Below are 262,094 nucleotides of genomic sequence, written 5' to 3'. Positions count from 1 at the left end.
AGCTGTTCTTGTTCACAGCATCATCCAGTTAGAGAGGAAACTGTATAATGCAATGATGATGTTCCAGCGTCATGTTATTGCTCCTCCTCCACATGCTTACCTGCCACAGTTTAACTCCGCCTCTCAGACAGTCATGTCACCTGATCTGCATGTTTTGTTGTACGATGACATCATCTTGATGTTGACGAGGAGGATGAGAAAAACTAGTTTTGTCCTACAGATGGCGATCTTGCACCGTGTTCAGAGAGCCGACACTTTGATGGTGCTGGTCTACTCAGCTTACTTTTATCCTGGGTTGGACTCTATATGAGCAGCTTCCACTCTGGTTTCACTGTTAAATACACTTGTTTGATTTCACTTGTAAAAGTTGGAAAATAAATATTAAATTATTTGTTGGTACATTGTTTGCGTCATTTGAGGAATGAACTGTTAAGGTGAAGAAATGAAGGTTAAAATAGTGGTGCTTTAAACCACTGCAGATGTATAATGTAATTTAACATGTTGATAATGGTTGTAGTGGGCTTGTAATGTAAATGTGGTCTGATTAAATGTGACATTAATGGTGACGCTGCATAAACCTGATAAAACAGTTCTATTAGTGGGTCTGTGTGATCAGCATCAGTGGGTGAAGGTGAGGCCTTGACTAGTAGAACGTCATGTTGGTGTATGACAACTCATGAGCCAACATCAGACTCCGAGCGCTACGATGCTAAAGATCAGAAGATCTAGTGTGACATCAGCGTTACCTGGCAACAGCAGCCCTCAGCCCATCTGACTTTATTGGAGGATATTTACACCAGCAACACTGTTTAGTTTGATATGACGGATTAACAACATGCTGTGATATCCAGTTCATCTGTAATAGATACTGGATCTAATCAGTCAGCAGATATTTGATCACCTTATTTATAACTACACTAGAAACAAACACAACTGTGTTGGTGATTCATGCAAACTTGCATATCAGCCTTTTAAGGTTTTGTAGTATTGAGAACAAAGAGGTTGAGAGGTTGTGTTAGGGCTGAAAAGCCCGACTTGTTCTCCTCTGCAGGTCATCAAATGCACCACAGAAGTTTGTATTTGCAGAAGCCTGTATATGTTTGATGGCTTTATTATTCTCTGTTCAAAGACAGTAAATGTGGAAAATGTCTCATGTAGTATCAGCGTCATTTAAAAATGACTGCAAACATTTAGAGAACATGTGCTGCTGTTTGTCCTACATTTCCAACACTGAACTAACCCTGAAAACGTGATGGCAGGTGTCAGATTGGAGTTCACATGAAATATCGGCTGAATGAAGACTGGAAAATATAGATGATAAAAATATGCAGCCAAACATTTGTGGACATGGATAAACTATCTGATCCAAAAAGCAGGAAGTGACACAGCTAGAAAATGAAAGTGTGTAACAGCTGAAGTCAAATGTAATGCAGAGTTGAATCTGCACTTGGATCCATCTGTGAAAGGTCCACATGTAGGGATCACATGAGTCCTGATGTTTGTCAGTCCAGCTTGAAAACTCCATCTACTGTGGGCTACATATACTGGGCTGGTAGCTCCATAGTGCTGGACAGAAACTATTCAATGTGCATATTTTAAAATCAGAGGCTCTTCTAACACAGGAGCCATGTTGAGTTTAGATTCCAGCCGACCACCGGCAGTCTGAAATGGAATGAATCCCATTGACAGCGAGCAGGTCTGAACAGGAATGGAACGCATCCATGGATAATACACCACTTTATTTGAAGACATCTGTAGCACTGCCTCAGTTCTGGATGTTTCCACAGACTCCTCTGGCCTCTGTGCACCTAAAGAAAAGGTCAAAGGTCAGCAGCACATGTAGTTGGGACAATTCTTCATTTACAAACAACAGGCGCAGAAACTGTACAATTATTTTCCTTCAATTACGACTTTTCACTTGCAGAAATGGTCCTGAGTGATTTGTAGGTTGTGATATGACAAACTAGTTCCTAATGGCAGCGATTCACTCAGTAAAGTGTTTCCTTCACCAACCTCACACACAGATCCAATAAGATCAGGAAGTGGGCAGTATAGTACAATATGTGTTATTTTGTGCTGTACTGCCCAAACTAAAGATCTGCTGAAGTGTTGGAAATGATTCAGATGTTTATTTTGGACGATACAGCAGAAGATCAGACATGAAAGTGGAGATAACACAGAAGACCTGCAGCAAAGGGTCAGAGGTCAGACTGGGCCCCTGGATTCAACAATGAGCCAATGATCATCAAGTAGTGACTAAAGCAGAGCCCTGACGTTCTGACATTTATCACACAGTTAGAACAAATGTCTGCTGATGACTTCATCTCATGAAACGACTGATAGATGTCAATTCATTGATCAGCTGAGCTGCTGCTGCTGATCTTCTTCATCGTGCACAGAAACATTCAGCTTGTTTCAATCAGTAAATAACTTTGAACTGTTCCCACTCAAAATGCTGTCAGAACAATGATCATTGTTACTCCCCTCGAGTCTTAATGAAGCTCAACTTGTTCTTTGTGTTTAAACTGACATTTATTTCGGACAGGAGGATTCTTCCACATCTTAACATGTAATGATGTCCAACCACAGCCGATACAATGCCGTCAGAACTAAAAGGAAATACAAACGTAAATGAATATTCTTACTAAAGTCCTTAAGCATTATATACAACGAAACATTCCAACAAAATGATCAATAAAGTACACGTTACACCTCACACTGCGGCTATTGCGCTTGAATACTACGCAACACTCGCGTATTTATATACAACAATAATAAACAAAATAAAACATTTACCTCATTGGCCTCACTCAAAGGGAATAAACTTTCATTTTTACGTTGTGGGGAGGTCTAAAAAGGCACTCTTTATTTATCTTTCTGCAGACGTGCAAACCTCGTGGCTCGTCTCTTAATTAGCTTGCTGAGTGTGACAGCCAAAAAAATGCCCTCTTAGCCACAACACAACTTTAGAAAAGGTTGCTATCTAATTGCACAATTAGCACAAGTAACACATTTAAACATATAAATCTAATCAACAAACATGAATTACTTTTAATTTCTTATGTATTATTTCTTAATGTTTCAACTACTTATTGTTTCAAACTTAACTATCTAATAAAATGAACTTAAATGCGAGAGTTGCCTATGACGGCAGCTGCAATCATTGTAGAACTCCACAAACATCACGTGTTGTTTTCCACATATAAGATCAGCAAACACACAGAAACCTCCTGTTGCCACACACGGCCTCTAAAATCTCTTCCACGGTTTCTGTCTGAAGTCCACTCTCTGTGTCGGATCCACAGGAAACAACAAGATCTTATTAACATGGTTTTCAATGTGTCTCCTTACAAAAAGTCCAACCAATGAACAAATGTGTGTATTTGTGGAGGCCGAACAAAAGCATGACACATTTCTCTGTTTCTATAAACTGGAGTCAAACACAAACATGAAGAGTTTCACTGACAGACTCCAAAATGCCCCCACAGTGGATCAAAGGGAAATCCTACAGTGTGGCCAGAGACTCTTAATGGCTCCAACATCAACACATCCACAATGTTGGATCCAGTTCTGCCTCACAGAGTTACTAAGACACACCCTCTGCCAGCATCACAACAGCTCCACCTGCTTCACCTGCCTCCTCAGCATCTGTACACCTGAAGAGAAAAGAAAGGCTCCAACAGCTCAAATCTACAAAGGATTCATGAAGTTTCATCCAACAATAACATGTTTGCCTTCCACAGTGTGCTGTTAGACACCACTGTGCCTCTGCCATTTCAAAAAGAGCAGCTTGGGAACATTTTGGCTCCAAACACTTTGTGTTTAAGTTCTTTGTTTTCTTTGTGAAGCCGACAACATCTGGAGCTTTTTGACTCATAGAAACATCATTTTGTTCTTTAGATGACAGCAGATTGGGACTGAATAATCAATCACTATCAAACCAATAAAGACAAAAATGCTGATTTTACAGGAACTTTGTTGGAGAAGCTGCAAAGACATGAAACTGGTGGAGATCCCAAACCAGTTGATAGTGCTGGTTATTCCAAATAAAGTTGTTTCCCTTTGAGATGAAATGACTTTCTGTCCTGATATATAATAAAGATGTTGTTGTTTTTGAGCCCCTGTATTAAAAGTAGTTTAAAGTCAGCTTGAGTTTGATGTCTTTATATCAAAGCTGCTCATGATGTTGAGCTGCTGATGGAATAAAAACAGTGAAAAATCTCCTCAATATAAAAGCATGTAGTCCAGACTTAAATGTAGCCTGTTGTTAGCTGAGGTCCACACACAGTGTTTGACAGTGTAAAGTGTGTGAAAGGGCTGCTGGTGGAGCTCACTAGGATGAGCAGGTGACCACGAGGTGGAGAGCAGCTGGCCTGGTTTGATTCTGACCCGGGCCACGTCCCCTTTCTCTCTCCCTCTGCTTTGCTGTCACTTATCTTCACTGCTCTGTCCAATAAAGCTGAAAAAGGCCCCAAATCAAAGAAATCTGCCTGCAGCCTCTGAAATGTCTTCTGTTTCCTTCCAGAGGCCGACGGCTTTTTCACCGTCAGCCCATCAGACAGTCCAGTAGCATTTATGATGATGTCATGATTTTGAAGAGACTGCTATGGTGGCCTCCCATGACCCCCAGCCTCATCTACACTGAGATGCAGACATTTGAAAACATTCAGCAGACAACTGAATAACAGTCCAACACAACAGTCTGTGTGCAGACACACACTGACCTTTCATATAGTCAAAGGAGTCAATCAAACACAGCTAGTTTGGTCATTTCTTGTGTGAGTCTAAAGTGAATCTAGCATTTGAAAGTCCACTTACTGTATTTGTTGTTGAAGACTTCTTCAGCTTCTTCTCAAGGACATCAGCTGCTTGTTTGGCAGCAGAGGCAGTTAAGAAGCTTCCTGAAAAACACTTAACAGTGAGTTAACTGTGGCATATGACAAATTCAGCTTTCTATGTGCCAATGTGTCTGTGTCAACCTTTCAAATGCTAAACTGTTGGATCCAAAACATCAGCAGCTCCTTGGCTGCTCACTTCATGCACTTCTGTCTTTGTGACAGTCCAATGACATCACAGCTGTTTCCACCTCCAGTGTCTCAGGACTGGACACCTTTAAACATGTAGAGGATCAAACATCCGTCCAGCTAAACATACATGAAACTATCAAAGCTGGCTGTTACGTCCCGGCTCGCAGTGACCGTAACAAGAGCGGGATGTCCCGCGACTTCCCACGCCCAAACAGACACAGCCACAGCATTGGACTTTTAATAATGATTTATTCACACTAATGGCACTCACAATAGTGGGAGTGTATAATTTCGGGGTGAGCTAAGGCCAACACAACAAACAAAACTCAACCTAGGCTTCGGTTCCCCTCTGACCTGTTCAAGGAAAAGAAAACAAAGAAATAACACAGTCTGACCTCCCTGGTCTAAAAACACAGGAGAAAAGAAGGCTTCCCAAAATAATCGGCAGCTCACCCCTACTTACTCCGCACCTCACACACATGCCCGACTTTTTACCTAAGCGACTATGGCTGCGGCTGCTCCGTCTGGACCAGAGGCAAGTGAACGGGAAGTCTGCCACACACCCCCGCCACGCAGCTCTTCAGTCGCCCTTTTATGGTTCACGTCCACAGCAGGAACCAGTTACATCAGGCCGTTCCTTAGGTCCACCAATCACAGCCGAGCCCCTGCACAGGTGAATTTGCATACACACATTAAGAAACAAATAAACCACCAACACACGCACGTAACACCCCCCACCATAAGAATTAAACAACCCCTACATGTTTAATTCCTACCTGTTTACACTGCTCTAGATAGGGCATCAGCGAGGACATTATCGAGGCCCTTTTTATGGCTAATTTGTAAGTTGAAGTCTTGTAAAAGGAGGGACCAGCGCATGAGTCGCTGGTTGGAGTTTTGCATTCGCAAAAGAAACACAAGCGGATTATGGTCTGTGAAAACTTGAACTGGCACGGAGCTAGACCTGACGTAGACCTCAAAGTGTTGTAAGGCTAGCAATAACGCAAGCGCTTCCTTTTCGATGGTGCTATAGTTCATTTGGTGTTTATTAAATTTCTGCGAGAAATAGCAGATCGAATGGTCCACTCCGTGTTGATCTGCCTGCAGCAGAACCGCACCCGCTGCAGTTGCGCTGGCGTCCACCTCCAACTTAAAAGGAGATTCAAAGTCAGGTGCTGCTAAAACTGTAAAAAATGCACTGCACTCAAAATATTTCATAGTTCAGCGACACTGATCAATCTAATTGTCAGGAGTAGTGTCGTGGACGAGAGAAGGAGGACCCAATCGCTGGACTCACAGGCAGGTAGGTGAAGGTGGATGTTTATTGCCGAAGGAGTGAGCAAACAGTACAGAGGGAGGAAATGGCTGGCTGGCTGGCTGGCTGGCTGAATGAATGAATGAATGAATGAATGAATGAACAAAGGACTGGCTGGCTAACTGAACATACAGACGACACTAACATCAGACGTACATCAATGACACGACCGGGATCGGATGGAACTGAGGACTTAAATACACGCTGGGTGATGAATGATTAGAAACCAGTGAGTACGCAGCTGAACTTAGTCTGACTAATGATACATGGAAATAACTGGAACACAATACGCAGGCGGTATGCTGGCACAGAAAACACAGATGTGAAAATAAACTGAACATGACAAAACAGAAAACACTGGGTCAAAAAAAAAACAGAACAGGGCGGGCGGAGGGGGCCCAGGACGGAGGGACGGAGTCCACACAGAGCCAGTCCAGGTGGGCGGCCACGCGGCCAGTGGCTGAGCCCATACAGTTCAGGTGGGTGGCCACGCGGCCAGTGGCTGAGCCCATACAGTCCAGGTGGGCGGCCACGCGGCCGGCAGAGACGCTGAAGGCGATCCGGTGGGCGGCAGCGAGGGAGACGGCGGCGGCCACTGAGCCGGTGCGGTGGTCGACCACGCCAGCGACGAGGAGAAGGCGGCCAAGGAGCAGCTGCAGAAGGCGGCGCGGGAGCCGGCGGAGACTGAGGAGCAGCTGTAGGGCCAGGCAAAGCAGAGGCCGAGGCTGAGTCTGAGGCCGGACCAGGCGAAGCAGAGGCCGAGGCAGAGTCTGAGGCCGGACCAGGCGAAGCAGAGGCCGAGGCAGCGTCTGAGGCCGGACCAGGCGAAGCAGAGGCCGAGGCCGGACCAGGCGAAGCAGAGGCCGAGGCAGAGTCTGAGGCCGGACCAGGCGAAGCAGAGGCCGAGGCTGGACCAGGCGTAGCAGAAGCAGAGGCTGGACCAGGCGTAGCAGAAGCAGAGGCCGGACCAGGCAACGGCGTGGGCGGAGACACGGAGGCCGCAGCTGGCGTGGATGAAGACACGGCTGCTGCCAACGTGGATGAGGCTGCTGGTGGAGCAGCTGGAGGCTGGACGGGCTCCTCGGGCCCTGCAGCTGACGAGGCATGAGGCTGGACGGGCTCCTCGGGCCCTCCAGCTGACGAGGCGTGAGGCTGGACGGGCTCCTCGGGCCCTCCAGCGAAAACGGTCCCAGAACCAGTCGGCACTGGAGCCCCTGGCACACACAGGACAGAATCAGCAGGTGCGGGGACCTCTGGCAGGGAAGCGGCCGGGCCAGCGGGTGCGGAAACCCCTGGCTGAGAAGCAGGGTAGCTCACAGCTGGCTCTGGGTGCTGTGGCTGCAGGTCCGGGAACTGAACAGGATGGTGGACGGGCGACTGGACTACAGACTGGACGACAGGAGCAGACTGGACTACAGACTGGACGACAGGAGCAGACTGGACTACTGACTGGAGGACAGGAGCAGACTGGACTACTGATTGGACGACAGGAGCAGACTGGACTACTGACTGGAGGACAGGAGCAGACTGGACTGACTGGAGGACAGGAGCGGACTGAACTACAGGGGACTGGAGGGCAGGAGCGGACTGAACTACAGGGGACTGGAGGGCAGGAAGCTGAACAGCAGGTGAGGGAACTGACTGGTGTGGAGATGCTAAGGGATGAACAGAGGTAGGCGAGGCTGGCGACGGAGCTGAGGTTGGTGTGGCTAATGGTTGAGCTACAGACTGAGCTAGAGACGGAGATAAGGCTACAGCTTGGGCTAGTAAGGCTGGTGCCTGGGCAGGGGACAGTTCAGCTAATCTAACTAGGGATAGTGCGAGGGCGTGAAAGGCTGGGTCAGGAGGTGGATGAAGTGGTGAGGAAGCAGGTGAACCGGTTAGCTCTTCCAAGCCGCTAGGGAGGTCTGGCTGGGTTCTGGCTGCCCTCAGCCTGGGCGCTGGGACAGGCACGGGAGGTGGCTGGACACCAGTCACCCCCACCCGAGAAACAGGAGCGGGTGTGGAGGTAGACTGGGTCGCAGCTGCCCTCTTCCTGCGAGCTGGCACTGGAGTGGGTGTCGCCTGACTGACGGGAGTGGAGATAACGACTGGGTGTGTGATACTGGCAGGTTTCTCTGGGATTGTTCTGGTCCTCCTGCCACCACTATTTACAGTCTTTGACTGAACAGTTTTTGGGGGAGAAGAGCAGAAAAATTCGTCCCAGTCTACGTCCTCGTCTAGGAGGGAGACTCCCCATGAATCAGAGATGAGTCTATTAGTTATTTGAGGTGAAGAATCAAATGAGGAGGGTGGAAAACAGTCACTAGAACTCACCACCGGGAGTCGCTGAAAATAGTCCTTGTTATGGCGGCGTGTGCGCCGCTTTTTCCGGGAAGAGGAAGGGGGCGGGGTACACAGCCGAGCCTCTGGCGCGGGAGCCTCCATTGAGCCGAGGTGGTAGGCGGAGCCGCTGTGCCATGGCGAGGGTGAAGGTCCGGTGAGTAAAACGGCTGGCGGGCGAGCGAGGAGCGGAGCGGCGGGACAGCGAGCGGCCGAAGCTTGGCCTGTGACGCCCACTCTCCGCGGCGAATGCTCCGGTGCAGGTGAGGCAGCAGGTGGGGGAACGCGGCGTCTCCGAGACCCGCCCAGAGCCTAATGAATAAAGCTGGTCAAACTACACCACGTGGACACATGTGATTGTGTATTGTAGTATTGATCCCAATGCTGGTATTAGTACTGGATCAATAACACTGGATGAATACGTTCAGCATGGAGCCCCTGAGCTGTGTTACAGACAAACATGGAAAACTGACAGGTCTGTGTCATTCACAGTCTGTAACACTTCTAAACAACAGAGGCTGACCCAAGTGCCTCAGAGCCAGGCACGCTCACATCACAGCTCTCTAAATAAGCCAGTTTCAAAATAAGAGCTGAAAGCTGTGTTTGGTTGTGTTAGCTTATTATTGTGGAGACTAACATTCAGTGATCATGTGTTCAGACTCATAATGATTACTCTCAGAAATCCTGATCTTTGTATTTACTGTGTGTTGGATCAATAACTGAGATTCATCGTATCACACAGCTGTGCTGCTGCTGCTGGTGATGTCAGCACATCTGGAACAATACGAGGTATCTGCTACCAGACTGAGCAGGACGTGAGACCTGTGGACTGTTTAAACCTGTCCCTCCACAGCTCACTCAGACCTGATCCACACCTCAGTGATATTCTCTGACTTCCTCAGTAGAGACAGAAACCATTCAGATCTGGGACCATCAGCTGACTGATGATGTCACACAGACTGTGTTTTTCAGGAACAGTAATTCTGATGTGAGCCTGCTAGCTGACAGCAGACCTGATGAAACCACATGTTCACATCTGTGAGGACAGACTGGACTCTTTGACTGCACCTTGGTTCTCCTCAGAGGTCTGTACAGGAGCATGTCCACCCCCACTGAAGATCTCAGTCACTGTGAAACATAGAAACCTGCTTGTGTCGCCTCTGCCTCACATGTAGATACAGCTACAGGTTTCTCTGTCAGTCAGACTGAAACAGTGTCCTGATGCTGCATCATTCAGCTCTGTGCCCCAGTCAGCATCACTGGGAGCTACCAGTGTTTCTGCCCTTTTCCTGTAACACTACACTCAGCACAGGCTCAGCTGGTATCCAGTGTTGGACTTTGGCTTCAGCTGCTGTGATAGATCCTCTAACATAGATCAGCTCTGCTACATGTTGTTAGATCAGTGCAGCTGCCTGTCATGTCCTGATGTTTCTCTGGGTCAGCAGCTTCTCCATCAGAGGTTCACATGGAGCTGATCCAGTATCTCCAGTAACTGTGTTATGTGCCTCACTGGTTCATCCTTCTGTCTGTGTGACGTCAGTCAGATGTTGAAGTTAAACTCTGTAATCTTCACTGTGTCACAGAGTTCAGTGAGTCCCGTTATTCACAGTATCAATCAGATCATCAGAGAACAGCTGATCAGCAATCAGTGGTGCCAACAGCACCTCCTGTGGTGAGAGGATGCAATAATGCAATGTAGCATTTTTACACTGAACACTTCCAGTCATGGAAACTGTCTGTTGGATCTGTTTGACGTTGCTTTCTTGTGTTGCTTTCTTGGTTAGAGTTCCTCACAAATGTCCAGATTATTCTTCTAATGAGGCGTCGACCATGTTTGCAGCTCTTTGGAAGAAAACGTCGCCCTTTGCCATCCTTACTTTTCTTTGACTTCTTCAAATGCAGCTGAACTCCAGCTGGTATTTTATTGGACTTTGCAGCTGTTTCTGGTCATCAGTTCATTCCTGCAAACCTCTGAACCTGAACAACAATGATGCTGCATTGCTGGCTGATCCCAAAAGGTTGATTCTGTTCATCTGGACGTTTTCAGAAACGTTTGCTCACTGATCAGGTGACTTCTTCAGTCTCAGCTGACTGCAGCTTTACAACCTTACAAACAGCACATTTGCACAATGACTGAAAGCAGCAGCAGCAGCACCTGATATATATGATACTAATATAATACATATACATATATAATCCATACTAATGATGAAGGAACTGAGCTCACAGTCCATTGTTCATTCAGTGAACTACTCAGTTTATTTTGGGCCTCAGAAATGCTCACTCTGTTTGTACATCACTGTCAGCAATAGACTCATTCTGCTGTGTGGACAGGAACACGTGTGACATCACTTCCGGTTTGTTTGTGACTGAAGAGGAAGAAGTTTACAAGGAATCATTTAGAAGAGTTTCAAACATCAACTGATTGAATCCATGAATCTGAAAACGTGTTTGTGAGTGAAAGAGACAGACATGTACAGACTGAACTATCTGTTCAACAGTCAGAGTGTTTCTCTAACAGGAGGACACTCTTTACACTCCACTCAGCACAGGGACACTGAGGAACCACGAGACCAGAGTCTAAACCCAGGATAAAGAGTTTGAATGAATGTGGTGTTGAAGGTGTGGAGATGGATCAGAGTGTCAGAGGAGACTCTGTAGAAGGACAGAGTGCCAGCAGGACAGTCCACATACACTGCTGCTATGTTAGAGACAGAGGGGGAGGAGAATGTCTGTCTCTTATTGTGCCAGACATAACGAGGACCATCATCAGAGCAGCTCAGACTCCAGGACTGATCATTGCATCCAAACCCACAGTCTTCACTGCCTCCTTTCCTTCTGATGCTTCTGTAACTCACTGATATATAAACGTCTCCTCTCCACTCGACCTCCCACTAACAGCAACCAGTCAGACCATTTCTACACAGCAGCTGACAAACATCAAATCTGTCTGGATGATCAGGATATTACTGAACCTTTGTCACATGTGTCACCTTCCTGTTGTTGTCAGACAGTTGGAGCTTTGTGTTCACTGTGTTTGTGTCGATTGTGAGTTGACAGGAATCTGATGGAGAGAACAAACACAATCCAGCTGCAGTTATTGATCCATCATCTGTTCATTGATTGACACTTTGATGATGACTCCTGACATGATGAAGATGGTTGAATGTGTGCTGCTTTGTTTTCATGAATCCAGCCAATCCAGGCTGGAGAAAGAGCTATCGAGAAACACTCCAAAATCTTTAGCAAACAGAGTTCTGTTCCGTTATTAACTAATGCTAATTTGATGTGAATTAGCATTATGCGCTAATGCTAACACTTTTTCCCTTTACTTTATAACAATGTGAATGGTTAATGCTAACACTCATTTCCCTAGTATTACAACCAGAGATGGGCAGTAACGCGTTACTTGTAATGTGTTACTGTAATCCGATTACTTTTTTAAGTAACGAGTAAAGTAAGGATTACTATTGCAAAAACGGTAATTAGATTACCGTTACTTTCCCGTAAGCATGCTGTGTTACTCAAATCGTGATTTTTTTGCGAGAATGTCTCATGACAGTGCGACGTTCGTGACAACAGCTGTGTGCAGATCAACAATGGATAATATATCGAGTGTGGGAGAGAGTATGAGCGTGCAGCGGTTAAAGCGTGGAAGTACTGAACTTACTTTGAGTTTGAGTTTCCAAGATGGCGCGGCCACGTCCAGACGCCTTCCTGACCGCTCCGCTCCGACTATCCACTTTTCTTGTTTTTTACTTATTTTTTGCTCTGGTTTACATCCCAAAATCCTCTAGTCTTATAGTATACGACAGCGGATCACTTGTAAACATCGGTGCCAAGGTTGCACATCTAATCTTGGACACTTTTAAACCTGACCCTTCCTGGCCGCCAGAGATTCTACGCGGCGCGGAGAACAACAAAGGACGGGGAAAACGCGCTGGTATTAGGAACAGACTGAGACAGCAGGCGCATTGCGCACCACTGCCCAGTATCCTACTGGCCAATGTACAATCCATGGAGAACAAGCTCGACGACCTAAGAGCAAGGGTCACCTTCCAACGTGACATGAGGGACTGCAACATTCTGTGCTTCACGGAGACATGGCTGTCCACCACCGACCAGGCCGTAACTCCGTCGGATTCATTCTTTGTGCTCCGTGCGGACAGAACGGCAGAGTCGAACAAAACCAAAGGTGGAGGAGTGTGTTTCATGGTAAACAGAAAGTGGTGTGATGCCAGGAGCATTTCTACTCTCTCCAGCGGCTGCTCGCCACATCTGGAGTTCCTGAGCATTAAGTGCCGCCCTTTCTATCTGCCCCGTGAGTTCACCTCAGTCATCGCCACGGCGGTCTACATCCCACCCCAAGCGGACACAGGTATGGCTTTGTCCGAATTACATGATGTGCTGAGCTCGCTTCAAAACAAGGACCCGGGCGCAGCCCTCATTGTAGCAGGAGACTTTAACAAAGCGAACCTCAGACAAGTCATGCCAAACTTTTACCAGCATGTCTCGTGTCCAACGAGAGGGGATCGGATTTTGGATCACTGCTACACGCCATACAAGCAGGGCTACAAAGCTGTCTCACACCCGGCTTTTGGGAAGTCTGACCACAACGCCATCTTCCTCATTCCCCAGTATAAACAAAGCATACGGAGGGAAGACGTGACCACGAAGGAAGTAAAACGGTGGACTGCCCAATCAGAAGCTACGCTACAGGACGCACTCAACTACGTAGACTGGGACATGTTCAGAGCATGCGCAGTCGACATCAACGAGTTTACGGAAGTAGCAGTATGCTTCGTCAATATGCTAGCGGAGGAGATTATCCCCACTGCGAGAGTCACCACATTCCCAAACCAGAAACCGTGGATGGACAGATCGATCCGCACTGCAGTAAACGCCAAGACCGCCTCCTACAATGCGGGTCTCGCCACTGGTGATATGAGCGCCTACAAAGCGGCCTCATACGGTGTGCGGCGCGCGGTGAGAGATGCCAAACGCAGGTACCGGGAACGTGTGGAGTCCCGCTTCCACCAGGGCGACACACGGAGTATGTGGCACGGACTACGCACCATTACGGACTACAAAGCCAGGGACACTGCGCCGATCAACGCCGACTCTGCATTCACCAACGAGCTGAATCGGTTCTACGCCCGTTTCGAGGTTAGCCAGGCGGCTAATGCTATCTACTGCCTGACTACCGAGGATAGTGACGTCATCAGCGAGAGACCGGTGACCAGCATCGCGGAGCATGACGTCCGAGCGGCACTGAGGAGAGTGAACACAAGGAAAGCGGCGGGGCCAGATGGCATCACCGGCCGTCTGCTGCGCTGCTGTGCTGACCAGCTAGCAGGTGTGTTCACTTACATCTTCAACGAGTCCCTGGCGAAGTCTGTGGTCCCCACATGCTTCAAAAGATCCACCATCATCCCTGTGCCCAAGAACAGCAAACCCTCATCCCTGAATGATTACCGGCCAGTTGCACTGACCTCGGTAGTAATGAAGGTGTTTGAGAGGCTGCTGAAGAACATCATCTCCTCCTCCATCCCAGACACCACAGATCCGCTGCAGTTTGCCTACAGATCCAACAGATCCACAGAGGATGCCATCGCCCACGTCCTACACACCACTCTCAGCCACGTGGACAAGAAACAGGGTAACTATGTGCGAATGCTGTTTGTTGATTACAGTTCAGCGTTTAATACAATAGTGCCCTGTAGACTGTTCACAAAGCTGAGGGATCTGGGACTTAACAGCCGTCTGTGTGCATGGGTGTTGGACTTCCTCACTGGCAGAACTCAGGTGGTGAGGGTGGGCAGGTGCTTCTCCAACAGCATCACCATCAACACAGGAGCACCTCAGGGATGTGTCCTCTCGCCACTGCTCTACTCCCTCTACACTTCGGACTGTGTGGCCACCCATGGCTCCAACACCATTGTGAAGTTTGCTGACGACACAGTGGTGTTGGGTGCCATCTCCAACAACGATGAGGCGGCCTACATGGATGAAGTGAAGAATCTGGCATCGTCGTGCCAGGACAACCACCTCCAGCTGAACGTCAGCAAGACCAAGGAGCTGGTGGTGGACTTCAGAAGGGGTCAGCACAGAGACTACAAGCCCATTATCATCAATGGAGCTCCAGTGGAGAGGGTGCAGTCCTTCAAGTATCTTGGTGTCCACATCTCCTCAGACCTGACATGGTCTGCCCACATTCAGGTCCAGACCAAAAAGGCTAGGCAGCGCTTGTATCACCTACGACAACTGAGGAAGTTCAGGGTCTCTCCAAAGATCCTCAGGATTTTCTATACAGGCGCTGTGGAGAGCATCCTCACACAGAACATGACATCGTGGTTCGGGAACAGCTGTGTGAAGGACCAAAAAGCTCTCCAGAGAGTGATCCGTACAGCAGAACGCTGCTGCAGGATTGCTCTCCCCCCGCTTCAGGACACCTACACCAGGAGATGCCGGACTAGAGCAGCGCAGATACTGAAGGACCCGTCCCATCCTGGCAACAAACTGTTCCAACTTCTGCAATCTGGTAGAAGGTTCCGCATCTTCCGGGCAAGAACAGAGAGACTCAAGAGGAGCTTCTATCCCCAAGCCATCCGTGCCCTAAACACACACACCCGCCCTCTCACATCATCTATAATTGACTGAGACAGGACTCTTCCAGACACTAAACCAAGGCACAATGTACATTTCAATTCCTTTAATTTTAAATATGTTTATATTGTCTATCCTGTAAAATAGTCAGATATCTATTCATATTAATGTACAGAATTCACCTGCTTGCTGCTACTACTGCACATTCACCCAGTGTATATACTATATGTGTATATATATATATAATGTTCTTCCTCTACACCCCCCCCCCCCCCCCCCAATTTGTGCACATGTCGAAGAGCGTGTCAGGTTACATTTCACTGTGTGTTATACTTGTATAACTATGCATGTGACAAATAATAAAGAACCTTGAACCTTGAACCTTGATTCCATAAAAAGTGACAAAAACATTAGTGTCCGTTGTGCGTGGGAAGAAAACTTCTTTTTACAGTGAAAAAAAACCCCTTCACTTCCAAGCAAGCACCGAGTGCGCTACCACGTAATGGGAAATTCACAGAGAAACTCACAGATTCTTCCACTGACCGCTGCGGCACACCTGCACCAGGCCAAACCTCCGCCTACGCCACTCCTGCTTTACAGGTGAAAATAGAGCAATAGGACCGCTAGTCTTTGATTTTATTTATTTTCTGCGTAATCAGTAATTAGTTACTGATTACTTTTTTCAAGTAACTTGACCAACACTGATTACAGCAATCTGAGCTGCTAATGCTAAGTAGGCCGCCATTAGCACCTACGTCTAATTTAAGGCAAATACGCATTAGAACCTAATGCTCATATCGTTTTCCTTTGCTTTATAACAATGTGAGCAGCTACTGCTAAATAGACTGCTGTTATCAGAATGAGAATCAGAATACTTTATTGATCCCTAGGGGAAATTATTTTTATTAGTTATGTTATTAGCTAATGCTAATGTTATTAGCTAATGCTAATTTAATGAGAGTTAGCATTATCCGATAATGCTAACACACATTTGCATTATAACGATGTGAGGAGTTAATAAAGCCAACTTAAGTGTTTTAGAGGTATTATTTGTCCCCTCGTGTTTGGGAGCAGTCTGAGGCACACAAGGTATGTTTACTATATTTAAAGATCTTTTAGAGTGCAGCTCTCTGTGTTTTGACCAGGCCACATGTCTCCTTCTGTCACCTAAAAGTACAGAAATTTTAAGAAGCAAAACAAGAAAAGAAAAGAAAGAAACAGGAATCTGCAGCTTTGAAGACTTCCAGGTTGTCTTGATCTTTGATGGTCTGGATGAGTGTCGACTTCCTCTGGACTTCCCCAAAACTACAATCCTAACTGACCCTAGAAAGTCCACCTCAATGGATGTGCTGCTGATAAACCTCATCAGGGGGAAACTGCTTCCCTCTGCTCACCTCTGGATAACCACATGACCTGCAGCAGCCAATCAGATCCCTCCTGACAGTGTGTCGACATGGGGACAGAGGTCAGAGGGTTCACTGACCCACAGAAGGAGGAGTACTTCAGGAAGAGATGAGGAGATGAGGAGCAGGCCAGCAGGATCATCTCCCACATCAAGGCATCACGAAGCCTCCACATCATGTGTCACATCCCAGTCTTCTGCTGGATCACTGCCACAGTTCTGGAGGATGTGCTAAAAACCAGAGAGGAAGGACAGCTGCCCAAGACCCTGACTGAGATGTACATCCACTTCCTGGTGGTTCAGGTCAAAGTGAAGAAGGTCAAGTATTATGAAGGAGCTGAGACAGATCCACACTGAGGTCCAGAAAGCAGGAAGATGATTGAGTCTCTGGGAAAACTGGCTTTTGATCAGCTGCAGAAAGGAAACCTGATCTTCTATGAATCAGACCTGACAGAGTGTGGCATCGATATCAGAGCAGCCTCAGTGTACTCAGGAGTGGTCACACAGATCTTTAAAGAGGAGAGAGGACTGTACCAGGACAAGGTGTTCTTCTTCATCCATCTGAGTGTTCAGGAGTTTCTGGATGCTCTTCATGTCCATCTGACCTTCATCAACTCTGGACTCAATCTGCTGGAAGAACAACAAACATCCTCCCAGAAGTCTAAAACACGAGACTCTGCAAAAAAATTTTTCTACCGGAGTGCTGTGGATGCAGCCTTAGAGAGTCCAAATGGACACCTGGACTTGTTCCTCCGCTTCCTCCTGGGTCTTTCACTGCAGAGCAATCAGACTCTCCTACGAGGCCTCTTGACACAGACTGCACGTAGCTCACAGACCAATCAGGAAACAGTCCAGTACATCAAGTAGAAGCTCAGTGAGAATCTGTCTGCAGAGAAAACATCAATCTGTTCCACTGTCTGAATGATCGTTCTCTAGTGAAGGAGATCCAACAGTCCCTGAGATCAGGACATCTCTCCACAGATAAACTGTCTCCTGTTCAGTGGTCAGCTCTGGTCTTCATCTTACTGTCATCAGGAAAAGATCTGGATGTGTTTGACCTGAAGAAATACTCTGCTTCAGAGGAGGCTCTTCTGAGGCTGCTGCCAGTGGTCAAAGCCTCCAACAAAGCTCTGTAAGTAAATATGTGATCAGTATATTTATTCCTCTTTAGGCATGAAAAGATGAATAAAAATACCTGAATGAATAAAAAATCCTAATTGCATGCATGACAGGCTTACATATCAATAATTACAATGAAACACGTCATACATCTATAGTAACATTAAACTACCAGTGGGTAGCAGGGTATGGAGTGACACATCAGTGTCCAATGTAGTGGTTTCTGTGCAAGTATAGCATCAACACTGACACAAATACAAGAAAACAGCCTTTAAATACATGTCCCCTGTATTGACCACTACTGTATGTGTGAAAGAGTTAAAAAAAAATTGTCGTCAAATATGATCAAAAGTGAGAACAAACATGCTGGAAGTAGGTTGATAGGCTATTTTTCACAAAAAATCAATATATTTTGAAAATTATTTGAAATATGAAGCCAAAATCAACATCCATGCAATTTAAACTGGAGATGATTGAGTAGAAGGCCCATGATAATTAGAGATGCAGACACCCACAAATGAAACAGAAGAATTGTGAGAGGATGCAGCAAGATTCATTTTGCTATCAGTAAGAATTATTTAGAACAATAACGGATATTTATTTTGGGAAACTGAAGAACAGCTGTGTATGGATGTGCCAGCATGCACTAAATCAGTGTCAGTAAATCTACCAGCTCTTAACTTGTTTCTATTTACCAGTATGTTTTCAAGTTTCAGGTTAGTTAGTTAACCTTAAATAGTGATGCTGACCACAAATCTTTTTTTTTCCTTTTGCCTTAGGTTGAGTGTGTCTTATCTCTCCGAGAGAGGCTGTGAAGTCAGAGTTGGACCTGAGGGTCAACAACCCGCAGCATTCAGGAGTGAAGCTTCTTTCTTCCGGACTGACAGTTCCACACTGTAAACTGAATACACTGAGGTGAGATTAAGTGATGTTGTGTTTTTCATCAAATTAGCAGAATTAACTAATAAAAATGTTCTATTCAAACAAATAAAGAAGCAAAATATATACTTTTTAATCAAAGTATAACATCTAGTCAGTTTATTATTTACTTTTAATTAATTAATTACTTATTGATCAATGTCAGCTGCTTTGGTGTTAATGCCCTGCCCTCACTGCCCGGCACATGGAGCTCAGTTGGCATTTGCCGTAGAATAACGGAATTGATCCTTCACTCTACTGAGTACCATTTTGATAAGTGTATTTTTGTTAACGGTGTATTTTAGCTATGAAAGGTAATTTGCAGACCAGGACCACCCGACACAGGAACAGTTTCTTTCCCCTCGCCATCTCCCTCCTAAACAGTTGACCTGTCACACTGCTCCCACTGCCAGACTGCAGCTGCACCTTATGTACATTTTGTAGTATTCATTCCACCTCATTCATTTCTGTATTTTATGTATATAAGTTTAGATTCGTTATTTATAGTTGGTTTACACAGCTTTGTGTATGTATGTGTAATGTGTATTTAAATAGACATGTGTGTGTGTGTGTGTGTGTGTGTGGGGGTGTGTGATTTACATTGCTGTGCTTGAGAGCCACCATCTACCGGAACCAAATTCCCTGTATGTGTCTGCACATATACTTGGCCAATAAACACAATTCTGATTCTGATTCTGATTGTTGTTGTATCTTAGTAAGAAATAAAGGATTCCTGAAAAAAATGAGTATCATTTTGATAGTTTCTTCTTCTTTTGATCAGTGTATTTCAATCAGTGTCTGTCAGTGCCATCCATTTGTTGTATCTTAGTAAGGAATGTAGGATTCCATTAGGAACAGGATTACATATTGCTAAAACTAACAACACTTCAGTGCACCCTCACTACATTTTAACAACAGTATTTCTTTAATGTTTTTCTTTCATTTTTCAGACTGAGTCACTGTAAGCTCTCAGAGAGAGGCTTTGAAGCTCTCTCCTCAGTCCTCAGCTCCCAGTCCTCCAGTCTGCGAGAGATGGACCTGAGTAACTCTGACCTGCTGGATTCAGGAGTGAAGCTTCTGTCAGCTGGGGTGAAGAGTCCACAATGTAAAATGGAAACTCTCCGGTAAGGATTTAAATCTTTTCACTGCTGATCATTTCAAACCTTATTCATATTAATGCACAAACAGTAACTTTATAGAAATGTCTGCAAATCATTGATTAGTGATATTTGTTCACCTTCTGTTTTCATTTGCATTGAAATGTTCAATCTGTATGGAATGCTGGGAGTGACATAGTTAATTAATTAAATACACCATTAAATAATTAATAAAATGTTGCAATAATTAATTAAAATTGGAAATAATTAATTAAATAAATATTTATGACACATTTAATTAATTATTGACACATTTAATTAATTATTTCTTTCTTTTCACATTTTAATTATTTTTTTGCCACATTTAATTGATCATTTAATGGTGTATTTAATTAATTAATTTGGCACTTTTGTCCCCTTCAGCTCTCACCATGAATTTATTTTATCTGTCAACCTCACCCATCAAACGCAGGGGGCGGGTTTAATGCTGATCGAGTCAAAACCATTGCTTTGGCCTGGACCTGCTTGCCTCGAAAGCAATCGAGATGTTATTACCGCCGACAAAGCGCAGGCCCCGGCACTCAGCTGCCATAACCCCCGCAGTACACTGACTTCATTTACTGAGGTTATATTTATCTTGTTTTTATTTCCTGATGTTCATATGTGTCATACGTGTTTCAATCGCCAATTCTGAATTATAACTTATATTAAAAACATGTTAAAGGAGGAGAGAGAGCAAATAAATCGTGGCTCAAGAGTTGGCAGTTCGTCTTGTAATCGGAAGGTTGCCGGTTCGAGCCCCAGCTCTGACAGTCTCGGTCGTTGTGTCCTTGGGCAAGACACTTCACCCGTGGCGCCAGTGTCCGGCAGCCTCGCCTCTGTCAGTGCGCCCCAGGGTGGCTGTGGCTACAATGTGGCTTGCCATCACCAGTGTGTAAATTGGTGGATGACTGAATGTGTAAAGGGCTTTGGGGGGGACTAGTAAAGTGCTATATAAATACAGGCCATTTACAGGCCATAAATCCGATTAACATCTGATCTTTGTGTTTTTGTTCAATAATCAGTGTGACGCATAAACACATAAACTTTATTAAAAGAGATAACGTTTGTGTTTCCATCATGTAGTAACTGCTAGGTTTAACTGTACAAAGGTTGTTCGACACTATGAAACATCAACACGGGCTTCATGATGTTTGGCTAATATGTTTATTGTGAATATTAATCATGAGGGTAAACGGCCCTGTACACCACGAAGTGAGGTCAGCATCTCCACGATATCGTCAGCTCTCTGAGTTATTCCAGAGTTTCCCAGTTGACTAATCTAACGTCATCTACAAATAATTTCCGGGTCATATCAATATTATTTCACAGAAAATCATTCTTATTACTGCCAACTATTTCAGAGAAGTGAAAATCTACAATATAAACAACACAAAAATATAGCAGTCTAACGCAACACTGTAACAGAGATGAGCGCGTCAGTTTGTCACAGATCAAAGTGGAATGAAAGTGATTGGGTGATCAGGTGATCTGTGTTTTCAAAATCTGCATTTTCATCAGTGTAAGACTCAGCAGCAGATTTGAATAACATTTATACATTTAATAAATCACCAAATTAATAAACGCAAGAAACGATCAAACCTGTTCCGACAATTTGAGTTTGTATTCCCTGAGCTGCAGACTCGCTGCTGTTTAAATGTTTGAGAGCGAAGATTAGATATAAATTAAATGTCAAACATAGACTCAGTCAGCGTTCACATTTGATATGAGGCCAGGACCTAAAGTGGCTGTGTCCTGTTTTAAGATCATATATGTAAAATTGTTGTCTGACCTGTGTCGATCCAGCCACTCAGAGACCGTGGTTACCATGGTTGCTGCATAAGCAACTGTAATTTAAACAGCTGGCACTGCGGAAACCTACCGGCGACATGAGTGTTTATGTTTTTCATTGTAAAGAACTGTCTGAATGGTTAACTGAAGTTAACTTGGATAAATTATAGTTAAGGAGTATCACAGATAACGCCCATGTGAGCTGTGTGACTGTTCACCACTACACTCAAATAAGTAGGCTATTACTGAAATACACGTGCTATATCATAATCTATGATATAAATAAACATAACATAACCGAAACAGCCCCCCCCCCTAAAAAAAACGTCACTCAAATCATATTTTAACCTAATTTATTTCTAGTTAGAATACAGGTGAATAATTATTAAAAAAACAAACAAACAGATGATGTAATGTTTCTGTGCAGGTTGCAGTCTTCATGATGAACATGCTGTTGCAAACTCTGCTCCTCTCGGTGGAAATGCGAGAAATCAAAGCTGTGTGCCGGTAATTGGACATTAGCCATTGATAAAGTGGGTTCGCCTATAGAGTGCTCTGTAGGTAAACAAGCTCCAGCAATTAGTCAAAGGGCTATTACTCTGAAATCGGAGTGACTTGATATTTACATGGTGTCCCTGCGAGGTTGTATACTGTCAATATAGACTGCAATTATCCTGTGGAAACATGGATTTATTCCTTTTAACAGCATTCTGAAGTCCTTGAAAGAGTAGTTCAAAAATGAAAATTCACAGAGCTTTTACTTTGAAATCCAAAAGAAGATGGCCTTGATATTGACAGGTTGCTACTAGAGTACAAGGGTGTGTCATTTGGATCTAACAATAGAGTGTGTAAACGAGACTTAACATGTGTGATAAATCACTCAAAGGTGGCTTTTATTTTGAAATCAGGTTTTGAAGGATTTTATTTTGAAATCGGGGTTAATGTTGAAGCTACATTCACTCAAAGTCGGTCTTTATTTTGAAAACAGGTTTCGAGAGCTTTTATTTTGCAAGGGTTCCATGTCTCTTGCCATAATACTTAGAATACACAGGGAACACAAAACAAAGTGGAGGTTGGCTTGACACCAGTTGCAGAACGGGGACCGCCTGACAGACTTCACTGGTTTGACCAAAAAAACTTCTTAACAAGGTTCTTGAGAAGCATCTCTTTGAAAATAGCATTTTTTTTGAAGGTGAGTTAAAAACACTATAACCTACTGTTAAAATGCTCTGAGAAGGACGCAAACTTTTCTGTTAACAGAATATTATCCTGTGATTTATGAGTAACTACCTTTAGCTGGATTGACAGATTTAACTGTATGGCTCTCACTTCACCGTGGCAAAAGTTTGACCCACTTTACAACTGCTTAGGCTCACTGAAGTTTATGGTTTATAGTTCTGAACTTTGACTGGACAACTGCAACACTTATTTTCTTTTCAGTTAAGTAGATGTTCTTACTGGCTTGGTATCGCTGGCCCTCATTTAATAACACTATTTGAGTTATTTTTGTAAAAGTGTTGGTCAGCTTATGTTTTGCATTGACTCTTCGTGGTTATTTTTTGTCTTGTATTTTGAGGGTTTTGTTAAGATACTGTTACTTTCTGGATATATTTATGGTTAATTCCCTTTTGTGTGTGCGTTCCTTCACTCTGTATTCTCAGTGTTTCCTACTTTTCTTAGTGTTCTTTAAACTAGTATTAGGTGGCTCGCTCTTTGGATTTTTGGACTTTATAAATTTATTTATTTATTTAATAAATTTATTGTTAGTAATAATAATAATAATAATAATAATAATAATAACGCTGTTTGATTATTATTTACAATTAATGTATAAAGAAAAAAGACAGAGACAGCTTCATGGTGGAACACCACATAAAGAAACTCAAGAACATTAAGAAACAAACCAAACCAGTGCTCAAGATAGTGAATAAGGTCTGTGAAGGTTCTCAGTCATCCAGGTCATCGTAGTCAAAGGAGCTTGCAAAGAAAAGCGTCTGGACTTCTTTAAGTTACTTGAAGACGTTTCACCTCTCATCCGAGGAGCTTCTTCAGTTCTAAGGTCAAATGGTGGAGAGTCCCAGATATAAACCTAGTGGGAGTATCCCCCCACAGAGGGACAAAAGGACCCCCTGATGATCCTCTAATCCCCTGAGCCAAGGTGTGAAACTGGGTGTGGGTCCCAATCAGCCAGAGTTTCGGGTGAGTTCATTGTGAAACCTGGCCCCACCTTATCATGCGAATTCCTGAGATCAGATGGCCCAGGATGTGAGTGGGCGTTAAGGCGTCTGGGAAGGGATCTCAAAACTGGATTATAGATGGCAGAGAGTTGGTGTCGTAAACCACCGCCTCTGTTCAAAGATGGTCGCTCACAGTGGACATAGATGGCTTCTTTCACTCATCTATGTCTTTCTTTATATAAGAAGATCATAAACCTAAGTTCACATCAACATTCACATTAATCACTCTGCTGTGTAGCTACAGTTACATTTTTTTCTTTTTTCCTTTTACAAATATGTAACTGTCATATATTTTATGGGAGTGTGTCATAAAGATAACTGTGTAATAAGGAACAGCCAGTGTCTGTCTGCACATTAACATGGCAGATCACGTGGATGTTCTGCAGATTGGCAGTCCTGTACATGTGTATGAGGGACAGAGCTCACGTTGCGTAAGGAAACTAGTCTGTCAACTGCAAGTGACCTTTGACATTCGCTCCATATGGACACTTGTTCTGTTGCTGTTATTATAATGCTTTGTCCTGCATATTGGAACTAGAAACCTCCGTTCTGAGGAAAGAAGCTGAAATTCACCCCGTAGAGGATGGGAACCATTGTACCTGTTTAGAGTACAGGGAGGCTAAACAGGGCTGTGACTCACCTATCAGACGACTGGACCATCTCACTATCTGAGTCAGTGAGTTCTTCTGTGTGACAGAGGTCTGACCGAACCATGCCACCAAACAAAAAGATAAAACAGACTCAATAAAAGAACAATAAAACAATATGAAAATATTTCGGTCAATGTGGAAATAAGCAAGTTTCCTGAGGCAGCAAAGGCACTGGTGACTCTTTTTACAGACCGATTTCCAATTAAACCTCTTTCATTTTTCCTTAAACAGGATTTAACACTTTTGGTGACCCGTGGCTTATTGTTAGGGTACACGTTAACACACTTACTGGGTATAATCATGTCTTTACAAAAAAAAACTGCATGTGAGCTAGAGTGTCAAGATCATCTCCACAAGACTGGATAAAAACTTCCCAATCTGTATGATTAAAACATTCCTGCAAGGTAAGCACAGATTCTTCTGACCATATGTTAACATCCTTAGTCCTTGTCTTCTCTCGTTTTAAGACAGTTTTGTAGATAGGCAGAAGATGCACACAGTTGTGGTCAGCAGATCCCAGAGGAAGAAGCGGGAGGGATTTATGGGCGTTCTCCACCCATCCGTAACAAAGGTCCAAGATTTTATCCCGTCTGGTAGAACAGGATACATACTGGTAAAAACTTCCCAAAGATGATTCATCAGAATCAGAATCAGAATACTTTATTAATCCCGATAAGGAAATTATGTAGATGAAAGTACAAAGCCAGAACAAAGAAATGAATAAGAAAAAAGTTAAACTAAAGAGAAAAAGCAGGAACAACCGTAACAGACTGCATGCTGGTTGACGCATGGACACTTACTTTAAGAGAGATGAGGTTAAAATCCCCTATCATAAAATTTGGGGTGTCGGGAGAGAGCGTCTGCAAGTCTGCACTAGATCTAAGATAATGCTGCAGGGGGCAGTGGGGTGAGCCCTCAGGTGAATGTAGACTATGGTAATAAAAGTTGTGGAAACTCACAAGGGAGGTAAAAAGGGCGCTGTGACACGGATAAAAATTCAACAGCTGGTGTACAAATACACTCTCTAACAGTCACAGCGCTATAGTAGTGTTAATTCACGATCGTGGCTCAAGAGTTGCGTGTTCGTCTGGTAATCTGAAGGTTGCCGGTTCGAGCCCCAGCTCGGACAGTCTCGGTCGTTGTGTCCTTGGGCAAGATACTTCACCTACTGCCTACTGGTGTTGGCCAATGGCGCAATATGGCAGCCTCGCTTCTGTCAGCCTGCCCCAGGGCGGCTGTGGCTACAACTGTAGCTTGCCTTCACCAGTGTATGAATGTGAGAGTGAATGAATAGTGGAATTGTAAAGCGCTTTGAGGGGTTCCGAAAAGCGCTATATAAATACAATCCATCATTATTATTATTATTAAAAGCATACTTCCCCTGCTTGGGATTTCCCTGTTGCCCATGTGTCCCGATCCGGGTGAAAACGAGCTCCAAAATGGTCGATTGAAAAATCGGCGTCAACAGCCATTTCTCAGAAAAAGCCATCACACAGTTGTCAGAATCCTAAAATTTTCCATCACAAGCTGCAATTGAAGATCAGGTTAAGATCAACTATTTTTACTCAGATAATGGCTGAGAAAAAATGCCAGTTTGGAAACCACCTTTGAACCTATAGAAAAACCACCAGTTCTTTAGTACAGTCCCAATCAAAAGTTTAAGACCACTTAATAAATGGCACAAAATCATATTTTCCATGGTTGGATCTAACAAGGTTTCAAGTTGAGCTGTATTGAAACATTCCACAAAAAGAAATGTGAGTGAGACAAAACATTTTTTTCCAGCATGCAATTTATTGAAAACAGCCCTTAAACTCAAACAGGCTGTTTTAAAGCTGATCAAAAGTTTAGGATCACACCTCTTAAAAAAAGCCCGTAAAAGTTGCCACTTACTTATCCTCCTAAGACCCGAACTCTTCCATGGCATGCATTTTTAATTTCTTTGATATTTGGGCATATTGGGACCTGATGAATGTAAAAACAAAGAATTTCCAGATTTTCTTTTTTTACCTGATTTTTGTTTCTGAGACAAAAATGAGATCCACATATGAGGATATTCTTTTAAAATTTCAATAGAACAGAGGCAGTATAATATCCTCGTAAGTGGATATCAGGCCCTTGTAGAGCAACATTTAGTATTTTGGTCTAGACAACACAAAATGTGATGTCCACATATGTGGACGCCAGGCCCTAGGAGGTTAATGCAAGCGTTTCCATGAGGTGAATGGGAACATTTCTCCGAGTAGTGAAGACAGCCACACGAAGGGCATCTGCTATCTGGAGCTGCTGTCCATTTTTGTAAACTTCCCTTGCCATCCATCCCCAAAGATTCTCAGTTGAATTTAGATCAGGGGAACAAGCAGCATGGTCCAAAAGAGTGATGTTAGTCTCCTAGAAGAAGTCCCTTGTCCTGCAGGCATCATGTACTGTAGCGTTGTCCCGTTGAAAAACCCAGTTGTTACCACACAGACGAGGGCCTTCAGTCATGAGGGATGCTCTCTGCAACATCTGGACACAGCCAGCAGCCGTTTGCCCCTGCACCTCCAGAAGCTCCATTGTTCCAGTGAAGGAAAAAGCACCCCAGACCATTATGGCTCCCCCTCCTGGCGCGTAGACAACATTTCAGGTGGTATCTGCTTGTCATGCCAATATCATTGGAAACCATCAGGACCATTCTCCAAAAGTTGATTCTGTTCATCTGGAAGTAGCGTTTTGTGGGAGAAACATTTCGTCACTCATCCAAGTGACTTCTTCAGTCTCAGCTGACTGCAGGTTTCCCCAAATCTTATGAACAGTACATTTGCATAATGACTGAAACCAGCCCACTGAAGGAATAATGGGCTGGGAGGTCAGTTCCTTAATCTTAATTATGCAAATTCTCATGACCATTGATCAACAACCACTGACCAAAACCCACTGATTAAAGACCACTGATCAATGGCCATGAGTCCCATTCACAGAGAGTTGGGGAATGGCTGCAATCACAGCATTATAAGATGGCGAAAGATGTAACCTGTAACCTACATCTCGTATCTTCACACCATAGACAATTGCCTTCAGATGACCCCAAAGATAAAAGTCTAAGGGGGTCAGATTGGGAGACCTTGGGGGCCATTCAACTGACCCACGATGACCAATCCACTTTCCAGGAAACTGTTCATCCAGGAATGCTCGGACCTGGCACCCATAATGTGGTGGTACGCCATCTTGCTGGAAAAACTCAGGGAACGTGCCAGCTTCAGTGCATAAAGAGGGAAACACATCATCATGTAGCAATTTCAAATATCCAGTGGCCTTGAGGTTTCCATTGATGAAGAATGGACCCACTATAGTTGTACCCCATATACCACACCAAACCATCACTTTTGTTATTCCAACAGTCTTAGAGGGATCCATCCAATGTGGGTTAGTTTTGTTTGTTAACTTCACCATTCACATAAAAGTTTGCCTCATCACTGAACAAAATCTTCTGCGTGCACTGAGGGTCCTGTTCCAATTTTTGTTTTGCCCATTCTGCAAATTCTGTACGCCGATCTGGGTCATCCTCGTTGAGATGCTGCAGAAGCTGGAGTTTGTAAGAGTGCCAATTGTGAGTAGCTAATATCCGCCGAAGGGATGTTCGCTAATGCCAATCTCCAGTGACATGCGGCGAGTGCTACGCTGTGGGCTCTTGCTGAATGAAGCTAGGACAGCCACATTCTTCATTAGTGACAGTTTTCTTGCATCCACATTTTGACAAATCCAACACTAAACCAGTTTCACAAAACTTAGCAAGCAGTTTGCTAACTGTAGCATGGGAGATGGGTGGTCTCGTAGGGTGTCTTGCATTGAAATCTGCTGCAATGACCCAGTTACTGCTTTCACCAGATATCAACATAATTTCGATCCGCTCCTCACGTGTTAACCTCTCTGTGCTTTTTTTTTTTTGTTCTCTGTTCTCATGCTGTCCTCTCATAGGAGCCCAGCATGAGTAGAGTTCTCTTTTTTTCCCCTCCTCGACCTGCCGATTGTATTGTACATTTCTGTGTTTTTTCCAAAATACTACCGGTCTCCGACCTGCCTCCTCATGTCATGTCTGTGTTGGGGGGGGGGGGGGGGGGGGGGTTCCATTTCACTGCAGGGCAACTTGCATGTGACTAATATAGGTTTTCTTGACTTGACTGGATCTGAAACCTGACTGAAACTCTTCATATAAGCGATTCCTCTGCAGATGACCTGTTAGCTGTTTGACAACTACTCTTTCAAGGATTTTTGATATGAAAGGAAGGTTGGAGATTGGCCTGTAATTAGCTAAGACTGCTGGGTCCAGAGATGGCTTTTTAAGTAAAGGTTTAACTACAGCCACCTTGAAGGCCTGTGGTACATAGCCGATTATTAGAGATAGGTTGATCATATTTAAGATCGAAGAATTAATTAATGGCAGGACTTCTTTGAGCAGTTTTGTAGGAATGGGGTCTAAAAGACACGTTGATGGTTTGGAGGAAGTAATTATTGAAGTTAACTCAGAAAGATCAATTGGAGAAAAAGAGTCTAACTTAACATCAATGGTACTAAGAGTAGTTGTAGATAATATTACATCTGTGGGATGATTATTGGTAATTTTTTCTCTAATGATAAAAATTTTATTTGTGAAGAAGTTCATGAAGTCATTACTAGTTAACGTTAAAGGGATGGTTGGCTCAAAAGAGCTCTGACTTTTTGTCAGCCTGGCTACAGTGCTGAAGAGAAACCTGGGGTTGTTCTTATTTTCTTCAATTAGTGACGAATAGCAAGATGTTCTGGCTTTGCGGAGGACTTTCTTATAAAGCAACTATTTCTCCAGGCTAAATGATGATCTTCTAAATTTGTGACACGCCATTTCCTCTCCAGCTTATGAGTCATCTGCTTTAGGCTACGTGTTTGAGAATTATACCACAGAGTCAGGTACTTCTGATTTGAGGCCTTAGTTTTCACCGGACATACAGTATCCAGAGTCATACGTAGTGAGGAGGTAAAATTATTACCAAGATGATCGACCTCTGTTGGAGTAGCGTTGAGGCGTTGAGGCTGTCATTTTTAGAATCTACCGAATGTTAATGAATATGTAGGACTGCTTTCTTCCATTTGCGCAACATCTCTAAAAACTCCCTGAAAAGCCTTCAGTTAATCCAAAATGCTGCAACAAGAGTACTGACAGGGACTAGAAAGAGAGAGCATATTTCTCCTGTTTTGGCTTCCCTTCACTGGCTTCCTGTTTAAATCCAGAATTCAAGATTCCGGCCCTCACATACAAGGTCTTAAGTAATCAGGCCCCATCATATCTTAATGACCTTGTAGTACCACATCTCCCCATTAGAGCACTTCGCTCTTGCACTGCAGGCTTACTTGTTGTTCCTAGAGTATTTAAAAGTAGAATGGGAGGCAGAGCCTTCGGTTTTCAGGCCCCTCTTCTGTGGAACCAGCTTCCAGTTTTTATTCAGGAGACAGACACTATCTCTACTTTTAAGGGTCTACCTTACAATATAAAGCGCCTTGAGGTGACTGTTGTTGTGATTTTGTGCTTTATAAATAAAATTGAATTGAATTATTTCTGTTGACATTCCTTAAACAGCCACAGTATATACAGAACTAATGACTCATATATTATAGTGTTTCTCAGAGGAATTTGAGTGGCCGTAGAACAAGAAAGCGACTGTTTTTTCTCTGTCCGGTTTTGGATGGTTGTTGTTGTTCACTGTTCGGGTTCTTAGAGGGAGTGTACCAGTCGATAAGTTACTTAAGTTTGGATACTTTATTTTGGAGAAATGAGCACTAAGGCAATTAAGGTTATATCCTTTAATGTGAACGGGCTCACAAATCTTATTGAGCGAAGTAGAATTTTGACTAAAATGAAGAAAGATCGAGCACAGATAGTATACTTACAAGAAACACACTTGAATAATAATGAACATGAAAAACTTAGGAGGATGGGCTTTACAAACATGTTCTCCTCAGCGTATGAATCCGGCCGCAGACGGGGTGTGGTGATCTTGATTTCCAGGGCATTGAACTTTGAAAAGTCATTCGAACTTAAAAATAAGGAGGGGAGGTTTATACTATTCCGGGGAACAGTTGATGGTAATCAGGTTACTTTAATGAATGTGTGCGCCCCACCAGGAAGTGACTTAAGTTTTTTTTAAGAACATTGTTAATATAATGGTGACAGAAACTCAGGGCCCTTTAATTTGCGGCGGCGATCTGAATGTACGCCTGCAGCCGGATCTAGATAGCTCTAATAGAAAGAAGCCGGGATCGAGTACCTTATATAAAAGAATTTCAGCATTGTTTGAGGAGGTGGGTTTAATTGATGTATGGAGAAATTGTTTTCCTACAAGGAGGGATTACTCTCATTTCTAAGCCCCACACTCCCTTTACACGAGGATAGATTATTTTTTGACGTTTGGAAGAGATAGGGATAAAATGTTAACATGCGAGATGGGCTCGATAGATATAAGTGACCACGCACCGCTGTATCTGACGATTGATATGAACGTATACCCCAAAATTTAAATTTGGAGATTGAATTCATCTCTGCTTAAAGATGTGGAATTTAGGAAAGTAACAAGGAAAGAACTCAAAGACTATCTTGAAATTAATGATAATGGGGAGGTGTCACCCCCGATACTATGGGATGCATTAAAAGCTGTCATGAGGGGGAAGATCATAGCGTTTGCCTCCTTCCAAAGAAAAGCAAGAGAGAAAAAAATGGAAGAATTACAAGTGATTCAAAAACAATTAGAAATTGAGCACAAACATAAGCCTTCAGCGGGCACCTTGCAGAAATTAACAATGATTAGAAATTAAATAAATACGCTGAGTACACAAACGATAAAGAGAAAATTGTTATATTTGAAACAGAAATATTATGACGGGGGATCGCAATCAATGAAAATTTTAGCATGGAAACTTAAGAAGAAGATAGCGGAGAATACTGTAACTAAAATTAAACACCCAGAGACGGGAAATATAATGACTCATCCTAGTAAGATACAGGATGCCTTCAAATCATTTTATAAAACATTATACGCGGGAGTCCCAGGGGGGGCTGAGTATGAAATGGACAATTTCCTGAATTCTCTATGCCTACCAAGCTTTAACGAGGAACAAAATAAAATGATGATAGCGGAGGTGATGGAAGCTGAACTTATGAATGCCATCAATAGGTTGAAATCAAATAAGTCACTGGGCTCCGATGGTTACACCGCGGAGTGCTATCGGGAATTCAAACAGGACTTGATCCCTACATTACTCACTACTTTCAACTGGGTGTTAAAAACAGCGCAAATCCCGCTGAGTTGGAAGGAGGCTATCATCTCGGCTATCCCGAAAGAAGAGAAAGACAAAATGGAGTGTGGCTCATATAAACCCATTTCTGTCCTTAACATAGATTATAGACTGTTTACTTCGATAATGGCCAGGAGAATGGAAGAATTTTTACCCGACCTGATTAGTAATGACCAAACGGGGTTCATAAGACGACGACAGACCCAGGATAATATACGTAGAACTCTTTATGTAATACATCAGATACAGACATCTAAGAGTACAGCCATGCTTACGAGTATTGATGCAGAAAAAGCCTTCGACTCCGTAAATTGGGACTTTCTATACAAAGTCTTGGATAAATTCGGGTTACTGTACATAAGGGAATTGTTGATACGGTGAGGGCATTATATACTAACCCCACCGCAAGAATTAAAGTCAATGGTTCTCTCTCAAATAGCTTTGTTCTGCAGAGAGGAAATAAACAAGGCTGTGCTTGGTCCCCGCTTCTGTTTGCTTTGTATTTAGAACCTTTGGCACAATCAATTAGACAAAATAAAGATATTAAGGGGATTACCATTGCGGGACAGGAACACAAGCTTGCTTGCTATGCGGATGACATATCGATATACCTAGATCAGCCCACTAACTCCCTGCCTTTCTTTGATGAATCTATGCCAAAAATTTGGGAAACTCCCTGGCTATAAAATTAATATGTCTAAAACTCAAATTTTCAGTTATAACTATAGCCCTCCGGCTCACTTGGTTGTTCAATATCCAATCAGTTGGCAAGCACAATCATTGAAATATCTAGGAGTTGTTATTCCCAAGGATTTAACTAAACTATTTGAGGAGAATTTTGGTTCCCTACAAAGGAGAATAGTGGGTGATATTAGACGATGGAACATGATCCCCTCTCTTTCTCTACACTCACGAATTGAATCTATCAAAATGAATATTTTGCCAAGATTATTATATTTATTCCAAACACTACCAATGCCTATTGATTCAAGCCGTTTCAATGAATGGGATAAAATAATATCGCGGTTTATATGGGGGGGAAGCGGCCGAGGGTTTGTTTTAAAACTTTATAACTACATAAGAAGGCGGGAGGATGGGGGTTGCCATCACTAAAAAATTATTTTCGGGCTGCTCAGCTGAAGACTGTGGTCAATTGGTGTGATACAAGCTACCAAGCACACTGGAAGACTATTGAGGAGAGCATGTTTTCCTCTCCAATACAAGCTGTCTTGATGGATTCGAACATTCGAGAATGTATTGACAAGGTTTGCAACCCCTGGGTGTCGTGTACACTTAATACATGGAGAAAAGTCGTGAAAGAATTTAAACTGGAACAGGATTTGGCTTTATTTAAATGGTATGCGTATGATTCTGACTTTGTCCCGAATAAATTGGACTCACGTTTCAAAAGTTGGTCTGCTAAAGGGTTATCTACATTCGATAGTTTGATTAAGGATGGGAACTTTATTAGTTTTGACACACTGAAACAGAAATACAATCTAGAAAAACAGGATTTTTATTGATACCTGCAAATAAGACATTATATAAAGACAACAATCGGTGTGATGTCAAACACTAATGCGGAACTGGTAACTTTGTTTAGACAGTGGGGATGTCGATACAAGACTCATTTCCTTTTTGTATAATTTTCTTATAAATAAGCTTCCCCACTCAACTGATTATGTGAAGATGTTATGGGAAAAGGAGGGAGGGATGTGTATTTCAAGGGATGAATGGACTCAGATGTGGGAACGGCAATGGAGGAGTACTTCCTCCAACAGCTGGAGGGAATTTGGATGGAAGTCTTTGATAAGGTTCTTTATTACTCTGTGCCAAAAGGCTCATTATGATGGGAATCCTCCTTTGTGTTGGAGAAACTGTGGACACCAACGAGCACATCACACCCATATTATGTGGGACTGTCCTGTGCTACGGACTTACTGGAAAGACATTCATGGTACATTACAAGGCATTTTTGACTGTACATTCCCTTTGGACATGAAGACAGTCTTTTTTGGTTGTATACCGCAGAACTGGTCTAAAAATGATACGTTTGTTAAGAGCTTTACTTGTTGCAAGTAAGAAAGGTATAACTAAGAAATGGTCCCTGCAAGATATACCGACCTTGTCATTATGGTGGGAAATTATGCTAGAGATTTATAGGATGGAGGAGGTAACAGCTCATGTCAATGACAGGGTGGGTTGGTTCCATTTGTGTTGGGATAAGTGGGTCGTATATGCCAATACCCATAAGCCGAATCTTCTTTTCAAAGCTTGAAACCACCAACCTAGCTAACTGGTCACTCCCGACTGTTTTTTCTTTTCTTTTTCTTTTTCTTTTTTTTCCTTTTCTCTTTTTTCTTTCTCTTTTGTTTTGCTTTGTTTTACCCTTGTAAATTGTGTTGATTAATGCCTGTAATCACCTTCGTGAAGTAATATTTTAGAAATAAAGAATTAAAAAAAAAAAAAAAAAAAGAAAGCGACTAATGTTGGTGATAGCGGAAATTCCCAATGCAGATTACTGAACTGATGTAGAGTATGACATGTATTTGTTGAGCAATGTACATAAAGGGATTAATAAATGTTTACATATTTTAAGAATTAAGGCCTAAGCTCATATTGAATAACTCAACCAGTCTTTTGTCCTCTATGTGTACATAGTTCTTTACCTTATAAAATTATGTCAGTGCTATTACCTATTTCATACAGTTAATGGGACTATGTCATAAAGATGTAGTTGCCATAAAGAAACAGCTGAAGATCAGGTAAAGATTAAAACTCTCTTTGCCCAAGTAACGACTGCGGAAAGAGGTCAGTTTGAATGGCACATCTGAAACTGTAAAACCATCATCAGAGTTGATCATCACAAACAAATAACTAGTCGGTCTGTCAACCAGAGTTGTTTTTTCATTTCATGTGTTTTCATGTTTTCTCACTTTCAAGATTTTTAAAACAATGATTTTCCTTGATTTGACCCTCAATGGTGGATTAAAATTCCATCTCAATAGAAATTTAGGTTAACTTGGTCCTCAAACAGCCTCACTTTATGAAAACTTGTATACTACTCCACACCACTCCTGCACAAGAATACAGGTTTTAAGTCACTTTAGAAAAACTCATCAAAATGTGGGCTGCATAATGACTGTAAAGGTCATCAGTCATCCAGGTCATTGTAGTCTAAGGAGCTTGGAAAGAAAAAAGCATCTGGACTTCCTTAAGTTGCTTGAAGACGTTTCACCTCTCATCCGAGAAGCTTCTTCAGTTCTAAGGGTCAAATGGTGGAGAGTCCCAGATTTAAACCCTGTGGGAGTGTTCCCCCAAGAGGGTCGTGGACCTCCTAATGATCTTCTACCTAATCACATGAGCCAAGGTGTGAAAACAGGTGTGGGTCACAATCAGCCAAGTCTCCAAAAGTTTATGCTATTCATCTGGATGTAGCATTTTCAGTGGAAGAAACATTTTTACACTCTGACTTCTGAATCATCAATTTAAGTGATTTACTTACCTGGATGATTGAAAATGCATCAAGACACAATCAGCCAAGGTTTCAGGTGAGCTGATTGTGAAACCTGGCCCCACCATATCATGTGATTTCCTGAGGTCAGATGACCCAGGATGTGAGTGGGTGTTAAGGCATCTGGCAAGTCTTTTTCTTTTCTTTCCAAGCTCCTCAGGCTGAATAATGACATTTAGGTTAGTTTACATGTACTTAAATGTCAAACTTAAATGTCAAATCTTATACTTCCGGCACTGCTCCGAGGTGGCAGCCAGTATCAGCAGCTCCGACCTGACCGAGTCCTTTTTTCTCTTTAAAATATGTTTCTTTGTTGTTCTTGTGTTTCTTGTTTCTCTATTGTGGACTACTGTCCCCCACAATGGAGCTCAGAATTTTATGGACAATCGTGTTCTTTATTACATTTTTTACGGCGTCTTTGTCCGGAGAGCGCATGGCGGTCCGACCTCCCATTGTTTACAGCAGGGATCAGCTGTTAGCCCTCGGAGCCTCTGCTGCCCTGTCTACTGCCGAGCAAGCTAACATCCCCCCGAGGTGAGGAGGAAGAGACGCGGTACTCGGGCCGGCATCAGAAGTCGCAGTAAAGTTAGGAGGTACCGGCCAGCAATTCCATCTATTATTATGGGAAATGTGAGATCTGTCCCCAATAAAGTAGACGAGCTGGCGGCTCTTACCCGACATAAGAGGAGCTACAAGGAGTGCAGCCTGATGTGCTTCACAGAGTCGTGGCTAACTGCGCTAACTCCTGACTCACACGTAAACATGGATGGTTTTCATCTGATCCGGGCCGACAGAACAACGGAGAGTGGTAAGAAGAGAGGAGGGGGTCTGGCTGTGTTTGTGAACGATAGATGGTGTAATTCTGGGCATTTATCTATCAAAGAGACACTATGCTGTAAGGACATTGAGCTGCTAGCGGTTAGCTAGCCGTACTATCTACCGTGAGAGTTTACACACGTGATTATGATAGATGTGTATGTCCCACCCTCTGCTAACGCTGCAGCAGCCTGTGAGGTCCTGCACACTGTAACCAGCAGACTCCAAACACAGCATCCTCAGGCCCTTTTCCTGATATCTGGGGACTTTAATCACATCTCCCTGTCCTCCACTCTCCCCACCTTCACCCAGTATATCACCTGCCACACCAGAGACAATAAAACATTGGACTTATTGTATGCCAACACCAAGGAGGCATAAAGCTCATCACCTCTTCCTTCCCTGGGGGGCTCAGATCACAATCTGGTTCATCTCCAGCCTGTGTATAAATCTCTAGTACACAGAGAACCAGTTGCAAAACGCACAGTAAGGAAATTGTGGGCAGAGACTAAAGAGGCCCTGAGGGACTGTTTCCGTTCTACTGTGTGGGACAACCTCTGCAGCTCTCTGGAGGATGACCTCAACAGCATCACAGACTGCATTACGGATTACATGAACTTCTGTGTGGACAACACCATACCCATCAAAAAGGTACGGTGTTTTTCTAACAACAAGCCATGGATAAATCCTGAAATTAAGGCTCTCCTCAAGGAGAAGAAAAGAGTCTTTAGATCTGGAGACAAACAGGAGCGGAGAGTTGTTCAGAAGAAGCTAAAATGGAAGATAAGGCAAGGGAAGGAAAACTACAGGAGGAAGATGGAAGAGCAGCTGCAACAGGACAACATCAGAGGGGTTTGGAACAGCCTGAAGACAATCTCAGGACAAAAACCAACCCCCCAGGCTGCAGGAGACTTGGGGTGGGTGAATTACCTAAATAAATATTTTAATAGGTTTGATCAACCACCCACCCCTCCTCTAGCATTGTCCCCCCTTCGGCAATCTCTTTTATCCCAGTCATTACACCCACCCCCGGCTTCTGTGGACTCCAACATACACCCCCCTCCCCCAAAATCCACTCTTTCTATCTCAGCACTTCAAGTGAGAAATGAGCATCGCAAGATCAAGGTGCGGAAGGCTGCAGGTCCAGATGGCATCAGCTCCAGGCTCCTGAGATGCTGCACAGATGAACTGTGTGGCATCCTAGGATATCTGTTCAACCTGAGCCTGTCACTGTGGAAGGTACCACAGCTGTGGAAGACCTCCTGTGTTGTACCAGTACCAAAGACCTCCCATCCCAAGGACCTCAGCAGCTACAGGCCGGTAACCCTGACATCACATCTGATGAAGACCCTCGAGAGGTTGGTTCTAAACCATCTGCGCCCCCTGGTGAGGTCTTCATTGGATCCGCTGCAGTTAGCTTATCAGTCTGGCATTGGGGTGGAGGACGCCATCATCTACCTCCTGCACCGAGCTCTGACTCACCTGCACTGTGAGGATCATGTTCTTTGATTTCTCCAGTGCTTTCAACACCATCCAGCCACGACTTCTGAGGGACAAGCTGGAGCTATCGGGAGTGGACCACCACATGTCCCAGTGGATACTGAACTACCTCACAGAACGCCCACAGTATGTGAGGACACAGGGCTGGGTCTCTGATACGCTGGTCAGCAGTAGTTCGTGTGACAGGAAGATGGTGCCTTTGCTCGGCTTGACGTCTACCTGCCTACGTTGTATTGTATTTTATGCTTTTATATCAGCCCTGACGTTTAATATATGGAGCTATGCTGCTGTGATTTACAACCGTTCTTCCTTGCTCCACATCAAAGAGTCTATGGAACGTCTTTATGATGACAGGGACAGTTATAGAAAAACTTTCCCCTCACCATTTGTGCACTCTTCCACCTCACCGGATTACTTCTTGCTACCTGCGAAACGTGCCCTGATCAATTCCAAGAAGAAATCGAGGAAAAGAGGCTGTAGGGCCGGCATCCAGGTACACATCAGACGAGCCTACAGATCGGAGATTTCCCGACTCGTCTGGAGGCGTCCCCGGTTTCTGCTGCCAGTTACCCTTCCGGATTTGATTGGAAACACGTACTTGCAGCCACTACAGCGTGGATCCTGCCCATCTGATGCTCTGGATTTTGCCGATTATCTCCTCACCGCTGCGCCCTCACAGCCCGCATCGCACAACTGGTGGTTGGCCCCGCCGGTTCGGTGGTGCTGCTGGAGACCTCAGGTGCGGACACGGTGTTTGCTGTCAATTCCACCCCGACAAGCTGATGGGAAACCTGTGCTGCCAGCTTTTAATCGGATTGCACTCTTGAACGCCCGCTCCATCGCAAACAAATCCTTCTTTCTGAATGAGCGCTTCACAAGGAAAAGCCTGGACTTTCTGTTTCTTACTGAAACATGGCAGAGGGATGGCGAATTTATTCACCTAAATGAACTGCGTCCTGCAGACTGCTCTTACTTGGGCGCCCCCCGTTTAGGTCGCCGTGGTGGAGGTCTTGCTGCTGTCTTTAAGGACAGTTTCACCTGCAGAGGTATGCAAACTGAAAACTATTCTTCCTTTGAGTCGCAAACAATTAAGGTGGGCTCTACAAACATCTTTTATTGTGTTTTAGTCTATGTGTTTGCTGAGGATGTACATTTGAGTGATCATAACTGTATCTTTGTTGAACTTAATTTTAGCTCTAAACAGACGCCTGTGAAGTTAAAAACTCATAGACGCATAATAACTGAGACTACTGCTGAGAGGTTCTCCATTATGTTTGACAGGTCTCCACTTTTTACCGGAAACGATGTAAATGTTCTTATTCAGTCTTTTAATAGGGAATGCACATCCATTTTGGATCAAGTGGCACCTATTAAAACAAGCTCGGCTTTACAAAAGAAGACATGCCCTTGGACAAATGAGTCTATCTTAAACTTAAGGAGAATATGCCGCAAAATAGAACGACTATTGAAGAAAACCAAACTTGACGTACACAGGCTCCATCTTCGAGATCTCATGCTCTCCTTAAATGACACGGTGAGAACTGTTAGATCTGAATATTTTTCTAGACTCATAACAAAAAACAAGAGAAGTCCCAAGTTTCTTTTTGGCAAAGTTAGTGCTATTGTCTCCCCAGATGTGGTACCTTTAGATGTACACTCTAAGGTAGATAGTAATAAACTCCTCTGATTTTTTGTTGATAAGATTAACGACATCAATGCTAAAATCCCCCCAAAGCTTTCTTGTTCTCCGAGTCAGGCACTCCCTTTGTACTCCTGGTCAACTTTTACAACTGTAAAATATGATGAAATAGCAGCCCTGGTTGACAAAATGAAACCGTCCTCAAGCCCCTCAGACATTATCCCCACTAAGCTTTTTATTAATGCCTTTGACACCATTGGTCCTTAGGTTGTGAACCTTTTTAATGTTTCTCTTCAGACTGGGGTGTTCCCCAGCTTTTTTAAACATGCCATTGTGGAACCAAGGCTCAAAAAACCCAACCTGGACCCAACACTACTTCAAAATTTAAGACCTATCTCCAAACTCCCATTTATGTCAAAACTCCTTGAGAAGGCAGTAGCTGTCCACCTTACGGCATACTTGGAGAAATATAACATCCATGACCGTTTTCAATCTGGGTTCCGTAAATTGCATTCCACTGAGACAGCACTACTGAAAGTTACTAATGATATTATGATGTCAGCAGACTCCGGAGAATACACAGTCCAAGTCTTGTTAGACCTTACCTCAGCCTTTGATGCAGTCAACCATACCATCCTGATAAACAGACTGAGAGACCTGTTTGGAATGTCTGGCTCTGTTCTAGACTGGTTTTCATCTTATATATCTGAAAGGAGTTTTAGTGTGTCTGCAAACCAGATCATGTCGGAATCTACAGAGTTGTTGTGTGGAGTTCCTCAATGCTCTGTGCTGGGACCTAATCTGTTTTTAATATACATTCTTCCTTTAAGTCAGATAATACAGCAGTTTCCTGAAGTATCTTATCATCTTTTTGCTGACGATATTCAGCTATATTATTCTTTTAAGCCTGCTGAAGCTCATAAGCTCTCCAATCTGATTGACTGTTTAACCAACATTAAACAATGGTTAAACAATAACTGCTTACAGCTAAACCCGGCCAAAACAGAAACTTTATTAAACGGCGACTGGGTGACTTGGGTTCCTCACAGAAAAATAACCTTAGAAACTTGGGTGTCATTTTTGATGAAGCTTTTTCTTTGGAGGGACATTTAAATCAGACAGTAAGAACCTGCTTTTTTTACTTGAGGAACATTTCTAAACTTAGATCCATCGTGTCAACAAGTGAACTTGAGATGATAATACATGCTTTTATCTCTACAAGACTTGACTACTGTAACAGCCTGTTTACTTGTTTAAACATGAAAGGGCTAGCCCACCTACAGGTTGTTCAAAACTCTGCAGCAAGGCTACTGACCCGCTTGAACAAGGGTGCTCATATGACCCCTGTTTTAAAGTCGCTGCACTGGCTACCAATCAGATTCAGGTTCCATTTTAAAATTCTAGTTTTAACTTTTAGAGCATTACAGAGACAGGCACCCCTCTACATTGCTGATCTGATTCATACACATACCTCCACTCGTAATCTGAGGTCAGCAAACCAAAACCTTTTAGTGGTCCCGCACACTCGTTTTAAAACCCTAGGGGACCGATCTTTCCAAGCTGTTGCACCCAGATTGTGGAATGCACTTCCCCTATTTCTACGGGGTTTGGACTCAGTGGAGACCTTCAAAAAGCAGCTAAAGACATTTTTTATTTCAAAAAGCTTTTAATTAGACCAGGGTTTTCATGGTGTATTTTATGACTGTATTATGTTTTTACCTTGTGTCACTTTGTGACATATGGCTGTGAAAGGTGAAAAAAATAAATAAATAATAAATAAATAAAAAAAAATAAATAAATAAATAAACTTTATAAATAAACTTTAATAAGTAATAAGTAAGTAAATAAACTTTACTTACTTATTTACTTACAGTACGGTGGCCCCACAGGGAACTGTGCTGGCACTGTTCCTCTTCACCCTCTACACATCTTACTGAAGGGTAAGATGGCGATGGCACGGCTGGCATCCTTAACCCAATTTCCCTCGGGATGAGTAAAGTATGATCAATCGATCAATTAATCAATCACTGCAGACTTCTCCATCAACTCCCCACGCTGCCACCTACAGAAGTTCTCTGATGACTCTGCCATAGTCAGCCTCATCACAGGTGAGGACGACTCAGAGTATAGACAGTGGACTCTGGACTTTGTAGACTGGTGTCAGCAGAACCACCTGCTGATCAATGCCGGGAAAACCAAGGCGTTGATGGTGGAATTCCGGAGACGCAGACCCACCACACTGACACCGGTGAACATCCAAGGAGTGGACATCGAGATAGTGGACTCTTTAGGTACCTGGGTGTTCACCTGAATAATAAACTGGACTGGAGCCACAACACAGGAAGGGTCAGAGCAGACTCTACCTGCTGAGGTGGCTGAGGTCATTTGGAGTCCAGAGAGCGCTTTTAAAGACTTTCTATGACTCTGTGGTGGCATCTGTCATTTTTTACAGTGTTGTATGTTGGAGCAGCAGTTTATCAGCAGCTGAGAGGAAGAGGTTGGATAAACTCATCAGGAAGGCCAGCTCTGTTCTGGGATGCACCCTGGACCCAGTGCAGGTGGTGGGAGACAGAAGGACTCTGGCCAAAATAACATCTCTGATGGACAGAGTCTCCCACCCCATGCATGGAAATGTTGTTGAACTGCAGAGCTGCTTCAGTGACAGTCTGCTGCATCCTAGATGCATGAAGGAGCGTTTCTGCAGGTCCTTCCTCCCTGCAGCTGTCAGACTGTACAATCAGAACTGCTCCCAACAAACATAAATGTTTACATCTGCGCTGTAACTGCAATAATTTAATCAACCAATTCGTACTACAACCTTGTTTGCCTCTTATCTGTAGTTAATTTTATTTAATTTAGTAACTGTACAGTACTGTAACCATTGTCCTTGGTGTAAATATGTAAGAAAGAATTGTGTATGTTTCTGTTTTGTGTCTTGTGTACCGTTTGTTTGTATATGTGTATTTATGGCTGCTGTTACAACCAAATTTCCCCTTGTGGGACAATTAAAGGATTATTCTATTCTATTCTATTCTATTCTATTCTATTCTATTCTATTCTATTCTAATTTGACCCCTACAGCATGTAATGGTTAATATATGCAATTTTTTTTAGTATCTTAAGTCTGTCGTTTTATTAAAATCTATTGCAAGATTCTTTGTGCTAGCCTCGAGTATTTTGAGTTAAAACCTTTTTTTTATTTTAAACATTTAGGTGCAATGGCCTCTCAAATAGCAAAGGTGTTGTTGTCTTTGGGTGCTGAAGCAGTTGGCTCACTCAAAGAAGGAGTCAATTTCAAGAAAAGCCCAGAGGACGGCAAGTGTTACATCATATTTAAGACCAACAATGACTTTAAAGCATGCAAGAACCAGTGCAAGCATCAAGGGGGGCTGTTCATCAAAGACATTGAAGACCTGGATGGCATGTGAGAACAGGAACAGATATCAAAGATTATCCATTGTCAACTTTTGATTGTAGCTGACAGAACTGTCTGTTCCCTCAGGACTGTTAAATGCACCAAACACAACTGGAAATTAAATGTGTCAACAATGAAATATGTGAACCCCCCGGACAGTTTCTTGCAGGACGAGCTTGGTAAGTTCTGTCTGTACAGTGTCATTTCCTGTATAGCTGCGGATGGTGATCCTGAAATTTAAATATGCAAACTATAAAGCTGCATTATGAGACATGTGGGTAGCTTGTAATTATAGCTCTTGCCCTAGTCGTCACAAACAGTGAACAAAGGAACTACCTTCCCTGCTTTTTTTAATGAAATGCTAAATTGGCAGAGGGCCACGTGTAATGAAGAAACTGACAATTTGTGCCAAGAAGACATGTCAAAAAAATATTTTTCCAAAAGACATTTTCCATGCTGCAAATGAGTGGGGTGTAAACTTTTATCCAATTTACTTCTCTTTACAGGGTAATTTTTTTCTCAAAAATAGTAAATATAACAAGTTATTGAAAGGGACAATGCTCCTAGCTGTCTGGTGTGATGCCCTGCATTGGAAATGCATGCCTTGAAGCTCCTAGCACACAGTTTTGCTGATGTTAGTGCCGGTTAACTCTACAGTTATAGAATGAGCAGAGTGTCAGCAACCTTTTTGCACTATGCATCTTGGCACTCAGCAACAGCGCTCTGATTAATCTATGTAGACAGGTGTCTCTCCCCTTTATTTGCATTATTTGGTAGTGTGACGGTTGAATAAACACCCACAACCTGGACAGTATTATGTTTAAAATCCTACATTAAACATTAACCAAAAGTTTCCAGGAATTGAACAGTGGCCATAAACTGTTGTAAGGTACAATAAGCAGCCATCTGGAGTTCAGCTTCATTTTAAGAATCCCAAGAAAAATGAACATGATGAATGCAGATGAAACTCTAATCCAGAAAGCAAACCAAAGCAAGAAATCAGTGCCAAACATATTAAATGAGGGCAAACAAGAGAAAGACAGCATGAGGAAATAATTTGATATAATGCAAAAATGCAAAAACTACAGACACGCAGTAATCAAGGGAGGTGGAAACATCAGGGTAACTAAACATGGCAGTAAAACAAATGAGACTAGATATGAGAGACAGTTATTTCATGGTTTCACAGATGACAGAGCTATTTTTCTGTTCCAAACCCACTCCTACTCTGTCACCCAAATCTGTTTCTGATCGTTTAAATAAAATTAAAGTTTGGTTTGCGGTCAACATTCTCAAAACTGGCAGAAAAAGAGAATTATTCTTATTGACGCCATACTACACTATCTAAATCAAACAGTTCAGTTTCATTATTTATTGATAACACAACTGTCATATCTTCCTCTCAGGTTTAGAGTCTCTGTGTCAGCAGCGCTCTCTTCTTCACAGCACATAACACTATCATCCAATCTGCCTACCGCCATCATCACAATATTAACCACGTTGGTTATTCCAAAAGTACCGCCATACTTGTCAATGCTATTGTCACACCTGTCTTGATTACTGCAACTCTCTTCTCTGCAGCCTATCTCATAAATCTCTCACATAGCACCCGTTCTTAAACAGCTCCATACTTGCTTTATCTATGTTGGGGTTTTTCTTATGTTGTTTTTTTTTTTTGTTTTTTTTTGAAAATTGTAGCAAGTTGTTACAAGAAAAAAACAGGAGGGAAAGTTGCCTTCTAATTTTATGTACAAATGGTACAGATTTTTCTGCTTCAGTGAACTTATTTGTAACACAGTTGTGCAGTGAACACGTTGGCTCTCTGTGTTGTTCTTACTCAAGCACAAATGATCCAGTTTGAAGCTAAAGTAGCATATATTAATCTTAAATTAGATTTGAATTATGTGGGAACTACTAGAGGCTTAGCTTCTCTCCCGTGAAAGAAACAAAAATCATACAATTGTATGGGTCGCTAGCTCGTTACCAGCAATCAGTATTTGAATCCGTTTAATTGAATAAGTTATATTAAATAGCAAGTTATATCAAAGTGGTAACTAGCTTGTATTAAACACTACAGTTTAAATGTATGTCAAGTAGTATGAGCAACTCCATTTAATACATGGAAAATTAAAAAATGACAATAATATAAATGCCATGTAAATACAATGCCAGAGCTTCTTGTTGCACTTGCAGAGGTCGAAGTGTTGGATGATGGGGGGCTTCAGTTGGTGGAACTGAGCCCTGTTGATCCCTGGATGGCTGATCCTCGAGAGCCTCTGGAGCTCCAACAAGAAGAAGTGAAAGTATGTGTTTTGATAATACACTTTAAATAACAAATATTTAATCACAGTTTTTCAGACAATACTGTGGATACTGCTGTGTTACTTGTGTAAAACTCCTTAGCAAAGTTGTCTAAAACATGAATTATCTAAGTAATAATAATAATAATCTCAAATTTTCTCTATACTGAATGAACTAAGAGTGAAAAGTGCATCAGTGGTGTCCTGGCAGATTTCTTCATTCTACGTATTAATCACACATTTTAACTATATAACTTTAGTAGTAATATCACTTTCTCACTTAGTGTTGTATGCATGAATCTTATCACAAGTGGTAAATGGCCTGCATTTGTATAGCGCTTTTCTAGTCCTTAAGGACCCCAAAGCACTTTACACTACATTCAGTCATTCACAGGTGATGGCAAGCTACATTGTAGCCACAGCCACCCTGGGGTGCACTGACAGAGGCAAGGCTGCCCGACACTGGCGCCACCAGGCCCTCTGACCACCACCAGTACAAACATGGGGTTAGTATCTTGTCCAAGGAAATTTGGCATGCAGCCAGGAGGCAGCCTGGGATCGAACCACCGACCTTCTGATTAGTGGCTGACCTGCTCTGCCACCTGAGCTACAGCCACCCCAAGTGGGCCTCATGTTTTATTGCGCACTCACAGAGAGCCTTTTGTAGCTGAAGGTATAGCCCCCCTCCGCCCCAAACCCTTACCCTAACAACCCCCCTGCAATGTGTTTTATTTATTTTATTAAAACCACTTCAAATCACATTCACTACGTGTGTTGCAGGTTATTGTTAAAACTTCCATAACAGCGGTCTCCAACATGTACATTTTCTTTGACCTTCCTGTCAGGTGACATACTTCACCCACGCCTGCATGGAGCTACAGCTTGGTAAGAAAAGGTTCATGTTCGACCCCTGGTTGAAGGGTCCCGCATTTGCCAGAGGGTGGTGGCTTCTCCATGAGCCTCCAGCAGACGCTCTGGACAGGCTATGTGGGGCAGATCTCATCTACATCAGCCATATGCACTCAGACCATCTCAGGCAAGCTCTGCCAATTCTGTTAAATATGCATAAAAATATGTATTGTATATTACTACCATTTTTATTTGAAGCAACTAAATGACTCAGAGAAAACAGTACAGTATCTACAAACTCTTTTTGTAGAAACTGTTTTCATAAACTGTATTTTTTGTTACATCCACAATGCCACATATTATTCCTTGTTTTAGTTCCAAGGTCTTATTTATTTTTATTTATTCTTTAAACATTTATTATTTTATTTTTTATCAAAAAAAAATTTTTTTTTATCAAGGTTTATCAAGGTTTTTTTTTTTATCAAGATCTAAATACCAAATTTCTTTATGATGTTCTGATATGTAAAACCTTAGAAGTGACTGTATACATAAAGGAACATTAAATATAAAGACAAAAAAAATAATGCAAATAGTCCTATTGGTTATTTTGCAATGAAACTATAGAATTACAACTGTTATTGAGAAGGATTCAGATTCAAAAATACGTTTCCAATTTATTCCGCTTTGTAGGATTACAAACCCTTGAAATTACAGGATTTGTAATCCTTTAATTGTTTGTGATTAATAATGAACTCATTTTGTGAAGAGCATTACAGAACAAAGCCGTGTTTTGCTCCTTACTGCATTTTTGACAAGAGATATGAAAAGAAACAAAAACAGTAGATGAATCTACAAAGAGTATAATTTTTAGTTATATTTAGTTACAGTATCCAAGTTATAATTCCTTGGATACTGTTTACAGTATACTTACATAGCGGGGCACTGACTTGCTCTGTTTCCTTTATAGCTATCCCACACTGAAAGTCTTGGCAGAAAGGAGGCCCGATGTCCCGATATATGTTGGTGACACATCCAGACCTGTGTTTTGGTTAGTAATAAAGTGGAGCTCAATCTTCCCATAAATGAGATCCAAAAGTGAGCCCGTTGTTCACATGGGCCTATCTCTGCTGTGACAGGCATTTGGAGCAGAGCCAGGTTAAGCTGACCAACATTAAAGTCATTCCCTTTGGTGTTTGGCAAAATGTAAGTCACTGCCTCTATCATTTGGTGAAGAGCAATTATAAAAAACATGTTTGGAAAATGTTGCATTGTAAAATCATTAATTTCAATATTAAGTGATGTTGGGGGGAAATATGATTACAAAGTAAAAATGGATCTTACTGTCTCATTCAGATTGATGATCACCTGAGATTTATGATCCTGATGGATGGTGTACATCCTGAAATGGACACCTGCATCATTGTTGACTACAAAGGTGTCATTTTGAATAATATAATTACTTATGCTATGAAAATAAGTCTGATTATAATATAAAATTTTGTTTTTATTGCAGGTCACATGATCCTCAACACTGTGGACTGCACCAGACCAAACGGAGGCAGGCTACCACAAAATGTGGACGTGATGATGACCGACTTTGCTGGAGGAGCTTCTGGATTCCCCATGACCTTCTATGGAGGGAAATACAGTGGTGAGCCTGCGCTAGGTTAGCTTAGTTAGGTTTTAGCTCCAGCTGCACACAGCAGTGTCTAAGTGTTGCGACTTTCATCCATAAATAAAGCCGTGGCCGGCTGAGTTGGTTGTGTTCCTGTGATGCGCCTCCAATAATCTATCATGAGTCGTACTTGTACTTTGCGTATTTATTTTAAGAACAAAACAAAAACAAACTTTTGCGCTTTCAATCAAATTACAAATAGCGCACGCATTAACTGACGTGCCAAAAATGGCGGTCAACAGAAAAGTTTGCCCACAAACCACTCACCCAACACACCTGCTGCGAACACCGAGATCAGGTAAATAGACTGTGACCACACCCCCATGCAATCACCTGAGATGCAGGTAAAGCTATACACCTGTGCCACCATAACAAATAAACAAAACATAAACATGGACTTTGGCTCTTATATTAAGTTAGAGTCTTTTGACAGTTACATGCAGCTCTTGAAGCGACGTAGGAACTGACTTGTTTCACTGTGATCAACAATTTCAAAGTGCACCAAACTACCTAGATGTTGTTTATGTGTTTCCAGATTCCTGGAAGGCAGAGTTTATCAAGAATGAGAGGAAGAAGCTGCTGAATTACAAAGCTTCACTGGTGAAATCCCTGCAGCCGAGGATCTACTGCCCATTCGCTGGCTACTTTGTGGAGGCTCATCCGTCAGACAGGTACAGTTTGTAACGAGGGGCTGGCCAGGGTTTGCACAGCATCAGAGATGAATTAGTAAAGAGCAAAAGGGTTGGAAGCTGCAGATGGCCCCGCCCCTCCCTGAGCCTGGTTCTGCCGGAGGTTTCTTCCTGTTAAAAGGGAGTTTTTCCTTCCCACTGTCGCCAAAGTGCTTGCTCATAGGGGGTCATATGATTGTTGGGTTTTTCTCTGTATCTATGAAGCGCCTTGAGGCAACTTTTGTTGTGATTTGGCGCCAAATAAAATTGAATTGAATTGAATTGAATTATTGCTGGCTATGCGAACCAAGCTCTGGCAATGTTTGTATAGGGATCGAATGGCCTGTAGCAATGGGCCAGACACCCCATACAGACCTCATCCACACCAGGGGCTCTGCCACCAAGAAGTTGTTTAACTGCCTCAGTCGTCTACCTCGTCCCCGGAAATTGGCGAGTCATCCTCCTCATCCCCAGACTCTGCTTCGTCCTCGGAAGCTGTGTCAGTGGGATTAAGGAGGTCCTCGAAGTATCAATTGTGTAATCAATTATTGTAAATGTAAATGTTATCAGGAAATGATCGGACAGGAGAGGGTTTTCAGGAAACACTGTTAAATGTTCAGTTTCTATGCCATATGTTAAAACAAGATCTAGAGTGTGATTAAAGTGGTGGGTGGGTTCTTTTACATTTTGAGAGAAGCCAATTGAGTCTAATAACAGATTAAATGCCATGTTGAGGCTGTCATTTTTAGCATCTACGTGGATGTTAAAATCACCCACAATAATTATTTTATCTGAGCTCAGAACTAAATCAGATAAAAAGTCTGAGAAATCAGACAGAAACTCTGTGTAAGGCCCAGGTGGACGATAGATGATAACAAGTAAGACTGGTTTCTGAGTTTCACAGCTGGGGTGGACAAGGTTAAGCATCAGGCTTTCAAATGAATTAAAAGTCTGTCTTGGTCTTTCATTAATTAATAGGCTGGTGTGAAAAATTGCTGCCACACCGCCCTCTCGGCCTGTGCTTCAAGGTTTCTGGTAGTTAGAATGACTCGGGGGTGTTGATTCATTTAAACTAACATAATCATCCTGCTGCAACCAGGTTTCTGTAAGGCAGAGTAAATCAATTTGTTGATCAATTATTAAGTCATGTACTAACAGAGACTTGGAGGAGAGACACCTAATATTTAATAATCCACATTTCACTGTTTTACTCTTTGGTTCAGGTGTGGATACTGTATTGTTCTTTCTTTGTGATTTTTTTATGTTTAAGTTGTTGATTGCTGGTTTTTAGTTTGTTTTTTGTCAGTTTGGGAGCTGACACAGTCTCTATGGAGATGGGTTTTTGGGGGGTAGCAGGAGGAGAGAAGCTGCAGAGAGGCGTGTAAGACTGCAACTCTGCTTCCTGGTCCCAACTCTGGATAGTCATATTTTGGGGGGTTTAATAAATTTGTCCATATTTCTAGAAATGAGAGCTGCTCCATCCAAAGTGGGATGGATGCCGTCTCTCCTAAAAAGACCAGGTTTCCTCCAGAAGGTTTGCCAATTATCTATGAAGCCCACATCGTTTCTGGGACACCACTCAGACAGCCAGCAATTTAAGGAGAACATGCGGCTAAACATGTCACTCCTGGTCTGATTGGAGAGGGGACCTGAGAAAACTACAGAGTCCGACATTGTTTTGGCGAAGTTACACACCGATTCGATATTGATTTTAGTGACCTCCGATTGGCGTAACCGGGTGTCATTACTGCCGACGTGAATTATGATTTTACTGAATTTACGTTTACCCTTAGCCAGCAGTTTTAAATTTCCCTCAATGTCGCCTGCTCTGGCCCCTGGCAGACAATTGACTATGGTTGCCGGTGTCTCTAGCTTCACATGTCTGAGAACAGAATCACCAATTACCAGAGTTTGACCCCCGGCGGGTGTGTCGCCGAGTGGGGAAAAATGGTTAGACACATGAACAGGTTGGTGGTGTACCTGGGGCTTCTGTTTAGGACTATGCTTCCTCCTTACTGTCATCCAGCCGCCCTCTTTCCCCAGCTGCTTGGGGTCTGCCGGGGAACAGATAGCGGGGCCTACGCTATCTTCGGCTGCACCAGCTACAGGGGCCTGGCTAGCTACGGGTGAATGAAGGGTGCGAAGCCGAGTCTCCAATTCAGTAATCCTGGCCTCCAGAGCTGCAAATATGCTACATTTGTTACAGGTTTCATTACTGCTAAAGGAGGCCGAGGAGTAACTAAACATCTGACACAATGAGCAAGAAAGTGCAGGAGGGACAGGTGAAGTAGCCATGGTGCTAACGCGTCAGCTACGAGCTAAGCTAAGCTAGTGAAACAGTACAGAGACAGTGAGTGAATACTTTGGCTATAAATTAGGTAGTGAGTAAACAGAAAGTGTGCTTCGGATGAAGCACGTGAAGATTATACTGTGAAAAAAAGAATGTATTTAAAAGTTTTTATTTAAATTGCTAAGCAGATAAGCTACTCAGAAACACCACTGTGTTTGAGCAGGAACAGGAAGTGATACTCTACCGCAGAGCGAGCAAACACCAAGTGACAGCGCCACCAAAAGCTGACAGCGAAAGGAAATAAGTGGGACTTTATTCCTGGTGGGTGATGGGCTCCGCCAGGGCTGCCCTTTGTCAGCCCTGGCTGACAAATCCTGTCCATAACTTTTATGGACAGGATTTCTAGACGCAGATAAGTGGCGGAGGGCTTTCATTTAGGTGGCCTCAGAATCTCATCTCTGCTTTTCGCGGATGATGTGGTTCTGTTGGCTTCATTGGGTGATGGCCTCCAGCTCGCACTGGAACAATTCGCAGCCGAGTGTGAAGCAGCGGGAATGAGGATCAGCGCCTCCAAATCTGAGGCCATGGTCCTCAGCCGGAAAAGGATCCAGTGCCCACTCCAGGTTGGGGACGAGGTCCTGCCCCAAGTGGAGGAGTTTAAGTACCTTGGGGTCTTGTTTACAAGTGACGGGAGAAGGGAGCGGGAGATTGACAGATGGATTGGTGCTACGGCTGCAGTGATGCGGATGTTGCACCGGTCTGTCGTGGTGAAGAGAGAGCTAAGCGTGAAAGCGAAGCTCTCAATTTACCAGGCAATCGACGTCCCTACCCTCACCTATGGTCACGAGCTGTGGGTAGTGACCGAAAGAACAAGATCGCGGATACAAGCGGCTTCCTCTGCAGGGTTGCTGGCCTCTCCCTTACAGATAGGGTGAGAAGTTCGGCCATCTGGGAGGGGATCTAAGTAGAGCCGCTGCTCCTCCACATCGAAAGGAGCCAGTTGAGGTGGTTCGGGCATCTAACAAGTATGCCTCCTGGTTGAGGTGTTCCGGGCATGTCCCAATGGGAGGAGGCCCTGGGGTAGACCCAGGACATGCTAGAGATGTTATATCTCTCAGCTGGCCATGGGACTGCCTTGGTGTTATTTTTCTCTGTTTGATGTAATACATTTGTGATCTAAATAAATAAGGATAAGATTAACATGATTTTGAGATTGACTGACTGTGTTATACAACCCTGTTTCCAGAAAAGTTGGAATGCTAAGTTTTGTGACACTACTGCTTACAGATGTGGAAATAAATTTAGCATTTAAATGGAAACATGAGACCTAACTTTTACCTAACTCCTTTTACTTTTGTGTCTCTTTGCACTGTGTTGGGTGAAGATACATAAAGGATACAAATATCAAAAACAGTGCAGAGGACCTTAATGCACTCATTAATAAGCTTGCACCAACAATCAAGACTTGGACACCGAAGCCAGGTGCTGTGCTGGATCTCGGCCTTGCTCTCACAGACCCCACCAACAGGTTGGAACAGCTCACATGTTTATCTGTGTTTTCCATTGTTTGTCACTGTGGGAAAGAAAGACACTGTTATTACATCTGTAAAACAAGGACGTTTAAACAGTAATGTATAAACAAATCATTTTGTGTCTGAGAATCTGATGGGAAAAAAGGCTAATTTTTTTATCTTATCTGCTGACATAATCACATTACTTTATTTCAACTGTTATTATCACTATAAAAAGAACAAGTAAGATGAGTAACTTTCTTAATATAATACACTTGTAAAAAAACTAAAATTATCATGTAAATTGCACACATAAATATCACCCATGTGCCAAATTAAATATTTTCTTTACAACTGTCTTTGCTATGACCAACCATAGTGAGGCCATCACCAATCCGCCAGCCAGTGCAAAAATCTACAAGGACAGCTGGGAGTTCGACTTGTATGTGAACGAGCTGAACAGTGCCATCAAGTCTGACATATTTAAACATGAAAGCTGGATCCAGTTTTATTACATGTGGGCTGGCTTTCAAAACTACAACCTGGTTGTGCGGGTAAATGTTCTGGACAGTTGTTTTGCAGAGCTGTTGTACTCTTTTTTTTGGCATGAACTGTCCTACAGTTAACATCTGACCTTTATCTGCATTTACTGTGTTCTTGTGATTTTTCCTACCTAAAAGCCTTTTTCTGCTTATTGCATGGTGATTTTTGCTTCCAAAAAATGAAAGAAAGCACAGAGACCCGCAAAAAAGGACAGTGAAAATATTTGCTTTGTCCATTTTTATATGGTTGGGGGAGAACGCATTAACAAAAAACAAAACAAAAACTATTGTGTGTCATGACCCTATGATGGACTGGCAACCTGCTCAGGGTGTGCCCTGCCTCCAAGCCCTGTGAAAACTAACATGAGTTGGGAAAAAAAGGATGGATGGGTGGATGTTCAATAAGGAGAGATTATTAGAAGGAACTGAGCAGGATTTCTCAATGTACAGAATTCATTTAAGGTATTTTGCAATTATAGTCTGACAGCTGTTCGCAGCAGAACGTAATCCCAGCAGTGGCAGGGATTAGGGCAGGACCACCCCGGAACTCTGGATACTGTGGTGGAGATGAAGATGGAGGTTTTGATGGAGATTGAGTAACATGGGAGAGGCAGAGATGGGGATGAGGTATGAAGTGTGAAGATGTCTGCAAGGAAAAACGACAGATGAGATTTGAAACACGACAGAGGAGGCTGATTGGCCTAAAAAAAAGTGGGCAGAAAAATGACTGGACTAGACAAGTTATGTCACTTGACAGTGAAAGTGATGCAAAGCTTAGATTAGCCCCCCAAAACCTGGGAAGCAGACATATGTGTGACTAAAGCTCTTCTGTACTGAACTTATGCATAAGCTTCATTTGGCTTATCCAATGAGCAATGTGATTATTCCTAATGAGAAAAGACAGTGAATGAAAACATTTTTTTCATGCACATAATAGTGATTTCGTCATCATTTTACTTTCCGTTAACCATAAAATCCAATGGAATAATTTATGGAGTTGAGCAAAAATTAAAAAAAAAGCAAATGAGATGTTTTCAGTCTAAGAACATACATACATATATATGTTGTTGTACTTGTTACGATACTATGGAAGAAAGAGGCTTTCAGTGTTTTAAAGCATTAAATAGATGTTTCTTACACCTGAGCAGAAGCTTTCTTGTCTTTAGTTTTATATGTTTTTTAATAGTTATTTTCCCTCATGCCACAGCATCCTCTGTAGTAACTTAACAGAAACTGGTAGTACAGGTGCTCTGATTCCTTATCACAATTCCCCTTCCTTCCAGCTGTTAATGATCACCTTGGCTCACTCTTTTTTTGGTTGCATTGCTATCTTACTCAGAGTGGATGCAAATCTGCTGAAATGCAAATGTCTCCGTGTAGGTCATTGAAACAGACGATAAGTTTGAATGCATCGCTGACGGTTATGACTACCTGGTGGACTTTCTGGATCTATCATTTCCCACAAAGAGACCTGACAGACAGCACGCTTACTTGGAGGTGAGTCACTATGGCGCACTACACAAACAGCATAACAGCATGTGAATAAAAGTGATTTCCTCATGACTGCCAATGTATCACGAGGAAATTATCATGTTTATCATCTACCATCTGGAAAAAATCCTGTTCTGCCTGCATATTTGCATACTGTTACCCAATATATACTGGGTTTACTTATGAAACAAAGTGTCACGCAGGATTGAACGGACTCAGGCGCAGACACAGCTTGGAAAAGAAGAGTTCACAATTTGTTTACACAATCACCGAAGTGCAAGAATATATAAGAGTGACAGGTGGGGGCCCAGGGCTCTGGGGAAAATGAGGAAGGAAATCCACACACATGAATTTTCAATAATCGCCCGTCCACCCTCCGCTCTGCAGGCGCACTCTCTCCGTAACTCTCTCCTCAGACAGCACTCACTCTTCTTCTGCCACTCACGCCTTTCTGCTCTCACACTGCAGTCCACACTGCCACACAGGGGGTCCAGGGGAAGAAACACGAACAGGTCCAGGGAATCTACACACAGAAGCACTACGCCAAACAATCACAAAAGCAAATTTAGACTTAGCCGGGGCTTTACGAACTCAGGGCGTTCAACATTCCAGCGATGAGCTGCTCTGAGCCACAACCTTAAATAGCTCCCAGGGAAAACAAGACCTTATTAGCGCAGGTGCGTGGGCCAAAAGCAGGAGCTCAGTAATGAGTTCTGCCCAGGCAGACAGAGGACAGCGAGGGAAAGGGGGGGGAGAGGGACAGAGAAAAAACAAAAACAACACTGTGGCCCAACATGAGCCAACCTCCACGGGACAAGACTCGACTGTCCATCTGCATCTAAAGGTCAAAGGTCACTCTTTGAGGATGCCAATGTTCACATTTTGGACAGAGAAGACAGATGGTTTGAAAGAGGAGTAAAATAAGCCATTTATGTCCACTGTGAGCGACCATCTTTGAACAGAGGCGGGGGTTTACGACACCAACTGTCTGCCATCTATAATCCAGTTCTGAGATCCCTTCCCAGACGCCTTAACGCCCACTCACATCCTGGGCCATCTGACCTCAGGAAATCACATGATAGGGTGGGGCCAGGTTTCACAATGAGCTCACCTGAAACCCTGGCTGATGGTGACCCACACCCAGTTTCACACCTTGGCTCATGTGATTAGGTAGAGGATCATTAGGGGGTCCATTGTCCCTCTTGGGGGGATACTCCCACTGGGCTTAAATCTGGGACTCTCCACCATTTGACCCTAGAACTGAAGAAGCATCTCAGATGAAATGTGTTCAAGCAACTTAAAGAAGTCCAGACACTTTTCTTTCCAAGATCCTTAGACTACGATGACCTGGATGACTGAGAACTTTCACAGACTTAATTTTTCTCATTTGGGGCAGAAATGAAAGACGGTGAAATTGCTACCTGTAAAGTCCAATTTTACAAGTGTTTTTTCTTTGAATTAGAATATTGGCAACAGAGAGTCTTCACCAGGTTGAGATTATTTTCCGTTAATGAGGCACGCATTGTACAGCCATGACGAACCTTAACAATGCAGTTGTTATCCACCACAATAGAGGTTATTGTTCAACTCTGTTACAACTCTAGCGACGTGTTGCCACACTTGCACTTCCTGGACCATGAAGGCTTCAGAATATTTCTGGTGTACAAGAATGTTTAATCTTGCTCTGTTCTGAGGCAACTGGACCTGCTGCTGAACAGGCTACATTTGTGATCATGTCTCTCCAAGTAACATCACAGCTTTCAAAACAAATGTGCATTATTTAATGTTAACGTATTATGTGCTTGTACAGATGTCAAAGACTTGTACTTTGAGGACATCACAAAACCTTTCAAAAACATGTTTGCTTGGACAGAGCAGTAACTCTTATGTTTCTTGGTTTCTTCCAAGATTAAAAACAGGATTGGAGTGATGCGGTACGTGGTACTGCATGGCTGTCTGTGGGATGACCTGTACATCGGCTTTCAGAACCGCATCAGCCGAGACCCAGACATCTACCACCACAAGTACAGACCCTTTATCTCACATGTTTAAGCATTCGTTCTTGTTCTGTAAATTATTCTAATAACTTTACAGCATTTTCACAGAGGTAAGTTTTAAGACTTTCATTGATAAATATTTATACATGGTTACAGATTTAGTTACACATTAACATATCTGATTATACACACAGATCCACACGAATCAAAATACACAATACAATACAATTTATTTAGCAATATATAATTTTGATTTATTTTAATTTATTTTGCAAAATTGTACAACAAAATACAAAAGTAACAGCCCCATATAGGCTACATTTATTGTAGGGGGAGGAGCACACAGACACATGCATATCTATTTGTATGGCATGTTTATTGGGCTATTTTGGCTATTATTCATTGCTATTTCCAAGCCTAATAACTCTTAGTTTAACTATCACAACAATAAAATGGTGTGTGTCAATTACAGTTAAAAAAAAGTAACTTACGCTACATGTAAATTAACTTTTAATCACCTTGTGTTGGCCTCTAGGTTCTGGAAACACTTCCAAGCAGAGCTGCCACTTTGCAAGCCCGACTGGGAACAGTTCCGAAAACAGGTCTTCCCCATCAATGAGTCGACCATACCTCGCAATGATACAGGGATGGGAAATGACTGTGTCTTGTCATGAATTTGATTGTGGACTTGTGAAGATGAAGTTACCAATATCCTGATTTGATGTAATTTGTATTACATCAAATCAGGATATTGGAATTTCATATATAGAAGCTGTTTGTACAGCTTCTATATATGAAATTCCAATTGGTTCTATTTCGCTGCTTTATATTAATGAGATAGCAAAGTAATCAATTGGGTGGCTGTTAAATTGAGATGTGATAGTTGTGAGGTAAGGAACTCAGCCCAGGGTCATCAGTCTTTAATAGACAAAACACTGATTTTGGACATTTAATCATATTTAAAATCAGTAAACTTGTTTACAATCAATTTCTGTGAAGTATAAAATGTATTTTTTAGTCTTATTAATGTTATGTAATTGATGATAATAGAAGTGAAATCTATTTTTGTTATTGAGAAAAACTTATTGTTGTGACAATAACCATGCCATATGTGCGTACTCACCTAAACAACAAAACATGCTGATTCAATAACTTCCAAAAAACATGAAAACACATGTGATGCATGATTACAAGACACAAGGGTGGTTTACAATTGAACATTTTGTTTTAATCTGTAGAGTAAAAAAATAAACAAAAAAACAACAACTAGTGTTAAATTGTATCTTCTTAGATGGTTAACTCAAATCATAAAATCAATTTCTCATCTATTTTACATTTTTATTATTGTGAAATGAACGAGAATGCAAACGTGATTAAATGATTCAATCTGGCTTTATTATTTACACATGCTACGTATGACTGTTAAGCTGTAAAATGTAATGTTATGTATTGAAACAAATCTTTTCATCAAGTTATATCTACTGTGGATTTGTCATTAGAACCTCTGGGAAAAACCTGATGTGAACAAACCAGTAAAACTGCTGATTTTTTGATTAATAACTGATTAATCTTCATTGTAAGTATTGTCTCACATATAAATAGTATAATGTTTTAATGGGATTGGACTGTGATGCCAGCAAAGAACATTTTTCTGTTGAAACTCTCCTGAACTCTTGAAAATTGTATATTGAATATTGCTTTTGTACTATAGGTAGATGTACAAAAGTGATCCTAGGTTCGCAGCCTAGTGTGAAGCAGTGGGAATGAGGATCAGCACCTCCAACTCTGAGCCCTTGGTTCTCAGCCGGAAAAGGGTGGAGTGCCCACTCCGGGTCGGGGACGGGGTTCTGCCCCAAGTGGAGGAGTTCAAGTATCTCAGGTCTTGTTCACAAGTGATGGGAGAAGGGAGCGGGAGATCGACAGACAGAGAGAGCTGAGCATAAAAGCAAAGCTCTCAAGTTACCGGTCGATCTACGTTCTCACCCTCACCTATGGTCATGAGCTGTGGGTAGTGACCGAAAGAACGAGCTCGCGGATACAAGCGGCAGAAATGAGCTTCTTCCGAAGGGTGGCCTGCCTCTCCCTTAGAGAAAGGATAGGGTGAGAAGTTCAGCCATCCAGGAGGGGCTCTGAGTAGAGCCGCTGCTCCTCCACATCGAAAGGAGCCAGTTGAGGTGGTTCGGCCATCTGACAAGGATGCCCCCTGGGCGCCTCCTGGGTGAGGTGTTCCGGGCATGTCCCACCGGGAGGAGGCCCCAGGGCAGACCCAGGACACGCTGGAGAGATTATATCTCTCAGCTGGCCTGGGAACGCCTTGGTATTCCTCCGGACAAGCTGGAGGAGGTGGCTGGGGAGAGGGACGTCTGGGCTTCTCTGTTTAGGCTGCTGCCCCCACGACCCGACCCGGGATAAAGCGGAAGAACATGAAGGGATGGATGGATGTATTTAGAAGCATACTGTGTTTTGGAAGCAATATAAACACCCAGAAAGTTTTTAGGTCACATCAGAGTACCCGCATCAGAACAAGTTGCAGTTTTTGTTGTCTAACATTGTAATCAAATTACTACCACTAGTTTGTGTCATGAAATTAGCTTTTCCCCTCCTTTTTCTCATGATTTGCACACGTCCTATTTATTAATGAAAAATCGGAAAAAAAGATCTGCTCTACCACCTGAGCCACAGCCACCCTTGTCTTCTTTCTTTTTTTTTGCCTGTCCCGTTCATTTCTATAAAAATCTGAATTATTGTCTGAATGCCAGGAAAGATGCCCAATTTTTCTAATGTGGATCATTATGGCTTTGCCATATTGGTCCACTTGATTGATCTTTATTATTATTATTATTAATTTTATTTTATTTTACTTTAAGTTATTACAGACAGGACAGACATGACCTGTGGATAGGAAAGAAAGAAAGAAAGAAAGAAAGAAAGAAAGAAAGAAAGAAAGAAAGAAAGAAAGAAAGAAAGAAAGAAAGAAAGAAAGAAAGAAAGAGAGGGAGGGAAAAACATAGGAGAAGAGGGACAGTGATAGAAGACACTAAAAAAATCCGCTGGATCACCTGTTGAAAGAAAAAAACACAACAACAACAACAACACAGTAGGGAGACCACAGCAACAACCTAAACATAAGTAACATTAAATAATAAATACTGAATGTTACTGAGCAGCACACAAGACTGACAGCGCACGATGTGCTTAGAGGGAGCAGCCAAGGAAGATAGTGTGTCTGTGAACACCCGTGTGCACACCTGTGTGGATCAGCATGCTTGTATTCAAAAGGTTTCTCCATGTAATGATCTGCTAGAGCAGACCTTCCCAAAGTGTGGGGCCATTGCAGGGGGGGCGCGGAATGAAATGGAGGGAAAAAAACAAAACTTGGACACTGCTAGCACGGGGCGCCCACAGAAACGCAAAGCAGGAGATGACGCATCGCTGAATATGTTTCCAAACCAACTTCATTCTAAGCCAAAGACTAGAAAACATGGTGAAGCATATCTGCCCTTTGGTTTCACCTGCACAAGTGCTAAGGTAGGTCTCCCCTGCAGAATTGGTTTTCCCTGTGTCAGGAGCAGCGCTGGGCTGTTCAAATCACGGACAAACAGGATCCCACAGTTGTTTATGTTTTTAAACCCATTTTGCACAGAGAGGCATTTTTTGAAAAATGTATTGATAGCAATGTTGAATATTATTACACATGAAAAAAAAACAACTACACTTAAAATAATTACACCGTGACGCCTCTGCCTTTCTAAATGGAGGGACAGTAACTGCATGTGTATGTAAGCGTGTAAAACCTGCAGATAGTCATATTAACAGTATTTTGTCTCTATCTGCCATTCTGCAATTCATCTCATGTAAACAATAACGTGGCGCACAGCATGACGTGAAAAAAGGCACATACCTTTGACGCTGTGTGAGGAACTATGTATTCTTCGTCCACACGTAAACGCAAAAAAGGAGTTTAAAAAAATCTCAGTTTTCGGTGATTCGAAACGCCGTTTACGTGTGGACGAAACAGCTGCGCTTTCAAAAATACCCGTGTAGGTGTGGTCGTAGCATAAAAGAGTTAGTAGTTTTTTTTATTACTACCTGTCATTTATTGCAGATTACTTGTATTTGCTTAATTGTTTACTAAATGTTTGAGGTGTGAAATAAACCGCAATGGAGCAAAATATGGGTGTGTGTGGTTGGAGGATGTGTTTGTGCGTGTGCGTGCGAGAAGGGGGCGGGGGGGCGCGAACATTTTTCTTGTAAAACAAAGGAGGGCCCAGCAAAAAAAGTTTGGGAACCACTATGCTAGAGGGTGTGGGGAGCAATAGCCCCATCCTCCAGGGCATGAAGCAGGCATGGAGGAGATCCAGGCCCCCCAGAGTGCGAGAGCCCATAGAGGACCATCGGAGGTGCAGAAACCACAGGGGGGCGTGGTGATGTTCCCACAGGCTCTGCTGGCAGCCAGCCACACCAGAGAGGACCGAGCCCCGCACCCAGAGGCTCGAGGTCTAAGGGCCTCCCACCCCCCCTAAAGGGCCCGACCGAGCCATGGGTGCCAGGCCCTGCCAAGCAGCCACTGGGAGTGAGCAGGTACATCAGTACCTCCTACAGTACCTCCTAATTCAAATTCAAATTCAAATTCAAATTTTATTTGTCACACACACACAACCATACACAGTATGACATGGGGGTGAAATGCTTGTAGCTGTACAATGCCCGACCATTAAACGACAGAAGAAAAGTTCTACAATATTTACAATTTACTACAAAAATTTACAAATTAACTTAGGAATTTACAGTAAAGAATGTGCAAATAGCAGAAGAGATTATAAAGATAAGGATTATAAATTATAGGAATTATAGGATTATAGGAAATGTGTGGTGGTGACGTGTGTGAGAGTCCAGTCTTATAGTGACGTGTTTGGGAGAGTCCAGTCCTACACCTGGTTCAGGCCCCGAATAGCCTGGGGGAAGAAGCTCCTCTTCATTCTCTCTGTTTTGGCCTTAAGGGAGCGGAAGCGCTTCCCAGACCTCAACAGTGAGAAGAGTCCATTGTTGGGATGGGAGAGGTCCATCATAATCTTCCTAGCTTTGGACTTGCACCGCTTGGTGTAGATGGACAGCAGGTCAGGGAGCTCTGATTGAATGATGCGTTCTGCCGAGCGCACCACCCTTTGCAGATCTCGTCTATCCTGCTTGGTGCTGTTCCCAAACCAGGTGCAGATGTTTGACGTCAGGACGCTCTCGATGGTGCAGGAGTAGAAGTTCTTGAGCACCTTCAGTGGCAGATGGAAGTCTCTAAGTCTTCTGAGGAAGAAGAGACGCTGACGGGCTTTCTTAACCAGGGTGTTAATGTGACAGGACCATGACAGGTCCTGAGTGATGTAGACACCCAGGTATCGGAACCTGTCCACTCTCTCCACTGGCGTGCCACTGATGATGAGGGGTTTGTAATTCCTCGCCTGCTTTGTAGTGAAGTCCACGATCAGCTCCTTAGTCTTGCTGATGTTTAGGAGGAGGTTATTCTCCTGGCACCAGGTCTCCAGGTTCCTAATCTCCTCCAGGTAGGCCGTCTCGATGTTGTCGGAGATCAGGCCCACAACAGCAGTGTCATCAGCAAACTTGACAATGGAGGTGGTGTCGGATGTGGCTACACAGTCATAAGTGTACAGTGAGTACAGCAGGGGGCTTAAAACACAGCCCTGAGGCACTCCAGTGCTGAGTGAGATGGAGGGGGAGACTTGTTTTCCCACCCTCACTGATTGGGGTCTGTCTGTGAGGAAGTTGAGGATCCACTGACACAGTGATGAGCTGAGTCCTAGATCCGTCAATTTGGTGAAAAGCTTAGAGGGAATTATTGTGTTGAATGCTGAACTGTAGTCCACGAACAGCATCCTAACATAATTCCCTCTGCCAGTGTCCAGGTGACTCAGGGATGTGTGGAGCAGGTGAGATATGGCATCGTCTGTGGAACGATTAGTCCGGTAAGCAAACTGAAGTGAGTCGATGGTGGGAGGAAGTGAAGAAGTGATGTGATCTCTCATCAGTCTTTCAAAACACTTCATCACAATTGAAGTCAGTGCTACTGGACGGTAGTCATTGTGGCAAGCGGGCTGTTGTTTCTTTGGAACAGGGACAATAATGGACCGTTTGAAGCACGTGGGAACCACAGCTTGGGCCAGGGAGAGGTTGAAGATCTCCGTGAACACCGGTGCTAGTTGATCAGCGCAGGCTCTAAGGACCCGGCCAATTCCTGTCATTGCTGGAATTCCATTCTGCTCTGATGATTCATCAAAGTCTAATTGCCAACTAGCTGATTAATAGAATTTTGTATCTAAATAAATCATATCCTGTTATTTCAAATTAACTTTTCTTTTTTTGGTCAACACAGCCAGGCCAAACAAGATGCAGACAATCAAACAACTAGACAGGAGAAGAAGTAAAATTAAGTACAAGACACTAAAGACAAGTAACTACCAAAACAAAATAGGAAGTGAAAACCATAACCAAATGGGATGAAGTAATACACTTTTTCTCCATTGATTTGGCTCACAGCAGAAAAGTCATTCTCACCACTCTTCATGCAGATACTAAAACAGTTTAGATGTTTTTCATACAGACTCACCTGTGTAAAAGACACTCCAACAATCAAAGCTTTTTTCACAATTGTCAAAACAGGAATAGTCAGTCAGTAACTTCAACTCTGTGATGAATAAATAAAAATCTATCACTGCGCTTTAACTATGGAGTCATCAAAATGTTTTTTGAGCCCCACACCCCTGGTACCAAAGAGGAGGAGATCACATTTAATCGGTTATAATACGGGGTTAGAAATATAAGTCCCAACTTGTGTGGTATCCACAGAAACCTCTGAATCTCGGCTAAAATCTCATATAAACAATTTCTACAACCACCAAACACAACAAAAACAAGACAGTTTCCACGGCTAACATCAGAGCCATTTTCCGTCAACAACCTCCATTTTAGACCCATCTACGGACACGTGACTGGACAGACGCCACATGCAGTAAATTTCGGCCCACGTGGGTTTTGGCCTGTTCATTTCTCTGTGCACCTCGGATATCTGGACGAGGAGGTGGAACAGCGGTAATTTTAAAAAAGACTTTTTTACGCCAGATGATCTCCTAAAGCTGTTACAACTCTTTTGAGATGATTATGATAAAAATTGGACGCGAACAGCCCATATACGGGGTTTTAATTTATCGTCCACCTGGGTCTGCTGCATCTTTTCTGTCAGACCTACAAGAATTTTTAACTTCCACGATTAAACTGGGCAAGGTCATCATCGTTGGTGACTTCAACATTCATGCAGAGGACTCATCACACAGTACCACTAAGGAGTTCCTGAGCATTATGGACTCTTTCAATTTTGTTCAACATGTATCAGGTCCTACTCACACAGCTGGGCATACTCTGGACTTGGTCTTCACCTGTGGTGTTTCCCTTGACCACATGAACTTAAATGATGTTTCTTTTAGTGACCATAAGTCAGTCTTTTTTAATGTATCGTTCAATTCAGAGTCTCTTCCCCAAAGTTTTATTAGGTGCAGGCGCTTTATTGATGACTCTGTCATTTTAAAGTTTTCTTCTCTTTTTAATTTTAAAACTTCTTCTGACGATGTTGACATCCTTATTAATTCTTTTAATGAACACTGTCTTGCCATTCTTAATCAGGTGGCTCCTTTCAAAACTAGTCATTGCACTGTTAGTTCCTGCACACCATGGTTAAATAATCAAACCCGTGGTCTTCGACGCTCCTGTCGAAAAGCAGAGCGTCTCTGGAAGTCCACTGGGCTGGTTGTCCATCGAGAACACTTCCAAGAACTTCTTCACTTATATAATGAGTCAGTTAAAGAGGCCAGATCCTCTTACTTCAATAATCTCATTAATCGTCATAAAAATAACCCAAGAATTCTATTTGATACTATCAACAGTATTGTTTCTCCTCCAACTCAGCATGCTGTGTTGTTCCGTGATCATTTTGTTTGATCCTAGCGCAGCCTTCGATACCATGGACCACAAAATCCTACTCAACAGGCTGACGGTTCTGGCTGGTGTATCTGGCACCGCCTTAGACTGGTTTTCTTCCTACTTATCAGACAGGACCTTTTCTGTTAGGACCGATAGGTTCTCCTCTAACACTGCTGCCCTAACCTGTGGGGTTCCACAGGGTTCAGTTTTGGGTCCATTATTATTTTCTTATTATATGCTTCCTTTAGCTGGCATTATTCAGTGTTTTAGTTACCTGTCTTATCATTTCTATGCCGATGACATTCAGCTGTATATGTCCTTTAAGCCTCATCAGCTGGATAGGCTGTCCACCCTAGTACAGGCTTTAACCCAAATCTCTGATTGGCTTTCTAACAATTACCTTGTTAGAACAAGACAGAGACCATGATCATAGCTCCTCCTGATCTATATTCTAAAATCAGTCAAGTTGTTGCCCCTTTCTGTTCTTCTGCTAAGCCAAATATTCGAAATCTTGGAATAATATTTGACTCTTCTTTGGGCCTTGACTCACATGTAAAGTCTCTGTCTTGTTCCGGTTTCTTTCATTTAAGGAATATTTCTAAACTGTGACATATGGTCTCCTTAGCTGAACTGGAAAAAAACTGTCCATGCATTTGTGTCATCGCGTTTAGAATATTGTAATTCCCTGTTTACCAGCTTGGATAAATCATCTCTTTCTCACCTCCAAGCTATACAAAACGCAGCAGCCAGATTACTAACTCACTCTAGCAAGCGAGCTCACATCACCCCTATTTTATGTTCTTTACATTGGCTCCCAATAGATTTTAGAATTTGTTTTAAAATTATTGTTTTAACGTACAGAGCACTACATGGCCAAGCCCCAGATTATTTATCCAAGCTTCTCACAAAATACACTACTGCTCGCTGTCTCCGCTCACAGACTCAGAGTTTGTTGGTTGCTCCCCAACACTTCAGAACACGTCTGAAGACGAAAGGGGACAGAGCCTTTCAGTCTGTGGCACCAAGGCTGTGGAACAGTCTACCTCTACAACTACGTTTGGTTGACTCTGTGGAATCCTTTAAAAACAGTTAAAAACTTTACTGTTTAAACAAGCTTTCTGTTGACCAATGCTTTTTTTTTTTTTATATTTTTATATTTTTCATTTACATTTAAACTCTATATTGTGTATATTGTGCATTTTGCTATTTATCGTACTGTTTATTTTAATCTGTGTGCAGCGCTTTGTGACCACCTGTCTATGAAAAGCGCTTAACCCTGATGCACCCGCCAGGGGGAGAGCGGCGGGGTCGGGGGATGCGGGTCCCCCGCGGAGGGAGGGAGGGAGGGAGGAGGTTGGGGTCGCGAGATCCCCCGAGGGGATGGGATGGGATGGGAGGGCGGGGTCGGGGGATGCGGGTCCCCCGCGGAGGGAGGGAGGAGGTTGGGGTCGCGAGATCCCCCCCGAGGGGATGGGATGGGATGGGATGGGAGGGGATGGGATGGCGGGCTCGGGGGGGGGGGGATGCGGGTCCCCCGCCGAGGGAGGGAGGGAGGAGGTTGGGGTCGCGAGATCCCCCCCCAAGGGGATGGGATGGGGATGGGATGGGATTGGAGAGAGAGAGAGAGAGAGAGAGAGAGAGAGAGCGAGCGAGAGAGAGAGAGAGAGAGCGAGAGAGAGAGAGAGAGAGAGAGAGACGTGAGAGAGAGAGAGAGACGTGAGTTTGACAGAGACCACACGTGCAAGCGTGGACGATAAAGTCTTGTAAAAAGGTGGTCGAGAAACACCCCGGCGAAAGCACAGCGCGTCGCGCGGCGAGATGATAAGAGCGTGGATGGCGGGTACTAAGCGTGTCGGGGTTACAGGTTACAGAGGTTACAGAGGCAGTGTCCGGGCGCGTGCTGTACAACAGCAACAACAACAACAACAACGGCGACAAGGTGCCAACGAGAAAGAAGAAGACGAAGAAGAAGACAATGTCACGCACTAGACCGTGGGAGCCAAAGAGCACTAAGGTCGGTACAGGCGGATCGCAATCGCCAGCGGTGTCCTCCTCCTCCTCCTCCTCCTCCCGCTCACCATCACCGTCGCCATCGCCATCGCATTTGGCGTACGCTGCGTGGTCGGCTCCGGTGGCTCCGTTGTTGCGACCGGCCACGTTTCGCTATCGAGGGCTAGGGGTCGAGGAAGACCAAGAGCAGCGGTGGCGGCAGCAGCAGCAGCAGCAGCTACAGGAGAACTTGGAGGAGGACGAGAGCGAGGAAGAGGAGCAAGAGGCCGAGGGGGACGACAACGACGACCCCGACGGCCCGAACGCTCGCAGACGAGGAGGAGGAGAGCCACTCGGAGGATCAGGAGGACGAAAACGATGGGGTGGCAGACCATAGGTATTTCAGGGAAGAGGATCGCGGTTACGAAATGGCGTCGCAACTCTGCCAGGATGGCGGCTCGCAAGGCGAGTCGAACCGCCGAGAGGGAGAAGAAGAAGAAGAAGAAGCAGGCGCTGACCCACCGGGGCGGGGGACTCGGGAGATTTGGCAAGAGGACGACGCCGGCCGCGCTGCAGGTGGCGTTCATGATCCTGGGCGCGATCGCGGCGCTGTCGGTGAAACTCGCGACGCGGATGTAGCCGACGATTACGACTACGACGATGACGAAGAAGACAAAGACTATGAAGAAGAAGAAGAAGAAGAGGAAGAAGAAGAAGAAGACGTCCTCGCCGATGATGATGATGATGAAGAAGAAGAAGAAGAAGAAGAAGAAGAAGAAGAAGAAAAAGAAGAAGACAAAGACTATGAAGAAGAAGAAAAAGAAGAAGAAGAAGAAGAAGAAGAAAAAGAAGAAGACAAAGACTATGAAGAAGAAGAAAAAGAAGAAGAAGAAGAAGACAAAGACTATGAAGAAGAAGGAGAAGAAAAAGAAGACGTCCTCGCCAATGATGATGATGAAGAAGAAGAAGACGTCCTCGCCGATGATGATGATGATGAAGAAGAAGAAGAAGAAGAAGACGTCCTCGCTGATGATTATAACGATGACGATGAAGAAGACAAAGACTATGAAGAAGAAGAAGAAGAATTAGAAGAAGAAGAATTAGAATTAGAAGAAGAAGAATTAGAATTAGAAGAAGAAGAAGAAGACGACGACCTCGACCCGCCGGGACGAGGCCCCACCGAAGAGGCCGTGGCGGCGGCGCGAGACGAGGCCTCCGCGTTCATGGCCTACTTCCCGCCGGAGATAGAGGACTCGGTGATCGCCATGACCAACCTGGAAGCGGGCAGGCGCAGGCCCGCCATCGACGGATGGAAGCCCATGGGCCGCGTCGAGTTCCGAGCCTACCTGGGGCTGCTCGTGCTCGCCGGCGTGTACAGGTCCCGGGGAGAGGCCTGCGAGAGCCTGTGGGACGCCGAGAGCGGCAGGTCCGTGTTCAGAGCCACGATGCCGCTCAAGACCTTTCGAGCCTACTCGATCGCGCTGCGCTTCGACGACAGGGAGACCAGAAGGGCCGGGCGAGGCGAGGGCGGCGGCGAGGGCGATAGCTGCTACGACAAACTGGCCCCCATCAGAGCCGTGTGGGACGAGTGGTGCGCGAGGTTGCCCGCCATGTACCGCCCGGGACCGGAGGTCACCGTCGACGAGAGACTGGTGCCGTTCAGAGGTACGTACTACGTGGTGTGTGTGTGTGTGTGTGTGTGTGTGTGTGTGTGTGTGTGACTGGGGGAAGAGAGGAGGAATAGGAGCGGGAATGGCAAAAACAGGCTAGCTCGCTCTGTTGTATACTCGTGTTGAGTTCCGCGTTTGTGCTGCTTTCGCATGACTCTTTATGTCTTCCACGCTTGCAAGCAAGCAAGCACGTTCTCTGTCAAACTCACGTCTCTTCTCCTTGCGTTTCTGCCCCAATCTACCCCACACTTTCCCACATCTCTCTCTCTCTCTCTCTCTCTCTCTCTCTCTCCATCTCCATCTCTCTCTCTCCATCTCTCTCTCTCTCTCTCTCTCTCCATCTCCATCTCCATCTCTCTCTCTCTCTCTCTCTCTCTCTCTCTCCATCTCCATCCCCATCTCCATCTCTCTCTCTCTCTCTCTCTCTCTCTCTCTCTCTCTCTCTCTCTCCATCCATCAGGACGGTGTCTGTTCAGCAAGCCGGCTACGGGATCAAGATATGGGTGGCGTGCGACGTGCGTTCCAGCTACGCGTGGAAGATGCAAGTCTACACCGGCAAGCCCGACAAGCGCGGCCCTCCCGAAAAGCACCTGGCCACTCGAGTGGTCGTGGACCTCACCGAGGGACTGACTCCGGGACGCAACGTCACGTGCAACAACTTTTTCACCTTGCGCGAGCTCGCCGATAGGCTCTATCGCGAGAGAGGCCACACCGTGCTGGGCACTCTGCGGTCGAACAGACCCGAGATCCCCAGAGAGCTGCGCTGCGTCAAGGGCAGGGCCGTGGGCTCCGTGGAATCCGTGGTACTCGGCGGCTCCGCGGGACGAGGGGGAGGAAGAGGAGGACGACGAGAAGGAGGAGGAGGAAGAGGACAAGAAGGAGGAGGAGGAGGAGGAGGGCCCGACACGATCATCCTCTCCTACGTGGCCAAGAAGAACAAGAACGTGCTGCTCCTCACCACAGCTCCTCGTTACCACCATCGCTCCGGCCCCGAGCCCCGGCCTAGCCGCCGCATCAGCAACAGCAGCGGCAGCGGCAGCAACAGAAGCGGCGCGAAACCGCCCTTGGTGCTGCATTACAACCGCACCAAGGGAGGAGTGGACAACCTGGACAAGGTCGTGAGCACGTACAGCTGCAGGAGAAAGACCCGCAGGTGGCCCGTGGCCCTTTTCCACAACATGGTCGACGTGGCGGCCTACAACGCGTTCGTGCTGTGGAGGGAAATTCACCCCGACTGGATGCCGGGCAAGCTCAACAGACGACGGCTCTTCCTCGAGCGACTGGGCAAAGCGCTCGCGCGCCCCATGCTCGAAGCCAGGGCGGCTTTAGCGCGAGGACCGGGAGGAGGAGGAGGAGGAAGAGTCGCGGCCCGAGGCGCTGCCGCCGAGGCAGCCTCTAACAACGCTACGCCACGCGACTCCTCTCCGGTCAAGAGGCGAAGGTGCCGCGTGTGTCCCAGGAGCAAAGACGTCAAGACCAAGATCCTGTGCCGCGAGTGCCGAGCGCACGTGTGTACAAACTGCGCCGTCACGTACTGTCCCAACTGCGCCGCTTCTTCTTCTTCCCGCGCCGCCGCTCCCCGGACGCCACCGACGCCGTGATAACACAAGCGCCCCAACGGTGGTCCCCTAGCGACCCCCCCCACCCCACCCTATCATCATCATCCTGATCATCATCATCATCCTCATCATCATCATCATCATCATAACACAATATATGCCCCCCGGGGGGGTCCTAGCGACCCCAAACCTATCATCATCATCATCATCATCATCATCACATATGCCCCCCGGGGGGGGTCCTAGTGACCCCAAACCTATCATCATCATCATCATCATCATCACCACATATGCCCCCCCGGGGGGGTCCTAGCGACCCCAAACCTATCATCATCATCATCATCACCATCACCAGCACCATCATCATCATCATCACATATGCCCCGAGGGGGTCCTAGCGACCCCCCACCCTAATCATCATAAAACACACATATCCAAGACCCCCCATCGCCACCACCATCATCAGGATCATCATCATCATCAATACCATCCTAATAACAACACACACACACACACACACACACACACACACACACACACACACACACACACACACACCATCATCATCATCAATACCATCCTAATAACAACACACACACACACACACACACACACTTCGGGGGGTCACCACGACCCACGCCCCGAGAACAGGCGGGCGCACAAGGGTTAATAATAAATAAACTTTCCTTACTTACTTACTAGTAACTACTGATTGGTTGAAGTGACGTGACCGTGGCATTGTTACTGTGATCCTATTGGCTCAAACGATTAAAAAGAGGTGTCAATCATGCAAATTAGCCTAAAGAAACCAAAGTTACAGCCCCTCAGAGTTTAAAGGGCCAGAGGCAAATTAAACGCTCCATGCCCACGACAGAAAAGGCCCATTGCCATGTAAATGTGTGGTTAATTCTTCAAAAATATAATAAAAAAAAACAAGCATTTTCAGGCCTGTTAATAAAATGAAATCATTTCTGCTCTTTAATACCTACAAAATTCAACTGACATGGTGTCCAATGTGTGCCAAAATTCAATCAATCAATCAATCAATCAATCAATCTTTATTTATAAAGCACTTTTCATACAGAAAAAATGTAGCACAAAGTGCTTTACATAGTTAAAAGCAGCCCACCCCACCCTCCAACTCACTCCCCACACTCTCAATACACATATATCCCCCCACCCCCACCCACACACACATACACACACACGCACACTTAAAGAGTAAAAATTGGGCTGGGCTCGCATGAGCCAAGTGAGGAAACATTATAACAGAGAGCCGTCTGCACCGGGAGCCGGTCACAGACCGCAGCCTCCGGGCTGGGCACACAGCAGGAGGGAGGCCAAGGAGCCCCCCAACCAGGCTGAGAGGACCCCAGAGACCAGCAGCCACGGTCAATAACAGCCCCGATGCAGAGAGCGCCCTCCGAGGAAACACTGGAGATATGACGCAATACGATATATACAGGGTAAAATGATAAAATAAATAAGAACAGGATACAATATAAATATAAATAGAGTAAGAAGATTAAAAAATGAATAAGAATAAAATCAAAAAATATTAGGTAAATCCTAAATTAATAATAGAATAACAGGATAGAATAAATAAGCATAAAAAATAAATAAACGCTAAGTAAAAGCTAAATTAAAAAGGTGGGTCTTGAGCCTGTTCTTAAAAACATGTACGTTCTCTGCGGCCCTGAGCCCTGTTCCACAGACGAGGACCATACCACTGAAAAGCTGCCTCTCCGTGAGCATGTGTCCTGACTTTAGGGACAATCAAAAGGCCAGTACCAGAGGACCTCAGGGTCCGCGAGGGTTCGTATGGTAAAAGCAGATCTGAGAGATAAGAAGGCCCAAGACCATTAAGACATTTAAAAACCAATAAAAGAACTTTAAAATCGATCCTGAAACACACGGGGAGCCAGTGCAGCGATTCTAAAACCGGTGTAATGTGGGCCCGCCCTCTGGTCTTCGTCAGCACACGAGCTGCCGAGTTTTGCAAGAGTTGTAAAGTTGAAATATTCTTCTTAGGAAGACCAGAGAGCAGGGCATTACAGTAATCAATGCGACTGGTAATAAAAGCATGCATCAGCATCTCCGTGTTGGCCCGAGAGAGAATAGGGCGGGCTCTGGCTATATTTTTTAGATGATAGAATCCAATTTTGGTTACATGTTTAACATGTGGGATAAAACCAAGCTCAGAGTCAAAAATAACACCCAGGTTTTTCACTTGTAGCGAAGGACATAGTGAAAATGCCTCTAATTTAGACTAGAGTTTCTCTCTCTGAGCCTCAGGACCGACAATTAAAACTTCAGTTTTGTCCTGGTTAAGCTGTAAAAAGTTTTCTGTCATCCAAGATCGTATATCCAAGATACAGTTAAAAAGGGCATCCATTGGTCTGGTGTCATCAGGAGACACGGAGATGTACAGCTGCGTGTCATCAGCGTAACTGTGGAAGTTCACTCCATGCCTCCTGATGACACTGCCGAGAGGCAACATATACAAATTAAAAAGTACAGGGCCTAGAACCGACCCTTGAGGCACACCATATGTCATTTCATGGATCTTAGAGGAGCATGTATCCATACTCACCATAAAAGATCTGTCAGAGAGATAGGAAGTGAACCAGTTGTGTACAGCACCAGAGAGGCCCACCATGTGTTTTAGTCTGTTTAAAAGAATAGCGTGGTCTACTGTATCAAAGGCTGCGCTTAGATCCAGTAGCACCAGGACTGAGAGCTTTTGGGCGTCCCAGTTACATCTAAGATCATTTAAAACCTTTAGGAGAGCCGTCTCTGTGCTGTGGTTCACCCTAAATCCAGACTGGAATATCTCCAGGATCTGTCTATCATTGAGAAAATCAGTAATCTGAGTAAAAAAATTTTTTTCTAAGACTTTACTTAAAATGGTAAGTTGGATACAGGTCTGTAGTTATTAAAATCATTACAATCCAAATTGCTCTTCTTGAGAAGGGGCCTCACCACCGCCGTTTTAAAGGCAGCAGGGAAGACACCCAACTGAAGAGAGCAATTCATCATGTATAAAAGCTCAGCCTCAAAAAATCCATAAAGTGTTTTAAAGAGTGAAGAGGGGATTGGATCTAAAAGACATGTGGTGGACATTGGACATTTTTGTACGACGTCTGGATATTTATGTATTGACAGTGCTGTAATTTTTCACATTTTCACTTTAGAAACATAAATCTTTGCACATATGATCTTTATATGTTGGTTACTGAATTTCTGAAATGAAATACGACATGAGGCATATTTTTAAAACGGTTATATGGTAAAAAAAAAAAAAAAAAAAAGGCAAGGATAAAATCTACTTAATTTTTCTGTGTTCCAGTCTCAGTAACTTTGACACAGTAAAATCAATATTTACACCTCTGATGAAATTTCACAAGTGTTAGCTTTATTTTGATACCAAGATTGTATACACAGAGTTTGTAATTTCAGAGAAATACTCAATTAATTGTGGGCATTTCATTTTCAAGCAGGAAGCTCAGAAACCCCTTGGGGCCCATGTGGTTAAAAGGTTACTGACTTTGGAAAGAGTTGTGCAAAAATGAAATATAAAGGATGGTTTTACTTTACAAAAGTGATGAAATTGAGAAAATGACAAAAATATTTGAAACTATATATGTATTAGAAAACAGACACAACAAAGAGATGAGGGCTCTCTTTGTTGACCCATTTGGTGGAACAGAAGATCAAATATTAAAGTGCAAGGATGTTATAAGGTGAGTGCAATCACTTGAAAGAGAAATGACTGCTGTCTGGTTAACATTGATTTGAACATGTGAATTACATGAGGAATATCAATCCAGGGAAGTTCCATAACTATAGTATTTGTTTTTGTACAGAGCTCTGGTTAGGAGGAAACATCCAGCCGCTGGAAAATCCACAGCTAAGACTTGCACACAGAAATCTGCTCCAACTGCACATTTAAACTTGTTTAGTGGCTTCATTTAACAACCTGACTTTAACTGGATGATTCTGACAACATAAAAGTTTTCTCTTTCTGCACGCTTTTGTTGTGAGGCGACAATGCTGAAGTCACATCTGAGTAATAAAATGCGGGGAGAATGATAACGATACAGCAAGATTCTCCAGATCATTAACTCTCACAGTAAGCCGGATCTTTGAAGTGAACGACGCGATCCGGCTCCTTATTGGGAACAGTGTTTTTTTTTCTTTCTTTCTCTCACCCTCTCTCTCGCCCTTTTTTCTGCTTCACTCCGCACTCAAGCCTTGTGCTTGCGCTGGGAAGAGGGGGGAGGGGTGGTAGTTTCACTCAGTAGCACAGGAACAGAGCCAGAGGGAGAGAGAGAGAGAAAGAGAGCCAGGGACAACACGTCACATTAGAAAGGTATAGTAATCATCCACAACTATTTTCAGTTGCAGATAGGGTTGCCAACCGTCCCTTAAAAAACGGAATCGTCCCGTATTTCGAAACAAAAGTACACGTCCCGTATTGAGCTAATAAGGGATGCACTTTGTCCCGTAATACAGTGAGAATCAAAAGTAGTCTATAAATGTTAATGGAATTAACGCTTTGTCTGAAAACATAATTCCCAGCCCCTCTCCTGCTTTGTGACCAATGAGCTGACAGCACACTTATGACAATTCGAGTATGACAATTCAGATTACCGCTCATCTCATTGGTCGAGGAAAGGTCGCACTGCAAGCAAGACGCAAGTAGGCAAACTTCTTCATGGTACTCGTGCACGGGAGAGAACCAGACAAACGCCGTTCCTTCGCTTGACCCCAGTAGCTCTCATCCGTTCTCCCGTATCACTGTCCTTTTATTGAGGTTACATGAATATGCATAAGTTCATTAACATATGACGTCTACATACACAAAGAGTACCTTGCCTGTGTGTGTGTGTGTGTGTGTGTGTGTGTGTGTGTGTGTGTGTGTGTGTGTGTGTGTGTGTGTGGACTGCTGATCAAAGGGTCAAACATCCTTGGTCAGGAAGAGGGTAGCCTCCCCCTCACCCTAGATGGTTCATCCTAGATAACACGGTGAGGAAGTCCTGCAGTTCATCTAAACAAAGAGCACTTAGACTAGAACAGACGCAACTACGTTAATCCTACCATAAAACAATAAGACACGGTATGACCTCTCATGCTCCCAAAGTGCTGTCTAATACACACAAAGTTTGCAGACTATCAAGGATCAAAACCTCTACCAATCTACAACTAATTACAAAACTCTAAGCATATATAAGTAAATATTTCTAAGCATAAATGACAATCAACAATACAAATCTAACAAAAGTAAAAATTAATACAAGCTCAATTTATCTATTCTGTTGGTTATGATTAACAGAGCAAACAGTGGATCATGACAGATACATTTTTCTGTTTCAGTAATTCTTGTTTACCTGCTGTTGTCATACACTTTCTTATGAAAAAGAGTCAATATACTTTGTTTTTTTAAAACTAAGAAAAAAGGGGGTTGTGTTTGTACAATATCTAAATGTATGTGTTTTTTCTAAATTGTGCTAAATTTGCCCACTGAAATTTGCCCATTTTGTACTGAAATCCAGCGACTGAATACCTTCTGTAACATCGCCACTTTGAATAAAATTATGTTTGTTTTTAGGCAGCAGTTCATTTTTTGGTAATTCATAAATGTGTGTAAATATGATGTTAAGACGACTGTGTATTTATCTTTCAATTTTCTGAGTGATTGACAGACTGATTTATGATATGTTAACATGATAAATTTTGTCAGTCTAATCCCATCAGGATAACAAATATTTACTTCCTGTTGTAGAAAATCCATTAGTTTGTGAAGCAGTGTTTTGAATCAGATACTTACATATTTAATATTTATCTGAACTCCAGATATCAAATGTCATCTGTTCATCAAACTATTTGATTCCAGCCACACTAGAATTTCACATGTCAAATCACAAAAAAGTGATCTATAATATAATAAATATATAAGTTTATGGTAAAAAGAAGAGAGACTTACAGGTTGTTCAAACAGAGCAGAAGCTGAAGAATCTCTACTATACACCCAAGGTTTGTCACTGTGTTCTTGTCTCAACTTGTGTTGTCTGGCTCCAAATGTTCATCAGCTTTGCTTGTTTTTCTTGTTTGTATTTTTTTTCTCCACCCATTTGATTAAGGGTGCATTGGGAATATAAAATACCATAAAGGCACAAATAAGTCACATAAAAAACAAACAAACAAAAAACAGCACAGAGTGATAAAAAAGTTTACATTTATTTTTTATATCTCTCTTTGAATGTGTTGGTGTGAGATTCTATCCAGAAAGAAGAAAACAGGAAACTGAGAATAATACACAAATTATTTCATTTAAAAATAGTTTTAAATATTCTTGTTACTGCAGTCAGTAGGTTTTAATTTGTTTAGAATAAATTCATAATTATTCTATAGATGTCACATTGACTCCAGAAAAAAATAAAATAATATAAATATATATATATATATATAATATAAAAACATAATATAAAAATAAAATTAAATAATAAATAAGAAATAAATGCTTCAAAGTGTTAAAAGGGCACGAAAGAGAATATGTGAGCACAAAGGCATGACCATGGCAGTCAAGAAAAAAAAGGTTAACCGTTGTATTTCAAACCAACCCATTCTTTCTACATCTCAACCCCATTAAATGATCTTGCTGTTTGCTCTCATTTACATGTCGTCTCAGGCCTAAATGTTTGCTTATTCCAGTATCATTTCATAGATGTTTTCTAATCTAATCGAGGATGTATTCCCTGCTAGTAAAATTAATAATGTAGTTAACAAGTAGAAAAAAAAATATGTGAATGCCCTGTGTGAGAAAACAATTTGGTTTATTCTGCTGATACCCCTCCATTATCCAAGTGTGTGCTTTTTTAATGACTTAAAAGTATAAAACCTCAATTTCAATTCCATGAATACAAACTTTGTGTCGTGGATTATGAATCTATAGATTAAAGGTCATGATTACTTCACAGCCTGGCTTGAGACAGAGTTGTGAGACTGTCAGTCTACATTGTCTCTGCAGAAAATGACCCTATGAAACAAACTACAGCTGATTATTTTACACACACCAGACTGGATTTATTTAACCTCCCAGCTTCAGGACACATTTGATCATTTTAAACCAAAATATCAATCATCATATGTTAAAAATGGCATTAAAATCAGCTGACTACACTTCCTGCAGGTGAAGAAATAAAGTAGAATTTTATTACAGCTATAAATTTTGTGAACAGCAATGTTAACATTACTTTTATTTTTGTTACACAGAACTATAAAAACAAGAACTTGTGAGCTGCAGCCACATAAGTCTAATTTCCCCCTGTGGAAACCTGCAGATAATGTGCACTCCATGTCAGTGTTTTTTATCATGGTTTGCAATCCATACCGGGTGCTCTGCCATGGTGATGTGTCCTCATGTTCCACACACACTTTAGTATGCAGTGTGTGTTTCCTCTTTGCCTTTGAACATTAATATATTATTAAAGAATATTTCTTTAGTGGGAAGAAGGAACAAAAGACAGGGAAACAGTGCAGCTGCTCAACATCTGGAAGCCCCCCCCCCCTACACAACCAGAACTTTGTTTTTGTTGTTTGTGCAACAAGGATTTCTGCTTCTTTGAGGAGCACAATGCAGCTGGAATTTAGGAGTTACCCTCCTGAGCTGAAAATTTACATTTACATTTGCAATGATTGATTACACAGCAGTGGGGAGTAGATGTCATCACAGTAGATGTCTTTCTGAATGTGCTGTAACTAAGTTTAAGAATATAATGCACCCACTGTTATCATCTTCAATGCCCTGTACCAACATAGAGCAGAGCAGCTATCTAAACGCTACCCCAACAGAGGTCGATTATCTTGTTAATAATTTTACCTCCTCACTACGTACGACTCTGGATACTGTAGCTCCTGTGAAAACTAAGGCCTCAAATCAGAAGTACCTGACTCCGTGGTATAATTCTGAAACACGTACCCTAAAGCAGATGACTCGTAAGCTGGAGAGGAAAATTTAGAGGATCATCATTTAGCCTGGAGAAATAGTTTGCTGCTTTATAAGAAAGCCCTCCGCAAAGCCAGAACATCTTACTATTCATCACTGATTGAAGAAAATAAGAACAACCCCAGGTTTCTCTTCAGCACTGTAGCGAGGCTGACAAAAAGTCAGAGCTCTTTTGAGCCAACCATCCCTTTAACGTTAACTAGTAATGACTTCATGAACTTCTTCACAAATAAAATTTTTATCATTAGAGAAAAAATTACCAATAATCATCCCACAGATGCAATATTATCTACAGTTACTCTTAGTACCATTGATGTTAAGTTAGACTCTTTTTCTCTAATTGATCTTTCTGAGTTAACTTCAATAATTACTTCCTCACTTCACTGTTAATTCCTCCATCAACGGTTAGCTGAGCTGGTCAGAGCGTGGTGCTAATAATGCCAAAGTCATGGGTTCAAGTTTTTTTTCCACTATGTTGAAGTAATTTCTTGTAAACACACATTTCTCTTGTGTTCTTAACAGTTCTTCCACCCTCTTTTTTGGTATATTAGTCAACAAAAGGATCAGTTTGCACACAAGTTGTAGGCCGGTTAGCTCAGCTGGTCAGAGCGTGGTGCTAATAACGCCAAGGTCATGGGTTCAATCCCCATACTGGCCATTCCAGCAGCCATCCAAGGTGCTGTCTGGTGATAGATTGTGGATTTTATTTGGTGGGATCCAAGAAAAAACCTCTGCCAACTTCCAGGTGAGTGATGTACGCAACTACAAATGACAGCAAACCACAAAATTCACTGACACATGACACGCTAATGAATACATTACATGCTTAGCTACAATCTCCAAATCACTTTTCCAGCTACTTTCTGGATAAATCACTCATTTCCAAAGTCTGACACAGCATACTGCATCAAAAACTGCTGCTTTATATCCTCACCTATCGACCCTAACAGTAGAAGACGCACACCATGTATTGTTTTGTGGCAAATTTCGTCTTAAAGCATTTTTTGTAAGTCAACAGAAGAGTTTTTTTTCCCACTATGTTGAAGTAATTTCTTGTAAACACACATTTCTCTTGTGTTCTTAACAGTTCTTCCACCCTCTTTTTTGGTATATTAGACAAAAAAAGGTGTCGGTTTAGGCACAAGTTGTGGGCCGGTTAGCTCAGCTGGTCAGAGCGTGGTGCTAATAACGCCAAAGTCATGGGTTCAATCCCCATACTGGCCATTCCAGTATGGAAGGTGCTGTCTCATGGTAGACTGTGGTTTTGTTTGGTGGGATCCAAGAAAAAAACTTCTGCCAACTTCCAGGTGACAGATCGGGCCACGTAAGCTTTATGACGTCCATTGGCAGTTGATACTCTGGCTTAGTGGGTGGATCCACTGTGCATGTGGCAAGTAGGACTACGTTTTTAAGAGCTTGATACATGGGAGAAATTCTGTGGCATGCACTTATTTCAAGCAACAATCAATTATTTCAAGCAAGAATCAAGCAATATCCACCAGCCACGTGACCAACCCAACACCAGCAGTTGGCTCAAGCAGACTCCAACGAACGTTCGTGAAAAGTGGGAGCTTCTGCCAGACCACGTGGCCTAACGGACAAGGCGTCTGACTTCGGATCAGAAGATTGCGGGTTCGAGTCCCTTCGTGGTTGGTTGTGAGTCCTTGAGGAGCAGGCATGCGTTCGCAGCATGCCAACCTCGGCTCCTTTGTGTCATCCAAAATTGCTACGCTGTTGTCAACTTCATGTCCTTCAACAGAGACTCTACGAGGCTCGAATGGCCAGGTTGGGGACTGAAGCCATGAACTTGGCCTTATCAGTGCCAGGCTCCAGTAGTCTTGGCTTAGAAGCAACCATAGAAAGTCAATAACATGCCATGACCTCAAGCGACATGGGTGAAAAATTTACCACTTGGAAGCAGGCTGTTGGTGGAACTCCACCTGCATAGGTGGCTTCTGATCAGTAGGAGCTTCCAAGAGTTGGCTTTCATTGGTACAGCTTGAAGTAATTTCTTGTAAACACACATTTCTCTTGTGTTCTTAACAGATCTTCCACCCTCTTTTTTGGTATATTAGTCAACAAAAGGATCAGTTTGCACACAAGTTGTAGGCCGGTTAGCTCAGCTGGTCAGAGCGTGGTGCTAATAACGCCAAGGTCATGGGTTCAATCCCCATACTGGCCATTCCAGCAGCCATCCAAGGTGCTGTCTGGTGATAGATTGTGGATTTTATTTGGTGGGATCCAAGAAAAAACCTCTGCCAACTTCCAGGTGAGTGATGTACGCAACTACAAATGACAGCAAACCACAAAATTCACTGACACATGACACGCTAATGAATACATTACATGCTTAGCTACAATCTCCAAATCACTTTTCCAGCTACTTTCTGGATAAATCACTCATTTCCAAAGTCTGACACAGCATACTGCATCAAAAACTGCTGCTTTATATCCTCACCTATCGACCCTAACAGTAGAAGACGCACACCATGTATTGTTTTGTGGCAAATTTCTTCTTAAAGCATTTTTTGTAAGTCAACAGAAGAGTTTTTTTTCCCACTATGTTGAAGTAATTTCTTGTAAACACACATTTCTCTTGTGTTCTTAACAGTTCTTCCACCCTCTTTTTTGGTATATTAGACAAAAAAAGGTGTCGGTTTAGGCACAAGTTGTGGGCCGGTTAGCTCAGCTGGTCAGAGCGTGGTGCTAATAACGCCAAAGTCATGGGTTCCATCACCATACTGGCCATTCCAGTATGGAAGGTGCTGTCTCATGGTAGACTGTGGTTTTGTTTGGTGGGATCCAAGAAAAAAACTTCTGCCAACTTCCAGGTGACAGATCGGGCCACGTAAGCTTTATGACGTCCATTGGCAGTTGATACTCTGGCTTAGTGGGTGGATCCACTGTGCATGTGGCAGGTAGGACTACGTTTTTAAGAGCTTGATACATGGGAGAAATTCTGTGGCATGCACTTATTTCAAGCAACAATCAATTATTTCAAGCAAGAATCAAGCAATATCCACCAGCCACGTGACCAACCCAACACCAGCAGTTGGCTCAAGCAGACTCCAACGAACGTTCGTGAAAAGTGGGAGCTTCTGCCAGACCACGTGGCCTAACGGACAAGGCGTCTGACTTCGGATCAGAAGATTGAGGGTTCGAGTCCCTTCGTGGTTGGTTGTGAGTCCTTGAGGAGCAGGCATGCGTTCGCAGCATGCCAACCTCGGCTCCTTTGTGTCATCCAAAATTGCTACGCTGTTGTCAACTTCATGTCCTTCAACAGAGATTCTACGAGGCTCGAATGGCCAGGTTGGGGACTGAAGCCATGAACTTGGCCTTATCAGTGCCAGGCTCCAGTAGTCTTGGCTTAGAAGCAACCATAGAAAGTCAATAACATGCCATGACCTCAAGCGACACGGGTGAAAAAATCACGACTTGGAAGCAGGCTGTTGGTGGAACTCCACCTGCATAGGTGGCTTCTGATCAGTAGGCGCTTTCATTGGTACAGCTTGAAGTAATTTCTTGTAAACACACATTTCTCTTGTGTTCTTAACAGTTCTTCCACCCTCTTTTTTGGTATATTAGTCAACAAAAGGATCAGTTTGCACACAAGTTGTAGGCCGGTTAGCTCAGCTGGTCAGAGCGTGGTGCTAATAACGCCAAGGTCATGGGTTCAATCCCCATACTGGCCATTCCAGCAGCCATCCAAGGTGCTGTCTGGTGATAGATTGTGGATTTTATTTGGTGGGATCCAAGAAAAAACCTCTGCCAACTTCCAGGTGAGTGATGTACGCAACTACAAATGACAGCAAACCACAAAATTCACTGACACATGACACGCTAATGAATACATTACATGCTTAGCTACAATCTCCAAATCACTTTTCCAGCTACTTTCTGGATAAATCACTCATTTCCAAAGTCTGACACAGCATACTGCATCAAAAACTGCTGCTTTATATCCTCACCTATCGACCCTAACAGTAGAAGACGCACACCATGTATTGTTTTGTGGCAAATTTCGTCTTAAAGCATTTTTTGTAAGTCAACAGAAGAGTTTTTTTTCCCACTATGTTGAAGTAATTTCTTGTAAACACACATTTCTCTTGTGTTCTTAACAGTTCTTCCACCCTCTTTTTTGGTATATTAGACAAAAAAAGGTGTCGGTTTAGGCACAAGTTGTGGGCCGGTTAGCTCAGCTGGTCAGAGCGTGGTGCTAATAACGCCAAAGTCATGGGTTCAATCCCCATACTGGCCATTCCAGTATGGAAGGTGCTGTCTCATGGTAGACTGTGGTTTTGTTTGGTGGGATCCAAGAAAAAAACTTCTGCCAACTTCCAGGTGACAGATCGGGCCACGTAAGCTTTATGACGTCCATTGGCAGTTGATACTCTGGCTTAGTGGGTGGATCCACTGTGCATGTGGCAAGTAGGACTACGTTTTTAAGAGCTTGATACATGGGAGAAATTCTGTGGCATGCACTTATTTCAAGCAACAATCAATTATTTCAAGCAAGAATCAAGCAATATCCACCAGCCACGTGACCAACCCAACACCAGCAGTTGGCTCAAGCAGACTCCAACGAACGTTCGTGAAAAGTGGGAGCTTCTGCCAGACCACGTGGCCTAACGGACAAGGCGTCTGACTTCGGATCAGAAGATTGCGGGTTCGAGTCCCTTCGTGGTTGGTTGTGAGTCCTTGAGGAGCAGGCATGCGTTCGCAGCATGCCAACCTCGGCTCCTTTGTGTCATCCAAAATTGCTACGCTGTTGTCAACTTCATGTCCTTCAACAGAGACTCTACGAGGCTCGAATGGCCAGGTTGGGGACTGAAGCCATGAACTTGGCCTTATCAGTGCCAGGCTCCAGTAGTCTTGGCTTAGAAGCAACCATAGAAAGTCAATAACATGCCATGACCTCAAGCGACATGGGTGAAAAATTTACCACTTGGAAGCAGGCTGTTGGTGGAACTCCACCTGCATAGGTGGCTTCTGATCAGTAGGAGCTTCCAAGAGTTGGCTTTCATTGGTACAGCTTGAAGTAATTTCTTGTAAACACACATTTCTCTTGTGTTCTTAACAGATCTTCCACCCTCTTTTTTGGTATATTAGTCAACAAAAGGATCAGTTTGCACACAAGTTGTAGGCCGGTTAGCTCAGCTGGTCAGAGCGTGGTGCTAATAACGCCAAGGTCATGGGTTCAATCCCCATACTGGCCATTCCAGCAGCCATCCAAGGTGCTGTCTGGTGATAGATTGTGGATTTTATTTGGTGGGATCCAAGAAAAAACCTCTGCCAACTTCCAGGTGAGTGATGTACGCAACTACAAATGACAGCAAACCACAAAATTCACTGACACATGACACGCTAATGAATACATTACATGCTTAGCTACAATCTCCAAATCACTTTTCCAGCTACTTTCTGGATAAATCACTCATTTCCAAAGTCTGACACAGCATACTGCATCAAAAACTGCTGCTTTATATCCTCACCTATCGACCCTAACAGTAGAAGACGCACACCATGTATTGTTTTGTGGCAAATTTCTTCTTAAAGCATTTTTTGTAAGTCAACAGAAGAGTTTTTTTTCCCACTATGTTGAAGTAATTTCTTGTAAACACACATTTCTCTTGTGTTCTTAACAGTTCTTCCACCCTCTTTTTTGGTATATTAGACAAAAAAAGGTGTCGGTTTAGGCACAAGTTGTGGGCCGGTTAGCTCAGCTGGTCAGAGCGTGGTGCTAATAACGCCAAAGTCATGGGTTCCATCACCATACTGGCCATTCCAGTATGGAAGGTGCTGTCTCATGGTAGACTGTGGTTTTGTTTGGTGGGATCCAAGAAAAAAACTTCTGCCAACTTCCAGGTGACAGATCGGGCCACGTAAGCTTTATGACGTCCATTGGCAGTTGATACTCTGGCTTAGTGGGTGGATCCACTGTGCATGTGGCAGGTAGGACTACGTTTTTAAGAGCTTGATACATGGGAGAAATTCTGTGGCATGCACTTATTTCAAGCAACAATCAATTATTTCAAGCAAGAATCAAGCAATATCCACCAGCCACGTGACCAACCCAACACCAGCAGTTGGCTCAAGCAGACTCCAACGAACGTTCGTGAAAAGTGGGAGCTTCTGCCAGACCACGTGGCCTAACGGACAAGGCGTCTGACTTCGGATCAGAAGATTGAGGGTTCGAGTCCCTTCGTGGTTGGTTGTGAGTCCTTGAGGAGCAGGCATGCGTTCGCAGCATGCCAACCTCGGCTCCTTTGTGTCATCCAAAATTGCTACGCTGTTGTCAACTTCATGTCCTTCAACAGAGATTCTACGAGGCTCGAATGGCCAGGTTGGGGACTGAAGCCATGAACTTGGCCTTATCAGTGCCAGGCTCCAGTAGTCTTGGCTTAGAAGCAACCATAGAAAGTCAATAACATGCCATGACCTCAAGCGACACGGGTGAAAAAATCACGACTTGGAAGCAGGCTGTTGGTGGAACTCCACCTGCATAGGTGGCTTCTGATCAGTAGGCGCTTTCATTGGTACAGCTTGAAGTAATTTCTTGTAAACACACATTTCTCTTGTGTTCTTAACAGTTCTTCCACCCTCTTTTTTGGTATATTAGTCAACAAAAGGATCAGTTTGCACACAAGTTGTAGGCCGGTTAGCTCAGCTGGTCAGAGCGTGGTGCTAATAACGCCAAGGTCATGGGTTCAATCCCCATACTGGCCATTCCAGCAGCCATCCAAGGTGCTGTCTGGTGATAGATTGTGGATTTTATTTGGTGGGATCCAAGAAAAAACCTCTGCCAACTTCCAGGTGAGTGATGTACGCAACTACAAATGACAGCAAACCACAAAATTCACTGACACATGACACGCTAATGAATACATTACATGCTTAGCTACAATCTCCAAATCACTTTTCCAGCTACTTTCTGGATAAATCACTCATTTCCAAAGTCTGACACAGCATACTGCATCAAAAACTGCTGCTTTATATCCTCACCTATCGACCCTAACAGTAGAAGACGCACACCATGTATTGTTTTGTGGCAAATTTCTTCTTAAAGCATTTTTTGTAAGTCAACAGAAGAGTTTTTTTCCCACTATGTTGAAGTAATTTCTTGTAAACACACATTTCTCTTGTGTTCTTAACAGTTCTTCCACCCTCTTTTTTGGTATATTAGTCAACAAAAGGATCAGTTTGCACACAAGTTGTAGGCCGGTTAGCTCAGCTGGTCAGAGCGTGGTGCTAATAACGCCAAGGTCATGGGTTCAATCCCCATACTGGCCATTCCAGCAGCCATCCAAGGTGCTGTCTGGTGATGGATTGTGGATTTTATTTGGTGGGATCCAAGAAAAAACCTCTGCCAACTTCCAGGTGAGTGATGTACGCAACTACAAATGACAGCAAACCACAAAATTCACTGACACATGACACGCTAATGAATACATTACATGCTTAGCTACAATCTCCAAATCACTTTTCCAGCTACTTTCTGGATAAATCACTCATTTCCAAAGTCTGACACAGCATACTGCATCAAAAACTGCTGCTTTATATCCTCACCTATCGACCCTAACAGTAGAAGACACACACCATGTATTGTTTTGTGGCAAATTTCTTCTTAAAGCATTTTTTGTAAGTCAACAGAAGAGTTTTTTTTCCCACTATGTTGAAGTAATTTCTTGTAAACACACATTTCTCTTGTGTTCTTAACAGTTCTTCCACCCTCTTTTTTGGTATATTAGACAAAAAAAAGGTGTCGGTTTTGGCACAAGTTGTGGGCCGGTTAGCTCAGCTGGTCAGAGCGTGGTGCTAATAACGCCAAAGTCATGGGTTCAATCCCCATACTGGCCATTCCAGTATGGAAGGTGCTGTCTCATGGTAGACTGTGTTTTTGTTTGGTGGGATCCAAGAAAAAAACTTCTGCCAACTTCCAGGTGACAGATCGGGCCACGTAAGCTTTATGACGTCCATTGGCAGTTGATACTCTGGCTTAGTGGGTGGATCCACTGTGCATGTGGCAGGTAGGACTACGTTTTTAAGAGCTTGATACATGGGAGAAATTCTGTGGCATGCACTTATTTCAAGCAACAATCAATTATTTCAAGCAAGAATCAAGCAATATCCACCAGCCACGTGACCAACCCAACACCAGCAGTTGGCTCAAGCAGACTCCAACGAACGTTCGTGAAAAGTGGGAGCTTCTGCCAGACCACGTGGCCTAACGGACAAGGCGTCTGACTTCGGATCAGAAGATTGAGGGTTTGAGTCCCTTCGTGGTTGGTTGTGAGTCCTTGAGGAGCAGGCATGCGTTCGCAGCATGCCAACCTCGGCTCCTTTGTGTCATCCAAAATTGCTACGCTGTTGTCAACTTCATGTCCTTCAACAGAGACTCTACAAGGCTTGAATGGCCAGGTTGGGGACTGAAGCCATGAACTTGGCCTTATCAGTGCCAGGCTCCAGTAGTCTTGGCTTAGAAGCAACCATAGAAAGTCAATAACATGCCATGACCTCAAGCAACATGGGTGAAAAAATCACGACTTGGAAGCAGGCTGTTGGTGGAACTCCACCTGCATAGGTGGCTTCTGATCAGTAGGAGCTTTCATTGGTACAGCCTGAAGTAATTTCTTGTAAACACACATTTCTCTTGTGTTCTTAACAGTTCTTCCACCCTCTTTTTTGGTATATTAGTCAACAAAAGGATCAGTTTGCACACAAGTTGTAGGCCGGTTAGCTCAGCTGGTCAGAGCGTGGTGCTAATAACGCCAAGGTCATGGGTTCAATCCCCATACTGGCCATTCCAGCAGCCATCCAAGGTGCTGTCTGGTGATAGATTGTGGATTTTATTTGGTGGGATCCAAGAAAAAACCTCTGCCAACTTCCAGGTGAGTGATGTACGCAACTACAAATGACAGCAAACCACAAAATTCACTGACACATGACACGCTAATGAATACATTACATGCTTAGCTACAATCTCCAAATCACTTTTCCAGCTACTTTCTGGATAAATCACTCATTTCCAAAGTCTGACACAGCATACTGCATCAAAAACTGCTGCTTTATATCCTCACCTATCGACCCTAACAGTAGAAGACGCACACCATGTATTGTTTTGTGGCAAATTTCGTCTTAAAGCATTTTTTGTAAGTCAACAGAAGAGGTTTTTTTTCCCACTATGTTGAAGTAATTTCTTGTAAACACACATTTCTCTTGTGTTCTTAACAGTTCTTCCACCCTCTTTTTTGGTATATTAGACAAAAAAAAGGTGTCGGTTTTGGCACAAGTTGTGGGCCGGTTAGCTCAGCTGGTCAGAGCGTGGTGCTAATAACGCCAAAGTCATGGGTTCAATCCCCATACTGGCCATTCCAGTATGGAAGGTGCTGTCTCATGGTAGACTGTGTTTTTGTTTGGTGGGATCCAAGAAAAAAACTTCTGCCAACTTCCAGGTGACAGATCGGGCCACGTAAGCTTTATGACGTCCATTGGCAGTTGATACTCTGGCTTAGTGGGTGGATCCACTGTGCATGTGGCAGGTAGGACTACGTTTTTAAGAGCGTGATACATGGGAGAAATTCTGTGGCATGCACTTATTTCAAGCAACAATCAATTATTTCAAGCAACAATCAAGCAATATCCACCAGCCACGTGACCAACCCAACACCAGCAGTTGGCTCAAGCAGACTCCAACGAACGTTCGTGAAAAGTGGGAGCTTCTGCCAGACCACGTGGCCTAACGGACAAGGCGTCTGACTTCGGATCAGAAGATTGAGGGTTCGAGTCCCCTCGTGGTTGGTTGTGAGTTCTTGAGGAGCAGGCATGCGTTGCTAAGTGCTGCTGGATGTTTGCTGGAAGCTGAGACCTGCTGTTATTTGACAGCTACTGGAAGTTGCAGGTGACTGCTTGAAGCAGAGTGCTGCTAGCAGCTGAGAACTGCTGCAGGGTGAGATTTGCCGGAGGTTTAAAGCTGCTTGAAGCACCTTGAGGCTGGAAGCTGCTTGAGTCACTTGAGTTTAAATTATACTACTCTTCATATTCAGTATGTTTGAAACCTTTCATCGGTCTGGTTAGTGCTTTTATTCCGTTGTTGCCAGAGGCGGAGCCAGACATTTGAAACACCCGGGGCTTAGCCCAAAAGGGTAGTATGCATGTGGGATTTTTTTTTTTTTTTTTTTGGGGGGGGGGTAGAAATTACTGAAAGATTAATTGGCTCTGTTTTGAGTTTTGTTCAAAAAACAATGACTTCATATAGGGAAAAATATATATCACATGTGCAGGACACCTTAAACTAGTTTTTTAATTAGGCAGCAAGGCAGAACAAAATCGGGGCTGCATCAAGACATGAGGACTAAACCCCAATTCAACCAGACCCAGAACTGATCCGGAATTAAAACAGGACTACAACAGTTCAAAATCAGGACTACTGAGGGCTTAACCAAGACAGAACCAGAATCAGAACTAGATGATAGTAGCACTAAAAGTCATCATAGACCTGCAGTACATTTATTGTTTAATTCTACCAAAGTACAATATTTAGATTGAGAAAAGTTTATATAATTATTGAGCCTTGTTGTGCAAACAAGCCTGCAGAACTTAATAAATATAGAATTTGAAAAATAACAAACCTAAAAAGAAACACTAGGTACGAGATACATGAGGACGGTGATACTTTTGGTAAACAACCATTTGACTAACATGTGTGTCTCACCTGCTCTTGTTCATCTCTGTTCTGTCCTCATTCTCCTCTCTCTCCCTCTCTGTTCCTCTCTCTCTCTTTGTGCTGACAATCATCAAATATACAGTTGAAACCACATATTTATGTACTCTTCAGATCAAAACACAAACACTTTTTTAATTGTAACATCAAATCAGACTAAATGTTTATTTTTTAGATTGATAAATCTAAAAAACATATTTGTTAACTTTAAGAGTAAAGAGAGAAACTATCTGTATTTCTTAATTGCAAATGGCACCAAATTGTATTCAAACTGAGCCACACTTATGGAGCTCCACAGTTCTTTTCCTGGTGTTTTGGTTGACATCTTTTGATTTTCCCATGTCACAGAAAATTTACTCACATGGACTCTACTAACCTATCAGAAGCTTCTTCAGCTCAGAATGGAATCGTCTGGAGTTTCTTATTAGTTAACAATAAACTTAGTGTACATGTACTCCTAAATTTGATGAAAGTGATAAAAATAGATCTCTCTCTCTCTTTATTCTGACATTTAACTAATTCAAAAGATATTTCAATATTTATCTAAAACAAAAGTTTACTCTAAATTGATGTTGTACAGTAAAAATGTTTTATGTTTTCTCCCTAAAGTGTAAATATCTGGTTACAAATGTGAATATCCTGCTGTGTACTGAAATCCCTCTTATTTTGCATAGAAATATACTGAACAACATACAAAGCATAATATATAAAATAACATTTACCTGAGTTTTTTCTTTGAAAGAAGCCTCTAATGTCCATTCTTATATTTCAGTGCATAACTGAAACCGATTTAGTCGGGGAGGGTAAGAACTGAAAATATGAATTAAACACACGTAAGCTAAGACTCTAAAAAAAATAGCATTTGTTCGGCTTTTCATTTCGCCATTTGTTGATTCACTCGAAGAGCAAGTAACGTAATATTGGTCAAGTGATCAGTTTGATATCAATCTTTCGTGATGCATCGTCATATTTACATTATTTGTACGCTACGAATGATTTGCTTTGGTACCTGGTCAAACTTAAGCTCTCCTTAGTATGGCTGGCTCTGTTTCTCCAACAGTGCACACAGGCAGCAGCAGCCCCCTCGCTCAGTCGCTTAGTGCCTGAGCTCGGATCATACCAATATGAGGGGGGATTCATGCACAGTCGTAAATTCCCACGGTGTGCACTATGTGCTTCAAATATTGTGTGTACTTTTTGTTTTATACAGTTGTCTGCCAGGCATCTAACTATGAAAAAAATTACACTCCAAAAGACCCCGGGCTTCTGACAAAACAACCCGAGCTTAAGCCCAGTAAGCCACCCCCACGCTCCGCCCCTGGTTGTTGCTGTAGCGGGTTGTCAAATGCAGTTATTCATCAGTTAGTCAATGACCAGAGAATTGATTGTTTTGTCATTATTTTAATCACATTTAAAGCTGGTTCCAGTTTCTGAAATGTGAAGATTTGTCACGGCTGGGGGCAGTCGTGTGGTGTATTGAGAAAAGGATCCAAAATGCAGGCACTGGCTGGGGTGCGAGTGAGTGTTTATTTACAGCGGTGATAAGGTGACAAAAACAGGAAGAGCAGAGCGGGGAGTAAACAACCTAAACATGGAAAACTAAAGAACAAAACTTAAACCAGACACTCACAATTAGGCTAACGAGACAGGGGAGAGGTAAAACTGAACACACTGACATGAGACATGAACTTTCAGAATTAAACAGGAAACTAACAGACACAGAGAACCAGACAGGACACTGAACTTGACAGGCAGACTCATGAGCAGACACAATAACTCCATGGACAGACAGAGGGAACACAGAGAAGTGGGAGCAGGCAGGCAAAGAACAGAAACCTAACAAATGGCAAAATCACAACAGAATACATACTCGGAATGAACAAAAGCATGATTTTCTTGATCATATATGATCTTAAACTTAATGTCTTTAAAGGTTTGAACTTTTAAAATGTAACAAAAGATTGAATCTTTGAGTTTTTTTTAATTGTTCTTATTGTATCTAGAGTGATGACATTTAATGTCATTTTTAAGATGACAGATGTGGAGGAGAGACATGTTTCTTTGCCCTAAGCTGTGTCTGGCAGGCAGAGCATCTCCACGCTCCACAAAGCTGATGCTTCTGATTTGGAGTAAATGAGCTGAGGGAGACATCTGGTGGACAAACACAGACATGACAAGAAGAAAGATTAAAGTGCAGAGGGGAGACAAACAGCTGGAAATACTTGTTGGAAAGGATTGTCATGCTTCAGAAAAACACACAGCACACACTCTAACAATCCTTTATTTGCACTGAAGGAGACACGTGAAGAAACCAAATCACACAATAATGACGTGAACACATTTATAGCCAGTGTTCAAGATGATTGATAGAAACGAAAATCATGGAGCATTTATGCATTTTTAGGTCTGTGTCACAGAAACTGTTCAGCTATTCTCTGTTTATTAGTCTATTTATTAGGAACCTCTGTTGGTTTTATATGTAAAGCATTTTTCTTCTATCATTGAACCTTTTCAGGGTTTTCTCATAGTAGTTTTGGGGAGTTTTTAATTTTACATCACAAAGAATAACTTTGTGATGTCCGATTAGAAAGTCTGTGTCCATGTGGATTTTTTTATATGAATGAGGAATTTGTTGTATTGCATTTGAGTTAGATTTTTACTGATGGATGATCCAAGTCAATGCACACAGCAGCAAAAAGAACTACAGCAACACAACCGAGAACAAACGAGCAGCACAAACAGGAAAGCAAACTGAGAACAAAGCAGCAGGGTATCCCTCAGCAGCAGCTACAATATCTTCAGAGTGACAAACTGCATTTAGCAGAACACCAACTTAAATTCAAAGAACCGCAAACTGCAGTTTCTACAAACCCGCTAAACGACTCCACCTGAACAGGAGAGGAGCGCTTCCTGAACCGGTGTTTGTCAAAACGTCACGCCGCTGTCAGATTGGCGTTCACGCCGCCGTCGCTCCAGTACAGCTGAGCAGACTGCAGCCGTGGGAGAGAGTGACTGTGTTTCGCACGCTCAGCATTCTGATCCTGGACTTCATGACAGATCTGCCACTGTGAGTAACACTGCTTCGTCTTCCGTGGACTCTGTATCTGCTACATCAGATGACTGTGTGTTTGAACTCTACAGACATTGTTCAGAGGGACTCCTCGGTGTCACGTTATTCACCGGTTGTCCTCGCTCGTGATCTTTGTGTTCCTGAGCCGTCAGACTCTGCTAATGCTCGCAGTGTTTTCTCTGAGTTGGCCAATATGGATTTTCCAGCTGTTGAGTTTGCTGAACAAAGGACTGTTACTCCACCCCAGACTCACCTCCACACTATCACTGGCATTGTATCCCCACTGGACTGTTTTCCTCCTCAGCCTGCTGATTCTGAGGTTTCCCAGCCTGAGCCCAGCCACACCATCAACAGTTGTGAATAAAAGAGTGCGTGCTGAGGAGCCTGGACATCAGTAATCCTGCTGTTGATCCGCCAGTTTCCCAGTTTGTGATATTTTCTGCGCCTCAGCTGGTAAACGTAAATGGTAGCAGAGTGCCACCTGCCATAGTTAAACTGGCTGAAATGCTGGAATTAGTGCCTCAGAAATAATGAATTAGGTTGGATTTTGTGTTTCACAGCCATTTATATGTAAACCAGCTCACCATGCTTTTGTGTCAGTCACTGTTAACACTGTTGTGGTATTGTTACACCCTTGGACTGTGCAGTTTATTCTGTGATGGCCTGTGAAAATACACCTGCTTCTGTAACCTCCTTCTGAGCTGAGAGTTACTGAGTTTGCTAAGCCTGAATCTGTGTATACAAAGACTGTTTCAAAGATTCGCTATTTCGAACATGGACAGCTTAAGAACAGCAGAGTTGCTAAAACCAGCCTGCCATACGTCTGTCTCCTGAAACTGTGTTTGGCACCATTAACCTAGTTTACCCAGTGACTGTTACTGAGCTCCGCTCTGCACCTTGCACCTACCCATACCATAGGTCAGTTTCTAGCTCTATTACCTGTTCAGGCTTTAGCTCCACTGCTAGCTGCTGAAAGCTCTAGTGAGCTTATTCAGTCAGCTGAGGACTGCATCTTTCTGACAAAGAGGACGAGCATCAAAATTTCCCCTCAGAGGTGAAAAAGATCATGATAAAGAAGACTTAAGGCGGCACCACAGAAGAGGGAGACTTTAATGTGGCAAAAGCACACACACGTTGTACTTAAGTAGAAGTACAGAAACCTGTGTTAAAAATGCTCCAGTAAAACTGATTCAATGTATTTACTTAAGTAAAAGTGAAAAAGTACAGGCTCTGAAATGTACTCAGTGTAAGACAGTAAAAAGTAGCTGAGCTCTGCCTCGTGAGCAGAGAAAAAGAAGGAAAATAAAACAGGGCTCTATTTTCTGTTGCCTACGTTGTAGAGGGCGACTTTGTCCCTAAACAGGAAAATGAGGAGTCAGGAGTTAAAGTGGATTCAGCAGGTGGAGGAACCCTAAAATCAGCTGTAATGGCTCAGTGCCTGGAAAAGATCACAAATCACAATCATTTCTATTCAGAGCTCCAGTGGATTTTCTGAATGTACAGGCTGTGATCAGCTGACCTGCTACTCTTTGTGGATTTACACAAGTGAATTCAACCAGATCTCAGCTGATGATTTTATGAGTTGAACAGGCTGATTTCCATTCTCTACACTGACAGTAAATTGTTTATGCTGTCTTTAGATTAGACACTATTCAGCTGCTCTGAAGGTGGAATTCAGTGAATCTAAGCGCCACAGTCACACACTGTTCTGTACTTTAAATCCATCACAGTGCAGCAAACTAACCTGTTTATCCTGCAGCAGCATGCAACCTTTAAATAACACAGTTAGTCTTCATCAGTTTGTTTAGCAGCACATTTCAGAATATGAAAAAACATAATGTCACATGTACAGACCCAATATTTGATTTAAAAACTGAGCTTTAAATGTTACATGTGAGCTTTACCCCCTCCCTGTGAAATACAGCAGCTGGACCTTTAGCTACAACTCACTGTGACACAAACTGCACATGAAGAGTTTGTGTGTTTGCTGATGTTTGTTGAGCTGATAGAAACGTTGCATTTGAAATGTCCTCACGCTTAAAGTTTGATGCTTGAAGGCTGTCTTCATCCTGCTCTCTCAGGCTTTGTTCAATGTTGCAGTGAAACAGAATTTACAAAGACAAAAACAAAAAAAGACACGAACTGATCCACATCAGTTTATAACAATATTGAACACAGGCTGCAGCTGGACACTGACAGGTAACATCATTTTCACCTGCTGTCGCCTGGATGTGGAGCTGCACTGTAAACAAACACTGAAGCCCAATTCCATCAGAGTAGGAACAGAAATCTTTAACGAACTAAAATAATAAATTTCATCAGCTTCTCAGCCCCTGAATACAAGCAGACTAGTGGATCAGAAGGTTAGAGTTAGCTAATAATCTCTAATGTTTTTGATGCTATTTAGAGAACAGATAAAAACTTTTTGTCACAGCAACGTCGCCGTATTATCAGGACAGTTTGAACTTTTGCTGTATTTCAGTTAAAGTGTGTTTTAAATCTGCATCACTGATTTGTGCCATGACATGATCTCTTCATCGTCTTTCTGCCACAGCAAAGAAAGTCTTAATTAGGTGATTAATGACAAACCAGCCTCTGTGTGAGCGCACTGTAACATCATGATACCATAAACACTGCATATGAAACTTGTTCTCATCTGTCCTGTATGTCATCATTAGGCAAGTTAAGAAAATATAATGTTTAATGATAATTCCAGAAAATAATACTAACATCTGGTATTATTACTAGTATTAATATAGTAGTAGTAGTATTTTTAGAGGTGCTCTGATTAAATTTGGGGGCGCTTGAACACCTCATAGGAGGAGTTATGAAAAAAGTGAAACCAAACGGAGCAACTTGTCATAGACAAGCATATATAAGGGGGCAGACCGAAAGGGGGCAAATGGTGGCAGTGGAGGCAGGAAAGGGGTGGGGTTGGGTGGGGTGTTCTTAATAACTGTTTTTGTCATGTAACTGAATTGCACTTTGTCAGGCCTCTACCCTAAGACTAGACCAACTTGGGTGTCCCACCTGAAGGCCGGTCTAACTCTTAGGGTCACCGAAGCACGCAAACCCCCTGACCACATTAAGATGGTAATCCGTCAGGGGGGAAACAGAAAAACAAAACAACCAAAATATTCCTCATCTGTCACGGTTTGCCGGGGCAGGCCGTGCGGATAAATAACGGACCCAAGATGCAGACTGCTTAAGTGGAGGGTGAGCTTTATTTACAACCGGAGAAGTACAACAAAAAGGGGTGGCGAGAAACAGAACGGTAAAAACTCTAAACTGGGAAAACTAAACACAAAACCAGAACACGAGCGAGGGTACCTTGCAGGGAGAATGACCAGGAAGCCGGAGGCATAAACACAGAATGGCGTAAGGGAAATGACGCAGACGAACCAGCAACTACCATGACAGAAGACACAACTTAAATACACTCAGAGAACACAGGTGGGAGGAACTAGGCTAACGAGACAGGAGAAAGGTAAAACTGAACACATTGACATATGACACAGACCTTCACAATAAAACAGGAAACTCAGACACAGGGAGACAAGACGTTGAACTAAACAGACAGATTCACACACAGACGGGGTGACACCATAGACAGACAGAGATACAGATGCAGACCGAATATAACACGTAGAACTCAAACAACAATAATCATCATGATAATAAACTGGAAAATGATAATAATAAACTTAAAGCGCTGGGTCACCGACCCAGGACCATGACATCATCAGATTCTAACAACAACTAAACAACAACTAACAACTAAAAGCACTAATTAGATGCCTTATATTAAATATATCCAAGCCCAGCAATAATACATCTTACTATTGCTAATATTAACAAAACTAAAAAGGGTAGGCGATGTTATTTAAAAAATACAGTTCACCAAGTCTTAAAAAATAAAACTCAAAAATAGAATTAAAAAAGAAAATAAAGAATAAATTAAACTATCCATCCAGATCTTTACAACCAACAACATCAAATCCATCTTCATTGAATGGCCTAATTCTCAAATAAATTTGTAAAATAAAGATTAAAATAAGACTTCTCAATATAGCCAATATTTACAAAACTAAAACGGGTTGGCATAGTAATGAAAAAAAAAATCACCAGCTCTTGAACAAAACAGATTTTGTCATGCTTTAAGCTTATTTGTTTCGCAAGGGACTGAAGTCTGTTTGCAACTAAACAGCTCCACTCTCCTTTCTCCTCGGTCCACTCTACAACAACAGTCTCCTGTTTACCTTTCCAAAAACACTCTTACAGAGTCATCCATATCCAACTTATTTGTTATGGACTTCTCATGGACCAAGGTCACCAAATTCCTCTTTCTCTTATGTTGCAAAACTAAATAATCTTTGCTAAAATCACACTTTGTGTCGCGTCTGACAGACACAAGTCCCCCAGTCGGCAGCTGGCAGCAGACAGGCTCACAGTGGTGCTTGTGGGATTGAGAAACACGTCTTTTCCAGACTGAGGCCACGTCCACACCAGCCCGGATAGATTTGAAAACGGCGTCTTTGTCTGAAAACACTCCGCGTCCACACTAGTGTTTTCAGCTGTTTTCACAGAGTTGTGCATCCACATTGAAAGGGTTGAAACTCTTACGTCCCAGTACTGCGCATGCGTGAAACGCAAGACGATTCGACCTGCCTCATTTCTGTCTGCCGCTTATTTACTTCCCGGCTCTTAGAAACGTCTCTTTGAAAAGCGCAGAGTTTTTTTAAATGGACTAACAATGAGGTGGAGTTGTTGCTGCGAGTAACACAAAAGTACAAAGTTGCAAAAGCGAGTGAGAATCATGAATCATGCAGCAGCCAACAATGGTCCAAGCGTGGGATTTCTCTCCTGGAAATGTGCACATTATCTTTTCCTTTCTATTGGTAGGTGGCACAGTGCACGTGTGGCAAGTAAGCAAGCTAGAAGACTGGCAATGCTGGGTATCCAGTTACAGAAGCAACACATTAACAAGAGAAGTCTGAGTAAAACCAACGTTACTTTCCCTAGTAACTAGTTACTCTGAAAGTAATGAGTAACTTGAAGTAACTGAGTTACTTTTGATATAAGTAACTAGTAATGTAACTAAGTTACTAATTTAAAGTAACTTACCCAACACTGTACATAACATTCATCAATCTTCAAACATTAAAGAAGGAAAACCTCTGGGGGACAAACCCAGTTTGATCCGGATGGATAATTGATCCAACATGTCTATTTAATCTGTTTGCCAAAATTTTAGTGGAAATTTTCATATCCAAATTCAACAAAGCAATATGTCGATAAGAGGAACATTCTGTTTCATCCTTTCCTTCTTTCAATAACAAAGAAATATTAGCGCACGGCGGAATGCTTGAGTATGGAAAGAATGCTTAAACATTCTCAATAAAAGCAGGGCCACCTTTTCAGAGTATTTTTTATACAATTCAATGCCAAACCCATCTGGGCCTGGGGACTTTCCACTGGGGAATGACTTAATAGCTTTCGAAACTTCTTCAACAGTAATATCTGAGTTTAAAGCCTCTCCTGCAGCGTCATTCATTGTCGGGAGATCCTGCTTCCCAAACCAATGAGAAATATTGCCCCAAGATTTTGACATATAGAGCTCTTCATAATATTCTCTAAATCGCTCATTAATAGCTTTAGGGCTAATTAAAATTTCGCCTGATCTTGATTTTATTTTGTGTATAGCCCTACTAGCCTGTAGGCCTCTCAGCTGCCGAGAAAGAAGCTTATGGGGCTTATCTCCAAACACAAAATGCTTCTGTCTGATCCTAAATAGCTGATCTGTTACTTGACAAGATAAAATTGTGGTTTACTCAAACTTCCTTTTAATGATGTCTTGAAACAAAGAGGGACAAGAGGAGGCCTTGTGGTCCTGTTCTAACTGTGTTAATTCAGCTTCTATTTCAAACAGGCGTTTCTGGCGTCCTTTTTTTAACGAGGATTCAAAAGAAATAATTTCTCCTCGCATGTTTCCCATAGAATCGAATCAGAAACGTCTTGTTTATCATTAGTTTCCAAGAATTCTGATATTTTAGTTGTCATAAATCGGCAAAAGGATGTCTCAGACAGGAGTAACGGGTGAAAACGCCAGTTGTTTCGTACCACAGAAGTCCAGGACTAAAGATCCAAGATCAAGATATTATGATAAGTTGAGCATACAACTTTAGACATCAATTTAGAATCAAGCAAAAAAATAATCTATTCTGGAGTACGATTTGTGCACTTGTGAAAAACAAGAGTAATCTCTACCAGTGGGGTTACACAGTCTCCAAACATCAACAGGTTAGTAGAACTCAACATATTATTATTCAGAACAGTCAAAGCGTTAAACAACTGGGAGGTTTGAGTGGATCTAACCAAGAGTTTATCAAGTACACAATTAAAATCGCCTCCTAAAATTACACGAGTATCAGCGAGACTAAGTAATAAATTAAATATTTGTTGAAAGACAGATCATAATTATAAAGCCAGGACGGTTTGCCACTTCATTTTACGCGTTAAAGCAGGGGTGTCAAACTCAAATACACAGTGGGCCAAAGTTCATAACTGGATCAAAGGAGCTTGCAAAGAAAAGCGTCTGGACTTCTTTAAGTTACTTGAAGACGTTTCACCTCTCATCCGAGAAGCTTCTTCAGTTCTGCACCAGTTCATAACTGGATCAAATAATCATTGAAAAAAAATCTTCCTCCAAATATAACAAGGAATCTTTTCTTATGGACTCAAACAAGTTTTGCTGAAAAACGAAATATGGAACAAGCAAAGCTTAATACTAAACAATATATAAAACTAATATAAACTTAATATTGCACACATGCAAAATCAAATTTCCAATTAAATAACAGATCAGTTGAAGTCATTTCTTAAATAAAAATTGCATTTGCAGCATTCTGAATTAAATTTTAAATTAAATTAAATTAATTTTTTTCATCATATTCTCCCACCTGTTCAGAAAGCTCCTGTTTTCTCCCTTTCTTTTTGCCACTTTGGGATTGGTAGCATGTAGGGATGGGTATCGTTTAGGTTTTATCCAATACCAGTACCAAACCAGTACTTTTGAAACGGTGCCGGTGCTTAAACGGTGCTCAAACTGGTGCTTAAAGAATGGAGAACACAAAATTGGTCCAAAAACCTCTCATGTTCAGCTGTTTTTTTGTAAAAAGATAACAATGTTAGCCTTTTCTGCAGCTATAGGGGCATATATGGTATCACTCTTGGCTGGAAGCAGTGCTTAAACAATGGAAAAACACAAACTTTGTCCAAAAACCTCTCATGTTTAGCTGTTTTCCACTTTTTCTTTGGTCATTTTAGCCTTTTTGGCCAGGGTGAAGGGAGTATCTGCCATCAAACAAGAAGACAGCCGCATGGTACAATGGTGTTTGCTAGTTCACCTTACATGCATTAATGTAATAACGTGGTTAGCCTACTCAACGTACATTACACACGAACAACATTAAGCTACTCATGCAGAGAAGAACACCTGCTGCTGCATCATCATCCTCATCATTTCTGCAACACTGGCAGGGCTAGGGGCCAGGACTCTCCTCTTCTTTAGAGAACCGGCTCTTTCTGCTCGGCTCACTAAAAAGAGCCGGCTCTTTCGGCTCCCAACTGGCTCTTCAGGTTGTTTTGTTGCTTTAATTAATTTATTATTAAAATCATGCACAAAAGGAATTTCTAATGTAAAAAAAGTGGTTACGTACAAACTCCAAAGAGCATGTACAAAGTCCAAAACACATTTCTAGCGTTAACTGAACTTCCAAAACAGAGCTATTGAGATCACTTAAATTACACAATTTAAAGCTGTGTTCTGTGGCTGTGATAAGATCCCCCGTGGGCAGTCCTTGGACTGTTTCACTGTGATGTTTTCTTTTGCAGTGGTTTTAGTTTAGCTTCTGTTTACAGTGAGGACAAATGATTATGGTTTTCTTCTTGTGTATGCTCTGTGGAGGATGCACTCAGAAAAATTCATCTGATTCTGTCTCCCTGTTCATCTCTGTCCCTACAAACACACAAACGCAGTCAGATCAGCCCAAACTTTATAGTCGATGCTCATTACCACAGTATTGTTAAGTAATGCTGCTGCTTCATTTGGGCTGCTAACAGGCTGCAGACATTAGCATGGTGGTAGCTGTGTTGTAAAAATTGTGCTGTTTTTCACATCTTGTGGACTTCTACCTTAATAAAACAGTCAGTTTGAGATTTACCTGGTTTAGTCTGAGTTTGCTGAACTGTAAAAGTAGCTAAAACAAAGCAGAGCCTGCGTTACCTTTGACCTGCTGTACTAACTGTAGCTGTTTTTGGATCAGCTGACTGCTTGTGTCTTTTGCCTCTCGTTTCCAGAAGTGCACAGTTACTTACTGCAAGTAATTCTTCAAATACAACCCCAGTAAATTAAATAAACATATCCGATGTTAGATTTTTATAAAAGCTTGAGAATGGAGTAGAAACTGGCACGCTAAAAAACAAATGCGGCGTTGGACAACACAGACAATGAGGCGGTTTCCAGGAGAGCGGGGACTCTAAGTTTGGTTTTTCTTTCCCTTCCCGCTTCCTTGTTCAGACGCATCATCACACATGACTAATTTATCAGAACAGGCAGCAGCAACACTCACGGTGCCTGTAATCTGTGAGAGATGAGACTGTATTGTCAGCACACTGGTTTTTTTCCCTTATCAGCTTTCTTCTTATTTCCTGTTTTATGGCAGTTTGGCTTTGTCTGCATGTATGACTGTGTGTGCTGCCTCATGCAAACAGGGTGGGCTGCAGGGGTCACGGTTTGCTACACAGCGTAGCTCCATCAAGACGAACAAAGCAAAGAAGGAGCAGTGCCAAGACCGCTGAAATCAAAGACCAGGTTCAGGACTGGGCTTTGTTCCAAGAGGCTGGGTCCGTTTTGCTGGTGCAGGGGGTCTGAGCGCTGAAAGAAGTGTCTGGAGCCTTTGTATGCAGCATGTCTCCTCATCCCGCCCCTTTGAAGTCTGCTTGCTTTTGTCCTTTACATAACTTGATTAAATTTTTTGAACAGCTAATTCTTATGGATTTTGTGAGCAAAAGGGTGGGGGAGGGAGGAAGACAGAAATGCCCCCCACCCAGAATTCCAAAGCAACAGGATGGCCAACATGATTGGCCATAGGGGAAATGACGGACACGAGCGAGCCAAAAGCATAGCATCCATGCACGTGTTTGAATTATGGCAGCTCTTTGCAAATTTGATGACAATGGCTGGGAGGTCGAGGATCCCTCTGCAAACAGAGGCCACGTACACTCTGGTGGTCTTCACTTTGTTGTCAGCTTCCCCGCTGGGAGAAACGGGAATGAGTTGAGGAGGAAAAACTATTCGTGAGCTGGAACCTGATTTTTTTTTGTGATTTCATTAATTTTGATTATCTTCACTTTGCAGTTATTTCTGTGTGGGTCAATGTGCATATTGTATGTTTGAGGTGAATAAATGCCATAACGTGACACGATCTCAATTCCAAGAAAAGCTGGAACGCTCTAAAATGTAAAACTTCATATTTCCATATTTTATGGACAGTAGAACAAACGTTTCAGCTGAGATCCCTGCATGTGTATTCTGTTCATCTGGATGTTGCATTTTCACTGAGTGACCACATCACTGCTTCAGCCTCAGCTGACTGCAGGTCACATGATGACCAAAACGTGGTCATCACTGCCACTGTTTTGCACATATTCAACTCTGTATATTTTTATATATTTTATTTTATTATTTTTTTTTTACTATTTAATTTGTAAAAATGTGTATACACACACACACACACACACACACACGTAGAAAAACATTTAGTATACACATCCAGAAATGCATACACTATTATATATTGTACATATATTTATTAGTTTCAGGTTAGCCATTCTTGTATTTTGCTCGTTTGTGTTGTTGTGTTTTGCACATCTCTGTTGCTTGTGGGGCTCGCACACAAGAATTTCACTCGCATGTGCTGTGCCAGTGTGCCTGCACATGTGATGTGACAATAAAAGTGATTTGATTTGATTTGAAAACTAAACTAACAGTGGGTCAAAAGCTCTGTTTCATGGTCAGCAGTAGAGATGGCCCTGTCCCAACTTTGAGATGCATCGGTTAATATTTTATTAGCTTAGTTATCCAGCTTAGAGTAATTAACCATTTAACCAAATTGATGATAGTAGCATTCATTGCATCGGTCCTATTAGCACTGCAGTCCTCAAGGAACTGTGTTATTGATGTCGGATATCTTCTTTATCTGCAAGGCTTCATCTCAACGGATTCACGTCACTGAGCCAAAGTCTGATGAGTCTATATGTGGCTGCTTGAACTTGGTTACTTACAAAGGGTTTGTAAACATGCAGATCGAGCTGCTACTGTGTTCAGTGATAAATCCGCTGTGCTAACATGCTTGTTTGTAAACAATATGCCAAGGAAACTCAAAGAACACTTTTTTAAATGAATTAATATTTATTTTGTTTACAATTTACGATGAAATCAGTCAGTTGCACTTGCTTATGTGTAGAAGTGAAGGAAGTGTGTTTTCCCCAAGAAGCCTGCCTTCACAGCTGCAGGCAGTGATACGAGTGAGGAAGGGCAGATGTGTCATCATGTGCAGAGGTTTGTGTGGAGGTGAGGGTGGGGTTTGGTGGGTGGGCAGCTTTTCACTTCCTTGGCCTTATGCCAGTGTGACAGTCGATGTCTCTGTGTCTCTTCTGCGGGAGGTTATTTTGAAGGTCTCCCAGTTTTATTGGAGGAAGTGTTTGCCGGACCGCTGAAGCGTTCTCCCACCCCTCGGTTCCATTCTTCCTTTGTACCCAGCTCCTCTCCCTCAGCTACATTTTCTCAAGCGAGAATGGCTTAAAGGAGTCTCAGTGGGGACTTTCCCTTTTAGTTTAAAAAAGCAACACAAAACCCTCGTGGCTCGTAATGAAGCCTTTATCGTGTCCACCAGAGATAATGCAGTTTAAATAAATGATTACAATAGCAGTAGCAATGGTAGCATGAAGGGGAGACTACAATGATCCTAGCACATGCTTCCACTATGCTGTGCAGATGAGCTCATTTAGAACATCAGCAGAAACATGGCACCTCCATCCCCGGGATGAAACATCCCGCTGTTTCCTGCAACACCCAAGATGATCGTCCAAGACGTCTTATCCACAAAGCAGTTGGAAAACCTGACGAGGGGTGGGGGGTGTTAATGTCCATCTAAGAGATCAGCCCACTGTGGGTGGGCACTCCACCCTTTTCCTGCTGAGGACCATGGCCTCAGATTCAGTTATGGAAGTAAATACAGAAGGTACCAATCCTCCAGCTGCAGGAACATGAAGGCAGTCCAAAAAACCCAAAACTACTTTTGCTTGTTTAGCTTGTAGGAAACGAGGGAACTGATTTTACCAGTGGCGCTGTCTGGGTCTCCAGGCTCTGAGTACATCACTACAGTTTAGCAGCTGCACTACTTAAGTTTGTTGTTGGAACAGGCAGGTTAGTTTTAAGGATGCAGAACAGCTACTGTAATCTAAACAGGGGCCTCTGCAGCTGTCAGCCATAACGAAACGCACTGCTTTTAAAGCATCACATCAAAAACCGGTCAGATAATCACATTTTTATTAGTGCTATTAATGAGTTTATATTATTTTAAGGTGTAGTACAGAAGGGTGAAGCTGTCGGCCTGTACTAACAGCCAATAGGGGGCAATCAGTCTATTTTAGCTTCCTTTACGGAGGGCTGTCCTGTGACTGCTTTAACCAGGAAACAACATTTTACATATTTTTAGGCAAAGACATCGACTTTGGGGGTAACGATGGTCACAGAATCGTGGAGTAAGTCTGCTTGAACCAAAGGCAGGGCTTTGTATGCATCATTCACATTAACTTAATATAAGCAGTGAATAAAGATGAGATGAATCATTTAACTGTGGATTTCCCACTTCAGGGAGCTGTGCAGCAGTTTTAACATGCTACCACTAGGTGGAGCTAAAAGCTGATATTTTGAACTAATGATCAGAGGCTGCTGTAAGATGCACACAGCAAACATTTTGGGCCTGACACCACAATTTGTGCACAGTGTACACAGCTACTTCAGACGCACATACAAAAACCAGCTCATCCACATGTGTGCGATCTGCACATCATACAGAACATTTATAGTTCATTCAATCCTCAAAATACGAAATCATCCTCATCAGACTGTCACGTGTCCCTGTGGCGACTCCAAGAAAGGCCTCGTCTCACGCCGAGCTTTGATTTAACAGGTGAAACACATCCACACCTCAGAGTACCTGTTAACGGTTCCTCCTGCAGGTTTTGGGTCGGTTGTATGACTCCACGTGTTAGTGGATCTTTGTCTACAAACATCCTAAACCAACTGAACCCATGATCTGTGCTTAGGCAGGCGATCAGAAGCAAAAGCTTAGTGGGCAGGACCTCCTGAGAGGCAGCTCTCCTGTACCAAAGATGAGTGCTCAGCACAGGCGAGCAGCCATTCATGCCCTGCTGTTTAAACAACATTAAACAGGTTTTTAAAGCAGCCGACATGAGTTCATCTGGTATTTAAAGCTGGTAAAATGAGTTCACTTTGTAGAGCCGAGTAACAGGACCACAGTAAGATTAAAAAACAATGTCGATCGTTTTGAGAATAAAGTCAAAAATCTTTTTAGAGAAAAACACTGAAATGTGGCGATTACAGTCGTTTTAAGTGCCACGGCTGCACTGTGAGCTGGTGAAATGCTTCAGGATCAGGTTTAGTTGCAATAACTAATCTGCACATTTCCACTTTATTCTCAGAAGGACCTTTATGTTAATGTGCTCCCTACACTCCTATGTAGGAAGGACACTTTCAGCAGGAGACAAGGCCAAAGATTTTTGTAAAGCTCCAGTGGATTCAAAGTTCAGAGTTTGCATAAAGGTGGCTTTAATAAAGACACACTTACAAATAAAGTTTTTTTAAAGCTTTAACTCCAGAACAAACTGGAGAAACTTCTCAACTTTTAGTTTTCAGACGACGGCGCTCTCAACTCAGCACGCTCGCCATGATGTGTCACTTTGTATCCAGACCTCCTGCTGGATTCTTCTTCATATTTCACACGTCTTTGCAAACTGTGAGGTCGCACACAACAAAACAGAACAACAGAGATGCATCTGTGCGGACGCTGTTTGATCCCAGGGAAATGAATGAATCGGATATCTGATCGGAGACCGAAGCAGAGTAGTGTTACTGGTCAGACTTGTGCCTTATAGAGCTCTTCAAAGTCCTGTTTCACTTTTTTCCACCCAACACACACGCACACACACCTGCAAATTAAATTTAATAAATAAGACGTACAATGTTGTAAGGCAAAGTTGATCATGCACTTGTCACGATAAACAACATACATGGCAGCAGAATCACTCCCACCCACCAACCCTTCATATCAAGCTTTCAGATTGTTGCCTGCTGACATCCTGATCTCGTACATCTACCCCCGATTTCTGCAGCAGGGTGAACTCTTTGTTCGGGGGAGTCGAAGCAGCAGGCTGGACCCACTGTGAGGTTTAGACACGCCAACTACAGCTGGAACTGATACAGGACGAGTCAGAGGCTCGGATCCAGCACCCAACTGCTGTGTGCCTCAGGACGTCCCGAGATAGCTCTGCAGCTTCCTTACTGTACTTCTGTCCAAAGAGCAAAGGTCAAAGTCAAACGTAGTGTTTGTAATGTGGAAGTGTCCGGTCTCTTCAATCAGGTTTACAATCTGCAAGACAGAAAGTGAGAGTGGTGGGCACAGGTCAAAGTAAAGTCTGCAACTATTAACTATTGTTCTACATTACTACTTCATCATTATTATTTCGTCTAAGGTCTAATATTTATTTTAAACAAGCAGATTTCTTTATGCAGTCATCTGCTGCAGGCACAGCACGCTCTCAGCTGGCCAATCAGAAGAGAGCTTCGACCTGCGCTAACGTGTTTCCTCAACTGGTCGATTTAAACCGTGTGAATAAAATCTGAGATCTGAAAATCACTGAATTCAGTTTTTACATCTGACACGGATCCCAAGCTTTGTAGAAGTGGGTTTGTGTCTGATGGACGTGTCGGAGACTGCTGACATCAGCTCACCTGTTGCAGTATGTGACCTTCTCTTAGTGTCATTAGTCTTTTATGCAGCTCCACCAGCTCATCCAGGTAAACCTGAAAAGCACACAGCAAACACGGCTGTCATGATGTAGCAGTGGCTGATGGTAACAAACCCCAAGACATAACAACACTTTCCATATTTCAGAATATTTACTAGTCTACTCCACATCTAAAAACCAAAGACACTCGTTCTCACCTTATCACACTCCATGCTTTTGTCTTGCTTGCTCTGCTTGGTGGGACTTTTTACTTCCACTATCTGACAGACAGAAGAGCAAAGAGTCACCCAGGGTCACGCACACACCTGGATACTGTGGCTTTCAATCATGCTGCTCTAAGACATAAGCCAGTATATTACTGATATGATTACCTGGTTATTAGTAGACTTTAATAAGGGCGGGGCCTCACTGCACGACAGCGGGGAATGGGAGGAGCTGTCACTTCTGCTGCCATCACTTAAACTAATCCTAAGTGTGAAGTCACAAAGAATAAAGACATTAAAACTGTTGTCTCAGCTGTTAGCTAAAAACCGCTAACAATGAAAAATCCCCCATGAGCAGCATGTGAGAGAGTGGGGACGAAGGACGGTCTTTAACATGAAGATGACTCTCGCAGAATCAGTGTCAGGGAGGGAACTGCTAGATCAGGGGTGTCCAACTCCAGGCCTCGAGGGCCGGTGTCCTGCAGGTTTTAGATCTCACCCTGGGTCAACACACCTGAATCACATGATTAGTTCATTACCAGCCTCTGGAGAACTTCAGGACATCATGAGGAGGTCATTTATCCATTTGAATCAGCTGTGTTGGATCAAGGACACATCTAAAACCTGCAGGACACCGGCCATCGAGGCCTGGAATTGCCCACCCCTGGCATAGATGATAGAAAACCGGTCAACTGTTGGAGACGGAGACGATCTGGTTAAGTTATGCTTTTTGGCCAAGGTTGACGGCACGCCTCCACCAACAGGATGGTGGAGAGAGTTGGAAAGAGCTTACATGAAATACTTGAAAAGTTAGTAAAAGGCACGTTGAAAGAACCTTTAGAAACTGTCCCAAGCAATTTTAACCAAGATTTAAATAGCGGCTCTTCATCATTTTACAGGTTTGTTGTTAAAGGCTGGCTCTACTGCACAAACATGTGAGATACAAAGTAGCCCTCATAATAGCAATATCCTGGTTAGAAGGAATTCATTACCAATGTCTGCACACAGCTCTATGAAACTAAACTAGTGTGCGGTTCAGCCATTCGAAAAGCTGCCCTCGGGCTACTAACCTGTGCTGGTGGTGTGTGAGGTGTGCTGCTCGATCCGTGTCTGAATCCACGTCGTCGTTGTTGTCCTCTGAATCGTCGTCGTCGTCCGAGTGCAGATCCTGCATCACTGACTGCAGCGGGCCAAGCACTGAGTGGAACAGTTCAATAAAGCCTCAGTCATTGCAGTTTAAACCTCAGGAATACAAGCAGAAAGCTGCAGATTGTGACGTTGGTACTGTAAAGCTCAGCAAATGTGGACTGGTGATCTGACTTTCAAAGGGAACATGCACACATCTCGAACTCTACATAGCTGACTTACAGCTCTGGTTTTCAATTGTTCTCATTGCTCAGGAAAACAACATGATTCTTTCATGTTCTTCAATCTCAAAATGATTTAGCAGCCTCTCTTACGACGTCTTCAACTTTCTGAACCGACTCAAAGTAAAAGTTTATAAACCAGGGCTGTGCCCGTTTGTTTACAGGCTCAAAGTGATACTTTAAGAAGATTTGTGGTAATAATGTTTCTGATCATTTACACAAAAAGATATTTTCTGCAGCATTTCTAAGTTTGATTAAATGAAGGGCATCCCATGATTGCTTCCAATGAGCTACTGTCACTGATGACACACAGTGCCGTTTGCAGCAGCGTGAAAGTGGCACGGCACTGCAACACAGAATAAGTCAAATGTAGTACAGAAACAGGGTTGGTGTTAGTCGTAGTTTGGCCTGGAAACTTTTGTTAAACAGTAACTAAAGTAACTTAACCTTGTGACTCTTTAGGAACCTGCACAATATTTTCACAATAAAACTGAAGACTCTTCTACCTGGGATGTTGGGTCATGAGTTGAGCTTTTTAACCTGCTGCTTTGGTCTTGCACCATGTACTGTATCAGTAACTTTCATCCACTGTTTGCTCTTCCTGTCACATGACGTCCTTCAGCCACACTTGGTGGAGTCATTTGTTTACATTTGGGTCACATGACACCAGCAGCTAATATCTCCACACACAGCCTGACTGTAGCGCAGTTTTTTCACCTGAAGGGCTGAAACAGGTTCTTGCATATGTTGCAGAGCACTGTGATTGTTGGAGGTTCCTGAAGTTGCTCCACTGCAGACTGACACATGTGGCTCTCACTCCCAGACATGCCCAGGCTTGTCTCTTAATTGCATGCACTAGGGATCATAACCACCTGGTGTTGCTATAGCAATGATATCTCAGTACGACAGTTTTGTATCACGTAAGAATTTGTACCGGTATGATTGCAGACAATATGATATACACAGCTAGTTAATGCTTCCACTTTACAATAATAAAGCTTATGGTTCATATTAGAATATGTAGGAGGGATCACTCTCCTCAGCCTTCCCGGGAAAGTCTGTGCCAGCGGGCTGGAAATGAGAGTTCGTCCACTGCAGGAGCACGATGTAGAGTGGCTACATAAGATGCAGGTTCAGGCATACCAGGCGAATTCAAGGTCTGGCTATACCAGCATGGTATAGTACCAAGACTCATTGGCAAGTCCTGCATGGGGCGTTAGGGACTCGGGTCCACCCACTTCCAACAATGGGCAATAGCTGAGCCCTGGCTGAGGAGAGGCATGGTCCGAGCCGAGGTCCGGCAGCTAGAGGAGGAAAGCACGGAACTGGGTTTACAAGGAATCTGGACATAGTGGGACCTGTCAAAGCAGACGATTAATTGGCTTTAACTTTGGAGCCTTTCCACATCTTAATATTGCTCCGCTTAGTCTACAAGTCAATGACGGAGGAGCCACAGTGCAGGTTATGTGGGGCGATGGCGCACAGGCTGGAAGAATGCAAGACTACTGTTAGCCAGGGAAGACAGAGATGGCGCCATGACCAGGTCCTGAGACTGAGCAGTACTGTGAGAAAGTAGCATCACACAACACCAACATCAGGTGGCTGGAAGACCCAACAGCAGACCAAAGAACCTCCCAGAAAAAGCCAACATAACAAACACAGACATCCAACAATGACTCCACAATGAAGAGCTGGATAGTACTGGACACCTACTGGCTAAAGAGGCAAACAGCCCTCCAAGAACACCTGGCAGCAGCTGCTGGCTAATCAACCACACACAGTGGTGCTGGACAAGGAGCAGAAGGCTGCAGTTGTGATAGATGTGGCAGTCCCAGCAGAGAGCATGTCAGGAAGGGGAGCATGAGAAAAACTGGAGGAAAACTGGAGCCAACGTAGAAGGTCAAGAACGAAGTGGTCCCAGTAGGAATGAACGCGTTAGGAGCTGTAATCCCGAAAGTGGAAGAGCCAGGCACAACATTTCTCACATGACCGGGTCCACTGCCAGAGACCTCGAGGTCGAGGTCACCGAGATTCAAACTCGTCGACGTCGTTAGCTTAAATCCTACGTAGCCTCGTTCTTGAGGTACTGCATGCACAAACCTGGCTCTCCACCCCAACCATCCGACCAGCGGGGTGATGACAATCAGCCTTTTTACAGCCGAGAGGAAAAACACAACATGCAGAGATATGTCAGGTTTTCATGATCCAGCCATTCATCCTTCCTTCGGTGGGTACTTCTTAACTTCAGTTCCAGACTTTCTCTTTGATATTTGGTCACATTGGGGCCCGATGAATGTAAAAACAAAGAATTACCAGATTTGGTTTTTTACCTTATTTTTGTTTTTAAGAAAAATATCAGCCACATCTGATAAAATTTTATAGAACAGCAGCAGTATAATGTCCTCGTAAGTGGATATCAGGCCCTTGTAGAGCAAAATTTAGTATTTTGGTCTAAATAACCCAAAATGTGATGTCCACATATGTGGACGCCCGGTCCTAGGAGGTTAACATGAGCATAACATTTTTCAGGCAAACGCCTCCATGTGTAATTAACATAGAGCCACAGTATTGTTACTGTTTTGTAATCAGCCATAGGCACTAGCACCGACTATTTTAAAGTGTTACTGTTACTAGTAAGCTAACATAAACTAACCAACCCAGTGACATCACATGCTGATGTCGGTAAACGTGTTATATAAACTTAAACTTTAAGCACTTACTTCTTAAATCGAGCTGCACAGACAGCGTTACCTTTGAGAGCAGGGCTCAGTGGTGTAAATTAGCCTTCATACATGTAGCGTTTCATGTCCACTTTAATGATAACAGCTAATTATCTCAAATCGTGAGCATGTTAAATTCCCACCAAGCAGGTTAACGATTATGGTAACTGTGTAACACTTCAGTTTTCTTTACATTGGAGTTTTGCTGAGTGCTGTGCATTGTTGTGAATGTCAGCTACATGTGTCGTAGTGAGGAAAGAGGTTGTGTGTCTGCCTGTGTGCAGGGGTGCTGCGTGTCAGCTGGAGGCGGTGAAACAACACTGTTCAATATCGATCCTGCTGCTAAGCAGCGTTTAATCCAAACAGTGTAGCAACCTTATGACAACCATACCACAGTCTCTACAGGGCACACAATAAGTGTTAGGCTACCACTGTGTACTTGGTGTTACGCTTGCATGACAACAGACTGTTGGATGCATTTTGCTTTCTTTGATTTCTACCAGTGAGTGTGATAAGTTTATGTCAGCTGGACCTAAAGTGATGTTAAAAACACTGTTTAAGCTTCACACTGCCAGACTGAATACTTCCACCTGTGTAACATAACAGTTGGACTCACTATAGTCTCGTCACATCCTGACATCACCCCAGCCCTGTCCTCTGTGCATCGTGGAAAGTGACGATGGGAAAACATTCAGACACTTTGTGCTCACGTTAGTTTTCCTCTCCCAGATTCTCCCAACAAGCAGCTGAAGATCTATTAGGATAATTGTTGTTATCACAGTTAATATTCCAGATTTATCTGATTACATCTCAACACCCCACCACCCACCCCCCTTTGTCCTGTGCTGTTGTTGATTTGTTGAAAAGAAAAGTCATTAAAAAGTGAATTCAACTCTTCTACGGTGCTGATGAGCACACGCATGTGTGCGAGGCGGCTGTTTGCTGGTTTGCTGAATGGCACTGAACACATGTGCCTGTACAGTTTAAATCATTTGCTCACGATTATGTTTAATTTCACGTGGCACTCATGATATAAATCTAATCACGAAAACAAACAAATCAAAGCGCTGCAGTTTATTGGTTACATCGCTTTGACTGCACGAAGTGTCACGTATGATGTTAGTGTCACTAACAAACAGCACAAACTAAACTTTGTAACTTGTGTGCACGGTCCAAGTCGGTTACCTTGTCGTTTGTGGGGTGTGGGAGCAAAGCTTGAACTGGAGCTGGAACCCGCTGGACTGGGCTGCTCAGACTGGGAGGAAGAAGAGAAACAGGCAGCGATTAATGATAAAAATATGACTCAAACTGCTGTTTGACTGAATGTGGCGGTTCTGCAAACACAGAAGCAAATGAATACTATTCGAGCCCCGGCTCCGACAGTCTCGGTCGTTGTGTCCTTGGGCCGTTGCCTACTGGTGGTGGTCAGAGGGCCCGGTGGCACCAGTGTCCAACACCATCGCCTCTGTCAGTGCCCCCCAGGGTGGCTGTGGCTACAATGTAGCTGCCATCACCAGTGTGTGAATGGGTGGATGACTGGATGTGTAAAGTGCTTTGGGGTCCTTAGGGACTAGAAAAGCGCTGTACAAATACAGGCCATTTACCATTTACTGTTATTATTATGTATGTGCTGAAAGAAGACCAAACCCAGCAGGAGTGGACCAACCTGGACTCACCAGTGTTCCCACTCTGAACACGTTCGGCTTTCAAACCACCTCCAAGGGACAGGAATTAAGAGTTACAGTGAGGGGGACTCTCTTTATTAAAAATATGTTTATTTATCAAGGTTTGTATTTATTTTCAACAAATACAAACATAAAACAAACGAGGCTGCAGAGAGCACTGGATGTCTTTTTCCAACTAATGTCAGAACTATCTGTCCTGACCTTAGTTGGAGAAAGAAAAGCTCCAACAGGAGCCTGGTTTCATAGTGCCATCCATCGTCTGTTGGGTCGGCAAAGCATCAAGAGAAAATTAGATTTCTGTGTAAATGTTCAAGGTTGAAGCAGTACCTTTTATAACAGCACACACAGTTCACATGAAACAGTGTGTGCTGACATTTCCATACAGTCCTTCCCTTCATGTCCATGTTTGTGTTTGACACGTCTGTAGTTTGGATTCATAAAAGCCAAAAATGAAAATCGTTCTTTTAAACCCTTTCTTGAAGCAGCATCTGCCCACAGGCAGCAGAGGCTCACACAGCCCAGAGTGAGGATGTTTGACTCTTTCAGATTGACTGAGATGTGGACTTAAACAATGTCAGTGCACGTTTAAACGTGTTTCAATGTACATGCACAGATACTAGAGATGGCACGATACCACTTTTTTATGTCCGATACCGATATCATAAATTTGGATATCTGTCGATACCGATATGAATCCGATATAGTGTTTTTTAATCAACAAAACTGTTTTTTTTTTTTTAAATATCTTGCTGCATTTTGTATAAGTTCATACTCAAGTTTAAAACAACAACTACACTAAAGCTATTCTGTTATACCTGTATGCAAAAGAGAATATTTCATAGTTCAGCAATACTGATCAATCTAATAAACTTAAACCTGCACCATCCTCCCTATTCTGGTATTTTAAAGAGTGCTTAGCATAAATATTAAGCAACCTAACTAATAGGGTTCCAACTCCCAGCAACAACAAAAATAAATAAATAAAAAATAGGGAACCACCCCTCACGCTCCACCTCATGATGCTTAATCGACGTAATCAACCTTAATTTGATGCAGTGTGAAAAAAAATGCACAGAAATCAATTATTTTTCAAGAAATATTAAATAGATTCAACATCTTTCTTCAACAAAATTGCAGACTGCACAGATGGTACCTTCCCAAAGGAAAAAGTACTATAGCTTACTAGGGTATATTAGACTTAATAGCCACTATATACAGTAATTGACTTCTATTCATTTTACATCAAATTAAAACTTTGGGTGTCAGATAATTAATTATTAAAAACAAGACATTTTAAATGAGAATAAGAAAGAAAAGTATGTCTTTGTGCCCCCTTTTCCCTGTTAATGCCCTATTGGCCCCCCTGGCTAAACGTTGCTAGATCCGCCCCTGCACAGTTACCAGCGTCAGCTACGTAGAAAAAGATCCTGGTGTAGAAAGTAATATTAAATAAATTGTAACAGCTGATCAAGCTTAAACGTGCTGCTGTTGTTCAGCTGCTGGTTTCCTCTTTCTGGTGCAAAGTGGGCCAAAAGCAAACAAGAGACACGGACTCGCGACAGAAAAGCCGATCAGCTGATCATTGATCAGTTTCATGATTGAAGTAGCAGCCAGAAGAGGCAGTCGCTCCATATATCGCTTGTTAAGCTTAACGCAGGAATGCTTTACAAACATTCAGAGATGGACTTACACACTTGCTTTACTTCTCTCGGGGATAACTTTGTCGGAGATGAAATGCCGGGTAGCTAGCGAAGCTCCACATGCTATCCAGACCACCGACAGGTCCCGCATGCCACAGCTGCTCTATCACGTGATGCATACTGCTCCGACGTGCTAACGTTCTGAGTTACGGCGTGTTGCAAGTTTTGTGAGGTGCTTTCGTGATATTTAATGGATCGGATTACATTTTTTATTTTTCTCCGATATCCGATCCAGTAATTTAGGTCAGTATCGGACCGATACCGATACGTAATATCGGATCGGTCCATCTCTAACATATACATAAGGAAACCTTCACAGTGCAAAACATGGTGAGGAGAAACGTGAGAGAAAGAGCGCACAGCTGCTCTGCTGGTTTACAGGCTTCTTCAAAGTGTCATAAATCTGACCGGCACTCCTGTTTACGGCTTTTGTTCTCCTTTACTCCAAGTAAGCAAACCCAATCACATCAAGAGACAATAAACCGACAGCACATCCAGGAAACTGTCTGACGGTCTAGTTTAGAAACCACGGGGAACAAAGTGGGAAAAGTTGATGCCTGCAGCCGCTCTCACATCCACAGCTCGCAGCGCTCTGCTCCTCACGCTCGAACCATCCGATTCATCTGCTCTGGATTTCCTCTGATTAGTTCCCAACAATGGGTTCAGCTACGGTTCCCCCGCTGCTCTGCACAGCGAGCAACCCGCTCGCTCCTCCACGCGTCCACTGTCACAGATCAATATCCCATCTGTGATCTGTTCAGCCTACAATAATGAATCCCGCTAACCTGCAAAGCTAATGACAACAGATGGCTGGCACTCATTTCAGTTTGAAAATAAGAGTGAGAGGATTGTCCACAGCAGCAGACGACATCTCATGAAGAGCAAACAAATCTGGGATGTGATTAAAACAGCTGAATGTAGAAAAACACTGCACAGACTCAGGATAACATGAATACTGTCATTCAAAATAAAGATATTATTTTTATCATGTTTGAATTTTTAGACACTCTTCCATAATTAAATGTTCTTCGTGCTGTGTGATGATGATGAGTGGACACTTAAATCAAATAGATGATAAACTTTCTTTTACTAAATTTATCTGTCACCAGAACGTCACCAGTGTGACATCGTCAGCATCCTGAGACACCAGCATCTCTGTGGGGTCCGGACCATCCAGCACAAAGCGCCTCGACGATGCGGCGCCATGGAAATAAAACCGATTCGTTTTAAACAGACGTGTGCTGGTCGGAGGCCACACCCAGTTTCCCTTCCTTCATGTCATCACCTCGTCCGCGTTTCCTTCTCTGCCGTTTTTATCCGAGCACTCGCTCCCAAACTCTGAGATCAAAGATGAAGCAATGGGAGCGCTGGGCTGTGTCGCCTCAGGCCCACCAGGGTTGCTAGCCTGGGCACAATCAAATGCCTGGAATTTGTCAGCCCACATGCTTTTTACAACCAGTAGCTGCAGCAGCCCCCACCCCAAAGCTACTTCCATGACAAAAACACAGGTTTCGGTGCCACTCTGTGAGAACTCCTTTGACTAACCACGCGGCAGAGAACGATGCATGAAAGAGCTGCACTTCATACAATCACTGACAACAGAAATAAAAACTGCTGCAGAAAGAAATGCTGTGAAGCACAAACACGCAGCCATTTGATTCTTTCAAAGCTAAAAGAATTAAAGAGGAGCTGTGCTATTTACGGCCCTCGTTTCTCCTCAGGTGCCGTAAAACCATAAATCTTTCTCGTCTGTGATTTGGCTTTAAAACTTCTTTATGGGGAGGCTCTCTGCAAACCAGCGTGGGCATGGCAACAAGGTCAAATGTCAGCCTGTTCATGAAGCTGCAGCATTTTCCTAATTTGGCTCATGGGTTTGAAGAAGACGCAGACACTCTGTTAGATACTCGACATCATCATCAGCTGTTTGCTCCCAAACCAATCAATGTGCAGACGAACGCACCAGAACTTCCACCAGGTTTACTGGTGGAAGTTACCAGTAGATGAGCTCATTCCCAGCTGTAACGACAGTAAAGCGTCACGTTTACTCACATCCGATCTGGCAGACTGGTCCTCCATATCAGAGTCATTAGCGTCGACCAGGTCCTGGAATGGCGGCAGCGTGGACACGCTCCTGAGGTCTGCGTCCTCGCTTTCTGCTCGTAGCTTACTGCTGTGCAGCTGCGATCTGTCTCTCAGTAGTTTCTTATCCAAACACGGACCGTCCAACTCTGAAATCTGCATTTCCGAGGAATTCACAAACCCCTTTTTGCGTCTTTTGGTCCCGTGATCGTCACCTTCGAGGCCGGACAAGCGCTTGTTTAACCTCGACGCATGAGTTATCCCCTCAGTCCTACGCTCCTTAGACAAAGACTTGGGCTGCTTGAAGCCCATCTTAGGATTGATCTCTCTAAGTGGCTGGTTCTCTTTGGGTTTCCTGGAAGATTCTTTGGGGGCTTTTCCGGGTTCCCAGCCCGAGTCCCTGAAGGCACTTTTGGGGTCTTTTAAATCTTTTGGGGTCTTGTCTATATGGTCCTTAAATGGCTTGTGGAGTTTGGAGATGCTGCTGTTGTCAGAGCTGGTGGTTGTGGCCATGATGAGGAAAGTGTTTCCTGTAGAGCCATCCTGCAGATTGAAACAAACACAGGAGATCAGATAGTAGCGTCGGATATTTAAGTAGCTGGAGATGAAAAGTGACATCAAGCAAAACAATAACAGAAGAGAAAGAAAGACTGAAGCTACACGGGAAAAACACGTAAAGCTCAGAGTGTTCAGGCACAAGGCAAAGGGAAGCTCCTCGCGCTGTCAGGGCGCTAATGAGACCATACCGCTGTCAGCTGATACAGTATCGAACACGCCACCGATTTTACAAGCAAAGATGTTTTTAAAGGTGCCGTGGACATGAAACCCACTCAGTCCACACATGCAAGGACATCATACACGTGCACATATTAAGTTATGCATAGTAATGAAAAACAATGCAGGGAAAAGTGCTGAACACACTAACTGAAACTTGTACAAAAACCTTTATTGATAGTACAGCTTCAAGACGCCTCCTTTATGAAGGAAGCAGTCACACTGCTCAGGTGTGGTTTCGTCCCAGTCTGTGGGATCATAATCTGAACAGGTGATTGGCTCTAATCCTAACTGTCCCTCACGCTGATGTTGAAACCAAAGCTGATTGGGCGAAACAAAAACACAAAGTGTGGAACAGATCAGCTGATTCTGTTTGCTAATGTGTTGCTAATATCTTTCTACATTTTCATAGTTTAAACCAAGTTTTTCTGAGTAAATATGAGTTCTAAATCAGTGCATTCTGTTTTTATTTACATTTCACGCAGTGTCCCAATATTGGCTGACAAACACTGCAATGATCAACTGTACAGCGAAACACTGATGCTGTATTACTGTAAAACACTAAATATCTGTTTCTTTGTCCACAAACATCCACACGGGTAAATCTTCGGCCCCTGACATTCTGATGTACGTCAGATATTATAAAGTGGATCCAAACAATCTCAGAAAAATGAGGGATGTTCCTGGCCACTCATTTCTAAGCCGACTAAACGAGGAAAGCCAAACGGCTGCTGTGAAACTAAGAAACACTGCAACACACTGTGGGTTCAGTTTGAGGGCTGTATAATGGACAAACACTGTAAATGCTGCTCAGCTGTGTGGCGTCTCACATCGTGCATGATGAACACGTTATCCTCCAACACCAGACTAAACCCAGAACAGAAACAGGTAACCTGATGGTAACCCTCAGCTGCATCAGAGGCTCCAAACTAACCTGCTGAGGTTGCTTTTAACAGCAGTTGTTCTGGTTTCATGTTCCAGCTATAAAAACATGATTTTGATATCATGCCATTTAAATTTTAAACTTACCACATACACTGATGTACTCATGCATATACACACAACGGACGATGACATCTTTGCTGCTGAGGAATTATTTTCCCTTTTTCCAATTTTCAAAGTGTTTAAAAAAATGTTTAAAACGTTAAAAAGAAAATATTTCAAACATTAAAGCACAACATTGGTTACTAGTAACCAAAATAACACAGGTGGCATAAAAACACTGATTTGAACATTTGTGACCCACCTGTGGAAGACTGTAGGGTCCAGTCTCTCATCTAAAGGTTAAATATGATGTGAAGATAACTTTCTACTAAAGATGTTCATGCACTATTAAATATGACAAAACGAATACACTGTGGCACATTGTGCTGTGCATTATTAATGATGCACATTGATGCAATTCATAGAAACCATAAATGATCATCCATTTCCTCTGACGGGTCGTTGCATTAAAATAAATATATCAATAATGACTTTGGTTTGCAGAGCGCCTCACATGAAACCCAAGGACGTGCTAGAAACAGTATAAATGAAAATGTAGTGAAGAAGCCCACAGCTCCCTCACAACAACCGCCTTCTGCAGTTTATCCAAGGAAACACAGAGACATTCCCAAGCCAGCCGAGAAGCAACCTCTCCTGGGACCGCCTCCCAGAAGGCCACGCCCTGAACACCTCACCCCGGCGACAGCTGACTCAAATGGTAAATGGCCTGTATTTATATAGCGCTTTACTAGTCCCTAAGGACCCCAAAGCGCTTTACATATCCAGTCATCCACCCATTCACACACACATTCACACACTGGTGATGGCAGCTACATTGTAGCCACAGCCACCCTGGGGCGCACTGACAGAGGCGAGGCTGCCGGACACTGGCGCCACCGGGCCCTCTGACCACCACCAGTAGGCAACGGGTGAAGTGTCTTGCCCAAGGACACAACGATGGAGACTGTCCAAGCCGGGGCTCGAACCGGCAACCTTCCGAGTACAAGGCGAACTCCCAACTCTTGAGCCACGATCGCCCTCCTTTCGATGTAGAAGGACATCGACTGCAGTCCGAGTCCCTCTTGAACTCGTCACCCTATCACAAAGCAAAAGCCCACCTTCGGAGAAAGCTCACGTCTTGCATCTGCGATCTCATTCTTTGCACTTCAGCAGTGAGTAACAATAACAGGCCTAGTTTTATAAGCGATGGCTGCTTTGCCATTTTCTGGCAGACGACTGCGTATGGGAGACACAATTTTCTCCCATTGGGCACCAATTAAAGCGTTAACATTAAACAACTAGTCCTTCTGATACGTTTAATGACAGCAGCTCTGATGATTCATTCCTGCTAAGAAGTTCAATTCAATTTTATTCATACAGCCAAATCACAACAAGCTTTACATTGTACAGTATATCCTATAATAACAGATACAGAGAAAACTCTTATCCACATACAACACCATCTCAGTTCTGTTCACCACAGCTCAATTATACACATTATGACATAATCATTTTGCCTAGCAACAAGCTTTTAGCATATATAAACTTTACCACCATATTATTATTTATTGATTGATTTTTTTTACTTTTTTAATTAAGTATATCAACTAACAATATTGTAGTTTTAGTGATTCATCTAAAACAAAATAAATAAATTAGTACCAAACACCGGTGCACCCTGGGAGAGGCTCCAGGCCCCGACAGGCCAAAGCGTTTAGTGCAGTACAAGCAGGAATCACCCTGAGGTTTAAAAAACATATTTCATGCTTGTGCTACAACTTTTTTGCAGCAGCTGGTCTTTGCTGCAAAACGAGCGACCTTTGTAGCAGCGGTGCTATAAGCTAACAAGGTAAAGAGCAGAGACACTGACCTTGGACGCAGTAAAGCCTTTGCTTTTCTTTGTGTCAGAGCTGTTGGGAAGTGTTGCCAGCTTGAGGTGGGAGCCAAACAGGGAGGTTGAGCCCTCCTGCATTATCATCACCTGCCAAAGGAAAATCAGCAGCTTAAATGAGCAGAGTTCTTTGCTTTCAGTAAATGTAGAGTGTTCAGTCTCTACCAGGACAGCTGATAATGAATCAGTCATTTACTGAGTAATATCACTGTGTTTGTAGAGTCAAGTACCAGAAAAAAGGACATCAGTAAAGAATGTTCAGCTTTACTGTCAAGCAGCTTGTGTGAGCACTTTTGTACATATTTGTTCTATATTACATCGATTTCATCCCAGTCATCCCAGTGACATCAGTGCCTCACATGTACATGTAACTGACTTGGCACAAACCCATTCCCATAAAAAAAAAAAAACTGCATCAAAAACAACAACAACAATCAAAGAAAGAACAACAAAGGATTCTTCACTTGTACAAGTGAAGATGGATATCATGAAGATTTAGAGTAACACATAAATGCCACACAGTTACCAAACACACACAAAACCATATGACCATAGACTATACTGGCTGCACTCGAGGTTCACCTGAAGCACAACAAGTGAGCACCGCTCCAACTGCAACTCCAATCCCCAAACGTTTGATCGAATGCTTATATAGGTCATCATGTGCTACCACATACCCCTCTTCATGAAACGCCTCACGTGGTCTGAAATCTTACTCAAGAACAGAACCCGATTCCTGCCTAGCCTAAACATTTAGCTAATTACGGCTAATCATGAAGTGGACCTGCTGTCATCTTAGATCGCAGTGCAGGGGCGGGGCCGGTGTCCTGCAGGTTACAGAGCGCAACCTGGGTCAACACACCTGAATCACATGACTAGCTCATTACCAGGCCTCTGGAGAACTTCAGGACATGTTGAGGAGGTAAATAAACTGGATTAAAATGAAGTCAGTGCACATGAAAGTCCCAGTGAGGGAATTGAAAAGCTTAGCAAAGGATGGCAAGTTAAAGATGTGTTTATTGAACTCATTATAAACACTTTATCAACATTTTAACAACATAAACCGTTGTTCCACGATTTCTGGCACAGCTTTAAAAAGAAACACATGCTTTATGTTTAGCAACAGCGTTTGATTTTCGTACTGCACATTATAGCAAACATGTCCACTTTGGTCCTGTCCATACACAACCACAGATTTGTGACTTTGTAAAGCTCAACTGTGCTGCTCTGTTATTTTTGGCAAACTCCAGGAAGACAGTCGCACTATGTTAACGTAGATGTAAACGCTCCAGACAAGAAAACAACCAAAACCTCTGCTGGTGTGGAGCAGCAGGGCCGTACATACACTGCCCCGTGAACGCCGTGTTTCCATGACTGCAGGCGTTTTATGTGGATCTGACAGTCGTTCAAGTGCACAATTTAGTAACGGGACACATTTGAAACAACTGGTTTTGACTGAAATCCCTTACATTAAAGTGCTACAACAAAGTTCAACATCTGCAGCAACAATAGCTGCTACATTGTGTCATTGCTGAGGTGGTAACAGTAACAGGGAGGAGGAGTCATGAGCTACAAGCCTGTTAGAAATCTTACCTTTGAGTCTTCTGAACTTCTTTTGTGAGGATTTCGTTGCTGTGAAGGACAACAGAAGAACAGGGTGACAATCTTGGTAAACAGAAAAATACAAACTATTCATTACTATTCATATCTCACATATGCAGGGTAAACTAGTTCAGCCATTGACTGTCCAGACTGACTGTAGCACTTCAGCCCACTGTGGGGCCAATCAGAGGCTCCAGACATGTCAAATAAAGTGAATCACTACTGAAGTGCAGTTTTAAAACCCTCACATTTACTGAGGAACGTAAACTAATGTCATTGCTGTAAAGACTATACACATATACTGCACACATACTACATCCATGATATAAAGCGACAGCCCAGGATGGACCTGGTCTGTCACGCCCTCGTGCCTACCCCTCCAGCTTTCAGTAACTTCCTACGAAACTCCTCTGTTGGATTGTTGAAGGTGAGCTTCTCACAGCGGAGGTGATTGACGGGCGGGTGACCTTCCAGGTGGAGGAACAAGTCATAATCAAAGCGAACTTTCTTCGGTTCTTCCTACGGAGAAGTGGAAGGAAAACCACGAAAGGGACAAACAATAAAAACCCGTCATGCAGCACGTTACCCACATCATGCTCTGTTTTTGACTGCATCATTTAATTAGATTCAATTCAATTTTATTTACACAGCATCAAATCACAACAAAAGTCGCCTGAAGGTGCTTTATATTGGACAGTAGATACAGAGAAAAGCCCAACAATCACATGACCCCCTATGAGCAGCACTTTGGCGACAGTGGGAAGGAAAAACTCCCTTTTAACAGGAGGGGCGGGGCCATCTGCTGTGACCGGACTACCTTATTCAGATCCCAAACACCCTCTGAAGCCTGAACCATGAAATAACAGACAGAATTTTTTTTTTAATTAATTAATTAATTAAAATTTAAATTTCATATAAACCCTTCATTTTGATTGAATTTGCTACATCTGGCAAAAATGTGTTGTGCAATTTATTTACTTTCTTCAGGGGAAAATAAATAAATCACACTGATTATGTACAAGAACTGTATTTGTTAAATATGATACACGAGGCACTAAGTAAGTACCACAGTAACACAGCAAACTCAAGTCCTGATTGTAATTAAAAAAATAAGTTGAGAAATTTAAGGCAGCTTTCAAATGAACATCCATGTTTTTCCTGGGTTAAGATCAACTTTGATTTTTTTGCTTTTGGACTTACTTTTATTATTTTTACTGGCTTTTTTAGTTTGAATCACCATTTGATGAAATGATGACAGTTTGGGTTGAGACGACCTTTGCTCAGGAGTCAGCATCTGTTAGATGTGTTCGAAAGGCTCTCTGCTAGAAAACGCCAAAGAAAATAGAGTCAGTGGAGCCAGTGGAGTCGTTTAATTTAAATCTCTGCATTCATGACCTACGTTACCAGGTGTCGTCACCCAAAGAGAGAACCAGTTCATCCAGCCTTTACCCTCACATGGCAAAGGTGGCATCGCCTTTAGGCCCAGCTGTGTGTGTGACCTGCTGCTTTGTTAGAGCTGCACACACACCTCTGAGTATTGGTAGGCCAGTTTTTTCTCTTTTCCAGCAAAAACACTTTCAAGAGAGCACAACTGAATCACGCGTACACTCCTTCAGTAACGTCGCTGCAGAAGCTTCCACATAATACATAAAATGTTGCAACAGCTTGAAAAGACGTGACTCTTGATAGAAAAATGAAAACAGCTCTGAATGGACACATTTGACAATCAGCCTCTCCAAAGCTGCAGTTCAGGAACGACCTGGTGCAAACCCGACACATGTTCAGAGCATACACAAAACCCCTTCATGGTTTAGAGGTTCAGGGTCTTACAACAATAGTGCATTACCCACAGACACAAACCCTGGCAGCTGAGTGCTGCTTGTTAAATGTACCTTGTTTCTGAAATAAACTTCGATGGGCAAGATGAAGCCTGCGTATCCAGATTCCTCCACTTTGTACGGTGGATCCTTGCACACTGAAAGAGAAAACTGCTGTTAGACTTCAGCACCAGGAGGCTGACAGTTCACAAAGCTTGCTTTAAATTCATGCAGTTACATGAAATGCAGAGCAGCGCTGAGTGTGCTGCAGCCATCTGGTTGGGTTGCTGGGAGACGGCCGCTCTGACAAACACAAAAAACCCAACCATTACATAAATCACATCCCCTCCACACCTGAACCAGGTGACAGGACTGTATTAAGACTGTTGCTTCATTTATTGTGTCATTAAACACACTAATCCTGCAGCTGTGTTCTCATGAGACCTCATTAACTCAATTTCTGCAGCCTACTCTGATGCATCGATACAGAGAGCGGGCGTCCATTAGAGCCAAAGCCTTAAACACACACGACAAGGCCAAGACGTCCACGCATGCTCGTAGAGGAGCACACGGATCACAGCGGATCCCTCCTGAGTCACAAACTGTACCAATGCAGGAAATGTACTAATTAAGTTACGTGTGCTTATTGAACAAAGGAAGCTTTGCTTAATTTTCAAATATTGTCCGTTTGACACATCACAGCATGCAGCTACGATGGTGATGCGTGTGAATGTGTAGAAATGCTGTACGGATGGATGAGAGTAGAGAAGGACGACATCTTTCTCACATCGTCCCTCTGCTGCCTCCAACATCTTCGTTCCTGAAAATCACATCTTTTCAAATTATTGTTGTTAATAAGTTACAAACTATTTTACTTACTGGTCACGGATCTAATCCAGTAGTCTAGAACTATATCTGTCCATGTATTCATACTATGACAGCAGTGGCACCTCTCAGTGTCCTTGTATACACAGCTATGTGCTCAGTTTGAAAATCCTACATGTGCTCAGGTTTCAGTGGTTTAGGTTGAAAAAGCAGCCATGACCTGATGGAGCACATAATGGTTGTTGTGAAACGTTAGCTTCATGCTTTTCAGGATTTTTTTTCCTTCCACACTTTTAAATCTGCAGCTGTTTGACAAAATTAAATGTCACAGCCTTTGTTACCCTCAAAATGAACCAGGATCCTTATTTTAGGACAGATGTGTCATAGACACTAGGCTTGTAACAATACTACAGTTTCAGTTTTAATACCAATACCCAGAAAAATAGCATGGTGAAGAGTATAACTGCATCCTACACCAACAGAAGTAATGGTGAAGACTTTATCTTGAAAATGTCAAGTTGTTACCTTTCAACTAATTCTTTCAAATATAAAGTTGATTTAAATAAAATCAATCCTGGTGGCCTGCAGCTCCCCCTCAGTCAAAGACACGAATTTAAAAATCAGAGCTGATTTTCAGAGATGTTGTCCTCCAACCACGAGGTCAGCGGGATTCAAACTCATCTGAGATTTTCAGCAGATACACCTCTGGTATCAAGTTGAAAATCTTAGGTGACCTCCTCCTTGAGTTATCACATTCACAAGACTTTACAAATCCTTGATCCCCGACCTTGACGCTGAGCTCTTTAGAAGAGCACCTATGGCATGAACTTCCCAACCCTACATCCCCTCATTCTTGATGTATCACATCTGGACAAAGTGTGGTATTAGCTGTGTTGAAATGAAGAAGACAGAAAACAGAGTGCTTACTGTGAACGCTCACACCGCTCACTGCCTGGATTTCCAAACTGACCTTTCAGGCAGCTCTTTACATCCTGGTAATTGCTAATAGTTAAACAGCAATGCTGACATGTGCTCCTGCCAGGTTAATATTTATGATAATTTCTTAATACTTTAATACTAGTGAAATGCAAGCTTCACTGATCTCTGGAGATTCCTCTGAAAGGACTGTTCGGTGTTAAAGACAGCTGTTAGCTGCATGCCTGACTTACTGCAGCAGTGCCATGTGAAAACAGCACTGTTTGTATTGATGTTCTTGCAAATATGTACCATTGGAGTCAGTGATTAACATCTGAGTGTCTATTTTTTGACAGCCCTAATAGAGACATTGCTTATGTTTGGAGAACGCAGGGACTGATGTAGACCCCAAAAACACGTCCCCACAGTGAAACGAGGGCGTGGGAGTATTAGGCTGTGGGTATGCTTCAGTCCATCTGGAACTGGAAATCTTGTCAAGGTGGAAGGAATTATCAAGAAAGACACACATGTGATAGTTTGGAAAGAAAAGATCAAGCAGCCAAACCTGGATCTAAGTAATCGCTTTGTCACATTTTCCTTTGTCTGAAAACGCCTGCGTCTCATCTGTTTGTGGGTTTATATTGGTGCTAATGTAGGACCCTTACATTCATACATCCCTGTAAAGAGGCACTTTGACGTTCAATCACTGTTGCTCTACTAGAGACAGTGCTATTAAAACTGTTCCAAAGTACTGACTAAGCCAATCTCAAAGAGCAAGGACCGACCAAAGCTGCACATCAGCATGAAGCTATGGTCCAGCAGGCAACAGTTGCTCCTGTTCTCGGATGAACGCTACAAAAAGCTGAGCAAAAGCATTCTTCTTATGTCATGGTGAATCTGATTAGTGCTTATTTATGCACAGACAACACTAATTCATCATGATATTCACCGCAGGTGATGAAGAGTGTCTGTGGTTGACTGAGCAGAGCACCCAACAACAACCCTGCACTCCCCCACCCTACACGACCTCTCCTGACTCTACATCACACTAATCAGGTAACAGCAAGACCCTTCGACAAAATGAGGTCAACATTAAGCTCCTGAGCAGCAAGAGCAGAGCAGGGATGAACGCACACGCTAAAGTTTGTGTTGGAGGTCAGTTAGGCCGTACGGGTGGAGAGCCTCAGCAAGTTAAAGGTTAGCATCCTCCTTGCTGCTCGTCGTACCTCTCCCACCCCGCTAGCACACATGCTAATGCAGGTCACGTACAGAAGCAGGCTGCATACACACTATATCACATATGTCAGCCTGTTAAGATACACACACCTCCACAGAAACGCACTGAAAGAAACTCCTGATCAAAGGTCTGAGACTAACAGCACACACAGCAGGGTGAAACTTCCACACCTCACCTATAAAACCACCACAGAAGTGTTGGATGCTCAGTGAGCTCCGGGGTGGCAAACTTTAATTCTTGCAAAAGGTTGATCAATTTCCTATTATTTGATCTGATTTTATTAGCGTCAACATCATCAACATGTTTGATGAAGAGCAAACATGATGCAGACGATGTAGGACAACTCGAACATGCCTGAGAAGGACCGTTTACGAAGTTTGGATGAACCTTCAGAGTCGTAAACTGAAATCACAGCAGAGAACACTCAGATCTGATTTATGACAACATCTGCATATCATAATAATGATAACGAAAGTAGCTCCTCAGACGTGTAACTGATGAGTCCGATGAAGAAGGAAGTAATAATGGAGCACATTATGATTCTTTACGTCCAATAAAAGCTGCCAAACCAGTGTTAGAACGAATCTAACATTACGAGAACCATCGAGAAAAAGTGAACAGCAGAAAGAGACAGCAGGTTGGTCACATCAGCTCCAGTCGGTGCTGCTCCTCGATATTAATGTTTTCCATGGGGGGGAATAAAGGATATGCAGGGTGTGATTGAGGTGGGTGATCTGCTGCACCCTCAAACGAAGCAGCCACAAGAAGAAGAAGAAGACGAAGAAGACGAAGAAGAAGAGTGGTTTATTTGTACAGCACCAACGCGCAGTCGATTTAATGTGCTTCATATTTTAGGGTAAAGATCCAACAGACAATCTACGCACGTGGAAACCAAACTACACCACCATCAGAGGTGGGCTTCAGGTGTGCACCAGTACTTCCTGAAACTATTGTCCTCCTGTTACCTCACGAGGTAAGACATGCTGCACTACATCTGCTTACTAGCTATCATGTACTGGATATAACGTCCCAGTATGGAGAGTATGGCTACAACAATGACTTATTATTCAGACTTATGGATATATTCATGTCAAAAAGGTTAACAAGTAATAATAAATGAATGCATAGGCTTTCACAGGTTTCAGGCCCTAATAAAACTCCACCAGCAGGCCACGAGTCTCAGAGCGAGTCCTGACTCAGGCCTCGGAGCTTTGTTGTGGGGAGGGACTGTAAAGAAAGACAAATGTTTTATGGTAAGGCCAACTGAGAGGAGTGAAAGAGCTTTCAACAGACACCCCAAATAAATCAAGCTTCAATAAACCACTTCCTCAAACTTCCTTTCATTGATTGAACCGAGGAAGAGTTGGCATTTACAGCCCAGTTCCTGTTCCTTGGAGGTGGCCGCCTTGTTTATCGGCACCTCCTCCTAACCCCATGCTTTCTTGTAAACAACAGCAGCCAGCCTGGAGCTTTCTTTGTGTTTCACCTTCATGAGTGGGAAGCATTTTTGAGGAATCAAGGAACAATACCGGCAAAATCCCGAAGCCCTTCAGTTTCTCAGAGCTTATTTATTTTTCCTCCACGTTACAAACTACACGTTTCACGCAGTTTTCAGGGAGATGAACCATTTTTTTTATCTTCCAACTTTCCATAAAAGTGACAATTCTCTGAAATATCAAACACCTCTGAAGAGATTCCCTCCATCTGTAGATTAAACGGCACTACAGAATCCAAATGAGGTGCTTAAGCAGCACGAGCCTCTGCTGCCAAAAACAGCACCGCCTTCGCTGCTTCCTAACAACGTCTTTACCTCCATTTGTTCAGACAGCTTTGCCATTTGGCTGTCACCATGGAAACACCTCCATGCTGGCCTGCTAACTAAACAGCAGCAATGATGAAGCGCAACGGCGGCTTTACTCGCCGACTCGGGGAGCTTCTCCGAGCTACACACCCAATCGTTTGGAGAGTGAGAAGAAGTTAGACATGCGCCATCTTTTGGCGTTCTCGCTCTGACTCCCTTCGATGTTTGGATTGATAAGAAAACACTGATGTGCTGACATATGAAGAAGACTATATTGAGAGCACTTAGGATCTGAGATCTTATCAGTGGACCTAGTTTGGTTTGGTATTGCTACACAAGCCAATAAAGACCAGCTGACAACTGTAAACAGCAGCAGAGCTACAGGACTGATGTTCAGCACCTTCTACATTTTTTGGCGTCCCGACAGACCCCAGATATGTCCAGGTGGACATACAAAGCTTATATTTCATTTGACAAGCCAAGTGAAATGGAGACATGTTAAAAGGACGTCCACGTCCATTTAGTCCCCCCCACCTCCAAACCCTCTGGTTTCCAAGGCTACAGTTTATAACCATCTGTAGTAAATACTGCTGCAAAGGTTATCGTATAAATCAGCACACGACCTGCTGCCATTAAAGCAAACTGTTAGTCCTCACTTCAGTTTGTAATTTTAATATCTGCTCGTGACGTCTTTAAATGTCTCTGTTTTATTTCAGTGTGTAGGTGGAGCTTGTGTGGCTGTTTCAGTTAAACTGGAAAGGAACCATGTCAAGAAAAACAGCTGAGCTCAGATCTTTGTGCGAAGCACACAACGTCCAGGTGCAACAACATGTGCTGGTGACTGATCTCTTAGTTGATTAAACAAGGAAAACATTAGACTAACCAACTAGTGTAAAACTAGGAAATACTCAGGTATAAAGTTCAGTTTGAAAACAGTTTAAATGAAAATGTCAAAAATGAATTATAGGCCAGTCAGTGAGCCATCGGGGGGCAGATTAAACTGGAGCAGCAGATCCTGGAAGTCATGTAAGCTGTGAGGCAAGGCCTCCTTGGACTGGACTTGTTTGTCCAACACGCCCCACAGATGCTCGACTGAACTGATATCTGTGGAATCTGAAGCCCAACTCAACACCTTAGACTTGTCCCAGTTGTTCCAGTTTGTGCTACTCAAAGAAGGCACCTTCTCCCACTTCTCCATCATCCTGTCCTGATGCTCAGGTGTCCACTGGTGACCCTTTTGGCAGTAGACGGGGGTCAGCGTGGACATCCTTACTGCTGTGCAGCTCCATGTGCAACAAACTGCGACACGCTGTGTGTTCTGACACGTTTCTATCAGAACCAGCATCAACCTTTTCACCAGTGTGAGCTTCAGTAAGTCACCTGTTGGACTGGCACACACAGGTCAGTCTTTGCACCCCACTGGTTTACTAACACTAACCCTACCTTCATTAGATCACTTTTGATAGATACTGACCAGTGCAGCCTGGGAACATCCCATAGGAGCTGAAGGTTTAGAGATGCAGTAACACAATCTTAAACCCTTATGCTTGCTCATGTTTCCTGCTATTAAAGAGAAAACCTTCACATGCTCCCTGATCTATGCCACTCACCAACAGGTGCATTGATGAAGAGATGACCAGCACCATCACCTCACCCGTCAGTGGTGGATTTCCATATTACCACACTAAGCCTTCTTTTCCACAGTGGCTCTAGTGTGTAGGGCTGTGTCAGCTGGGTGCCGTGTTTCATTAACAGTTAATCTTGTACTTGTACTCCTCTAAAAACTCAACTGTGTGTCACTCCAAGCAGATGATGTCTGCCACTGCTGAACAGGTTGTCAGGATACTACAATTTCAAACTCAGTACTGACACCACAGGGTCGATTCTGACCCCCTCCTGCAACAACACGTGGTGAAGAAGTTGTACCTTCAAAACATTAACTTGTTCATTTTTCAACAAATTTTCCCAGTTATATGTTAGCTTTAACAAAATAACTATTGAAGCTTAAAGGTTTTATTTATTTTACATAATTTCATTACAGATTATTGCGGTAAAATATATTTCATGATCTACTAATGAACAATGGGCGCAAACAAACAACGCTTTACCATCTACATGACTGAATTATTGTAGAAGAAGAACATAATTAAAATGAGTTTGAATTGGGGTCGGGCGACTGGATGAATATTTCGACTATCGCCGATAGGCTGAGCATACTCAGCCGGATGGTGGACACGTGCATGCTCATGCAAGTTAGTCGAGTTTGAGTACTTTGCTCGTACTACACTGATTACATTGCTCTGCAATCAAAAAGTCTGTGGACGCACGAATTTATCGCCCATCGCCGATTATTGGATTGATGATTGTCGGTTGGAAAATTTTTACATATCGCCCAACTTTAGTCTGAATAAAGTCTCTCATTTGTTTCCTAAAATAAAAATAATGATTAAAAAATTTAGACAAAGTACGTGTTATGTATTTAGGATGAGTACAGGATAAGATAACAAAGTTAAATACATTTAGAAGACTATATATTACTTATACTTATATTATATAAGATTATATCATACAGTTTTGGTTTGATTACAGACCAATTTTTCTAATAATTTCATTATTATTATTATGATCATCATTATTATTATTAGTAGTAGTAGTAGTAGTAGTAGTAGTAGTAGTAGTAGTAGTAGTAGTAGTAGTAGTAGTATCTGTGTGGCCACCAGTATTGTTTTAGATCAGGGGTGTCAAACATAAGGCCCGGGGACCAGGATCGGTCTAGCAAAGACTTCAGTCTGACCCACTGGACAGCTGTAAACACTGTGAAGGCGTAAACTTGGCATTTTTCTCTACATTTTACAGCTTTTTCCGATAGATAAAGGGCACTGATACTACACTAACATAATAAAACAACAGAGAAACAGTTAAATCTGATAACTGTGTAAATTAAAAATGTCCAGTTTTAGATTTATAGGTCAGTAAGTGAGCTACCAGAACTTTACTAATTTATCTGAGACATTTTCTTAGAATTTAATTCCAAAGAGTCACGCTGACAGATTTCTTTCTTTATCATGTAGAAAAGTTGAGACGTCCTGTTTTCCTTATTTTAAGATACCTCGGAGTCTAACTTCTTTGCACTGACACAAAGGGGAGTTTCACTGATCTGGCCCAGGATAAAGGTGGGCTGTATGAGCTAAATAAGTTCAACATTACTGATCATCCTTACTGTCTGTGGAGCTATGTGATGAACACTGGGTGGACAGTCTGAAGGTTAACTGTGGGCTTCTCCAAGGTTAGTTGTTTACACTGGTTTGTACTGGTCTGGGAAACGTTTGGAAATTCATAAATGAATGTATGACACACTAAACTATTTATACTTAAATAAAGTTTTGTATGTAGTAATATTATTGTGTCTATTACAGCTACTAATGTTATACTAATTACTACTGCTGCTATAAATAAAAAAAGATGCATGTAGACACAGACTTCACCTGATTATATGATTATTGTCATCATTGTTATTACTGTATTATAATAAGCCGAAGCACCAGCCTGCACCTCTTCACTCACTAATTTGTGTTGTCTGTTGTTATTTATGTGATTATTGGTGTCAAAACATGAAAAGTGAAACGACACCAGGACGTAACATTACACAGACAACAAGACAGAAAGGACTTTAAGTGAGAACCTGACTCTGCAAACGCTGCACTACAGGTGTGAAATAAATGCACGCACATGAAGAAACAACACACATTAAAAGTATACATATATACACACACACACACACACACACACACACACATATATATACATATATGTGTGTGTGTGTGTGTGTTTGATCAATTACAGATGTGAAGCCCTTAACCTCCACCCCTCCACACAAAGCACCAGGGCAGCTCTCCTCACCTCGCTTTGGTTTCGGGAAGCTTTCGTGCAGATGAAAAACCACTTTCTCCACAAAGTGCTGGATGTTGCTGTGCTCTGGTCCTCGCACAAACACCATCCAGTCGTGGGTGAACCCTTCCACCGTGGGTTTCTTTCTGACCTGGGCACGATGACCAAGTTCCAGTTTCACCTGCACAGCACCCTGCAAAGCACAAAGACGCAGGGTTAGCGTTACTAAAGACGGGTCACGGGTCCATGTTTCATGCAGGTGTTTGTTCCTGAAACACTGCAGTCTGCTGCTGTCCAACAACGTCTGTTTCCTCTCAGCTGAAGCAACAGGTACACGCTTACACACGACGAGCTTCAACCTTCGTGTGTCCTGCGCTTTGTTTCCTGAGCTAACGTTACACAACTGTTAAACCGTAACATCGTAAGAATAAAGAGCAAACTTCTCAACAAAGTTGGCATGTCTGCGTTACCGGCCCAGCGACTCCTCTCACTGACTACAGCCGCTCTCCAACACTCTATCGGCGCATTAGCCAAAACGTTTTGGGGGTTTCTCCCGAAAGATTTTCCTCTGTCTGTCTCTGAGGGGAATTTAACATCTCTATTATTTCATGTGGTAGCGGCGCGCTAAGTAGCAGTACAGCCCGAAAACCCTTGTTGCAGAAAAACCCACGGACCCCTCCGGTGTGCCATAAATGTCCACGCGTATAGTGTTTAAACCCGAGCCGGGAACAGCAAAGCACCGTGAGCAGCTACTTACCGAGCTGGCCATAGCTGAGGCCGAGCCTTCCTGTTATTTCATGGAGACTTCGTTTTATATTAAATGAGAGGTGAGTGCAGTTTGCCTATGACGGCCGACATGGTTTCTTAGGGACTCAACTCAGACCCAAGACTTTGAAAGGTTCGCCGGCTGTAAAGCGTCTGTAATGACGTGGACAGTATCCGCTTGGGGCTTTTCAAAGTAAAACACTTGCGGGAAAGATGCACTCCAGGTCCCCACATACCTAACATTCTCCTTATATATATTTCTTTAGATTTGTCTTTCTTTTGTTTTGTCTTTCAGACAATCTCCACGTGTGTTTATTTGAAAAGATTCAGGTTTCTTAACTACTTTTCGACTTTGTTGTTAGCATATATACACACAGCTGTTTATAATCCTGGCGTGTATGATTTTAACCTGTATATGCATGACCCAGAATGAATCATTTTAATTAGTAAATTACTTTTTTTTATACCGTTGCCAGCAATCCAGCTGCACAGACATTTACTTCCAACATTAAGCTGTTAATGCAGCTCCAAAGACTTCTCCACTCTGCCAGGATTAAAACTAAGCTATGCTTCTCTAATTTTATGACTGTAGGTTCCTTTTTGTGTTTCCTGAAGCTGTCCGTGCATTCGACAAGTCTTGCCGGTATTGAAGCTCTATTTTAGTTGAATTGCATGTTTTCACTGTGCAGTATTAGTAAGGAATGTAGGAGTGCCTTCACTGGAGTCTCTGTTCTCTTACGCGTGTCTGTGGTTCCCAGCACTGATACTGGATTGAGATTTACAGTCTATAAAGTCTTTAAAGGACTTCAGTGGCAAAGAGAATATTTTCACACACTTACTGGATGTTAAGTCTGTTTGCCATGACTTTAAACCAATTTGTTAAGAAAGTAAAAGATCGTGTAGCTATTGTGATATTAATCAGAATCAGAATACTTTATTGATCCCGAGGGGAAATCATTTAATATTAATAATTAATAATTATATTAATACTCAATATTAATAGTAATTATTAATTAATAATATTTAATATTAATTATCACTACAGCGTCATTATTTATCTTTAAATTCATTTTAATGACTGCTAACTACGGTGCACTTTTTCCAAAAATTATCCAGTATTTTATTTTGAGCATGAAATGCGGTCATTTCCGTTACGGTCTTTGTTACGTTCAACAAACCGGATCGCTTTAAGAGGCACAGCGCACGCGCGGCTTGGCGTACCCGCTTGAGGCCTCAGAAAGAGCACGAGATGCAAAGAACCAATAAGAGAACAACAGATCCACAGATCTCCAATCAACTACCGGCAACCTCCCGTAAGAACGCTACGTTCAGGTCCCAAAGGAAACCTGATGTTTCTGCCTTAAAACAATTAAATGTAACGTTCAAAGTCGCTCGAACTGGAGTTTAAAATGATAATCTGATTGTTCCAGGCTAACGAAAAGAAGTAATTCAGTGAACTCCAGTTTCCCCTTTTCTGTGCATATATGTTACTAAAAAGGTTTTTTACTATACTGCATAATAACGCCCAAATTTGGACAAAATAATAAGAAAGTCTATGAAAAACCCTCTTATACAAACTAGCCTTCAGTGTACTCCAGAGAATGGGCTTAAAGTGTCATATAATAACAACAATAAATAGCCATCATTATTGTATAGCACTATTTAAAACACATTTCTGAAACTCTTAACACATCACAGAGAGGTCTACATATCGCATCACACAGTATAGAAATATGTATATTCAACCATAAACTGTTACAGATCCTTCTTGCAAACATATTAACATTAAAGCAGTGGTGTGAATCATAGTCAATAGGAAATGGATAAATGGATGGAGATAGAAGGAAATCTAATCTATCTATCCATCTAATTATTACTGGTACATAGTACAGTATAGGACTGCTGCATATTCTTCCCACTGAATGTGTCCAGTTACCCTTAATTAACATACAATGAAAGCTGAGTTAGTCTGGGGATTGACCCTTGTGGGATCCCATAGGAGTGGAGTAAGCCCTGTAGTTATTTATATGAATTTTGAAGTGTTTGTGAGATAAGAATGATGAAAACTATGTGAGAGCATCACTATAACTATAATCTCAGTTCACTATTCTGTTTGTTAGAATGGCATTAATCACCTTACCATTACTCAAGAATATTGTTTTGGAGTTTCAGCAGGCACAGTGATTTACACACTGGTGCCTTCCTGCAAAAACCTGTTCCTGGTATTAACGCCTGTCAGCGGGGGGGCTGTATTCCTGTTTTCTCCCACAATCCAAGGGCCCTAAATTTAATTGACCATAGTGTGAATATGAGTGTGTGGTTCTGTCTCTCAGTGATGGACTAGTGGCAGGTCAAGAGGTACCCATGACAGGTGGGATGGGTTCGTGACACCACAGGTTCCTAAGTTGGAGGAGAGGTTAAGAGGATGGATGGATGGATGGTGTTTTAGTGCTGTGACTCTGAGAGAAACTAGATTAGAACTGATGCAAGGTGCAGGGTTCCTTAACCAGTTGAAGAAGCAGGTTTTTGGAAAACTTCAGTAACGACTTGTATTTTAGAAATGTGGCTGTAATTATATAACAGTGGAAGACACAGGCTGCCTTCAAGTGTTCAGGTATCCAAAGCAAAAGCTGATAACATGAAGGAAAGGGGAGATGACCAGAAAGGTATCTTTGAGAGATTTACCAGGAATAATATCAGCAGAAGGCTATGCATATGAAACATGGTATTCACGAAATGGAAACTGTACATTCAGGCAACAGTTATTAATTAAATTAATGTTCAAAAATATTTAAAATGAAAGATTTTACTACTTTGTGAAAAGTATTAGTTGATCTTGAATTTAAGGGCATCACCTCATCTTTCTAAAGGTGGGACGGGGACAAGAAAAACCCAGAGAAGTAAGTGTTGGAGGGACAGGAATATTTTGCAACTCATTCGCTTATCTGGCCATAGGGAAGTCATTTAATTGTGTATAAAAGGAGCATACTGGAAGAACAGGGCTCTCATTGGTTTACCCATCTACAAACTGTGGCACAATATCAGAATAATGTTCTGCAGTGTAAAATCTTTACTGGGTAAATCTAGTAAAGATCTGAAAACCAACATGATCTTCTGTTACTCAGGTGGCACGCTTTCATGGAAATCATTGCATGGGTTTAGGAACACCTGCACGTTCTGCCTGTGAACACTGACATATCCAAATGGTCTGAGCTGAAGTTTGTTATCAGTGTTTAAAAAGGCTGCATCTCTGATGGTTGGCATTAGATCAGTGCCTATGGAATTGGCACCTTGCACATTTGGAAAGGAACCAAGACTGAATTATATACACAGGTTTTAGAGCAACATGTGCTCCCATGGAGATGATGTATTTTACATGTTTATGGAGGATGTTGCTAAGCTGCACACTACAGCAGGGCTTTGTAGTGGAAGACCGCAAGTTCTGCACCAGATATTTGATGATATTTGTGACATCACGAGATGAAAAGCCACAGGACTGTTGAGCAGTTCTGTCCCTTATATCAGACAAAAATGGGACAACGATGCTCTCCAGTCCAGCACCTGGTCTCCTCAGTTCCCAGGTGTTTATGGATGGTTGTTGAAAGTAGAGGTGATGTTGGAAACATGGCCATGCTGCAAGCTTTTTGGGATGTTGCTGCCACCAAATTCACAATGAGCTCATTTGTTTTCTATGTTGCATTATGAGTAAAGTATGGGTTCATGAGATTTGGAGGAGGTAAAGTTTTTTGAACAGCATGTATAACTTCATCTGAGCTTCGTTAGTCTTTCTTAGCCTGCTGCAGTTACAGTTACAGCCGCGTATCTGTTACAGTGAACCTGCCGTCAGCTGTATAACGTTAGCATTAGCTTGTGGTGATGCTAAGCTGCTATTAGCAGGTCCTGTTCAGCGCTAAGTTGTGTCCGGACGACTTTACAGTTTAGTTTTCTCCGTATTACGATCACCAGATAACTGTGGATGGCCTCGTGTGTACGGAAGCTTCGTGGTGAAGCGCTTTGGCCTGTGGGAAATGTAGGAAACACCAGGACGAGCTGCGCACCGCAGGAAACAAACATGCTGCTCTGTCTTGGGTGGTCGGCTTTGCCATTTCCAGATTGAGCGTTGTTATATATCTGGGGGATTACTCCTGATTAATTATTTGAGCTGTCTCGTACTATGTGGCTGTATCAGTGTGAGTGCAGCTCATCATGGTGTGTCGCACTAATTTAATAACAGTAGATGTTAGCCTGATGTCCTCTTAGAGACCAACAGAGCAACGCTGCTGATTTCATTTTTGTATTTTATAGTTTGAAAGTGACACTTGGGACACAATGAGTGTGCGTCCCAATGTATTGTGCTCCTTCAGACACAGATCCACACAGCATGTGTATATAAACCATGGAAGAAGCAGAGCTTTCATAGTGACACACTGCTCAGCTTCACAGTGTGTGTGACACAGGTGGGTCACTTGGATGGGCAGAGGTGAGGCCTGGTAAAAAGCTACAGCTGTAAACTGTGACAGTGCTCATATAGGGGGCTGTTGGGGTTGTCTCACTTTTGGATGCAGGCTCCAGGGGCCGTTAGGGGAATTGCAGTTTTTGGCACTTCTGCACAGGTTTCAGTTTTCAGCCCTGGAGGTGCCGCCTGATATGAGGTGACACTTTTGTCTTTGTCCTCTCACCGTCTGTGAGAGATGAGTATCCACCATGTGAGTCCCTCCCTCTCCACCAGTCGGTCAGACGTCTGCCCGTCCTCCAGTCTGTTTCGGCTAAAAGGGAGATTTTCCTTCCTGCTGTGGCCGAGGCCTTGCTCATTGGGGTTGAGCGGTTGGTGGGATTTTCTCTGTACTTCGTGGTCTGTGCCTTCACGTGACTGTTGTTGTGATTTGTTGATCACAGAGACCTAAAAGACCTGGTGACCTCTAATTTCCTGCTTCTAAATCCAGACAGGCTGTTGTGCTCGGCCCTAAAACTCTTAGAAACAGCATCATCGTGGCCTCCAGTGAAGCTGTGAGGAGCCATCTTTGAGCAGAATATATCATTCAGTGTGCACAAACAACCACGTAGGTCTGTGAACTAAGCTGAGAGTGATTCTAGCTGCACGATTGTGAGTCAGTGTTATCAGACAAGTGCCATGAAAAGCCTCAAAGCCTCCAGTTAAGCTGAAACGCTGCAGCACGAGTACCAACAGGAAGTAGAAAGAGAGCATATCTGTCACATATTAGCTCCTCTTCACTGACTCCCTGTTAAATCCAAGATTTAAAGTCCTCCTTCTGACAGACGAGGCCTCGAATAATCAGCCTCTGTCGTCTCTTAAAAAGCTTGTAGTACAAAGTTATACTGATAGAGCACTCCCTCCTCAGACTGCAGCCTTATTTGTTGTTGCTAGGTAGAATAGGAGGCAGTGCCTTCAGCTGTCTCTCAGTGGCCCGTCTCCTGTGGACCAGCTCCCAGCTTGGATTCATGAGACTCCCCATTTAGTTTTTGTGTTTTTTCTCTAAAGCTTATTGTTAGAACTGGATCAGGTGTCTCTGAGCCGTATCCCAGTAACACTGCAGTAGGAGGGCTGCTGGGAGACTTCATCATCTATCACCATGTGTTCTCTTTGAAAGCTACATATTTCTTATATAAGATAACGTAATCAGGCACTGTTAGCATCTCTGTTTGAACACTTATTGATAGATGTACATGACAACACACTGCCACAGTACTAAAATAGTTTAGCAAAATGCATTTGGAAACAACAATGTACACGTCATGTAAGTTCATATAAAGTTTCATCCAGACTGATCACATGTCTCTGAGGTGAGGAGGAGCAACATCACCTCATTACATCATTTTATTCCCTGTTCACAACCACAGTTTAAATCATGATTCAAGTACAGATTTGAAGCTTTAACAAAAGTATTGCTTTCATTTCTCAGAAATATTTTAATGCTCTCACCACATTTATTGGACAGATTCATTTTAAATATAAAGATTGTTTTTAATACCTTGATGAAAATCCTTTGCAGATGATGCCTCAGGTCTAAAACTGTATTCCCAGTATTCCCAGTGTGCCTCCTTAGTGTCATGGTAACACGTTGGCTCAGGAAGTGACAAAGTCACTTTTTAAAGGCAAGTAAGAAGCTTTAAAAAATAAAAGCTGCCATATGAAACAAATGGAGCTTCCTGCTGTGGTGACCCCAGAGTGACTAAAGCATTTCTATAAACTAACACAAGAATAAACGAGAACATATCAAAATGAAAAGTAACTGCCATAAATCTCATGTACTTACACAGAAAAGTCAAAGCTCTGCCCATCAAAGCCCCGACTGTGATGACCTCAGGGCTCCACCACAGCAATCACAGGCTGCCACTGTGCCGCTGAGTGCTCTCCCAAAAAGCCGCGGCCCGTCAGGCCCGTCGGGCTCGTGCAGTCTGAGTGTTGCACAGCAAAGCCTCCGTGGTGTCATTTCTAAAGCATCGTGCTCATGCATTGTTCTGGCTTGTATTGCTAGTGCAGACCTAGCATTACAGCACAGCCTGTATTGTTTGCTGTATAGGCAACATCCTGTAGAAACCGCTGGCACTGTTTGGTTTCAGACTTTCAAACCATTCACAGCCATGAAACAGGACTGAGCTTATTTTCAGCATCACCTAAAATATAATGAAGGCTTTCTTTATGTTGTTGGAACGTCTTCTTCATGTTGGTGACACGTTTGAAAGTGTTCAGATTTAAAGTGCAGTGATGTGTGTGTGTGTGCGCGTGGGTGTGTGTGTGCGTGTGAGTGTGTGTGTGTGTGTGTTTGCGTGTGTGTGTGTGTGTGTGTGTGTTTGCGTGTGTGTGCACGTGTGTGTGCGTGTGTTTGCGTGTGTGTGGGTGTGTGTCTTTGAGTGTGTGTGTTTGCGTGTGTGTGTGTTTGCGTGTGTGTGTGTGTTTGCGTGTGTGTGTGCGCGTGTGTGTCTGCATGTGGTAGTGCGTGTGTGTGTTTGCGTGTGTGTGTTTGCGTGTGTGTGTGTGCGTGTGTTTGAGTGTGTGTGCGTGTGTGTGTTTGCGTGCGTGTGTGTGTGCGTGTGTGTGTGTGTTTGCGTGTGTGTGTTTTCGTGTGTGTGCGCGTGTGTGTGTTTGCGTGCGTGTGTGTGTGTTTGCGTGTGCGTGTGTTTGCGTGCATGTGTGTGTGCGTGTGTGTTTGCGTGTGCGTGTGTTTGCGTGCATGTGTGTGTGCGTGTGTGTGTGTGTGTGCGTGTGTGTGTTTGCATGTGTGTGTGTGTGTGTGTGTGGGTGTGTTTGCGTGTGTGTGTGTGTGTGTGCGTGTGTGTGTGTGTGTGTGTGCGCGTGTGTGCGTGTGTGTGTGTTTGCGTGTGTGTTTGCGTGTGTTTTGCGTGTGTGTGTGCGTGTGTGTGTTTGCGTGTGTGTGTGTGTGTGCGCGTGTGTTTGGGTGCGTGTGTGTGTGTTTGCGTGAGTGTGTGCGTGTGCGTGTGTGTGTTTTGCGTGTGTGCGTGTGTGTGTGTGTGTGTGTGTGGTGTGTGTGTGTGTGGTGTGTGTGTGTGTGTGTGTGCGTGTGTGTGTGTGTGTGTGTGTGTGTGTGTGCGCACTGTCACGCTGCTCTGACTGGTCAGTGACTCTGTTCTACATATTGTAGTAAATAAGCTGTTGATAAGATGAACAGGTGCTGACTTACCTGTTCCTGTTTTTGGGAGCCAGTAAACAGGCTGCTGGTAGCAGGTGGACAGTACAGCCTGGCTTATCGTTATGGTAACAGCAGGTGGGTGGGACTGGGTGTGTTTGGGGAGGGGCTTGGGTTACTGTGTTAGTATATTAATAGTATTCAAAAGCAATATGTGTTTACTGATGCTGCTCATCCCCTCATTGTTTAGTATATGTAATAAATAATTGTTATTATTATCAATATTATTATCAGGTTAAGTGAAATTCATTCAGTCCAACTCAAAGAGAATTTCTATTTGTGCAAAATATTCCGTTTGCATAACATCAAGAAGCATAAATTCATATTAAAATATATAAGAAAACCAAAGTGTTGTTTAGTTCGTGGGTGGATGGCTGAAGGGTAATCTTGGTTTCCTTTGTTTGGGACAAACATTTGGGAATATTTGTTTGAGAGGAAGAACTTTATATTATATATATTATATATTATATATATTATATATTATATATATTATATATTATATATATTATAACACACGATAACTTTAAATGAATGTCGTGTTTTTAATTCCGCTCCGGACTCATGAATCTCAACCCAGCAGCAGCGGTAACGTTTGCACGTCCTCTCCCGTTAATGCGGCAGGTAAATAATCAGCTAACAGTGCATATTATGTTAGCGCGATCTGCCTTATTACAAACCTGCCATCACTGTGCATTTAGTGACCATGATGAGAGAGACAGAGTCTGGCTCATACGCTGGCAGTTCTCGCTGCAGTCTGCCGGTAGCGTCTCCTTTCAGGCCAGGATAGACGAACGTCACCGAGCAGTGACTCAGTTTGTGGTCAAAGGCTGGCACCGATTTTCGGTAAGTGAATGTGTTTAATTGTAGGGACATTACTGGATATTCTTGTGTAATTGCTACAGAATAATTTATGTTAAACTTTGTTATTGCTACAGAAGAATATTTATTTTATTATTTTACATTTACATATTTTTTTTCCTGGGGACCCTGTGACACCCATTGAAGAGCCATAGGCTGTGGATCTCTTAAGATCTCACTGTTGGGTTTGTAAGGCCATGTTACTCCTAAATTTCTACCTTGTTCAAAGAGAAGATATAAAACAAAGTTCTAAGCTAATCGACCTTAGTGTTCTCCTTTTTTAAACAGAATCGATAAAGAATCGAAAATGGAACCGGAATCGTGAAAATCTTATCAACACCCATCCCTATTTGTCGGTACTGCGCAAAGTGGCCAACAATCCAGCAGCAGCGACCGATTGGCTGTTGGCGGTCAGCTCCGCCCTGTCGTCCAGCCAGCGCCTGTCCTCCTCTCTTGTCCTGATTGTGACTTATCTCATCATCATGGGTCAGGAAAACATCTGCCAGCTGGCTTTGAAAGCAAGCCAGGCTGTCGCTGCTGCCGACCCCTGCCAGGTAGATAACCCACACAACTGTTCTCTTAAATCTGTGGACTGAATATAAAGTAATGCATGTTGTTCCCTCTGACATGTAGATATGTTGTATGTAAGGCAGCTAGCTTGTGTTTGTCTTTCTAAGAGCAGGAAACACATGTTGATAACCTGGTGTTTTGGCACCAACACATGACTTTGAAATGGTTCAGATCAGCAGGAAGATAAAAGCTGTCACTGCTGTGTGATTGCTGCTGATCTGCTGCCGTATAAAGGGAGAGGTTAGGGAGTGCTCTAAGGGGACAGACCTCCCTCTGGACTTGTGTTGGAGTCACTAGCTGCAGATGAAGTGTGAAGTTTACCCCTCATTACTCAAGCGTGCACCGGGCCCCAGAGGATTCACCTTCTGCTCTAATTGCTCCCAGAGTGCTGCACACACTGGTGTTTGGATGCACTGGTTGAAGGTTGTTGGCATATTTGAGTCCTCTGGAGATCTCTGCTCGCTCGTACTTGTCATGTTAAACGTGCAGCAGCAGGTCTTTGTTACAGGAAAAGCCAGAAGCTAACCACTATGAACCTTAATGATGATTTACTGCAGTGATGTTGATTCAAAGTGATGTTTTTGGCTCGACAGCATTAAACGTGTCATCGCTCAGCTTTATTTTCTTTGCCCCTCCCTCTCGCTCTCGGGCCGTGCAGGTGAAGTGGTCGCTCTGCAACAGTTAAGGCTCGGAGTGACATTAGGTGTGTGGTGGTAATTAAGCTGTGACACTGCACAGCAGCGTGGTGTATCTAAGGACCGTGATGCTGTCTCACTGTTTCCTTATTTGTAACCTGTCTCATACTAAAGTGTCAGGACTTCATGTGTGATCTATGAAGCTTTAACTGACTGCAGAGTACAAGATGGGCACCACACATTTAGTATCACAAGGGCAGACTCAACCCTGCTCTATCTGTTTATGCTGAACATCCTGTGAAGCTGTCGGTTTGTGTGCACGTACAGGTCAGTGATGCAGCCTCTGTACGGTCTGACAAAGTGCATTTGATGTTTGGTTGGTGTGTTTGCTGATGTGGGTGTTTCCCTCTGCAGGTCCCGCCCCTCGTGCTGCTTCTTTTGTTCAAACTGACCAAAGAAAAGAATCCCGTCCTGGCTCACGCTGTTCTCACAAGCCTGCCAAACCTCGGCACTCATAAGGTACGCAGCACGACTAAGAAGAGCCTGTACTGACTGTGAGCGTCTGGAGACAGGGCTGGAACATCAGCAGCACCTTTCTACTTCATCTGAGCGCTCACAGTGTGTTTTAGTCCATCACACACACATGTGAGCTTTTATCTGTGGGGTCATCCAGGTCATGTAGTCTGAGGAGCTTCTCTTCATCCAGGAGGCTTCTAGAGTTTAAAAACCAGGGACCCGCGTGTCCCAAATACCAGCCTGTGAGCACAATCCACCAATAGCAGCGATAGATGTTAGTTTAGATTTTTGGGTGATTTAAGTTGCAAAGCCGTCATTTCAGTCTGCCAGGAGCTGCTCAGTTCAGAGCAACATGAGATTTTTGGTTGCCAGTAATTTGCTAATAGAACAGCCCCAGCTTTGTAATGAAGTGCAGTCAGTTGCCCATAGACGTTGCCTGATGAGTGCAAATGATTAAACAGAGTGCACCTGTGTGCAATCTAATGTCAGTACAAATACAGCTGCTCTGTGACGGCCTCAGAGGTTGTCTAAGAGAATATTGGGAGCAACAACACCATGAAGTCCAAAGAACACAGCAGACAGGTCAGGGATAAAGTTACTGAGAAATTTAAAGCAGGCTTAGGCTACAAAAAGGTTTCCCAAGCCTTGAACATCCCACGGAGCACTGTTCAAGTGATCATTCAGAAATGGAAGGAGTATGGCACAACTGTAAACCTACCAAGACAAGGCCGTCCACCTAAACTCAGGCCGAACAAGGAGAGCGCTGATCAGAAATGCAGCCAAGAGGCCCATGGTGACTCTGGACGAGCTGCAGAGATCCACAGCTCAGGTGGGGGAATCTGTCCATAGGACGACTATTAGTCGTGCACTGCTGTCAGGGACCAAGCAGTAAAGCATAAAGGACACAGGTGGTTTTAATTCAAAAAAGGGGTTTTATTGACCCAAAAATATGAAAATATATTTAACAAAGCCAAAACTTAAACAGGCAGACCAATAAAAGAGGTCAACTCAATAGACTAAATTCAAGATAATAATTAACAAAACCTCAAACAACCATATGACAAACTGACCTGCTGAAATGACACACAGGTAGTGATGGCCCGCTTGAAGCTGAAGCTCCGGTGCGTGTGTCAAAAAAATCAACACACTGCTTCAGAAGCACTGTGTCGAAGCTTGATTCGTTTGGCCAGAGTCACGTGATCGGGGACGTCCGAAGCTTCATTTAGAACCTAACTGCTTCGGTATCTGATTCAATGGTTTATAAGGAAGTGAATCATTCGCGGGATTTGTGGAGTGTTTTGATGGTGACAGATAGCGAACCACTGATCATTCTACTGAGAGATTTGGAGCCAGCGAGGAATAGAGGAGGTTCTGTTGTGTGGGAGAATTTTGAGTTGATTTTGGTCAATCGGGTGGGTTTTCCAGCCTTGTGTTCTGGCCGTTTGCTTTTGTTTTGTGCGTGTTTATTATATCTGAAAACGGGAAAAAGGTAAAATGTCAAAAATCTGCTTCCATAATATAAATATCATTAAATAACTTTAGAAAAACTTCCACTTGACTCTTTACATGTAATGTTGTAAAAATATATATTTTATTGTTTAATTAATCTGAAAATGTTAGTCTGCCAAATGTGCAGCAATTGAATTTATTTATTCTCTTTAGCTGATAGTTGGTGGGGCCCAGGTAGACTGTATAACTGCATCTCTACCAGTTTCTCTGCACTCCAGCCTCCTCTGTGCCATGTGAAGGGATTTTCCTTAAGGCAGGATAAATGATCTCCACCAAAAGGAACAGGTTCGGCCATCGCACAGTGGAACAAATTCTCTTTTTAAATAAAAATGAAAAAGGGTTACCTTAAATGCATCATGTTTTTAATTTGCAAGTTCATAAGCATTTTCCCTTTCCATTTCACAATCAATTCTACCCCCAGGTCAAAAATATGTCTGGGAAAATTTCCCTGATATAATATTATTTATAAATACACCTGTCTAGCGATTAATTGCATAAGTGCATGGAAGCAGGACCTCAGAGCAGAAGCATACTCCATAATGTGTTGTACATTATTATATGTATATATTATATGTAACGTTAGTAAATACAATAATTGAAAAATACCACATCAAGAAGTCACAAGCAAAGAAAGACCACACCATGGTGCAAGTTTAAACAAGGAGAGTTTACTGGTCAAAACTATTTATTAAACAAATAAAACAGATTTTTTTTAACCACCAAAAAAATACACGTTCAAAGCAACAGTGGCCCAATATCAGACAGAACTCCACTCTGTAGAGAGAGCAGTCATTATGAAGCAGTTGGTTTTATTTTGTGGATTCAAGCTGCTCTTTGTATTTTTGGCCACCAGATGTCACCAGAGAGGCCTGTGTTTAAAAGCTTCGAGTAATGAACCGTTTTTCAATACAAGCTTCAGAAAGCTTCATTTGGCCATCACTACACACAGGGGAACTTAAATACTGGTTTAGCTAAACCAAATGACACACACGGGGGGAAACAAGATGGCTGCCATATAACCAACTAATACAAAACATTTAAACACACATGAAACACCCCCCAGGCAATGAAGCATGTGGTGCAATCCAATTAGGCTGTCAGTGGTACTTCAGGTCTCTCAGCCCTTTGCTACACCTTTTGCCAGACAGGAGGAGAAGCCAACCCCCAGGTAACTCAAACAAAGAAAAGATGTATTAATATAACATAAAACGGAACTTTGACCTTGCAAGGTTAATATGTGTGCACGCCATATAAACATTGGAAGTAGTGATGGGCAGATGAAGCCCCATGAAGCACTGAAGCTTTTCATCCAATTGGTTCACCCCAACGCGAAGCTTCATGAAGCTTCATTTGCTCTAGCAGGACACCTACTGGACGTAAAAATAATAGCTGGCATGAATTTGAAGAGTGTGGCATTTTGCACACAGCCTGTAAATGTCAACAACAAAAGGAGTGTGTAAAACATGTATATTGTAGTGATGCAGTATACTGTGTATATTTATACTGGCAGTATGGGAAATGATTATTTGGAAATGCTTGAAATGGAAATGATCATTTACTGTGAGGTGAGGTGTGGTTGGGGTGTGGACAGTAGTTGTGCTTTTGTAACGTTGAGGTATGGACAGCTACACAGTCCTGCCTGTTCACATTTTATTCTGTAAAAACTAAATTTTCACTGCTTTTATGACCTTTTTAGTGGGGAGAACATAGCTGGGATTTAATGATTTAACAAATCTTTTGAATCCTTTGTTCTCCACAATGCTAAATGGCTGGGAGTCCTCAATCACCATGCTGACCAGGTCTTCATCTATTTGAGATTGTTCTCCTGAGGAAAGACAATAAAGACAAAGCACAAATATAAATATCACACACGTAACTTATAACAGTTGTATAATATTGTTATATCATTTAGTAACATTACTGCATCCTATATTATCATTGCATTTGATGGCTCACCTGGTCTTGCTCCACAATCGGTGTTCCTCTTATTCTCATGCAAAGCTCTGTAGTGCCTAAGCATGGATGTTGTTGTTATATCCCAGCTCCCTGGCACATAGCAAACACTTCACCTTGTACAAAAGTAACGACAGCTCAACATAAATTGTATTGCACCATCAGTATCATGAAAATACATCTTCTGTAGAAATTTACATACCTTGTTGGGAGGAATAAAATCAAAATGTTCCCACACAGGGGAGGACATCCTCCTCTTCTTAGCTGGCTCCATTCTCTCCTGACTTTCCTCACTCTCATAAACCTCCAAACGGTCTCCAAACTCTCTCTAACCGCAACTCTCCATCAAACACCCACATTTTGAATGAAGTCTGAGGGGTTTATATCGCTGTCATATCTCGCGGCAAAGTTCGAACCACTTCATGAACCAGTCACGTGGTACAGCCGGGCAGCGAGGCTTCGGACGTCATCATTTTCAGCTCCTCCCATAAATGAAGCAAGCCTCGATACGCGCTTCGCGGAAACGCCCCCTCCATTACTCGACACATGCTCCGAAGCCTCGATACAGAACGTCCCATCACTAATTGGAAGGTGTGATGGAAAAATAAATACATTTAATAAAGAAACAATATTGAACAATAAGAATATTTTAAAGTAGTGACTGTAAATTAAACTAAAGTGAATCAACGGGTGGTGAGGTGTGGAGCTTACCATGTGTGGCATGCCATCACAACTGCACAAAGTTGGCCTTTATGGAAGAGTGGCAAGAAGAAAGCCATTGTTAACAGAAAACCATAAGAAGTCCCGTTTGCAGTTTGCCACAAGCCATGTGGGGGACACAGCAAACATGTGGAAGAAGCTGCTCTGGTCAGATGAGACCAAAATGCAAAATGCTCTGTGTGGAAAACTAACACTGCACATTACTCTGAACACACCATCCCCACTGTCAGATATGGTGGTGGCAGCATCATGCTGTGGGGGTGCTTCTCTTCAGCAGGGACAGGGAAGCTGGTCAGAGTTGATGGGAAGATGGATGGAGCCAAATACAGGGCGATCTTGGAAGAAAACCTCTTGGAGTCTGCAAAAGACTTGAGACTGGGGCGGAGGTTCACCTTCCAGCATGAGAACGACCCTGAACATAAAGCCAGGACAACAATGGGATGGTTCAAAACAAAACATGTCCATGTGTTAGAATGGCCCAGTCAAAGTCCAGATCTAAATCCAATCAAGAATCTGTGGCAAAATCTGAAAACTGCTCTTCACAAACTCTGTCCATCTAATCTGACTGAGCTGGAGCTGTTTTGCGAAGAAGAATGGGCAAAGATTTCAGTCTGTAGATGTGCAAAGCTGGTAGAGACAGACCCTAAAAGACTGGCAGCTGGAACTGCAGCAAAAGGTGGTTCTACAAAGTATCGAGTCAGGGGGGTGAATAATTACGCACACCCCACTTTGCAGTTATTGATTTGTAAAAAATGTTTGGAATCATGTCTGATTTTCGTTCCACTTCTCACGTGTTCACCACTTTGTGTTGGTCTTTCACCTGGAAGTCCAATGAAACTGATTCATGTTTGTGGCTGAAATGTGACAAAATGTGTGCAAGTTCAAGGGGGCCGAATACTTTTGCAACCCACTGTATTTTACCTACACATACATTCTTATATTTAGACAACACCTGAGGGATAAAACAAACTGTAAATGTCTCCAGCTGGTGTTAACAGCACCACTAACACATCTGTGCTGATGGGGTGTGTGTATCTGTGATCTACAGCTCATGTCTGTCACATCAAATGCAGCTGAGTTTATGTAGATCCATAAAGCACAGCTGATCGTCCTGCGCTGTCTGTGGTCCTGAAATGAACCTAATAAACAAAGATGTGTTTTTGAGGTTTATCAGTGTAAAAGCAGAGATCAGACTGTCCATCAAATCTCTGTGACGCCATCTCTGTGCACAAATGAATGGCACAATATCAAGAGCAACAAATCAAACACTGCATTAAACAAACTGTGCTAAATATTAGAACCATTAGCAGGACACTGTGTGTGGATAATGTTGGTAAATCAGTTTGTGCACATAACTGAAATGTTCCCCTCTCGATGTTTAGCACTTTGACAAAGGAGCAAAGAGAAATTCCCACGTCTCCCACACAGTTTTCTCTGTGTGAACACAGACAGTGTTTCTTGTACCCAGTTTGTAGGAGCTGGGATTGGACTCCACCACAGCAGCCTCTGTGTGGGATAGATGCAGTGCTCTGTAGTATAAAGCACTCTGTCAGTGAGCTGGACTCTCCAAACCAGCAGTCATCGTCTAACATCTGCCTTCTTCAGCTGTAACCGTGTGTTTCTCTTGTAAACTTGGCTCTGATCATATGTGCTGTAATATTCCAGCTGTGCTTCCCGATCGTGCTGCACAGTCTGCACATGCTGGCCGGCTCCCCCAAGCTGAGAGCAGTGGGACTGCGCCTCATGACCGCTCTGTGGAAAAAACAGGTTTGCAATAATAAGGCATTACTATAAATGTCATATTCATGTGTTCAAAGCTTCTGTTTGTCTTTGATTGTGTGCTGCTTTGGTCATGTCTGTAAGGACCGGGTCTACCCAGAGCTGCAGCGTCTAATGAGCCAGCAGGACAGCAGGGTGGTGCTGGGGAGGGACGCCCAGTGGGAGCAGATCCTGGCCAGGGCCGCCTGTGTCAGGGACATCTGCAGAGAGAGGTGGGTCCTCCCATACTTACAGAAACAGTGGGCACTTCCTACATTCACTGGTTCATTCATTCAGTGGACTTTGCATGCACAGTGCAGACAGTGTGAGCTTCCAACACCTGGATTCTTCATCTTCCCTTCTAATGAGTAATAATCACTGACTGGACTCTTCATAGATGTTTCTGCTCAGCAAGCTGATGAAAGTTCAGAAAAATAGAAATATTTGTTTTTTCAGTCACATCAACTTTGCTTGTTAAGATAAATGAATGCACTTTGTAGCTTTGCAGTGAATGAAGCCTCAGCTCGACGCTCCACTGAGTCCCTGTTTCTCCAAAAATCAGCAGGAGTCCAGTTTTAAATATTTCCGTACAAATGTCCAGAGCAGCTACACGTGCCTGAATCCAGAAGGATCAAAGTCTTACAAAGTTCAGTTCAAACAGAGAGACTGAGAGGCAGCTAACTTCCTGTCTCTGCCAGACTATCAAAATAAAAGCATACATTTGAAGCAAAAGAAATCCAACTATGTCAGTCTGTAAGCACTGCTTCCCATATAATACAACTCTAAGCAAGTGAGCCATAACTTTATAGTTTTAACCTTTAACCCAAAAACTATGTTGATCATATAAACTCCACAAACTGCATCCAGGCTCCTGCACACGTCCTTTACATGTTAGCTGTTAGCTAATGCTTGTCAGTTTTTGTGAACTGGCCTTTATGTGTGTTGATGAAATAAAACGATGATTTTATTTGATTATTTCCTTTGTTCTAACCAGCTGGTGCACACTGTCCATCCTCCCGGGGCCTGTTACGCCTGCTAACATGTACATGCAGCTTTTTTAGCAGCATTAGTGAAAACCTGGGAAACCCTCTGGATGGATGCTACCGTACAAATTTAGCAAATCATTGAGCTGTTTCGTTGTTTTCACAAATGCTTACGTTTGCTTTTATTGTAAAACATTTGCAGCCATAAGAGTTTGCAATGATAAGAAGCTGTGTTTGGCATTTACTTACTTACACGTGTCCTGGCACTTTTAATGCTTTTTTTAAAAATAAAAATGGTAACAAAATTAGAAGAAACACATTTCCCACTTTGTTCACGCTGATGTGTGTGTTAACCAGGCCTTACCAGCATGCAGGGGACATGGTGGCTAAACCTCCTTAGGAAACTCAACTCCTTTGGAGTCAGCACACCCATCATGATGACTTTTTACTACGCCTTCCTGGAAAGCATCATGACCTTCTCCATCACCTGCTGGTCCCACTCCCTCAGCCTTCATACAGGAACAGACTGCAGCATCAGTGTGCTCTAAAATCATTGGCCTGCCTGTCAGAACTCTGGCAGGTTTTCATCAACAGGCCCTTAGACACGCAGCCAAAATCATCAACGACCCCTCTCACATTCTTCACCCTGCATTTCAATGGCTCCCCTCTGGGCGACGCCTCCGCTGCATTTCCTGCAGGACTGAGAGGAGGAGGAGCGCCACCTTTGTCCCCAAAGCAGCTCTGCTTTTTAACTCCAGCTGATAAGAACATTTCCCACACCAGAAACATAAACTACACTCTTATACTACCAACACTTTACTCACTTTTAGTCACTTACAGTTATTTATTCACCTTCAGTCACTTTAATTTTAAAACTGTGTAATTTTAAAACTGTATATTCTGTGTATTTATTATCTCACTCTTATTGTGCTTATCTTCAACGTCATGCTGCTCTGTTGTATGTTAATTGGCCCTTGGGGATAAATAAAGTCTCTCTGATTCTGGTCTTGTTTTTTTATATATTGGTAGTTTGATAGGTTTCGTATTTGTTTTCTTTTACATCATATTAAAATGTATAAATATATAGATTTAAATATATTTGTGTATTCATGTCTGGATTGTGTTTGGTTTTCTTTTATTTATTTCTGCAGTGGTTGTTGTGTATTACTATTTAGATTGTCTTTTTTCCATTACTGTAATTGTGTATAAAGTTTGATTTGAATGAAATAAACAGAATGTAAATAATGATGTTTAGTGTTTGAGATGGAAGCTGTTTCTACAGGATCCTGATGGACACTCAAAGGTTTATAAAATGTTCTCATTAGTTGTTTGCAGCAGAATATCAACCGATGTGAACCAAAACAACAAAAGTGTGTGAGACTACAGATTCTAGAATCAGAACTGCTGATTTCATTACTCTGAACTTTTAAAGGCAGGTTTTGTATCTGAGAGCAGGGACACTTGCTGTGTTCAGTGTGACTCGTCTCTGCAGAAGGTCAGGGCTCTGATAGTTGCAGTTAGCGGGTGACTTACTGGGCAGGTGGCTCCTGAGTGTCTGTGGGAGTCAGGGTTCATTATGGTCCTGGTTGCTACTGGAAATAAAGAAACAAAAGGAGGGTGTGATGTTCAGGAAGTACAGACTGTAGCTCAGCAGGTAGAATTACTAACTGGAAGGTTGGAGGTTTGATCCCTGGCTGCTCCAGTCTGCACGCCACGGTATCCTTGGGCAAGATGTGGAACCCCGACTTCCTCTCCGATGCATCCATCATAGTGTCATTGTTAGAAAAAGAAGTGCTTGTGTGAATGAAGCACGCTGTATAAAATGCTGTGACTGCTCATATTGAAAAGCAGCTCATAAGAACTGGTTCATTTTCCAGATAATTCCACTATTAAGACAACAGACATTTGGGAGGCTTTCTCTGAGAGTAACACTGAAAGTCTTGCTGCTCCTCCACAAAATGAACTTCAGATTAAAGACACAGCTCAGCTAAACACAACTCAAACTAATCTACACTATTTTTCTTTATTACGCAGCGTTTTTATAACTATTTCCAGATGTTTCTAAAGATGAAAACAGAATTAAACTCCAGCCTGATGCGTTTCTGAGGTTCCTGACTCTGACCGTCCCTCAAACGCCTCTCTGGGCGTTTCCTTCCGTCGCTTTTACTTTCGCTTTCGTGAATGTTGTGGCGCAGTTGATCGTCTCGAAGTTAAGGTAACGTTAGCAGTCTGTACTGTTTTCCTGGCTGACATCAGCTGTGTGCAGCTTAGTTTCAGCATAAATCTGCTTCGTTTTATGTGAGATCAGAGTCTGGGAACGAGACAGAAACAGTTGATGATCAGCAGCTGAACTCGATGTTACTGTGGATCCACTGACTGATGTCTGTAGGCAGCTTCTCCTGCCTCCATCAGTCTGTTACGGAAGCCCGTTTCCGCCACAAAAAAAGGATCCATTCTCGAAATGTCGAGTTAGTTCTGCCAATCAGTAATCCAGCTACAATGCGCACTCAAACCCGCATCGCAACAAATCGGCGCTTTCGAGAGTACGTTAGCTGATATTAACGCCATGTGATTCAGCTAATAACAGAAGGATTTCATCATTTGTGAAGCCACACAGACAATAATCAGCGACTTGTGCATTTATGACTGGCTGTAATTCTGGTGTCTTAGCTGTAGCATTTGTAGCTGAGGGCTTCAGCTTCCGGGTAACAAGGAAATTACGTCATTCACGTAAATGACTGATTGACAGCACTAACTCTTAATTTTGAGTTCGTTTTTTCAAAATTCCAAGTTAATAAGTCGAAATTACGAGAAAATAAGTCGAAATTTCGAGTTCTGGATCCTTCTTTTTTTTAGTGACGCAAACGGGCTTCCAGTGTGTGGATGTTGTTTAACTGCTGACAGTGAGACAGGGCTGTCCTAAGAGTCGCTGCCAACACTTCATCTATAAAATGCATTTCTCTGCTCGTTCGCTATAGTCTGCTGTCGTATTTGTATGCAGGTTATTTTCAGTTTAACTGGTGATGTTCATTCGTGTATTGTAGGTGAATGCGTTGATGATTGATCATAAATTAGTAAACTGGCCGTTTTTGCTCAATAATTCCTGTTTCATGTTCAAACCGTCAGACAGAAACTCTGCGTTTGTTTTTATGTTCTTCAGCCTGTTGTTCTTGAGGTAATCTGTGATGCGTTCAATGACCCTCCACATGCTCTGAGGCTCATTTGAAGAGAAACAGAACTTCATCTTTAGAGCATAAGTGGGTTTTTGCCCTCTTTATGCCCACGGTCAGGCTCTGTTTATTGTAGTATAACACTCATAGGACACAGTGACCCGCTGCACACACACTGCACACACACTGCACACACACTGCACACACACTGCACACACACTGCACACAATGACAGCTGCAGAGTTTGTGTCTGATGTATTAAGTATGAAACACTGTTGGGTTAAAATCTGGTCAGAATGAATCCAGGTGCAGGTGTGTCAGTTTAGGACCACTGGACTAACATCCAAGTGCTCACAATATAAAGTGTATTCTGTAGTAACATCCTGGTGTTGCAGCAACAGTCCCACATGGAAACGTCAACACTCAAACTCAAAATCTCTTTTTGTCAACAATAAAATGACAGCAGACCAATTTGAACAAAGTTGGTAAAAAGCTTCAGAAATTAGTAAAATATTAAAAAGTGTCTTGATGCTCAATCATCCAGTAAATCCCCAAAGAGTTGACTCTGTTCATCTGGACGTTTTCAGCAGCATGGATCAGTGTGAGGACAGAGAGGAGGGAGTCCCTCCCTCTAAAAGCACTCTGTGTGGGGAACATGAGAGCCAGACCAAAGCTCAGAGGTGAGATGACCATCTCTAACTGTCCATGACTCTTCTCCATGTCACAGCTCAGCACTCACATCACTGCTCCATCATTATTCACACTCATACCTCTGTGTGTGTTGTTTTAAAGCCCAGAGCTGTGGGGCGTACCAGGCTCAGCTGGACATAACCCTGAAACTAATCCAGAGCCTGGACCTGAACCCAGCTGTGTTTCTTTAAAGAGCAACAGGTCGAAGGAAATTGTTGTAAACTTTAACAAAAGACTGTTATGTGACAAAGAGTAAGTACATTATTTTTATGAGATTGTTCATCATGTCTTTAATTTAATGTTTCCAGTTTTTCCTTCCTGTCTCATGAAGCTGTGACATTTATTGTTTTTCTTTTAGGATCAATAAGAGGCCAGAATCTCCTGGACCTGAACCCAGCTGTGTTTCCTTAAAGAGCAACATGTCGAAGGAAATTGTTGTAAACTTTAAAGGCTGTTCTTCTGCTGCTGAGAGGTAATGTGTGTCTAGATGTTGTTCCTGACTCTGTATTTTTGAATAAATCCTCGTGTTTAATATCAGCTCAGCTCTTTTTCACACACATTTCTATGTTGGTGTGTGAAGCGGTGTGTGTTGGAGTGTTTCCACAAACACAGCAGTCAGAGTGGAAAGAGTGGATGTTGTAGGAGGTGTTTGTGTAGTGAAGAGGCTGAGTGTCTGTAGGACTCCAGCTGCTCCAGCAGGTGTCTCCTTTGTGCTTTGCTTCAAACACAGTGTAGGGAGGAGCTTCCACTCAGGTCTTTCAGGTGTTGCTGGATGGAGGAGGACAAATAGTTTTTCCCTTCAGTGACACTTCAGCAGCTCAATGTTCTGGGAGATGTTTGTCTTTATGAAGGTTTATGGATTCTTGTTCTTACTTTGGTTAAACTGAGCAATACATTTTCCATCTAACATTTAAAGTAAATTTCCAGGTGAATAAAAGATCTGCAGCTGCAGCCTCTGTATTGTATGATGCTGCAGAATGCTGTGGTAGCTGTTTGGTTCCGGGTGCCTCTCACTCTGTACATAGTCGAAGTCTTTTCTTCACAGCTGAAACTGAGACTTACTAGGATCATTATAAAGCTGCGATTGAAGCTGTTGTCCTGTGAGCCGCCTATCACGCAAGCTGTTAACTCTCAGAAAATTGTTCTCTGATTCAGTTGTGTCTTTGGGTCTGCCAGATCTCTTCCTGTCACAGTTTGTTTCTGAGTCTTTGATGGTGAAGGCCCACCAGAGGCTCAGTCAAACTGGCGATGGCTGTGTCCCAATTCAGGGGCTGCACACTTCGGAGTACTCCGAAGAGCGAGAAGGGCGGAAGTCCGAGACTTGCAAAATGATCTAACTTCCATCGCACTGCTCAGGTTGCCTAGCAACCATGACGCTAACAGCTAGAAACATTTCATACAGAATTATTTGACAGAAATGAAGGAAAAAAATGTTTTTTTATCAGATGTTTTGATTTGTTGAGTATCTGAGGCTGAGACCAAGGGACTGTAAAAACATGATTGTTGGGCTATATTTCTATATCCAACTTTATTTTTAAGCTTAGCTAGTACAGAGCTTTCCAAAGTTTGGGGCCCGCCCTCTGGGGGGGCGCAGAGCCATTGCAGGGGAGGGGGGGGGGCACGGTATGAAAAGGAAAAAAAAAAAGAAAGAATGCTTGGATGCTGCTAGCATAATTGACAGGTTTTTGACGGGGCTCCCGTCAAAAAAACGCAAAGGGGGGAGATGAAGCATCCAAACCAACTTCCTTCCAAGCCAAAGACTAGGAAATATGGTGAAGCATATCTTCCCTTCCCTACAAGTGCCAATGTAGGTCTCCCCTACAGAATTGGTTTTCCCTGCGTCAGGAGCAGCACTGGGCTCTCCAAATCACGGACAAACAGGATCCCACAGCTGTTTATGTTTTTAAACCCATTTTCACAGAGAGGAATTTTTTGACAAATGTATTGACAGCAATGTTGAATATTATTACACAGGAAAAAAACAACTACACGTAAAATAATCACACCATGACGCCTATACCTTTCTAAATAGTGGGACATTAACTGTGTGTGTGTATGTAAGTGTGTGTAAAACCTGCAGATACAGACAAAATACTGACTATCTGCCATTCTGCAATTCATCTCATGTAAAAAATAACGTGGTGCACAGCGTGATGTGAAAAAAGGCACATACCTTTGACGTTGCGTGATGAACTCTGTATTCCTCGTCCAGACGTCAACGCAAAAAAGGAGTTTTGAAAAATCTCAGTGTTCGGTGATTCGAAACGCCGTTTACGTGGACGAAACAGCTGCGTTTTCAAAAATACCCGTGTAGGTGCGGACGTAGTGTAAAAGAGTTAGTAGTTTATTTTCTTACTACCTGTAATTTATTGCAGATCACTTGTATTTGCTTAATATTTTTCTAAATGTTTGAGGTGTGAAATAAACCGCAATGGAGCAAAATATGGGTGTGTGTGGTTGGAGGATGTGTTCGTGCGTGCGTCAAAGGTCAGGGAGTAAAAGTGTGTTTTAAAGGAGGTTTAAAAGCAGCGAGTGAAGGAGCCTGTCGAGGTAAATCGTTCCATAACTGATCAAATTCAGTTGGTGGACCTCTGTGTGAAATCAAGCATCTGGTTCACAGAGAGGATAACCCTCACATGGGCTGTACAACATTATATAGGGAGACAAAAACAGAGATTATCGTAGCCATCGCTCTCTCGCATGGACGTGGCAGTCTTGCTGTCTGCTGCGAATCCTCCCCGTACCTCCGTGACCTCGTCTGGTATCTGCTCCCTCCTCTGTAAGAGACAGTAAAGGAAAACACGTCTCTGCCTAGTCTTGAAAATCTAATCTTATCATCCATTGTTCTTCTAGGGCCTCTTCTTCTTGTGGCCTCAGCTAACTGCTAATATTTAAATGGCTAACATTAACATGTGTGCCAGCCAGGTTAACATTTATGATGAACTATGATTAATTAACTGATGTTGAAACTGGAGCTTTACTGACCTCTGAAATTCCTCCTAAAGTGTTATTCAGTGTTGTGACAGTCAGCTGCTTCAGCTGCTGCTGGGATGGGCTGTGGCAAAGAGAACAGAGAAAATCCAAATCAGAGTTTTTCTCTGAATTAAAAGGAAACAACAATATATTCTACATGGTGAAACTGATGGTTTATGGTGTTTGGGTCTGTTTTTCTGTATTCATGCAGATAAAGTGTAAACTCAGATGAATTATACCATCAAATGTTAAAGGAAAATATCAGGATGAGTGTCTGTGAGCTGAGAAGGACGTGAAGCGAGCAGTTTATCCCAGAGCTGAAGCTGCTCTGTGTGCAGAGATGAGCTCAGATTCCTGCTGTGATTGATCAACAGTCACAGAAATGTAGACTTGTAGTTATTACTGCAGTATGGTCACAGCAGATACTGATAAACATGTATTATGAGGATGGATGATCAAGTTTCTCACTCTCTCCTTTAAATCTCAGTTTTTTCTTCTTCACAGTTTATCTGTTAATTTATTAATGAATAACACTGAAAGAGTTTCTGTTATATTTCCCCTTGAACATCAGCTTATTAGGGCGGCATTAGGAAATAGCCCCCCTCCAAAGAATGAATAAATGAATGATGATAATAATAAAATGATTCAAAAGCAGAGCTCAGAGTGGTAGAATGGTCAAACATGGATCCACGGGTGGTACAACTGCATTTGGTGACGTGACCAAAGCAAATCTTTCAAATAATCCCACCATCAACGGGATGTTGTCTCCTTTACTACGGTTACTTTACTTGGTCACCGTGTGAATTTCTTTGAAATGAACCAAATTCTTTTATTTGTTGGTTGTTGCATATTTAACCTCTACAGTCAGGAAAGGAGGAGATGAGGCCTCAACAATGTTGGGTTGTAGCTGTGCTTCAGGTTAGAGTGAGTGTCCATGGAATAAATGTAAGTCAGTGAACTGGAAACATGACTGTGTTCAAACTTTGTTTCCTTTTTATAATGAGTCTAATCAAAGGTGGACAGAAGTATCTCCACTGTGACTTTTCTGTGTCACCATCAGAGCTTCTGCACAGTGTCATCAAATCTGGATGTTTGTCACTAACAGTCACTGATTTTAGTGATAAAGAAATGTGTTCACAGAGGGAGGAAGAGGAGTGGTGTTTGTGAGGAGGAGCAGCTGTCCTGCTGTACTTTGTGCCAGGACGTCCTGAAGGATCCAGTCTCTACCAGCTGTGGACACTGGTTCTGCAGACAGTGCATCTCCTCATACTGGGACCAGTCTGCTTCATCAGGAGACTCCTCCTGTCCCCAGTGTGGAGAAAGATCCAGAAGCAGAGCTGGACTGCAGACAGCCAGTCAGAGCAGCTGTGTACAAAGTAAGACTGAACATCTGTCTGCTGATGGACTCATTTCTGAAAACTGCACTTCTTGTGTTGTTCAGACATTGAAGAGTTTTCTTTCTCTTTAGTCTCATTGTTTTTCTTTCTTTCAGCAGATGTTGGTCTGCAGGAGGTTTTAGATGAACATAAGATCAGTCTGAGGAGGAGATGTGAACGTGTGACTGAAGGAAGTGATGAAACAGGAAGTAGAACCCTCCTCAACAGGATCTACACTGAGCTCTACATCACAGAGGGACAGAGTGAAGAGGTTCATACCCAACATGAGGTGAGGCAGCTGGAGACAGCTTCCAAGATGGACGCCCTCCATGACGCTCCAATCAGGTGCCAGGACATCTTTAAAGCCTTACCTGACCAACAGAGACCCATCAGAGTGGTTCTGACCAACGGCGTGGCTGGTGTTGGAAAAACCTTCTCAGTGCAGAAGTTCACTCTGGACTGGGCAGAGGGCTTGGAGAACCAACATGTCAGTGTGGTGGTTCTGCTTTCATTCAGGGAGCTGAACCTGATCAGAGATGAGCAGTACAGTCTTCTGGAGCTGCTCCACGTTTTCCATCCAACATTACAGAAGGTCACAGCAGAGAAGCTGGCTGTCTCTCAGCTTTTGTTCATCTTTGACGGCCTGGATGAAAGCAGACTTTCATTGGATTTCACCAACAGGAAGCTGCTGTCTGATGTCACACAGAAGTCATCAGTCAGCCAGCTGCTGACAAACCTCATCCAGGGGAATCTGCTTCCCTCGGCTCTCGTCTGGATAACTTCCCGACCCGCAGCAGCCAATCAGATCCCTCCTACATGTGTTGACAGGCTAACAGAAGTACGAGGCTTCACTGACGCCCAGAAGGAGGATTACTTCAGGAGGAGATTCAGTGATGAAGAGCTGTCCAGCAGAATCATCTCCCACATGAAGACATCCAGGAGCCTCCACATCATGTGTAGTATCCCAGTCTTCTGCTGGATCACTGCTACAGTTCTGGAGCACATGTTGACTACAGAGCAGAGAGGAGAGCTGCCCAAGACCCTGACTGACATGTACTCACACTTCCTGCTGGTTCAGACAAAGAGGAAGAAGAACAAGTACCACGAGGGACATGAGACGAGTCCACAGGAGCTGACGGAGGCTGACAGGGAAGTTCTTCTGAAGCTGGGGAGGCTGGCGTTTGAACATCTGGAGAAAGGAAACATCATGTTCTACCAAGAAGACCTGGAGCAGTGTGGTCTGGATGTGACAGAGGCCTCGGTGTACTCAGGAGTTTGTACAGAGATCTTCAAAAGAGAGTGTGTGATCTTCCAGAAACCAGTCTACTGCTTTGTTCATCTGAGCATTCAGGAGTTTCTGGCTGCTGTCTACATGTTCCACTGTCACACCAACAGGAAGACAGAGGTGCTGAAGAACTTCCTGGAAAATAATCCAGATGATCCTTACTATTACATTTCATTTTCTGATGATTTGCTGATGAGAGCCATGGAGAAATCCCTCCAGAGTAAAAATGGCCACCTGGACCTGTTTGTTCGCTTCCTTCATGGCCTCTGTCTGGAGTCCAACCAGAGACTCTTAGTAGGTCTGCTGGGTCAGACAGAGATCAGTCCAGAAACCATCCAGAGAGTCATCAACAACCTGAAGAAGATGAACAGTGATGAAATCTCTCCTGAAAGAAGCATCAACATCTTCCACTGTCTGATGGAGATGAACGACCTCTCAGTACATCAGGAGATCCAAGAGTTCCTGAAGTCAGAGAACAGATCAGAGAAGAAACTCTCTGAGATCCAGTGCTCAGCTCTGGCCTTCATGCTGCAGATGTCAGAGGAGGTTCTGGATGAGTTGGACCTGCTGAAGTACAAAACATCAGTGCCGGGACGACAGAGACTGATTCCAGCTGTGAGGACCTGCAGAAAGGCTGGGTGAGTCCAGATGTGATCATTAACATCATTGATCAGTGTAGGTTAGTAGTTTAATGTTGAAAATAAAATCAGATTGTAACCACAAAGTGTTTGTGTCCGTACGCTGCAACCTTCCACACCATTCCTTTATTGTACAGACTCAGCAGCAGCTCCATGGATCCCAAATCCAAGAGTGGAGAACAGATTTGAAGTGTGTCACATCCATGCAGTCACAGCTGTTTCCACCATGTTTCCACTGATATTAATCCTGTTCAATGACACGTTTCATATCAGTGAATATGTTCTTTAGGACGTCCACTGACATGTTTAAGTGTCCTGCTGGAAATCACTCAAATCATCCATGAAATCCATGAAAAATCCTTTTAGTGATTCTAACTTCACCCTCTGTCCTCTCTCTCTCTCCATCCTCCTCACTGCTTCTTTCACTGATAATCACACAAACATCGTATTCAGCTACAAAATAACACAATAATATCATCTGATGATCATTATTATAAGAGCAGGATCCATATTTGATATCAGAGTAACACACTGCTTGGTTATGTGCAGTCATCATCAGTGACTGTGGGTCAAACAGAAGCTCTCTGATTGGTTGCTGACCTTGGTCACCTGTCCACTCTCACCTGTTTGTGTTTGCTCTCTCTTTGCTGTCTCCATCCTCTCTCTCCTTTCTCTCCCTCTCTGTCTTTGTACGTCACTCAGGTCCAATGGAAACAGTGACCTTTACAAACCAATCAAAGACAAACTGATCCATGTCAGGTTATAACAATATTCAAAGTGAATACAGGCTGCTGCTGGACACAGACAGGTAACATCATTTTGACTTGCTGTCACCTGGATCTGGACTCATAAACACTGAAGCCCTGAACAGGAATACAAATCATTTTCTGCCAACTAGCGACACAGCAGCAGATAATGGCTCAGAAAGCTCAAATGAGCCAATCATTTCTGTGTTTAGTTCCCCTGAAATCAGATCTGATATCAGCAGCTCTGAGTTCATTCATCATTATTGTCCAGTGATGAGATTTCTGCTCCGTTCGGTAACAGTCAGCAGGTTTTTCCTGCGTGTGGACGTGAACAGTCGTACCTGACAGCAGGTAGCAAACAGAGATCATCTTTCCAGCTGGAACTCTTCACTGAGCTGAACTCATTCGAAATGTTCTGGAGTCAAAACAGGAAACAGTCCAAATGTGTGTCTTCACTCTGACTCTGGATCAGATCTCAGTGACAGACTGTGGACATTATGGAAGCCTAAATGTGACACCATCTTCCTCCTTCATCTGCAGATTAAAGCCAAACAAAGATTCTCATTAAAAGTCTGCAGGTCTGAGAGAGACTCAATCGTTGTGTCATGTCAAACACAGTAAGAGGAGCTGAAGCACAGATGTGAAGAGCAGATTCATCAGATTATGACCTCACTCTGTTTTGTCTTCATATACATTCAGTCTGTGTTTATAATGCAGATTTTCTGCTTCTATAATAACACATTTTATATTTTCTATCATCACAGACTGACTCAGTGTCGACTCTCAGAGTCTCACTGTGAAGTTGTGGCCTCAGCTCTGAAGTCCAGCCCCTCCCATCTGACAGAGCTGGACATGAGTTGGAATGATGGCCTCCAGGATTCAGGTGTGAAGCTTCTGTGTGCTGGACTGGAGAGTCCAAACTGTCGACTGGAGACTCTGAGGTGAGTTCACTGACTGCGGCTGTTGTTGTTTTTCTATATTTCAGGTCTTTGATGTTTGAAACTTTCTTTAGTTCCTAAATGTTCAGGATGTGTCTGAAGACAAATGTGAAGAAGTTTGAGTGCTTTCAGAAATGTTGTCTTTCCAAACGACTGAACAACAGTTTTTCCTTTTGGCTCCAAACAGAAGTGACAGACTTGAGCAGGGTTCATTTAAAGGCTGACAGAAGTGGAGTGGTGACGGGGAGATGTTTGACAGGACAGTGTTTCAGCCTCCACAGGTTCATGTTGTGCTCCATCAGTCAGTGAAGATGAAGTCAGTGCTGATGAGGCTGTAGAGTGTGTGAGGGATGTGAATGAGGATGATGAAGATCTGATGATAGCAGATAAAAACAGGCTGCAGAGACTTTGAGCCATACAGGGCACACAGTGTGTGTACAGAACAGCTGAAATCATTATGGAGGCCTCACTGGGATATGGAAGCATCACAGTACAGCTTCAGTGAAGCTTTAAAGTCTCTGATATGAGATGAGAAATGAAGCAGCCAGAGCTTTTTCATGAGTGGAAACCCACTGTGACTGTGAGCTGCTGCTACAGCCTCCAGATTAGCCAGCAGCTCATCCTGCTCAACATTTCCTCACCAACTTTAATGGAAGTGTGATGTTTTCAGCTGGAGTGATGGTCAGGGTGGCCTCCCTCTCCTCTTCTTCTCCTCTTCCTCTTTCATTTGTAAAGCCACTTCTGCTGCTTTCATTCATTTGGAAGTCCTGTAGCTGAGTTTGGGAGAGACTAACAGCCTCGGCAGCAGAGGGGAGAAAGGCTGTAACACCACCACTTTACTCTGTTCTACCTGTCACATCATTTTATCAGGAAACAAATATGCTCATGTTTTTACTATGTTTGTCTTGAAGATGTAAGAAGATCACATGGTGCTTTTTATTATTGTGTTGGTTTGTTTGCTGTCTCTTGGATGGAGCCCAGCTGTGCGTGGCCCCTGGGCCTGTGGTCAGAGTGTGTGCTGGATAATCCGGCCCAGGATGAGGCCAAACTGACATGGGATGAAATGTCTGTCACATAATTGAGCTTAGTGTAGTTTCATTTCTGCACAATTTAAAAACAACCAAAACTTTGTTCTGTCTTTTCTATGTTATACTGTAGACTTTCTTTGATACTGTGTCCAAAAGGAGCAGCTTTTACTTTGAAGGGGAGGCGTCTCTGTTTCCTCTTCAGGTTGGATGATGGAAGCAAATGAGTGTGTGATGTTCTTTCAGTGTTGCACTTTGTAGACGCTCCCTGAGCACTGGTCTCACAGCCAGCTGCACATAGAGACCAGTGTTGTTAGTCCAGGTCAGAAGATGACTTGTTGGAATGAAAATGAGCTTGTAGTTTGTCTGCTTTAATAATGTGACTGGAAAAAGGTGTTGGACTTCAAATATGTCCATTTCTTTCACACTTCACCTTTAAAAGTGAAGCCTTGTGGTTCCTGGAAGGAAAAACACGACTTTTTCAAGTCTTTGTCCTGTTTTTATGAGAAATGTACGACTTTAATGTGAAACATTCAGAGTTTTTTCTCTTGTTGTGTTTGTTTGAAGCTGCTTCCTGTTGGCTTCAGCTGTTTGGAGTTTCCATTTTCTAAACTTCTACATTCTGAACCTTCTTCAGCTCTGAACAGATGATGAAACACTGAATGATTTCAAGCTCACACTTTGTCTAATAAACTTACATCTTTCATTCTTTATACAGATTGAGGGACTGTGGTTTGTCAGAGATCAGCTGTGATTATCTGGCAGCAGCACTGAAGTCCAACCCCTCCCATCTGAGACAGCTGGACCTGAGAAACAACAACAAGCTGCAGGATTCAGGAGTGAAGCATCTGTGTGGTTTCCTGGAGAGTCCAGGATGTGGACTTGAAACTCTGAGGTCAGTCAGCATGTTTTAGTTGTGCTGAGATGAATATGATGTGAAAGTTGTGCTGACACTAAACTGCAGACATCAGGCTGATATTATACTGATCCACACTGAGGATCTTCATGGTAAAGTCTGTTTTCTTCTTCTCTGGTTTAGTCCATTGACTGCAGCAGAACAATGTTCACATTTCAAACCTTCAAAGAAGAAGAAAAATCCTCCACTGGATAATTCACTGTGAAACTCTCCAACTCTTCATTCCACCTTAAAGTCTGTCTGACACTGAAATCCAAAGCAAAATGTGCGTTTGCTTTACAGACAGCAGTCCAACACAAACATACACACATCATCAAAACACAGTCCAACATCCAAATCTCCTCCACTGCCAGCATGAATGATGGGAAAGAGAAGGAGGAACACTCTGACATTCAGGGTTAGAATGAGTTTCATGAAGCAGACTGTGAAGATCAAAGCTGCATTAGAAAGCTTACATCAGGTGTGTCAAACTCAAATACACAGTGGGCCAAAATTCAAAACTGGATCAAAGTCGCGGGCTAACATTAATATTCATTGAAAAAAAATCTTCCTCCAAATATAACAAGGAATCTTTTCTTATGGACTCAAACAAGTTTTGCTGAAAAACTGAATATGGAACAAGCAAAGCTTAATACTAAACAATATATATAACTTATATAACCATATATATAACTTAATATTACACACATTAAATAACACATCAGTGGAATTCATTTCTTAAATTAAAAATGTATTTGCAGCCTTCTGAATTAAATTTTATCATTTATCAAATTTTCATCATATTCTCCCACCTGTCCAGAAAGCTCCTGTTTTCTGCATTTCTTGTTTTATAGTTATTTTTTATGGCTTCGTGGGCCAAATGTGATTAGGCTGCGGGCAAAATTTGTCCCGCTGCCCAGAGTTTGACACCTGTGGCTTACACCTGACCCAGAGGGGCCATCACATCACATTTAGAAGCTCCCCTAATGGAGCCACAACACATGTCCAACACTTAGTCTGTCTTGTTGGACCAACTGGAAGAAATGATTCAAGGACTTAGTCACAGAACAGAGATTCAAATCTCCAAAATCCAACTGGCTGCATCAGGACATATAGTCTGAAACTCTGCACAGTTTCCTGTTTGAAGCTGCTTCCTGTTGGCTTCAGCTGTTTGGAGTTTCCATTTTCTAAACTTCTACATTCTGAACCTTCTTCAGCTCTGAACAGATGATGAAACACTGAATGATTTCAAGCTCACACTTTGTCTAATAAACTTACATCTTTCATTCTTTATACAGATTGAGTGTCTGTGGTTTGTCAAAGATCAGCTGTGATTATCTGGCAGCAGCACTGAAGTCCAACCCCTCCCATCTGAGACAGCTGGACCTGTGGGAAAACAACCTGAAGTATCCAGATGTGAAGCAGCTGTCTGATCTTCAGCAGAGTCCAGACTACAGACTGGAGACTCTGGAGTAAGTAGAGTGATGGAGTGAGTGGGTGGTGCTGTCAGCAGTATTGTACTAAACACAGTCAGTATGAAGCAAAGATCCAGTGTTTCCTGTAAAGCTGCAGCTTCTCAGTGAAGCTGTGAGAGGAGAATGGTGACAGGCTTCAGGATTGGACACAAACACTTCCTGTTTCTGACCTTTATGGTCACCATAGTAACGACTGACACGCTCTGATCAAACACTGTCAACAGCCAATCAGCTCTCTGAACAAAGCAGCACGCAGACCAATGACTGCATTCATTTCCAAGTTTAAAGCAGTGAAGAACACAGTCTGTAGGTGAGGAAGAATTTAGTGAGAGCAGATGTTTGGATGGAATTCCTCCAGTTAACAGCTGGAACCGTCCATCTGGATTGTTGGGCTTGTTGTTGGGGTTCCTACAGAGCTCAGAGTGGACACACCAAGGTTCTTCTAATGAATGAAAGTCCAAACTCAAACTAGGAGGGAAAAACATTTTCATCAACTTCAATAAAAATCCAAAGATTAGAAAAAGTGAAGCAACAATGAGTCCTAGTACAGTCCCAGCACTGAAGTCCCTGCTGCTCTTTATACTGGATGTGCTGCATCACTGACTGACAGCTGATGAAGAGTCTCTGGAAACACTCGTTTATCTCCTCTGCTCTTCCTTCTTCTCTCTGCAGGTGGTGGTGATGATGGTAAACAGGACGGTGTGTGTGCTGAGAGAGGAGGAGCTGTGTCCTGATGATCCAGAGAGGTTGAAGCAGCAGCAGCTTGTGTGTAGAGACGCTCTGACTGGGCCATGTTACTGGGAGGTGGAGAGGAGAGCTTCATCCAGCAGTGACTGACAGAGGAATGAGAAGAAGTGCAGATGACTGTCAGTGCTGCAGAGTGAACTGCTCTGAGAACAGCTCCACTGTCAGACACAATGTAGAGTCCAGCATCATCCCTGTGTGTCCCTCTGGATCTGACAGAGGATCATCAGTGTATCTGGACTGCTCTGCTGCTGCTCTGTCCTTCTACAGTCTCTGCACAGTCTCTGTCTGACTCTGGCTTCAGACCCTCCTGGATCAAACTCACCTGGAAAGACTTTCAAACATCACTCAATAGATTTGAATACAGAATATATTTGATATATACTGTAGATGTACTGTAGAGTTGCAGTTTGTCACTTGTAAATACAGTCTGTGAGCAGCTGTGAGCTGAAAGATCTTTCTAGAAACACGAAATGTTTTCACTCTTCTGTTGCTTTTTCATATATTTCCACAACATTAATATTGATCCCACCTGTCTCACCTGTTTCATGCTTTTATACATAATAACAGGACACGTGTGATCTGAGCGCTGCTGTGGTTGCTGTGCTGCACGTCTTCATTTAGATAACAGAGACATCTAGTGGTTCAGAGGGAGAACTGCAGGAGGTGGAGCTGTGTTTTAGCATGGAAAACTTTTTATCTTTTAGGCGCAGATACAAATATGACAAGTATCAGTGTAAGATACAAAAGGTCACATCAGTCAGCAGAGGGAACAGTGATCACACAGCAATGTAAGAATAGAAACATAACAGTGAATCTGGACATGTATACAGATGGAAGCAAACAAACAGGATGTAACACTACATTAAAGCCACAAATGAATCATCAGAGCTGAGGAGGTGATTGAGAAACAGGTTTACCTTTTAGGTGACATGAATGAGTTGATGGGAAGTTATGAACTGTTTCTGAGAGACAAATAACACCAGGATCCTTTTCTAAGTAGCTGACAGCTGGTAACTGTGCAGGGGCGGGTCTAGTTAAGTTTTGCCGACCTAAACCAGGGGGTTTAGAGCATCATAGAGTTTTTGTGGTTTGTTTTCTTTAAGTCATTTCACAGATTTTCTCTATAATTTCAATTCCTTGAATAAAACAACAAACTTAGGGGATGATTTTGTAATCCGACTTTATGTAGGAAAGATTTGACTAAACATAAAACAATCTTCCAACTCAGTCGTCATTCTTATCTTGTGAAATCAAACCAAATGTTCTGTTGTCTCTAAATCAGGGATTGATGAAATCTTTGGTTGCATCCATTTATGAACATGTTCTCATTCATATTAAATCGTAGTCTAAGTCCTTCTTTAGAGGGATAAATGTCATTCATTGTCTTCAAATGTGTTTCTGTTGTTTTGGGGGGAAGTTTGAAGTCCATTGTTCAAAGTCTGTTAATGAAACTTTATGAAGTTTATGTAGGATGTTTTTCCTATTTTGTATTTGTTTGAATTATGATGTATTTCTGACTCTTTCTGCCATGATGCCAGGTCTCTCTTGAAAACAACATTTTTAATCTCAATTAAATTTTCACCTGGAGAAATAAAGATGATAATAATAATTTTGTCTTCAGGGAATCATTTCTCTGTAAAACAGCTTCTTCTGAAACTCTTGTTACATTTCTTGTTTATTGTTTGCTGGTTTTAGAAAAATGTCATCGTCTCTGTGTGAACTTAAACTCTACATGTGGTGTCAGCTATAAACGAGCTCTAGAGTCTAATAACGATGCTTTTATTATTGTCTGGTATCCAACCTAACCCTGGGCCTCTGGCTGAATGTGAAACACCAGCAGATGTTAAAAACTGTCTGGGTTACACGTGCATCACGTCGTGTGCTTCCTAACATGGATATGATTGGAATCTGGGCCTGTTCAAGCGGTGCTGGTATCGTTGTTGTTTCTGAGACTTTCCAAATCTTTACTGGATAAAAACGTAGCAACTGATGGATTTAACATTTAGCTCTCAGACTGTCCCAGAAAAGGCGGAGGTCTGGAAGTTTATGTGAAGCTCTGTCTTGCTGCTCAAGTCTTGTTCTCTCCATCTGCACCTCAGCCATTTGAAATCTTGGCCTTAACTATTGATCTGTTTGGAAATCAGACTGTTGTTGGCTGCTATCAGCCTCCACCTGCTTCCCCCAGCACATCACCGTCTCTGTTTCAACTTTTATCTGAGCTGCATTTTAATGATGTCTTTCAGATGGATGATTTTCATTGGGACTGGCTTTCTTCTGTGTCTGATGATTTTAAGGCACGCTGCTTGTTTTTAAAACTGACTCAAATTATTTAAAGCCTCACACGCCTTGATCCTAAACACCCAGATAAATCTGCTCTTATTGACCTTTTTTAACTAATATGCTGCGTAAGTTTTCCACATCTGCAATTTTTGCCAACGACCTGAGTGATCACTGCGTAGTTGGTGCTGTGAGAAACACTAAAATCTCACGCTCCGAGCCCGCATCAGTTTGAACTGGGGTCGTATTAAACAGGCTGACAATGTCAGTTTGGGAACATTTACAGGAGAGTTGTGTCTACTTTGTGGACAGACACGCCCCTTTTTGCCAGGTCAGGGTGAAAGGTCGGGACAGGCCTGGTTTGGTTCAGTACCGGCCGATCTCCTACATGAGAGAAACCAGGCCTGGGCAGGAAGTCTGGCTCTGATGCTGATTGGCTACGTTTTCATTAGCTGTGTAATCGGATTACTGCCTCCATCATCAAGATGTAACTATTTTTTACTTTAACGACTGACAGTCCAAACGACCGTAGGAGGTTTTGGCAAACTATAAAGTGTCTCTGCCAGCTGTGACTCCTCAGAGCTTCCTCCTCACTTAAATATCGACTCCACTCCTGTGTCAGACAAAACTGAAATGTTGCTTTAACAAACACTTTGTTGCTTCTTGTTCTTTGTTCAGCACAGTATCTGATGGTAAACCTCTTGCACACAACTCTGCTCGTAGTTCCTGGTTACTGATACCTTTTCCTTCACACCTGTCACAGTAGAAGAGGTTTGTAAGGCTTTGAATAGCCCCAACACCAGAAACTCGTCCTCACAATCGTTCTCCTTCCTTCTTGCACTTGGCTGCAAATATCATAGCTGAGCCAGTGTCTTATATTTTTAATCTTTCTCTACAACAGAAGGCTTTACCACAGATGTGGAAGTGTGCCTCTGTACTCCCCCACTGAAAGCTGGTGATTCTTCAACAGTTAGTAATTACAGGCCAATTTCCAAACTCTGTGTCTTATCTAAGGTTCTTCGAAGGCTGGTAAATAATCAACTTCAAAGTTATCTGGATGAAAATAGGATTTTATCTCCCTTCCAGTCTGGTTTTAGGAAACTGCACAGTACTGGAACTGCTTCGATAAAAGTTCTCAAAGACGTCTATGAAGCGCTGGATGCAAAGAACTACTGTGCAGCTCTTTTTATTGATCTATCAAAGCCTTTGACACTGTTGACCACAACAAAAACTCTTCTGGCACAACTTCACCTACTTCCAAGCTGCGTGGAGAGGATGAGGATCTAACAGCACAGGAACTCCAGCAACAGTCAGCAGCAGCTGCTCCCAGTCCCTTGGTTTATGAGCTGAGCTGCTGACCACAGCATTTTATGTCATAGATTACTGGAAATAGGCCTTTCAGACCGAGCAGCTGGCTGCTTCTCTAATGTTCTTTTGGACATCAGCAGTGCGTTCAGCTCAATGGTCTCTCTTCCAGCTTTTTAAATGTCACTAAACGAGTGCACAGGGTTCTGCCCTGGGCTACTTATGTCAACGGTGTGGCACAAAATCTAGATGCATCTGTTCATTTTATACCATCAACATAGTTTTCAAACCATTACAGCAGCTGTTGATAGTATTCAGTCTCAGCTGGCTCAGACTGGCTTTAAATGTAGAAAAAACCAAAGTCATGTTGTTCACAAACAGAAAGAGGGTCCGGCTTTATTTCCTTCTCCTGTATCTGCTCAAAGTATTTCTATTGAAACTGTGGCCTCGTACACATACCTCGGTATTGTGGTTGATGACAGTCGTTCCTATAAGCCACACATTGAACATCTAATAAAGACACTGAGGCTGAAGTTTGGCTTCTCTTCCAGGAACAGATCATGTTTCACAGGAAAAAGCTTGTTGCTGCCACCTTTTTTTTACCTGCCCTGGATTACAGTGACATGATTTATATGAATGACTCTGCTCGCTCTCTTCATCTGTTGGATTTTGTCCATCATGGGGCATTAAGATTTATAACTGTCTGTAAACCTTTAACACACCACTGTACTCTGTGTTCTCTGGTTAACTGGTCCTCATTGGTCTTACACAGGATGGTCCATTAGTATCATTTTATCTATCAATCTGTTTCTGGGTTACTGCCTCCTATTCATCAGAGTACATGTTAGGCAAACAGTTTAGTCACAGCCTGCAGTCTCAGGACATCATTACATCCACTGTTCCATCAGTTCATGCAGAGCTTGGGAAGAAGGCGTTCTCCTTTTCTGCTCCGTCTTCATGGAAAACATAACCGAAGGATTTAAGGCTCTCCGTTGATTTCACTTGCAGACTTCAAAAGACGTACACATGTTTTTGTGAAACCATCTCTGGGAACTTGTTCTCGTTTTTAATGTGACTGAGTACATTACACAAACTTTTCTCTTATTGTTGTAATTTTAATATGTGTGTCTGGAACAGGTCTCTCTTGTAAATGAGACATTGAGTCTCAATGAGCCGACCTGTATAAATAAAGCTTCAATTACAAAGTCCTTTGTTTAAAAGTTCCTTCAGCTGCCAGTGGGACGTGCTGTGGCTCTATCGGTTGCTGAGCCTTTATATTGTTAGTTAGAAACTACAAATATAATGGCTCACTGTATTTCAGAATCAGAGAAACTTTATTAATCCAGGAGGGAAACTGAGTTGTCATAGCAGCAAATATACAAGAAACAACAAGCACTCATATAAAGTGAGTGTAGAAACAGTTATGATAGATAAATATTCAGATAAATAGAGAAATACAGAAATATAGGTATAAATTGTTACGAAATCAGTTTTACCCCGGTTCTTTTATTCGTCGAGGCATCCAGAGACGGCACCAGAACTCAGTAGTTATTTCACAAAACCTTTATTCATCTTCATTTAAGAATAAGAATCTTTACTCTTTAATGTCACAAATTCCTCTTTGTATGTAACATAACAACATACATGATACAGCTGCAGCAACTGAGGCGAGGAGAGAGGCAGCAACAAGAAAACTGGAAGAAGGAGACCAACAACACCACCTGTGGAAATCTTTCCCCAATCAAGCGTCATCATATCAGCATTTCATCAAAAGCACACATGCTCCGACCTGACAATGCAGAGCTGTGGCAAAATCATTGAAATCATTTATGAAACAAATGAGTGCATCAAAAATAAGAGTGGAGCTGCAATGAAAGAGAAGTGAACTTTCTTCAGTCAACACAAAGTTTTCCCTCACAGGTGACATTTAATTAAAGTGACTTTATTACCACACACACATTCAGAGGCAGTCTACAGGAGCAGAGCTGCAGCTATTCAGCAAATGTCTCCCTGCAATCCTCACTGCAACACCTACATGTGAAAATGAAACCACCTCTACTGTTCACACATGAAAAGTCGTGTGAAGGACCAGTTTTCCTCAGATCTCTGTTTTAGTAACTCTGAAGTCTGAACTTTTGATTTTTGCATCCTGTTTGTACTGATAACTGTCAGTGGATGATTTTGATCCCAAAGAAATCTTTAACACACATGTAGTGATGGGACGTGTTACTGAAACAATGGTTAGGAAACAGAAATCGCCTGAGAATCTGCTCATGTTTAAGATTTCTTCTTTACAAACATTTTCTATGGCTGTTCCCAGTATGACCAGTGATACAAAGCATGGGAAATGGGGATTAGTTCATTCAGACAAATACACTTTTTAAAATGTAAAAATAAAGAAATGAATCAATAAAATAAAAAGTCAAAGAAATAAAAAATAAGGGTCTGAGGCGTCTGTCTCACTGTATCCATGGCAACAATTTACTTCCTGTTCCTTCATATCAGAACCACATCTTTGAAATCAAAACATTTAAGATTCAAATTCAACCACAGATGTGTTCAATTAAATGTTAAATGAAGCAGTGCAATGTTTTTATCACTATCCAAGTTTGAACTCTAAGTAGAAGATTTAAAAAAGCAACACACACACACACACACACACACACACACACACACAGTATGCAGACATGATTTAGGTGATGATAACATAACGACTGCACAGACCCGTGGGATGATTCATGTCCTTTTTCTTACTCTATGCAATGATGAACTTCTTGCTTCAGGACCTTCTTGATCAATTTGTTTTCTAATCCACAGTTTTCTACCTGATCTGTGTGTTTGAAGTAAAATGTGTTGCTTCAAATGTAAAAGTTAAACAGACAGAAAGCATCAACGTGGACTTCAATCAGTGTTTTGTGTTCATACAGGTCAGCTGTTGCACACAGAGCTCCTGGATTTACACTGTGCCCTGGTTCCTGTGTTTCTGTATGTAGTTTAGTCTAAAGTGGATCCTCCTCATGTACAGACTGAATTATCTGTTCAACAATCAGCATTTCTGATTCATGGATTTCATTTGTTTTTGCTAGTTTTGACTGAGATTTCAACATATCTGTGGTGGCATCTGTTCAGTGTTATGGAAGTTTTACAGCACTAATCTCACTTCACTCTGTAACATAACAGTGAACAATATTACTATTAGAAAGATTATTAGAGAAGCCACAATCAGATGATCCCCTATGAGGTGTCCTTGGTTATAGTGTGAAGTCATCTGAGGGGAGAGAGAAGAAAGAAACACTTCAGTGTTAATGAAAAAGTCATCAGTCTTCTTATGGGAAGAGACCTCCACCAGACCAAGACAGGTAACCATCCAACACGTTCTCATCCCGAAACCTAACAGACCGATGCCATGTGACAAATTGATGCTATGTGACAAACCGATGCTATGTGACTATTAAATTCCCTTCTTTTGAATTCTCTGACTTCCAACTCAGAGTCGTCAAGTTCAAAAAATGATCTTTATTGTACATTTCCGGAAACGGAGACCTGTAGCCACTAACACACGCTCAGGTCTGAAAGCATTAGAAGCCAGAATGGGTATACATAGTTCTGCTATAGGTCGCACACAGACACACACAGTTTCCATCAAAACAACTCCTTCTGCTCTGACTAATGTGTGTGTGTGTTACTTAGTTCTGCTTTTTCTGTCTGGTTTCCTGTATTTTATTAATATGCCTCTGCAGCTCTGCACTAAACTTCCTGTTTCTTAACCTCCCCTTACTAAAGCCTCTGTTGCTAGGCGACCTGTCACCCTCTGACCTAGTTTTTTCTCACATCTGGGCTTGGTTTATAATGGCCTCTCTTATTAAAATACATAAAACAATCTAATCAGAAAATAAGCACTAAGAATATATATTTATCTTGTAACTTTGTTTAAGTTAATGAACAATTGTGTTGAAAACTGAGATTACAATATCAATCAAGATAATTATAATTATGGTTTTTGCTGTAATTAAACAGTCATGTGGAAATGTGGCAACCACAGAACTTTAGAGGCCTTTTGTTCAGTTATGTGTGGACTGTTTCTTTAGTCTCATACACAAATTGTTCTCAGTGTCTATGAGACTGGTGAAATATCCATGTGTGCTGAAAGAGACTGTGCTGGTCTGACCCCCTCAACCTAGGTATTGTGGGTAATGAAAGAGCAGATAGGTTGGCTAAAGCAGCTGTTAAAAAAGTAGACATAGATGTGCAGATACCATTGTTGAAATCTGAGGGAAAAGAATAGTTTGGACACAAAGTAAGAACTTCTGGAGAATGGCATGGGATAATGGAACAAAAGGGAGACATGGGTACAAAACACAATAGAAGTTAAGAGGAGTAGTGGGTTAAATAGGCAGCAGGAGAATACAAACAGGTCATTGCTTTTGTCATGTAATCAATATATTCTTAGTGTTTATTTTCTGATCATATTTTTTTATGTACTTTAATAATGAAGGTTTGCAAAGCAAGGCCACTTTTGACTCACAAACTAAGTGCTCAGCCAGACTGAAAAACAGGAAGTTAGTGTAGAACTATACAAGCATATTAATAAATACAGGAAGCCAGACAGAAAAGAGGAACTTGTACCATATAAGGAGTTGTCGAAACTGTGTGATGTGTAAAGTACCAAAATAACACCTATATGAGACACATTTTTAGATTCTAATGTTAGAGATCCTGCAACTGGCAAGACCTCTTCCCTCTGACCCCTCCTCAAACCCTCAAACCCTCCTACCCACCTCGACATACAAACTCTGTGTGGCTTCACGTGTTCTGTTGATGTTTACATGATCGAAATAACTTGAACACAAACACAAACAAACAAAGAGGAAGACCGCACCGGAAGGAAACAACTACAAGTCCCAGCATCCTCTGTGTTTAGGGCGCAGCAGTGAAAGTGAAAGTATTGAGCCTCCGTTCAGAGCAGCAGGAGGACGAAGGTGGAGGTGACGCAGGTGAGTGTTAACGTGAATATGTTTCTTCTTATGACATAAAATAATTCCACGCTGTTCGTGTCTGTGGGTGAAATGTGAGGCCGGTCGGTTCCTCTCCGCTGGTTTCCTGTAAGTAGAGAGGAAGTGAGTTTAGCTGAGCCTCCGTTTAGTGTGAGAGAGCAGGAGGAGAGTGAGAGCTGTGCTGAGGCAGGGTGAGTGTTAACACCGCTCTGACATTACTGTGTCTCTGTGGCGGGAACAACAGGCTCCGTCAGTGGAGGCAAAAATAATCAGACTTTGGTTTTTCAAAGGAAACAACTTTATGTCGGAAGTTCCCGCACGCTCATTGGATAACGATGTGTCAATCTCGAGCTATTAGCCAATGAGCGTGCGGATTCACAGAAAGACCCGCCTTCATCACGGGACTTTAAAAACTACAATGGCGACAGAAACTCCGTGAGTGGAGTTCAGGGTGACGTTATGAAACTGTGACGTTTGAGCCACTTCCTGTTCTCAGTCCCAGCGTCCTGATCACCGAGGTTTCTGTTGCTCTGATATCTGATATTGATTATATTGGTAAACAGGCTGTAGCATAAACATCAAACACAGCTGAAGCGGTTTTCCGATGGTTGGCTTCAAATGATCCGTCGGTTTGAAAAGTAAAAACAATTTAAAAATAGGTGAAGCTGATGCAGGGTGAGTGTTAACACCAGGACTTTAGAGGGAAGAAGAGTCACAGCTCAGCATGTTGTTGACAGGTTGTTGTTCAATCTGGGGAAGACATCTGAATCATTGTAGGGGGAATGGCTTTCACTAGTGATGGCCAAATGAAGCTTTCCGAAGCACTGAAGCTTGTATTGAAAAACGGTTCATTACTCGAAGCTTTTCAACACAGTCCTCTCCGGTGACATCTGGTGGTGAAGATTTTGAAGAGCAGCTTGAATCTGCAAAATAAAACGGACTGCTCAAGCATCACTGCTCACTCAAGAGTGGAGTTCTCTCTGATATTGGGCCACCGTTCCGTTGCTTTGAACATGTAATTGGTTTTGTTTTCTCGATTGGGGGGCTGAAAAAAATGTAATGCGTATCTGCGTAATACATTTTGATCAATAAACTTTCCCTATTTAAACATGCACTATGGTGGCCTTTCTTTGCTCATAACTCCTTGATGTTGGTAAATACAATAAGCAGTGTTGGGAAGGTTACTTTTAAAATGTATTCCATTACAGAATACAGAATACATGCCCCAAAATGTATTCTGTAATGTATTCCGTTACGTTACTCAATGAGAGTAACGTATTCTGAATACTTTGGATTACTTAATATATTATCATGCTTTTTACAACAACGTGAATGTACTATTGCTGTGTGATTTATTACTATTACTGAAGGTCCGCGACTCCGAACTGTAGTAAAGGGACCTCTGACTAATACGGCGGGGTCCCTGTCGGCTCGTAGCCGAAAAATAGCTCTACTTTGTTGTGTGGGTCAACTTTTCTTGCGACAGACAGAGAGAGGCGTTGAAAGGCTGCTCCAACGGAACTTATTGTTTTCGGAGGAAAACAGGAACACGGTGTACAGTCGAGTCTTAATAGCTTACTTACAACTGGGCTCGTCAGGCTCTCTTCTTGGCTGAAGTGGTTATTATTATATTTACATGCTTCCAGCTCCCGTTTTTCCTCGACGACAGCTCGTACCTTTCCACTCCCCTTTTTCTCCCTCCTCGCCCTCACAGACCCATAACGTGTATGGCAGTCCATTCTCCCTGCAGCACGGACTACACTGCCCATGATGCTACATTCTTTAGAGCTATGCTTGTAGCATTCTGCCTGTTAGCTTAGCACAACAACAACAACGAAAAGGCGCTTTCTCACCCAGGAAACACACAGTCGCAGAAAGAGAGAGAGAGCGTTGCCCTGTAACCATGGCAACCGTAACGCTGCCGCCTGGAACAACAGAACGTAGCTGTCAAACAAACCCAAACAGTCCTGACCCGCGACAACATGAAACAGGAAAGTACCGCAGTGTAATCCATTTATTTCAACAAAGTAACTGTATTCTGAATACCACCTTTTTAAACGGTAACTGTAACGGAATACAGTTACTCATATTTTGTATTCTAAATACGTAACGGCGGTACATGTATTCCGTTACTCCCCAACACTGACAATAAGTGAGCAATATATATAATATACATATGATAATGCACAGCACATTATGGAGTATGCCCCTGCTGTGGAGTCCTGCCTCCATCTACTTGTCGTTTAATCACTGGACAGCTGGACAGGTTCATACAAAATATTAGATTAGGCCAATTCCTATACATATTTTTTACCTAGGGGTGGGATTGATTGTGAACTGGAAAGGGAAAATGCTTAGGAAGCTGAGTACGGCTGCATCGTTACTGATTTGTAGAATCATTTTGATTCGATACAGGATCCGATTCAATTTGATTGGAATCTGGAAAGTTTTGCCTCAGTCAGAAATATTACAATTCTGATCATTTAACAGTATATATCTATAATTTCGTATCTATTAAAAGAAAGCTGACACATGTGAGACTTAATTAGAGATGTAAACAGAGAGTTATGAAACCTGCAGCTGCAGAAGCCAGCGAAGAAAAAAGAGGCAAACAGCGCGGACCCGACGACACACCAAAATCTGATTCTGACGCGTCGGGTCCGCGCTCTGTGTTTACATTTGTATGCAGAATCCGTAAACCTGCTCCCAGTTACTGTTTTAGCTGTATGGTGTTTGACGACATGTTGTGAGGTTTAACCTGAGATGTTGGCGTTTCAGGCATAATAACGTTAATTTACAAATCGACACAGGATTGTAATGAATCAATATCACTTTATTCAATTTAGTATGGATTGTAATCAGAAAAGCGATAATCAAAACCCACCCCTAATCAAGAACTTGCAAAGTAAAAACATGATCTATGTCAGGTAGCCCTTTTGTTATTTACATTTAAAAGAGGATTAGTGTTACTGTGCGCTGGCTGAGTCTGTTTCTTTTCTTAGAAATAGTTTCTCCTGCCCTGGAGAAAATCCACTTGCATGGAACAGAAGAGGCTGTGGAGTGCAGGAACTACACTGCAAGCTGGTAGATATGCAGGTATTCCTGGGTCCTGCAGACTATCACCTAAAAACAATAAACAAAATGATTTTCTAAACTGTAGCAATGTAATGTACGTATAGTGTCAAATACATTTTTGTAGTCTTCATTAGCTTTAATTCACATGGAAGTGTTCCTAAAGTCATATGCTGTAATGATATTTACATTATGAAAACATGATTTTGGACATTTCAGGTTTTTCACTTCGGCAGATAAAATGAATTGAGCAAAATCAACTCAAAATATTCCCACACGCCAGAACGTCCTCTCTTCCTCGCTGGCTCCATATCTGTCAGTGGAATGATCACCTCTTCGCTCTCTGTCACCATCAACACACTCCACGAATCCCGTGGATGATTCACTTCCTTATATCCGTTTGAATCAGGTACCGAAGCAGTTACGTGCGTAATGAAGCTTCGGACGTCACTGGTCACGTGACTTTTGCCAAACGAAGCAAGCCTCGACACAGTGCTTCTGAACCAGTGTGTTGTTTTTTTCGACACACGCTCCGGAGCGTCAGCTTCAAGCGGGCCATCACTAGCTTTCACAACTTTAATGAATTTACTCTGAGTACATGATATGCCGTAATTATCTATGAATTTGTTATATGTTAACACATTTCCGTCATTGTCTAAAAGGTGTAAAACCGTCCAAATGCCATGATCCATCCAATCCTTATAAAAGATGGATTTTCTTTCATCGTATACATCTGTTGTTCCAAATCAAATTTGTATGTGGAGAAAAAATATGCTTGTGTATCATTTTCCAGTACTGGAGAACCTGTTTGTGAAAATTGGATAATTTAATTTGGAAATTTCAAAGTCGCACTTTATAAGAAATTCAATGCCACCCAGCTTCTCCAAAATTACTTTGGGAAAATAAAACCAAATACTGTTTGAAATATTTATGAAAGATTGCAACCATTTGAGTTTGATGGAACCATCATTGCTTCAAAATCAATCGCATTCAAACTAGAGATGGACCGATCCGATATTACGTATCGGTATCGGTCCGATACTGACCTAAATTACTGGATCGGATATCGGAGAAAAATAAAAAATGTAATCCGATCCATTAAATATCACGAAAGCACCTCACAAAACTTGCAACACGCCGTAACTCACCTCAGAACGTATGCATCACGTGATAGAGCAGCTGTGGCATGTGGGACCTGTCGGTGGTCTGGATAGCATGTGGAGCTTCGCTAGCAACCTGGCATTTCATCTCCGACAAAGTTATCCCCGAGAGAAGTAAAGCAAGTGTGTAAGTCCATCTCTGAATGTTTGTAAAGCATTCCCACGTTAAGCTTAACAAGCGACTGCCTCTTCTTGCTGCTACTTCAATCGTGAAACTGCTTAAATCAGCTGATCGGCTTTTCTGTCGCGAGTCCGTGTCTCTCGTTTGTTTTTGGTCCACTTTGCGCCAGAAAGAGGAAACCAGCGGCTGAACAACAGCAGCACGTTTAAGCTTGATCAGCTGTTGTTAGAATTTATTTAATATTACTTTCTACACCAGGATCTTTTTCTACGTAGCTGACGGCTGGTAACTGTGCAGGGGCGGATCTAGCAAAGTTTAGCCAGGGGGGCCGATAGGGCATGAACAGGGAAAAGGGGGCACAAAGACATACTTTTCTTTCTTATTCTCATTTAAAATGTCTAGCTTTTAATAAATAATTATCTGACACCCAAAGTTTTAATTTGATGTAAAATGAATAGAAGTCAATTACTGTACATAGTGACTATCAAGTCTAATATAAATACCCTAGTAAGCTATAGTACTTTTTCCTTTGGGAAGGTACCATCTGTGCAGTCTGCACTTTTGTTGAAGAAAGATGTTGAATCTATTTAATATTTCTTGAAAAATAATTGATTTCTGTGCATTTTTTTTCACACTGCATCAAATTAAGGTTGATTACGTCGATTAAGCATCATGAGGTGGAGCGTGAGGGGTGGTTCCCTATATTTTATTTATTTATTTTTGTTGTTGCTGGGAGTTGGAACCCTATTAGTTAGGTTGCTTAATATTTACGCTAAGTACTCTTTAAAATACCAGAATAGGGAGGATGGTGTAGGTTTAAGTTTATTAGATTGATCAGTATTGCTGAACTATGAAATATTTTTTTTGTATACAGGTATAACAGAATAGCTTTAGTGTAGTTGTTGTTTTAAACTTGAGTATGAACTTGCAGACTTGCAAAATGCAGCAAGATATTTAAAAAACAGTTTTGTTGATTAAAAAACACTATATCGGATTCATATCGGTATCGGCAGATATCCAAATTTATGATATCGGTATCGGACATAAAAAAGTGGTATCGTGCCATCTCTAATTCAAACCTCCTTCTTCAAATGACTTCACTATATCTTTCTTCCTAACATAATGTTGCTCGTTTCTCCAAATGTAATTGAAATTAATTCGATTTATATTATTGATTAGACTATTGGAAACATATAACCATTGTGATGGACAAATCAATCGAGAGATACCTTCTGTTTTAGTAAGCAAGACACGTCCAAAGATGGAGAGGTGTCTTTGTAGCCAGCTGTTTAAAATCTTTTTAGATTTCTGGGTAATATGCTCAAAATTTAGATTTTCTCTATTATTTGTGTTCTTTGACATTATAATACCCAAATATTTAATGTCAGTTTTAATAGCTACTAGGTCACAATCATGAATAGTTAATTATTCCCATTTTTTAATATTCAGGTACAAACCAGAAGCCTTTGAGAAAAATAGGGTAGAGCTTTTAAAATAAAAGGATGTTCGACCGTATCAAATGCCTTATAAAAGTCTACAAAAAGAATCACACCATCATCTTCAATTAAGTGATTAGAATCCAGTAGATCTAAAACCAATCTAATATTATTGGTCGTAGATTATCGATTAGTCTTAAGTAAGTTTAATTGAGTTAAACTTAAAGAAATCCAGACGCTTTTCTTGGACTGTTGGTTTCAGTGTTTAGTCTCATTCACACACTCCCTCAGACTCTTCACACACACTGATTTGCTGACATAAACACACTCCTGTGTGCTTCACACACACACTGAGGACCATCTACAGACTGTGAGCTCCGTCTTCTTTGTCTTTGGAGCCGAACTCTGACAAAGTTAGGAACAAAACTTTCTCCAGCGTGTGAACTTTCCTCCTAGACTCAGTCTGAGCAGTCAGACCACATATTTCTAAAGCAGCACATGAAGGTGTGGCTCACACACACACAGGTGAAGGAAACAGCTGCAGTATTAAAAACTGCTTCACTGTCTACAAATATATGAACTGAATGTTTCTTTCAGGCTGTAAAAACCTTATTTATCCTCCATTACAGTCCTCCATTCAGAACATTACTTCTGTTATATTAGTACATGTATTTTATTCTGATGAACACATGAAACTCTGAGCTGGATTGAATCCATTGAATCAGAGTGCAGGACTCAGACTAAACACACTGAATGTGTCCTGAGCTCGGCCGCTGTTCCACAGTAACTGCTGTCAGAGTCACTGTTACTGAGTTAGCTTAGCTAGCAGAGCAGCTAGCAGTTAGAGTATGAACTCTGTAAGCAGTCAGCTCGGTCCTGGACATGGTTACTGACATAAAGCTGCTCTCTGCAGCCATGTTTGACCTGCTGCTTTGTAGGACTACAGTAATGGAGGATTTGGAGGCTGAACTGGGCTCTGTGACACTTTTTGTAGTGAACTGATGAAAGCTGCGTCTCAGATGGATGTTAGTCCAACACATCAGACACGACCTCTGCAGCTCTCAGTTGATGTGCACATGAATGATTTGTGTTTCCTCTGCAGGTGAAGGTAGAAAGTGTGTGTGAGCTGATGTGAATTGAGCAGCATGTATCAGTGTGAGGACAGAGAGGAGGGAGTCCCTCCCTCTAAAAGCACTCTGTGTGGGGAACATGAGAGCCAGACCAAAGCTCAGAGGTGAGATGACCATCTCTAACTGTCCATGACTCTTCTCCATGTCACAGCTCAGCACTCACATCACTGCTCCATCATTATTCACAGGAACCGGCCTGGACCTCCACCCAGCTCTGTGTCCTTACAGAGTGACGCGTCTAAAGATGACTTCATTGATTTCAAAGTCTCTGCTGCAGAGAGGTGAGCTGTTAGTAACAAGAACTCTCTGATTTAAATGATTTTGATGTTTCCTGGTTTCTAAAATGCATCTCTGTAGCAGAGCAGTGTCTCCAAGGACACACAGGCTCAGCTGTAACTGTCAGTTTATCTGGTTTAAGACACATTTGGACTCAATTGGCTGTTTTTAACTATGTATTTTAATCAGAGGTGTAAATTTAGACCTCACACATCTGGATCTTAAACTATGATAGAAACAGCTGCTAGCAGTGGGTAGTTTGACTTTGATACGCTGCTCTAGAAAACAAACAAAGGTTTGTGCAGCTCCTCTTCAGAAAAGTGTTCAGAGAGCAGCTGCTGTATTAGACAAAGGCTCGTCGTGTGAGCCCAGATGTGTGTAACAGCTGGATGAAGGAGAACCATCACAGTCGCGTCTCCATCCCGCCTTTATTAATGAACTTCCTGTTGCTTGCAGATGACAGGAACACAAAGTGTTTGTGCCACGTGATGCTGCAGGATTTGTTAACGTGTCCATGATGGTAACATCTCCTCATCTAACTGCAAACACATGAGCGCTCCTAACGGCAGCTATCACAGCCACACAGGCAGACTGTGTCTCACTGTTGCATTCAGGGACATTTGTTTTCCTGTAAAAAGCTGAACTCTAATCTAAGAGGACTGTTGCTGACAGGAAGCAGCTGCATTATCTGCAGTCTGTGTGATCACAGCTGCTTCAATCACTTCATCAGAGAATTGATCATTGAATAAAACATGTTTGTGTCTGCAGAGGTCAGAGGTCACAGTCTGCAGGATCCAGCTGTCCGTCTGTGAGGAGTGACCGGTCCAAACATGACCCTCCAGACTTCAGTGGTGAACCTGGACCAACGAGGTCAGAGAACTGTGATGACTCCTTTACATGTTTGTGTTTTCCTGGATAAATATGACCAAAGATTCATTAAAAAGATAAAAATATTAGACTTTGTCCTGTAGCGCTGTGTGGCAGGCAGGATTAGACCCAAACACAACAGGATGAAGTCAAAGAGGCAGATTTATTTCAGCTGTGAACATGCAAACAGCAGAAATAAGAAAACATAACTGTAGGTTTGCAGTGAATGAAGCCTCAGCTCGACGCTCCACTTTGTCCCTCTTTTCCTTCTCCAAACAGCCACATCAGGAGTCTCTGATGGAGTTTTAAAATATTTCATTACAAATGTCCAAAGATGGGTTCAGGATACCTGAATCCACAGTTATTAAAGCTAAAATAGTTCACAGGGTTTGGACTTTGTTAGGTGACGAGAGAACATCAAAGTGTTTTTCATCTTTAAACAGTATTTTTATCACTTCAGTTGCTCTCACAGCCCTGTTTGTTATTTTACCAGAGCTCTTATGTTTCACTCAGTGCTCCCACCAAACACCTTGGAGGACACATTAGTGTGATTTAGATTTCATTGGTGTAAACACCAGTCACACAAGCTAACCCATGGAGGCAGCAGCAGGCTTTGTGTTTGGTAAAGTCTGTTGGCTTAAACTAAGAGAGTTTAGTTTGTTAGCACAAAGAGCTGTCAGCTAAAGCCCCGAATGCACTTTGAATACAGACGAACTGAGAAAAACACTTTAAATACAGCAAACAGTCAAACTGACCACATGTTTTTCTGCTGATCATCCACAGCAGTACGTTTAGCATTCATGCTAGCAGCAGGCTATGACTGTCCACTGAGCACCAACACAGGTAGGAGTGAGCAGTGATGAAGCAGGACTGTGGGCAAGTTTGAGCTACAATCCTATTGGCTTCTCAGTTTCTCCAAAGAAAAGGGGAAAAATTCTTGGTGTTGTGAAGATGTGAGTTGGTCTTGTTGTCGTGGGGCTGGAAGGATGCTGGCAGTGAGAGGCTTTTCATACAGTGTTCAGTAACAGAATGAGAAGAAAGCCACTGCACATGAAACAAGGTGCTCGTAGTGTTTGTTTACTGTGTTTGTGCCACAATGTCAGATCAGCTGTAGATTCACATGCAGACTTGTCCAGTGAAACCAGTGCAAGTACTGCAGTACAGAGCAAAGACTAAGCAAGGGTGTTATTGTAAACTTTAACTTATTGTGCGCATGCGCCAACCAGCGTGCAGCCTGTTACAGTCGCTCCTGCTTTTCTCTTAGTTTAGCTCTTTTTTTTCTTACGTATTCTTTTTTTTTCTGACTTGTATTTTCCTCCGTTTTCTATCTCTTACTCAATCATGTGGATTGAGAGAGTTTTTGTTCTTCTGGTGGCCGTGGAACTGTTACTTTTATCAAGGAACGGGACCGCGGCACATCTCCTACACGCACGGACTGTTTACTCCAGAGATCAGCTGATCGCCCTGATGCCGGCCGGCTCGCTGGCCAGGCCCGCAGAAGTACCAGCTGAAATTTGGAGGAAAACACATCGGGGATGCAGAGGTCAAGGACAGAAGAGAAGAAAAAAGGTGACGGTGAGACAGCGGAGGCTCGAAGCGAGGAGGAGGTTTAAACCGTGTCTGCCGTCTATCGTGATGGGAAATGTGCGATCGTTGGCAAATAAAATCGACGAGCTCTCAGCACTGGTATGGAGTCAGAGGGAATACCGAGAGTGTAGCCTGATGTGTTTCACCGAATCATGGCTGCACCAGGACATTCCCGATGAGAATGCTTCCGTGGAAGGCTTCCACACTGTTCGGGCGGACAGGGACAGCATCGCTAGCGGTAAGCGTAAAGGAGGTGGGCTTGCTGTTCTAGTTAACAAGCGGTGGTGTAACCCTGCCAACATAACAATCAAAGAAAGGATTTGTTGCCCGGACACTGAACTGTGTGCTGTTGGACTCAGGCCGTATTATTTACCCAGGGAATTCTCTCACGTCATCTTGGTGGCTGTTTATGTTCCCCCCTCTGCTAACCCCACAGCTGCATGTGACACTATCCACTCTGCCATAGCTCGGCTACAGACTCAGCACCCGAGTGCCTTTATTGTGATCTCGGGTGACTTCAACCATGTATCACTGGACAATACACTACCAACATTCAAACAATATGTGGACTGTCCCACCAGGGGAGAGAAAACTTTAGACTTACTGTATGCTAACGTCAAGGATGCATACAGCTCCTCCTCCCTCCCCCCACTTGGTAGGTCAGATCATAACCTGATTCACCTCACCCCCCGCTATGTGCCAATTGTGAGGAGGGAACCTGTGACCACCAGGACTGTTAGGAGGTGGTCAGAGGAGGCCTTAGCGGAACTACAGGGCTGTTTCGAGGTGACCGACTGGGAAACACTCTGTGAGCCTCACGCCGAGGACATCAATGGGCTTACTGAGTGTATCACAGGCTACATAACTTTCTGCACCGACTCCATTGTTCCAGCTCAGACTGTTCATTGTTACCCAAATAACAAGCCGTGGGTGACTAAGGACATCAAAGCCCTCCTCAACAACAAGAAGAGGGCTTTCAGAGGGGGCAACAAAGAGGAGGTGAGGAAGATCCAGGTGTTACTAAAGGACAAGATCAGAGAGGCTAAGGACAATTACAGGAGGAAGCTGGAGTGGAAACTCCAGCAGAACAGCATGAGAGAGGTGTGGAGGGGCATGAAGACCATCACTGGATTCAGGCCAACCAACAGCAGGGGAGCTGAGGGAGGTGAGAATAGAGCCGACGAGTTGAATCTGTTTTTCAATAGATTCGACACCACAGTGTCTGCTCCCACCCCCACAACCTCACCTGCAGTCAGCCTGGAATCCAGAGCCACACCACTGTGCCAGCCTCTCTCTTCACATGTTGCCTCCTGTGAGATTCCTGACACCCCTCCCCCACCCATCACCTTCACTCAATACCAGGTTGAGATGCAAATGAGGAGACTTCACTCAGGCAAGTCTGCTGGACCAGACGGAGTGAGTCCCCTTGTCCTCAAGACCTGTGCCCCCCAGCTGTGTGGAGTCTTTCATGAACTGTTTATGCTGAGTCTGAGTCTGCAGAGGGTCCCGGTGATGTGGAAGACATCATGCCTCGTCCCTGTACCAAAGACGCCTCGTCCCAGTGGCCCCCAGGATTACAGGCCCGTGGCACTGACCTCCCACATCATGAAGACCCTGGAAAGGCTCATCCTGGACCAGCTGCGACCCATAGTAAGACCACATCTGGATCCCCTTCAGTTCGCTTATCAGCCTCGTCTCGGAACAGAGGACGCCATCATCTACCTGCTCAATCGTGTCTACACCCATCTGGACCAGCCGGCGAGCACTGTGAGGGTCATGTTTTTTGACTTTTCCAGTGCTTTCAACACCATCAGGCCGACCCTCCTGGGTGATAAGTTAGCAGCGATGCAGGTGGATGCTTCTCTGGTGTCCTGGATTGTTGATTACCTGACAGGAAGACCACAATATGTACGTCTCCCACAGTGTGTGTCTGACAAGGTGATTAGCAACACAGGGGCACCACAGGGGACTGTCCTCTCCCCCTTCCTCTTCACCCTCTACACCACAGACTTCAGCCACTGCACAGAGACCTGCCATCTTCAGAAGTTTTCTGATGACTCTGCGGTGGTTGGATGCATCAGCAGGGATGATGAGACAGAGTACCGGGCTGTGGTCGACTCCTTTGTCACGTGGTGTGAGCAGAATCATCTGCAGCTCAACGTGGCAAAGACCAAGGAACTGATCGTGGACTTCAGGAAGACCAGGAAACACTTGACCCCTGTTTCAATCCAGGGGGTCAGTGTGGACATTGTGGAGGACTATAAATACCTTGGAGTACACACGATACGATATTATCACAATACTTAACACACGATACGATATTATTGCGATTTTTTTTTAAAAAAAATATTTTGCAATATTCAGATTCTGTACATTAACACAAGTTAAACTTTATCAATATTCATTTTATCTAATATCAAAGTCTCACACTCAGTCTCTCATTTCAGTCAGTTTTATTGTTGACAAACTGAACAGTTTGTATTACAGTCTAGTCCAACTTAACTGAATGCAACCATCTGGTACAATTATAGCTATTCTGAACTATGCAATTTATGAAAACTATGCAGCCCATTCAGAAACTGAAGAATTTGAAAGTAAATTAAAACAAAATATAATTTTACATTAAATAAAAAAGTTTTAAACTTAATTAAAATAAAACATGTCTTAAATTAAAATAAGTAAACTGTCATGTTTATTGCTGCCAAAAAAAGGTTAAACACATTTGGACAGTGAAGGAATGTCAGGATTGTTGCTCAGAAAAAGGATCAACATGCTCAGAGCACAAAAACCTTTTTTGTAACAAAATATCGATTTCTGCTGTCCCTGTATCGATACATTATTAGCAAACAAAATATCACGATACTACACAGTATCGATTTTTTCCCCCACCCCTGTGAACAAAACAGGAAATCTTTCCTGCCTGTGGCCATCTCCATGTACAACGCATCCACTTAACACACTGGTTACTGCTACAACTACACGTTACACGTTTCTTTCCAGCTATTTATTAATGATTGACTTATGTGTATATATATATATATATATATATATATATATATAACACCCAGCACGCCCCTGCGGGCGGTTTGTCCTTCAAGCTCGGGTCCTCTACCAGAGGCCTGGGAGCTTGAGGGTCCTGCGCAGTATCTTAGCTGTTCCCAGGACTGCACTCTTCTGGACGGAGATGTCTTAATGTCTTAATGTTGGTTTATAATGGAGCACTGTAACAAAAAATAATTTCCCCCAGGGATCAATAAAGTATTCTGATACTGATTTAACAAAAGACTGTTATGTGACAAAGAGTAAGTACATTATTTTTATGAGATTGTTCATCATGTCTTTAATTTAATATTTCCAGTTTTTCCTTCCTGTCTCATGAAGCTGTGACATTTATTGTTTTTCTTTTAGGATCAATAAGAGGCCAGAATCTCCTGGACCTGAACCCAGCTGTGTTTCCTTAAAGAGCAACATGTCGAAGGATGCTGTTATAAACTTTAAAGGCTGTTCTTCTGCTGCTGAGAGGTAATGTGTGTCTAGATGTTGTTCCTGACTCTGTATTTCTGAATAAATCCTCATGTTTAATATCAGCTCAGCTCTTTTTCACACATTTCTATGTTGGTATGTGAAGCGGTGTGTGTTGGAGTGTTTCCACAAACACAGCAGTCAGAGTGGAAAGAGTGGATGTTGTAGGAGGTGTTTGTGTAGTGAAGAGGCTGAGTGTCTGTAGGACTCCAGCTGCTCCAGCAGGTGTCTCCTTTGTGCTTTGCTTCAAACACAGTGTAGGGAGGAGCTTCCACTCAGGTGTTTCAGGTGTTGCTGGATGGAGGAGGACAAATAGTTTTTCCCTTCAGTGACACTTCAGCAGCTCAATGTTCTGGGAGATGTTTGTCTTTATGAAGGTTTATGGATTCTTGTTCTTACTTTGGTGAAACTGAGCAATACATTTTCCATCTAACATTTAAAGTAAATTTCCAGGTGAATAAAAGATCTGCAGCTGCAGCCTCTGTGATGTTTCACAGTCTGAAAGTAACAAATTCAACCAGAGTTCAAACAAAGGCTTAATATACGTGTGTGTTTGATATAATGCCAACAAGTACAAACAGGTGTTCTTACAGGTCTTAATCACAGAGCTCTGATAAGTCTGGTGACTTTCACACTCAGCAATTTTGCTGCCTTTTATTTTATATTGGCCTTTTTAAAGCCCTTCAAAGTCTCCCACATTCATACAGAGCTTTTAACACCAAACTCCTTTACAGTCCTTCTCCTCTCACACACGATCACACGACTGATTTGTCTGCAGCAGCTGTGTTACTGCTAGTATTTTATTATGTGTGTAATCTCCTCATATTGTTCCTGTGGTTTAGTTTGACTTCCTTCTGCAAACTCAGCTGCTCTGTTGCTGATACACGTCTCCATGAATATGATTGATCAGATGCTGCCAACACCATGTGTTTCATGTGAGCGCTCAGCTGAAACCCTGGGTTGACTTATCGAGTTAATAACAAGCTTCACGTGACTGTGAATGCTAAAGTGAATCAGATAAAGGAAAGAGACCCTGCTAATGTTGGACTCACTTCTTAGTGTAGATCCCAGGAGGAAGTTCAACATAGCCATTCTTTGTGCTAGCTCGACCAAACCTGAGACCACAGTGCAGGATAATGATTATCATCTGTCTCTGTCAAGGACATTTAAACTCCACAAATAACAAACATAATTAGATTTGATCATTAAAATATGTTTTCACTTAAAAAAGCATGAGCACACTGGTGAGATTACAGAAACATGAAAACTGGTTAACAGTAAAGTTAATTTAGGTGTAAAGAAAGTGTCAAACATACTTAAGTAGAAGGACTGATGTTTGTGTTAACCCTCACATGGGCTGTACAACATTATATAGGGAGACAAAAACAGAGATTATCGTAGCCATCGCTCTCTCGCATGGACGTGGCAGTCTTGCTGTCTGCTGCGAATCCTCCCCGTACCTCCGTGACCTCGTCTGGTATCTGCTCCCTCCTCTGTAAGAGACAGTAAAGGAAAACACGTCTCTGCCTAGTCTTGAAAATCTAATCTTATCATCCATTGTTCTTCTAGGGCCTCTTCTTCTTGTGGCCTCAGCTAACTGCTAATATTTAAATGGCTAACATTAACATGTGTGCCAGCCAGGTTAACATTTATGATGAACTATGATTAATTAACTGATGTTGAAACTGGAGCTTTACTGACCTCTGAAATTCCTCCTAAAGTGTTATTCAGTGTTGTGACAGTCAGCTGCTTCAGCTGCTGCTGGGATGGGCTGTGGCAAAGAGAACAAAGAAAATCCAAATCAGAATGTTTCTCTGAATTAAAAGCAAGGAAACAACAATATATTCTACATGGTGAAACTGATGGTTTCTGGTGTTTGGGTCTGTTTTTCTGTATTCATGCAGATAAAGTGTAAACTCAGATGAATTATACCATCAAATGTTAAAGGAAAATATCAGGATGAGTGTCTGTGAGCTGAGAAGGACGTGAAGCGAGCAGTTTATCCCAGAGCTGAAGCTGCTCTGTGTGCAGAGATGAGCTCAGATTCCTGCTGTGATTGATCAACAGTCACAGAAATGTAGACTTGTAGTTATTACTGCAGTATGGTCACAGCAGATACTGATAAACATGTATTATGAGGATGGATGATCAAGTTTCTCACTCTCTCCTTTAAATCTCAGTTTTTTCTTCTTCACAGTTTATCTGTTAATTTATTAATGAATAACACTGAAAGAGTTTCTGTTATATTTCCCCTTGAACATCAGCTTATTAGGGCGGCATTAGGAAATAGCCCCCCTCCAAAGAATGAATAAATGAATGATGATAATAATAAAATGATTAAAAAGCAGAGCTCAGAGTGGTAGAATGGTCAAACATGGATCCACGGGTGGTTCAACTGCATTTGGTGACGTGGCCAAAGCAAATCTTTCAAATAATCCCACCATCAACGGGATGTTGTCTCCTTTACTACGGTTACTTTACTTGGTCACCGTGTGAATTTCTTTGAAATGAACCAAATTCTTTTATTTGTTGGTTGTTGCATATTTAACCTCTACAGTCAGGAAAGGAGGAGATGAGGCCTCAACAATGTTGGGTTGTAGCTGTGGTTCAGGTTAGAGTGAGTGTCCATGGAATAAATGTAAGTCAGTGAACTGGAAACATGACTGTGTTCAAACTTTGTTTCCTTTTTATAATGAGTCTAATCAAAGGTGGACAGAAGTATCTCCACTTTGACTTTTCTGTGTCACCATCAGAGCTTCTGCACAGTGTGGAGAAAGATCCAGAAGCAGAGCTGGACTGCAGACAGCCAGTCAGAGCAGCTGTGTACAAAGTAAGACTGAACATCTGTCTGCTGATGGACTCATTTCTGAAAACTGGACTTCTTGTGTTGTTCAGACATTGAAGAGTTTTCTTTCTCTTTAGTCTCATTGTTTTTCTTTCTTTCAGCAGATGTTGGTCTGCAGGAGGTTTTAGATGAACATAAGATCAGTCTGAGGAGGAGATGTGAACGTGTGACTGAAGGAAGTGATGAAACAGGAAGTAGAACCCTCCTCAACAGGATCTACACTGAGCTCTACATCACAGAGGGACAGAGTGAAGAGGTTCATACCCAACATGAGGTGAGGCAGCTGGAGACAGCTTCCAAGATGGACGCCCTCCATGACGCTCCAATCAGGTGCCAGGACATCTTTAAAGCCTTACCTGACCAACAGAGACCCATCAGAGTGGTTCTGACCAACGGCGTGGCTGGTGTTGGAAAAACCTTCTCAGTGCAGAAGTTCACTCTGGACTGGGCAGAGGGCTTGGAGAACCAACATGTCAGTGTGGTGGTTCTGCTTTCATTCAGGGAGCTGAACCTGATCAGAGATGAGCAGTACAGTCTTCTGGAGCTGCTCCATGTTTTCCATCCAACATTACAGAAGGTCACAGCAGAGAAGCTGGCTGTCTCTCAGCTTTTGTTCATCTTTGACGGCCTGGATGAAAGCAGACTTTCATTGGATTTCACCAACAGGAAGCTGCTGTCTGATGTCACACAGAAGTCATCAGTCAGCCAGCTGCTGACAAACCTCATCCAGGGGAATCTGCTTCCCTCGGCTCTCGTCTGGATAACTTCCCGACCCGCAGCAGCCAATCAGATCCCTCCTACATGTGTTGACATGCTAACAGAAGTACGAGGCTTCACTGACGCCCAGAAGGAGGAGTACTTCAGGAGGAGATTCAGTGATGAAGAGCTGTCCAGCAGAATCATCTCCCACATGAAGACATCCAGGAGCCTCCACATCATGTGTAGTATCCCAGTCTTCTGCTGGATCACTGCTACAGTTCTGGAGCACATGTTGACTACAGAGCAGAGAGGAGAGCTGCCCAAGACCCTGACTGACATGTACTCACACTTCCTGCTGGTTCAGACAAAGAGGAAGAAGAACAAGTACCATGAGGGACGTGAGACGAGTCCACAGGAGCTGACGGAGGCTGACAGGGAAGTTCTTCTGAAGCTGGGGAGGCTGGCGTTTGAACATCTGGAGAAAGGAAACATCATGTTCTACCAAGAAGACCTGGAGCAGTGTGGTCTGGATGTGACAGAGGCCTCGGTGTACTCAGGAGTTTGTACAGAGATCTTCAAAAGAGAGTGTGTGATCTTCCAGAAACCAGTCTACTGCTTTGTTCATCTGAGCATTCAGGAGTTTCTGGCTGCAGTCTACATGTTTCACTGTCACACCAACAGGAAGACAGAGGTGCTGAAGAACTTCCTGGAAAATAATCCAGATGATCCTTACTATTACATTTCATTTTCTGATGATTTGCTGAGGAGAACCATGGAGAAATCCCTCCAGAGTAAAAATGGCCACCTGGACCTGTTTGTTCGCTTCCTTCATGGCCTCTGTCTGGAGTACAACCAGAGACTCTTAGTAGGTCTGCTGGGTCAGACAGAGATCAGTCCAGGAACCATCCAGAGAGTCATCAACAACCTGAAGAAGATGAACAGTGATAAAATCTCTCCTGACAGAAGCATCAACATCTTCCACTGTCTGATGGAGATGAACGACCTCTCATTATTTCAGGAGATCCAAGAGTTCCTGAAGTCAGAGAACAGATCAGAGAAGAAACTCTCTGAGATCCAGTGCTCAGCTCTGGCCTTCATGCTGCAGATGTCAGAGGAGGTTCTGGATGAGTTGGACCTGCAGAAGTACAAAACATCAGAGCGGGGACGACAGAGACTGATTCCAGCTGTGAGGAACTGCAGAAAGGCTCGGTGAGTCCAGATGTGATCATTAACATCATTGATCAGTGTAGGTTAGTAGTTTAATGGTGAAAATAAAATCAGATTGTAACCACAAAGTGTTTGTGTCCGTACGCTGCAACCTTCCACACCATTCCTTTATTGTACAGACTCAGCAGCAGCTCCATGGATCCCAAATCCAAGAGTGGAGAACAGATTTGAAGTGTGTCACATCCATGCAGTCACAGCTGTTTCCACCATGTTTCCACTGATATTAATCCTGTTCAATGACACGTTTCATATCAGTGAATATGTTCTTTAGGACGTCCACTGACATGTTTAAGTGTCCTGCTGGAAATCACTCAAATCATCCATGAAATCCATGAAAAATCCTTTTAGTGATTCTAACTTCACCCTCTGTCCTCTCTCTCTCTCCATCCTCCTCACTGCTTCTTTCACTGATAATCACACAAACATCGTATTCAGCTACAAAATAACACAATAATATCATCTGATGATCATTATTATAAGAGCAGGATCCATATTTGATATCAGAGTAACACACTGCTTGGTTATGTGCAGTCATCATCAGTGACTGTGGGTCAAACAGAAGCTCTCTGATTGGTTGCTGACCTTGGTCACCTGTCCACTCTCACCTGTTTGTGTTTGCTCTCTCTTTGCTGTCTCCATCCTCTCTCTCCTTTCTCTCCCTCTCTGTCTTTGTACGTCACTCAGGTCCAATGGAAACGGTGACATTTACAAACCAATCAAAGACAAACTGATCCATGTCAGGTTATAACAATATTCAAAGTGAATACAGGCTGCTGCTGGACACAGACAGGTAACATCATTTTGACTTGCTGTCACCTGGATCTGGACTCATAAACACTGAAGCCCTGAACAGGAATACAAATCATTTTCTGCCAACTAGCGACACAGCAGCAGATAATGGCTCAGAAAGCTCAAATGACCCAATCATTTCTGTGTTTAGTTCCCCTGAAATCAGATCTGATATCAGCAGCTCTGAGTTCATTCATCATTATTGTCCAGTGATGAGATTTCTGCTCCGTTTGGTAACAGTCAGCAGGTTTTTCCTGCGTGTGGACGTGAACAGTCGTACCTGACAGCAGGTAGCAAACAGAGATCATCTTTCCAGCTGGAACTCTTCACTGAGCTGAACTCATTCAAAATGTTCTGGAGTCAAAACAGGAAACAGTCCAAATGTGTGTCTTCACTCTGACTCTGGATCAGATCTCAGTGACAGACTGTGGACATTATGGAAGCCTAAATGTGACACCATCTTCCTCCTTCATCTGCAGATTAAAGCCAAACAAAGATTCTCATTAAAAGTCTGCAGGTCTGAGAGAGACTCAATCGTTGTGTCATGTCAAACACAGTAAGAGGAGCTGAAGCACAGATGTGAAGAGCAGATTCATCAGATTATGACCTCACTCTGTTTTGTCTTCATATACATTCAGTCTGTGTTTATAATGCAGATTTTCTGCTTTTATAATAACACATTTTATATTTTCTATCATCACAGACTGACTTGGTGTGGACTCTCAGAGTCTCACTGTGAAGTTGTGGCCTCAGCTCTGAAGTCCAACCCCTCCCATCTGACAGAGCTGGACATGAGTGGAAATAAAGACCTCCAAGATTCAGCAGTGAAGCTTCTGTGTGCTGGACTGGAGAGTCCAAACTGTGGACTGGAGACTCTGACGTGAGTTCACTGACTGCAGCTGTTGTTGTTTTTCTATATTTCAGGTCTTTGATTGATGTTTGAAACTTTCTTTAGTTCCTAAATGTTCAGGATGTGTCTGAAGACAAATGTGAAGAAGTTTGAGTGCTTTCAGAAATGTTGTCTTTCCAAACGACTGAACAACAGTTTTTCCTTTTGGCTCCAAACAGAAGTGACAGACTTGAGCAGGGTTCATTTAAAGGCTGACAGAAGTGGAGTGGTGACGGGGAGATGTTTGACAGGACAGTGTTTCAGCCTCCACAGGTTCATGTTGTGCTCCATCAGTCAGTGAAGATGAAGTCAGTGCTGATGAGGCTGTAGAGTGTGTGAGGGATGTGAATGAGGATGATGAAGATCTGATGATAGCAGATAAAAACAGGCTGCAGAGACTTTGAGCCATACAGGGCACACAGTGTGTGTACAGAACAGCTGAAATCATTATGGAGGCCTCACTGGGATATGGAAGCATCACAGTACAGCTTCAGTGAAGCTTTAAAGTCTCTGATATGAGATGAGAAATGAAGCAGCCAGAGCTTTTTCATGAGTGGAAATCCACTGTGACTGTGAACTGCTGCTAAAGCCTCCAGATTAGCCAGCAGCTCATCCTGCTCAACATTTCCTCACCAACTTTAATGGAAGTGTGATGTTTTCAGCTGGAGTGATGGTCAGAGTGGCCTCCCTCTCCTCTTCTTCTCCTCTTCCTCTTTCATTTGTAAAGCCACTTCTGCTGCTTTCATTCATTTGGAAGTCCTGTAGCTGAGTTTGGGAGAGACTAACAGCCTCGGCAGCAGAGGGGAGAAAGGCTGTAACACCACCACTTTACTCTGTTCTACCTGTCACATCATTTTATCAGGAAACAAATATGCTCATGTTTTTACTATGTTTGTCTTGAAGATGTAAGAAGATCACATGGTGCTTTTTATTATTGTGTTGGTTTGTTTGCTGTCTCTTGGATGGAGCCCAGCTGTGCGTGGCCCCTGGGCCTGTGGTCAGAGTGTGTGCTGGATAATCCGGCCCAGGATGAGGCCAAACTGACATGGGATGAAATGTCTGTCACATAATTGAGCTTAGTGTAGTTTCATTTCTGCACAATTTAAAAACAACCAAAACTTTGTTCTGTCTTTTCTATGTTATACTGTAGACTTTCTTTGATACTGTGTCCAAAAGGAGCAGCTTTTACTTTGAAGGGGAGGCGTCTCTGTTTCCTCTTCAGGTTGGATGATGGAAGCAAATGAGTGTGTGATGTTCTTTCAGTGTTGCACTTTGTAGACGCTCCCTGAGCACTGGTCTCACAGCCAGCTGCACATAGAGACCAGTGTTGTTAGTCCAGGTCAGAAGATGACTTGTTGGAATGAAAATGAGCTTGTAGTTTGTCTGCTTTAATAATGTGACTGGAAAAAGGTGTTGGACTTCAAATATGTCCATTTCTTTCACACTTCACCTTTAAAAGTGAAGCCTTGTGGTTCCTGGAAGGAAAAACACGACTTTTTCAAGTCTTTGTCCTGTTTTTGTGATAAATGTAGGACTTTAATGTGAAACATTCAGAGTTTTTTCTCTTGTTGTGTTTGTTTGAAGCTGCTTCCTGTTGGCTTCAGCTGTTTGGAGTTTCCATTTTCTAAACTTCTACATTCTGAACCTTCTTCAGCTCTGAACAGATGATGAAACACTGAATGATTTCAAGCTCACACTTTGTCTAATAAACTTACATCTTTCACTCTTTATACAGATTGTGGGGCTGTGGTTTGTCAGAGATCAGCTGTGATTATCTGGCAGCAGCACTGAAGTCCAACCCCTCCCATCTGAGACAGCTGGACCTGAGAAACAACAACAAGCTGCAGGATTCAGGAGTGAAGCATCTGTGTGGTTTCCTGGAGAGTCCAGGATGTGGACTTGAAACTCTGAGGTCAGTCAGCATGTTTTAGTTGTGCTGAGATGAATATGATGTGAAAGTTGTGCTGACACTAAACTGCAGACATCAGGCTGATATTATACTGATCCACACTGAGGATCTTCATGGTAAAGTCTGTTTTCTTCTTCTCTGGTTTAGTCCATTGACTGCAGCAGAACAATGTTCACATTTCAAACCTTCAAAGAAGAAGAAAAATCCTCCACTGGATAATTCACTGTGAAACTCTCCAACTCTTCATTCCACCTTAAAGTCTGTCTGACACTGAAATCCAAAGCAAAATGTGCGTTTGCTTTACAGACAGCAGTCCAACACAAACATACACACATCATCCAAAACACAGTCCAACATCCAAATCTCCTCCACTGCCAGCATGAATGATGGGAAAGAGAAGGAGGAACACTCTGACATTCAGGGTTAGAATGAGTTTCATGAAGCAGACTGTGAAGATCAAAGCTGCATTAGAAAGCTTACATGAATGAATGAGTGGACAGAAGTGGACAGAGATCATCTGAAGCACTTCAAAGGCTTTAAATCAGCACATTTCTCTTTATTCTTTATCAACTCTGTTAGTTTCTCTCAGTTTTCTGTGGAATGAAGCTAACAGCAGGCTAATAAGATGCTGACCAATAGGTTTCTATTAAAGGTTGTAATTTGTATATGAAAAAGTGCTTTGGCTCAGCAGGGATCAGCTTACAGGAAGAATACAGCTGCTGGATGGGATTAGCATGTCATAGCTATCTACCAAACTGCTAACTGGGGGATTTCAGGCCATCTATGGATCATTTTTGCTAACTGTTTATTCAGCTTAGGCTCACAGGGCTGCAGCCTGTGCCCTAGCTGTCATAGGGCAAGAGGCGTGGTCCACCTGCACAGGTGAGCAGTCCATCACAGGGCCAACAGAGAGAGACAGAGAAGCACTCTCTCACATCCACACCTACAGCCAATTTAGAAGCACCAATGAACCTAAGCAGCATTTCATTGGACTGTGGGAGAACATCCAACCTCCACAGAAAGGCCAACAAGCTTCAACCTACAACCTTCTTGCTTTAAGGCACTAGTGCGAACCACTTTTCCCCATTTCAGCCCAAATCCTGCATCTTCCTGTTTCTGACTCCAGGCCAGCTCCACTAACACTTTCTCATCAGACACTGCCACCTAGTGGAGGAAGTCTTAGTTCCATTTGAAGCTTCAGATGACAGTTAGTTCCTTTACAAAGAGGTGGAGGTGGTGGGGCCACAGCACCATCATCACTGAGTGCCATAGGACACTTAACCTTTGTTTCCATATGCTGGGAACTTCCTGTTGTTCCAAGGAGGACTGGAAAATGTGTGAAAATCTCCCAGTCAGTTCCTCACAGCACACTTCAATCATTTCCCTCCCACAGCATCAGGACCAGGGCTTTTTCTCTCTTTGGTCCCACTAAGAGATTTCCACACAAACACCTCATCAGTGGGACTCTCAGAGCTACCAGCCCTTTGCTACAATCACAAAGCTCTTCATTGAAATCAATGATATCAAAGCTGGAATCAAATGAGTCCAAGTCTTCTGCTGATTCAGCATCACATTCATCTTTGCTCCTTGTCCTGCATCCCCACCATGGACTTCATTCCTTTCCAAGCCAGCCTTGAGTGTCCTTTATTCAGCTCATCCTCTGCTTTACTTTTACACCTGATTTTAGCTGCTTTATCTCTCTTTCAACAAGTTTCTGTGCCTCAATCTTTTTCTTCTCTCCCTCATAACAAGACAGCTTCTTCTGCCTGAGAACATGTTGGAGTGATTTACTAATCCAGGGCTGCTTACTGGGGAAAATACTTCCTGTTTCCAAAGTAATCCCCATTTTTCCCAGAAAGAAATGTAAGTAGAAATCGATGATCTAAGTGAGAACATGAGCCTTTAAAAAGTCCCAGTGGGTGCAGTCAGAGCAGTCCCTCAGTCCCAGTATAGAGTCTTTGGTCCAGACTGGAACAACTGTGTGCCCAGTTTGAGCTCTCTTCAGTCCTGTGACCTGACAGACCCAGAGGGGCCATCACATTACATTTAGAAGCTCCCCTAATGGAGCCACAACACATGTCCAATACTTAGTCTGTCTTGTTGGACCAACTGGAAGAAATGATTCAAGGACTTAGTCACAGAACAGAGATTCAAATCTCCAAAATCCAACTGGCTGCATCAGGACATATAGTCTGAAACTCTGCACAGTTTCCTGTTTGAAGCTGCTTCCTGTTGGCTTCAGCTGTTTGGAGTTTCCATTTTCTAAACTTCTACATTCTGAAGCTTCTTCAGCTCTGAACAGATGATGAAACACTGAATGATTTCAAGCTCACACTTTGTCTAATAAACTTACATCTTTCATTCTTTATACAGATTGTGGAGCTGTGGTTTGTCAAAGATCAGCTGTGATTATCTGGCAGCAGCACTGAAGTCCAACCCCTCCCATCTGAGACAGCTGGAGCTGAGCTGGAACAAGCTGAAGGATCCAGATGTGAAGCAGCTGTCTGATCTTCAGCAGAGTCCAGACTACAGACTGGAGACTCTGGTGTAAGTAGAGTGATGGAGTGAGTGGGTGGTGCTGTCAGCAGTATTGTACTAAACACAGTCAGTATGAAACAAAGATCCAGTGTTTCCTGTAAAGCTGCAGCTTCTCAGTGAAGCTGTGAGAGGAGAATGGTGACAGGCTTCAGGATTGGACACAAACACTTCCTGTTTCTGACCTTTATGGTCACCATAGTAACAGCTGACACGCTCTGATCAAACGCTGTCAACAGCCAATCAGCTCTCTGAACAAAGCAGCACGCAGACCAATGACTGCATTCATTTCCAAGTTTAAAGCAGTGAAGAACACAGTCTGTAGGTGAGGAAGAATTTAGTGAGAGCAGATGTTTGGATGGAATTCCTCCAGTTAACAGCTGGAACCGTCCATCTGGATTGTTGGGCTTGTTGTTGGGGTTCCTACAGAGCTCAGAGTGGACACACCAAGGTTCTTCTAATGAATGAAAGTCCAAACTCAAACTAGGAGGGAAAAACATTGTCAGCAACTTCAATAAAAATCCAAAGATTAGAAAAAGTGAAGCAACAATGAGTCCTAGTACAGTCCCAGCACTGAAGTCCCTGCTGCTCTTTATACTGGATGTGCTGCATCACTGACTGACAGCTGATGAAGAGTCTCTGGAAACACTCGTTTATCTCCTCTGCTCTTCCTTCTTCTCTCTGCAGGTGGTGGTGATGATGGTAAACAGGACGGTGTGTGTGCTGAGAGAGGAGGAGCTGTGTCCTGATGATCCAGAGAGGTTGAAGCAGCAGCAGCTTGTGTGTAGAGACGCTCTGACTGGGCCATGTTACTGGGAGGTGGAGAGGATAGCTTCATCCAGCAGTGACTGACAGAGGAATGAGAAGAAGTGCAGATGACTGTCAGTGCTGCAGAGTGAACTGCTCTGAGAACAGCTCCACTGTCAGACACAATGTAGAGTCCAGCATCATCCCTGTGTGTCCCTCTGGATCTGACAGAGGATCATCAGTGTATCTGGACTGCTCTGCTGCTGCTCTGTCCTTCTACCGTCTCTGCACAGTCTCTGTCTGACTCTGGCGTCAGACCCTCCTGGATCAAACTCACCTGGAAAGACTTTCAAACATCACTCAATAGATTTGAATACAGAATATATTTGATATATACTGTAGATGTACTGTAGAGTTGCAGTTTGTCACTTGTAAATACAGTCTGTGAGCAGCTGTGAGCTGAAAGATCTTTCTAGAAACAGGAAATGTTTTCACTCTTCTGTTGCTTTTTCATATATTTCCACAACATTAATATTGATCCCACCTGTCTCACCTGTTTCATGCTTTTATACATAATAACAGGACACGTGTGATCTGAGCGCTGCTGTGGTTGCTGTGCTGCACGTCTTCATTTAGATAACAGAGACATCTAGTGGTTCAGAGGGAGAACTGCAGGAGGTGGAGCTGTGTTTTAGCATGGAAAACTTTTTATATTTTAGGCGCAGATACAAATATGACAAGTATCAGTGTGAGATACAAAAGGTCACATCAGTCAGCAGAGGGAACAGTGATCACACAGCAATGTAAGAATAGAAACATAACAGTGAATCTGGACATGTATACAGATGGAAGCAAACAAACAGGATGTAACACTACATTAAAGCCACAAATGAATCATCAGAGCTGAGGAGGTGATTGAGAAACAGGTTTACCTTTCAGGTGACATGAATGAGTTGATGGGAAGTTATGAACTGTTTCTGAGAGACAAATAACACCAGGATCCTTTTCTAAGTAGCTGACAGCTTGTAACTGTGCAGGGGCGGGTCTAGTAAAGTTTTGCCGACCTAAACCAGGGGGTTTAGAGCATCATAGAGTTTTTGTGGTTTGTTTTCTTTAAGTCATTTCACAGATTTTCTCTATAATTTCAATTCCTTGAATAAAACAACAAACTTAGGGGATGATTTTGTAATCCGACTTTATGTATGAAAGATTTGACTAAACATAAAACAATCTTCCAACTCAGTCGTCATTCTTATCTTGTGAAATCAAACCAAATGTTCTGTTGTCTCTAAATCAGGGATTGATGAAATCTTTGGTTGCATCCATTTATGAACATGTTCTCATTCATATTAAATCGTAGTCTAAGTCCTTCTTTAGAGGGATAAATGTCATTCATTGTCTTCAAATGTGTTTCTGTTGTTTTGGGGGGAAGTTTGAAGTCCATTGTTCAAAGTCTGTTAATGAAACTTTATGAAGTTTATGTAGGATGTTTTTCCTATTTTGTATTTGTTTGAATTATGATGTATTTCTGACTCTTGCTGCCATGATGCCAGGTCTCTCTTGAAAACAACATTTTTAATCTCAATTAAATTTTCACCGGAGAAATAAAGATGATAATAATAATTTTGTCTTCAGGGAATCATTTCTCTGTAAAACAGCTTCTTCTGAAACTCTTGTTACATTTCTTGTTTATTGTTTGCTGGTTGTAGAAAAATGTCATCGTCTCTGTGTGAACTTAAACTCTACATGTGGTGTCAGCTATAAACGAGCTCTAGAGTCTAATAACGATGCTTTTATTATTGTCTGGTATCCAACCTAACCCTGGGCCTCTGGCTGAATGTGAAACACCAGCAGATGTTAAAAACTGTCTGGGTTACACGTGCATCACGTCGTGTGCTTCCTAACATGGATATGATTGGAATCTGGGCCTGTTCAAGCGGTGCTGGTATCATTGTTGTTTCTGAGACTTTCCAAATCTTTACTGGATAAAAACGTAGCAACTGATGGATTTAACATTTAGCTCTCAGACTGTCCCAGAAAAGGCGGAGGTCTGGAAGTGTATGTGAAGCTCTGTCTTGCTGCTCAAGTCTTGTTCTCTCCATCTGCACCTCAGCCATTTGAAATCTTGGCCTTAACTATTGATCTGTTTGGAAATCAGACTGTTGTTGGCTGCTATCAGCCTCCACCTGCTTCCCCCAGCACATCACCGTCTCTGGTTCAACTTTTATCTGAGCTGCATTTTAATGACGTCTTTCAGATGGATGGTTTTCATTGGGACTGGCTTTCTTCTGTGTCTGATGATTTTAAGGCACGCTGCTTGTTTTTAAAACTGACTCAAATTATTTAAAGCCTCACACGCCTTGATCCTAAACACCCAGATAAATCTGCTCTTATTGACCTTTTTTAACTAATATGCTGCGTAAGTTTTCCACATCTGCAGTTTTTGCCAACGACCTGAGTGATCACTGCATAGTTGGTGCTGTGAGAAACACTAAAATCTCACGCTCCGAGCCCGCATCAGTTTGAACTGGGGTCGTATTAAACAGGCTGACAATGTCAGTTTGGGAACATTTACAGGAGAGTTGTGTCTACTTTGTGGACAGACACGCCCCTTTTTGCCAGGTCAGGGTGAAAGGTCGGGACAGGCCTGGTTTGGTTCAGTACCGGCCGATCTCCTACATGAGAGAAACCAGGCCTGGGCAGGAAGTCTGGCTCTGATGCTGATTGGCTACGTTTTCATTAGCTGTGTAATCGGATTACTGCCTCCATCATCAAGATGTAACTATTTTTTACTTTAACGACTGACAGTCCAAACGACCGTAGGAGGTTTTGGCAAACTATAAAGTGTCTCTGCCAGCTGTGACTCCTCAGAGCTTCCTCCTCACTTAAATATCGACTCCACTCCTGTGTCAGACAAAACTGAAATGTTGCTTTAACAAACACTTTGTTGCTTCTTGCTCTTTGTTCAGCACAGTATCTGATGGTAAACCTCTTGCACACAACTCTGCTCGTAGTTCCTGCTTACTGATACCTTTTCCTTCACACCTGTCACAGTAGAAGAGGTTTGTAAGGCTTTGAATAGCCCCAACACCAGAAACTCGTCCTCACAATCGTTCTCCTTCCTTCTTGCACTTGGCTGCAAATATCATAGCTGAGCCAGTGTCTTATATTTTTAATCTTTCTCTACAACAGAAGGCTTTACCACAGATGTGGAAGTGTGCCTCTGTACTCCCCCACTGAAAGCTGGTGATTCTTCAACAGTTAGTAATTACAGGCCAATTTCCAAACTCTGTGTCTTATCTAAGGTTCTTCAAAGGCTGGTAAATAATCAACTTCAAAGTTATCTGGATGAAAATAGGATTTTATCTCCCTTCCAGTCTGGTTTTAGGAAACTGCACAGTACTGGAACTGCTTCGATAAAAGTTCTCAAAGACGTCTATGAAGCGCTGGATGCAAAGAACTACTGTGCAGCTCTTTTTATTGATCTATCAAAGTCTTTGACACTGTCGACCACAACAAAAACTCTTCTGGCACAACTTCACCTACTTCCAAGCTGCGTGGAGAGGATGAGGATCTAACAGCACAGGAACTCCAGCAACAGTCAGCAGCAGCTGCTCCCAGTCCCTTGGTTTATGAGCTGAACTGCTGACCACAGCATTTTATGTCATAGATTACTGGAAATAGGCCTTTCAGACCGAGCAGCTGGCTGCTTCTCTAATGTTCTTTTGGACATCAGCAGTGCGTTCAGCTCAATGGTCTCTCTTCCAGCTTTTTAAATGTCACTAAACGAGTGCACAGGGTTCTGTCCTGGGCTACTTATGTCAACGGTGTGGCACAAAATCTAGATGCATCTGTTCATTTTATACCATCAACATAGTTTTCAAACCATTACAGCAGCTGTTGATAGTATTCAGTCTCAGCTGGCTCAGACTGGCTTTAAATGTAGAAAAAACCAAAGTCATGTTGTTCACAAACAGAAAGAGGGTCCGGCTTTATTTCCTTCTCCTGTATCTGCTCAAAGTATTTCTATTGAAACTGTGGCCTCGTACACATACCTCGGTATTGTGGTTGATGACAGTCGTTCCTATAAGCCACACATTGAACATCTAATAAAGACACTGAGGCTGAAGTTGGGCTTCTCTTCCAGGAACAGATCATGTTTCACAGGAAAAAGCTTGTTGCTGCCACCTTTTTTTTTACCTGCCCTGGATTACAGTGACATGATTTATATGAATGACTCTGCTCGCTCTCTTCATCTGTTGGATTTTGTCCATCATGGGGCATTAAGATTTATAACTGTCTGTAAACCTTTAACACACCACTGTACTCTGTGTTCTCTGGTTAACTGGTCCTCATTGGTCTTACACAGGATGGTCCATTAGTATCATTTTATCTATCAATCTGTTTCTGGGTTACTGCCTCCTATTCATCAGAGTACATGTTAGGCAAACAGTTTAGTCACAGCCTGCAGTCTCAGGACATCATTACATCCACTGTTCCATCAGTTCATGCAGAGCTTGGGAAGAAGGCGTTCTCCTTTTCTGCTCCGTCTTCATGGAAAACATAACCGAAGGATTTAAGGCTCTCCGTTGATTTCACTTGCAGACTTCAAAAGACGTACGCATGTTTTTGTGAAACCATCTCTGGGAACTTGTTCTCGTTTTTAATGTGACTGAGTACATTACACAATCTTTTCTTTTATTGTTGTAATTTTAATATGTTTGTGTGGAACAGGTCTCTCTTGTAAATGAGACATTGAGTCTCAATGAGCCGACCTGTATAAATAAAGCTTCAATTACAAAGTCCTTTGTTTAAAAGTTCCTTCAGCTGCCAGTGGGACGTGCTGTGGCTCTATCGGTTTCTGAGCCTTTATATTGTTAGTTAGAAACTACAAATATAATGGCTCACTGTATTTCAGAATCAGAGAAACTTTATTAATCCAGGAGGGAAACTGAGTTGTCATAGCAGCAAATATACAAGAAACAACAAGCACTCATATAAAGTGAGTGTAGAAACAGTTATGATAGATTAATATTCAGATAAATAGAGAAATAGAAAAATATAGGTATAAATTGTTACGAAATCAGTTTTACCCCGGTTCTTTTATTCGTCGAGGCATCCAGAGACGGCACCAGAACTCAGTAGTTATTTCACAAAACTTTTATTCATCTTCATTTAAGAATAAGAATCTTTACTCTTTAATGTCACAAATTCCTCTTTGTATGTAACATAACAACATACATGATACAGCTGCAGCAACTGAGGCGAGGAGAGAGGCAGCAACAAGAAAACTGGAAGAAGGAGACCAACAACACCACCTGTGGAAATCTTTCCCCAATCAAGCGTCATCATATCAGCATTTCATCAAAAGCACACATGCTCCGAGCTGACAATGCAGAGCTGTGGCAAAATCATTGAAATCATTTATGAAACAAATGAGTGCATCAAAAACAAGAGTGGAGCTGCAATGAAAGAGAAGTGAACTTTCTTCAGTCAACACAAAGTTTTCCCTGACAGGTGACATTTAATTAAAGTGACTTTATCACCACACACACATTCAGAGGCAGTCTACAGGAGCAGAGCTGCAGCTATTCAGCAAATGTCTCCCTGCAATCCTCACTGCAACACCTACATGTGAAAATGAAACCACCTCTGCTGTTCACACATGAAACGTCGTGTGAAGAACCAGTTTTCCTCAGATCTCTGTTTTAGTAACTCTGAAGTCTGAACTTTGGATTTTTGCATCCTGTTTGTACTGATAACTGTCAGTGGATGATTTTGATCCCAAAGAAATCTTTAACACACATGTAGTGATGGGACGTGTTACTGAAACAATGGTTAGGAAACAGAAATCGCCTGCGAATCTGCTCATGTTTAAGATTTCTTCTTTGCAAACATTTTCTATGGCTGTTCCCAGTATGACCAGTGATACAAAGCATGGGAAATGGGGATTAGTTCATTCAGACAAATACACTTTTTAAAATGTAAAAATAAAGAAATGAATCAATAAAATAAAAAGTCAAAGAAATAAAAAATAAGGGTCTGAGGCGTCTGTCTCACTGTATCCATGGCAACAATTTACTTCCTGTTCCTTCATATCAGAACCACATCTTTGAAATCAAAACATTTAAGATTCAAATTCAACCACAGATGTGTTCAATGAAATATTAAAAGAAGCAGTGCAATGTTTTTATCACTATCCAAGTTTGAACTCTAAGTAGAAGATTTAAAAAAGCAACACACACACACACACACACACTCACACACACACACACACACACACACACACACACACACAGTATGCAGACATGATTTAGGTGATGATAATATAACGACTGCACAGACCCGTGGGATGATTCATGTCCTTTTTCTTACTCTATGCAATGATGAACTTCTTGCTTCAGGACCTTCTTGATGAATTTGTTTTCTAATCCACAGTTTTCTACCTGATCTGTGTGTTTGAAGTAAAATGTGTTGCTTCAAATGTAAAAGTTAAACAGACAGAAAGCATCAACGTGGACTTCAATCAGTGTTTTGTGTTCATACAGGTCAGCTGTTGCACACAGAGGTCCTGGATTTACACTGTGCCCTGGTTCCTGTGTTTCTGTATGTAGTTTAGTCTAAAGTGGATCCTCCTCATGTACAGACTGAATTATCTGTTCCACAATCAGCATTTCTGATTCATGGATTTCATTTGTTTTTGCTAGTTTTGACTGAGATTTCCACATATCTGTGGTGGCATCTGTTCAGTGTTATGGAAGTTTTACAGCACTAATCTCACTTCACTCTGTAACATAACAGTGAACAATATTACTATTAGAAAGATTATTAGAGAAGCCACAATCAGATGATCCCCTATGAGGTGTCCTTGGTTATAGTGTGAAGTCATCTGAGGGGAGAGAAGAAAGAAACACTTCAGTGTTAATGAAAAAGTCATCAGTCTTCTTATGGGAAGAGACCTCCACCAGACCAAGACAGGTAACCATCCAACACGTTCTCATCCCGAAACCTAACAGACCGATGCCATGTGACAAATCGATGCTATGTGACAAACCGATGCTATGTGACTATTAAATTCCCTTCTTTTGAATTCTCTGACTTCCGACTCAGAGTCGTCAAGTTCAAAAAATGATCTTTATTGTACATTTCCGGAAACAGAGACCTGTACCCACTAACACACGCTCAGGTCTGAAAGCATTAGAAGCCAGAATGGGTATACATAGTTCTGCTATAGGTCGCACACAGACACACACAGTTTCCATCAAAACAACTCCTTCTGCTCTGACTAATGTGTGTGTGTGTTACTTAGTTCTGCTTTTTCTGTCTGGTTTCCTGTATTTTATTAATATGCCTCTGCAGCTCTGCACTAAACTTCCTGTTTCTTAACCTCCCCTTACTAAAGCCTCTGTTGCTAGGCGACCTGTCACCCTCTGACCTAGTTCTTTCTCACATCTGGGCTTGGTTTATAATGGCCTCTCTTATTAAAATACATAAAACAATCTAATCAGAAAATAAGCACTAAGAATATATATTTATCTTGTAACATTGTTTAAGTTAATGAACAATTGTGTTGAAAACTAAGATTACAATATCAATCAAGATAATTATAATGATGGTTTTTGCTGTAATTAAACAGTCATGTGGAAATGTGGCAACCACAGAACTTTAGAGGCCTTTTGTTCAATTATGTGTGGACTGTTTCTTTAGTCTCATATACAAATTGTTCTCAGTGTCTATGAGACTGGTGAAATATCCATGTGTGCTGAAAGAGACTGTGCTGGTCTGACCCCCTCAACCTAGGTATTGTGGGTAATGAAAGAGCAGATAGGTTGGCTAAAGCAGCTGTTAAAAAAGTAGACATAGACGTGCAGATACCATTGTTGAAATCTGAGGGAAAAGAATAGTTTGGACACAAAGTAAGAATTTCTGGAGAATGGCATGGGATAATGGAACAAAAGGGAGACATGGGGTACAAAACACAATAGAAGTTAAGAGGAGTAGTGGGTTAAATAGGCAGCAGGAGAATACAAACAGGTCATTGCTTTTGTCATGTAATCAATATATTCTTAGTGTTTATTTTCTGATCATATTTTTTTATGTACTTTAATAATGAAGGTTTGCAAAGCAAGGCCACTTTTGACTCATAAACTAAGTGCTCACCCAGACTGAAAAACAGGAAGTTAGTGTAGAGCTATACAAGCATATTAATAAATACAGGAAGCCAGACAGAAAAGAGGAACTTGTACCATATAAGGAGTTGTCGAAACTGTGTGATGTGTAAAGTACCAAAATAACACCTATATGAGACACATTTTTAGATTCTAATGTTAGAGATCCTGCAACTGCCGTTGGGCTGTGCAGGGCTCTCTCTTCCAGAGGATGATTGAATAAAAAGAATTATAAATGTTTTGACCACTATGAGTCAGGTTTTCTCTGTTCTATCATGGGGATCAAAGAATCTGGTTTTAATATTTGGTGTTTCCCGCCCGGTTCCCTTTGCAACAGAGAGAACAAATGTGGCCGAAGGTTGGATCTGATATGAGGCGAACAGGAGACTGGTCTAAAAAGATTTAAAGGTAGGCACAAACCTGTTCAAAGAAAAAGCAAATTTGTGCATATTGGATGAATTCTAAATTATCTGTTCGCTGAGTTGATGATCTTAACTATTAAATTGGCTCAGTAGTGGTAGAACTAAATTCTTTAGAATAAAGTAAAGCTTTGAAGTAATGATAATGAAACTTTGAGAATGACAGTACTGAGTTAAAGGTAATATGGTATTTCATGTTAAAAGAGAAAAAGAAACAATGTGTGTTTAAGAGAATATAGGATAATAGGGAATTGGTCATTGGTTTGTCCCTATTGAGTATAAAACCGGGCTTGGACATCAATAAAATTGCTTGTGTGGTTTTGTGTGGTGTTTTCAAAGAGATTAAATTGTTTAGAACGGGGCGGGGATCCCTAAGAAGTGCATTTGCTCAGAAGGTTACGCTTCAACTCTGTGCCCGGACACGGGTCAGAGTCCTCCGGTGGAGAATTAGTTCGGTTAGCCACCGCGAAAACTGGGGGCATTCCTTAATAGCCAGTGGTCACAGGACCATTTCTTGTCATCCGGGACGATTTTATGCACTTGTTTGACTGAGAGAAACCGGGTTTCGGGCGTGGAACCTCGACTTGGTTGGTTGGTTGACGCTTTTAAGGCTGGAAGGATGCTGGGAGTGTGTGTTGAAATGAAAATATGCATCTTAGGAGCAGGAGTTGTCCGTCCGACTGCGGTCTGGAGTGTGGAGCCTTCCTGCTGCTGCGGAGTCGGGGCGGTCTGCCTCCCCCCACCGCAGGGAAAAGGGAAACACCACCTGGGTCTGGGTGCAGTTCCCCCCTCCAGGGGCGGGGGCACCTAGACCCGGTTTGTAGAGTACGCTTGGGGAGTGTGATCGTGTGTACAGCGTCTCTTTATGTCTGTCTCCACGTTGGTTGAGTGTGGAGTAAGTGCATATGAGAGCATGAGGGTGGGAATGGATGTTTGTGTCTGTGTGTGCCTGTATGTCTGTGTCTATATGTCAGGTTGGGTGTCAGGCGCCACCTCTCTGGGGACATCTCAGGCCCTCCAAGGTTTGGAGGCCTATCTCCCCCTACCACCACTTCCCCTGCCAGTGGCGGACCCCCTCAGACATCGGTGCGTTGGTGGTTCTTTGTGTCCGGGGATGGGCGTCCAGGTACACACCGGCTCACTCCTTGGCGGCCGCTTATCGGGGCCTGGAGCCTGGGGCTCGCTCGGGCCACTTCGGAGGTGGGGTGCCCCCGGCCTCTCGGCCTGGGGCTTGGTCACTCAGGCACGGCTGGCTGCCGGCGGAGCTCACGGGCGCGTCACTGCAACTCCCCCTGGCTTCTGCTCCGCGACTGCTGAGTGAGCCCTCATCTGGGACTCTCCTCAGCTCTTTCTGGGACAGTGGCGCGGCTGCCCCTCTGTTGGTCTTCCTTGGTCTCTTGTGTTCTGGGGGCCTCTGGATGTCTGGAGTTTTGATCTCCTCCACACCTGCTTCACGCCCTGGAGGACGGGGCTGTGGCCCCCCCACACCCTCTAGCAGATCATTACATGAAGGAACCTTTTAAAAAAACAAAAAACAAGCGCGTCCATGCTCACAGGTGTACACACGGGTGATCACACCCACAAACTACACCCTTTTTGGCTCCTACCTCAAAGCACACTGTGTTCTGTTGATCTTATGTGCTGCACAATAATGTTTAACATTTAGTATTTACTGTCATATTCCCATATATCATTGTGATGTTGTTTATTCTATTACTCTTGTTCTCTTCTGCTTGCTTTCTTTTTTCTTTCTCAGCAGGTGATCCAGGTGATTGATATATGCATTTTTTTTTCTCTGCCCGTTCTGTTGGTTTTTGTCTTTTGCCCTTCTCCCCCGTCCCTCTTCTCAGCTGTTTCTCTTTCCCTCTTTCTTTCTCCCCTTCTTTCCCCCAGTCAAGTCTGTCCCGTATTCAGTAAGTGAAAATAAAATAAACAATAAAAGGTGAATCAAATGGACCATTACGGCAAGGCTGGGATGGTCAGTTTGCTAAAGTAAATCCGTTGGGCATCTTTCTTTGCCTTTAGACAACAATTCTGAGTGCAAAAGAGCCAAACGGGACAGGCCAAAAAAAAAAAAAAATATGCATGTTGTGAAATCTTTTTAATCATTGGTGATTCTATAAATATATTGTTGTGAACATCGCTGAATTTGTGGATTTTTAGATGCTGGCTTATATATATTAGAACATAATAAATAAAGTTTGGGTTTCTTTTAGTGAATTTTGATGAACTGATTTATTTTTTGGTCTATAGTGGATGAATTGTGCATACTGCAGATATTGTGTCGGGCCTAAACCCTGAGGCATTAAAGACAAATATCTCTGTTTAAATAGCAAGTTTAACTAGGCAAGAATTTCAGTAATAAATGTTGGTGTGACTTATTTTTGATTTTGGTGTGTAATGTGAGAATTGATTAGAGGTTTTAATTGTTTTTCTTTCAGTTTGAGGCTGTATACGCACTTAACAGGGTGCGGTCTACTTCCTCTTTCTGATTCTAAACAGCACGTTTGATGAAAATAGTTTATCACAAGTGTGTGATTCTAAGTGTGTGAACGTTGTGGGTACTGCATCTGAGTGATTCTGTGTGATTTGTACAAAATAACAAATAAGTAATAATAACACTACTGGGGTGAAGATCGTGGGTTCATAGCAGAGTGCGTGGAAAGAGGAAGTCTGAGAAGAGAGTGTGTCTGTGTCTGGCAGGAAGTGAACAACTTTGCATGCCCATAAAAGGAACTGGCTGATGTGTGGGAAAATGATATTAAATAAGTGTTTTAGTGTGTTAATACAGGTGCCCATGGACTTACTCAACCTCAAAACATGAGTACAGCGGCAAAATGATAGATTAACAGAATTGGGACGACAAACAGACTTTGGCTTAAAAATTTGACAGCTTGGCCTCTCATTCTGTCCTTATCCTGAGAAGAAGCTTAAAGGACAGTCAATCTCCTGATGAAGACAGAAGACAGAACACCGTGGACTTGAAGAGTTAACAGCAAAAGACAGTGCAACTGACCTAAAACACTGAAGGGTCAGGCAGCAGCATGTATGAACACCACTGATGGAACATGAGCTTTGAATTACAAGCTGGGAACTTAACCAGTGACATGACTGTGTGAAGGCACTGGACGTGATATTTGCCATGCTGGGAGTTAACTGACAAGAAAACACTGAAAAGATCAAGAGAGAAGAAACAGAGAAGAGGAAACAGCTGAGTTGGGCCTGTGTTTGCTGGAGATTTGAAGGCCACACAGGAAACTGTGAGAAAAGGGACAAGGACCAGTGAGAGGTCAAGCCGGATGAGTTCGAGTGAGAGCGTGTGGGGAATTGGATTGAAAATTGAGGCTGAACTGGTGGAGGTTTAGAAATGTCCAGAGCATCATAACAGAAAGGTAATTCTTTTTTTTTTCTTTTTTTTAAAAAAAGGGGAGAGAGAGAAAGAAATGCATAAACTAATAATTACATGAATGAATGAATAAGCACACATACACAAATTGTTACATGTGAAATTATTTTTGGAGAGAATCAGAAGTGAGACCGTTTGAATCCACAGCTCAGTAATATGCAGGAATTAAATCTGATTATAAAAACACATCAAGGCAACGAAGACACGCTTACACTCAATATTAATATGAATACACAACATACACGCAACAAAGACACGCTTACACTCATGAATGTGAATACATGACATAAATTGGTGTTTCTGGCCAGAGAGAGAGAAGTGTGTTGTTTAAGCAGTGATGATAATAATGAAAATGTCTTAGTTTTGTCACTTTTAGGTGAAAAGCAGACTTGGCTCAATTTCCTACATGCAGCAGTCGGAAGCAAGTTATAGTTTAACATCATTGGAAACGTTCAGGCCAATTTTCTGGTTGAATTGTTTACAGTGTCATGTGTCACTAAACCTGACAAGCGAGCTCTCACTCCTAACTGAAGACGAGGAATGCAGCTCCAAAGATCAATAACATGGCAGTTAAAGAGAGACAGTGGAGAATGCAGGACAAAGCTGAAAGAGAACTTCCTGTTATTGGACTGTTGAAGTGGGAGAGGACAAAGGAGTGAGAGCAGTAGGTGAGAACACAAAGGAACGCTGTTATTTAATGTGGGAAATCTAAATTTGGGTTAGCAAACCTGGGGAAAAGAAAACTGACTGCTTAAGTGGGAAAATTGTGAAGGAGTCTGAAACACTGCAAAAAGAAACATATACAAAATCACACACACAAGCAGAAAATGTATTAACCTTACTAACACTTACAAATACAAGAGAGCTCATGAAGATTAGACAGCATCTTCAGCATGTGAGTCTGTTTATCATCTTGTCCAAGTCACTTAGTGTGATGAAAAAGTGATACAAAGATCATTGGACTCATAGCAAAGTAGTTAAAAATGATCCAGTTATAGCAGAGAAATGTGTAGGAAAGGCAGCTTTGAGAACATGTCCTGGTGGATCTGCAGCTCCACTGCACAGACATCGATTAAACCAGACTAATAACACACATGCAATGAAAATCAGCTTGTTATCTTTCATCAGTGTTAAAATAGTGTGAATGTAACACACTTAAACCCTGAAGTTGAGGAATAACTCAGGGACGTTCCATGACAATAGAGTGATTCTTGTGAAAAGGAAAAAGTGATTAAAGCTTAAAGTAGTTTTTAGAATAGTGAATTAGAAGTGCTCCTGTACAGATTGATCAAAACAAGTGATTACTGTAGAAAGAAAATAAAAATAATTCAATAATGTGGTGATGTTTAAATATGCATTTGTCTTGTCACGGCAACTTCTTGAGATATGACTCAGTATGCAAATGAGTTGAATGACTGGGGACAGGAAAAGAAAAAGAAGAACTTGTGTTTCCTGTCTGACTGGATGAGTGAAGCTTGCACTGAAACACACACTGTGACTGTGTGAGAAGAAAGGCTTGGTAACAGACAGGATAATTAAATAAAGTGTTCAGGTCTGTGACTAAGTGCAGTCGTCCAGATTTGGAAAAGAAATTTAGAATTTAGTGATGATAGATGGTTATAACATCTTTAGAAAGAGCTTAGTGAGAATATCAATGGTCTGCAAAACTGTGCAGCTTTTAACAAGATTTTCTGTGTATTGAGCAGGTGAGACTATGTCAGTTGACCTCAGACTGTCAGGACGCTGAAGAACTTGAGGCAAAACTTTTCTGTGATTGAGATTTTTGGGGTTTTTGTTTTAGTGATGGGTTGATTCTGTCGGTTAGGTTTGGGTTGTTTTCTTATCTTAATAGAGGGAGTTTTATTAAACATGGACATGGTTAGAACTGGGCCCTTTAACATTGTAACAGTGCACTTAGAGAAAACCTGTCAGGTGATGATGTTTTGTGCTCTGATGAGCTAATAATCAGCTCTCTTTTTCTCATTTTTGTTCTAAGCAGGCCTGAAAGATTGAATTAACAGCGCTGTAAAAATTTTCGGGAGAACAAATATAAGGGGAGCTTTTCCAGATTACAACTGGCTGAGGAAAAGCTGACCTGTGGGGACCTGATCAGGTTGTAAGTCCCTGTCTAAAATGATTGCAGCGAGTCAATCCAGTCCAAGAGCATAAAGAACTCTTTCCCTAAAAAACAAAAAACAAAACAAAATAAAACAAATGAATGAGCTCACGTTGCTGAGGGTGGAGAATCTGATTATTTGCGCAGGAATCTCCACTATCAGCAATATCTGGTGTGAATGTGTGTGACTGGACTGTGACTGGACTGACGATGTGGACTAAAGGTTGGACTGACTGGACACTGAGATAAAGACTGGACCAAGAGTAGGATAAATAAATGCTGACAAACAATTCACCATGCTGGCAAGAGAAAGGGGATGCTTTTCTTTGCTTTGCTTTGCTTTGCTTTGCTTTGCTTTTGCCATGAGCAGGAGGAGCGGAAGACTTAATTCTGGGCCTGCTGATTTTGGGTTGCTGATGTTTGCTTTGAGAAAATTCTGTTTTATTGACTGGGTGTAGATTATGGTAGTACATTATATAGTGGGGAAAATACCAAATGCTAAAGGGGAGAAAATGTTGGATGTTACTCATGTTACCATTAACAAAAGCAGGCCACTGTAGAAGTCAATTAAATTTGATAGAGGAAAATAATTACAAAGACTTGTCCAAGTGACCAAGGTTTTTTCCCTTTAAAACAGTAAATTATTAAAACAGCTGGTACTGGAGGGAGACAGGAGCAAAGTAACGAAAGCATATATATTTTGGGTAAGTCTGATAAAGTAAAATAAAATGTACCATTACATTAAGAGGAGCAGGAAACAAACGGGAGACCAGTCCTGACGGTGGATTACACTAGGACTGAGGACCTGATTGAGCGTGCCACCGGCTTCAGTGACAGTAACCTCTGGCTGGACTGGGTGGCTCAAAATGCTAAAGAACAACATGTATCTGATTGTGTTGCCTGTGCTTCAGCTAGACCACGTTTGTTCACGGAGCCCGCACCACTGTATCCAGCGGACAAGTGGGGCTATGACTGCATGTTGCAGATTACTAGAGAAGCGGTGAGTACTGGCAACTGGACTATCTTGTCCAGCTCATTTCCCCTAATTCACAAGCAAACACAAGTAGGACCATTCATGCCCAAACGAAACAACTACACATGCTTTAAATTCTCAACGGATACGGTAAAGTACAAGTTGGGAGAGATTGACCCAAGTTGGTGCTCTGTCACACTCACAGGGAGAACCACAAACAAAGTAAGCCAAACGAACACTTTAATTGGACCATGGGCAAGAAGTGGGCTCTATTATTATTGTGGACGTAACACCCTTTTGGTTCGTGCCCATATGGGAAGTGAAGGGACGTGCGCAATGGTGCGACTCGGAGCTCCACTCATGCTAATCGGGAACAAAGTAAAAGCCATACCACAACGCAACACACGCACATTGGCAGCCAGACGTAAGAGACACATTTTGGCAAAGAGAGGGACACAGGGGATACATGCTTATGACGCTAGAATGAACTCGCCTACCTGGACTGACTCAATAGGAGTGCCCAGGGGAGTTCCAGATGAGTATAAACTAGTGGACCAACTAGCTTCAGGATTTGAAAGTATGTTCATATGGATAACTCCAAATAAGAATGTTGATCGCATAAACTATGTTCATTATAATGTGCTGAGCCTCTCTAACCTGACCAGAGATGCCATGGAGGGGTTCACAGAACAGTTGGGTCTGACCTCACTGATGGGAGTGCAAAATCGAATGGCCCTAGACATGTTGTTGGTGTGAAAGAAAGGGGGCGTGTGGTGCCATGTTTGGAGCAGTGTGTTGTACCTTTATCCCCAACAACACTGCTCCAGATGGCTCAGTAACCCGAGCTCTGGAGGGGCTGAAAACTCTGTCTAAAACCATGCATGAGCACTCGGGAATTGACAATCCGCTGGACAGCTGGATGACCTCAGTGTTTGGGAAATGGAAGGGGTTTTTCATGTCTGCAATGTTTTCTACTGCCACTTTTTAGCGATACTGGTCACCTGCGGTTGTTGTCATTCCTTGCACCAGAGGACTGCTGGAAAAGGTAATAACGAGGGCAGTGGACCCTGGAACGGTGGTTCTGGTGGCCATGATGCCATTGATGGACTTAGAAGCGGCCAAATGGGCCGAGGTGTGACACAACACGAAGTGTGGTGACCTTTCTTTTTGAAAGGTCAAGAGAGGGAATGTGGGAATAAAGAAAATACTTTACTGCTACAATATAGCCTTCATCATTAACATTGCATTAAAATGTTTATTAAAGCTACTGGCATTAGACTAAAACTTTTATTAAAGGTGCAGCTATAATCATTGTATACACACATTGCATGTTGTGCTCGTGAAAGAGTTGATGCTCAGTCTATTCAAAGTCTTAAGCTTCATTGGGCGCAATGTCCCGATGATCTATTGTGTAAGTGACTTGGAGCAGCAGAAGGTTAAACCGCATACACGCTTACAAACACAAATGATTTAAACATAGGCCAGGCCGAGGGCCTGGAATTCATTTAGCTTCTAACTGCATTTGAGCTGCCTAGTAACAAGTGACAGAAGAAGAGTCAAGAAATTGTAAGTCCCCAGGAATCATCTGGAAGGTGAAACAAATTGCCATGTATGGAAGAATGTGACAGAAAGAGGAACGTCTCTGTCTGTTTTTATGCTGATATGGTGATGGTGTATATCTGACCCTGGGTGTGTTTAATAAAATTAAAAGTGTTGCTCACAACACCTACGCCAGAATGCTGTTTATAGACTTCAGTTCAGCGTTCAATACAATCCACCCCTCACAACTCATCACGGCTGTGGAGCGTGTGAGCAGCTTCAAGTTCCTGGGAGTCCACATCTCCGAGGATCTCACCTGGTCGACCAACTGCTCCAAGCTGGTCAAGAAGGCTCACCAGCTCCTCTTCTTCTTGAGGACTCTGAGGAAGAACCACCTGTCCTCAGACATCCTGGTGAACTTCTATCGTTGCACCATCGAGAGCATCCTGACCAACTGTATAACAGTCTGGTACGGGAACTGCTCTGCCTCGGACCGGAAGGCGTTGCAGAGGGTCGTGAAAACTGCCCAGCGCATCGCCGGAGCACCACTTCCTGCCATAAAAGACATCTACAGGAAGCGGTGTCTAAAAAGGGCTGGGAAAATCATCAAAGACCCCAGTCACCCATCACATGGACTCTTCACCCTCCTGCCCTCTGGGAGGCGCTACAGGAGCCTCCGGACTAAGACCACCAGGTACCGGAACAGCTTCTTCCCCACAGCTGTCAGACTCCTGAACTCTGCCTCCTGACATCTGACCCACGTTAAACTCATGGACTGAACATACACACACCCACAATGGACAACTGTACCCTCAAACACACAATAATAACATGGACTGAACACCACTCACAAACACCAGCACTTTATATAGCCTCTGTAGAAACTACCTACACCCTCACTTATCTTAACTGCACTACTGTATAGCTCTGTGTAAATAATCATTCTGTACATTCAATAATCTTTAATCCTACAACTGTTTACAACTTGCACAGTTCCCATTTCTGTATAGCTGTATATCTCAGATTCTGTAAAGTTATTTATTTCATATTCTGTATAGTTCTTCATATTTATATCCTGTTCATAGCCTGTACATAGCTTGTACTCACTACAGCCTGTACATACTTATAGTTATAGAATATTCACAACATACTTCATACCGTGTACATTATAACATAATAGACCCATTTCTGTAATATACTTACATATCTATACTATTGCTAATATATATTGTAATATATCTATATCACTAAAGCACTTCTGGATGGATGCAAACTGCATTTCGTTGCCCTGTACCTGTGCATGTGCAATGACAATAAAGTTGAATTCTATTCTATTCTAAAGAACATTGAGATCAAGTAAATTAAGATTAAGTGAAGATTAAGTAAAGTTAATATAAAGGATAGAAGGATTTTAGAATAGCGACCACAGCGACCACATTGGTGGCGAGAATCCTGGAAGCCCGAGACCGAAAGGAACCAACCAGAGAAAGGGGAACCAAAAGAAGCACAGAGCACAGAGAACCATAGTTCCAGAAAATGTGTTGTTTAGGAAATTAAAAGCTCGTTAGACACAGGTTAAATGTGAGCATAAAAGTAATAAAGAGTAATGAGAGGGACTTTAGGAATAGTTGCAGGATTTCTATGTTATGTAAATTGCCCAAACACAGTATTCAGGCCGGATATGCTCTACCCGTTAAAGGGGGCAAAGAAACCAGGACTAAGTTTTGAAGATGAAACGGGTTAACTCTATAGAGGATGTTTCCAAAGATTGACAAAATAATCTAGGACCTTTTACCAGAAAAGCTGATTGTATCTGTTTGGAGTTTACAGTGAGCACTGAGGGAAGTCAGAAGTGGGTTTAAACTGGGATTCTAGGTAAAAAAGGGGGTGTAGGAAGTAGATTTAGGACATTTCACATTTCACAGGTGCTGTCTTTGAGCTTGATTTATTTGTTGTGGATAGAAGTAATTATGACGGAATAATAAGGAAACATTGAAAACATAAAACCCGTTGAGGGGACAGATAGGGTTGGGCAATTGAAAGGTTTCATTTTGTTTAGCATAATCTCTTTTGTTATATTTTAGCCTTTTAACATGCGAGTAAACTTAATGGGATAAATCAGGAATTATGTGTGTTTCTTAGGAAACACGAAAAGGGAAGAACTGTCATGTAATTAATATATTCTTAGTGCTTATTTTCTGATTATATAGTTTTATGTACTTTAATAATGAAGGTTTGTAAAGCAAGGCCACTTTTGACTCACAAACTAAGTGCTCAGCCAGACTGAAAAACAGGAAGTTAGTGTAGAAATATACAAGCATATTAATAAATACAGGAAGCCAGAAAGAAAAGATGAACTTGTGCCATATAAGGAGTTGTTGAAACTGTGTGATGTGTAAAGTACCAAAATAACACCTATATGAGACACATTTTTAGATTCTAATGTTAGAGATCCTGCAACTGGCGAGACCTCTTCCCTCTGACCCCTCCTCAAACCCTCAAACCCTCCTACCCACCTCGACATACAAACTCTGTGTGGCTTCACGTGTTCTGTTGATGTTTACATGATCGAAATAACTTGAACACAAACAAACAGAGAGGAAGACCGCACCGGAAGGAAAAAACTACAAGTCCCAGCATCCTCTGTGTTTAGGGAGCAGCAGTGAAAGTGAAAGTATTGAGCCTCCGTTCAGAGCAGCAGGAGGACGAAGGTGGAGGTGACGCAGGTGAGTGTTTACATGAATATGTTTCTTCTTATGACATAAAATAATTCCACGCTGTTCGTGTCTGTGGGTGAAATGTGAGGCCGGTCGGCTCCTCTGAGCGCTGGTTTCCTGTAAGTAGAGAGGAAGTGAGTTTAGCTGAGCCTCCGTTTAGTGTGAGAGAGCAGGAGGAGAGTGAGAGCTGTGCTGAGGCAGGGTGAGTGTTAACACCGCTCTGACATTACTGTGTCTCTGTGGCGGGAACAACAGGCTCCGTCAGTGGAGGCAAAAATAATCAGACTTTGGTTTTTCAAAGGAAACAACTTTATGTCGGAAGTTCCCGCACGCTCATTGGATAACGATGTGTCAATCTCGAGCTATTAGCCAATGAGCGTGCGGATTCACAGAAAGACCCGCCTTCATCACGGGACTTTAAAAACTACAATGGCGACAGAAACTCCGTGAGTGGAGTTCAGGGTGACGTTATGAAACTGTGACGTTTGAGCCACTTCCTGTTCTCAGTCCCAGCGTCCTGATCACCGAGGTTTCTGTTGCTCTGATATCTGATATTGATTATATTGGTAAACAGGCTGTAGCATAAACATCAAACACAGCTGAAGCGGTTTTCCGATGGTTGGCTTCAAATGATCCGTCGGTTTGAAACGTAAAAACAATTTAAAAATAGGTGAAGCTGTTGCAGGGTGAGTGTTAACACCAGGACTTTAGAGGGAAGAAGAGTCACAGCTCAGCATGTTGTTGACAGGTTGTTGTTCAATCTGGGGAAGACATCTGAATCATTGTAGGGGGAATGGCTTTCACTAGTGATGGCCAAATGAAGCTTTCTGAAGCACTGAAGCTTGTATTGAAAAACGGTTCATTACTCGAAGCTTTTCAACACAGTCCTCTCCGGTGACATCTGGTGGTGAAAATTTTGAAGAGCAGCTTGAATCTGCAAAATAAAACGGACAGCTCAAGCATCACTGCTCACTCAAGAGTGGAGTTCTCTCCGATATTGGGCCACCGTTCCGTTGCTTTGAACATGTAATTGGTTTTGTTTTCTCGATTGGGGGGCTGGAAAAAATGTAATGCGTATCTGCGTAATACATTTTGATCAATAAACTTTCCCTATTTAAACATGCACTATGGTGTGGCCTTTCTTTGCTCATAACTCCTTGATGTTGGTAAATACAATAAGCAGTGTTGGGAAGGTTACTTTTAAAATGTATTCCATTACAGAATACAGAATACATGCCCCAAAATGTATTCTGTAACGTATTCCGTTACGTTACTCAATGAGAGTAACGTATTCTGAATACTTTGGATTACTTAATATATTATCATGCTTTTTACAACAACGTGAATGTACTATTGCTGTGTGATTTATTACTATTACTGAAGGTCCGCGACTCCGAACTGTAGTAAAGGGACCTCTGACTAATACGGCGGGGTCCCTGTCGGCTCGTAGCCGAAAAATAGCTTTACTTTGTTGTGTGGGTCAATTTTTCTTGCGAGAGACAGAGAGAGGCGTTGAAAGGCTGCTCTAACGGAACTTATTGTTTTCGGAGGAAAACAGGAACACTGTGTACAGTCGAGTCTTAATAGCTTACTTACAACTGGGCTCGTCAGGCTCTCTTCTTGGCTGCAGTGGTTATTATTATATTTACATGTTTCCAGCTCCCGTTTTTCCTCGACGACAACTCGTACCTTTCCACTCGCCTTTTTCTCCCTCCTCGCGCTCACAGACCCATAGCATGTATGGCAGTCCATTCTCCCTGCAACACGGACTACACTGCCCATGATGCTGCATTCTTTAGAGCTATGCTTGTAGCATTCTGCCTGTTAGCTTAGCACAACAACAACAACGAAAAGGCGCTCTCTCACCCAGGAAACACACAGTCGCAGAAAGAGAGAGAGAGCGTCGCCCTGTAACCATGGCAACCGTAACGCTGCCGCCTGGAACAACAGAACGTAGCTGTCAAACAAAACCCAAACAGTCCTGACCCGCGACAATATGAAACAGGAAAGTACCGCAGTGTAATCCATTTATTTCAACAAAGTAACTGTATTCTGAATACCACCTTTTTAAACGGTAACTGTAACGGAATACAGTTACTCATATTTTGTATTTTAAATACGTAACGGCGGTACATGTATTCCGTTACTCCCCAACACTGACAATAAGTGAGCAATATATATAATATACATATGATAATGCACAGCACATTATGGAGTATGCCCCTGCTGTGGAGTCCTGCCTCCATCTACTTGTCGTTTAATCACTGGACAGCTGGACAGGTTCATACAAAATATTAGATTAGGCCAATTGTCCTATACATATTTTTGACCTAGGGGTGGGATTGATTGTGAACTGGAAAGGGAAAATGCTTAGGGGGCTGAGTACGGCTGCATCGTTACTGATTTGTAGAATCATTTTGATTCGATACAGGATCCGATTCAATTTGATTGGAATCTGGAAAGTTTTTCCTCAGTCAGAAATATTACAATTCTAATCATTTAACAGTAGCCTATATATCCATAATTTCGTATCTATTAAAAGAAAGCTGACACATGTGAGACTTAATTAGAGATGTAAACAGAGAGTTATGAAACCTGCAGCTGCAGAAGCCAGCGAAGAAAAAAGAGGCAAACACAGCGCAGACCCGCCGACACATCAAAATCTGATTCTGACGCGTCGGGTCCGCGCTCTGTGTTTACGTTTGTATGCAGAATCCGTAAACCTGCTCCCAGTTACTGTTTTAGCTGCATGGTGTTTGACGACATGTTGTGAGGTTTAACCTGAGATGTTGGCGTTTCAGGCATAATAACGTTAATTTACAAATCGACACCGGATTGTAATGAATCAATATCACTTTATTCAATTTAGTATGGATTGTAATCAGAAAAGCGATAATCAAAACCCACCCCTAATCAAGAACTTGCAAAGTAAAAACATGATCTATGTAAGGTAGCCCTTTTGTTATTTACATTTAAAAGAGGATTAGTGTTACTGTGCGCTGGCTGAGTCGGTTTCTTTTCTTAGAAATAGTTTCTCCTGCCCTGGAGAAAATCCACTTGCATGGAACAGAAGAGGCTGTGGAGTGCAGGAACTACACTGCAAGCTGGTAGATATGCAGGTATTCCTGGGTCCTGCAGACTATCACCTAAAAACAATAAACAAAATGATTTTCTAAACTGTAGCAATGTAATGTACGTATAGTGTCAAATACATTTTTGTAGTCTTCATCAGCTTTAATTCACATGGAAGTGTTCCTGAAGTCATATGCTGTAATGATATTTACATTATGAAAACATGATTTTGGACATTTCAGGTTTTTCACTTCGGCAGATAAAATGAATTGAGCAAAATCAACTCAAAATATTTCCACACGCCAGAACGTCCTCTCTTCCTCGCTGGCTCCATATCTGTCAGTGGAATGATCACCTCTTCGCTCTCTGTCACCATCAACACACTCCACGAATCCCGTGGATGATTCACTTCCTTATATCCGTTTGAATCAGGTACCGAAGCAGTTACGTGCGTAATGAAGCTTCGGACGTCACTGGTCACTTGACTTTTGCCAAACGAAGCAAGCCTCGACACAGTGCTTCTGAACCAGTGTGTTGTTTTTTTCGACACACGCTCCGGAGCGTCAGCTTCAAGCGGGCCATCACTAGCTTTCACAACTTTAATGAATTTACTCTGAGTACATGATATGCCGTAATTATCTATGAATTTGTTATATGTTAACACATTTCCGTCATTGTCTAAAAGGTGTAAAACCGCCCAAATGCCATGATCCATCCAATCCTTATAAAAGATGGATTTTCTTTTATCGTATACATCTGTTGTTCCAAATCAAATTTGTATGTGGAGAAAAAATATGCTTGTATATCATTTTCCAGTACTGGAGAACCTGTTTGTGAAAATTGGATAATTTAATTTGGAAATTTCAAAGTCGCACTTTATAAGAAATTCAATGCCACCCAGCTTCTCCAAAATTACTTTGGGGAAATAAAACCAAATACTGTTTGAAATATTTATGAAAGATTGCAACCATTTGAGTTTGATAGAACCATCATTGCTTCAAAATCTATCGCATTCAAACCTCCTTCTTCAAATGACTTCACTATATCTTTCTTCCTAACATAATGTTGCTCGTTTCTCCAAATGTAATTGAAATTAATTCGATTTATATTATTGATTAGACTATTGGAAACATATAACCATTGTGATGGATAAATCAATCCAGAGATACCTTCTGTTTTAGTAAGCAAGACACGTCCAAAGATGGAGAGGTGTCTTTGTAGCCAGCTGTTTAAAATCTTTTTAGATTTCTGGGTAATATGCTCAAAATTTAGATTTTCTCTATTATTTGTGTTCTTTGACATTATAATACCCAAATATTTAATGTCAGTTTTAATAGCTACTAGGTCACAATCATGAATAGTTAATTATTCCCATTTTTTAATATTCAGGTACAAACCAGAAGCCTTTGAGAAAAATAGGGTAGAGCTTTTAAAATAAAAGGATGTTCGACCGTATCAAATGCCTTATAAAAGTCTACAAAAAGAATCACACCATCATCTTCAATTAAGTGATTAGAATCCAGTAGATCTAACACAATCTAATATTATTGGTCGTAGATTATCGATTAGTCTTAAGTAAGTTTAATTGAGTTAAACTTAAAGAAATCCAGACGCTTTTCTTGGACTGTTGGTTTCAGTGTTTAGTCTCATTCACACACTCCCTCAGACTCTTCACACACACTGATTTGCTGACATAAACACACTCCTGTGTGCTCTCTTGGCTTCACACACACACTGAGGACCATCTACAGACTGTGAGCTCCGTCTTCTTTGTCTTTGGAGCCGAACTCTGACAAAGTTAGGAACAAAACTTTCTCCAGCGTGTGAACTTTCCTCCTAGACTCAGTCTGAGCAGTCAGACCACATATTTCTAAAGCAGCACATGAAGGTGTGGCTCACACACACACAGGTGAAGGAAACAGCTGCAGTATTAAAAACTGCTTCACTGTCTACAAATACATGAACTGAATGTTTCTTTCAGGCTTGTTTATCCTCCATTACAGTCCTGCATTCAGAGCATTACTTCTGTTATATTAGTACATGTATTTTATTCTGATGAACACATGAAACTCTGAGCTGGATTGAATCCATTGGATCAGAGTCCAGGACTCAGACTAAACACACTGAATGTGTCCTGAGCTCGGCCGCTGTTCCACAGTAACTCCTGTCAGAGTCACTGTTACTGAGTTAGCTTAGCTAGCAGGGCAGCTAGCAGTTAGAGTACGAACTCTGTAAGCAGTCAGCTCGGTCCTGGACATGGTTACTGACATAAAGCTGCTCTCTGCAGCCATGTTTGACCTGCTGCTTTGTAGGACTACAGTAATGGAGGATTTGGAGGCTGAACTCGGCTCTGTGACACTTTTTGTAGTGAACTGATGAAAGCTGCGTCTCAGATAGATGTTAGTCCAACACATCAGACACGACCTCTGCAGCTCTCAGTTGATGTGCACATGAATGATTTGTGTTTCCTCTGCAGGTGAAGGTAGAAAGTGTGTGTGAGCTGATGTGAATTGAGCAGCATGGATCAGTGTGAGGACAGAGAGGAGGGAGTCCCTCCCTCTAAAAGCACTCTGTGTGGGGAACATGAGAGCCAGACCAAAGCTCAGAGGTGAGATGACCATCTCTAACTGTCCATGACTCTTCTCCATGTCACAGCTCAGCACTCACATCACTGCTCCATCATTATTCACAGGAACCAGCCTGGACCTCCACCCAGAAGTGTGTCCTGTAAGAGTGACGTGTCTAAAGATGACTTCATTGATTTCAAAGTCTCTGCTGCAGAGAGGTGAGCTGTTAGTAACAAGAACTCTCTGATTTAAATGATTTTGATGTTTCCTGGTTTCTAAAATGCATCTCTGTAGCAGAGCAGTGTCTCCAAGGACACACAGGCTCAGCTGTAACTGTCAGTTTATCTGGTTTAAGACACATTTGGACTCAATTGGCTGTTTTTAACTATGTATTTTAATCAGAGGTGTAAATTCAGACCTCACACATCTGGATCCTAAACTATGATAGAAACGGCTGCTAGCAGTGGGTAGTTTGACTTTGATACGCTGCTCTAGAAAGCAAACAAAGGTTTGTGCAGCTCCTCTTCAGAAAAGTGTTCAGAGAGCAGCTGCTGTATTAGACAAAGGCTCGTCGTGTGAGCCCAGATGTGTGTAACAGCTGGATGAAGGAGAACCATCACAGGCACGTCTCCATCCCGCCTTTATTAATGAACTTCCTGTTGCTTGCAGATGACAGGAACACAAAGTGTTTGTGCCACGTGATGCTGCAGGATTTGTTAACATGTCCATGATGGTAACATCTCCTCATCTAACTGCAAACACATGAGCGCTCCTAACGGCAGCTATCACAGCCACACAGGCAGACTGTGTCTCACTGTTGCATTCAGGGACATTTGTTTTCCTGTAAAAAGCTGAACTCTAATCTAAGAGGACTGTTGCTGACAGGAAGCAGCTGCATTATCTGCAGTCTATGTGATCACAGCTGCTTCAATCACTTTATCAGAGAATTGATCATTGAATAAAACATGTTTGTGTCTGCAGAGGTCAGAGGTCACAGTCTGCAGGATCCAGCTGTCCGTCTGTGAGGAGTGACTGGTCCAAAGATTACCCTCCAGAGTTCAGTGCTGAACCTGAACCAACGAGGTCAGAGACCTGTGATGACTCCTTTACATGTTTGTGTTTTCCTGGATAAATATGACCAAAGATTCATTAAAAAGATAAAAATATTAGACTTTGTCCTGTAGCGCTGTGTGGCAGGCAGGATTGGACCCAAACACAACAGGATGAAGTCAAAGAGGCAGCTTTATTTCAGCTGTGAACATGCAAACAGCAGAAATAAGGAAACATAACTGTAGGTTTGCAGTGAATGAAGCCTCAGCTCGACGCTCCACTTTGTCCCTCTTTTCCTTCTCCAAACAGCCACATCAGGAGTCTCTGATGGAACTTTAAAATATTTAATTACAAATGTCCAAAGATGGGTTCAGGATACCTGAATCCACAGTTATTAAAGCTAAAATAGTTCACAGGGTTTGGACTTTGTTAGGTGACGAGAGAACATCAAAGTGTTTTTTATCTTTAAACAGTATTTTTATCACTTCAGTTGCTCTCACAGCCCTGTTTGTTATTTTAGTAAGTAAGTAAGTAAAGTTTATTTATTAAGCGCTTTTCATAGACAGGTAGTCACAAAGTGCTGCACACAGAGATTAAAATAAACAGTACGATAAATAGCAAAATGCACAATATACACAATATAGAGTTTAAATGTAAATGAAAAATATAAAAATGTAAACAGCATTGGTCAACAGAAAGCTTGTTTAAACAGTAAAGTTTTTAACTGTTTTTTAAAGGATTCCACAGAGTCAACCAAACGTAGTTGTAGAGGTAGACTGTTCCACAGCCTTGGTGCCACAGACTGAAAGGCTCCGCCCCCTTTCGTCTTCACACGTGTTCTGGGAGCAACCAACAAACTCTGAGTCTGTGAGCGGAGACAGCGAGCAGCAGTGTATTTAGTGAGAAGCTTGGATAAATAATCTGGGGCCATTTAGTGCTCTGTACGTTAAAACAATCATTTAAAACGAATTCTAAAATCTATTGGGAGCCAATGTAAAGAACATAAAATAGGAGTGATGTGAGCTCGCTGGGTAGAGCGAGTTAGTAGTCTGGCTGCTGCGTTTTGTACAGCTTGGAGGCGAGAAAGAGATGATTTATCCAAGCTGGTAAACAGGGAATTACAATAATCTAAACGCGATGACACAAATGCATGGACAATTTTTTCCAGTTCAGCTAAGGAGACCATATGTCGCAGTTTAGAAATATTCCTTAAATGAAAGAACCAGGAACGAGACAGAGACTTTACATGTGAGTCAAGGCCCAAAGAAGAGTCAAATATTATTCCAAGATTTCGAATATTTGGCTCAGCAGAAGAACAGAAAGGGGCAACAACTTGACTGATTTTAGAATATAGATCAGGAGGAGCTATGATCATGGTCTCTGTCTTGTTCTAACAAGGTAATTGTTAGAAAGCCAATCAGAGATTTGAGTTAAAGCCTGGACTAGGGTGGACAGCCTATCCAGCTGATGAGGCTTAACCAGAGCTCTTATGTTTCACTCAGTGCTCCCACCAAACACCTTGGAGGACACATTAGTGTGATTTAGATTTCATTGGTGCAAACACCAGTCACACAAGCTAACCCATGGAGGCAGCAGCAGGCTTTGTGTTTGGTAAAGTCTGCTGGCTTAAACTAAGAGAGTTTAGTTTGTTAGCACAAAGAGCTGTCAGCTAAAGCCCCGAATGCACTTTGAATACAGATGAACTGAGAAAAACACTTTAAATACAGCAAACAGTCAAACTGACAACATCTTTTTCTGCTGATCATCCACAGCAGTACGTTTAGCATTCATGCTAGCAGCAGGCTATGACTGTTAGGGTTGCCAACCGTCCCTTAAAAAACGGAATCGTCCCGTATTTCGAAACAAAAGTACACGTCCCGTATTGAGCTAATAAGGGACGCACTTTGTCCCGTATTGAGCTAATAAGGGACGCACTTTGTCCCGTAATACAGTGAGAATCAAAAGTAGTCTATAAATGTTAATGGAATTAACGCTTTGTTTGAAAGCATAATTCCAGCCCCTCTCCTGCTTTGTGACCAATGAGCTGACAGCACACTTATGACAATTCGAGTATGACAATTCAGATTACCGCTCATCTCATTGGTCAAGGAAAGGTCGCTTGCGGAGAAAATACCGGAAGACAACAGATGACCACAACAAGAAGCATGGCCAACAGGGAAACAAACGCCGACACTGCGGTGCAAGTCTCGGACGACAGTACACCTAAAGATGGGCAGACACTGTGTGATTTTTTCAGTCACGTTATTCAGCTCCTGCTCAAACTGCACGATTGACTCGCAGGGGTTAGAAGTTGGTAGGTCACGATGCAGGTCTCACACTATACCGCCCGATGCTCTGATGCGACCTGAGTGCTCACACTGTGCCTCCATAAAATGAAGGTTATAACAGAAAATCTGTCGCTCTCTCTGTCTTTCACTCACACAGACACACAAACCACCACCATCAACTTTGCTAAATTGCTAATGAAAAACATTAATCAGGCAGCTGTGATTGAGCAGCAGTGTAAATCCAACTATTTTCACGGTTGTTGTGGTCGTGATCATTTTGTGATGCCACATCGAAAAGGCTCGGATGAGCTTTCCAAAGTTCTACAAGTTGTGCCTCCATCGCTTGTGTCCAGATCACACGCTGCACAGCCGTGCTGCTCCGTCTTTTTCACCGACGTTTACGTGTTTGCGCGTGAGCAGTGTGAACGGCTCACGAGCGATTGATGATCGGGAGCTGCTCGAGGTGTTAATCGCTTCTCGTTACCCCACGTATACTACACGATGCACGATGAAGGCCAAAATCGGGCCGATCACCAAATCGGTCGCACGACTCAAAAATCGTCTCAAAATGGGCCAAACATCGCACAGTGTGAGCCCAGCATTAGAGCAGCAATGTTTGTTCCCCTCAGAGAAAGAAAAAAGGCTGCAAAAGTACAGGGAGGAATGGGAAAAGGGAAACACCTGGCTGGAAAAGGTCACCATAACACCTATAAAGCGCACTGCACTGTGTGCCGGCGCACTTTTTCCATAGGCATGCTTCTAATGGTGGGGGCACATGAAGAACATGAGGGGCGTGAAAGCTCGGGGAACCCTTAACCAATTTTTTGTCCACCAGGCCACGGCAGAAGCAGATATGGTATGTAAACACTAGGGGTGCAACGATATTCGTATCGATATTGAACCGTTCGATACAGTGCTTTCGGTTCGGTACGCATATGTATCGAACAATACAACATTTGTAATTTATTTTATCAACTTTCCTTCTGACGATGCTGTCTGTGTTGAGCGCTCAGTGAATCTGCGTTCGACTACTCCGCCTAGGCTGCACTGTCCAGCGCAGATCCACTGAGCGCTCAACACAGACAGCATAGTCAGAAGGAAGAGCGCAGGGCAAGCTAGCAAGACAGAAGTTAAGCTCTCCTTGCAAGATGGACCTCCCCCACCCTCATTCAGATCTGGCGTTTGGAATTATTTTGGTTTTCATGTGACGTATGACCCTGAAGGTAAGCGAGTCATGGACTAAAGTAAAACAGTATGTTGGATGTGCCACGCAATGCTTAATTACATGGGTGGGAACTAGTGTGTTAGCGCAGTTAGCTCGTTAACGTGTTGGCCGTCTAGCCCCATGCACGGGGCGATCGGCGGTAGCTCGTTAACGGAGATTTGCTGTGTTGTGGCGTTAAGGTCATTTCAACGACATTAACCTGAAAGCACTAGTGGGAACACAACGAATATGACTGCACATTTACACCGACATCATCCTAGTGCAAAGACAAGTGGAAGCAGACAAAAAAAAGCAAGCATGCTACTAACTTTAGCCGAGTCATTTAGACAGCTGTTAGCACATGATCCTCCTATGCTGCTGAGAATATAGCCCAGAAGAAGCGGATAGTATAGCTTTTATTTTGGAAAGAGACATTTCTCTGTAATAAACTCTCTTTTCCAAAGATGAGTGATTCCTCAATCAGATACAGGGCTCGCAAAATCGCTAGCCCGACGTCCTGGAGCTAGCGATTTTTCCAGTCGGGCTACCAAAATCTATCTCTTCCCTGCCCGTCGGGCTATTGTAGGAAGGAAAAAGCTTTCAGAAATGTAGCTGGGTAATTATGTCATTGGCATCGGTGAGCCACTATCAATATGTGACATATTGAAATCGCGTTTGAATTTGCGCTTGTTTTTTTGCTTTCACTTTGCAATCGCGCAAACTGTGTATAGAGAGCGACAGCACTGATCTGTGAGTGATGATAATTTGTGCACCAATTCCTCTGACATCGTCTTCGATCGTGGCTCAAGAGTTGGGAGTTCGCCTTGTAATCGGAAGGTTGCCGGTTCGAGCCCCGGCTTGGACAGTCTCGGTCGTTGTGTCCTTGGGCAAGACACTTCACCCGTTGCCTACTGGTGGTGGTCAGAGGGCCCGGTGGCGCCAGTGTCCGGCAGCCTCGCCTCTGTCAGTGCGCCCCAGGGTGGCTGTGGCTACATTGTAGCTTGCCATCACCAGTGTGTGAATGTGTGTGTGAATGGGTGGATGACAGGTTGTGTAAAGCGCTTTGGGGTCCTTAGGGACTAGAAAAGCGCTATACAAATACAGGCCATTTACCATTTATTAATTGTTAGCTTACTATGCAAACATGACAAGTGAAATCTCACGCAGCAAGCTTAAACATGTGAGAGGTTGATCGCGCAGAGAATCGCTGAGCTTATGTGAGTGCGTGTGTAAAAGCAGCAGGATATATATTTGACTACGATGACCTGGATGACTGAGAACCTTCACAGACAGATATATATTTTAGTTCTGCTGAGCCAAATAAGACAGGTCAGGGTGAAGAAGTGACAGCCAAAGAAAAGCTTACCACAAAACGGAGAAGTTATGACAAATCAGACTATAAGGCAAAAAGAAAGTGCAGCTTCATGGTTTCATGGACAAAATAATTTCTGTGGCTGCAATATGATGAGCTAAATAACCAGGGCTGCACATAAGTGGTCCGCAGGTGCGCATTCGCTGTCAAAATAAAAAACACGCACAAGGGTTAGGGTTAAATTTAAAAACTGTACTTTTGAGTTAAAATATATATTTATAATTTTAATAAATGACAAATTAAAAAGGCATGAACATTTTTTTTGTATCGAAAAAATATCGAACTGTGACACCAAAGTATCGAACCAAACCGAACCGTGAATTTTGTGTATCGTTGCACCCCTAGTAAACACTGGTTTGTTTTTTAAACCCTCTGGTTAAGGTTAATATGGGCATGTGCAGTGAATATCAGCGTTATGTGGCCAGAAGTGTGATAATATAATTTATTTTGTGTAATAAACAACTGCAAGGATAGATGATTACAACAAATAGATGACTAATACATAAAAGTAATACATAGATGAATAATGATGATGAGTTATGATGTGCAATCATGGGAACAAGTGGGTTTACAAACAGGAGCAGCTGATTAGCTTTAGAAAAGCTGAAATAATACCTCAACTGAAGCCAATTGTACTAAATGCACTAAATGTGCACAGTTACAAGAATATTTTTCGTTCTATTGTTTTCTATTAATTTATATAATTTTAAGTTAAGCAGGACAGAGTTCTTTTAAAGAAAGATTTACTTATATTCTCAAAAGTTAAGCATGACAGGCTTCTGTTTAAGAAAGAGACCTGTTTTACTGTGTTAATGTTGTCATTTTGAGCTAAAAATAAATGGCCAAATGATCATTTGTTTCTCATATGGTCATATCACAAAGAATATGCATCTGCTTAAATCAAATTCAAGTCAAATGGTTAAAAAATAATTTCACACACACAAAAAAGAGCTACCACACTGGGAAGGGTGAAGACAACTAGGTTGCCCGGCCCTGGCCACGAGGTGCCCCTTATTTATTTTTCAGGGAGTTGGCAACCCTAATGACTGTCCACTGAGCACCAACACAGGTAGGAGTGAGCAGTGATGAAGCAGGACTGTGGGCAAGTTTGAGCTACAATCCTATTGGCTTCTCAGTTTCTCCAAAGAAAAGGGGAAAAATTCTTGGTGTTGTGAAGATGTGAGTTGGTCTTGTTGTCGTGGGGCTGGAAGGATGCTGGCAGTGAGAGGCTTTTCATACAGTGTTCAGTAACAGAATGAGAAGAAAGCCACTGCACATGAAACAAGGTGCTCGTAGTGTTTGTTTACTGTGTTTGTGCCACAATGTCAGATCAGTTGTAGATTCACATGCAGACTTGTCCAGTGAAACCAGTGGAAGTACTGCAGTACAGAGCAAAGACTAAGCAAGCCAGGAGAGCTCTCCAACTTTCTGAAAGTATCAGGATATTTGAGTGATAAGAAAAAGTGGATCATGCAACAATGTCCCTCAGCACACAAAACAATCAAAGCAGAATAAATATAATGTTTTAGATCAAACACTTACAGGGACCTGAAGAGAGAGAACCAACAAAATGTCATGGCTAACAGAGGAACTCAAGCACAGACTGAGTTCTGACAAACAAAAAGGTGACAGTTTATTTACCAAAGGGGTGAACCACAGTGCTCTATATATGTACAGTGAGTTGGGGAGGGGGTCCAGGATTCCAGGGAAAAGAGGGAAGGGAGTCCACTCTCACTCCTCTTCAGTCACTCTTGTCCTGCTCTCCACTCACACAGCCACACACGGGAGTCACAGGTAAGCGTCTGTAACCAGGTCCGGGGAAATATTTACTCAAAGTATACTCAAAGTTAACCCAACTGGTGAATTTAGAGAGAGATTTCTTAGCAAAGAGCTGAGATCATGAACACGGGAGGGTCAATGTCCCAGCGACAAACTGCTCCATGCCGCAGCGTTAAATGGTTACCGGTAAGCCCAGGTGAGTCAGCAACAGGTGGTGTAATCATCATAACTGGGTGGACCAAGAGCGAGAGGCCATTACAAGCTCCACCCAGGCAGGCAAAACGCTAGCAGGAGAGAGCAAAACATAAAACCTGAAAAGCCATCATGAGCCAGCCAGAGAGACACAGAGTTTATACTAGAAGAGAAACCTGCTCATCTTCATCATGTTTGTTTAAACAGAGAAAATCAGAAGTCTCTGTGTGTCAGACCACGGCTCTACACGGACACTTCTAAGCTGCTTCAGAGTGAACTGACCCAGATAATCTGCCCACTGCGGCTGTAAAACAGTGAAAGTCATAACTGTCTCTCTGATGGAAAGCTTTTATTGTGAAGTCAGGAAGTCTGCAGGAAGTGTTGAGTTTGTATTCATCACTCAGTGTTTAATAAGACAGGCAGACAGGAAGAGCAGCTCATTAGTGTTGATGAAATCAAAGGAACTGTGAGGAACTGCAGTTTGGTCACATCTGGATGTTTTTCACTGACAGTAAATGTTTTAGTGATGAAGAAATGTGTTCACAGAGAGAGGAAGAGGAAGAGGAGTGGTGTTTGTGAGGAGGAGCAGCTGTCCTGCTGTGCTTTGTGTCAGGACGTCCTGAAGGATCCAGTCTCTACCAGCTGTGGACACTGGTTCTGCAGACAGTGCATCTCCTCATACTGGGACCAGTCTGCTTCATCAGGAGACTCCTCCTGTCCCCAGTGTGGAGAAAGATCCAGAAGCAGAGCTGGACTGCAGACAGCCAGTCAGAGCAGCTGTGTACAAAGTAAGACTGAACATCTGTCTGCTGATGGACTCATTTCTGAAAACTGGACTTCTTGTGTTGTTCAGACATTGAAGAGTTTTCTTTCTCTTTAGTCTCATTGTTTTTCTTTCTTTCAGCAGATGTTGGTCTGCAGGAGGTTTTAGATGAACATAAGATCAGTCTGAGGAGGAGATGTGAACGTGTGACTGAAGGAAGTGATGAAACAGGAAGTAGAACCCTCCTCAACAGGATCTACACTGAGCTCTACATCACAGAGGGACAGAGTGAAGAGGTTCATACCCAACATGAGGTGAGGCAGCTGGAGACAGCTTCCAAGATGGACGCCCTCCATGACGCTCCAATCAGGTGCCAGGACATCTTTAAAGCCTTACCTGACCAACAGAGACCCATCAGAGTGGTTCTGACCAACGGCGTGGCTGGTGTTGGAAAAACCTTCTCAGTGCAGAAGTTCACTCTGGACTGGGCAGAGGGCTTGGAGAACCAACATGTCAGTGTGGTGGTTCTGCTTTCATTCAGGGAGCTGAACCTGATCAGAGATGAGCAGTACAGTCTTCTGGAGCTGCTCCATGTTTTCCATCCAACATTACAGAAGGTCACAGCAGAGAAGCTGGCTGTCTCTCAGCTTTTGTTCATCTTTGACGGCCTGGATGAAAGCAGACTTTCATTGGATTTCACCAACAGGAAGCTGCTGTCTGATGTCACACAGAAGTCATCAGTCAGCCAGCTGCTGACAAACCTCATCCAGGGGAATCTGCTTCCCTCGGCTCTCGTCTGGATAACTTCCCGACCTGCAGCAGCCAATCAGATCCCTCCTACATGTGTTGACAGGCTAACAGAAGTACGAGGCTTCACTGACGCCCAGAAGGAGGAGTACTTCAGGAGGAGTGTCAGTGATGAAGAGCTGTCCAGCAGAATCATCTCCCACATGAAGACATCCAGGAGCCTCCACATCATGTGTAGTATCCCAGTCTTCTGCTGGATCACTGCTACAGTTCTGGAGCACATTTTGACTACAGAGCAGAGAGGAGAGCTGCCCAAGACCCTGACTGACATGTACTCACACTTCCTGCTGGTTCAGACAAAGAGGAAGAAGAACAAGTACCATGAGGGACGTGAGACGAGTCCACAGGAGCTGACGGAGGCTGACAGGGAAGTTCTTCTGAAGCTGGGGAGGCTGGCGTTTGAACATCTGGAGAAAGGAAACATCATGTTCTACCAAGAAGACCTGGAGCAGTGTGGTCTGGATGTGACAGAGGCCTCGGTGTACTCAGGAGTTTGTACAGAGATCTTCAAAAGAGAGTGTGTGATCTTCCAGAAACCAGTCTACTGCTTTGTTCATCTGAGCATTCAGGAGTTTCTGGCTGCTGTCTACATGTTCCACTGTCACACCACCAGGAAGACAGAGGTGCTGGAGAACTTCTTGGGACAAAAATACAACGAGTCCTCTCTGGATGATTTCCTTAAACGAGCCATGGAGAAATCCCTCCAGAGTAAAAATGGCCACCTGGACCTGTTTGTTCGCTTCCTTCATGGCCTCTGTCTGGAGTCCAACCAGAGACTCTTAGTAGGTCTGCTGGGTCAGACAGAGATCAGTCCAGGAACCATCCAGAGAGTCATCAACAACCTGAAGAAGATGAACAGTGATGAAATCTCTCCTGACAGAAGCATCAACATCTTCCACTGTCTGATGGAGATGAACGACCTCTCAGTACATCAGGAGATCCAAGAGTTCCTGAAGTCAGAGAACAGATCAGAGAAGAAACTCTCTGAGATCCAGTGCTCAGCTCTGGCCTTCATGCTGCAGATGTCAGAGGAGGTTCTGGATGAGTTTGACCTGCTGAAGTACAACACATCAGAGCAGGGACGACTGAGACTGATTCCAGCTGTGAGGAACTGCAGAAAGGCTGGGTGAGTCCAGATGTGATCATTAACATCATTGATCAGTGTAGGTTAGTAGTTTAATTTTGAAAATAAAATCAGATTGTAAGCAGAAAGTGTTTGTGTCCGTACGCTGCAACCTTCCACACCATTCCTTTATTGTACAGACTCAGCAGCAGCTCCATGGATCCCAAATCCAAGAGTGGAGAACAGATTTGAAGTGTGTCACATCCATGCAGTCACAGCTGTTTCCACCATGTTTCCACTGATATTAATCCTGTTCAATGACACGTTTCATATCAGTGAATATGTTCTTTAGGACGTCCACTGACATGTTTAAGTGTCCTGCTGGAAATCACTCAAATCATCCATGAAATCCATGAAAAATCCTTTTAGTGTTTCTAACTTCACCCTCTGTCCTCTCTCTCTCTCCATCCTCCTCACTGCTTCTTTCACTGATAATCACAAACATCGTATTCAGCTACAAAATAACACAATAATATCATCTGATGATCATTATTATAAGAGCAGGATCCATATTTGATATCAGAGTAACACACTGCTTGGTTATGTGCAGTCATCATCAGTGACTGTGGGTCAAACAGAAGCTCTCTGATTGGTTGCTGACCTTGGTCACCTGTCCACTCTCACCTGTTTGTGTTTGCTCTCTCTGTGCTGTCTCCATCCTCTCTCTCCTTTCTCTCCCTCTCTGTCTTTGTACGTCACTCAGGTCCAATGGAAACAGTGACATTTACAAACCAATCAAAGACAAACTGATCCATGTCAGGTTATAACAATATTCAAAGTGAATACAGGCTGCTGCTGGACACAGACAGGTAACATCATTTTGACTTGCTGTCACCTGGATCTGGACTCATAAACACTGAAGCCCTGAACAGGAATACAAATCATTTTCTGCCAACTAGCGACACAGCAGCAGATAATGGCTCAGAAAGCTAAAATGAGCCAATCATTTCTGTGTTTAGTTCCCCTGAAATCAGATCTGATATCAGCAGCTCTGAGTTCATTCATCATTATTGTCCAGTGATGAGATTTCTGCTCCGTTTGGTAACAGTCAGCAGGTTTTTCCTGCGTGTGGACGTGAACAGTCGTACCTGACAGCAGGTAGCAAACAGAGATCATCTTTCCAGCTGGAACTCTTCACTGAGCTGAACTCATTCAAAATGTTCTGGAGTCAAAACAGGAAACAGTCCAAATGTGTGTCTTCACTCTGACTCTGGATCAGATCTCAGTGACAGACTGTGGACATTATGGAAGCCTAAATGTGACACCATCTTCCTCCTTCATCTGCAGATTAAAGCCAAACAAAGATTCTCATTAAAAGTCTGCAGGTCTGAGAGAGACTCAATCGTTGTGTCATGTCAAACACAGTAAGAGGAGCTGAAGCACAGATGTGAAGAGCAGATTCATCAGATTATGACCTCACTCTGTTTTGTCTTCATATACATTCAGTCTCTGTTTATAATGCAGATTTTCTGCTTTTATAATAACACATTTTATATTTTCTATCATCACAGACTGACTTGGTGTGGACTCTCAGAGTCTCACTGTGAAGTTGTGGCCTCAGCTCTGAAGTCCAACCCCTCCCATCTGACAGAGCTGAACATGAGTGGAAACCAAAACCTGCAGGATTCAGGTGTGAAGCTTCTGTGTGCTGGACTGGAGAGTCCAAACTGTGGACTGGAGACTCTGAGGTGAGTTCACTGACTGCGGCTGTTGTTGTTTTTCTATATTTCAGGTCTTTGATTGATGTTTGAAAATTTCTTTAGTTCCCAAATGTTCAGGATGTGTCTGAAGACAAATGTGAAGAAGTTTGAGTGCTTTCAGAAATGTTGTCTTTCCAAACGACTGAACAACAGTTTTTCCTTTTGGCTCCAAACAGAAGTGACAGACTTGAGCAGGGTTCATTTAAAGGCTGACAGAAGTGGAGTGGTGATGGGGAGATGTTTGACAGGACAGTGTTTCAGCCTCCACAGGTTCATGTTGTGCTCCATCAGTCAGTGAAGATGAAGTCAGTGCTGATGAGGCTGTAGAGTGTGTGAGGGATGTGAATGAGGATGATGAAGATCTGATGATAGCAGATAAAAACAGGCTGCAGAGACTTTGAGCCATACAGGGCACACAGTGTGTGTACAGAACAGCTGAAATCATTATGGAGGCCTCACTGGGATATGGAAGCATCACAGCACAGCTTCAGTGAAGCTTTAAAGTCTCTGATATGAGATGAGAAATGAAGCAGCCAGAGCTTTTTCATGAGTGGAAATCCACTGTGACTGTGAGCTGCTGCTACAGCCTCCAGATTAGCCAGCAGCTCATCCTGCTCAACATTTCCTCACCAACTTTAATGGAGGTGTGATGTTTTCAGCTGGAGTGATGGTCAGGGTGGCCTCCCTCTCCTCTCCTTCTCCTCTTCCTCTTTCATTTGTAAAGCCACTTCTGCTGCTTTCATTCATTTGGAAGTCCTGTAGCTGAGTTTGGGAGAGACTAACAGCCTCGGCAGCAGAGGGGAGAAAGGCTGTAACACCACCACTTTACTCTGTTCTACCTGTCACATCATTTTATCAGGAAACAAATATGCTCATGTTTTTACTATGTTTGTCTTGAAGATGTAAGAAGATCACATGGTGCTTTTTATTATTGTGTTGGTTTGTTTCCTGTCTCTTGGATGGAGCCCAGCTGTGCGTGGCCCCTGGGCCTGTGGTCAGAGTGTGTGCTGGATAATCCGGCCCAGGATGAGGCCAAACTGACATGGGATGAAATGTCTGTCACATAATTGAGCTTTGTGTAGTTTCATTTCTGCACAATTTAAAAACAACCAAAACTTTGTTCTGTCTTTTCTATGTTATACTGTAGACTTTCTTTGATACTGTGTCCAAAAGGAGCAGCTTTTACTTTGAAGGGGAGGCGTCTCTGTTTCCTCTTCAGGTTGGATGATGGAAGCAAATGAGTGTGTGATGTTCTTTCAGTGTTGCACTTTGTAGACGCTCCCTGAGCACTGGTCTCACAGCCAGCTGCACATAGAGACCAGTGTTGTTAGTCCAGGTCAGAAGATGACTTGTTGGAATGAAAATGAGCTTGTAGTTTGTCTGCTTTAATAATGTGACTGGAAAAAGGTGTTGGACTTCAAATATGTCCATTTCTTTCACACTTCACCTTTAAAAGTGAAGCCTTGTGGTTCCTGGAAGGAAAAACACGACTTTTTCAAGTCTTTGTCCTGTTTTTATGATAAATGTACGACTTTAATGTGAAACATTCAGAGTTTTTTCTCTTGTTGTGTTTGTTTGAAGCTGCTTCCTGTTGGCTTCAGCTGTTTGGAGTTTCCATTTTCTAAACTTCTACATTCTGAACCTTCTTCAGCTCTGAACAGATGATGAAACACTGAATGATTTCAAGCTCACACTTTGTCTAATAAACTTACATCTTTCATTCTTTATACAGATTGAGGGGCTGTGGTCTGTCAGAGATCAGCTGTGATTATCTGGCAGCAGCACTGAAGTCCAACCCCTCCCATCTGAGAGAGCTGGAGCTGAGCTCCAACAACAAGCTGCAGGATTCAGGAGTGAAGCATCTGTGTGGTTTCCTGGAGAGTCCAGGATGTGGACTTGAAACTCTGAGGTCAGTCAGCATGTTTTAGTTGTGCTGAGATGAATATGATGTGAAAGTTGTGCTGACACTAAACTGCAGACATCAGGCTGATATTATACTGATCCACACTGAGGATCTTCATGGTAAAGTCTGTTTTCTTCTTCTCTGGTTTAGTCCATTGACTGCAGCAGAACAATGTTCACATTTCAAACCTTCAAAGAAGAAGAAAAATCCTCCACTGGATAATTCACTGTGAAACTCTCCAACTCTTCATTCCACCTTAAAGTCTGTCTGACACTGAAATCCAAAGCAAAATGTGCGTTTGCTTTACAGACAGCAGTCCAACACAAACATACACACATCATCCAAAACACAGTCCAACATCCAAATCTCCTCCACTGCCAGCATGAATGATGGGAAAGAGAAGGAGGAACACTCTGACATTCAGGGTTAGAATGAGTTTCATGAAGCAGACTGTGAAGATCAAAGCTGCATTAGAAAGCTTACATGAATGAATGAGTGGACAGAAGTGGACAGAGATCATCTGAAGCACTTCAAAGGCTTTAAATCAGCACATTTCTCTTTATTCTTTATCAACTCTGTTAGTTTCTCTCAGTTTTCTGTGGAATGAAGCTAACAGCAGGCTAATAAGATGCTGACCAATAGGTTTCTATTAAAGGTTGTAATTTGTATATGAAAAAGTGCTTTGGCTCAGCAGGGATCAGCTTACAGGTAGAATACAGCTGCTGGATGGGATTTGCATGTCATAGCTATCTACCAAACTGCTAACTGGGGGATTTCAGGCCATCTATGGATCATTTTTGCTAACTGTTTATTCAGCTTAGGCTCACAGGGCTGCAGCCTGTGCCCTAGCTGTCATAGGGCAAGAGGCGTGGTCCACCTGCACAGGTGAGCAGTCCATCACAGGGCCAACAGAGAGAGACAGAGAAGCACTCTCTCACATCCACACCTACAGCCAATTTAGAAGCACCAATGAACCTAAGCAGCATTTCATTGGACTGTGGGAGAACATCCAACCTCCACAGAAAGGCCAACAAGCTTCAACCTACAACCTTCTTGCTTTAAGGCACTAGTGCGAACCACTTTTCCCCATTTCAGCCCAAATCCTGCATCTTCCTGTTTCTGACTCCAGGCCAGCTCCACTAACACTTTCTCATCAGACACTGCCACCTAGTGGAGGAAGTCTTAGTTCCATTTGAAGCTTCAGATGACAGTTAGTTCCTTTACAAAGAGGTGGAGGTGGTGGGGCCACAGCACCATCATCACTGAGTGCCATAGGACACTTAACCTTTGTTTCCATATGCTGGGAACTTCCTGTTGTTCCAAGGAGGACTGGAAAATGTGTGAAAATCTCCCAGTCAGTTCCTCACAGCACACTTCAATCATTTCCCTCCCACAGCATCAGGACCAGGGCTTTTTCTCTCTTTGCTCCCACTAAGAGATTTCCACACAAACACCTCATCAGTGGGACTCTCAGAGCTACCAGCCCTTTGCTACAATCACAAAGCTCTTCATTGAAATCAATGATATCAAAGCTGGAATCCAATGAGTCCAAGTCTTCTGCTGATTCAGCATCACATTCATCTTTGCTCCTTGTTCTGCATCCCCACCATGGACTTCATTCCTTTCCAAGCCAGCCTTGAGTGTCCTTTATTCAGCTCATCCTCTGCTTTACTTTTACACCTGATTTTAGCTGCTTTATCTCTCTTTCAACAAGTTTCTGTGCCTCAATCTTTTTCTTCTCTCCCTCATAACAAGACAGCTTCTTCTGCCTGAGAACATGTTGGAGTGATTTACTAATCCAGGGCTGCTTATTGGGGAAAATACTTCCTGTTTGCAAAGTAATCCCCATTTTTCCCAGAAAGAAATGTAAGTAGAAATCGATGATCTAAGTGAGAACATGAGCCTTTAAAAAGTCCCAGTGGGTGCAGTCAAAGCAGTCCCTCAGTCCCAGTATAGAGTCTTTGGTCCAGACTGGAACAACTGTGTGCCCAGTTTGAGCTCTCTTCAGTGCTGTGACCTGACAGACCCAGAGGGGCCATCACATCACATTTAGAAGCTCCCCTAATGGAGCCACAACACATGTCCAACACTTAGTCTGTCTTGTTGGACCAACTGGAAGAAATGATTCAAGGACTTAGTCACAGAACAGAGATTCAAATCTCCAAAATCCAACTGGCTGCATCAGGACATATAGTCTGAAACTCTGCACAGTTTCCTGTTTGAAGCTGCTTCCTGTTGGCTTCAGCTGTTTGGAGTTTCCATTTTCTAAACTTCTACATTCTGAACCTTCTTCAGCTCTGAACAGATGATGAAACACTGAATGATTTCAAGCTCACACTTTGTCTAATAAACTTACATCTTTCATTCTTTATACAGATTGAGGAGCTGTGGTTTGTCAGAGATCAGCTGTGATCATCTGGCAGCAGCACTGAAGTCCAACCCCTCCCATCTGAGACAGCTGGACCTGAGTAATGAGTACTCCTGGTCTTCGACCAAGAACAACCTGCAGGATTCAGGAGTGAAGCATCTGTGTGGTTTCCTGGAGAGTCCAGGATGTGGACTTGAAACTCTGGGGTCAGTCAGCATGTTTTAGTTGTGCTGAGATGAATATGATGTGAAAGTTGTGCTGACACTAAACTGCAGACATCAGGCTGATATTATACTGATCCACACTGAGGATCTTCATGGTAAAGTCTGTTTTCTTCTTCTCTGGTTTAGTCCATTGACTGCAGCAGAACAATGTTCACATTTCAAACCTTCAAAGAAGAAGAAAAATCCTCCACTGGATAATTCACTGTGAAACTCTCCAACTCTTCATTCCACCTTAAAGTCTGTCTGACACTGAAATCCAAAGCAAAATGTGCGTTTGCTTTACAGACAGCAGTCCAACACAAACATACACACATCATCCAAAACACAGTCCAACATCCAAATCTCCTCCACTGCCAGCATGAATGATGGGAAAGAGAAGGAGGAACACTCTGACATTCAGGGTTAGAATGAGTTTCATGAAGCAGACTGTGAAGATCAAAGCTGCATTAGAAAGCTTACATGAATGAATGAGTGGACAGAAGTGGACAGAGATCATCTGAAGCACTTCAAAGGCTTTAAATCAGCACATTTCTCTTTATTCTTTATCAACTCTGTTAGTTTCTCTCAGTTTTCTGTGGAATGAAGCTAACAGCAGGCTAATAAGATGCTGACCAATAGGTTTCTATTAAAGGTTGTAATTTGTATATGAAAAAGTGCTTTGGCTCAGCAGGGATCAGCTTACAGGTAGAATACAGCTGCTGGATGGGATTAGCATGTCATAGCTATCTACCAAACTGCTAACTGGGGGATTTCAGGCCATCTATGGATCATTTTTACTAACTGTTTATTCAGCTTAGGCTCACAGGGCTGCAGCCTGTGCCCTAGCTGTCATAGGGCAAGAGGCGTGGTCCACCTGCACAGGTGAGCAGTCCATCCATGCGGCGTGCAGCCCGGATCTCAGCTGACCCTTCTCACCCTGGACACAGTCTGTTTGACCTGCTCCCCTAAGGCAGGAGGCTCCGGTCCATTCGCACCAGAACCTCTCGCCACAAGAACAGTTTCTTCCCCTCTGCTGTTGGACACATGAACAATAACCACATGACTGTCCCCGCCACTAACACATGACCCTACGCTGTGTCACTGCATCATTTCATGTTTGGCACTGATCACCACCTGCACTCATGTATATATCTCATGTATATCTCATGCACATATCTTTCTTTCTACATAGCACTTTAATTCTTATTGTCTGCACTGAAGCACCGCAGCAATTTCCTAATGTTGTAAACCTCAACATCTGGCAATAAACCCATTCTGATTCTGATTCTGATTCTGATCACAGGGCCAACAGAGAGAGACAGAGAAGCACTCTCTCACATCCACACCTACAGCCAATGTAGAAGCACCAATGAACCTAAGCAGCATTTCATTGGACTGTGGGAGAACATCCAACCTCCACAGAAAGGCCAACAAGCTTCAACCTACAACCTTCTTGCTTTAAGGCACTAGTGCGAACCACTTTCCCCATTTCAGCCCAAATCCTGCATCTTCCTGTTTCTGACTCCAGGCCAGCTCCACTAACACTTTCTCATCAGACACTGCCACCTAGTGGAGGAAGTCTTAGTTCCATTTGAAGCTTCAGATTACAGTTAGTTCCTTTACAAAGAGGTGGAGGTGGTGGGGCCACAGCACCATCATCACTGAGTGCCATAGGACACTTAACCTTTGTTTCCATATGCTGGGAACTTCCTGTTGTTCCAAGGAGGACTGGAAAATGTGTGAAAATCTCCCAGTCAGTTCCTCACAGCACACTTCAATCATTTCCCTCCCACAGCATCAGGACCAGGGCTTTTTCTCTCTTTGGTCCCACTAAGAGATTTCCACACAAACACCTCATCAGTGGGACTCTCAGAGCTACTAGCCCTTTGCTACAATCACAAAGATCTTCATTGAAATCAATGATATCAAAGCTGGAATCAAATGAGTCCAAGTCTTCTGCTGATTCAGCATCACATTCATCTTTGCTCCTTGTTCTGCATCCCCACCATGGACTTCATTCCTTTCCAAGCCAGCCTTGAGTGTCCTTTATTCAGCTCATCCTCTGCTTTACTTTTACACCTGATTTTAGCTGCTTTATCTCTCTTTCAACAAGTTTCTGTGCCTCAATCTTTTTCTTCTCTCCCTCATAACAAGACAGCTTCTTCTGCCTGAGAACATGTTGGAGTGATTTACTAATCCAGGGCTGCTTATTGGGGAAAATACTTCCTGTTTGCAAAGTAATCCCCATTTTTCCCAGAAAGAAATGTAAGTAGAAATCGATGATCTAAGTGAGAACATGAGCCTTTAAAAAGTCCCAGTGGGTGCAGTCAAAGCAGTCCCTCAGTCCCAGTATAGAGTCTTTGGTCCAGACTGGAACAACTGTGTGCCCAGTTTGAGCTCTCTTCAGTCCTGTGACCTGACAGACCCAGAGGGGCCATCACATCACATTTAGAAGCTCCCCTAATGGAGCCACAACACATGTCCAACACTTAGTCTGTCTTGTTGGACCAACTGGAAGAAATGATTCAAGGACTTAGTCACAGAACAGAGTTTCAAATCTCCAAAATCCAACTGGCTGCATCAGGACATATAGTCTGAAACTCTGCACAGTTTCCTGTTTGAAGCTGCTTCCTGTTGGCTTCAGCTGTTTGGAGTTTCCATTTTCTAAACTTCTACATTCTGAACCTTCTTCAGCTCTGAACAGATGATGAAACACTGAATGATTTCAAGCTCACACTTTGTCTAATAAACTTACATCTTTCATTCTTTATACAGATTGAGTTACTGTGGTTTGTCAGAGATCAGCTGTGATTATCTGGCAGCAGCACTGAAGTCCAACCCCTCCCATCTGAGAGAGCTGGACCTGAGCTGGAACGAGCTGCAGGATCCAGGAGTGAAGCATCTGTGTGGTTTCCTGGAGAGTCCAGGATGTGGACTTGAAACTCTGAGGTCAGTCAGCATGTTTTAGTTGTGCTGAGATGAATATGATGTGAAAGTTGTGCTGACACTAAACTGCAGACATCAGGCTGATATTATACTGATCCACACTGAGGATCTTCATGGTAAAGTCTGTTTTCTTCTTCTCTGGTTTAGTCCATTGACTGCAGCAGAACAATGTTCACATTTCAAACAGTGAGACTCAACGTATGGCCCGCGGCCCACACGCGGCCTGCCCACCTTTCCTGATTCAGAGAGAGGGGACCCTGATTAACTGTGTAGTGTTCTTCCTCACAGTTCTAAGTATCAGACACAACAATGAATAATCCACAGCTGACTGTCTTTAGCAGGTCAAAGGTCACGGCACACAGCAGACAGTGGGAAATATTATAATTCTGATCATTTCTCAGCACATATCCATATGTATAAAAACAAAGCTGACACTGTGAGACTTGATCAGAGGTGTGATCATCACAGCAGAGGCCTTTGTGTCAAAGTCACTGAGGATCAAACAGAAACACATGAAGCAGATTTTCCTGTTCTGGCTTTTTATAGCAGATAACCTTCAAAATATTCTGCAGTCCATCAAAAACTGAAGCAAACCATGAATCAACATGTGAACATGAGCTGATGCTGCTGAAGTGAAGCAAAGTTACAGAGGTTTGATTACAGACACAGCTGAGAGTTTGTAATCTGTCATCATTTTAAAAGGTTTACATTTCTTCAGTATTGAACAGCAGAAATGAGGCTTTGTTTTCGGAGGCCGACAGCAGTGAACACAACAGCAGACTGGTGCGTAATAAGCAGTGAATAATGCAGGAAACAGATTTTTGAAGGTAAACTGTTCTTGAAGTACACTGAGAGAGAGAGAGCTGTGCAGGAAGTAAACGTCAAAGTCAGAGAGAATTCATGACGATGTTCATCAAACGTAAAGCGTAGTTTGGATCTTCTTCTGCTGCTGGTTCACTCAGTTTTGGTTGGAGACAGATGAAACCTGCAGCTTCAGGATCTGTGAGCTGTCCACTTTCAGCCCCGACGGCGTGTCCGTGTACGTGCCGTCGAGTGAACGATCCACGCTCTGTGTTTCCATCTTTGTGTGTTTAGCTGCTCTCATTTACTGTTTTATCTGTTTGCTTGTTGTTGAAATACTTTTGGGAGCTTTAACCTGAGATTCTGGCAAAATACATTTATATTAAAAATCGATTCAGGATTGAATGAATCAACATCGCTTTATTCAAATTAAAACCATTTAAATAGGAAAATCAATTTTTTTACACCCGCCTCTAATGCTGGGTAATGTCAGCTGGTCCATGTGCAGCTGGCTGTGAGGCTCAGGGAGCGTCTACAAAGTGCAACACTGAAAGAACATCATCCATAAATATTGAGTAATAACTGGACTCTCATACAGCGAGACTCAAATGCCTTTAAACATCAGCTTATCCTGCTGATCCAAGTCCAACACTGAGTTTGTAAAAACATGTTTGTCAATCATTTTGTTTGGTTTCTGAGGAAAATGATTCAATAACTTGCTGCTAATACACAACATTTCATCATATTTCCTCATAACCCTCTTTTGTCTGACCATTTGATCCCATTTGAATTTGCAATAAAGGATCCACAGAGTTTGGTGACAATAATGACAGTAGATGTTTGTGTGAAAGTGCTGGAAGCAAATGAGTGTGTGATGTTCTTTCAGTGTTGCACTTTGTAGACGCTCCCTGAGCACTGGTCTCACAGCCAGCTGCACATAGAGACCAGTGTTGTTAGTCCAGGTCAGAAGATGACTTGTTGGAATGAAAATGAGCTTGTAGTTTGTCTGCTTTAATAATGTGACTGGAAAAAGGTGTTGGACGTCAAATATGTCCATTTCTTTCACACTTCACCTTTAAAAGTGAAGCCTTGTGGTTCCTGGAAGGAAAAACACGACTTTTTCAAGTCTTTGTCCTGTTTTTATGATAAATGTACGACTTTAATGTGAAACATTCAGAGTTTTTTCTCTTGTTGTGTTTGTTTGAAGCTGCTTCCTGTTGGCTTCAGCTGTTTGGAGTTTCCATTTTCTAAACTTCTACATTCTGAACCTTCTTCAGCTCTGAACAGATGATGAAACACTGAATGATTTCAAGCTCACACTTTGTCTAATAAACTTACATCTTTCATTCTTTATACAGATTGAGGGACTGTGGTTTGTCAGAGATCAGCTGTGATTATCTGGCAGCAGCACTGAAGTCCAACCCCTCCCATCTGAGACAGCTGGACCTGAGTAATGAGTACTCCTGGTCTTCGACCAAGAACAACCTGCAGGATTCAGGAGTGAAGCATCTGTGTGGTTTCCTGGAGAGTCCAGGATGTGGACTTGAAACTCTGGGGTCAGTCCGCATGTTTTAGTTGTGCTGAGATGAATATGATGTGAAAGTTGTGCTGACACTAAACTGCAGACATCAGGCTGATATTATACTGATCCACACTGAGGATCTTCATGGTAAAGTCTGTTTTCTTCTTCTCTGGTTTAGTCCATTGACTGCAGCAGAACAATGTTCACATTTCAAACCTTCAAAGAAGAAGAAAAATCCTCCACTGGATAATTCACTGTGAAACTCTCCAACTCTTCATTCCACCTTAAAGTCTGTCTGACACTGAAATCCAAAGCAAAATGTGCGTTTGCTTTACAGACAGCAGTCCAACACAAACATACACACATCATCCAAAACACAGTCCAACATCCAAATCTCCTCCACTGCCAGCATGAATGATGGGAAAGAGAAGGAGGAACACTCTGACATTCAGGGTTAGAATGAGTTTCATGAAGCAGACTGTGAAGATCAAAGCTGCATTAGAAAGCTTACATGAATGAATGAGTGGACAGAAGTGGACAGAGATCATCTGAAGCACTTCAAAGGCTTTAAATCAGCACATTTCTCTTTATTCTTTATCAACTCTGTTAGTTTCTCTCAGTTTTCTGTGGAATGAAGCTAACAGCAGGCTAATAAGATGCTGACCAATAGGTTTCTATTAAAGGTTGTAATTTGTATATGAAAAAGTGCTTTGGCTCAGCAGGGATCAGCTTACAGGTAGAATACAGCTGCTGGATGGGATTAGCATGTCATAGCTATCTACCAAACTGCTAACTGGGGGATTTCAGGCCATCTATGGATCATTTTTGCTAACTGTTTATTCAGCTTAGGCTCACAGGGCTGCAGCCTGTGCCCTAGCTGTCATAGGGCAAGAGGCGTGGTCCACCTGCACAGGTGAGCAGTCCATCACAGGGCCAACAGAGAGAGACAGAGAGGCACTCTCTCACATCCACACCTACAGCCAATTTAGAAGCACCAATGAACCTAAGCAGCATTTCATTGGACTGTGGGAGAACATCCAACCTCCACAGAAAGGCCAACAAGCTTCAACCTACAACCTTCTTGCTCTAAGGCACTAGTGCGAACCACTTTTCCCCATTTCAGCCCAAATCCTGCATCTTCCTGTTTCTGACTCCAGGCCAGCTCCACTAACACTTTCTCATCAGACACTGCCACCTAGTGGAGGAAGTCTTAGTTCCATTTGAAGCTTCAGATTACAGTTAGTTCCTTTACAAAGAGGTGGAGGTGGTGGGGCCACAGCACCATCATCACTGAGTGCCATAGGACACTTAACCTTTGTTTCCATATGCTGGGAACTTCCTGTTGTTCCAAGGAGGACTGGAAAATGTGTGAAAATCTCCCAGTCAGTTCCTCACAGCACACTTCAATCATTTCCCTCCCACAGCATCAGGACCAGGGCTTTTCTCTCTTTGGTCCCACTAAGAGATTTCCACACAAACACCTCATCAGTGGGACTCTCAGAGCTACCAGCCCTTTGCTACAATCACAAAGCTCTTCATTGAAATCAATGATATCAAAGCTGGAATCCAATGAGTCCAAGTCTTCTGCTGATTCAGCATCACATTCATCTTTGCTCCTTGTTCTGCATCCCCACCATGGACTTCATTCCTTTCCAAGCCAGCCTTGAGTGTCCTTTATTCAGCTCATCCTCTGCTTTACTTTTACACCTGATTTTAGCTGCTTTATCTCTCTTTCAACAAGTTTCTGTGCCTCAATCTTTTTCTTCTCTCCCTCATAACAAGACAGCTTCTTCTGCCTGAGAACATGTTGGAGTGATTTACTAATCCAGGGCTGCTTATTGGGGAAAATACTTCCTGTTTGCAAAGTAATCCCCATTTTTCCCAGAAAGAAATGTAAGTAGAAATCGATGATCTAAGTGAGAACATGAGCCTTTAAAAAGTCCCAGTGGGTGCAGTCAGAGCAGTCACTCAGTCCCAGTATAGAGTCTTTGGTCCAGACTGGAACAACTGTGTGCCCAGTTTGAGCTCTCTTCAGTGCTGTGACCTGACAGACCCAGAGGGGCCATCACATCACATTTAGAAGCTCCCCTAATGGAGCCACAACACATGTCCAACACTTAGTCTGTCTTGTTGGACCAACTGGAAGAAATGATTCAAGGACTTAGTCACAGAACAGAGATTCAAATCTCCAAAATCCAACTGGCTGCATCAGGACATATAGTCTGAAACTCTGCACAGTTTCCTGTTTGAAGCTGCTTCCTGTTGGCTTCAGCTGTTTGGAGTTTCCATTTTCTAAACTTCTACATTCTGAACCTTCTTCAGCTCTGAACAGATGATGAAACACTGAATGATTTCAAGCTCACACTTTGTCTAATAAACTTACATCTTTCATTCTTTATACAGATTGCGGGGCTGTGGTTTGTCAAAGATCAGCTGTGATTATCTGGCAGCAGCACTGAAGTCCAACCCCTCCCATCTGAGACAGCTGGACCTGAGCAGGAACAACCTGAAGGATCCAGATGTGAAGCAGCTGTCTGATCTTCAGCAGAGTCCAGACTACAGACTGGAGACTCTGGTGTAAGTAGAGTGATGGAGTGAGTGGGTGGTGCTGTCAGCAGTATTGTACTAAACACAGTCAGTATGAAACAAAGATCCAGTGTTTCCTGTAAAGCTGCAGCTTCTCAGTGAAGCTGTGAGAGGAGAATGGTGACAGGCTTCAGGATTGGACACAAACACTTCCTGTTTCTGACCTTTATGGTCACCATAGTAACAGCTGACACGCTCTGATCAAACGCTGTCAACAGCCAATCAGCTCTCTGAACAAAGCAGCACGCAGACCAATGACTGCATTCATTTCCAAGTTTAAAGCAGTGAAGAACACAGTCTGTAGGTGAGGAAGAATTTAGTGAGAGCAGATGTTTGGATGGAATTCCTCCAGTTAACAGCTGGAACCGTCCATCTGGATTGTTGGGCTTGTTGTTGGGGTTCCTACAGAGCTCAGAGTGGACACACCAAGGTTCTTCTAATGAATGAAAGTCCAAACTCAAACTAGGAGGGAAAAACATTGTCAGCAACTTCAATGAAAATCCAAAGATTAGAAAAAGTGAAGCAACAATGAGTCCTAGTACAGTCCCAGCACTGAAGTCCCTGCTGCTCTTTATACTGGATGTGCTGCATCACTGACTGACAGCTGATGAAGAGTCTCTGGAAACACTCGTTTATCTCCTCTGCTCTTCCTTCTTCTCTCTGCAGGTGGAGGTGATGATGGTAAACAGGACGGTGTGTGTGCTGAGAGAGGAGGAGCTGTGTCCTGATGATCCAGAGAGGTTGAAGCAGCAGCAGCTTGTGTGTAGAGACGCTCTGACTGGGCCATGTTACTGGGAGGTGGAGAGGAGAGCTTCATCCAGCAGTGACTGACAGAGGAATGAGAAGAAGTGCAGATGACTGTCAGTGCTGCAGAGGGAACTGCTCTGAGAACAGCTCCACTGTCAGACACAATGTAGAGTCCAGCATCATCCCTGTGTGTCCCTCTGGATCTGACAGAGGATCATCAGTGTATCTGGACTGCTCTGCTGCTGCTCTGTCCTTCTACAGTCTCTGCACAGTCTCTGTCTGACTCTGGCTTCAGACCCTCCTGGATCAAACTCACCTGGAAAGACTTTCAAACATCACTCAATAGATTTGAATACAGAATATATTTGATATATACTGTAGATGTACTGTAGAGTTGCAGTTTGTCACTTGTAAATACAGTCTGTGAGCAGCTGTGAGCTGAAAGATCTTTCTAGAAACACGAAATGTTTTCACTCTTCTGTTGCTTTTTCATATATTTCCACAACATTAATATTGATCCCACCTGTCTCACCTGTTTCATGCTTTTATACATAATAACAGGACACGTGTGATCTGAGCGCTGCTGTGGTTGCTGTGCTGCACGTCTTCATTTAGATAACAGAGACATCTAGTGGTTCAGAGGGAGAACTGCAGGAGGTGGAGCTGTGTTTTAGCATGGAAAACTTTTTATCTTTTAGGCGCAGATACAAATATGACAAGTATCAGTGTAAGATACAAAAGGTCACATCAGTCAGCAGAGGGAACAGTGATCACACAGCAATGTAAGAATAGAAACATAACAGTGAATCTGGACATGTATACAGATGGAAGCAAACAAACAGGATGTAACACTACATTAAAGCCACAAATGAATCATCAGAGCTGAGCAGGTGATTGAGAAACAGGTTTACCTTTTAGGTGACATGAATGAGTTGATGGGAAGTTATGAACTGTTTCTGAGAGACAAATAACACCAGGATCCTTTTCTAAGTAGCTGACAGCTGGTAACTGTGCAGGGGCGGGTCTAGTAAAGTTTTGCCGACCTAAACCAGGGGGTTTAGAGCATCATAGAGTTTTTGTGGTTTGTTTTCTTTAAGTCATTTCACAGATTTTCTCTATAATTTCAATTCCTTGAATAAAACAACAAACTTAGGGGATGATTTTGTAATCCGACTTTATGTATGAAAGATTTGACTAAACGTAAAACAATCTTCCAACTCAGTCGTCATTCTTATCTTGTGAAATCAAACCAAATGTTCTGTTGTCTCTAAATCAGGGATTGATGAAATCTTTGGTTGCATCCATTTATGAACATGTTCTCATTCATATTAAATCGTAGTCTAAGTCCTTCTTTAGAGGGATAAATGTCATTCATTATCTTCAAATGTGTTTCTGTTGTTTTGGGGGGAAGTTTGAAGTCCATTGTTCAAAGTCTGTTAATGAAACTTTATGAAGTTTATGTAGGATGTTTCTCCTATTTTGTATTTGTTTGAATTATGATGTATTTCTGACTCTTGCTGCCATGATGCCAGGTCTCTCTTGAAAACAACATTTTTAGTCTCAATTAAATTTTCACCTGGAGAAATAAAGATGATAATAATAATTTTGTCTTCAGGGAATCATTTCTCTGTAAAACAGCTTCTTCTGAAACTCTTGTTACATTTCTTGTTTATTGTTTGCTGGTTTTAGAAAAATGTCATCGTCTCTGTGTGAACTTAAACTCTACATGTGGTGTCAGCTATAAACGAGCTCTAGAGTCTAATAACGATGCTTTTATTATTGTCTGGTATCCAACCTAACCCTGGGCCTCTGGCTGAATGTGAAACACCAGCAGATGTTAAAAACTGTCTGGGTTACACGTGCATCACGTCGTGTGCTTCCTAACATGGATATGATTGGAATCTGGGCTGTTCAAGCGGTGCTGGTATCATTGTTGTTTCTGAGACTTTCCAAATCTTTACTGGATAAAAACGTAGCAACTGATGGATTTAACATTTAGCTCTCAGACTGTCCCAGAAAAGGCGGAGGTCTGGAAGTTTATGTCAAGGTCTGTCTTGCTGCTCAAGTCTTGTTCTCTCCATCTGCACCTCAGCCATTTGAAATCTTGGCCTTAACTATTGATCTGTTTGGAAATCAGACTGTTGTTGGCTGCTATCAGCCTCCACCTGCTTCCCCCAGCACATCACCGTCTCTGGTTCAACTTTTATCTGAGCTGCATTTTAATGACGTCTTTCAGATGGATGATTTTCATTGGGACTGGCTTTCTTCTGTGTCTGATGATTTTAAGGCACGCTGCTTGTTTTTAAAACTGACTCAAATTATTTAAAGCCTCACACGCCTTGATCCTAAACACCCAGATAAATCTGCTCTTATTGACCTTTTTTAACTAATATGCTGCGTAAGTTTTCCACATCTGCAGTTTTTGCCAACGACCTGAGTGATCACTGCATAGTTGGTGCTGTGAGAAACACTAAAACCTCACGCTCCGAGCCCGCATCAGTTTGAACTGGGGTCGTATTAAACAGGCTGACAATGTCAGTTTGGGAACATTTACAGGAGAGTTGTGTCTACTTTGTGGACAGACACGCCCCTTTTTGCCAGGTCAGGGTGAAAGGTCGGGACAGGCCTGGTTTGGTTCAGTACCGGCCAATCTCCTACATGAGAGAAACCAGGCCTGGGCAGGAAGTCTGGCTCTGATGCTGATTGGCTACGTTTTCATTAGCTGTGTAATCGGATTACTGCCTCCATCATCAAGATGTAACTATTTTTTACTTTAACGACTGACAGTCCAAACGACCGTAGGAGGTTTTGGCAAACTATAAAGTGTCTCTGCCAGCTGTGACTCCTCAGAGCTTCCTCCTCACTTAAATATCGACTCCACTCCTGTGTCAGACAAAACTGAAATGTTGCTTTAACAAACACTTTGTTGCTTCTTGCTCTTTGTTCAGCACAGTATCTGATGGTAAACCTCTTGCACACAACTCTGCTCGTAGTTCCTGGTTACTGATACCTTTTCCTTCACACCTGTCACAGTAGAAGAGGTTTGTAAGGCTTTGAATAGCCCCAACACCAGAAACTCGTCCTCACAATCGTTCTCCTTCCTTCTTGCACTAGGCTGCAAATATCATAGCTGAGCCAGTGTCTTATATTTTTAATCTTTCTCTACAACAGAAGGCTTTACCACAGATGTGGAAGTGTGCCTCTGTACTCCCCCACTGAAAGCTGGTGATTCTTCAACAGTTAGTAATTACAGGCCAATTTCCAAACTCTGTGTCTTATCTAAGGTTCTTCGAAGGCTGGTAAATCAACTTCAAAGTTATCTGGATGAAAATAGGATTTTATCTCCCTTCCAGTCTGGTTTTAGGAAACTGCACAGTACTGGAACTGCTTCGATAAAAGTTCTCAACGACGTCTATGAAGCGCTGGATGCAAAGAACTACTGTACAGCTCTTTTTATTGATCTATCAAAGTCTTTGACACTGTCGACCACAACAAAAACTCTTCTGGCACAACTTCACCTACTTCCAAGCTGCGTGGAGAGGATGAGGATCTAACAGCACAGGAACTCCAGCAACACTCAGCAGCAGCTGCTCCCAGTCCCTTGGTTTATGAGCTGAGCTGCTGACCACAGCATTTTATGTCATAGATTACTGGAAATAGGCCTTTCAGACCGAGCAGCTGGCTGCTTCTCTAATGTTCTTTTGGACATCAGCAGTGCGTTCAGCTCAATGGTCTCTCTTCAGCTTTTTAAATGTCACTAAACGAGTGCACAGGGTTCTGTCCTGGGCTACTTATGTCAACGGTGTGGCACAAAATCTAGATGCATCTGTTCATTTTATACCATCAACATAGTTTTCAAACCATTACAGCAGCTGTTGATAGTATTCAGTCTCAGCTGGCTCAGACTGGCTTTAAATGTAGAAAAAACCAAAGTCATGTTGTTCACAAACAGAAAGAGGGTCCGGCTTTATTTCCTTCTCCTGTATCTGCTCAAAGTATTTCTATTGAAACTGTGGCCTCGTACACATACCTCGGTATTGTGGTTGATGACAGTCGTTCCTATAAGCCACACATTGAACATCTAATAAAGACACTGAGGCTGAAGTCATATCTGACCCAGAGAGACTGCAGGTCATAACTTCTTACCTGAAGTTCAGCTCACACTTGGACCGGCGGCCGCCTCGGGTCTCTTTTCCTTCTGCGTCCCTTTCCCTTCATCCACCTCCTGGCTTCCACCACTTGCTAATGTTACTGAATCTGTGGAAGCTCCGCGATAGCCACCACACGAAGTAACGAGTAACGAGCCTATCTAAATCCCAGTAACGACTAACGCGTTCCTGATTTTGGCATAATAACTAGTTACCGTGCTCGTTACCACAATAATAACGTAGTTACGGTAACGCGTTACTTAATAACGCGTTAGTCCCAACACTGGTTGTATTTAACACTCAACAGTGTTGTATTTAACACTCAGAGGAGTGGACCCATATAGACAGTCTCTAGTGTTAATTTAACACGGGAGATTTTGCTGTGTAAAGTGCAGTCTCAGCAGGTTTCAGGAACAAGAGCTACATGGGTTTATGTGGTTTATGTTCGGTGGGGTAACTTTAAGTTGCTAGAAATACTCAGAGATGGAGAGACAATATCCACAAACTTTCAATGGTCCCTTTAGAAAACTCAGCATCAATGTCACAATATTAGATAATTAGGTTCCAGGTCACCCTCTAAGTCTTTGGTCGAAATATTGATCATTTCAATATTATTCATCTGCTTTTGTTAATTTCTCAATTATTAGTGTGTGATTCTTAATAAATTACTAATCATTTCTGCTATTTTGGGGAAGAGCATATCAAGACATACTAAGTGTAGGGAAAGAAATATCAGTCATTATGACTCACAAAGTCCCACCCCTTCAGAACAAGATTTTTTTTTCTTTTTTTCTCAGAAGGGAAATGCTTGTGGTCTTGCTGATACTTGTTCACATTTTAAGCTGCAGTGCTCATCAGATACAAACTTTCTGCCAAAGATGAGGAACTTTCTGACAAATTTTCCCTTTAGGGAGCTCGGTGTTTTTGTTACTATCGTTGGCAGTTTTACTTACAATATTTTACTTGATCGTGATATGCAATGCACTTGCAAAGATGTAGCTCGAGACTGCAGCACATACGTGCTCTTACCATCTTTCATTATTTTTTTCTTAATGCTTTGGGCAGACAAGACATTACAGAAGACCTGCAAGTATACATTTGCATATAAATATTACTGTGAATGTGAATGTAACTGCAACAAGAGTTGCGATAGGACAACGGAGGGGGAGAGGACAATACTTCACGGTCGCTGTTTTTCAGTGAAGCCTTGTGTTCCAAATTACAGGACAGAGTTATGTGGAGTTTTCTGGAGTCATATTTTCAAAGCAGTTTGCGTTGGTCTGCTTTGGGTTGTCTCTGTGCTCGTTGATGGAGACTGGTATGTTTGCTGTCAGAGTAAGAAAGAACAGTCACAGTTAGCCTGCAAAGATAAAACTAACATCACAGCTGAGGAAAATGTGACCATTGGTTCTCTAAAAAACACATCAAGGGTGAGTGTTTCCTTTTTTCTCTTTAGTTTTTTTTCACAGCATTGAACACTGTTTTATCTTATTCTAATTGGTCTTTGGTGATTCTTTTTCCGTTTCAGATTTTAGGATTCTCTGTGCTCCTTGGTATCATTTTTCTGTTGGCCCTGGTGTCATTGTGGTGTGATTGCTGTAAATGCTGTTCTAGCAGTACAGCTGTTTATGACGCAGTGATCTTGGAACAAAGGGAAAAGTTATCGAAAGAGCGTTTCAGAGAAGATGCAAAAGAAGAGTGGACTGAAATGGAAGTTAGAAAGCAAGCTGGAACACAAGATAAAGAAGGAACTAAAAATAGATGGGTGGAACCTCCTATAGGTGTTGCTGCAAACATGACTGAAACCTCAGACAAAACAGAAACCTCTATACAACAGCAAAATCCCCAACAATGCCCAACTGAGGACACAGCAGCACCTGTCCCCGAGGACACAGCAGCATCTGCAACAGGGGCCACAGCTAAAGCCACGACAGTGGGAACAGCAGGCCTCAATAACGACTAACTGTTTCTACCTGACGAGTTAGTTGCAAAAAAAGGACAATTTGCATGTTTATCAATGGTTTGCTAAAAGTAGCTTTAAAATTTCAAACTTATTGACAAAATCAATCATAACCAAATTCAACACGTTTATACAACACATATATAATATGTTGTATATACATATATAATGCATACAAAAATAAATTTTTTAAAACATCTATTCTATGAATTATTTTAAGGACTCCAGCCATATTAGTTCAGAAGAAAAAATTGAATGGATTGTTATGTATTCTTTGTGAGAATCCCGATTTCCTTGTGTTACTTACATTTTGTAAGTTGCACAAGGAAGTATCTGTGTCTTTTTTAAGTTTTTAAGTTCTGTTATATGGATGTATTGTTTTAGCCCTTTTAGCCTTTTGCAAATGTAAGCCAAATTACTATTTAGTAATTCTAGATACCATATTCTAGACAGAAAGCACCAGCATAGCTGCAGGTCCAGGCAGCCCGCAGTAGGTCAGATAAGGACACTCAACTCTCGTTGGCTTGAACTGACAATCTCACAAAACTGCACACGATACACAATTGGGTATGTTCCCAGATACCGATGATTGGAAACATCTGGTCTTAATTCTGGGAAGGGTTGTTGTTCTGAAGAAAGAGGAAATCTGGGGAATTCTACTGACGTCATAATGGCTGTAAAGCTTTCTGTAACAGGGCAGAGGGAGAAGACCGAGGATCGGCTCCCCACCCTGCACTTTCTGTGTGTTTTAATAAAATAATCTGTGTTGACCCACTATGGACTTTTCAGTCGTATGTCTCTTCCTCAAAATTCGAACCGCGACAGTCTTTTTTAAGTTTTTAAGTTCTGTTATATGGATGTATTGTTTTAGCCCTTTTAGCCTTTTGCAAATGTAAGCCAAATATTAGAAATAAGCAGTAAGAAAGGAAAGAAAAAGTATTTCCTCATATTTTTGCTCTTGGGCTGAAAGGATTTACTTAATGTAAATATTTACTTTGTGGAGCCATTGTTGTTCTTGTCTGTTTGAATCTCTGATTACAATGTGATTTTCTATATTATTATTTTTCTGTTTCATCATTTTATTGTTCTGTTGCCTCTAAGCTGTCTCCTTATTAAAAGTCAGATTTGAACTAAACTGAATTGTTGTTATTTTGGATTTTGATTCTCCTACATTTAAAATTTCGTTATGGTAGTAAAGAGTCCAAGTTAGCTTCCAACTTCTGAAAAAAAAAAACAAACCCTTTCCTGACCCCTCTTTTTCTTTTCTGATCAGTTCTGCTGTATCAGGTTGGAATATGTGGGGAACCCCAACACGTTCTCACAAAGCGTAACATTTTACGCTAGGTGACAAATCTTCAACATATTACGTTTTCGGCTACCCACCACGTTCCTAAATGATGACCTCGGAAAAATGAGGACATGTGAGAACCGTCTGGACTCAATCTACACATGTTCGCTCTTTCTCTTCAAATCGCTTAGAAACACGCTATTGAACGTCATTACAGTCCTGGTTAAGGTCAGGAATAAGGTTATGGGATAAGGTTAGGTTTAGGGCTAGAATACAGGGCTGGAACGTCTATTACCGCGGGAGCGTCATTCCACTGTATTTCATCCATAACCCGGCGCATACCATAAGAATGCGGAAGGTCTCCTTCCGCGTTCCTCAAGAACGCCGCGGGACGTGACAAAACGTCACCATGTTATGCCCGGGGAGTGAGAATGGACTGATATAACATGATTCCTATAAGCTTGTGTTACATCACATAAGTATTATTATCATTGCTATTTAGGGCGATCGTGGCTCAAGAGTTGGCAGTTCGCCTTGTGATCAGAAGGTTGCCGGTTGGAGCCCCGGCTCGGACACTCTCAGTATTGTGTCCGTGGTCAAGACTCTTCACCTACCGCCTACTGGTGATGGCTGATGGTGCGGTATGGCAGCCTCGCCTCTGTCAGTCTATCCCAGGGCATGCAATCAATTATTATTTAAACCAACTGTTAACTGTATATTTCTGTACATTTTCGTATTATTATTCTTCATATTGCCACATTCATTGACCTTGTTTATAGGTAATTTCATTGTTTGATCACGTTAAAACTACAACAAACTGTATTGTCATTACTGGAAATAACCGTATTTTTATGAGGAAGTTATTTTCTGATATTTTACGGTAGTATTTTGGCGCCCCAGCTGCCGGAATGTTACTGTTTTTTTAAGATGTTTTTTTTAACAGTGTAGCTGTCTTTGGGTGATACTCATGGTACACCCTAGATAAGTAGGCAGTTCACCACGAGGTACATAGGGACAAACAAGATGGTGAAGACGAGGATAGTTCAGAGTCACCAGCTATTCTTTTCAACTCTACTCTATTCTGTTCTATTCTATTCTATTATTCAGCCAAGTTTCAGACCAGTAACCTTCTTGCTGTGAGGTGACAGCTGCCCTACATGTCCTGTGGCTAACATGAAAATAGTGTTATATATGTCACGACTGGGGCAGCAGTCGTGTGAAGGTGAGAAAGGAGGATCCAATGGCAGACAGTGGTGGAGGTGCAAGTGGGATTTATTTATAGTGAACAAAACCAAGATGTGGGCAGAACAGAACATAAACCTAAACTGGGAAAACTAACACAAAAGGAGGACATGGGGCGAGGCGCAGAGAGACATGGTGAACACGGAATAATGCAGAGTACACAGAAGGTTCACAGAGTAACACGGAGGATGGACACAGACGACGCGACGAGGAGCAGACACACAGTATAAATACACACATCAGGTAATCAGGAAATGACACACAGGAGGGGACACAGCTGGAACTAATGGGACACAGACCTACAAAGTAAAATAGGAAACACACAGACTGTTTTACAACACAAAACTTGGGGACCTGAACAGAGCACAGAGGGATGACACAGGTAGCGATGATGAAAACACTAAGAACAAATACAAAACAGAATAAACTAGAAAATAATAATAGTAAACACAAAGCGCTGGGTCGCCGACCCAGGACCATGACAATATCTGCCTTATTACCTCCCCATGTGGTGTTCACATCACCAAAGCTAGCCATCGTGAACCTCTGGTGTTACCTGACTTAACAATTTTGTATATGTGTGTGTGTGTGTGTATATTATGGTCTTTCACACTCATGTTTATACAAATGTAATTGTACAAATCTTCTCGAACACCACACCTGATAATTCTCTTTGAGACTTTCTAGTATAACAAGTACATATGTAAACATGTTACCAATATGAACACAAAGATTCTTATACACTTATATACTTCTTAAGAGGTCACCTGATTACCTCCCTGAGGTCGTTAGCATCACCACTGTACAAAACTCTTAAGTCACAGTACTAGGTTGAAGTGTCAAATGTTGTGCACTACAAATTCAGGAAAGTAGTGTCATCAGAGGATAAAAGTCATTAGTTCTCTGGATTTATAGTCACACTCATTAATTTATTAATGTACAATGTAGAAAAGCACTACAGATGTCACACTACCCCCGAGGGCACTTGTACTGAATTATTTGGGTCAGTGAGTGTGCGAGATGACTTACTTGATGCCAATATTTACAAGTTGTAACTTTAGTAAAAACTTAACTGAAAACATGCAAATCACTACTTATTATGTGTTTATGTGTACTGTACATTTTCAACCCCTTTTAATGAATATTTAGTATTTAAAATTTTGCAGAATTACAAGTTTCACCTCCTGCTAAAAGTTCTCCACCAGCAGCTGGACCATCCTCTGCTGACAGTGTGGATGCTGGACCAGTCCCAGACCCAGAGGCTCTAAACCAGGAATTTATTCTTCATTTAGAGCCTGAACCAACATCTTCCTCTGTCAGCCTCCTGCATCCTCCTCTTCATCTCTGCTTCCTCCTGCATCCTCCTCTTCATCTCTGCTTCCTCCTGCATCCTCCTCTTCATCTCTGTCAGCCTCCTGCATCCTCCTCTTCATCTCTGCTTCCTCCTGCATCCTCCTCTCTGTCTCTGCTTCCTCCTGCATCCTCCTCTTCATCTCTGTCAGCCTCCTGCATCCTCCTCTTCATCTCTGCTTCCTCCTGCATCTTCCTCTCTGTCTCTGCTTCCTCCTGCATCCTCCTCTTCATCTCTGCTTCCTCCTGCATCCTCCTCTTCATCTCTGCTTCCTCCTGCATCCTCCTCTTCATCTCTGCTTCCTCCTGCATCCTCCTCTTCATCCCTGCTTCCTCCTGCATCCTCCTCTTCATCTCTGCTTCCTCCTGCATCCTCCTCTTCATCTCTGCTTCCTCCTGCATCCACCTCTTCATCTCTGCTTCCTCCTGCATCCTCCTCTCCATCTCCACTTCCTGCATCTCCCTCAATTTCTACGGCGTACATCTCGGATGTCCCAACCAAAAAAAGGAAAAGGAAAGGTTAGACGTTATGTTATTGTAAATGTACAAAACACATGACAGGTTCGTGAAGTTTGATAAGATTTCTTTTTTCATTTTGTTTCATTCTTTCATTTTCTTCAGTTTTACAGACCTCATGTAAATATTTCCTTTGTTATTTTTCAGAATGCTGAAAACACCTTACACAGAAGATTTTCAAATATGAAGGTCAAAAGTCTGAGGCAGTAAACAGTGTTGGGGAGTAACGGAATACATGTACCGCCGTGACGTTTTTAAATTACAAAATATGAGTAACTGTATTCCGTTACAGTTACCGTTTAAAAAGGTGGTACTTAGAATACAGTTACTTTGTTGAAATAAATGGATTACACGGTGGTACTTTCCTGTTTCATATTGTGGTGGGTCAGGACTGTTTCGGTTTTGTTTTACAGCTAGGTTCTGTCGTTCCAGGCGGCAGCATTGCGGTTGCCATGGTTACAGGATGACGCTCTCGCTCTGCGTGTTTCCTGGGTGAGAGAGCACCTTTTTGTTGTTGTTGTTGTTGTGCTAAGCTAATAGGCAAAATGCAGAATGTAGCATCATGGGCAGTGTAGTCTGTGCTGCAGGGAGAATGGACTGCCATTGTCGGGGACCAAGCAGTAAAGCATAAGCACCCGCCCCTTTCCTGATGGGTGCCCAAAGTGCCCTTTTGATAAGGCAACTTTTTAAAAAAAAAATTATTATTATTTTAATGTGTGTGTGCGTGCGGAGTCCTGTCTGTGCCCCTCAACAATAATATTTAACTATTAATCACAGTTTTGCTAAATAAAAGGATCTGGCTTGCATCAGTCACATGATCACATTTAACCAATGATCGCCCTTGACGGCAGAACGCGCTGGTTACGAGCCGGGAACGAGCTCACAAAGAGCACGCGCATTTTTAGCGGTCCGGAGCTGTAGGAGAAACACAAGTTAACTCAGAGACACAGACTGATGCGACAAAACCAGTAAGTAGGTGTACGGCGCACACTGTAGTGTGTAGCACACAGGAGTATCAGCTTATTACGTACACGTTGGTAAGTTGTCTTGTGGCAACTGACGAACTGAAACAAACGAGCGTGCTGTGTGTGCAACAGCCCGACAAACATTACCTGTCCTTTTATTAACTGCACAAGTAGTGCTGGTCATAGCTGCTGGCTACCTGTGTAAGGCTGTCATGGGTCTGTAGCTCTGTCACCGTTTTAGGGAACATATTTAGTTTTAAAGTAAGTTTCCGGGCTTTTCCTGCCTTTCTGGAGGGATTATAGAAGCAGATTATATTAGATTTATATTTTAAATAAGACAAAATTTGGATTTTACAGCAGTAAAATGATTGTATCTCTACAGTTTAAACATGTAATAAGCTTTGCCCCTGCACAGAGTGGATAGTGAAACAAATGGAATCATCATAATGACATTATTTCATATTTATTACTTCCCCCTCCTCTTTGCTTTATTATTGTAGCTCTAGTAATAAATAATAATGTAAGGATTCTGGATCAGCACCATGATGCCCATAGTATATACAGTATTCTGAAGAAGGTCTAAAATGTCACTGTGTGTGCGTGCATGTGTGTGTTTTATTTAGATGGATTTTTAAAAAAAATATTCCTCATGATATAACATTGTGCAGACATGGCTGGTAAGGACATGAGGAGGAAACAGCAGGAGCTGTGTGAGGCTACTAAAGGCAGTGCTATAACATTTTTCTGTCATCATTTTATTATAGATTAAGTGCAAGAGTTGTTAGGTGTGGATAATTAGATTATAGTTTATTGCAATAGCAAGTTGTGCCTTGTTCTCACATAGACAGCAAGTGGAGAGTGATATATGAAATGATGGGATGGAAAGAAGAAGAGAAGCAAAGAGTGATTCACAGGCAGAGCCTAAATTATTTCTCACAGTTTTTTGTTGCCTTATGGTTCCAAGCACTAGCATTAGATTCTTGATGAATGTGTGTTGTTGTTATTCAACCTGGTTCAATGTGCCCCTTTTTAACTTTGAGCACCCGCCCCTTTAAAGCTCTCTGCACGGCCCTGGAGCTTACCATGTGTGGCATGCCATCACAGCCATACTCGGCACGATCTGATATCCTCATGTCGGTGTTGTTCCCACATCATCATAATAAATGTTGTTCCAGGGTCCACATTACAAGTAACCAATCACCTTCTTGTGACGTCATACTTTTGCGACTTCGAAAAATACCCGCGTTAAAAAAAAAAAAAAAAAAAGTTCTTCGAGAAACCGCCTTTTGTCCGCTGATCCAGCAATTTCAATTCCTCTCAAGATACTTTTCTTTAATAAACGGTAAGCATAATACATATGTTTTCCTTGAAATGGATAGCTGTTTGTTTGCTAGTGATAGGCTACTTGCGAACCAGTGTTCTCCAGACAGAGAATTGCGTGTCAATGTATTATGATTTATTATGAAAGTACAGGTGAATATACCTCTCCCGTCAATATATTATGATATATAATAAATATACAGGTGAATATAGCTGTCATAACAATGTCAGGCAAAATTGCAGTAGCTTCCCTGATCATTTTACAAACATAAGTGAAGAGAATCTGGACTAAAAGGCCTAGACTAATGGCTGTGTGCTGAATCTATGAATCAAACTATCACCTGGAAACATAATTAACTGGTCCATAGCTGTGAAACTGGACATGAGTTCTTGATTCTATAGAGATTAACAGTAATCCAGAAATTTACAAATTTGTCCTGGGACATCGCGTAGATGTTGTCCCAGGGACATGGTGTAAATGTTGTCCCAGGGACATGGTGTAAATGTTGTCCCTGGGACATCGCGTAAATGTTGTCCCAGGGACATGGTGTAAATGTTGTCCCAGGGACATGGTGTAAATGTTGTCCCTGGGACATCGCGTAAATGTTGTCCCAGGGACATCGCGTAAATGTTGTCCCTGGGACATCGCGTAAATGTTGTCCCAGGGACATGGTGTAAATGTTGTCCCAGGGACATGGTGTAAATGTTGTCCCTGGGACATCGCGTAAATGTTGTCCCAGGGACATTGCGTAAATGTTGTCCCTGGGACATCGCGTAAATGTTGTCCCTGGGACATCATGTAGAAGTTGTCCCCTGTCATGTTAAAGTATCCAGAGACATGCCATATGAAAGTTTAGCTTCTTTTAGCCCCTGTTTGTTTTATATCATATATATATATATATATATATATTAGGGGTGCAACGATACACAAAATTCACGGTTCGGTTCGATACTTTTTCGATATTTCGATATTTTTTCGATACAAAATAAAATATTCATGCCTTTTTAATTTGTCATTTATTAAAATTATAAATATATATTTTAACTCAAAAGTACAGTTT

At 42.7% G+C, this 262,094-nt stretch overlaps 6 protein-coding genes, 1 long non-coding RNA gene and 19 other non-coding genes across 27 annotated transcripts; 24 read left to right on the top strand and 2 right to left on the bottom strand.

The window, feature by feature from the left end:
• Positions 1 to 22,688: 22,688 nt before the first annotated feature.
• Positions 22,689 to 58,890, top strand: LOC146577420 (cytidine monophosphate-N-acetylneuraminic acid hydroxylase-like). The gene is made up of 15 exons (XM_085254463.1): positions 22,689 to 22,828; positions 42,508 to 42,718; positions 42,797 to 42,888; positions 44,903 to 45,012; positions 45,855 to 46,045; positions 46,826 to 46,906; positions 46,995 to 47,061; positions 47,212 to 47,293; positions 47,372 to 47,509; positions 48,069 to 48,204; positions 51,876 to 52,019; positions 52,382 to 52,556; positions 53,925 to 54,041; positions 55,944 to 56,059; positions 56,568 to 58,890. Exons 2-15 carry the CDS (start codon positions 42,513 to 42,515, stop codon positions 56,704 to 56,706), a joined length of 1,794 nt encoding a protein of 597 aa, XP_085110589.1. The 5' UTR covers positions 22,689 to 22,828; positions 42,508 to 42,512; the 3' UTR covers positions 56,707 to 58,890.
• An 18,935-nt stretch (positions 58,891 to 77,825) lies between these two features.
• On the top strand, positions 77,826 to 77,899 carry trnai-aau (transfer RNA isoleucine (anticodon AAU)). Its single transcript has one exon. It is a non-coding gene; the product is annotated as a tRNA-Ile (tRNA).
• Positions 77,900 to 78,391: 492 nt separating this feature from the next.
• On the top strand, positions 78,392 to 78,465 carry trnai-aau (transfer RNA isoleucine (anticodon AAU)). Its single transcript has one exon. It is a non-coding gene; the product is annotated as a tRNA-Ile (tRNA).
• Positions 78,466 to 78,821: 356 nt separating this feature from the next.
• On the top strand, positions 78,822 to 78,894 carry trnar-ucg (transfer RNA arginine (anticodon UCG)). The gene has a single exon. It is a non-coding gene; the product is annotated as a tRNA-Arg (tRNA).
• Positions 78,895 to 79,349: 455 nt separating this feature from the next.
• Positions 79,350 to 79,423, top strand: trnai-aau (transfer RNA isoleucine (anticodon AAU)). Its single transcript has one exon. It is a non-coding gene; the product is annotated as a tRNA-Ile (tRNA).
• Positions 79,424 to 79,915: 492 nt separating this feature from the next.
• On the top strand, positions 79,916 to 79,989 carry trnai-aau (transfer RNA isoleucine (anticodon AAU)). Its single transcript has one exon. It is a non-coding gene; the product is annotated as a tRNA-Ile (tRNA).
• Positions 79,990 to 80,345: 356 nt separating this feature from the next.
• Positions 80,346 to 80,418, top strand: trnar-ucg (transfer RNA arginine (anticodon UCG)). The gene has a single exon. It is a non-coding gene; the product is annotated as a tRNA-Arg (tRNA).
• A 441-nt stretch (positions 80,419 to 80,859) lies between these two features.
• On the top strand, positions 80,860 to 80,933 carry trnai-aau (transfer RNA isoleucine (anticodon AAU)). The gene has a single exon. It is a non-coding gene; the product is annotated as a tRNA-Ile (tRNA).
• A 492-nt stretch (positions 80,934 to 81,425) lies between these two features.
• Positions 81,426 to 81,499, top strand: trnai-aau (transfer RNA isoleucine (anticodon AAU)). Its single transcript has one exon. It is a non-coding gene; the product is annotated as a tRNA-Ile (tRNA).
• Positions 81,500 to 81,855: 356 nt separating this feature from the next.
• On the top strand, positions 81,856 to 81,928 carry trnar-ucg (transfer RNA arginine (anticodon UCG)). Its single transcript has one exon. It is a non-coding gene; the product is annotated as a tRNA-Arg (tRNA).
• A 455-nt stretch (positions 81,929 to 82,383) lies between these two features.
• On the top strand, positions 82,384 to 82,457 carry trnai-aau (transfer RNA isoleucine (anticodon AAU)). Its single transcript has one exon. It is a non-coding gene; the product is annotated as a tRNA-Ile (tRNA).
• A 492-nt stretch (positions 82,458 to 82,949) lies between these two features.
• Positions 82,950 to 83,023, top strand: trnai-aau (transfer RNA isoleucine (anticodon AAU)). The gene has a single exon. It is a non-coding gene; the product is annotated as a tRNA-Ile (tRNA).
• A 356-nt stretch (positions 83,024 to 83,379) lies between these two features.
• trnar-ucg (transfer RNA arginine (anticodon UCG)) lies at positions 83,380 to 83,452 on the top strand. The gene has a single exon. It is a non-coding gene; the product is annotated as a tRNA-Arg (tRNA).
• Positions 83,453 to 83,893: 441 nt separating this feature from the next.
• trnai-aau (transfer RNA isoleucine (anticodon AAU)) lies at positions 83,894 to 83,967 on the top strand. Its single transcript has one exon. It is a non-coding gene; the product is annotated as a tRNA-Ile (tRNA).
• A 490-nt stretch (positions 83,968 to 84,457) lies between these two features.
• On the top strand, positions 84,458 to 84,531 carry trnai-aau (transfer RNA isoleucine (anticodon AAU)). Its single transcript has one exon. It is a non-coding gene; the product is annotated as a tRNA-Ile (tRNA).
• Positions 84,532 to 85,024: 493 nt separating this feature from the next.
• On the top strand, positions 85,025 to 85,098 carry trnai-aau (transfer RNA isoleucine (anticodon AAU)). The gene has a single exon. It is a non-coding gene; the product is annotated as a tRNA-Ile (tRNA).
• A 356-nt stretch (positions 85,099 to 85,454) lies between these two features.
• trnar-ucg (transfer RNA arginine (anticodon UCG)) lies at positions 85,455 to 85,527 on the top strand. Its single transcript has one exon. It is a non-coding gene; the product is annotated as a tRNA-Arg (tRNA).
• Positions 85,528 to 85,968: 441 nt separating this feature from the next.
• On the top strand, positions 85,969 to 86,042 carry trnai-aau (transfer RNA isoleucine (anticodon AAU)). Its single transcript has one exon. It is a non-coding gene; the product is annotated as a tRNA-Ile (tRNA).
• Positions 86,043 to 86,536: 494 nt separating this feature from the next.
• On the top strand, positions 86,537 to 86,610 carry trnai-aau (transfer RNA isoleucine (anticodon AAU)). Its single transcript has one exon. It is a non-coding gene; the product is annotated as a tRNA-Ile (tRNA).
• Positions 86,611 to 86,966: 356 nt separating this feature from the next.
• Positions 86,967 to 87,039, top strand: trnar-ucg (transfer RNA arginine (anticodon UCG)). Its single transcript has one exon. It is a non-coding gene; the product is annotated as a tRNA-Arg (tRNA).
• Positions 87,040 to 104,327: 17,288 nt separating this feature from the next.
• LOC146577400 (protein AF-9-like) lies at positions 104,328 to 131,536 on the bottom strand. Its single transcript, XM_085254472.1, has 13 exons — positions 131,392 to 131,536; positions 130,647 to 130,827; positions 122,044 to 122,126; positions 120,527 to 120,670; positions 120,143 to 120,181; positions 118,529 to 118,639; positions 114,871 to 115,443; positions 110,622 to 110,691; positions 106,420 to 106,546; positions 105,518 to 105,614; positions 105,344 to 105,406; positions 105,130 to 105,201; positions 104,328 to 104,767 (listed from the first exon to the last, which is right to left on the bottom strand). The coding sequence occupies exons 1-13, from the start codon at positions 131,401 to 131,403 to the stop codon at positions 104,645 to 104,647; spliced, it is 1,695 nt and encodes a 564-aa protein (XP_085110598.1). The 5' UTR covers positions 131,404 to 131,536; the 3' UTR covers positions 104,328 to 104,644.
• An 8,522-nt stretch (positions 131,537 to 140,058) lies between these two features.
• LOC146577398 (focadhesin-like) lies at positions 140,059 to 149,492 on the top strand. Of its 2 annotated transcripts, none has more exons than XM_085254093.1 (5): positions 140,059 to 140,478; positions 141,544 to 141,648; positions 147,493 to 147,594; positions 147,691 to 147,818; positions 148,580 to 148,768. In XM_085254093.1, exons 1-5 carry the CDS (start codon positions 140,407 to 140,409, stop codon positions 148,644 to 148,646), a joined length of 474 nt encoding a protein of 157 aa, XP_085110219.1. In that variant the 5' UTR covers positions 140,059 to 140,406; the 3' UTR covers positions 148,647 to 148,768. The 2 variants fall into 2 exon arrangements, with proteins under 2 accessions (XP_085110219.1, XP_085110228.1); XM_085254102.1 differs by lacking the exon at positions 148,580 to 148,768 and adding an exon at positions 148,926 to 149,492 and having other exon boundaries at positions 140,061 to 140,478.
• On the bottom strand, positions 143,817 to 149,013 carry LOC146577399 (uncharacterized). Its single transcript, XR_014889462.1, has 5 exons — positions 146,043 to 149,013; positions 145,819 to 145,855; positions 145,310 to 145,687; positions 145,111 to 145,223; positions 143,817 to 144,979 (listed from the first exon to the last, which is right to left on the bottom strand). It is a non-coding gene; the product is annotated as an uncharacterized LOC146577399 (long non-coding RNA).
• Positions 149,493 to 150,725: 1,233 nt separating the features above from the next.
• On the top strand, positions 150,726 to 249,801 carry LOC146577396 (NACHT, LRR and PYD domains-containing protein 12-like). Its single transcript, XM_085253728.1, has 15 exons — positions 150,726 to 150,783; positions 152,326 to 152,418; positions 152,531 to 152,680; positions 152,787 to 152,900; positions 156,542 to 156,777; positions 156,894 to 158,700; positions 160,211 to 160,387; positions 162,128 to 162,304; positions 194,458 to 194,634; positions 236,901 to 237,077; positions 239,448 to 239,645; positions 242,418 to 242,591; positions 244,748 to 244,945; positions 247,315 to 247,488; positions 248,164 to 249,801. The coding sequence occupies exons 2-15, from the start codon at positions 152,330 to 152,332 to the stop codon at positions 248,171 to 248,173; spliced, it is 3,858 nt and encodes a 1,285-aa protein (XP_085109854.1). The 5' UTR covers positions 150,726 to 150,783; positions 152,326 to 152,329; the 3' UTR covers positions 248,174 to 249,801.
• LOC146577397 (protein NLRC3-like) lies at positions 217,209 to 235,160 on the top strand. The gene is made up of 7 exons (XM_085254047.1): positions 217,209 to 217,260; positions 222,800 to 222,931; positions 223,016 to 223,108; positions 223,872 to 223,973; positions 231,328 to 231,563; positions 231,680 to 233,471; positions 234,980 to 235,160. Exons 2-7 carry the CDS (start codon positions 222,843 to 222,845, stop codon positions 235,158 to 235,160), a joined length of 2,493 nt encoding a protein of 830 aa, XP_085110173.1. The 5' UTR covers positions 217,209 to 217,260; positions 222,800 to 222,842.
• Positions 249,802 to 253,086: 3,285 nt separating the features above from the next.
• LOC146577395 (uncharacterized) lies at positions 253,087 to 255,505 on the top strand. Its single transcript, XM_085253913.1, has 2 exons — positions 253,087 to 253,822; positions 253,921 to 255,505. Exons 1-2 carry the CDS (start codon positions 253,271 to 253,273, stop codon positions 254,353 to 254,355), a joined length of 987 nt encoding a protein of 328 aa, XP_085110039.1. The 5' UTR covers positions 253,087 to 253,270; the 3' UTR covers positions 254,356 to 255,505.
• The last annotated feature ends 6,589 nt before the right edge of the window (positions 255,506 to 262,094 follow it).

Source organism: Mchenga conophoros, linkage group LG3 (assembly GCF_057382185.1).
Source record: "Mchenga conophoros isolate Kocher_MC1m ecotype Shallow Benthic linkage group LG3, M_conophoros_male_GT1.1, whole genome shotgun sequence".
Classification (NCBI taxonomy): Eukaryota; Metazoa; Chordata; class Actinopteri; order Cichliformes; family Cichlidae; genus Mchenga; species Mchenga conophoros.
This window is presented reverse-complemented; position numbering and strand designations above follow the sequence as displayed.

Excerpts from the sequence above, each read along its gene's own strand:
- LOC146577395 (XM_085253913.1), top strand. The coding sequence starts at position 253,271 with ATGAGGAACTTTCTGACAAATTTTCCCTTTAGGGAGCTCGGTGTTTTT. Across the intron at positions 253,823-253,920 it reads CTCTAAAAAACACATCAAGG|ATTTTAGGATTCTCTGTGCT; the intron begins GTGAGTGTTTCC and ends TTTCCGTTTCAG.
- LOC146577398 (XM_085254093.1), top strand. The coding sequence starts at position 140,407 with ATGGGTCAGGAAAACATCTGCCAGCTGGCTTTGAAAGCAAGCCAGGCT. Across the intron at positions 140,479-141,543 it reads CTGCTGCCGACCCCTGCCAG|GTCCCGCCCCTCGTGCTGCT; the intron begins GTAGATAACCCA and ends TTCCCTCTGCAG. Across the intron at positions 141,649-147,492 it reads CAAACCTCGGCACTCATAAG|CTGTGCTTCCCGATCGTGCT; the intron begins GTACGCAGCACG and ends GTAATATTCCAG.
- LOC146577400 (XM_085254472.1), bottom strand. Across the intron at positions 118,640-120,142 it reads GAAGTTCAGAAGACTCAAAG|GTGATGATAATGCAGGAGGG; the intron begins GTAAGATTTCTA and ends TTCCTTTGGCAG. Across the intron at positions 115,444-118,528 it reads AAGGCTTTACTGCGTCCAAG|GATGGCTCTACAGGAAACAC; the intron begins GTCAGTGTCTCT and ends TTCAATCTGCAG.
- LOC146577396 (XM_085253728.1), top strand. The coding sequence starts at position 152,330 with ATGGATCAGTGTGAGGACAGAGAGGAGGGAGTCCCTCCCTCTAAAAGC. Across the intron at positions 156,778-156,893 it reads TCAGAGCAGCTGTGTACAAA|CAGATGTTGGTCTGCAGGAG; the intron begins GTAAGACTGAAC and ends TCTTTCTTTCAG. Across the intron at positions 237,078-239,447 it reads TGTGGACTTGAAACTCTGAG|ATTGAGGAGCTGTGGTTTGT; the intron begins GTCAGTCAGCAT and ends TTCTTTATACAG.
- LOC146577420 (XM_085254463.1), top strand. The coding sequence starts at position 42,513 with ATGGCCTCTCAAATAGCAAAGGTGTTGTTGTCTTTGGGTGCTGAAGCA. Across the intron at positions 47,062-47,211 it reads CCTTTGGTGTTTGGCAAAAT|ATTGATGATCACCTGAGATT; the intron begins GTAAGTCACTGC and ends TGTCTCATTCAG. Across the intron at positions 52,020-52,381 it reads CTCACAGACCCCACCAACAG|TGAGGCCATCACCAATCCGC; the intron begins GTTGGAACAGCT and ends GACCAACCATAG.
- LOC146577397 (XM_085254047.1), top strand. The coding sequence starts at position 222,843 with ATGGATCAGTGTGAGGACAGAGAGGAGGGAGTCCCTCCCTCTAAAAGC. Across the intron at positions 223,109-223,871 it reads AAAGTCTCTGCTGCAGAGAG|AGGTCAGAGGTCACAGTCTG; the intron begins GTGAGCTGTTAG and ends TTGTGTCTGCAG. Across the intron at positions 223,974-231,327 it reads GCTGAACCTGAACCAACGAG|GAAGAGGAAGAGGAGTGGTG; the intron begins GTCAGAGACCTG and ends TCACAGAGAGAG.